The sequence below is a fragment of the Vanellus vanellus genome, assembly GCF_965231255.1.
Source record: "Vanellus vanellus genome assembly, chromosome: 23".
NCBI classification, from domain to species: domain Eukaryota; kingdom Metazoa; phylum Chordata; class Aves; order Charadriiformes; family Charadriidae; genus Vanellus; species Vanellus vanellus.
Window position 1 is genome coordinate 6,415,641 of NC_138928.1, and position 285,378 is coordinate 6,701,018.

Below are 285,378 nucleotides of genomic sequence, written 5' to 3' on the forward strand. Positions count from 1 at the left end.
CCGCTGCCCGGCCAGGCCGGAGGGTCGCCGCGGGCCCCGGAGCCGCTCGGGTGGCGAATGACCGCGGGCAGGCCCAGGCCCAGCTGCCGCCATGGGCCCGCGGCGGAGCCGGGACTCCCCTCACCGGTGACCTTCGCCCGCGGCGGCAGCCGGCGGCACCTGCCCGGGCCCGCGGGCGCCGCCGCCGCCAACCTCCCGGAACTTTTCAGGGGCCTCCGCGGTCACGTCCCCTCCCGCCGCTCCGGCTCCGCGCCCCGGCCCGCCCCGCTGGCTCCTCCCCAGGCCGCGGCCGGTGAGGGCGGAGCGGACGCGGCGCCGCCGCCGCGCACAGCAGCCGAGCCCCGAGCCGAGCGGCGGCGGGAGGCGGCGGCGGGCGGCCCGGGAGGCGGTGGGTGAGCGGGGCCGCGGGGGAAGGGAGCGGGACCGGGAGCGGGGGCGGCGGGGCCGGGCCGGGCCCTGCGGGCGGCAGTGGCGGCGGGCCGGTCTCCGGGCGCCCCCGCTGGGCCCTGGCCGCGGCGAGGCCGCGTCCCGGGGCGGGAGCGAGCCGGGGGGGGGGGGAGGGTGTCCGGCGGTAGGGGTCCGGGCAGCGAGGCGGTGTCAGCGGGGACGGGCCGAGCGCTCCCTCCCCGGGGGCGCGGCGAAGCCCGGCTGGCGGCGAGGGGGGAGGCGGCTTGTCCCCGGCCGGCGGGAGGAGGGCAGCCCGCGGGAGGCGGCCGCCCGCGCTGGGCCCCGGCCGGGGCGGTGCGGGGCTCCCCGCTGCCGGGCCGCCCGTCCCGCGGCGGCGCTGGGGCTGTCCCGGGGCGCAGACTGGGCATCATCCATCTTGTGCGGCTCCAGCGGAGAGGGCGGCCGGGGCGGTGGGCCCTCGGCGCAGCAACGGGTGGTCGCCGTGCCTCGGGAAATAACCACGGTTCTTCTGGTGTTTCGTATAGTCAGGTGTGCGCCGTCTCGCCCTTGCCCGGGATGTAAAGGGGCGCGACAGCTTGCGCGCCACCGGCCCTGAAGCCCCTCGAGGTAACGGGAGGGCACGCGGGAGCGCGGTGTGAAGGTGGGGTGGGCCTGGCGACGGCACGGCGAGGGGCAGCCTGCGCCCACCGCCCGCTCCGTGGCCCCCGACCGAGGGCAGGAGGGAGCGTTGGGCAGGAGGTGCGGGCAGGGGGCAGGTGGGACGAGCCAGGCCAAGGGCACGGCTCGGCATCCGAAGCACAGGGCCCACCCTCATCCTCCCGGCTCAGGGACCGGTTGTCTTGGGCCGCTTCAGCTCTGAAATGGTTTCTTGCACTTCCTTCAGTCGCTTTAAAGAGGGGATTTAAAGAGAAACTGTTCTCTGAGTAGGGAAACTTTTGTGTTTAGATACTTTTTGTTAATTAGCGTCTTTGCCTGCGATAGTTGAGCTACAATACGGGTGGTTTTCGTGCAAGGGTTTTTGCGGGGCGTTCTCAGCGGGAGGGCTGGGGTTTGGGCGATACCGACCGACACAGAACTGGAACTGGCACTCGGGTTTGCTTTGCTCACGACTTGGAAAGAGCTGCAAACAGGAAGGGCAAACCATGAAAACTCTGTTGTGTTTTTTTTTCCTTTCAGTAGCTTAACGAGGGAGATAATATTTCTTAAAATAGTCATTTGACTTGAAAACGACTGGATGCCTTCGGAGTGTTGTATCAGCACTCTGTAATTTCTGTTGCTTTTGTCATTATGTCTGAGTAGTAGTATTGCTCCATGTAAAAAAAGACAGCGCACTATTTGAAGAGTTAAATTGAGGAAACCGTCTGTTTAGTTGAGCGTGGCTGCCTGCCGTGAAATGTTTCACTGTTATGATTTTTGTCGTGGCTTTTTCTTACTGAAACGGTGTGTGATTAACTCTCTCTGATGTTAGTGGATCCCTCAGATTCTGAAAGGGCTTTAATGTGGGAATTTGTGAGACTTTTTAGGCAGTAACAGATGAAGCTATGGAGAAACAGAAAGTAGTGCGTTAGCAGTCAAAGTTTGTGCCTTTAGTGAGAAGCTACCCAAAATGAGGCAACTTAAAGGCAAGTTTTAGATGGAGCTCCCATGCCTTTGTGATATCTGCAACTTTTCTAATTTATAGAAGCAGTGGACCAGTTCACCATGTCCCAAGTATGAAATGCTGTCTGATTATTCTGATGTCATTATCACGTTGCTATAGTGACTTTGTTACGCTGGGAATGCCATGTTCACATCCTGTTGCTATGGAAAAGATCAGTGTAATAAAATAAAAACATTTAATGTTCTGTTCATCATTGTGGCAGGAAAAATGCCACCAGTTTATTGATGTAATTGCCTGAAGACTGACAACATACTCCAACAAAAGTTTTTAATGCTGAGTTAGAAACTGGCAAATTGTCACTGGCAGTTCTCAGCAGATCATCCCTTCCTTCCCTCTGTTGCGCTGTGTAGCAGAAGTTGTGAAATCCTAGTTTTGGAACTGGGAATACGTATGTTGCTTTTCAAGGTGGAGTCGACAGGAAGCGCTGTGCTCGCATACGCTGCGGCTAAAAATAATCTGTTTTCATGCGCAGTGTTTTCTACGCACCAGGAGGAGAGGAGTGTTTGTGCTCTGTCAGGCTAAGATCGTCCACAGAAAAGTGAGTTATGCTTCTTAAAAGCAGATATTTCATATGGCCTTTGTAAACGTAGGGGAGTGCGTCCAGAAGGATGTAGTTGGTCTGATCAAGGAACCGTGTACGGGCCAAGAGGAACCTTGGTGGCACTGAGTGGGGCCAACTGGTGCTGGCAGAGCCAGGAGCTGCAGTTCTGAAGACTGGGAGGAAGCGAAGCGTGGTGTCTGTCATCACGTGTCTTGGCTCTGGTGTGGCCATTTTTAGGGTAAGTAGCTTTGCTGAAGATTTTAAGAGGACTGTGTGCCAAACGGACTAAATTGCTAGCACAGTCTAATTCCAGTGACACGGTAATGCTTTTATTTGGAGACTAATGTTTACACAGTTTATCAAAATGGTTTATATTTGAAACCATAAGCTGCAAATATACAGACATAGACTATTTGTGATACATTTCATGGCTGTTCATTCAGTCTGAGGACTGTTCTTAAAAAACCTGAGATGTAATTAGATAGCAGTAGTGTAACATGTGGACATACTCTAACATAAAAGTTTTAATTGTATATTGAATCATAGTCTTAGGCATAAACAGCTCTAAACATTTGTTTGTACTATATATTGCAGTGTTTTTTCTTGTACCATGCACGTGCACAGTGTACTTAGTGGCACTTTGAACTTGTACTTAAATGTTTAGAGAATAGATTGCTTCTGTGCAACTTTACAGAGACTTTAAAAAAATCACCTTAAAGAGGAATTCTAATATTCTGAGAACAGGGACATGTTATCTGTTTGTACTAGAGAAAAGGAAGTGAATCTTTTGAACATACATAAAGTTCAAATCTTTACTCTTTGTATTTGAAGTATTTTTCACTTGTAGCTGTTTGAAATTCAGAATTCCCCTTGGTCCAGTGTTACATGCAACCTTGCTGAAGTCAGCTTCACAGAGTGCTGCTGGGCTCGGTCAGCTGGGGCTGGCTGTGCGTCCTGATCAGAACTTTTTGGGGGATAATACGGGAGACTTCCTATTTTACTGCTTTCTTTTCATTTCTGGTGAGCCAGATTAATGTTAAACATCAAGCACTTCTGGTAGCTCTGTGTGTTCAATTCTGCAGAAGCAGATTCAAGAGAGACCTAACCTTTAAAACTCGTTCAAGTCCTGGGGTTGTGTTTGGATTTTTTTTTTTGGCCTTGATTTGAGATGGGTTTTGTTTGTTTTGTTTTCTTTTAAAGAGGAGATAGTGGGGATGGTGGTTAGAGTACAGCCTGAATTCATTTTATGCTGAGCTTTGAAGTAGTTATTGATTTGCTTCTACTCATTTAATAGGTAATAGGAAATTAAACAGAATTTTAATGAAAGCATCTTCTTAAAGGGGTGCTCATAAATCCCAGGGTCAAATTTTTACTTAGGCATTTGTGTTTGTACTTTGCAAAAGCTTCTGATCCTGGAAATATGACACCTAATGGCCGAGATCAGTAAGGATGTTAGAAAGTTGGAAAGAAAAGTTAACCGTGCTGAGCTATCTTGTTTGATCCAGTCTGTCTTGTTCAGATGCTAAAACTTGTGTGAGGTGTTTTGTGTTATTTGCTACAGTACTGAAGTCTGGTGGCAGCCAGGATTTGAGATTATTTGGGTTCCTAGACTGCTCTCTGCGTATAAATTAATGCCCTAAAAAGTTCACCTCTCAAACAGGTTTCTCCTTGGATTTTACCCTGGCATCGTAAGCGCGGAGAGGATAAAGGAGGACCGCAAGCAAGAACCGAGTAGGAGCCTAACTGGTCCAGTTTAGTGTCTCCAACACTAATATTAGAATGAAAAAAAAAATCATGTTGGTTAAATGAAGAACTGTTGAAACAATTCACCAGAAGAGAAAGGATTAATATAAGTGTGAGGAAGATATATTTTCATTAATAGCTTTTGAGTAAGAAGGATACAAATAAATTATCTAGTGTAAAGTATTTGTGGGTACATTTTTGAAGTGGAAAGAGAAATAACCTTCAATTAGCCTGCATATATACTTGCAACTTCCATGTTGAAAAAATAGTATCCAGCCATATGACATGAGTTCTGTATTTCGGTGTTGCTTTTAGCTTTCTTCCCCAAAAGTCCTGTGCAACCTAGGAAAGTTATTGTGGGAATGATAACTTATTGAAATATTCTTTGATAGTCCAAACCAAATGTAGTTTAGATTTGTGTTTGAGAGGAGTCTGTGTTCTAAGTGACTTGGCATGAGGTTGTCGTGCCCAGGTCTTGGCTTGGTGACGGGTTCTGCTCCAAAGTGTCCCCGCTCTGTTGTTTTACTGCCCGTATTTGTGTCCCTGCCTGTGGGCTTCCAGGGTGGTCCCTGGCAGAGGATGGAGCGTTCTCTGCAGGGAGTGTTCGCATCTTTAGGGTTGGATCACTCAGGGACCAGAAAACAAATTCAGGGTTTGGACTCTGTATTGTGATGCTACATAAACAGGGTGAAGTTTGGCCACATGTTCCTCCTGACTGATCCTCTGGAAAACAATCTATATCATAAGAAGTGATACAGATTCCTTGGATGCATCTAGTTTTTTCCATTCTCCTTTGGATTTCTAGATTTATACTTAAACAAGCTCTGCAGAATGCATGTTTTCTTTTCATTCATAAAATAGACAAGATTTTAGAGTACATGCTGGTTTTCCTAGCCATACCTTTGGGTTTTTTAAAAATGCAAATAATATTCTTTTTAAGGTTGCTGTGTAGCTAGTAAGCCTGTCATTCAACACACCATTTGATCCAATAAGGTGAGTTTTAGGAGAAATCTGGTTATGGTATATAAAAAATGATGGTTTATGTATATTTCAGAGAGTATCACCAGAAGTGAAAGCAACTACAAGACTAAATAGCTTTAATGTGAGCACTGAGGCTCCAGCTGAGTGTGCTTTGAGTTGATTTGCTTTTGCTCAGGTGTCAGAGCAGACTGTGAAAAAGCATCCTCCAAGGACAGCGTGGATTTGCTGTGGGTGACAGTCCTGAGGGGGCAGAGTAGGTAGTAGATAGTGTCTTCCATGTGCCAAAAAAAGTGATTTTTCAAATTACATGTGGTGTGATGTATAAAGTAGTTGTTTCATGCCTGTTAAGACCAGTTTTCCCTGCGTTGTTAGAAGCAAAGGAAATTGAGAATGCTTGACAAGAGCTGCTGGTGGCTGAGCCAGGTGGGTTCTGAAACCTTATGGTGTGAGTTTAGTTCTACCCCACCATCCACAGACGTCTCACCAAGTGGGTGGCCCTGCTGGTCTCTTGGAGCCTGTCGTGGCAAGGGAAAGGCAGCGCTGCACGCTGAAGGGACAAGAGGCCATGGTGACAAGTGGCAGCAAGGCGAATTTCAGTTAAAGCAAGGACAGACTGTTCCCGTGGGAGCGGTTGAGCACTGGAACAGGCTGCAAAGGACCTTTTGAGTCTCTGTCATTGGAGATACGCAGGACTTGACCAGGCAAAGGTCTTAAGTGACCTGGTCTGACCCTGAAGCTAGCCCTGCTTGGAGCAGGGGGCTGTAGCAGAGACCTTTGGAGGTCCATTGCGATCTGAATTACCCTCTGTTTTGTTGCGTTTATGTGGCGCTTGTGTTACTTGGTAGAGTGGGTGAGCCGCAGCGCGAGCTGCAGTGGCCAGAGCTTCAGGCCGTGGTTTCACGGTCGCTAAATGCAGTTGCACACCCCAGTGTCCCCCTTGCTCTGACGCTTGCGCTCTTAGATGTTGAGGTAACTCGGAGAGCTTAGTTAGCTGAAAACTGAGCTAGTCCCAAAAATATATATGTAGTTTTCAGCCAGATCACTTCGTGCTCTGACTCATTGTGCGGTTGTGCAAGTTCCAGTGCTGACAGGGGAAGGGGTTGCGAAGAGAACAAGAAACTGCAGTTCCTGACTATGTCTGACTTAGGGCAGTATCTTTCTGTCAGTCTTGTGCTGGGACAGTAGTAGAGGTACCGTGGCAGCTATCTGCTTTCCCTGTTGCACCTGGAAAGAATATGACCTGCAGCTTCTTCTGGAAGGTAGGTAAATAAGTGAGTATTTACTCTGTCCTCAGTGGTAACGGAGTGTTATTTGCAAGGAACAGCCTGCGTTTATGGGAGTTTATATCAAGCTGCCTTTCTGTTGCAACAAATTTAGGGTCTTCACTGCTTGTTTTACAGTTGGCTTTGCTTGTGTGTTGGTGACTTTAAAAACATCATCTGTGAGGGGTTTACATGTCTGCTGGCTGACTGAAACCATTTGGAGAGAAATGGCTCATTATCAGAAGATAGCTGTACCTTCCTGTGATAGTGATAATTTTGTTAATTATTACGTATTTTCTGAGCTCCCTTCTTCTGAAGAAAGGGGAGTGCAGGGAGAAGCTGTGCAGAGCCTAGCGACAGTGGAGCATCAGTTGGGACAGCTCGTACCTGCTCAGCTGCTGGTACCCACTACTTACACTGGAGCACTTTTCTGGTGCTAGACCTACAGATGCCGTTTCACTTCTAGGTTTGATACGAAACAAGTTTTGATCTTCAAAGCTCTGAACAGGACAGAAAGTGGTTACTGAAAGATCACTTCTCTCCTTGCAAATACTGCAATAATTAAGGTTGTCTAAAGTAGGCCATTTAATGATATTGAAATGAAGAGGCTGTGGGAAGATGGGTGGTGCTCAAGGAGGAGGCACTGAGTGTTACATTCCTAATCAGAAATGGTGTGTTTAAACTCAAATCACATTCATCTGCTGTGGGAAGATCCTTTGAGGTGTGTGTGGGAAGAAATGGGATACCAGAAGCCTTCCGTAATTTTGATCACCAGTCGTTTTGGGGTTTATAACTTCTGTATTTGCAGGTCGTACTCAGAGCACTGTAGCAGCCAGTACCTCTAGTTGAAGATGAGATTTAAAACTGTGTTGTTTCTGTTTCTCCTGTCATAGTAGTCCACAGCGCATGGCAAAGGGCTCTTTCTCACCATGTCAGCTGGCTGAAGCAGGTAGGGTAGCTCTGCCTGCATCTGAATGTGGCCACATGAAGACGATGTTTTGATGTGTGTTACTGCTGCAAGTGGTCCAGCAGGTACTGGGTGTTGGGAAATACCTGCTCTACCTGAACAGGCGCTTCCTCAGTGCAGCTGTAATGGCTTGACGTGAACCCAGGGGAAAGCACATATTTAATTTCTTTTTGATTGAGAAATCCCGATGCTGACAAAAGCAGACCTTAGTATGTTTTGAGAACTGCTGTATGTTTTCTTTTGATGAACAAAATCTTTTATCTGAGGGGAAAGTCTGACCCTCCATGGTGCTTTTGTAATGGGGACGAGGCAGGTAACATAGGACAAACAGCAAAAAAGGAAGCCTTGGGGCTGCTGACAGCCCACGGCTGCAGGTGGTTGACGTGGCTTTCTCACCCTTTTCACTTTGTTTGACTGAAAATATGGGGAGCCAGGCAATAGCAGTCCTGTTGAGCAGGTGAACTGAGTCATTACGGTTTGTTATTTATTTTGAATATTGATAGACGGAAAGTATTTAAATCCATCTGGGACATTGAAACAAGAGGTCTGGATATGTCCACAGCAGTGGTTGTCTTATGGCTGAAAGAGATCTTTATTAATCAGTTAAATGAGGCAGTCAAAAAATACATGCTGGCCTGGTGCTTCATATACTCACGTATGAGGTGGGATGAGCATTGCTGTAACAGGTAATTGTTGCCCAGTCAAAAGTTACTGGAAAAAAACTGCTTTTTGGAAATGCACTGCAGCTAGTAGCACACATCGTGTTTGTCAATCGGTTGCGTTGCATAACTGCTGCTTGCTGGAGCATTGCAGAAAAACAGACAGTTGCATTTCACTTGTCAGTGGCTAGAAGTGCAAATTCAAGGCTGGCTGGAATGTTTGGGGTTTTTTGTTGAAATATTTGTTGGGTCCAATGATGATGTGTTCTGGAGTGTTCTAATACTGAAAAAATTTGAATTTGTCATATTTAAATTAGGGTAGTGCGTGTGAACTCATAGCTATGAAATCTGCTCTTTAAAAGCTCTGAGCGCCTGTGGCTGTAGCTGGCTGCGGCTGCAGCTGTGAGCACTCCGTGCTTCTAGCAGTAAGATCGATGTTAGTTTTTGTCCAAGTGAATAGTCTGTATGGAATCGGGCATCTCTCACACTTTTAACACATTAGTTGGAAGCAGACCCTTACTCCGGAAAGCACCGAGTATGTGGGAGGAGCAGTTCGGCTGGATGTATTGGTTGCAGTGCCTTTTATGTTGCTTTTTATGTCATATTCTTTTCTCTAATGCAAATAAACTTGAAGTTGTAGGGAGGGGCTGCAGAGAAGAGGAAAGCTTTCATTACAGACAGCTGACATGCAGAATAATATCTCTTTATATGCCACCTACCACGTGCTAGTTTAAAGTAAATCGTAGTTCACTGGGTAAGGTTATTTCTGGCGCAATTCTCCTTTTTGCATAAGTAGTCCCATTCCGGCACATCTTACTTTGCCCTGAGAATTGATGTGTTGGTACTGTGCCGGGTAACCATTACTGGGTATCAGGCCTGAAGAACAGAAATCTTGGTGGATTTATGAAATAAATACAGTGAAGATAAAATAAATTTAGCCAATTATTGCTTTCTGCTGTGGATTGTAACACTAATTGTAGTTGAAAATAACATTAAGATTAAAGATACAGACTGAAACAGTTCCAGACAGCCTTTCTCATGAAATATTCAGGCATTTAGGGCTTTTAACTCATCAGATCACTTATAAAGTCATAGGGATTACAGTATTACTACGTCTTTGTCTTGTTTCCTGAATACACTGCATTGGCATATTGATCACTAGAATGCAGTCAAATTTAGAATAAAGCATTTTTAGGAATCTCATTTAAAATGATCAAACAGATGCTTTAATGCTCCAGGGTACTTTCCTCAATGGTGTGATTCCGAGAAAGTGGGTCTTTTCCTTTATTCTGTAATGTCAGTACTACTTTGTAGCCTCTATCTGTTAAATGAACTGTTCACTCTAAACCCTCATCATAAACGATATCGAGTACAACTCAATTTAGCACTAGAGCGAGCTTGAGCGGGGCGGTAGGGTAGCTGAGCATGCCATGAGCAGGTGTCAGAAAAACTAAGTCACGTCTACAGAGCTGAGAGGCTGAAACTTCTTTTATTGTCCTTTTCATGCCAAGTTCATATTAACTGCACCTGTATGGGCAGAAGTTAAAAAAAAGTTCCCGAATACATTTTAAAACCAGTGGTGATACTGCCCGTGCATTTGTACGGCTGATGTATGTGTAGATTTACTCTAGAAAAAAACAGTTGAATGGGAGTTTTAACTTTGATGGAAAGGTGTGCTAACCAAAATGGAAGGCACAGAAATCGTGAATAACGGCAATTAACATTCAAATTAAGTGTGGTGTTTTCTCAGGTCTTGCTCGGAGTGCAGAACTGACTGTCTCCAGGCCATGTGTTGAACAAATTTGCATACTAATATGGGAGAGAGGTTTTTTTTGTCCTATTGCCTTATGCCTTATCATTTCAAAGACATAAAAAAAGAAGACTTTTTGTTCCTGTTTGAATACTGTTCATGAGGTGGAGGGGAAGAGCTGGCTGATGCTAGTGGTACTCATCTTGTTAGCTGCTGTAGGATGTGTCCTCCCTTCCGTGTGAGTTAAACATAGTGTCTCTTCTTCTGAGAGCAGGAGTCCAACTGCCCGTGTTTTTTTCTGTTGTTGTTGTTTAAAGACAGCTGTATAATAGTCTATTTTGGTTGTAATCAAGCTTGACCTATAAATAATAAAATGGCTCATATAAAACTGATTTAAATTATCAGAGCTATTTCCTTTAGGGGTTAGTGTCACCTTTTATTTTCCATAAAGGAAATTCCAGGATGAATCGTCACAGTAGTTTTGCCCTTTTAAGCCCAGCAGATTCAGGAGGGTTTAAAAACTTCGGAGCACCCCCAGTGCAGAGGTCAGATCTGCCAGCGGTTCGGTTCCCCACCCTCTTGGCCTGAAAGCTTTTGCTGTGATGCCCTTCAGGCTCCAGCACTGAAGTGTTAATAACACTTTTGAACATTCCTTCAGTTAAAATCTTCACATAGAAGCAAATTTCATTTTTGTTGTAGAAGAAAATTTGGTTTCCACCCCCTCTGCCCCCAGGTTCCAGGAAGCAGCATTAAGGGACTGAGCTAAATACTGAAGGATTAAGTACCATATTAAGTAACTCCATTTGTTTATAAACAGTAATGAAACTGATACTTTTTCTGCTATTTTAAATTAATTCTGTACATTAGCTTACTGCTATTCAGGTTCCTATCAAGCCTTAAAATTTGCTGTGAAAACATTTCAAGGGGTGCAGTTCTACTTTACAGTGCTAAAATACATCCATCGCTAACTGTATTTAGGTACTCCTTACATGGATACTCTTTGCCGTAGGGGTTTTATTTAAACTGATAAACAATGTAGTATTAATAAGTGGCCATATGGTAAGTGGGACTTTTCATTCAAAAAATCATTGTTAAAACAGGCGTTTAATTAGCTGCAGTTGCGTGGGAACAGTAGGTGTTTTGATTGCTTGTGGCTGACACACATTAAACAGTAGAGTATTTTCAAGGCAGTGAAAATCGCTAGGCTGCATATGTAAACCTGACCTTTAGATAGGTCTACATGGTCAAATCCAGTGTATACACACAAACTGATTATTGCAAGCTTTGCCAGTACGATTTAAAGAATCTTAATATTTTCTGGAATTTGTAAGCTAGCCCAGTCTCCTGAACGGCTGGGCAGTGGTCCATGCTAACAGATGACGCATTTTTAGAGGCTTAATATTAGTCTTAGAATTTATCACTGATGGGTAGAAACACATTTGAAGAGCACTTTAAACCTCTACGTTTTTTTCAAGAAGTTTCAAAGAAACCTTGATCAGGAGGAAGCTGTGTTGGTTTCCCCATCAAAGATGTGATGCTGGAGACCAAAGAAGGACCAGCTGGATTCCACCCCCCAGCAGTGACCAGTCCCTGGGCTTTGTGACCAGTGTCTGTTCATTGTTACTGCAGAAATAAAATAATTAAAGTGCAAGCTGAAATTGCAGCGACAATCTACCTACCTCATGTCACTTATTTACTCTAATTATATAAACCGGGAAGAACACAGTTAAGAACGTTGCCAGGCTACTATCAGCACAACAAATTATTCTTACCAAGTATAATGTAGTTGGTGTTTTGCTATGACTGAGCCTCCTAGAGTCTGTCTGGAATTTAGTCTGTATTAAAAAAGGTCAGAACGTTTTTTCCACTAAAGAAAATGGAGGAAAAAAGAACTTTATAGGACTTCACAATCAGTGGCAAGTTGTGAATGGGGCAGATGACGGATGGAGGAGGTCTAATGTTTATGTCCTTTAACATTTACATGTTTTGCTGATCAGGAAGGGGGAGAGGAAGTATTTTTCTTTTCTGACAAAGCTGTTGAGAACTCCTCTGAATTGCGTAAGCCCCTCTGCTGAAAGCACTGAAGTAGCTCTAGATGCAGAGAAATGGCTGAGTGTGACCGTGGCATTGGTCTGGAGGACCTCGGCTCTGCCACCCGGCCACCAGCTGGGCGGTGCTTCGGGGTCTGGTTCCTGTGGTGTGGCTACACAATACTTCCTATGAAGCTGTTCTGTATACATAATTGAGAAAAGTCTGTTTTCTCCTAAATCTGCACTGTTTAGGTGGATGTCTTTCCTGCTGTCTGCAGATCGGTGCTCATTAGTATTGAGTTTGCAGTGGTGCTGCAGAGCGTTGGGAGGGGATGCTGCCAGCGACGGGCTGTGCCGTAGCGCCTTGGTCTAATTTGGGGATGCAGAGTGTGTTGGTCTTTTGAGTTTTGCTCCTGGCTTCCCTTCCTTGGCTTTGTGCGTCTGGCACATGTCCCTAGCAACTTTCTGCAAATGCAGACCAATAGGACAAAAAATAAATTAGCCGTTTCAGCATGGCAGGCTTTAGCTGCCCAGAGGACTTGTTCCTTGCCTGGAGGGCTTCTATGGCAGAGCAATTTAAAATTAATAAGTAGGCAGTCACTTCCAGAGAAGTTAACGTTATGATATTTAAAATTGCAAGTTCAGCACGAAGCTGGTAGCAGAAAAGATTACAGACTGAAAAAGATCAATCTCAATGTTGGTGCATAAAATGGCCTTTTCAAATTACAGAATTGCGGCTGTTTTCAAGGAAGTTTGTTTCTCTGGGTTGTTTGTGTGTGCGGAGTTAATTTGCTTAGAGCTGCAGTTGAGCACAACCCTGAAGTCGGAAGGGACGGCTCTGTTGCTAAAGGACTTTACTCTTAGCCCGGGCTTTTATGGCTTTGGCCCTGCATCAGTAACCTGCACAATACCGCGTGGAAGATGTGAGATTACGCAGAAACTGGCGATTTGGACGTGGTTCAGAGCAGCACACGGTCGGGACGTGAGCTTTTGAGAATGGATGTGTGCAAGATTTGAAGGCTGGTCTCTTGCCCTTTCCAGTTGAACACTTCAGATAACATCTCAGAACAATGTCGTTTTTCTCTTGTCCTCCCAAATACCTGTTTGCTTATTTGGCTCGTCAAGAGATTTATTTTTAATGTGTGCCTCTCGCTGTGGTTTTTTTATCTAGTACTTCAAAACCAAAAAAAGAGTGTATTTGGATTTAAATTAGTGAATCATGATTGCCTCTCACTTGGACAAGGTATGTTATTAAAATGTTGCTGCCTTCTTGTTTGTAAATTTATGAATTGTGGGTGAAAGTTCTCTTTTAGAAATACTAGACTGTTACAATATTGAAACATTGTTGCACTTTTCACTAATCACAGGGAACTCAGTTTGCAGTTGCCTTACTAAAATGCTTTTTAGCACAGTAGTGATTCAGGATTAGATTCAACTCTAGAGTCTTAGTGTAGGGAGCTGGAGTTCACTTATGAGTTGCTTCGGTTCTTTGGCGTGCTTAGGCTTCCCCTGAGGAGTACGTGTGTTTCTGAATGTCCAAAATAACCTGTTTTCTAATCCTGAAGTTACGGAAGTATAAAATAGGTTGATTAGACAATGTAAATTCCTGCCTGGAACCAAAATGTTTTCCTTGTTTTTACAAGAAATAACTCAGGTCTTGGCCTGCATTAAATTTAGGAGAACAAAACTGTATAAAGCTAGAGGGACTGGAGGTCCAGTGCAGCATTGGGAATGTGCGGCAGTTGGGTAGGCACTCATCTGACAATGTGATCGTGCATACAGTCAGTTAGATGCTCGCTGCCTTGATTTGTCTTTAATTTGATGCTGAAAGCAGTCAGTGGAAACGGTAATGTTTTTACTGTTAAAATTGTAAAATTAAGGGTGAGATTCCTGCCATGATGTATAAAGTATGTATGCTATTATATAAAGTTAGTATGTAAAATACATTTACTTGGGTGTCAGATACCACAGTGATAATAAGCAGTAAAATAGAGGCAGTCTGAAGATTGTGTGAATGGAATTTTGTGAAACTGTACTTTAAAGTCACACTGAAGTCCTGCTTTCTGCTTAGTCTTGTCTTCCCCCTTCCCCACTCTCATTTTTCTGACGCTGATGGCCTCGGGCAAGGTGCAGGAAGTTTTCTGGGTACCCTAAAGACAGGGAGGTTGGCTGCCTTGGGGAAGGGATTTGGCAAGCGAATCCATAGCAGTGATTTTTATTATTTAATATATTCCATGCTAACTAACAAGGTAAGTCTATGGCAGTGTTTGTCTCCTTACTTTTTAGGGGAGCTCTCTGTTAATTAATTGTGCAATTTGCAGACAAACACCCTTTTATTTGTGATCCACCATCCCACTTCCCCACATGTTTCTGTAGCTCGTATGTAACAATTGCATAATTGTTGACAGCTTTGATTAATATTAGGGAAGTATTTAATGTGCTTTAAACTTCATTGAGTAATTTAATATCTAAGAACATGGTGTATAACAAATAACTAATTAGGGAGCAGACGGTGAGAGGAGCTGTCGTTCGGCAGTGCCGGAGCTGGGCGGCCGCACCGGTGCGGTGCCGCTGGCAGTTTACAGCCCACGGTTTGGCAAGTGCCAGTCCTTGGTGGAGCCGGGGTAGAGCCCCGGGTCCTGCGTTTCCAGCCTTTGCTGCTGGATCATTCTGTCTTGTATGTTTGAGGGGGTTTTTTCTCATAGAGAGGATTTGTCAGTTTTAGTGTGATTTTGATTGTCGTAAATCTCCCCTTTGCAGAAGTGCTGGATTTGAGTTTGTTTTGCAAAAAAAGCTATGAGTAATTAAGGGATTTTGGTGGAGCATTGAGCAATGTTTTTTTAAAAAAATCCACCCCTTTTCATGGCCTAGTTTATAGTAACTTAAAAAACTGGCATGAGGAACATTTACAAGTTCAAAATTAAACCGGTTTGTTTATAGTAGCCATGATTCAGTATTTACCTGGCAGGGTAAAAATAGCTGAGCCGTGTGGCTGTAGCGTCCTGAGGCTCTGCCCCTCTCGCGGGGAGCCGGGAAGGCGATGCCCGCCAGGGAGGCACAGCCAGCCCGGGACAGAGGGGCTGGAGGTCACGCACACGTCTGCGCATTTCTCTCCCAAACCTGTAACATGCTGACAGCACCTTTCCTCTTGAAAATGTTAAATGTTTTGGTTTCCGCCTGTGAAAATCAGACCTCTAGAAAAAGGGAGGTGCGGGTGATGAGCAAGCCAGCGCTCAGAAGGAGGTTATTCTCGTTTCTCTTCCCTAAAGGAGGGTGAGTGGTGTTTGCTCCCTTCCCCTCCGTCCCGGGGACACCATGGTGCATTTCCCCAGGGAGCAGCGAGAGACCAAAACTGGTGTGAGGCTGCGAGTGCCGGTGGCTGCAGCAGCTGTGCTGAGCGAGGCTGTCTCACGCTGGCTCGAGGAACTGACGCTTGTGGTTTGGTGCGCGCATTCCGGGCCACGCTGTTTTCTGTTCCTTTTCTCTCACCCTTTTTTAAACTAGGGCTTTGCCTTGTGCTTTTTGAGTGAAAAGGCAGTTTGTGTTGCTGAGTTGTCATCCGTCTTCAGTCCTGTACCTGAGACACTGTCAGCACTTTGACTAAAAATCCCTATTTTCAGATCTGTACAAACTGGATCCAAGCAAATGCGTGAAGCAGGAGCTGCCTAAATGAACGCCGCTTTGCTGTAGACCCACTTCCTATTATATTTGGGAAAATATTTGACAAGGATTATGACAGCTTAATTATCTGTTTCTAAAACATTTTGATTTCTGAGGCTCCAAGGTGGCACATGCCCATGGCTCTGGGGTGCTGGATGCAGAGCTGCTAAAAAAAAAAGTGTTTTCAAAAAAACCCAAACTACTAGGTTTTCATTTAAACTTCCTATGATTCTAGCATTAAAGGGAAACAATTGCTTCTCTTATCCCTTGGAAGCTTTCAGAAATGCTCTTGGGAAGAGCAACTACCCATGTAAAGCCAGGCCGTCTCATCTGGGGCTTGAAGGACCGGGGACACTTTCCAAGGTCTCGTGTTGCCATGTCCCCAGAGCTCTGGCAGCGCGGGGTGGGTGTGTCGAATTGGGAATTACCACCTCGTCTTCCACTCTTTACTTGGGTGGCCAAAGCCTGCGAGCGGGCCGGGAGGCTCCTGCCTGGGCTCTCGCAGGAAGGTGGGGGCTGCCCATCCATGTTGGGGTGAGTCTGTGCAGGATCGGGGCAGGTGGGCGCTGCTTTCCACCCCGGGCAGGGCTAGGGGAGCCGGAACTGGGAAAAACAGAATAGGAGGCTTCCTGCAATACGGCACTTGCTCAGCAAACTTATTTGTGGATGTTGGTCTGCTACTCCAAATCCAGAGAGACACACGGCTGTAGGGTTTTGTTGTGTGTAGAGGGTTTGGTGTAGCTGGAGCTGAACCTGGATGAGGCTGAAGGCAGAGAAAGGACCCCGGGTACGATTACTGTTTGAAGTATCACTGCTGCTGAAGTTCAGTGTTACCGGACAGATTGTGATACTGCAGGCATCGTGATCTTTTAAAACCCATGGACAAGGAGCCAGCAGGGTTACTGGGGCAGGGGGATGTTGGCGCTGGGACTTGTCCCGTTCTTAAGGACTGGTGAGATGCTGCGTCCCCTTTCTGGGTTCACCTCCGCTCTCTCTCCTCTGCCCCTTTCTTTTTTCATGGCTTGTAGATGCTCCTCAGGTAGTGTCACGCATGTGATGTCTGTGCTGCCCGGGCAGGGCAGCCTGTCCCCCTCTGTCCCACTGTGGCGTGGGGCCGCTGGGATGTCTAGGGGAAGGAGCGGGGGCCGGGGCACGGCAGGGCTCCTGCGTGGGCTTGAGAGGTACGGGACAGGATGCCAGATTCGGTTCAGAGAGATGCTGATAGCATCGGTGCCTGATGCTTCTGTTTCCTGCCTGCAGTGAGACTGCCTGGCACTGCCGTGGGGTGCAGCCTCCCCGCGGGGAGGCACAGCCTGGTCGCACAGGCACGGTGTGTTTCTTACAAGAAAGAAACATGATGGAATCTGTAAAATAGTTTTACTTTGTAGGTGTTGCAGCAGTCACTGGATTTTACCAGAGCAGTGCCGAGTGTAAGCGGTTAAGTGGTGGTTTCTCCCCGTGGTGATCACTCGGGGTCGCTGGGCTGCTCTAAACACAGCTGGCTTTTTCTCCTACATTCTCTGCAGTAGAAAGCACTACATTTTCAGCTCTTAAAATGCATTGCAAACTTGATACAACCTCAACCAGGTTTAGGTTGACCTCAGTTTGTCTTTTGTAAGTGAAGTTTTGTGTAGAGTGTTTTAGGGAGATATGTTCAATGGGAACAGGGTGATTTGACTTAAGCAGCGCCCATCTCTCCTGCAGAAGAAAGTTATCTTTTTCTTATGGGAAGAGCAAACTGGGGCAGAGGAGGAAAGAGCCTGGAGAGTGCAGGAAGCTCCCGAGCGCTTGGAGATCTGTAGCAGCCAGCTTCTGGGTGAGGATTTGATTGATCCAGTTTCTCAGAATGGATGGAGTCTGTTATTCTGTTAAAAAGTGGCTGTGCCTGTTTAAACCTACCTAACGGACGTGTGCTCAGCGCGCCGTGGAAGCCTGGCTGGCGCCCTCAGTGCCGTTCCCAGCCCCGCTTCAGCTGCCCCGTAACACCAGCGCCTCCCCAGGCAGCTTCACCACAGCGAGTGGGAGCTGCGGAGGGACAGATGCTCCTGCTCAGCCCTGCCTCCCCCTCGCCTCTCAGGCCAGCCGAGGCCTCCTGACTCATTTAGTACTGACTCAGTTTTTCAGTATCTTTGCTGATGTGTTATCTGTAGCTTGTTCTTCACAAACACATTTCCCCTGGTGTCTGGGGTAATGCTTTCCCACACTGGTGTGGGCACGGCGTGCTGCAGGTGCAAAGGCGGCGGGACGGGAGTTCCAAGGAAATTGGGAGAAGGGATGTGGGAGCCTGGATCCTGCTGACTTTCAATAGGAGTTGGTCATTGAACTGTTCTTTAAAATTCCCACCCCTGGGTTAGCTGAATGATGAACAGTCAGAAATTGAGAGAGGATAGCTGTCCATATGTATCTGGGGATGAAATCCATTGTGTCGAGGTAGAAGGCATTGCCAGTGGAAAGGGAAAAAGTGAGACTTTGGAAATGTATGTGAACTTTTTGCAAGTGCAGTCATCAAATAACAGGTACAGGAGATTGTGGACAGAAGTGGCAACTTTGCATAAATCCAGTAAAAATTGATGTAAAGAAAACAACAGACAAGCTTTTTAGATAATAATTTGAAAACAGTGCATAAGAAGAGAGAAGTACTTCTCCCTGTGATGGCAATCTTTTCCTTCCATGCCTGCAGACTGGATTTTATTGCTACCAAATCTGGTAGACAAAAATCAGGAACTTTAAATGTTCATTAAAAAAAAAAAGGGGGGAAAAAGAACCCCCAAAACAACAAGTAACCTGTGCTCCTAAATGAAACGTCAAACCAACGGGGCGGCAGGGTGAGCAGCCCTTGCCTGCGCTGACGGGAGGCGAGGAGGACCCCGCCGGATCACCATCCCACGCTGCTGCGGTTCTGCGCAGCCCGTGCCGGGGCCGGAGTGTCGGAGCGATTTGGCTTCACAGCTCGGCCGGGTCTGGCCCAGCTGCCCCAAGCAGGGTGGTAGATGTGCTGTGGCTTTGGAAAGTGAGACTCGGCAGCTGTGGTTACTCCGTTCTCAGACTGAAGCTTTGTCACTGAACGTGAAGGATTGGCTGGCTGAGCTGATGCGGCTCCAGGAGCTGCATAGCACAGGGACAAGTTTTACTTCTCACTTCCAAAAGCCAGTGCAGTCCTGTATTACACGGAAATGTGAACTTTACGGTTGTGAGCTTGATTTTAACTTTTTAAGCTAAGAAAGTTCAATTTTTGGGTCATCTTCCTATGGTTTACCTTAACTGCAAGTTCAGTTTGTAAAGCATTTTTTAATGACGTAATCAAGTAGAAATTGTGTTTTGCCACTGGCCTCCACCTGACCCCTCCCCCCCAATCTTTTACTGTCCTGGACACGAGGTTAAATTGTGCTGGAGTTCTTGTTTTTAAGCTAATTTGATTCAAGTATTCAGAAATTATGTAGAGCTCCATTGATAAAGCAAAGAGCAAGATTTGTAACAGGCATGTTTTAGTTTGAAATCATAAAGAGAAGTTCTAAGACTTGCGTACACTGTAATTTGAAAAACAATTAATTCTTCCTTTTTTTTTTTTTTTTTTTCAGTCCCTTATAGGGAAGAACCTTCAGTAGGGCTGCTAACACTGATGACAGATCTTTTATGCCAAGGTATGAGTTTTTTAATGTTCTCAATATATTTCAAATGAAATTGCTAACTGTGAAAACATTGGCAGTTGGGGAAATCTGAGAATTGATAAGTATATAGTGCATCATTTAAAATAAAAAATTGCCTGCAATTGCCTGCATCTTGTTTTCTATAGTGAGGAAAAGAAACCCTGAAGTTTTGTTCTCTTTCCTGATGTCTGCTGCTATTGTACAAAATAAAAATCTGTGATTCCAGTCCACAGTTTTTCTTTCTAAGGCTGAGTCAAGAATGTGCCTGCTTTGATTTTTATTTTTTTAAGTCTTTGTTATTGTCTTACTTGATGGAGATTGTGTCATCACTTATGGCCAATGTTTCATCAAGTTATGCAAAACCATCGGGTCACGTGCTCTTACCAGTTGTCCTTGTGCTGCTGAGGAGCGTATCTGCGCCTCCTGTGCTCCATCAGCATTTGGAGCAGGAAGGAGAAACTAATAAATACAAACTGCCTTCTTCAGACGTATGAGATTGTGCTCGGGCATTTGCATTTCCCAGAGCGCACGTCACGTTTCAGGTTAGCGTGAAGTTCTTGCACCCACTCTCTCTCTGTGCTGTGTTCGCTCCGTTTATGCTTCTCTCTGCCCACCACCCAAATAATAAACTTCTTGATGAGCTGGTGAAACTTTTGTCACAGGAGCAGCTAGTTTTTGCATCAGGGTTATCTCCTGAAGGGCCTCAGCCGTTCTCCCCATGTTGCCCTCCCCGCAGCCTCTGCCCGGCTCCTTCCGCTGGTTGGGAAATACCCTGAGAGTTTTGCTGCTCTCTACCCCGATTCAGCCACTTGGTTGTGACAGGGCGAAAGATGGTTCGTGCAGTTACGGCAGTGGGTGAGTGCTCGGCTGAATAAACACGCAGGTGCGCTCGGAGCCATGTTTCAGGTTACAGCTTCATCTGCCTTTGCATCCATCTGCTGGTCCCTCAGAGGTCCTTCTGCCGTCCTGCCTGCACTGCCTTTCGTTTCTGTGTATTAAAACAAATACCCTGCATCTTTTCTTTGCCTCTCCATCAGTTCACAGGGTAGGGCCCTTCATTCTTCCTTCAGGAAGGAGGTGGGCTTCTTGGGGCTGACGCTGGGAACAGCTGAATATCTGTTTTTGTCAATTCCCAGACAGTGTTGGTGACAGTAGCAGAGATGCTCCTGTTAAAGAATAAAGAATAGAAGAGATTAATCCTGAGTTGTCAGGCATTTCGCACTGTAGAAGCAAAGTTTCTTCATTATAATAGATGAAATTTGAACTCTACTAATTTATCATTATGTATTTAAAGTGGCTGTAGAGGTTCTGGACAGGTTGGACAGTGTGACAGAGTGGGTTGGAGAGGACCTGCTGCTCAGCGCAGTGAGGGGCTCGTTAAGATGAGATGTGCTCTGTGCCCCATGGTTGTCCTGCTGTCACTAAGTGCCTGTGTGTATATGGGAAAAGGGAGAACGAGCAAGGAGACACTGCAGCTTTTGCTTTATTTTTCACCACAGCACTCAGAACTAATGAGAACCAGTTTCACAACGTTTATCACAACACTAAAAAAAGTTATTTTTTTACTCTACTTCGTGGTCATATTCTTTTCTTGACTTGAAAGAAACGCTTAACACCCATAACTTCATTCCATTTTGAAACGTAGCCATTGCTTCACAGCATGCGACTCTCCTACCAGAGCTCTGGATGGAAATGAATGCGGCTGTGTCTAACTGTATTTAGGTGGGCATAAGCAGTTGCCAAATGAAAAGTTGGCTAGGATGCGGCATAGTAATTTCTTGAGCACTCTATTCATGTTGTATAAACAGATAACATTAACATACTTGTGAAAGAGCTACAAGATAATTAAGGCATGTGGGGCTTACAGTAATAAGGCTCACGCGTTTCAGGATCTTGGTTTCCTGTTGCACCTGAAAAGAAAAATAATCAGCAAATACTGTAGAGAAGAAATGAGAAGTTAGTCTTGTACTGCTCCCAGCTGAAACTTTCCCACAAATATTTTTACTATAAATAAGAAGTGAAAGAGTTCACAGCTAAATTTAACCCTTCACTTGATTGCTTTCCGGCTTTTCTTGGGTGGAACAGACTGTGGAACTGTAGGAAGACAAAGACAACCTGGATCAATAAGTTGCATTTATACTTTATTAAAAATGCATCACCTTTTAATTTCTAAGGATTATCAAGGGGGAAATCATTACTAATTGGAATTCCCCTCTCCTTCCCATCCAAAATCAGGATTTTTTTTTTTTTTTTTTAAAAAAGGAAGTGAATGTTACTTCTTGGGGAAATTTTCAAGCAGAAGAACTTACAGCTGCCAGAATTTTAACGAAAAATGCCAGTGTACGAGATTGCATAGAGATTGCTTACTCTGTTTTTAGGTATTCAGAGTTACCAGTCTGGAAAATCCCTTTCAGTTTGACTTAGTTTCACAATTTCTATGAAGTTAAGCAATTGTAGCTCATATAGGTTTCAAGAGTTGAAGAAAAACCGCCCCAAGGTGCTTAAAAGTATGGGCTGCTGCTGCTGGCTTCACCTTTATCCCCCCTCTGCGGCTTGGGCGAGGGAAGGCTGCAGACTGCAGAGCCCTCTATTTCTGTTCTTCTGACTTAAAAATGAGCCTGAAGTTGTGTTAAACTGGCTGCAGAATTTGTATGCCTCTCTCCAGCTGCATGCGGGGTTTTTTAAATTTTGGGTTAACCTGTACTTGTGTCACAGTATGTTTTACAGTCAAAATGTGGTTGAGGGGTGAGGGTTAAAAGTGGGATGTTTGGGCAATGTCTGCAGTAAGGCGTTCAGCTGCCAGCGCCGACGCGGCTCTGGCGGGGACTGGCTGTGGCTGTGCGGCAGCACGTGGGTTTCCTCTGCACTCTGTGTGTCATAGCTTCCCCTTGGGAATTTAAATGATAGAAAAAAAACCTCTCCCAATTTTATTATGATATAAACTTGAGACACAGATTGTCGGGGAATTGTCCACAGTTGCAAAGCTAAAAATACGATCCCTGTTTGTCGCAGACTGTTGTTAGCGGTAGTCAACAAGGTGACACATTTCTCTATCAAAATATTTGGAATACATTTTTATTCTTAAAGCAATCCTTAAACCATAGCCAGTGAACCCATAAATCCTGTGGCAGCATTAATTTGAAATGCCATTGGGAAATGCAGCTTGCCCAGCCTCGTAGCGCTCGTGTTTCTGAAGCCTTACTTGGGAAGAACGCACTATCTTGCTGGGGGAAGAGGGGGAAGATAATTAGCTGCTGAGGTCATTGTTTGCTTGAGCTCTGTCGATAGGGACAGCCCAGCCTGGCTTATAATGTAAACATAGTGTAAAATGTTTATCACCGGCGTTGTCATTTGCCTTATTTGTCAGGGAATCTCGGTGAGAATGAGAAGTTTTCTGGGGCTGCGTAGCAAGTTGAGGGAGTTGCGAGATTTCCATAAAAAGGCAGAGCCCTCGCTTGGGCGCACGGGGAGGCTCTGCCTTGGCAGCTGTACGCAAGGCTTGACCTTTTCCAGAGAGAAAATACTGACCTAAAGCCTTCCCTGCTGGGGGTGGGTGGGAGAAGTCAGCCGCTCCACTTGCATCTTTCTGATCTAGCTTTCTTGTCCAATACTTATTGGTTTATGCTGTAAAATGCTGAGAATGCAGAGGACAGCAGCAAGAGCTTGTGCTACCCGGTGCAGTGGGAGTGGGCGCTTGTGGCTGCGCTGTTTTTGTACCATGGTGTATTCATCCTCATCCTCGTCTTCTTCCTCTCCGAGCACCTGCAGGCTCACAGGTCCGGCTTTGGGCATCTCGGATAAACTGGGGCTGTCGGAGCGGCCATCTGAACCTGAGTGCCCAGGTGGAAAAATAAAAACCATAGCTGTTACTAAAGAGGTTTTTGTTCTCGGGAGTGTTTGGCAAAGGGGAGCCTGCTGCTACTTTCAGAAGATACTGTCATAAATTTGTGTGTACAGGTACACTCTTAACTGTTGGCTTTTTTCCTGCTTTCCAGATTGTCGCTATTTGAACAGACCACACCATGCGTGAGTACAAGCTAGTGGTCCTTGGTTCAGGAGGCGTGGGGAAGTCCGCTTTGGTGAGTTTTGGGAAGCAGTTTTGAAACCCATACACAAATTCCAAAATTGGCCTATCTTATTGTGGGCACTGCTTATTAAAATGCATTGGGATATTTGTATGACTTTTAACATGCAGAGTGACCCCCATGTAGCTGCTGTCACGCTGCTGAAATATCTGTGAACTTGTGTCACGTTTTTGGAGAAGCAGCAGGTGATTTATCGCTGTTAACAGTAGTTCGCATTTCATTTCTGCTTCCCGCATGGGTATAGTACTGTAAATGACTGAATGTCTGTAGCTACGTATTAAAAGCCTAACCGAGACTGGAACAGCGAAGGAAGGCTTGCCGTGCTTGGCTGTGAATTAGTGGTGGTTGCAGCCCTGCATAGCTTGAAGGCTGCGTGTTTTCCATCCTGGATAGAACCCGAATGAGCAGCCTGGACTGAAAACACGGGGCAGAATGAGAAGTGACCTCCAGCATCTGCAGCGTGAGGGATAAGCAGACTGATGACACTTTGCACTCCTTAAGTACTTGCGTTGTTTCTCATAAGAGGTTTACATAGCAGAGTTGATAGTAAAGCATTGTAAGAGGGATTTCTGTCAGCTATTTATCACAAATCAGTCAAGCAGCTCGCTCCAACAAGAAAGGCAGAGAACTGGTCAAGTGTAAAGTTATCTGAAACAAGGAATTACACTGTGTTCCTTTTCACAGAAGATAATAGCTGACCAGCCGTTCACGTCGTAAACGTAGACGCTGCTTCTTGCACCGTTGTTGAAATGGGCTGCTGCTAATCTTGGTAAATCACCTGCAGAATCCAGATGAATAGGAGGAAAGATTTTTCAATTATGTACCAAATTTGATGTACTCTTTCAGGGATCCCATCCTAATTTTTACAAGATGCAGGTGTAAAATTTTTTTTATGTACTATAATCTTCCACAGCAGCTTAAGCAATCTGTATTACTTTTTCCACCAGCATCCCCTTGATTATCTTGCTTTTGTTATGTGATGTTGAAAGACTCACTAGGTAAAATACAGCACTTATTAATAGGCAGTATGTTAAAATTATTCAGCATCTGACATACCTGAATTTCCATATTTGTGATGTAAAGTCTGAGTCAGCATCCGTCACTGGCCTTTTTAAAGGCTGAAATGCAAATACTTAGTCTGGTAAACAAAAGTTACATTCTTTTTGACAGTCTAGGTGCTAAGTAAGCATATATTGTGATTTATATGCTGCATTGATCCATTATGTTCATAACAGGACACAATAAGTGCCAATTAGCAGCTGAGTGAATAATATTTAGCTTTCACGTGACTGTCTACTTATTTACAAGCGTTAGCTAGGAGAGGTTACAAGCTGGGATTTAAAATAATATGGAGGTCACTTTAAAATTTCTTTCTTCGAACTGTATAAACTAAAATATCTAACAAAGAGGCTGGTGTTCCTTTTCAGTCCTGTGTTTTCATTACAATATGGTGTTGTTTCACTGCAAATCCTTCTTACTGCTTTAACTCTTCTGTGCCAATACGATGCTGATGGTGCATTTGGTAACGATGACAGGAGAGCAGAAAACTCTTCATAGTTATTAAGGCACAGTTATTCTGCAACTTCTTTATAAGTATTTCCTTTGCAGTAGTTTTCTCCCCATTTCTAATAGGAGTACAAATCTCCTGGAGTGTGAGTGGGTAGACGGTATTACCGAGAGTATCCAGTTGTGCATAGTCTATATAAAACTGGAAACCAAGTTGGGATGCACAGCCCCCAAACTAACAGAAAGTTATAAAGTCTTGGATCCACGCGTAACCTGAAAACAACCCCAGATTTCTATCTTCTCCCTTGGCCTCTGTTTCCTCCTATAATCAATAAAAGTAAAGTACATCAGAGATTAAGAATATCACATAGTTAACTAGGTTATGACTGAAGTTGAATATAATCATAATTATGATTCTGTGTAATTGGTATCTGAATACACAAGCTTCAGCTGGGATAACAAAAATTAGAACAGTGATTTATTAGCAATAAAACAATTTGAGAGGCGAATACATGGGTTCAGTTAATTTTCTTTCAGAGCAGTGTGGTATTTGCAGGTATAAAATAAGAGTGTTGTAGTAGAAAGATGAAATGTCGTGAGTGGTTTGTCAGATTCTCGTGCTGAAGGCTGGTTCACAAACACAGTTCCCAAAATAGACCGGTGCAGATGTGACCAACATCCACGCTCAAATGTTACCCTCCTAGCAAACGGCAACCTTCTGGGGACTCTCTTTGGTTAGGAGCTGTGCTAAGAATCCTAAAATGTAATCTGTAATCCAGAGTTCTTATTGTTGGTTTCCATTGCTGGTATAACACTGTAATCCATGTTAATAGTGGTATCTTATTATAATGAATTTACTGAGATGTGTTATCTGAAAGGCAGACTGGGACAACCATTCAGTGTGACAAGAAAATACTGGAGAAGCAAAGGCTTTGATCGTTAGAGTGTAAAATAGGTTTACATAGTGATACAGGAGGATTTTTAAATGAGGTAGTACTAGAAATGTTTTCTTCTTACATTAAAAGAAAGAGCAAACCATCAGGTTCCAGCACACAGCGCAATGTTCTGCCTGTATCTGGCATATGCCGCTCTCTGAAAGTCTGCAAGTGCCCGTGTGACAAATGTGAACCCTTTTGCAGAAAAATCTCAGCCGTCTGTCCAAGCAAAATATGGCTCCTCGGAAGAGGTAGTGACTTCGCAGAATTTGTATTAAAAAACTTGTGGTGAGTTCAGTTGACAAAAGATAGTTGGTGTGTTTGTTGATTTTCAAGAGACAAGTGCTGGTCCTTGTTACACAAACACCAGCCGACCCTCCCCACGCTCCTGCACTGCGTTCCTACGTTATTGTAGGGGAGAGCGTGGGGACGCGAGGCGAAAAGCAAAAGCGAGCTCTGCCTTGCTGCGGACTGAGAGGAGCCAAAGCACGGCACAACAGCGCTCGGGTGTCCAGAGATGGGCGGCGTCCGAGTGACAGCTTGATGGGAAATGTTTAGAGTAGATTTGCTTTGAATAATTATTAAGAAAGACTTCCTCTTTGAAATGAATGATGTCTCCTTCTCTAATGGTTTCATAGAAATTGAGTATCTGGAGACGCTCCAGAGTTAACTCTGTCTGTGCTCTGCGCATGTAATCCAGATAGCTCCACTCTAACCCCAATATGATTTGAATTGAGATGTGGATTTTTCACAACGTACTTTCCCACAGTGTACTGATTGCCAGTTCTTCTGATTAAATTTCAAGTCTTCCATATTTGGTGATTTTTATTCTTCTAAAGTCGTTGCAGGCACACTTGAAGTAAAGGCATCTTTGAGGATACCATCTGTTATGAAAAAAAACAAGCAAGCAAGCAGTTTACATTTCAAAAAAAGTTTTGAAAACATGCTTGAATATAGTGATTCTACTACGCAAATTTTATTTTAAAGAGTTGAAAATTTATATGTCTTTTTCTCTGCTCCCCACTATGGAATTTTAACAGCAGTATTGAGTAGTTTTTGTCTTGTTACTTTTTCATAAAGTGCTTCTTGGTAAATGTTACCGGTCACCTTCAGTTCACTTAATGTTTTACTTCTTCTCTTTCTCCCCAGACTGTACAGTTCGTTCAGGGAATTTTTGTTGAAAAATATGACCCAACAATAGAAGATTCATACAGAAAGGTAAAATGACATAATTTTTATTTCTTTCAAGTCTCACAGAGCTTGATTCTTTTTAGCAATGCAACAAAAGCTTATCAGAACGAGAAGGGGTCTCTTCTGAGAAAATGTCATGGCTGCATGAAACCACAGCAGGAAAGCGATGCGCAGCAGAGCATCAGTCTTGGAAGTGGTTTCATGCAGATAGTTTCCTTTGGCTTTACAGAGTACTTTACTAATTTAGAGCCCCTGAATGCAATCAGACCAATTGTATCAGCTATTATAAAACTGAATTATCAGGGAATGATAAATTTTGCTGTTAATTGGACCGCTCCCTAACTTAGTTCTATGTAACAGGGGGATTACACCTTTATTACTGCATGTTACCAAGAGCTTTTACTTTAAATCTCCAATGGCTCAGGTTGAGGCAGTTTGAGGCTGCAGCTCTCCTCCATTTGCCTGTTTCTTCATTAGAAGTTACTACACCTGCCCAGAGACCATAGAATCATAGAATTAGTGAGGTTGGAAGGGACCTTTAAGATCATCAAGTCCAACCATTAACCTACCCTGATAAAAACACCACCACTTCTAAACCATGTCCCTAAGCACCTCATCTACCCTTTTCTTAAACACCTCCAGGGATGGTGAATCCACCACCTCTCTGGGCAGCCTATTCCAATGTTTAATAACCCTTTCAGTGAAAAAATGCTTCCTAATATCCAATCTAAACCTGCCCTGACATAACTTGAACCCGTTTCCTCTTGTCCTATCACTTGTCGCCAGGGAGAAGAGGTCAGCTCCCATCTCTCTAAAACCTCCTTTCAGGTAGTTGTAGAGGGTGATAAGGTCTCCCCTCAGCCTCCTCTTCTCCAGGCTAAACAACCCCAGATCCCTCAGTCGTTCCTCATAAGGTTTGTCCTCCAGACCCTTCACCAGCTTTGTAGCCCTTCTCTGGACACGAGAAGGGCTGGTCAGTCTGGTGTGTTTTCCTGGACCAGCACCAGTTTTCCCTCATCCTGGGGTCGGAGCTGTGGTGGTTGGCAGACCAGTGCGCTGCCCGTCCTCCTGCCAGGGCTTCTGAGGGACACCTGGGGCAGACCCTGTTACTCGGCTCTGTTTGCTTTCATTTGTCATGTAACTATTACTTCAAAACATAAGGATATCAATATTTGATATGTGTGTGCTATCCGTAGAAGTTGTTAAAGAGGATATACACACCGTTCATCACAGCAGGTGACATTACTGTAGCATAGCAGTTGCCTCTTGTTTTCTTTTAGGAATGGCTGTTTTGCCATTTAGTTCAAATGCATTCTGCTTGGTTTGAAGGCACTTAAATTCTTTACGACCGTTTTGGATGCAGGCTTGCAATCGCTGAGCAAAAGTCCTTGTCAGGATCCCTGATGCTGTCGTGTTACGTAATTCTATCAACAGAGTGGTGCTTTCTTCACTCGGTTGATGTCAAATAACCCATTGTTTTACAGATTAGCATAAATGTTACCATAATTAAAGGCACCAAAACATAAAAAAAAAATTTGTAGCATTTGTGCCTGTGATAATTAAATGTAAATTGTATTATGGGTTCTGCTGTTAAATTCATTTGACTTTCCTGGAGTTACCCTCGTTGGATCTGAGACGTTTTTCAGAGAGTAGAACACTTGCTAAGCCTAGCTGTGAGGATCGCTAAATATTTTCATTTTTCTTTTCTTCCTTACGCCCTTGTATCCCAGCAGTAAAGAAAAACTGAAGTTTAAGGTCCTTCAATCTGTAAGAGTGGATTTTATCGCACTTAAGTTGAGAGGTTTACAATGAGCTGCTCATTTAGGCTTTTATAATCAACAGTCCTGGAGCATAAGTGAGCTGACCCAAATGCCTGGCTTGGGGCGTAATTAATCCTCTAATAGCAGTGCCTCTTAGCGTTGGGGAAGTGCAGGTGGCTGGGTCACTTAGAGAGGTCTTTGTGGCAGAAGTAAAAATTAAGCTGATATTCCTCTTGCTTATCCCATTTCAGACTTTAGTTTTAACTGCATTCGTCTCTTCCTTTTTTTTCCCCAGCAAGTGGAAGTAGACTGTCAACAGTGTATGCTTGAAATCCTCGATACAGCAGGGACAGTAAGTATAATTTCTTTTTCTGATTGGTATGGAGTTTCTTTATTAAGAATGAGGTGAGATGTTAAGAGTAGAACTAATACGGATGTAATAATCCTGCCCAGGCAAAAAAGTAGATCAGCTGCTATAATTCAAATTAAAACCCAGTGTGGTGAATGAGCCTTCTGCAGCATTGCCTGCAGCGTTGAGAACCCGTTCCCCGGCCAGTGCCCCAGTGCTGGGACACAGAGGCTGGTGCATCCTGTGCCACTCGTCTCCTCTCTGCCATCCACCATCGGCTCGCTATCAACATACTCATTTGGGAGAATTTTACGTGTTAATTTTGCAAGTGGCCAGAATACACACCGATTGAAGCCGCTTCCAAACAATGCATAGGGATTGCCTCCCAGCCCATCACATCAGCCTGCATGGAGAGGATTTCATCAGTAAAGATCCTGTACCTGTCAGGGAATACTTCTCTACCCAGGAGGCACCTCCCTGGTGCTGCCCTGTGCTGCTCCGGGTGGCCCGTGTTGTCCTTCCAGCCTGAGAGCTGCCGCGACTCCCTGTCCTGTGCCACTGTCACTTGCCGTCCTGCAAAGTCCTGGCACTAAATAAACAGACCTTGTGATGGTTGAGTGCACATCACAGGGGGAGGACACGCTTCCTAAAAGTCGGTTTTATTTAGAAAGCTTTGAAAATTATTAACAGCAATGCAAAGGCGTGGAAGCAGAAATCATTGTTACAGGGTTCGGGTAAAGCTTCCTTTCACAGGCAGGGACAAAGGCAGCTCTGATCTGGCACAGATTTTCCAGCCTGCTCTTGCATTTCATTGCATTGAACCTTTAAGCCATTTTCATGCTAGAGATGACTACGATCTAACTGGGTATGTTCGGAGGTGATCAGGCAGTGCCTTCCCACGCAGTCGTGCTCACAATACATGGTGCGTGCGTGACACCTAGGCCTGTTTCAATATTGTGTTAGAGGAGAAATTGAATTTCCAGTCCATATCTGTTGTCTGGGGAATCGGTCTGATGGCAGACTCGTGCTTAATGCCATATCAGAAAATAAATGAAAGATCACTATAAAACATCAACCAAATCTTAAAACCTTGTATTATGGTTTGGGGCGTACAACAGTCTGTCTGCAGGTATATTTTTATTGCTGCTCTTGAACTTTTTCCTGTTTTTTTAAGAAGCCTTTTTCTGTATTAGGGGAAAAAAAGCAAAGGGGAAGAGATATGTTAATGCTTGTATTAAATTTGCATGCTTCAGTGGATTTCTGTAAGGGATAAAAATGTAAATGCATGCTGTATGGTACTATAGTCTTGTCTCCATTACAATAAAAGTATTCCTTTGTAAATGTTCATTAGCTGCATCCGCTAGCTAATTACTTTTTAAAATATTTGATTACAGGAGCAATTTACAGCAATGAGGGATCTCTATATGAAGAATGGTCAAGGGTTTGCACTAGTATATTCTATAACAGCACAGTCCACATTTAACGACTTACAGGACCTGCGGGAACAGATTTTACGGGTTAAGGACACTGAAGACGTAAGTAGAATATTTTTTGCTTTGCAAACTTTTAAAATGTTTTTGTAACTAGGTATACAGGAATTTGTGAGCAAATTTCTTTCTAAGAATATTCTTTGCTGTATAGCAAAGTTTTGTGTTGAAATAGGTTTCCTTGGCGTTGTTAGTTATTTTCAGTGTTATTTGAGGTCCAACACCTACTAAGTGGCATAATGAAGCCAGATTTTCAAATGTACCGGAAGGCTAACAGTCGTTGGAAATGGTGGGAGTTGATTGAAAAACAGCTTGTTTGTTTCTTTGTTTGTTTTTCCCTCTCTCCTTTCAACTCCTTTCCAGTATTTGCATTTTCTTCTTTCTCTGTGCTTTAGTGGTACTTAATTTCCCTCAAAGTTAAGGAAAAATAATAGTCAAACTCCCCAGTAACGATGTTCTTAGTAGCTCTCCAGCTGTCTTTCAATGGAGACTAACATTGCTTTTCCCAAATGTGTGAAGTGGAAACAGAAGTACAAAGCTGGGACATTTCCTGAAGGTCGGCTGTGAAGTCTCTCGAGTCCTGCCGCAGGGCGGTGTTGGACGCTGTGCCCTCTGTGCCGTTCACATGCGTACGGGTCATAATCCAAGTTGATGAACTTGAACTGCAAATAGAAAAGACGTGTTCAGTTTATTGACCAGACTGTGCCTTGTAATTTAAGCGTCATTACCCTTTTTCTTTTTTCTTTCTTTTCTCTCTTTTTTAAATTGCTGAATGTTCCTTTATTTTCATTTCTCTCTGTTGGGAAGGGCTGGGGAGGTGGGATGAGAGCCTGTTCAGCCGCCTCTGCTCCAGCTGCAGGACCTGTTCCTTAGGTGGAGGAGCCCTGGCTCTTGCAGCACGAAGTGGAGATTCCCTTGCTGTAGCTGCACAGAGTCTCTCAGTTTGGGCACTCAGAACCAAAACTTCTACAGAATTTTAGGTTATCGTATGAAAATGTGCTTATCCTTTTCTGAGGGAAAGGAGGATGTTTAAGGGTCTGTGGCTCCCAACGTGTGTGTATGAGCAGAGGGACTCAGCTTTGCTCTGCGGGTGCCCGTCCCCGTGAGCGGCAGTGGCACCCCGCAGCCCACCCTCACCCTCCCGGGCTGGTGAACTCGCGCAGTTTTCTTTGTTCCTTCTGTCATTTGACAAAATCTGCAACCCAAAGGAGATCATGCAGTTTTATGTATTAAATCATTACAAGACTCTTTCAGAGTCTTAGCTAGTGACGCAAGGTTGTAATTTTGGTTGTTTAAATCCCTTTTTACAATAAGGAAAAGTGACATTAAGACAGTTTGCATTCAGCCCTGTTTGACAGAAGAAAACTATCTACTGTATTTCCAGTTCAGGCCCCAACTCCTGTAACTGGAACTCCTTGGTGGGCTTTTAACTTCTCAACGTATGATGTAGGTGAGGTTGCCGGTGGCTTTTGCCGGTGGCTGGTGGAGACGTGGGAACTCTGTCTCTGTGTAGGCTTCCTCCAGAAGAAGCTGAAATTAATTTTTTTTGCCTAACAGTTGGTAATGTATTCAAGGGTTTGCCCTGAGGAGTGTGAAAAAGATTGCCTATTTTTCCACTGACAACTTAAAAGTAGCCGCTGCCTTTGATGTCGATGGCTTTCGGTTGGTGTCAGCCGCTCTCTGGTCCCCGAGGGGCTGGGGAGCAGCAGCCGCTCGCTCCCAGCCCTTCTCTCCCTACAGCACGGGTGGGGAGCCCTGGGGAGCAGTGAGCAGGGCCGGGACACGTATTTAGGCCAAATCCTGGTAAGCTGTGTGCATTGTATTTAAACCGCCGTTCAGGAGGATGCAGTTTGCACAGTGAGATGGGATGCGCGCAGCCCGCAGCTCCTTTCTCTCGCATCTTCAGTGTTGCGTCTCCCGATTACCTTGTTTTGAATGGCTTTGGTTCCCTCCTTGGTTTAACAAGCTGAACTTCTCTTTATGCAAAACTGATTTTCACTTAGGTAGGGATTACGCTTGCATAAATCCCTGGTAACACGAGTCCTTTATTAGCTGCAGTCAGAGCCCAGCGCTGCGCTCGCTGTGCTCGCGGGAGGGGAATGTGCACCGTAAGCTGGTCAAGTTCATCGGACAATAGAGACTGTTGCTTTCATTTTTACTTCAGTGATTTGATTTAATTATTAAAATGCACTTATTTATTTTGTGTTAGGGGGATGTTACTTGTTGAATCCAAGCTTGAGAACCTTCTGAACATTTAAGCCATGTTCTGCTGAGTTAGGAAAATGTGCTCCTTCCTGTATTTAGTTTCAGAATGTGTCTTTTAAAATCCCAATACTTAAACCATTAAATTATGTATGTCTAACAAAGTTCAAACTCTAGTCTTCTACATGAAATATTAAATGATCAAAAGCTAGTTGTTTATCAATCTCTGGGTTTGGCTCTATGATAAACAATTACTACCTTTTGAAAAAATCTTATATTTATAACCTTCATGTCTATGGTAAACCTATACTGTTTACCCATGTATCACCTTTTTTTCCTGTTATTTCACATCTTAGTATACTTTATTTTTTTGCTGTACACGTTCAAAACACATTTTCGTGTTTTGGTATGAGAAAATTTCTCTTAACTATCTAGAAAGCTGGGATTAAGCTGATAGAGCTGTAACTATCTCTGATGTGAAATGTGCCTTTTTGAATTTGCCTCATCTGCATTATTACTTCAAGCTTCTGATGTCATAAGCAAAACTTATTTTTCAAAAATAAAAATAGGATCATTTCCTAATCAGTATGGCTGTGAGTTTTAAATACAAAAATTAATCTTGAATGTAGTTGAATCAGGAAGAGACTACAAATACTAACATTGAAGTAGATTAAAAACGTACAGCGTGTTGTAAATTACCAAAGGAAGTAGATGATGATTTACTTTCCAGCTGGAAAGTACTCATTTTCTGTTCAAAGAATGAAATGCTTCAGGAAATGGAGCGGGGTGCACACCCATTATCAGCAGTTCTTTAGGTGTTCTCTACTTTTTCATAGCGCACGGGAAACAGGATGCTGTCGCTGCTGTGTGCATGTGGAGCACTGCAGTGTGTCCTGCGGCCCCGCCGCCGTCTCGCTTTCCAACATCCACCTTAGCTCTGGCTCCGTAATCCCCTCCCATTGATGCGGGATGCAGGTTGCAAAAGCAAACTTGCAAATGATACATGACCCACAAGTCTCGGGCGTAGAAAGTCCTGAGGGGTGTCCCTGTTGCCAGACGGCGGTGGCAGCATGCAGGCTGGGGCTGGGGAGCCTGGTGGTGCTGGGCTGGGTGCCCCAGGAGGGGTCCTGCGGGGGGGCGGGCAGTGGCTGGGGCTGCGCTGCAATCTCACCCTCTTGTAGGTATGGAAATGGCACCTGAGGGTAGGTCAGTTTGGTTGTTATGGAGTTTTGGGGAAGGCTTTGGGTGGATTTTGTTCACTTGCTTAAGGTCTTTTTTACCTATTTGTGACATCTTGGCGGGCCGCAGCCGTGGTAGAGACTGCCTGAGAAGCGGAGAAAACCACCTGAAATCGGGTATCAGGATGTTATTTCTGAGATGTCTTAGTATTGTTTTTAATCTATCTTTTTGCCCGATTGCTTTCGCCTGAAAGAGTTTTAACTCAATATCTAACCACAATTGATGAGAGCGGGTCTCCTGCTGCTTACACTCACCAGCGCTTCCTCTGATACTTTCTCAGACAAACAGATTTATAACTTAATGAGTGCAGACTTCACTTGCTCTCCACACTGCGCCAAGCAAACACAATCGCAGCCCTGGTGAGGAACCGGTGAGATACAGCTGAGCAGGAGACCCGTCCTTTCTGTGGGCCCTCGTGCCGTTTGTGGGAGGGCCGGGCAAGCCGAGGGACCCTCCTTTCTGTGCTGCCTCCTGCAAACACATCAGTAATAAACATTTGCTCCAGCCAAGGTCGTTTTCCTACGGTATTAGATTTCTCTGTTTTTGTGTAGGAAACGTCACAAGGAATATGGTTTCCCCAAGGCGCTTTCTTCCTCATGAGGGAGCGAGAAGGTGACTCGCCCAGGGACTTCAGAAAGCCAGGAGCTTAAGGAGAGGGGCAGATGCCCTTTCATCATTGTCTTGAACAAATTATTTGCCTGTAGTTGCGTCACGGGTGCAGGATGAATCTTTGGAACGCGTATCAAATGTTTATTTTAATATTGCGTGAGATTATTTATTGGAAGTGATCAGGAGCTTAGCTGCTAAATGGTCACTAGTTGGAAATTTAATTATTCTGATCTTGTAAATATTGAGCACAGTGTTTGTGCCTTTTGTAGTGAACATCCTCTTTTCTGTGTGTATGCAAAACATGTCAGTAGTACGATATTGCATTGAGTTGAGAAAGGCCTTGTGCACAGGGCTGTGGCTGCACAGATCTATTCCTTTTTATTCCACGTCCAGGGCAGTGCTTTTCAAAGTCCTTCCATTTATTGTTGTGTGGCTTGACAACGGGTTGACGGGACAGGTCAAAGGGGCTGAAACATATAACGTATGTCTTAAAACACATGCTGTATGTTCTGCTGTCTAAAATAGGCCGTTGGCCTACTGTCACATGCGAGTCCTGAAATGCATTGGTAAATTAAGGTTTTGACTAGAACAGTGTTGGATGTAGAGATCAGAAAATAAATCTTTACTAAATTAAGATTGTGCTGAAATATTACCGCTTGGTTTTAAGGTGTCTTCCACGTGTCTAATTCTTGGTGAACCAGCGTGTCTAGAGTATGGACTTTCTTCAGCCCCTTCCCAGCAGGCATCTGAATTCCAGTCTAGTCTGTGGGCTCTGCTGAACTTCTGATTTTTATTGTTTTTCATACTGTCTATATTGTCTTTCCCCTTCCCCCCTGCCATGCCTTTGTAAGCCACAGCATTACAGTCCATGTTGTACGTTAATTTGCTGATGCATCTCTTGTTCTTGCTTGTCTCCTCTCCAGGTTCCAATGATTCTGGTTGGCAATAAATGTGACCTGGAGGAAGAACGTGTAGTTGGCAAAGAACAGGGTCAAAACTTAGCAAGACAGTGGTGTAACTGTGCCTTTCTAGAATCGTCTGCAAAATCTAAAATCAACGTTAATGAGGTAACTAGCAGCTGTTCCCTTGTCTTTCCTCCTTCTGCATGAACACCACATTAAACCAGCATGCAGGCCTTCATATAGTTCTTAATCAGGAAGATTCAGGATGATTCTGAAATATCAGCCTAAGAAAAGCTTGCGACACAGTGTATTTAGCTACCGCTTTCTGTTTATTTTAAGGATATCTGCTCCTTTTTCTCTGTAAAGGGTGGGTGACTTCTCCAGGTAAGTGGTTTCTATAGCCTGTGTCAGAGGACGTGAATAGCAGAGGGTCCTGAGTAAGCCCAGATAACTGGGTGACTCTTAGCTTAGATAAACGTTATTTGGAAAGTATACTTTTTCAAGATAACTGCTGCTGCTATTCAGAGTGTGGATTATGCCCCATTGTATTACATGTCATGTTGCGTAGTGTTGGCTGTTGTTTTTCAAAGTATTTGCTTTTCACATTCCTGCTATGTCTGGCTGCTCAAGCAGACATCCCGTCACAGTCCTCCTCTGGTACGCCACTAATTTACTGAGACCATGTCCAAACATATATCTGTCTAAGCAGCAGTTCCCCATGTCTGAATGAGAAACACCTTTGCAGTCAATGTGCCTTTTGCTGCTGCCCGAGGTAGTGTAGTTCGGTGGCGGGAGCTCTGCTTGACATCAGGCACCAAATTTTTATTCTCTGCTGTGAATTATCTGACTGTGACAGAGGCCAGGTTTGCAGCCACAAAAGCTAAGGTGACCCCATTGAGCATAGCTGGTGTGGTGCCAGGAGATAACTGGGACCGTTTAGAAGGCTGTGTGATAAGCAGGAGCAGTAGGATCTTGGACCAGACCCAGCGTTAATTTGGCAGCTTGTGGGACGTGCGCGGCACTGCATCACCCGGTTGGAAGGGAAAGGAGCTCCAGGCTGCATGAATTGCTGTGGCTGGGATTAGCCTAGCCGTAGCGCGCACTAATCTAACCTGGTAAATATAGCTCGCTGAGCTAGACTCCTGCCAGAAGGGATTTTTTTTGTGTTTGTGTCTGAGCTGTAGTAAAACTACGGCTGTTAAGCAAGAATCTAGTGGCTCAGTCATCAAACAGATCACCACGGAGTGTGACAAATTCTGTTTTATTTGTATTTCCACAGTTTGTGGCAGAGACTGACCTCTCATTAGCCAAAGCTGCCGTAAAGCTCTGCTGAGAGCTGTGCAGGAAAGGGGATTCTCTGGTAGGCGGAACACTGAACTGTCCTGGGGCGAATGCACGCCCATGTTTTACATACAGTCATCTTTAATGTGTGAATCCCGTGTCTTCGTATTTCCCTGTCCTGTCTGCTGCCTCCAGTGAGACTCAGATCATAGAGAAGAAAACTCTTATCTGGAAGATTAGTTTCTGGTTTTATTGTCATCTTAATTTTATGGTTTTCTGCCAGTTTATATTGTCTGGTTATGAAAAGCATAAAAGCTGAGGAAATCAAAGAGAAGAAACACCATGAGTCAAGCAACTTATTGTACTGGTTAATTTTTTGTTCTGCTGGCTCACAGACTGGGGAAGCATTTGCATAATTCTGGGTTTGGGGTTTTTTTAGCTACTTTTGGACTTTCTAACTTTGTTAAAAATCTGGGCTAAAGTATGATAAATTTCTACGTGCGTTTGCTGAAAGTGAACCAAACCTTTCATACAGATGGTGAGCGTTTAATACAGGTGAGAGTCAGTCTCCATAGCAGCGCTTCAGATGTCTTTCTGGTGACCTGTGTGATGCTCTTGCACTACACTGACTTTTCTTAGGGATAGTGGCATTCCCAAAACCTTGCTGCAGACTTCACTTCCGTACTCACAGTCAGTGCTAGCACTTAAATGATCTAACTTTAGATTTTTTTTTGGAGGGATTTTCCCCCTACCTTAGCCGTGGGAAGGCGAGAGAGGTCTATCTCAAAGCGTTCAAGGATCTCATTTGGCAGAGCAGAGATGGTTGGTGCTTTCAGAAATTCAGACTCCTCCTGCACTTCATAATCATGTTCAAATCTCCTTGGCTCTTGTTTATAAAGGCTTAAATACTGAAAGCTGGTTTGGATCAGCATAGGAGATGCCACTTGTTAATTGGCTTCTCCTGCAGAAACTTTTTCTTTATATCTCATCTGTCCACTTTTGAACGTCTTGGCTTTGTCCGTTGGAGAGTACAAACTGCTACTTTTGCCTGAGGCTGACAGGAGAAAACTGTGGCAATAAGCTTAGTAAAGGAGCGTGAGCAACTCAAATGCTGTTGTAAAATATTTTACATGAGACCTTAATAAAGCCGCCATCATGTTCATTTCATTTGAAACTATTTAACTGTGCACTACTGCCTTTTCATGTAGGCAATAGCTGGAAAATCTTAAATTTCCAGTTGTTGCACTGTTTTATAAACTGGTTCTTTGTCTTCTGAATTTCCTTGGAATCAACAAGAATTTGTGAGCTGTCAGGCACTCCGGGAAGGAACAAAGTAAACAAGGACAAGGGTGGAGCCTTCTGAAGGTTTAAATATTTCTCCTCAATACTGTGACCTGGCTCCAAGCATTTTTGCAAAGCTCATTTTGCTATAAATGGGTTGAGTATTGCTGGGAAAACAACTCACAGCAAAAGCGTTCACAAGAAACCCGTCTCAGAAGCTGAAAGAGGCCCCTGTAATCGTCTCCTTCCAGAAATGTCCGAGTTCGGGGCAGATGTTTTGCTTCTCCTTGCTAATTTTATTAATAAACTCAAATGATTAGGCCAAGCAAAAAGCTTGAATGCGTTTGGCAAAAAGGAAGATTAACAGTGCATCCTATGCAGCGGGTGGATGAAGACCCCTTGTGAAGGTGAGAGCCAAGGGAAAGGGATGCCTTTCCCTGCGGTGAGAATATGCCGCTGCTGGTGCAGCACTGCTCTGCAGAGACACTCGCCAGCCCAGGGACCACCGGGGGAAGATGGTCCTTACGCCTGTCTTAAAAAACCTTTTGTCGTTCCCCAGTTTTCTCCCACTTTCCTAAAGCAAGGGGTTTGTTGCCATTTCATTGCTGTCCTCTTCTGAAGCCTTTGGTCATATGCAACCTGAAGGAGAAAGCTGTGTGCCGCAGGGTATGAGTTTACAGCTCCCTTATGTTCTGCACACTGCTGTGAGCTCTGCGCTCTCTTGTGCCATAAGCAGTTGCTTGAGAAACATGTTTAAGCAAATGCAAGCAGTTTATCTGAGTTTCTGAGACTGCGGCCCCCAGGAAAGAGTATCAGCTTGCTGACCTGCCTGACTTTTGACACTGGCGTAGTGTTTTATCGCTTTGATTTTTCAGTTTGTGTTTTTTTTCATTTTCAGATCTTTTATGACCTGGTCAGACAGATAAATAGGAAAACACCAGTGGAAAAGAAGAAGCCTAAAAAGAAAACATGTCTGCTGCTTTAGGCTCCCATCGTGCAGCAGCTCTGAGCCAGGTAAGAGGCGTCTGAATTCCACCCGCAGCTCAGGACCATGAGCTGCTCCCAACAGAGGGAGGACTCATTCCCCTTCCCTCCACTCCTCATTTGTTGGACTTCTTAAAAAAAAGTCAGTTCCACTGACTGACCTGGCAGGGAAATATCTGCTTGTCTCCCTTCTCCTTTTGCTTGGGTTGATGAGTGCAACAGAGCAGGAGCTTCCCTTTCACTGTTGCAGGCTCTCTCTCTGTCTTGCGACACCATGCTCTGGGCCACCATGGCTCAGTTTTGCTTCCTTTTTATCCTCTCCTGAAATTTAGTAGCATCTATGTAATTTGTGTTACTGTTGCAGCTGCTGTCTCAGTCCTAGGTGCTATGGGGACAATTGCAAATTGTGAGACATGGATTTCAACAGCACAGAAATAAAAAGCTGCCCACCAAAAAAAAACCAAAACAAAAATGAAAACAGAAAAACACCCCAAGGTTGGACATAGCTATAAATAATCTTCCTGTGTATCTTGGCAGGGTACTCTGTGTGCTTACAGCTGTTCTATCGCACTCCTGAAAGAAATCAGCATTTCTGTAGCTTCAGGTTTTGGACAGAAATACCACCTGGGCTGCCCTGTGAGCTGTTAGTGTGTTACACACGGGTGTGCTGTGCGGCACTGCGGGGACAGGGAGGCTGCGGCGTAAATGGCCCTTCTCGACGCTAGGAAGTTAGAAATGGTCAGAAAGCAAGCAGGTCGTCCCGGACGGTGCTTGTAGCACACAGCACGGTCAGGCTGTGAGCGCGGCAGGGCAGTGGCAGCCCGGCCCCGGCCGAGTCGGGCAGGAATGAACTCACCGCAGTGCTCGGGCTGCGCCGGCTGCCTGCCTGATCCGCTGCTGCACAGGCTGCCAACTTCTCATCTTTTCTGTGACCCACCAGAAGCTCTGTGTTCTGTTCTTTAGCTTCATAAATAGGCGTGGTGGAGCGGGCAAAGCAACTCAAGTGCCCTTCTCCTACACAGTTTGAAACAAACTCCTGGTCATAGCAGGATTTCAGGGATGATTCCTGAAGACAGGTGGCTCTCTGCCTTCTGCTGGGTCTGACGTTCATGCTGTAGATGGCCACGTATGCAGCCTAGGTGTGACCGAGCAGGATAAGTGGAGCTATGCAGTTAACCTGGCTTCTAATCACTTGTCCTTTACTGAGCGATGAGTCTCTTACCCTGAGCTTTGAACGCCAGAAAATGATAGCTTAGGGTTGTGGGAAACAATGGCTTTAGGAAGAGAAATTGAAGAGTACATCTCAAGTGGCTTTTCCTGTTCCTCGGGGGATATATCTGAATTCAGGTAGTGTGGTGTCAGCCAGGGTGACTGCACGGAGGATGTGCTCCCTGCCGGGTCGGCGTGGCTCTGCCCTTGCCCTCCTGCCCGGGGTCCCACGCCACAGAGCCCGGCGTCAGCGGCCGTGTAGCACTGAGGCAGCAGCAGCTGCTGAAGGAGTTTCTGCATTCAGTTACTGATGAGACTTCTCACAACGTTGACTTCTACCTGAGCCCCCATATCTGCTCTAGATGGTCAAAATACTTCCCAGTGTCTCTCCCATTCTTTGTAAATTTCTTCCCAATTGTAAATTGGAATTTGTAAATCTCAATTCCCAAGTCTGTTGTTACAGCTGGAATAGGGCTCAGGGAGGTCTACAGTTCATTAGACTTTGAGTGTCTCAGACATATAAAAGATGAAATCCCTCTCCCATAAATTGTTCATCTGTTGCTGAATTCAAAATCCACTTGAAGGCTGCCTGTCTGGTGAAGCAGAGGAGTTGGATGGGCACCGGCGTTATCACCGCGGAGCGACAGGGTGGTGGCTGCCGTCCCTGCCCTGCTGCGGTCAGGATAAACCCAGAACTTGTTTCTTAGAGTTAGGGTTTCCAGAGTCTCTTTTCTTTCTGTACCTCCGAACTCGAGGACAGTGGGAACAAACCCCAGTGCTGGCAGGAGAGAAGCTGAAGGGCTGCCCGTTTCCACCAGGCTGAGTGTGGGCCGTTGTCTGGGGAAGCTGTCGGGCCTTTGGAGACCATTCGTCTCGTGGGCAGGATGCGAAGCATACCCCCATCATCTCTCTTTCTTTTTTTTCCTTTTTCTAGATTGCAGGAATGAAGAACTGTTGCCTAAATGGAAAGTGCCAGCATTCCCGACTTCAAATCCTTATGGAAATTAATAACATATCTGAAGAAGCTTCTCCTGTTTTTATATACTCTGAGAAGAATTTAGATCTTAAAATGGTTTGCACACAGTCCCCGGAAAAAGAAATTGCTCTGTGTATATCTCTTGGAAATTTAAGACAATAATACTCCTCCTTTGCAATAGCAGTTAACGGATGTGAAAATGAATATAATTGACTCTAGCGTATGATTATACAAAGGAGCATGGATGCATTTCAAATGTTAGATATTGCTACTATAATTAAAATTTCATATTGACCCTTTTATCATAATTTCTCCCCATCAAGCACTAAAAATATTCCACCATTATATTTTATATCTATAACTATAGATATATATTACCTGAAATTTCCCTTTGAACTCACTGCAACAAATAACTTTTTTGAGTCATTGACTTCATTTTATATTTAAAAGTTACAGAATATCATTATTTTCATTCTGCCATTGTATTCTAATTAAAAATGTTTGTGCATAATGCTTTGGAAAAATGGGTCTTTTATAGGAAAAAAACTGGGATAACTGATTTCTATGGCTTTAAAAGCAAAAATATATAATATACTAAACCAACTCTAATATTGCTTCTTGTGTTTTACTGTCACAGATTAAATTACAGCTTTTATGAATGATTAAATTTTAGTACATTTTCATTTTGTTTCTGTGTTTTTGTTACGGTTTCCAGGCTTTGGGTTTTATCTTTTTTTTTTTTTTTTTTTTTTTTTTGTTAATTCCTCTTCCATTCTGGTAGATGAAGTATTTTGTTATAACCAATACCACCAGTATGTCGTTATGCTGATGCGATGTCTTCATGCACGCTCCGTGTTGGATGTATTTAATCATACCACACGCTGAAGTACAGAAGGCTACTTTTAATTAGTTTTGTATATTCTTTTGAATGTTTAAAGATTGTATTCTGCTGAAAATACTTCCTCTGTACAATTCTTTTTATATGTACAAATTTGGTTTAATAGTTTATCAAGGTCTGACTTTTACTGTGACCCCGGGTGTCGCACTATCGGGTACTCTGGGGGCAGAGTCCCTGTTTTGAGAGTGCCCCCCGCCAGGCAGGAGCCCGCGATGGTCTGTGGTGCTCAGCGTCTCCGCACAAAGCTGTGGAGTGGAAAGTTGGTTCTGTCTAAATACAATTTCAACAAAGCAAACAGCTGCTTTACGTTTCTTGGCAAAATCTGGCTGACCTTACCCGATCTGCACAGCCTGCTGAGGGGGCTTCTCTTTCCTTTTGCATTTGTTTTGGTTTGTTTTGGTTTGCCTTTTTTTTTTTTTGTTGTTAAATACCTGTTGGTTTCATAGAGTTGAAAAGAGCAGGATATGAAGAGACCCACGGGTGCTCCGCCTCGATCCTCCTGTACATACGCACGAACAAGAACCGCACGGGGACCTGTGGGGCCCAAGTCCCATCCTGGGTGTGATGCTGCTGCAATTCCTGCAGTGCCGGAGGACTCGCTCCTGCTTCGCTTCTGCGTAAGTGAGAAGAGAAATGTATCTTCACAGTGGAGAAAACTCAGGACGGACTTTGTCCTGGTTCTTTAATGGGAAATCTAAGTGTAATAGCTGGTGAACAGTTGTTCCTGGACCCGTTGTACAGTTTTATTGGAAACCAGGGGGGAGAAATGTCTATAAATAGGTTTTTCTGAAACTGTGTTACTGATGCAACTGTTGAATTATACAGGGATCCCAGTTTCTAAATGCAGCCCAAACAAGACCGGATGACAATAATGTGAACACATCTGCCTACTTACAAGCTACCAGGACAAACGTAGTTACTTAGCTGGTTGTCTTCAACCTACCTATGCACTTCCTTTTTCAGGAGGAGCAGAAGCATGGTGTTTGCAGGTTGGTTATCTTTACTAAATGTAAAAATATTTTAGTAATAAAGTAATTTTAATGTATGTGCTGATTGTTCGATGTCTCTTCTATAAGAACAGAAACCCCACCTTAATTCTGTAGCTGCAGTGTGGGATGCAAGTTCATCAAAACTCATTTCATAAATGCAAAGTGTGTTTTATCTGGAAGAGACGGTGACGTTATCTCCTGCCGGCAAAGCCGGGGTGCGTGGTGCCGGGGGTGCTCTTCCACGTCCCCTCTGAACTTTGCATCTCTGCAGCGTCTCCCAGTCCGGCTGTTCCCGCTGCGTAACTGGTTGCTCTGGTGAAGGCAAGTCCGGCCGCTTTGGTGGTAGTTTTTGTCTGTAGCGGGACCCGCCTGGAGCACCCCACGGCGCTGAGCAGCGGTGGGGCCGGGAGCTCCCACGGAGGTGCTTCGGCCCCGTCCCCCCGTCCGCCGCAGGAGCGGGGGCGACGCTGCCGCCCCCGGGGAGACAGAACGGGGGGCTGAGCCGGGGGGGCTGTGGCCTCCAAAACGGGCGGTGAATTTGGTGAAAGAGCCGGAGGAAGAGGTGGCAGCGGTTCCCGAGCCGCTGGGCTCTGCCGCTAGATGGTGGTGTGGGCGAAGGGGAGGGCCGAGGCGGGGCGGGGGGGGCTCTGTCTGCGGTGGGTTTTAGCGCAATAGCCCCAATCCCGCCCGCGGGGACGCCGCAGCGGCTGCTACGAAGTTTATGTCCAAACAGAAAATGTCCCGAAGCGCTCCGTGTTTAACGTGTCATTGGGCTAAAAATGAGTTTGCTAAAGAACGTCCTAAAGAAAGGGTGAAATAAAAACCTTCCAGAAGTAGTCCCATGCTTCTGCCTTTGACCACCATCCCATCAAGCAGAGCAACGTTTCACTCCGAGGAAAGGAGCACATTTAAAATTTCAGTGAAGGTCCCTGAAGCCATCCAGCTCCCGTTCGTGTTGATTTGAACTGCACACAAATTCAGCCAAAGTGATTCACTGCTGCTGGCACAGATCCGCTGCTCTAAAACTTCGCGGTCTGTATTTATCTATTTTCTGTGTTATCTACAGGTTAGTTTAAATCACGTTTTCCCATCTAATGTGGGTTGGATGAGGCGGTAACTGAGTGGTAATGTGCTGCCTCGCTGCAGAGTTGGAATTGCAAGTGTTGATTTTGATCCAAACGCGGGAGCAAAGTGGGAGCTGTGGAGGGAAACATCACATTGTCATCAGAGAGCTCAACAATAGCGGCGCACGAGAGATCTGCTCCACTGCCACAACGCTCTCACCACGTGCTGGTGTGCGAGGTCTCACATCCAGCAGCAACACAAGAAGCTTAATTAATGTTAAGTTCAGAGTCAACTTTTGCAAACTCACCAAAACTAATGAATGTTTTATTTATGTCGCCAGGGCTGGGCACTGAAGGAGTGACATTGAATTTTACAGTGGCCCTGGTGCCGTTCGGTGAATGGCCGGGCGGGTGCGGAGCCTGCTCTGCTCTTCCCAAATTGGGAGACACGCCCTGTGCAGGAGGAGGAAGAGGAGCTGCTCTGGAGGGTCCCCAGCAGCATCATGAAGCTGCGGCACAAAAAAGATGTGCAGCAGTAAAAACAGCGCTTGGCTGAGCCCAGTGCCTGTGGGGCTTCCCGGACTTTTCACTTGGATTCTTTACTGGTGAAGGCATTCAGCAGCCGAGGTACCGGTGCGGTGTTTTGTGATGGTTTCACCCACCACTCACCTGGAAAACCAGAGGGTGGCCGCTGCGAGCAGGGACAGGAGCTGCTCCCTTGGGGGTTGCTGTGCCCGCGCCATACCGGAGTCTCTGGCCCGTGGTCAGCGCCGGGGACCAGCAGCTGTAGCTGTTGTGTGCCCGTGGTGCTGAGGGCGCTGCGCTCCCGGCCTGGGGCAGCTCGGTGCACAGCCCCAAGGCAGGTCTAGGAACAGCCTAATAAGAGGCTATGCCAGGGCTAATTAGCCATGCTGCAAGCTCGCAGTAGCCCTGGCACAGGGCTGTGCTGATGCGGCTGCTCCTGGCTGAGGCCAGGCTCTTCTCTTTAGCTCAGCCACTTGCTAATCCCAGTGTTGGGAAACAGCGTTTGTGTTATCCAGGGACTGAAACAAGGCTTTTCTCCTTCACTTTGCAGAGAACCCGCACACAAGTAAACTCGGCTCATTCCTTATGTCTGTCAGCAGTAAGTTGAGAGCAGAGCGGTGAGTGACACCCCCTTGTCTACTTTATCTCCCGGATCCTCTGCCCTCATCTCCAATGGGATGCACTTCGGAGGGAGCAGCAGCAGAGTAAGATTAAATCTTTTGTCAGAGATTTTGGACAAGTCGGTGACAGAGCTGGAACTGCAGCCCCATGCTGGGGTCCAAGGTGCCCGTGCGGCTGGTTTGGCCATGCCGGCTCTTGGCTAACTCCCGGTTGTACCAGCTCTTTTGGGACAGAGGAACCGCTCAGACGAGCGCATCTCCTCCGCAGCGCTGGGCCGGCACGGCCACTCCCGCAGTCCCGGGCAGAAGCCAGAGTTCAAACATCCATGGCATTTTCTTTGGGTGGTACCAATGTTAAGGCCAAAGCCACCCCCCTCCCTGGCATGTCACGGGGGCTCGGGGGGGATAAGGAGCCCGTTGTGCTGCGGAGGGGAGGATGCTCCGGGCGCTGGCAGCGCTCCCGTGCTGCGTGCCCGTGGGCTGGGAGGCAGCAGGACCCGCATGCCCGGCAGCTGCTCACCGCTGCCGCGGCCTGAGATCAAGCAACAAAGGACAAATTCATGGGGCCGTGAGCGGCTCTGTGGGCTGAGCACACTGCGGCATTATGGAGCTGAGCGAGGCAGCGCCGGCAGCCTCTCGCCGCCAGCAGTGGGTGACAACCACCTTGTGCTGTACCGAGAAACCACCTTTGCTCGCGGGATGCTGCCGGAGCCTCCCGGGATTCGTTGCCACGGAGCACTGTTGTGCAGCCAAGAAAAGCTGAGAAACCTCTGGGTGTCCTTCGGAACGGCCCCACGGGGAACAACAGCCACCGTGAGCTGAGCTTCCTCACGAAGTTAACAATGATTTTGCCTTTTTTCCCCCCTCAAGTGTTTTAAATATAAATCCAGTTTCTTGCAACCCATTTTGAGTGAATTATGGTGGAGCTGAGTGAAAGGCAGCGGCGCTGCAGCTCTGCTGCCCTTTCCTCCCCAAGTTGTTACAAACCATCAGACAAACTGACTTCAGAAGTGTTATACCTTTACTCAGCCTTCCCCGTGGTCGGTGTGTGGATATAACTTTCGAGGGCCGCAGACACGCAGCATCCTATGACCACTTTCCATTTAGCTTTGGAAATGAGCAGTGTCAAGCTGCTGTGTCAGTGTGGCTTAAATTCACCAGAGAACTCATTTGATTTGAAGCAGTTTATGTTATTAAATATGACTGCACAGGCGCCCCCGCGGGATAATCCTTTATGATAAATGAAGTTTGAAACGAGGGAGACCCGATACTGGCTGTCTCACACACCGGTCACGGTTAATCTGCGGGAACAGGGAAAGGCACAGCGTCATCGCGGAGCAAAGGGCAGAGGGTGGACTTTGACAAAGCAGCAGCTAAACCTGCGATGGGATCGGCCCAGAGCGTTACAGCAAAGACAAACCCACTGCAGCATCTCTCCGAAGCGCAGTGTATTACCCACGGGTTTCTCTCCTGTAACGTGCACCGTGGTCGACCGACTCTCCGTACTGCCTAGCGCAGAAGTACAGAATTCTGGCAAGAAACCTAAATGGCAAACAGAAGCCTCTTGTTTTCTGAAATCCTGTTAGAAACATACATGAATTTCAATGGAAACAAGAGAAAGCATCCATTTTCTGCTGGACTGCAGCACAGGGAGATACTTATTTGTCCTGTCAGTGTATCACAGGCTGCGACTGAGCAAACGAGAACACGTTTCACTGGCCTTGCAGTGAAGTTTCCTGATCTAAAGGTATCGATTTGGTTCTGACATGAAAATCCATTAAGGCCCCTGACGCACGGGGAGGATAAAGGCGCCCGTCGGCCGCAGCCGCTGGCCCGCAGGTCGCTCCGAGGATGGGAGGCAGCGCCGGACTGAGCCAGGGAGGGCAGAAACGGGCACACGGGGCTTAAAAGAAACCACCTTCAGTGTATGGTCTTGTCATCGGTTGGGGCTTACGTGGTTAACTCTTTCAGTGCCCTCTCAGCTCTTCTCCAATAAACTCTCAATGTCCCGTTTATTAGCAGTTGTTTAAGGGTTTCCTCATTACCAGTAAACTTTCAGAGCTCTTCCAAGATATTAGAAGAACGGAGCACCCTCAGGAGACAGAGCCAAGCTAAAGGACTCCTCTAACAATGGCCTCAGCTCTCTTGAGACCCCGAGAGCAGAGTTGCGGCTCCTCTCCCCCTACAGCCTCTGCTCCCGCCTCAGCAGGTCGCTGCCGCAGCCGCCGAGGGAGGGGAGACCCCGGGGACCCCCACCGGGAGGTGTTGGCTTCAGCCCCGGCCCGAACCGTGTTTTAGGTGTCGGGGTGAGAGCGGAAGGCCGGGACGCCGCTCTCGGGGTCGGTGTTCGCTGCTGCTCGGGCTCTGTGTGCCTCAGCCGGGCCTCGAAGTTGGTGTGTGAAAAATCTCTCTGCGACTGTGTCACAGCTGGGTTGTCCCCCCGCACGTTTCACACCGGGTTTTGCAGGAGCAGGACCTGGGCCTGCTGCACGCCGGAGCTCGGGGTGTTCCCTTTATTCAATACATGGTGCAGAGTCTGATTAGCAGCTGACAGGCAGCTTTTGGCCCTCTCCCTCTGAAACAATCCGTGTTTAGGGCTTGACCGAGAAGGATTCGGTGTGAGATAAGCTTCCCAGAGCGGGGCCAGGACTGAAGTAATAATTGAATAAGTGTGAGGTGGTGAATAAGACACGTCAGGGTGAGTCAGAGCAGCTGGAGGCAAAGCCGCTGCCCTTGGGAAGGAGGGAAAAGGCTCCCCGGTGTCTTCGCTGCCTGCCAGCGGTGGGACTGAGCTCCTCACGCTGCCAGAAGTCGGTTTTCCAGGGGGACAGGCTGGGGAGGGACCTCCCTGGGGGCTGTGCTGGGGTGCACGGCCCCGAGCCCCCCTGCGCTGGGTGCCGGGTGCCGGGAGCAGGGCTGGGACCCGCCGCTCTCAGGGGGCTCCCGGGACAGAGCAGCGCGTGCTCGGCGTCAGCGAGGGAGGCACAACCTGCCCGGACACCCCCGGAGCCGGGGCCCAGGACCAACGGGGTTCCCCATCTCTGGAGGTCGGGCGCCTTTCCCTGGAAAACGTGACTTTATTTGTTGCTGTATTATGGGAATTGTACATTCCCAACAGGATTGGGGGTGTGCTGCTCCCGTCTCACTGCGCTTCTGTTGGATTTCCCACTTCCTTTAATTTTTTATCAATTTGTCTGGTTGCTGCTCTCAGTAGAAATGGCTCTATGGGAAGCAGAAGAAATCAAGTGTTTATTTTTAGACTCTGCAAAAAGAGTTCAACCCAAGGCAAATGCAATTACTTCAGGTTGCACGCAGGCTTCTGCGAAGCAAAGAAATATTTTCTTAATAGCAGATGCCCTAAAAACCAATGCCGTGATGCCGCCATGCAATGAGAAGCATCCCTTAACCGTTTGAGGAGTGGATTTAATTCCAGGGTGGTGGGAGGTGGTGCTGGCTGCCCGCTCCGGACACCCCGACGCTGCAGCCCAGGACGTGCCCCGTCCCACCCCGTCCCACCCCGTCCCCTGGCACGGGGGAGGCGCGCGGTCGCTGCTGCTCTTGGCAAAGCCCCTCCACTGCTTTCAGCCTGAAAGCCTGCCTCTGCCCTCTGGGGTATTTTTCTGCTTGAAGGGGCCTCCCCGATGCTATTCCTGGACCAGTTTTAGGGCGTTCGTTGCCTGAAGCTTCTGCTGGGTTGTTTCTGGAGAGCTCGTGGCTGGGGAGGAGGAGAAGGGGTGGGAGGGAGAGAGCCTCCTCGGTTGAAAGCTTTCACTCTGTAATTAAGCTGAACAAGAGACTCTGAGCTAAATCTCTGTTTCTCTCGCTCTGCCTCAGCGAACACAAAGAGGAGAAAAAGACTGAACCAGACAATTAAAACAAGCAATAGAATTGCACAGAGAGGTCCGTGGAATGATTTTTCCTTGACACACTCGCCCCCAACAAGTGCCACATGCCCTGTGTATAAATAGCAGCTGCCCAGACTTGCTTAATCATCCCATTGTTGCTTTATAATATTAATTAAACATTCCTCTGGGATTGTTCGCATCCTAATTAAGTCGGGCACTTGCAAAAGATGGTGAAGAAAGCAAACAAGCGTGTGCTGAGGGATGCACAAACCAATTTTGCTAAACTGTGTGCAACTGCGTTTAAAAAAAAACAAACTAAAATTGCAGGAGGACTGTGGTTAAAAGCATTTTTAATAGTCAACACCGATGGGGACTGTTTGGTTAACTGTCCCTGGGGGTGGAGAGCGGCTCTTTGCCCCACGAGTGTTTGGAGGGAGAGCCGTAGGCAGCGCGCAGCTGTCTGGGCGCGCTGGAAGGGCTGCGCCTCTCCCCCCGTCAGCGAGACACGAGCGAGTCGTCCCTGGCAGAAACCCACTGATATCAAAGGGCCAATTAATCCGCAGCTGCTCCGCAAGGGGGGACGGGGACGGCGGGAGACAAGGAGCTTCTTGAATGGCATTGAGCCGCCCCGCGCGGGCGGCAGCTGGGGGCCGGGGCTGCGGCATCGCCGCCTCCCGCCGGAAGAGGAATCCTGAAAATCCCACCGGGACAGGGGGGCTGCGCGGGTGGGAGTGGGGACGGCCGTCCAGCAACGGGTCTGCACCAACACCCGGGTGGGGTAATGTTCTATGGCAGCGCGATCCCGGCCTCCCTGACCTCTCCAGTGCTGGTGGGGAGACCGGCCGCAGCCTCTGCCGTGCCAGAGAGACCTTCCCCAGGGGAGAGAGCCACCGCGGTCACGTTGCCCCTGGCTGCCCGCTGGGCTGCCGCTCGTCCTCCCCATCTCCGCCTTTGATGCAGCGAGGAAGACTTGAGCATATTGTTCCCAACTCAGACTCATGCACCCTGCAGGGATGTACTGTGAATTACTTCCCAAATTATGTGAGTAATTAAAATCAATGAGAGGGTATCCTGTTAAATAACGTAATTAGATGAGCGTAGCAAGCAAGATGAGCGCAATAGCGTTTTTGTTCTCCTGCCTGGAGACAGCTTTTAACTCTTTCCTTCTTGTCTCTCCCCCGGGAAAGGCAGGCAGGGCTCCTCGGCGTGCCGACGGCCGCGCTGCTCCGCACGCTCCACTCTTGCTAACGCGGAGGTTTTTCCAGCATCGCCAAAGCCTCCGCCTGCTGCCTTCGGGCTTCTTCCAGAGACAGGATTTTCTTTCCCCTCAGTCTCCATCTCTCTGTTATGGGAGGACACTCTGGCAATGCTGCAACTTGAAGCCCATGAACATCTGAAGCCCAGAGACAGTGGGACTGACTCTCCACTTTAATTTAAGACCGGGGCAAATGAAAATCTCTCTCCTGCAGTGCCGCGCTCCGGCAACCGAATTGTAAACGGAGGGCCCCACGGGGTGGAAATGAGAATTAATCTTGTGTGCATAATGAATTGTCTGAGCCTTTCGCCCTCCGCCCTGCGGCCGAGGTGCAGGTACACGGCGTGGAGGCGATCTCCCACTCGGGGGGTTCCCACCGCGGAAACCGAGATGTGGGGCCGGGAGGAGGAGGGGCAGCGCGAGCTCAGGCTGGGGCAGCAGCCCGGACGCAAGGTCTCAGTATACAAATGTGTACGTTTCCAAAGGCACTGTAGGTTTAATGTGTTGTCTTAATTCCAGAAGAAACTAAATGGCTCAGGAACCCAAGCGCTAGGAGTCATTTTTGTTCTATTTCTGCTTGTTTCGGGGCGGGGACTGAAGCCTCGGTCCATTTAGAGGTACACGTGGATAGCTCGCTCTTTCTGCGGGGGTGCGATTAACTCCAAGGGGGCTCTGGTAAGGGTAAAGGCATTTGGCCAGATGGCTCTCATTGCAGGGCTGGGATCTAAATAATTAATTTATAGTATCGTGTTCATGACTTTGCTGTCTCCCAAAGGAAGCGCTGAAAAGTCCTTAACTTGGTGCTTATTTTTTCCAGCTGCGATGTAGAGAGATGTGAGTCTACGCATTCTGTTTTATTTTAAGCTTGTTTGTGATTTTCCAAGGTAGTGAATTGTTGCAAAGATGTGTCACATCTAATTACACTTGTCACATTAAATCATATTATGGCAAAAAACCTGAACCCCTACTGGGAACATAATCCCCTCCGGTGGGGATACGAGGAAATTTACCTTTGACATGCGGCAGGAGTGACAGGTTGTTCTAGAAGAGATTTAAACGCACACACAAAGGGCACGAGCACATCCTCACGGAGCCCTCACCACGCGGCGGCAGACGTCCCTCGGGCCGGGGGGGGACACGCGTGCCATCCCCACCACGCAGCCGCCCCCTCGCCTGCCGTGCGGCTCCCGCACCCAGCGCTGCGCGCCCGGGCTGGCACGGCGCCTCGCGGGGGAGAAGGAGGGAGGAGGAATCGCCCGCCAGGGGGCTGCAAAAAAACCCACCCCGGGTTTGTCCTGTCTCAGAGTGATTTAGAGGTCCCATAAAACCTCTGCAGAAGGAGGACTTTTGCTCGACTTTTCCCGACAAAACATCTTATCTCCCCTCAATTTCCCAAGACTCCCTTTGTCGCTGCAGTAGAGCGTTTGTTCCCATTCATGTTGGAGACACCTTAAAAAGGCAAATAACATCTGTACTCGGTGAAAAGCTCAGCTGCTCCTGCTAACGGCTTCGCCAGCCTCAGTGAGGTGTTGGAAAACCAGGTGAGCAGTAACTGGAAAGATCCCCTCTTGAATTCTTTCAAATCCAGAGGACCTGATGTCTCCTTTTCAGAAGCAGAGCTCAATTCAGGGAACGGGAAACTCCGCACAAAACCGACCCTGACTCGTTTCCACACAATTAGCATGAGCGCATGCAGATCAGGCAGCTGCACGCATAAATGCCTGGCTGGCCGCCTTTGGGTGCAAACTCTCGGTAATTAGTCTGGAACAGAATGAAGAGACGCGGAGGGGGAAAGCCTGAGCGGATCGCTCGGGAGAGCTGCAGCCGAGTGACCCCAGAAGGAGACGGGACACAAGCAGCAGCGCGGGAGCCGTGCAGGGTGGGGCGATCATGGCCCTGGGGACGGGAACATGCTGGGTGCTGTGAGGACGTTGGCAGCGGTGGCTCCCAGGACAGGAGCTGCTCCTTTTGCCCTCACAGGGGTGAGGGAGACACCAGGTCCCCCAGGACACTTTTCGGGGCTGCTATGGCTGTCCGCGCTGGCCGACAGGAGAGCTCTTGTGCTGGAGGCAGTTAGCAGAGTCACTGGGCTCGTGGATGTGCTCGGGGACATTGTCCCTTGCCATGTCACACCGCTGCTGCCGCAGCCGCTGCCCGTGCCGCTGGCAACACGGCTGCCAAGGCGCCAAGTTAAGTGGGACCTCATGTGGCGCTGCCCCTCAGGAGGGACCCGGTGCTGCAATGCCGTCGGTCTGGAGCAGAGGTGAAAGACTCTGCAACGTCCCTGCTCGCTGGAGCCACACAGTCCATCCCCCGAGGAACATTTTCAGCCCCAGAAGATTGTTACAGACACAGAGGACAGAAAATACAGCGTGGGGGCCCAGAGTGACCCTCCCACTATCTTAACCGGGCAAAGGCAGGTTGCTGTTAGCATATGCATTTACGAATAAGGCAAGCGCTGCATTGGGCAACTGCGTGTCTCAGTCCCAGTCTCCTCCCGGTGCTCCTCTCGGCTCGCGGAGCCTTCGGCAGCGACAGCCCTCTGTTCTGCCACCCTTCAGCCCGGCTCTGCCCCCGCAGCGGCTGCCACCGGCAGAGCAAAGGGACTAATTAAACCTGACAGAACGTCACGTTCGTTATCTCCGGGTTCGAAATGTCACATTGCTAACTCCAGCCCGAAGTCGCGAATGCGGCAAAGCCCTCTGGGAAAGTCCGGCTGAATCGCAGCTCAGTCTGTTAATGAGGGAGCGGATCTCCCTCCTGGTTGCCCGAGCGGTGGGACCCCCCGTCCCCCCGGCAGCGTGGCGGTGCCGGGGCCGGCACAGAAGCCGGGTGGTGAAGCCGGTGTGAACCTCCTCTGTGCCACGAGCACCGGCTCCTCTGCCCGCGGGGACGCGGTGCCGGCCCGCGGGAGGAGGCGACAGCAGTGAGCGGGGTCAGCCCAAAGCTGCTCTCCCTCCGCTCCCGCACCGAGGCCGTGGCCCCATCCAGCGCCTTCCCCCCGCGCTGGCAGCGGGGCCCGGGTGGGCTTTGGTGCAATGGATGGAGTGAGGGTGAGCCGGGACCCCTACGCAACGGCGAGCGAGGGGCCGGGGAAATGAGCCGCCACGGCGGGGCTGAGCCGGGGCAGAGCCGAGTCGAGGGGCTGCAGGCGCTCCCCCAGCGCCGCCACAGCCCGGCCACGGCTGAGGCAAATTGTTGCAGAAAACTGGGTTTTATTTGTGCTTTAAAAGCAGTGTACGAGACTGCCTGCCAGCTGGAAGGGGGTACGGCTTCTTGATTAGAAATGCCACGTGGATACAGATGAACTTGAACAAAAGGAAAGAGAAATAAAATACAGCCTCTTTCTGCAGAGACAAGGCTGCTCAAGGAGCGTGGTCCTGTTTTTAGAAATGATGCTTAAAGAAGTAGAAGAGATTCTGCCGCTGATTAATAATACGATGAAGGTGATTGGGAATGTGCCGGAGCGAATAAAACAGTGCCGGACTTTGAATAAAATGGGTCTTAGTTCAGCAAGGATGTGGCAATTGGTCTCTTTGCTGCTGGACTCGGTATGCAGGGAATTGAGGGGAAATTGTTAAATTTGCCCAGTCTCCAGTCAGGAAGCCTTTTAGGTTCGTTAGGAGCATCGGCACGGATGGTTAATGGGGACAGGGCTGAGCGTCATTAGGGAAGACGAGCGCTGGCCCCGGGGAGGCTTCAGCGTCGGTGCGGATTTGTGGGGCACGTGGGCTCCTCCGCTGCAGCGCGTAAACCATAAACGCACCCCGCGTCAGCGGGAAGGGAAAACACAACAGGCCTGTATTTTCCTCTCCTCTTGCCCAGCGTTCGCTTAAGAAGCCCCATCCCATTGTCAGAAGAAGAAGCTGTGAAATGGTTTTGAAAATAAAGGCTTTTTAATTACAGGCACATTTGCGAGCCTTCTGGAGGCCATCTGGCCGCAGGAGCGGGGCGTCAGCGGCGGCGCTGGCGGGGAAGGGGAAGCCCAGGGAGGCAGAGAGCAGCAGCTCCTGGAAAAGCACTCTATTAATGTTAAGAGCCAAATCCCCTCTACACATTAGTCCGCACGGGCCAGATCCAGCACCCGTCCACTTCACTGGTGCCGGAGGCGCTCGGGGGTGGCAGAGACGGTGCTGTGCGAGGTGGGCTTTGGAAGGGGCTGGGCTGTGCTGCGCATCCCGCCCTGGGCCGGGCAGGAGAAGGGGAAGGGGAGTGCTGCCGGCCCCACCAGCATGGCACACGCTGTCCTCCGCCGACCTGCCCCTGCCTTCCGCCCGCTCGCGCAGGAGGCGTTGCGCAGGGGTCCGGCACCCCCCGCCTCCCCCCGGCCGCAAACACCGGGGGGCAGTGAGGAGCAGCTCCCCTCGTCCCGGGTTATTAATCCCTGCTGTTTGCGTGTGGTCGGCGTCAAATTAACTCCAGTGCATTCGATCCCATCGTGGCTTAACACACCCCAAGAACAGACTGCTAATCAATCTGAACGGCCAAGCCTCGTCTGCCATTGCTGCCTTCCACGGGGCAAGATCACGGGGGAACATGTTTCTATAATTATTGTCCTGTGTTTGGTATTAACTGTTCCTATCGAAGATGCAGAACACAGCCAGGGCCTCATTAAAGACTGTCATTGTGCTAATTAGGTAGGTTTCATACTTAATAACGGGGAACTATTTCATGGCAGCTTCATGAAAAAAGAGGAGAAAAAGCCATTATAATTTCAGGAAAAGTCCCCAGAGAAGTGAAATGGTAATTGACAAATCCTGCCCTGATCTATTAGCAGATCCTGCTCTGGAGACTAAATTAGGTAGGACGTCTGGCTTGGCTGATATTCTTTATTATTTGAATGCCTCTTAAAGAATATTTATTAAATTTCTTCTTTCTCTTAAGAACTTTGAGATCCAGCTACATTTACTTGCAATTTGAAGCCCAGGTCACGCTGAATTTGTCACTGCAAACACCCTGGAAAATCCTATTTCGATGCAAAACATCCTTTGAAGATACACTTCAGAAGCTGAGAGAACATAACTACATTTGAGGCCATGTTGGGCATTCGGTCAGCTGTCGGGGCAAAGTGCCCGGTAGGAATCTGTTCCTTTGGAAAAAGAAGAAATTAAGCAACCACCACCACCTCTGTCCTCGGGCCGGCGTTCACCCTTTGTGGTCCCCAAAGCTGACCGCTCGCCTGGTGGGCAACTGCGGGCAGCAGCGGCGGGAGCAGCAGGGGGTACCGGGGGGTGCTGGGAACCCCCATGGGCTCTGACCCCCCCTCGGGGCTGCGGGTGGGAGCGGGCACGGGGTCGGCAGCGCCGGCTGCAGCAGCAGCGATTGTTTTGGGTGGGAAAGGAACACGTGGGTGGCAGCTGGGGCCAAGAGCTGCCCTTTCCACGTGAGACTGGAAACACCCATGTTTGCTCTGAGCGGGACCGAGCGGGTTGGGTTGAGCAGCTGATCCCTGAGCCGCTCCGCAGCACGCGCGTGCGGGGGCGGGATGACCCAGCGCTGGCCCGTGGGCCAGGGCAGCTGCCGGGAGCACGCGGGGCCAGAACTGCTTTTTCTCAAGAGAAACCTCCCGTCGGCTCCTCGCGAGACCCCGTCGATGGGGGGAGCGGCACCACGGCAGCTGCTGGGGTGGGGGATCCGGCACGGCCTGGGACCACCTGTGCTGGCAAACTGGTTTGCATTCTAAAGCCCTGCGCTGCGCAGCCCCTACGGGGGGCTGGAGGAGGGGGCTGGCCAGGGGCCACAAATCTCTGAGAACCGCTTTGCCCACGGACTAGCGTCCCAACGTACATTTTGGGCTCCAGATCTCCCCATGTCCTGCATAAACACATCCTGGTTCCTGGATAATACCTGGCCTTGTAGGGGTAACCACCTGCGGAAATGCCCCCTTCATCTCTCAGCTGAAGTGGTGCTGTGGCCGTGGCCGTGGCCCCGTCCCTGTCCCCATCCCTGGCCCTGGCCCCGTCCCCGTCCCTGGCCCTGCCCCGTGGTGCTCAGCCTGGCCCCTTCCCTGCTGCCCACCCCCCTCATCACAGCTGAGGGAGATCCTCAGCGACAAGCATAACAAGCCCCTGGTGTGGGTGCTCAGCTCCACAGAGCCTCTCCCCATCCAGCACGGTGCTCCTCTCTCCGTGGGGCTCAGCCTTCGGTGCCAGGCAGGTACGGCGGGGACGCGCTCCTGGGGATGGGGGGTGCCACAGGGCAATGCCGCCGTGCTCGGTGCTCCCCGCCGCCAGCCCGGCCGTGGCTGGGTGCCCGGGTGCGCCTGGGCAGCCCTGGGGTGAGGCTGTGCTCTCCAGGCACTGAGGGCAGTGTAGGAAAAGCTGTTGCTCTCTCTTGTGCTACTGCTTATAGAAAGCTCCCTCTCCTCTTTGCTGAGCCTATAGAAAGGTTGGTGGCAGCTGGGAGGGCGTATTTGTAACAAACAGGACGAACTACTGATAAAAGAGGAGGAAAACAAAATGCTTCAGAAAGAGCCTTTCAGCATTCGGAGAAAGGAAGGGGGAAAACAACTAGACCTAAAGCCTGCGAGGAGGAAAAACAAATGCTTGCTTGCAGCTTAGGTTCCTGAAAAAGTGCTGAGCACAGCTTTCAGATGCTGACCCACTCCTCTCCTCTCCTTGTATGGGCAGAAACGGGGCTTGTCTTGTGCCTATATTTAATTTGCGAGGGGGGAAAAAAAAAAATCTCTCTCCATGCCTCTGCTCCACTGGCCTCTCTGCCTTGGGAAGTCACTACAGGAATAGAATTGCACGTTTAAAAAAAATAATACTACTGCTCGCATGTAAGCCCTTCCTAAACTTGGAGTGAGCGGAACAGGTTTTTGCAACCCAACCCTGCTGCACTGCGCGCCCCGAGCGGCTGGTGAGGCTCCGGGCTAATGGACACGGGGGCCACAATGCGACCGCCGGCTCTGCGCTGTCTCCGCACTGGGGCTCGCGGAGCCGCTGGGGACGCACCTCGGTCACCTTAAACTCCTGGGGACAGTGAGGAGAGGGCCCGTGGTGGGCAGGAGGCTGTGGCAGGACCCGCATGGCCCCATGGCTCCGAGGCCCTTCCCTCGGCAGCGATTACCCCCCCAAACACTTCTCCCTCTGCTTTTCCCTTTGCTGGGGGAGGAGATGGGTGTTGAAGCAAAGGCTCCCGGGGATGTGCATGGGCTGCAGCGGGACGTGCCTCCGGAGCAGCGCTGGCACCCTGGCAGGGACCTCTGGCTGCGGCCCTTCTCCATGCTATGATTTATAACCTCTCCTTGAATGGAAACTCTCCTGGCTGCTCCCCAGCGTCCCCGCTCCCGGCTGGGAACAGGCTGGCGCGACCCGCACGTGTTCCCGGCGCCGGCCCCACCAGCCCAACCTCTCGCACTGGCTCCGCCGGGGTTTCATGATGGTGAAAACCCAGAAGCTTCTGCGCTGGAGAGGAGCAGAGCTGAGGGTGGCCCCAGGATGGAGACGGCCCCACAGCGCGCTGGAGACTGATGCCACTTTATTGGGAACTCTTGGAGAGCTGGACACGGAAGAACTCGGTTCTGTCAAGACGAAGTTTGTACACAACAGCAATAGGAAACAACAACAACAAACGTCTGTTGCAACTTTGTATCTCAGTGCAACCTCAACAATAAACTTTTGCAACATAGTATCTGGTGCGACCTGTGGGGAGAAGGGCACCGGGAGAGAAGCAAAACCCGCCGAGAGCTTGAGGGTCACAAACTTCCATGAAAGGAGCCCTGTGTCCTACTGGTTTAACTGGCAGGGGAAGGAGAGATGTTGGGAGCGCTATGGAGATGCCGCTCGGAGGGGGGAACCCCACGGCTGCAGTGCCACGAGGCTGAGGTTCAACCCCCCGCTTAGCAACTGTGCCAGTCTTATAAATTCAGACTTATTTCTTTCAATTTAAATAACAAGTGCTTCAGGTACAAGGCTTGATTTGCCTGGTTTATCACCCAGCTGTAAGTGCACACAAGCAGGAATAGATTTTTTTTAAAAAACTATATATATATTTGCACACTCATACACACACATGCACACAGTGAATTTTGTGTTGCAGCTATTTTACCTACAGATGACGGAATGGGCCCAAAGTGGCTGCTGGAAGCCAAGCCCCAGGAGCCGGCTGTCTGTGGCCCCACTCGCCCTAACGCTGCTGAAGATTCCGATTATTTTTGCAAAGATGGGTCCCCAAGAGTCCCCCACATGGGGCTGTGTCGCTGCTGCTCCGACTGCCCCTGAAGCTGTAGTTCTCTGGAAAATGCCACTTGCAGGCGACCGAAGCCCACAGCGCGTTTTGCAGAGGACTTCTCTTTCATCTCAGTCCATATTGAGAGCTCGGGCTCTCCTGAAAAGCTGTGTATGGCCTCCAACTCCTCCCCAGAGAGGAACAAACGCTCGGCAGAGCAGAGAACACTGACAAACTCAGACCCAAACAGCTGTATTGATGTCAAACCCAGACTGGGTGTAGTCTATGGTATCATGGACTTTCTTGGTGCCAATTTTGGGCTTCTCGCTATTGCTTTCTGCCTTTGGGCACCTCTCCGCTTTGCTGTGATGGTTCTGGATGTTCCCATGAAGCGGGAAGTAAAATGTCCCCTTGAGTTTGTTAATTTTTTTGGGTCTCTTAGAAATTTCAGGCTGTTTGTCTTCAGGTGGAAGCCAGCAAGGTTTCTCCTTGAGAAGCCTGTCTCGGTCTGGCCGAACGCTCCTCAGGAACTTCTTGAAGATGTTGGCTGTGAGGGAGAACTTCCTGCAGAGCTCCTGGGATCTGCTCATGGACAGAGACGCCTCACTCTTCTCCCCCTTCTTATCCAGCTCTGGCAGATCCAACCAGTTCCCAACCAAGTCTGCGAAGATGTTATCCCCCAAGACCAGCGGCTGCCGGTTCCTGCTCTGGGACATTAGGGAGGATGTCCAGTCATGGCCATCGTCACATCCCGGGCACTCCTGGCATGCCGGCCACCCCCCAGCTGTGCCCTGGCTACTGGGCTCGAATGTCCTTGGGCGGACGTGCTCTGCTCTGATGGACACAGAGGAAGGTCCTTTTGGGAGACAAACATCCTCGCTGCAGAGGCTCCAGAAGGAGGAGGGGGTGTCTCTGAGGTGGCCACCCTCCAGGAGCCCAGCGGGATGGGACAAACCCACTGGCCGTGGCACGGCACACGCGAGGGACGTGGGGCAGCGCTCCTCCACCGACACCTCCCCTGGCAGCTGCTCGTCCCGCCGGGCCCTGGGGACATCCCTGCTGCTGCGGCAGCACTGGTGCTGCTCGGTGCCAGAAACGGTGCTTCGGCTCCCTGAGATGTCCAACTGCTCCAAAGCCGTCTGGACCTGGAGGAGTTTCAGCTCCTGCAGCGCACCCATCATGCAGTTCATCTGCTCGTGCAGCCCGTCTCCGACCTCCTTCATGGATAGCTGCGAGGGAAGGAAGCAGACATGGAGTCAGTGTCCCCAGGAGCCAGGAGAGAGCAAGAGAATTTTGCCCAAAGGGCAGGAGAGCTGGGCTGAGCCGCTTTCCGAAACATCCCCTCTTCCCACTGACTGCATTTTAGGTGCATCCTACCTGTAGTACATCCATTTCATGCAACAGCAATTAGATATTTCTTAGATTGTCTATGAGTTTCCCTCTAGGAATAAGAGAAGCTGACAGGAGGAGTGGATTTTTTGACCTGACAACAAAAATAAATAGCTTCAGTTTCCATTAATTGCTTGGCAGAAACCCAAGGCGTACAACTATGAATGGTTTTGGCTGCCACCAGTTTTAGCATATTCTTCTCCTTTTGTGTCTTTTGTGCCCTGTAAGTAACTGAAATCAGGAGTCAGAATAACGAACAGAAGCGCTTTCCATGGAGAACCTTGTTTCTTTACCTAAAGTGCTGAAGTAAATTAAAAACAAACCCCAGTAAGAATCACGTTGTTACTATATAACGCGTCGTCAGATCTTAACAGCCTCCTTACAGGCACCTCTTACTAGAGGACAAGCAAAGACATTTCGATGCACTGGAAATCTTGTACCAAACAACCAACAAACTCTAAAATTACTTACATTAGACTAGCAAGCCAAGCTAGGACCGTTAGTAGCAGCTCTGCTTTATCCCTGAACCTTGCTATAAAGATTTAACTTTCTATACTAGACTTAAAATAAGCAAGTCATTTTCCAGAGCTTCTGAACTCCCCCTCTCCTCTGTCGCTCTGTTGCTTTCTCACGTAGGATCTGGATCATATTCCCAAAGCGGCATCATAAAACAAATGGGCTATACTTTCCAACAGCTGCCACTTTTTCTGTCCTTTTAGCAGGGAGGGGGAGTGGGGCGCGGGAAGGAGAGGGAGGAACAGCAGGGGACGGCAGGGCTGGAGGTGAAGACATGTCACATTGATGTGAGGTGGTTTGCAGAAGAGATTACCACTGTCTAGGAAAAGCTTCAGCCTACGCTGCCACAAACCGTTTTAAAGGCTCGTCACAATTTTTGTACAGCAACAGATCTCAAGCTTAGGGTGAAAAAGGACAGATAGATACATCTTATGTTCAGCTTTACATTATCAAGCTTTACTTTCTTATCTCTCCATTTTAACTAAGTTAGTTCAATTACTCGCTCTATTTCCATTTCTCTACGTGGATCTGACCAGTGAGAAAGCGCAGTCATCAAAACACTGGATCCTCTGTAACAACCTAGCTCCAGAAGCCGAAAGCTCCTCGACAGTTTCTGACCACAAATCTCCATCTCAGAAGCCCAGAACCTAAGACCAGCCGGCAAGTTACAATGGTTTTTCAGAGCGTCACTCCCAAGAAACTTATTTATCACCCGGAACGAGCACACAAGCTATGAAGATAGAGAAAATCTGTTTAGCTCCCTGATTACCCTCTCCAGTGCCTCCAGCTATCTAATTTTTTAACATCAGCAAATAAACCTCTGCCTCTGCAGACATGCAAATAACGCCCCACTTACAGACTGGCCGAGCTCCGGGGTTGCCCGTACAAAAGCCGGGGCCATATGCTCCACAAGCCTCAGACAAAACTATCACCTTACCTCTCCAGATTTGCTGTAATGCTTCTCCTCCTAACCTTTCTCGCCTTATTAATGGAAGTCTGTTTTATCTGGGGCTTTGAACAAGCTGGATTTGGAGCCAGCCTGGCCCCTCATTGGCCACTTCCCACCAAATCCCCTGGCAGGCGCAGCGCTGTAATCACGGCACGGTGAGTGACGAGGGTCCTGTGCTAACGACTGGGCTCATCAAACCCTCGGCATATGCTGGACGGCTCCGCTGTTCACCTCATTGATTCAATTAACTCCCCCACGATGGGTGGGATCGTTACAAAGCATGCCTCATCCAGCAAGGCTCTACTAAGCATTAACATTTCATAGGCAGCGCTTATCGTCAGTGTGGCCGTTTCTCACTGGCAGATCCTGTCTCCCCCCAACAAGACAGAACCTGAGCCCCGCGACCTCGGGCTCCAGCACTGTTCCTTCTGAACAAACGAGCTGGTTCTGCCAAAGCTGGTGCCAGCACCAGCCTGGGGAGCCCCAGCCACCGGAGGAGGAGCGGAGATGTTCTCATCTGTGGAGACACCTTCCCATCAATGACTGCGAGGTTTGGACACTTCTCCCCGATGCTGAGGGCTGGGCTGAGCCGGCCCCTCGACATGGGCACTTCTGGGATGTGACTGGTCTGTCTGGTTTCAGCAACCTGCTTTGGGGTGGGAGGACTCCTGCCCTCCGGGCTCAGCCTCTGTGTCCCTCTGCATACGTGGATCCCACCATCAACAGCAGCGTTTTACAGATCCTGAGGCTTTTAACTCTGCTGACAAAGACTGCTAAAACTTCGGGTTGTGCAACTTAAAAAAACAAAGCAAAAAACCCCTCTGCTTTATCTTTTGTTCTTCGTGGTATCTGTTCAGTCTTTTACAGAACCGAAGAGGGAGTGAAACCCAGCCCAAAATGAAGTCACTGCCTGGTGACCAAACAGTCCTGCGGGGCTTGGATTTCATCCACTAGTAATTACCCTGTGGTAATTAAGAGTACTCACCCTGGAGAGAAAACTCGGGAGAGAAAAGAAAAAATAATATGGAAGTTTCTTCTCCAGTGTGTAACTGGCAGTGTGTAACCCTCCTCTTTGCCAAGGAGATCCCAGTTCTCCCAAGTTCTGACTGGCTTCTCTGAGACTCTCCAGAAAAGGAACGCTCTCCCCCAGAGGAGAGACCACCACCCTGGCGAAGGTTCAAGACGGAACTATCTGGGCTGCTGCAGGAAAGAAAGTTTCTGCAAACAACCCAGCAGATTGGGCTGGGAGTCCAACGGATGCTGTGACTGCAGGGTGATGGGGGCTCGAGGCTGAAGGGACAGCCCTCGTAGCCGCGCTGGCTCTGCGGTCACACGCTGCGTGTAGAAGGAACTGGAATTTGTGATGAACTACAGTGCAATTCCAAACAGAGCGTGAACATGACACAAAACCCCAGAGAGCCTTAGTTTGGCATGGAGAGAGACCCCGACCGTATTGCCGGGGTTACGCAAGTGACATTATGCAAGCTGGCCACCACGGGGCATCAGGAGATGCTCTCTCTCGTGCATGTTTGTGAGCTGTAAATCTCAAACCTGTTGTCGAATCGGCCCCGCGCTCAGCCGTGCTGCAGAGAGCAGGGGAACCGCTCTCACCGCACAGCTCCGGGGCGGGCACAGACCTCGCTCACCGGCACCCTCCCGCCCTGTACCTGCTGGGCTCTGCTCAGGGCGCACGAATACGTCAGCATTTCAAGGGACTCTGGGGGTCTAATTTGGGACACTGTGTGCCTCAATGCAAGCGGCTGTTTGGCACCAAGAAAAGCCAAATTAGAACTATGACAATTTGCAGATGTTCGACTTTATACAAGTTAAAAATCAGATGCCTCAAATTGCATCTCATTATTATTCCTGAAACTTTTGCAGTCCCTAAAAATTGGCAGGAAAAAGTTGCAGTCTTATTCTGAACAAGCCAACACAGATGCCTTCTGTAGCAAGACAAGTACGCGCAGGGCTGAGCGCCGTTGTGACGCGCGTGTTCCACCTCGGCGGCTGGGATTCAGTGTGCCACGAAAAATGTTTCTCCTCCAGCAGTAAGGTATTACCTCCAGATCAACCCTCCAGTGAGGGCAGGGACGGGGCAGCTCTGGCTAAACGCTTCTCCGAAGCAAAGCTTGCTTCAACTACAGTCACTCCGGACACTGAAAACGGAGGTACGACATTCAAAAGCTTTTCAAGCACTTTTAAATGATCATCAGGGAATATTCAACGTGACGGGGGGAAAAACCCCAAATAAAGCAGTGAGCATCTTGCAAAAGTAGCAGAGTTCAGCTATGGAGCTTTTTTACACCGGCAATTCTGAGCAGCGAAGGTATCGCTCACTTTGTGAGCCGGGCCTCTTTAATGATTCCCTCAAAATACTTATTCCCAGAACTACAACCGCAATTGGTTTACACAGTTTATAAATCAATGATCTTCCACCACTGATTAACACGGCAGGAGGACACCGTGCCCCAAGGAACATCCTCCGGCAGTTTCTGGCATTTTATCAAATTCAAACCCAAATACCGGAGACTACAAATAAGGGAGATTTCACTCGTCACTTCCCACTTCACGGGTAAATAAGTAACTTTTTTAACCCGCTTTGGGAGCTCATGTTTTCCTATTAGTATCTCCATTCACCAAGTTCTCAGAGTTCAGTTCCCATCCATGCCCTGGAGCCACAGCTGTCCGTATTCCCAGCCCATCCGCACATCTGGCCTGCCCGGCACTGCAGCAGCTTTGTGATGCTGACGGGAGAAAAGGCAAAACGCAGCTAACGGGCCACGGCTTTCAGCTGAGCTCAGAGAACTCAACAGAAGAGCTCTGAGCGTGTTTGCTGTAACGAGGAGGAAGACAGATGTCCGGCTCTAAGGCAGAAGAAACGCAAAGAGAGGAAGTCATTGCTAAGAGGACAGGAAAGAACAAATGGCAAATAGCAGTTCTTAATAATAGTGCTGATGGGCAACAGAACCAGCAACAAACAATTGGTATTTAAAGAGGATGACATAAGAGAGGCCAAAATTATTTTAGAACTGCTGAGCTGATCATATTGTTTCCGTGTTTTCCTCTGGGTCACTAACTAGATTAATCTTCAACAAGCCTGCAGTTGTGGCTGGGCACAGCTCTTGGGAGCGCTGCACGGCTCGGAGCGCTGCTTGCCAGCCTCACGTTGCACCTTTCTTCTCCGTCCCTCGATGGATGCCCAGGGCCTGCAATCTTCTTTTTGTCCTTGCATTTTATCACACAAATTTCAAGTCTCTTTTTTTGCCTCATCTTTCCAGAGTGTTTTAGGCGTAACTGAGGATGTTAACTGTGAGCTCACAGTTTAGCTGAGAGAGGAAGGATGCTGAACCTTTACCAAAGATTTTTTTTTCCCAATAGTTTAAATAGTTCTTAAACAGATGTTAACCACAAAAGACATGGTTCACATCACTCAATTAACTATCTTCCTTACTCGATTGCCTTCCCATCCATTGCGATGATATTTTTCTGTGCTTCCCAATCCCAATCACACTTGCTATGTTTAAAGGCAAATTCGAAAATCTGTTCTCTACAACCAGGAAATAAATGCACCAAAACCAACTTCAACCTTCAGACTTTTACTCACTGCCCAGTGATAAGAGAGAGCACAAGCCTCAATGTACAGACTGACCATTGAAGATGAGGGTTAAAAGTGTTGACTTTCAGCCCAGTGGTCTGCTTCTCTGGGGGATGTGGTCTTCAGCGCTCCTGAACATGTGCAGCTGGGACCCTAAAAAATCCACTGTCATCTTTAGGAGCGTTCTCTGGAAATGAACAAGCGAACAAAGCCCCTGCCTGCTTTTCCTCTCCCTGGGTTATATGTGACAGGACATCCGCTGTCAAGTTACTCTTTTGCACCTTCCCTTAAGGCAACACCAAGGAAGGAGATTCTGTGATAACCACCCAAGTTTCTAACGCCACCTCCAGCAGCCATGGGTAAAGCCACCCTTAAAGGGACCGTTTTGTCGGCAGAGACACAAATGGAGCAGTAATGAACACCCAGCCTACTCCTTCTCGAGCATGACACAGTTACCAGAATAGGACCCAGTGTGAGACAGAGTAAAAATAATTGGCTGTATTCTTCACTCAGACCAAATGTTCTATTCCTGCAAGATATTCATAGCAAGAAACACTGTCTACCAGGACATAAATTAATGTAAGAAGGAAGTCAGACTCTATCAGACTCAATAATTTGATTCACTTATGACAAATGTGCAGGGAGAACATTCCAAAGTTCACGGCAGAGTGGTGGGGTTTGTTTTAAAAACCTACTTTAATACTTTTCCCCCTAGAAAAAAAGCAACAAAAAACGCAGAAATATCCCGGACTCCTCAAGAAAGACCAAAACATGCAAAGTAAAGTTACAACTGGAGCTAACTTGACTGCGACCCCTCACCTCTTGCAGCCATACAAACCCCAAGTGCAAGATAAATCTGCCCCATGAACTCACCAGTCCCCAGCTAGATAGTAAGTGATTTATTCTTACTGTAGAAGAGCCTGGAAACCCCAATCCCTTGGTGCGTATGTTGATGTTACTATGTATAAATGCAAACAATCCCCGTGTCAGAAAGTGTACGGAGGTAATGCCATCTGCAGCGTGAGACACGGAAATGAAATTCCTCTCTGCTAATCCCCGAGCAAGACAATTCTTGTTAAATCTGATCTTTCAGCTGCGATAACATTCTGTAACTCGGAAAGCAGACATCATATTTCTGTGCTTCAGAATGATGTTTGCAGACTCTGAATCCAGCTGGTAAAGTCAAGAGGACTTTTAGTATGGGGATTAATTGCATTAATGGAATATTCACAAGCTCTGTGGCACATTGCACAACTGCCATACAAAGGACAGATGACAGAAGGAGTGGAGAAGCACAACTTTTTCCAACACCAGACCTACAAACCAGCACTGCATATTCTCGCAAACCACACCGTGTCCGTAAATCTCCAGGGGCTTTCCAGAGGAGGTGAACAAGGTCTTCTGTATTTCCTACATACAGAGACCGAGGTGCAGAGAGCCGGCGCAGCTTGTCCAAAATGGCTCCAGAGGCTGGTGCCGGCACCGGGACGAGGACCCCGGCTTCGGCATCAATCGCCTGCAGAGCTGCCCCGGTCCGGCAGCCGGTGGGGATGAATGGCTGTGTCAGCTGAGGCTCTCCTGGCTGCGAGGCATTTGCATGTGGAAGCTTCTGAATGGATTCCAATCAAAGGGACACCACACATGCCAGAAACTATCAGCTTACTATGGAAAACGGGCGATTGGAACAGGCGAGTTCTCATCGAACGGAACGGGTCAGATTCATCCTCGGGACCCACGGCAGAGCTGGCAGAGCTCTCCCAGAGGGAACGGGAGGACCGATGTAAGCACGCCCAGCCCCACGCTCATCCCTGACTTGTCTGGCAAAGCGCGGTGTGATCGCAGCGCACAGGCTGTGTGCTGGAGCGTCTGGGCACACCAGCAGCCCCAACCAAGCACAGGAGTGGTTAAATATGTTTTTAATGCACAAAGCAGGAGAAAGACAAATCAGAGCTGGAATCCCCGAATCCCACACTGGTTGGGGATAGAGTTGCACTTGAAGATAACCCTTCCTTGGGAACTGGGAGCTGTGCCAACAGCCGCTCTTTTTTGAGAAAATCCCCTCCTCAAATCCAGCCAAAGGCTGTAGTAGTTCACACGGAGACAAACTAAACTTCTGCTAATCGAACGGCCTCTAACTTTCACGTGTGGCACTGACCAGCCTCAGCGAGCCTGCTTCCTCAAATAGGGCGTTTTTGCAGAACTTCCCTGCGTGACCCCTCCATCCAAACCACCATATCTCTAAACTCGCAATGATGCCCTGGAACCGGACTCCCGTTTAGCTGCACACGGGGTGGCTCATTGTCTTCATCTGGCCAAGTCATTCCCACCATTCCTCCCACATGAGTCGTGGTTCTGGTGCATTTGTTGTCTGGAGGCATGACCTGCCCAGTAATGAAGAAAGTGGAAAAGCAGCAGGGTCAAAAGGTTCGGTTCCCACTCACCACTCAATGCAGATGGTCCCAGCTGTCTATCGCACTGCTTGCTGGTCTTTAAGGAAACATTAATCTATTTTAATTCCAGCCTATCTTGGCAGTATTGATTTTTAAAAGCTGATATTGCTCAGGATATCATTTATGGTTGTTTTAATGAATACAGTCCTCCAACCTTCCCTAAATGCAATCTGCAGCTCACTGAAGCTGCTGCCGAAGGGAATCACTTCTGACGGCGTGCAGTAGGGCTGAGGGTCTCCCGGCTGTCCCACCCCGTGGGCTGTCCTGGCACCGCTGCGCACACAGCAGCTCCAGGACTGCACTCTGATACCCTGAGACTTTGTTGTTAAAGTAAGTTTTTAAGTCTGAGTAACAAAACTTAGTGGGTGGGAGGCGGAAGGAATGGGACTAGTAAGACCAAATGTAGGAAGATTGAGGCTACTTTCAGCTAGGTCACAAGTAGTCCCACTGAAGGTGACAACTGCCCCTTCCCAGTTTTTTAAGCCAAGCACATACATACATTTTTGGCAGGCTAAGGTATCGGTTTATTAATGCAATACAAATTGTCACGCTTTTCCAATTAAAAAAAAATTATTACTGCATTATAACACAGGTATGAACAAACCCAGAATTTTCTCATTTTAAGTATTTTTTTGGTTTTCACATTAAGTGTGAGGGAGCTGCTTTCCTTTCACATATATTCAAATTCTTCAGAAGTTATGCTGCGCGCTACAAAATAGGCATATTTTAGACTCACAAGTAAAGGTGCAATGTTTAGGCTTCTATAAAAACATACTGCTCCGATACTGAAACTGATCTGTTTAGAAGACAAAAGACAGATTTAGGAACCTTATGCTAAGCACGCTTTTTTGAAAGTTACTCTTTTTACCCATCTCACCTTCCAACTTATTCAGATTTTAAAGATCTTCCAGATTATAATGTACATGTCCTGTTTTGCAGCGTGCGTTTCATTCATCACACCCAGGGTACAGCACACCAGTGACTCCCATTTCCCTTTGTTTTAGTTTGTCCCCGGCTCCTCTGTTTGCCAGGGAAACACTGGTAACGCCAGCAGGTTAAATGTCACTCTTTGCTGCCACATTTATTCGGAGTAGAGCGCTGCTGCCCAAGCCTGTGTTTCACAAGACGCATCCCGTCTGCAGGATCCAGCGCAACTGCGAGTGCCTGATCCTGCCCTGGCCTCCGCCGGGACTTTGCGTGTCTCTCTATTGATTCAGGCGCTGTCGCTTACATGCGAAACGTCTCCGATAATGCAGGCAGCACAGCGATGCTGTGTGTAAGCCCATTTTGTACAACTCCGGTTAGCACAAATACCAGCTGAAATCGACATCCCGCCAAGTCCTAAACTGGGAGGCTTTTGTGCATTGAGAAACTTCACCCCCCCGACGTTGCTCTGCCTCCTCTTCCCCTTTTGTTCTTATTATCTACGTATCTGGGCGACGGGACCCGGTTCTGGACAGGGTCAGTTCTTCCCACCGCCCGCCCCAGCGCACCGACGGCACCTTGAGGCGTGCGGACAAGCCCGAGCAGGCAGAGCCAGTGCGGGTACACCTGACGGGGAGCGGGAGGAGGGGAAAACAGTGTTGATTTATGACAAAGGGTTCCCTATTAGAGAAGAAGTATTTTCAGAGGGAATTGGCGGTGGCGAGCGTGCCCTCCCTTCGCGTCATTTTGATCCCCGTAAACTTAATCTTTATCAGAGGTGTCTGCAAATGCTTCTTTTAGTTCTGATCTATGCTGGCATCTTTCTTTTAGAGCTGGTGACCCCCCCCCCCCCCCGGAGTCCCCCTACCCCTCCCCGCGCCCCCCCGTGCACTGTGTCTCTTCCCCGCAGCCGGGCGGACCGGCAGCATCCCACCGGCCGGCCCGGGGGGCACAGACCCGCCGCCCCATCCACGGCCGGGGCGGGGGGGGGGGGGGGGGGGGAGGAGTGTCCAGCGGCGGGGGGGGACCCCGAACTTCCCCAGCCGGGGGAAGGCTGGATGCGGTCGGGACCTGCCGTCCTGTGGAGCCCCCCCCCTCCCCCCGCCCCGGGGCTATCCCCCTGACACCACCACCACCACCACCACCCCCCCCCCCGCCGAGCTCCGCGCACCGCGCAGCCACCGCGGGACCGGCCCCGGGTGGGGGTGAGGGGACCCCCCCGCCCGCCGCCCCCTTACCAGCTCCTGCTTCAGCCGGCGCAGGTGGTGGTCCATGGCCCGGCTCGGCGCGGCCCCGCCACCCGAGCGCGGCGCGGGGCGGGGAGGGAGGGAGGGAGGGCGGCCGGGCGGGGGGGGCCGGGGGGCGGCACCGGGGGCGGCGGCTGCCGGCGGGGCAGAGCGCGGAGCGCGCTGCCGGGCGGCCCGTCCGCGGGAGGGCTGCGGGGACGGGGAGGCGGCGGGAGCGGGCGGGGGGGGGGGCTCATGCCCCCGCTGGCCCCCGGAGCGCCGGTAAAGGCGTCAGACGGGGAGAGGGTTCTCGCCTGGGAGACAAACCCAGCCCGGGAGCGCCGGGAGCGCAGTCATCCCTCCTCCCGGCGGGGAAGTTGGGCGGTTTGGTTTGTGGTGGTCCCGATCCCGCGAACTGCTCTGCAGAGACAGACGCCCCCCCCCGCACCTCCCCAAAAAGCAGGGATTAACCCCCGTGGCCCGAACCGAGCCGCTGGGGATTTCTCCCATTTTTGTTCCAACCGGGGCTGGGTTGCGTGAAGGCACATCCCTCCCGGCCCAGAGGGCACTTGGCCACCTCGGGGGATGTCACAGGTCCCACAACCGCAAGCCCCGACCCCCGCACATGGCGGAGCCGTGGTCAGAACGCCCTTTGTCAGGAGGAGCTTCGAGGGCTGCAAGAAACAGGTGTCGAAAATTCTTAGCATGGATTTATTTTCAGAACAGCAGTTTCTCCCTCGCAGCGTTTTGGCTGTCGGGAGTCTGCAAACACAGCAGCGACGGGAAACTGTGAGGGGCTGTGAGGGGCACCAGGGCTGCCGCAGCCGCGCTCCGCTGCGGGACAGATTCTTTTACTTCAGATCAGCGACCTCTGATATCGGTTGTCACCACGGGCAATCACACAGATGGACGTGTGAGCCAGGAAAAACACAGGCGCTTTTGTATCATCAGACTTTATAACTGCATTGAATTTGAAAGGCTTTGAATTTTTCAGCATTTCTCATATATATATATATATATATAATTCTCAGCTTATGTGCAAAATGTGTTGTTTAGATGGTAAATGCGGAGTCCTCTGTAATGGGTTAGCAAGGCTTGTCTGAATCATTCTGCAATGGTAAAGAACTCAATAGGATGAGAAATACCTACTTTGTGTTTTCAAATTTGGAATGAAAAACTTAATTACTTGCTTTTTCCCATAAACTTGAGTATTGACAAAGACTGGCTAGAATCTTTGCCTTTCCAGGTCTTTATTTTCTGAAGGAAAACATTTTCATAGTTGGTAATAGGATTGTGTTTGTTTGTAGAAATCAACCTTGGTGTTTTGGAAAGCTGACCTTTGTGTCAAAATCCAATTTAAATAAGAAATTTGCAATATGTCCTTTCATATATGTTTGGGAACCACTTTAGAGTTAACATTTATTGATCCTTCTAGCATCTTTTATTGTTCAAAATTTCCTGTCTCTTTACACATTTCAGTGTTTCTGTTTTGTATCTATTAAGGAAGCAGAAAAAACGCATCTCTTTTCAAGGATCTGTAGAACATGGGGCAGTAAACATATTAATGTATTCAATAAATGACCTTATCAAAAAGTTAATCACTTCCAATGGGGTACGCCGTGCTGTGAGCAGGATACCTCAGTCTTGAATCTTTCTTAGCGTCCACACCAACTAGCCCAGCTATGATTTTTTTCTTGAAACCTGGCTGGATCTGTTGGCCAGCTGGTTGTTCCCCCTGGCCCCGGGTTGGGGTATGTATGTCCCCAGCCTACCCAAGCATATCAAGTGTCATATGGTAGGTTTGAACAGCCAGTCAGTGGTGAAAAATCAAATAGATGGCACCATGTGGAGAATACAAGCCGAAACGCCTGCCTCCGCCAATTATTAATAGTACAGGGAATGACCCAACTTCCCTTTCCTCTTGCTGTGCCCCAGACGAGGATCTGTGCTGGAGAAGAGCCTCAGCCTCAGAGTGCAGGTTTCTGTGTTGCTTGGGTGGCTCAAGGCCTTTATTTCTTTTCTGCTACTGGTGCCATATTTTTATAATTTGTTGTATTATCTCAGTTCTGTGTAGTAGTAATGTGTAGACACTACTTCTTCCTTGTGGCATAAGCTAAAACATGATGGCGTTTTCTCTTCACATTTCTAATACATGGACTGAGGTTCAGCCTGTTTGAGCTGAAAACTGACTGTGAGCTTGATTTATCCAAGCCAGCTTTGAACAACAGCATTTTTAGGTATCTTTTACATTTGGTAGGGAATAGACTGAGAGCAGGCATCAAGAGGGAATGACTTCTGTTCTCCCGGGGTTACCACGTCTAGACAAAGTAGACTGCTGATGAGCATTATGGATTTGGCAGCTTGAAAAACTGCGTGAAATCAGACCAGCGATTATCCCAGACAAGGATGCTCTGCCCAACGTTTTCTTTACAATACCATATTTTTTTTTAAAATCACGTAATTCCTGAATTTCTTTTAACTGATGCTTTTCACAGTGCTTCGAATATTCCAATACAAAAGTGATACAAAAGATACACATGTTTTTTCAAGCATCACATCTAAGTTAAACACTAGTATATTTTCCAGCACGTCTAGCATTCAGGAGGCCAACTGCACATGTACATGGCAATTGGCACAGGCTGTGTTCCAGAAAGCTCATGGAACACTCGCAAGACACTGAACTCTGTGATCTGCTGGCAGATGAACAGGGAAGAGTTTTTATCCTCTGCTTGGTTCTGTTTAAGGTCATCTTTTTGATCCATTTTTCAGCCTCCGAGGCTGCTCATGTCCCGGGAGGCTGATAAAGGAGTGCATGAGCACAGAATAAAGAGAAGACCAGAATATTCATGTGCTCCGAACTCCTGGGAACTTGCAAGAGAAGAGAAAATCTGAAATATTTTCTCAGCAGGATTTCCCTACTAAGCAACACTTTTCTGTGTGGACAACTGGTTCAAAGCAGCGTTGACACTTCATGCCAGGCCCTGCACTCCTTACACTCTGCCGTGGTGTAAAGCATGGGCAGATGGTTCAGTGCACTGGAAAATCAGGTCTCCAAGAAAATACAGAGCTGAGAATAAACCGCCCTGAAGCGGAAAGCTACATGGCTTATTTCAGGATAAAATGAAAAACTGAGATCCTTGGGCAAAAAATAGAATACGCCTTCAGAGTGGTGTATTCCACTTACATGAACTGCCTCATTCCTTCCCATTTGAGAAAACATCCATCCCTTCACAGCTGAAGGCTCATCTCATTTGTTGTCTTTCAGTTCATTGATCTGGTTTCTCAGGGCTTTCACGTGACTGTCCTTTGCTGAACTAACAAGTGTAGTTATCACTGAATTTTCTTTCATTTTTACTTGCATACTGAAGGCAAACCTTTCAGAATTTCTTCCCACTTAAGCTCAGAATGACCTGAATTGCATCCATCTTTGTTTAAATCCACTGGGGCATAAACATCCAGCCAAGATAGGTAAGAATATAATGTCAAAACTTTAATTCTGGTTTTATATTTGTGCATAAAGATATAAATTACCCCTGAAAATTTCTTCCATTAAGCCTGATTTATTGTATGCAGTCTCTGCACTTGTGGCCTTTGAAGTTCCTGACATGCCCCTACCTCACTATGTCCCCATCCCAAAAGTAAAGCTTTTAACTCTGCTCCAGCCAAATCCCAGCTCCTGACATTCCTCTGCTTGCACTGGAGTGCCAGGAATAAGTACCAGGGTAGGGAAATCCTTGTGCATTCACTGTGCTGTCTTATGTTAAAGAACTATTGGATTACATCTCGGCTGGCTGCATTTTGGTGACCTAGATTCTGTTCATACTAGCTGAAAAATAATTTAGCAAACCTTGGTATAAAAGCGTATCTAAGATTAAAATGGGCTGCTATTTATTTATCTGGAGGAAAAACACAGAAGCGAACTACTGGCACTTCTCACTGGTATACTTGAAATAGCTATTTTGAACCGATAGCCTGATGTCTGCTTCCTTTTTATCTGTAGCTGCCTCTGGGTATGTATCTGCAGTGACACCCACCCCCCCACCCCCTCCCTTTAGATTTCATCTGAAATCTGTGGAGTTCTGGATTCTCCTGAAGGACATGCCTGACAAGGAACCAAATCCATTCAGCAGAAGGGCATTACAGGAGGGCACTGTAAGACCCCATCATCATCATCATAATTTCTAACAACTCCATGCACCAGGCTTGCTGGAAAAAGGCCAAGACTTTGCCAGTTACTAAAGCAACAAAGAAGGTTCTGCTGCCCCAACGAGTTGCTACTCATTGGTAACTTGCCATCCAGCTTTTTTTTTTTTTTTTTTCAAAGGGAAAATGAATGCGCAGGGTGCTTGGAGTCAATTTTTGGTGGTGAATATGAAGTCTCTGTCTATGCTAATATCAATGGCCCTTTCACTGTAATGTGCTTTACTGTACAGAGAACAAATACAGTTTCCATGGCAGTATAAACACAAATACATACCACACTCCAAAGAGTGAGTCACACGTGCTGCAGAGAACGGAGAAAGTTCACTGTCTTAAGCTGAGCAGTTTATCCAGTCCTTCAAAAGGTTACAACAAGAATTTAACTGTTGTGAATGAAGAGTAAGTTCCACATAAAGAGGAGATGGATAAATCTGTGGTGACTACTTAGTACTGGTACTAAGTACTGGTCAAGGCGTTTCTTTGCATTGCACATGTTAGCCTTAGGAGGGGTCAGCACAATGCAAACTACACATTGAATGTGTGATAGACCTTTGCCTTGCTGCTGGAGTTTGAAGACAAGTGCTTTATAGTCTGAAATAGCGAGAACCTGACTTTGAGTATCAGCAGCGTGCACTTGACAGGTGTCTTGTAAGATCATTTATCCAAAGCTGAGACATTGATATGTAGATTCAGAGGAAAATGAATCTTGGGTGGAATTAAAATCAAATATGTAATATGCACTTTGTAACAGGGAAAAAACATGGTGAGCCCCATCTTGGGGGAATAAAATGTGCACACAATAGATATGGGAGCAAGAGTTTTCCCTAGCAAGAGTTTTCTTGTAAGTCCCAAAACCTAGAGGTTTGTTTATGACCCTAAGCCAGAGACTTTATATCCCTTCCTAAGAACCAGTTATTTTTTTTTTTTTAATATTACAGCTCAGAAGGTCTTATCTACTTATTTTACTAACCTAAATCCTTTCCCAGGACCTATTCTGCCTGCTGAATATTCAGATTAACTGTTAAGATTTCCAAAGGCTGCTTTGAGCAGGAATACTGCCTTTGGACCTTACTGCAAGCAAAAGCAAAGCAATGTCATGGCAAAACTGCAGATTCCTCTTGGCTGGGCTGACATGTGAATGTCGACGATGTGAATTCAGTACTTGAGAGTCACTGAGGTAAAACAAGGCCTGAAGGTTGAGGACTGCTATTTATACACTGACTCATGGTAGAGTACACAACACACCGAGGGTTTAAACGAAGTTAGTAGCAGTAGCAGTTAAGATCTTCTATGGGAATAAGGGTTAAGGGAGAAACAAAACCTTTCATTAGATCAACCGATTCAGCTGCCGGAGCTTGACCTAAATCTGACACAGTCCCATCAGTAAGGGCCAAAACCAAAGGGAGAGGCACAATAAATCTGCCAGTCATGGTGTCAAAGGGTTTCTCAGCATACAGACATTGAGATGTTCGGAATCTGTCCCTCCAGCATCCGATGGAAAATTACATGAATACCTACAAACAGCAGCATCTTTCCGAATTAAAGTGATGTGTCTGAATGCCTCATTAACAATGCACCACAGACAATAACGTCTGTCTCCAGACCACCTTGGCTGTATTGCAACGTGCATGCAACCACAGGGGAGAAAAGGAATAGGTGAGGAAAATAGAGAGGGGGAGCAGTTCATTGCGATGGCTGTTTCAGGCTGTTTCATCACCTCTTCTCTGCCCTTCCCCCATGGGAACAGTCACTTCTGAGTGCTCTTCGTTGTCTGTTTAAATCACATCAATTTAAAAGGGTTATGAGAGGCTGTATTTAATCAAACGTTTGTTATGTCCAGGTGTCTTTGTCTGTCTCCTTTCCCAGATTTATCTAGAGATAATTATCTCATGTTGGAGACTCGTTTCCCCTTGAGGACCAATGGGAATATCCACTTAAAAATTAAAAAAATAACTGGAACTAACAGAATGCTTGTGGTTAGCTATCCTGTTACCTCTGCTCCGGGGCACAGTTCTCGCCATCTGGTCTGTCCTGACCTGGTAGGGGTAAGCTCTCCAAGCTGAAACTGTTCGTCTTTGTCCTGCCAGGCCCCACTCTCGGCTGGTACTCAGATATTCACATGAAAATGTCATACTACTGAAAAATAACAACTGAATAGAGTTTGCCAGATTTCCGCCCCCCCATCAGGAATATAAACATGAGGAATTTCAAAGGCGTGACAGACCATGGTACACCAAAACCATTAAAATTCACCTAGGCTGCCTGGAAATGTAAGAATAATGCCACAGGGTATGTGCTCATACAGTAGAAGCCACTGTTGAGATTTTTAAATCCCATTGCAGTGAATGGAGCCGCATGTCCAGAGCCTCTGAACTGCTGTCGCAATAAAAGCCGATATGCATAAACCCACCCACGATTTAAAATAAGTGGTATAAAGAGGGTAGTAAACGATGCACATAGAACTGATTAACACATTTGGCCTTTGCTGAAGTGAGTGCTCTAATTTTTTGCAGTACCTTGGTGTTTAAATCTTGTTCGGTGAGCAGCACAGCTCTACCCTGGTCACAGAGCATTTAAGGCCTCCAGCTCTCATTGTTTTATTTCCACTCACGTAACACAGAGGTTTTGTCCTCTGCAATATTACTAAGTTTAAGCTTTTGTGCTCTTCATAAAACAAATGACCCAGGGATGTACAAAAGCCCGTTTATCTGCAAAGACTTATCTTTAAAGGACTGCTCTTGCGTAAACATCATCATTAAGTGCTTCTACGTAAATAAGCGCACCTATTGACCCACACCGCGGGGAATCACAGCCTCAATTATTGGCATAAACAGGAGATAATGGCTAATGTTGGTACAAAAACACGAAAACCCCCGGAGCTCACTCGCGGCCCGCCCCTCCCGGAACGCACTGACAGGCGGCCCCGCACGCCCCCGCCAGCCAATCGGCGGCCACACGGGCTCCCGCCAGCCAATCGGAGGCCCCGCACGCCCCTGCCAGCCAATCCGCCGCCGCGTCGCCCCCTGGCGGCACGGCGCTCTGAGAGGTTTCACCCAGTGCGCGTGCGCGGCGCGGGCTAAAGGCGCATCTCGCGCGACGCCGCGTGCGGCAGCTTCCTCCTCCCAAGATGGCGGCGCCCGCGGATGTGCCGGTGGCGGCGGGGGGACGGTTCCGCACGCGCGACGTGTTGATTCCCGGCGGCCCGTCCGACTTCGGGTCGCTGCTGCTGTCGGCTCCGGTGCTGGCGGGGCTGGAGGCGGCTGGGTTCCACAGGCCGTCGCCGGTCCAGCTGAAGGCCATCCCGCTGGGGCGCTGCGGCCTGGGTGAGCGGGCGGGCCGGGTGAGGGGCCGGGCGCGGGGCTGGGGGCACCCCGGCGCCTCTGGTGACCTCTGTGGTGATTCTTTGCAGATCTCATCGTGCAGGCCAAGTCCGGCACTGGCAAAACCTGCGTGTTTTCCACCATCGCCTTGGACGCGGTGCTACTGGAGAGCCCCGCCACGCAGGTGAGCCCCATCCCGGGTTGCTGCTGCTGTCCCGGGCTGCCTCTCGCGGTACGCGGGGAGGGCGGGGGGGCTTTGCTTTGTGAGAGGGAGTCGCTCTTTTTCTTTGAGAAGCAGCACTGTCTCCTGTGAGACATCGTATTTGAAATCATCGCGCCCCGATGCCGGGCTTTCATCTTCGGAACCATTCTGCAGGTTTCAGATTTAATCTCTGGCCCTTACAGATTCTGATCTTGGCTCCTACCCGAGAGATCGCTGTGCAGATTCATGCTGTCATCACAACTATTGGTATAAAAATGGAAGGCTTGGAATGCCACGTCTTCATTGGCGGGACTCCTTTGAACCAGGACAAAATCAGATTAAAGAAGTGCCACATAGCAGTTGGCTCCCCAGGTATGGATGAGCTTCATTGTACTTCAGATAATATGTGGTACTTCACAGTACAACAATTGATGCTTTTGAAATCTGGGTTGGTTTGGTGGATTTTTTTTTTTCTCTGTTAGTAATAGGGGATAGTCTCAAAGGCCAGTGCCAGAAACATTTAGACCAGATGTTTTTAGTGAGACGTTATACCAAATATGTTTTTTTTTTTTTTAAGGCTTATTAAAATTAACTTTTTTTAAAAATAGGTAATTCATTATTAGAACCTTTCAGTTAATATTTTTGAAGTTCCTTTTACTTTTTTCTTCATATGTAGGTCGAATAAAACAGCTCATAGAGTTGGATTACTTGAATACAGCCAGTATCCGGCTTTTCATTCTTGATGAAGCAGACAAGCTTTTAGAAGAAGGCAGCTTTCAGGAACAAATCAAGTAAGAAAAACAATTACCTGATGCATTTATCAATAGATTGGATACAAGTTTTTTAGTCATTCCCATTTCTTTGTCTCACAGTTGGATTTACTCTTCACTGCCAGCCAATAAACAGATGCTTGCTGTTTCAGCTACTTATCCTGAATCATTGGCTAATGCTCTGACCAGGTACATGAGAGAGCCAACGTTTGTGAGGTTGAACCCTACTGATCCAAGTCTCATTGGTAAGTATGAGTTCATTTATAGTGATACTGTGATCAGTAGGTTAAGAAGAGTATACTAAAAGCAAAACACGTACCTTTAAAATTTATGATTCTTCATAATTTCCCTCTGCAGGTAAGTTGATTAGTTTATAAAGTATTTATTTCAAGTGTTGATGTATTTAAATATCAGTGATGAATGTAGCTTTCTGTTTTTTCCATCAGTTCAAAAAATATTTCAGCCTTTTAAGAAAAAACTGTCCTGTAGGTTCTTATTTGGGACATGTGTATGCTTCTTTAAATTTAAAGTTTTTGTTTTAGCTGCAGTGACATATGTTGACAGCAGCATAGCACTGTGCATGTTTTTATGGAAACCTTTTATCTGATAGTATTTTTGGTTTCATGCTCAGGGCTGAAGCAGTATTACAAGATTGTGAATTCCCATCCGCTTCCACATAAAACATTTGAGGAAAAAACACAGCACCTACAGGAGTTGTTCAGCAAGATTCCGTTTAATCAAGCCTTAGTCTTCTCAAATTTGCATAGCAGGTAATATATTTGTAATAAAATCTGTAAAAAGCATGTTCAAAAGCAGTGGTTGTAATGTCCAGTCATGGATAAACTTATGTAGACTTTCAGTAACGTATCAAAGCAGTATGCAGTTTTCAGATCAGAAATACAGCCAAAGGAATGCAGTGTGAAATACTGAAAATAATGTGATCCTTCAGCATGAAGGTGCCTCATACACTGTTTAGAGTGCAGTGAGACCTGATAATCCTGTTGTCCTTTTCTGCCTGAGGTGACTGTTCTAGACATGAAGATGAAAGTGACAATTTTGGAATGTAATCCTTGGCTGTAAAGAATAGCTTGCTGTTAAGAAATACGTAGGAGTTGTTAGGTCTGCGGTCTTTCTTAAAATTTTTGTGTGTATTGTGTCAGGGCTCAACATCTGGCTGAAATACTAACATGCAGAGGCTTTCCTGCTGAGTGCATTTCAGGTAAGTCCATTCAAAACTTTGATTCCATTGAAGTTGTGCATAAATGTGACCTAAAATAGAAAAATTAATCTTAAATCTCAGTTTGCTTGGCCTCTGGTTAAATAACTAAGAATAGCATTTGAATCTTCATAGGCTTTTAGGAATTAATCAGTAAAAAGATTAATTAATATTTAACTTTCCTGTTTTCAAATTTGAGAGTTGTTTTTGTGAATATCCGCGTGAGTGCATTGGCTTATCTTTACAGTGAAAGCTAACTTACATTTGCAAGTTGAAGCAGTGTTTGTTTGGAATGCAGATGTTGAATTTAAATTATTTTTTAATTATTTCTAGCTTCTCTGTAAAAAGCTGATAGCTGGCACCTAATGCTTATTATAAACCTTTCTTTGAATTTTTACTTCAACGGTGTTTTCCATGGTTTATGTGTTTAAATAAAATCTGTCTAAAGTCAGTGGTGTTCACAAGGGTTAAGCATCTACATAATTGGTTTCTCTTTAAAAACAAGTGGAAGAATTATTTTTGTAATGAATTTCCTTATTTTCAAGTTTCTTTTGTTTGTTCCTTGTTTACTGATTTGGAACTAATGCTGTAGGAAGTTTCTCTTGGCCTTATCTCTGATCTCATCTACAGTTTTACCAAGCAGTGTTTTCCAGAATTTCAGGGGCATAAAACTGAAGAATGTAATCTGATTTTAACTTGTCTTTCTAGGCAGCATGAATCAAAATCAACGACTCGATGCTATGGCTAAATTAAAGCAATTTCACTGTAGAGTTCTGATTTCCACAGACTTGGTGAGTTAGTGTTTTATAGCATAAGTATTGTACACAAAGTTACTTCAGAGAATTAGGTGTGACTTGGAATTGAATAGAACATAAATGAACTGATAAAGCATGGGACTTGAGCACTGTGTGCGACTTATTTTCACTATGAAACTTAGAAATTGTCCCCTATGCATCATCAGGTTACAAAATAGTTTTTAATTAACTGTTGCTTTGCAGAAGCTTACAAAAATTTCAGAGCAGCAGAATTGTTTATTTTGGATAGGAGCTATGGAAAGAAATAGTCTGTTTCTCTCGTATGGTATGGTCACAATGATAACATCGCAAACAACTTTAAGTAGAGCAGTGGTTATGTTTGAGGTACTCAGATTTTTGTGGTTGATGTATTTTTTCTCTTCATAACAGGACCTCAAATGATCAACTGAAAAGATTACAGCATGCTGTCGGGTTGAATTTTTTGATGGGGGGAAAAAACATGCTCGCTTGTATCTGATACATAGAAGGCATAAGCAAAATGATCCCTAGTTTTCATGCAATTCCCAATGCAATAGGCCTATTTTACATGTAATACTGTAAACTGACTTGAAAGTTGTAGGTTCTTTATGGTGTATGGTATCAACTGAAAGTTGTTATATGAGCAGTTACTCTCAAATGTATTGTATTTATTTAAAGATCAACTCAGCGTATTCAATTATCTATTCCCTTCTCTCCTTGTTTTCTTAAGACATCTCGTGGAATTGATGCTGAAAAAGTGAATCTGGTTATCAACCTGGATGTACCCATAGACTGGGAAACGTACATGCATCGTATTGGCAGAGCTGGGCGCTTTGGTAAAAACTGTCATGTGGATTTCTTGGGCTTGCACTTGCACTGGCTTCACTGGCTCTGGTTTGGTAATTACACTTCCTGTTGTGTATCACAGGAACTTTAGGCTTATCTGTGACATACTGCTGCCGTGGAGAGGAAGAAAACACAATGATGAAAATTGCTCAGAAATGTAATCTTCAGCTTCTTCCTCTACCAGGTATGCTCTGTCTTATGAATGCAACTTCTCTTGTTGGTTTTTCACTGATTATTCAAAGCTTCAGACAAGTCCACAGGGAACTGACATGTATTTTCTCTGCTGAAGTTGTGCTAATTTTGATACAGGCTTTTCATGCTCTGCTAATAACTACTTGTGTAGCTACTGCAGTTGTGCGAAGCAATAGAAAATGAACTTAGTGCGTGCCTATGGATAGGGAGAGGAATTCTGCATCCAGCTGTTGCTTAAACAACTACATAACTACTTGGATTTCCAGAAATCTATTATTAAGCTTTTCTCAGGCTGTAAGATACAGTAGGTGAAGGAAGGAATAATTGAAACAACAGAAGATTTGCTACCATTGCCTTGCCAGAAGCTGTTCTGCTAGAAATGTGGCATTCGCCGCCATGCATAAGTTCTAACTTTTTATCTGGTTAAGTAGGATATGAAAATAAGGTGACAAGTAGCGCAGTGCCATTTGTCTTGATCAACTTTTTGATGCCTTCCATGAAGAAAATGTTCTGGCTGTTTGAGCTCTTTCAAGAATTGAAGGGGTCAGTTTGTTGCCCTAACTTAACATGTCTTAACATCTTTTCTGCAATTTTGCACAGCTTGACTTCGGTACTCATTTGAGTTCTAGAGGGAGGGATGCACTTAATTGAGTGCCTGCTTGTTTCCCTTTTGTGCAGAGCCTATACCCCCTGGAATGATGGATCAATTTGAAGATGGGGAGGTAGAAGTCAAACCTGTTATACATACGGGTGCTTCAGTGAATTCTGACACTGTGTGTCTTGGACCAGAGGAACCAGTACTGCAGCCTGTCCAAAATAGTTTTTCAGAGGTACCACAGCCTCTCTCTAATCTTCCAGGTGATAAGTCTTCTGTAGAAAGGCCAAAAAAGACTCTGAAGCAAAAGCAGATAAAAAAGTGCACAAATTCTGTAAATACAGAAAAAGGTAGCAGAAACTCCCAAACTTCCAGTTGCCATATAGAACAGAGGAATCAAGTCAAAACTGTCTCCAGAATGGAAGGACAACATAATGCTCTGTCTCCAGATGAGGAGGCCTTAAAAAAAAATCTTCCCAGAATTCCATGCTTGTCTTCTTTCAAAAACCAACAGAACAATCCCTGGAACTTCTCAGAGTTTGTTGAAGACTATGAGTATTTCATTAAAGAAGGGTTGGAGAGAGAGGTCGAAATTCTAAGAAGCTATTCAGGCCCAGGAGAACAGTGTGAGCTCCCCAGAAATGGTGGCGTAGAGTGGAAAGAGATGGACCATAATACAGAGACAGTAGCAAATGGTGTTGTGTCTGGTGACAGTGATGGCTTGTACAGTTCCAGGGCTTCCTCTGATAGTAGGGAAAAGAACTCGTACTTTGAAACGCTTTCAGATACACAGAAGAATGTTGTTCCCACAGTGCGTCGGGGTTTTGCAGGCTTCTATTCTACAACAGAGAAGCCTCAGGAGCTATCACAAGTCCCAAAGAAAAATCAAGTGAAAAAGGAAGTTCTGAAACAAAATGCTAAACAAAAGAAAAGCCATCACCATCAATCCCCTAGTCCTTCGATGAGAAAAACTGAAGACGGCTGCTCCTGCAGCTCTTGGGATGATGGTGTTCCCTATGAGGGTTGGAGTTACAAAAACTACTGGAAATCTTACTATCAAGCATGGCAAAACTACTATGCTGCAGTGTCTCGCTATAGGAAAAGTTACAGACAGTTTAACTGGATGAATGCCTATCATGTCAACTCGGTCTACCTTCAGGAGCTGCTGAAAAGTGGTGATTGATGTAATGGCACTGCTGTCAGGGATGGGCTGGTTGGTACAGTGAATGGACATTGTGAAAAAACTGCTAGTCTACAAGTACATTGATAAACATAAACAGACATTACTAAAGACTGAAGAAAAATGTCTTTCATGTGAGCTGTATCTAGGTTAAAGTTTTCTACAGGCATTCTGGTGATGGTGTTACAAGAAGTTGTTAATAAAAGGAAATAAAAGACAGCTGGGCATTCAGTTGCAATCTTTGCAATCCAAAGTAAACAAAGGAAGATAAAAGGCAGCCGCTTACATGTAAGAAATCTCAGTAAGGAGAAAATGTAAACCAACCCCGGTTTTATTTGCTTGACTTATGTCTTCCATGTGACTTCTGGCTGAGGATGGATTCACTGTAAGACTACATAGTCTATTTATAGTTTGAGATATTCCATTTTCTGTAATTCTGTTCAACACTGGGCACTGATTATATACCAGTTAAGTGGCAGTGAAACCTGCATCTCCATGCCTGTATTGCTAATTTAAATCCGGTTAATTAACATTGTATAAATAACACTTCTATAGCTAGGTGTATGGCAAGCTGTGCAGTAGAGGATGGTTTAATTACGTTGAAATGTGCAGCAGTCATAATTGGTCTGTCCCTCTGGGTGCAGCAATATCAGACTTGCCACACTTACAGGAAAGCTTTAATTAGAAATGAAATTACCTATTAGTACTAAAAGTAATTGGTGGTTCCTGTTTGGGTTGCACTGCTTTGTACGTAGCTGTCCTGAAGCACGGAAAGAGGAGAGGCTTGGCTGCCTTGGGGTGCTGACCGTCACTAGGTTGACTCCACACCGATTTTGAAACTTCATCCTCTAGCTTTAATATGTGTGGGATCATAGAGGCAGATTTCTTCAGCTGGTTTCTTTGATTTCTCAAAGTTCACCAGAGCAGATAGAGTCTTGCTTCCCCCCTGCCCTTCTTTTCTTGAGCAGAGTAAGGCTGGAATTTCCTCAGTAAAAGTACTGCTGCTTACCTACCAGGAACTGTGCTTCCAGGGAGAGCTGCTGCTTTAGTTTGGTGAAATTGATGTCTTCAGGGATGTTCATTGCTCACCTTCAACAAATTTCAAATTCAATACAATACGTTTTCTCTCTGCTGACATAAATCACTCGCTGCCCGAGCGTTCCTATGTTCTTGCAAAATTCCCTGTGCAAATCCTGTGGTGTCCCTGGCAGCACTTCCCACCTTTATGTGGAGTGGGGGGTCTAAACTTTATACCATACAATTCGCGCTCTTTTCGCTGTGCAGGAGAATTGTAAGATTGATTAAGCTCATGAGAGGCATAGACATGTAGGGCAAGATTGGGAAGCCCCGAGGCTGTCCTGCGCTGGGCTGCCTGTGCTTTTCCTGCCGCTGGGGCGGTGGTGGCCTCTAGTGGGTGTCAGCCTTCACTGCAAGAGAGACAAGCGGTCTGCAAGCTCTTCTGTTCCACTGTGACTCGGTGGGTGTCAGAGGTCACCGAACAAGTAATTTTAATTTCTGCTTAAAGAATTTTGAAAATTTTAAATAATGCCTCTAAGTCGTGCTTTCTGATACAGTTAAGATGAGATCAGCTCTACTTGTTTGGTAGTGGAAACAAGCTGCCCTGTCTGCAATTTGGTAGTGGAAACAAGCCGACCATACCTGTAATACAGAATACAAGACTTCGGCCTAAATGGAATTGTCAAGATGAGATTGCCTTTTAAAAGAAAGGCATGAGATGTGCTCTTTAAATATAATAAATATCTCGTTAGGAGAAGTATTTTTCTTCCTGTACTTTTTTTTTCCTGCCTTACTCCCTTTGTGTCACAATAAATTACCCCAGGGAGGGGGGGGGACTCCTCAATTTTGTCTGCATAGTTGGAAGAAGCCAAAATGATAAGATATTGTTTCCAAGATGAATTTTGTTGCAACTCTTAATGTTCAAAAGGAGGATACTGTAAGAGATGTGCTTAGGTATCTGCATTATTGCTGCCCTAAACATTGCAGTCATCTTGCTGTGTTTTCATTAATGGTTGCTTAAGTAAGAGTTATTAGTACTTAAATGTGACTTGAGTGGCTTAAGCCAACGCCCAAAAGAACCTCCCAGAATTTTGTTAGAAGAAATCTACAGCATCATCTTGGTGTTTGTGGCACATACTCTGTTTAATCCAGATTGGATACATCAGGTACAGCAGTGGCACAAGACTCAATACTGTAAATGATATACAAGTTTCAACATATGCACTACAATTCCAAAAGAAGACAACAGGAAACTTGGTTCTTCTAGAAAGTTGTTCTCAAATGAAGCTACCTGCAGTTGTATACAGTACATTTTGTATCTGTCCTCTGATGTTTGTAAGCAAAGCCCATTTATAGTACGAAAATAGAAAATAATAAGGTTGAGAGCTTCTTATAACATAAAACTTCTAAAGAAAACACCATTGCATTGGAATGCCTTACTGATTTATCAAAAATATACCATCACACGCATTTTGTAAGATACTTCATTGGTCCGAGGAGCCAGTGGGAGCTCCCAGTCATAGTTGCAACAGAATAGAGAAGAGCATTCGCTATGGTGGTTAACTTCTCCCCCAGACAGCTGTGTGACTTCTGTGACTAGCACTAGTTTAAATCAAAGTGAAAAGAAACACGTGCACACGTATACACACAAAGTAACAGATTATTGACTGAGAACAAAACTCAAGAAGGAATTTTCACAAGCTCTTTGTCACCTGGTCTTTTGACTGTTCCACCTGAAGATTTTCTGGCACAGTTGTTGCGTTCTGAACGTTAAGTAGCAGTACTCTCGTACGCTCTCTCAAGAGTTCTCTGTGGTAGTTTGTAAGTGTTCATGAATTGAGCTTCACTTATTGAAAGAGGAGGTACTAAATTCTATATAGCTTGTATAATTGGCAAAGAGAGGTGAAATGACTTCTTCGAGGTCACTTAGTGATTCATCAAGACAATCAGGAGTAGAACATAGGTTCCTGATGCTAAGTCTCTTAGCTCTAATCAGTGTGCATGCTACCTTCTGGTTGCTCTTAAAGTTTTAGAAAGATAAAACCGTTATGAAGAGTGTTTATGGCATCGTTAAATGTGAAGCCTAAAAACTTGAGCTCTGAAGTCATATCTCTAGTGCAGCTGCTTAAAGTGTTAGAGAAAAATAAGTGTGTGTTTTTTTATTTTTAAATCAAGATATATTTGATTGGTAAATTATGAGGAAAAAATATATTTTTCACCTAACTTTAAAAGCAGAATAAAGTCTTCAGTTCAGAGCTGCTGATGTTCACAAGCCGTCCATGAATGCCGACTTTTTAACTCTGCCATAGTTTGACATAGACAGGATCCAAGAGATGTTGCAACCCATAAATTAAATGTGATTTTTAATTTACTGAATTTGCTTTATAATACATGTAAGATACAACATGTTTACAACCTCTTTACTTAAAGAAGCAAAATATTTGAAAAAACATTGCTTTCTTTAGCTGGTATTAATCTGATTTTCATGTGCACACCTTAAGCTGTCTAAACTAGAATGATAAATGCTGGTTTGCAGTATTGAGTATATTATCAACTTTCAGGTTAAATAAGTAGCATTGACTCGAATTTAGTATTTCTAGCCAACTGTAATGAAGGATGTATTTTGAATTACCTACTAACTTTATTCCATACTAAAGCCATGTGTATTACTTAGTTTGCTTTTTTCTCAGTTCACTTTTAACAATGATAATTATTGGACAGACAAAAGTAGTCTCTGGGATAAGAATTTGCTGTAGAAAGTTTTATATTCCTCTTATGCTTGTAGACAGCTAACTTCTAATGTGGAAAGGAGAATAATTTAACATGGTGCAAAGGAGTATAATGGCAGCAAGAGAGAAAAAAATAAGGAAAGAATTACGGCTGAACAGCAGGGGAAAAATCCCTGACATTGAGATCTATTAGTCTGGAATAAGCTCTCCAGGGAAGCGGCGGGAGTCCTTTCCTTGGAGAATTTTAAATCTAATCTAGAGAAAGCAATGCAGTATATTGCGGTGAAGGATCCTGTGCTAGTGGAGGATGCACTATGTTTTTTTATTCCTTAATTTTTATGTACCAAGATCTGTGGCCTCTTCTTTATGGGTGCACTTAAGATTTTTAAGGAAAAGGAAAGTAAAAGGTGGATTTTAGAAAGAGTAGATAGAAGTCAAAGCCTAGATGTGAAAGGTATTTCTCATCATTCTTTGCCAATTGGGTGTGATTCCTTCTATTAGCAGCCCAATGCCAGGTGAGAAGAGAATCTATTAATAGAATATGCTGAAAATCTGTGAAAATATTTCTCCCTCAGAAAAGGCTTTGGAAAGGAAACAAAATGCTCAGAAAAAGGTGTTGCTCCTTTGATATTTTTAATATTGCTTTATGAAAGACTGAAAAAATAAACCCCTTCCACTTGCTTTTTGTACAAACAATCTGTTTTCATCTTTTTTTTTTAATGTACTTTTCTAAAACTATCAAAAGTCATAAGGAATTGGGGGAAAGGGGAAGGATTTTGAGATGAACTGCCAACAAACTTTGATGCTTTGTTGAGCTGTTTTGCTAATCAGTCTGTTCTGTACCACCTGCCTCGCAGAAAGCTGTCAGGACTTAGAACCTACCTACGTTTCTGGATGCTTCTCCTCCCGGAGGTAGCCCACACCTGAGGAACCCCCCTTCCGTATGCATCAGGAATGAGCAGGACTGCAGGGGTATGTGCTGGTTTTTGTATCCCCGTCAGTGGATGTGTGTGGCCCTGGGGAGAGGGAGAGGGAGAGGGATGCTGGTAAGACAGGGCGGTGCTGGGGACCGCTGGAGAGAATGGTCCAAATCCGTCAGTTAAAGTTCTGGCCCAGGAATTTTCAGGAGTGACTTGGCCTTATCTCGGCAATGGTTTATAAGTTGCTATTTAAAGGTTATAAAGAGCCTTGCAGTCTATTAGAGCTAATTGCCTCCCTCCATTGTAGGAATGAGTGGCTGTAGTGCAGTTCCCATGCTCTTCTGTGCAAATGCTTTCCCTTCGTCCCTGTGTTTCATTTGATGCTATGTTGTGCCCTACCAACTGCCGGTACGATGGTGATGGATTCTTGTCTTTGCTCTTTCAGTGAACACACAGCGCGCTCCTAATGAGGCTGTGGCTGTGTTGGGCAATCCAGGGAGGTTTTGTACAAGCACATTTTCAAGTGCTTTCGGAAGCATTACTCAGTCTACTTAAAATCAGTGTATGAAGGGAGCTAATGCCTCCATTAAATATATTTTTAGCCCAGTTCCTCTAGGCTCAGACTTCCTTATTTTGTCTGTCTTTATCCTCTGAAAGTCTGAGCTGATGTACTGACTGCATGGGGCAGCACCTGCTAAGTTAATGGTAGAAGAGGCAAGCCTCGGATTTTTGAGCGAGGACAACTATGATTCCTCTTCTGTGGGAGAGAACAAAGGCCATGGCTCTCTTGACAATCTGAGCCCAAGCAGCCAGCCAGAAACCCCAAGGACTGGCTTTCCTCCTTACTTTTTTTTTCCTCTTAAAAATGTTAATTTTTTTTTTTTTCAAAAGCATTTTGATTGATAGCAATTAAATGCACCAATAGTGCTTTAGACAAGGGCTGCCTCGGTTGCTATTTACAGATAAAGAAATGGGTGCAGAGAGATGAAGTGGCTTGTTTACCACTCCACAGTAAATCGGGAATAAGAAAGGCAGTACCGAGAATCCATGCGGAGTCCCTGACTCTTTGTAATGGTTTACTCCTGCGCATTGGAAGGAACGCTGTACCCTGTCAGCACGGTGGCATTTAACCTCATTCTGTGCCAGGGTAAATGAGGTTGCAAGGTGGTAAGTGGTGGAGAGCAAGGCCTCTGATCTACAAGGGTGAGGGTGTTCAGATGGGGAGCAGATGATGACAAATAATGAAATTAAAACAAAGGAAAGATTAAATTAATACATCAAGAAAAACTCAATAATGATACGATTAACTGCAGTATAACCTCCTACAGGAAGCAGCGAAGGCAGAGCGTTTTAATCATTTAAAACAGACTAAACATAGATTGGGGTAACATATTATAGCACTGGAATAAATGACTATAAGCTGGTGCAGCTACTGAAGGCTTAGCCGTAGCCCTACGGTTCCTAGAATGTTGTAGGTTTCTAAGGAGGGTATTGAGTTAATGCATCAGCCGTCTGGGTCCACTCTATAGACTAATAGGTTAGGAGCGCTAACAAAGCGGGTTGCTAGCTCGTATGTTTAAGTCAGCATGTAAGTCTATTTATCTATCTATACATGTACATGTCTGTATTTATTTATATGTGTATGCGTGTATATGTGTATATAAATCTTACATCAGACTAGGTTATGATAGATGTTAAAAAAAAAAAGTCATCCCTTTGCGGAATCAGCCTCAAATATGCTCTTTTAACTCTAATGTTGGTAAAATCACTGTTCCGAAACAGGACACTTTAAATGTTTCCTTATTTTCTACAGGCTGTTGGGGGCTAGGTGCATCGCCAGTCATGGGTGTGTATAGGGCCTTGAAGGGGCGTTTCTGTGTGACCACAATAATTAGCCAAACAGTGTATGACAAGAGAAAAGGCGATGTTGTTCCTCACTCTGCCCTTCATGGATCGCACCTGTTATGAAAGGGGACTTGAGAAAGGCAGAACAGAAGGAAAAAGTTACTCCTCTTAGGAGGGGAAATGAGTTATGTTTCAGGACCGTGAATTTCCTTACAATAAGTCATTCCTAGAAGGATCTCAGAAAGAGGTGCTAGGACTGACCACAGCTTGGTTAGAAGGATTAGCTTCCTGCCAGTACCACACAGTGTTATTTCAGTTTTTGGTTGACTAGAATTGCGTGACTTTCCCCAAACTAAGAGTAGAACTGCAAAAAGAAAATGCTGTCTCTACCACACATTATCAACTGTTTTCCAAACTCCAGTACTGCTCCCCCTTCTCAAGTGGATGCATGCTGTAGATCCTGTGCTGGGACTGGAGAACTAAAATTGCTAACCTAGTCTACCCCCAAAATCAGTGCAACCCAGAAGCCATTGAGGAGACAACTGGAGCCCAAAGACTGGGAAAAAGCCAAACACCTCTCTGTCCATGCAAGGGATTTGGCTCAGGGGTTAGTTATTATCAAGTATAGATCCAGACATCATTTGGCTACTATTTACAATGGGTTGTATGTCCAGTGCTAGCAAAGAAATTTATGTATAGAAAACAGAAATAAAAAAGCACAGGCATACATTACAAGAAACCTCTGTTAGACTTATGAACGCTTGATGCAGTTAAGTTCAGTGCTTTCTCGTTCTTTGCCATTTGTGTGTACAGTATTAAAAAAGAATCCTACTTTTTTTTTTCTTTTTAAAAATACAGAACTGGTAGTCTAGTCACACTCTTACAAGTAAGTGATAACAAAAATAGAAAGCAGATACCCATGTGGGACTAAAACTCTACTAAAGCCTGTCTTTTTTTTTTTTCACAAATATGTTTTCACAGACAATAATTAGCAGACAAACACACTGTTTGCAATTGCACTGTATTGACTTAAAAGGCGGATACAAAATTGTCTAAATAAAGAATGCCATCCAGGGTGAAATAGTTGTGTGTGTGTGTGTGTGCGTGTGCACATAGGTGTGCTGACACAAGCTTGTATTTTCCTACTGTGCACCCAATCATGGACACATGCTCTGCTCTTTGTAATTCAGTGTTGCTCTGATGGGGTTCTGCTGCACACTCGCACGCACACACACAGAGGAATGGAAAGAGATTTCTGTGACAGGTGGCTTCTTTGTCTAAATCTTTTCCTATAAAAGAAAACAAAATGTGAAATTTTGGTTGGTTTAAAGGTTCTGCTCCATGAAGAAAAAAATTCACAAAATCCATTGTTTTTCACCTTTTCAGTCATTTCCTCATGAATAAATATTATCCATTAAAAACCTTTAAAAAGGTGCTGCGATACACAGTGTTATATTTCCATTTTCTTTATTGACTCTCTTGTTGCCATGATGATTCTTTCCCTCCAGCCTCCGCAGGTGATTTTTGCCCTGTACCATGGCACAACACGCTCTCTGTGCAGGTTTTTCCTTTAACCAGCCTCTTCCTCCATCTCCTCATCCTTCCCCAGTCCACAGCATGAACGCGAGTCTGAAGAAAGCTGCCTCGTTAGGTCTCCATTGCTAATTCGATGACAAAATGTCAGGTTGGTCCATCCAGGCACAATTTGCAGCAAGAAAGGAACATGGAGGTGTGGAGGGAGAGGGGCACTGGTCTTCCAGCCTCCTTCTGTGCATGAGACGTCTTACAAGGCAGAGACCTTGACTATGTTGCTTGTGGTGGTGGTGGAAATGTTCGTGGAGTGGCTGGGGCTGCTGGGCGGAGGCCTGCTCTCCCCTTCTGGCGTGAGCGCCGGCGGCGTGGGGATGCTGATGATGGCTGTCGTTATCTGGGCAGTTTTGCAGTTCGGTCTCAGCCCATCATCTGATTTCATGTTGAGACTGGAACGACTAGAAAACAAATTTAGTGTTTGGCTTTTTTTTTTTTTTTTTTTTAAACCAGACAGTAGAAAGGATGGGAATGGTAGCTGTTCTTAATCTGTGTCTTACTTCTCTGAACTGAGGGCACCAAAATATTCAGAAGACTGACTCCATTTAAATGTTCCCCCTGTTCCTGCAAGGCATCAGTTATTCCTACCCAGATTACACTAAGCTTTTTTATTATCGCCCCTGTTAGGATACAGCTTTTCACAGGGCAAATTGTTCTATGTTTCCATTTAATTCTTGCAGAATTCTAGTTTAATTAAGAGGATATCTAAATATACTGTCCTGCGTACTGTATCTTTTCAGAGCACAAGTAGTTCTTTCTAAGAAAGAGATGTTGTCTTCCTTGCATTTCAAATTCACCATCCCTTGATATTTTCTATTTTTTCATCTCTCTGCAGTAGTTTCAAGGATCTGGCAGCTGGGAGCATTCTTATTAGATCTGCATCAATTGCATCCTATAATTAATTACAGAGGGAAAATGATAGGTTGATTTCTGTGCATCTGCACAGCTACGGGAGTCTGCTATTACCAGCCCAACATGTTCACTGTAAACACGAGGCCCGTCCTCTTGAAATGTAAAGCTCCCAGTTGGAAAGCTATTGCTGCTGTTGTCTCAGAGTGACTCACCGAGAGGATGTTTCTTGGTGGCTCGAGCATCCCCAGAACAGGGCAGAACCCACTCTGCTCCCTGGCTGCCCTAGTCGCAAGCTGAGAGTGGGGCAGTCTTAGGGACTGGGTGGTTCTGCCAGTGGTAACCAGTACACCCAGTTAGTTGCATTCCACAGGAAAAACAACTTAAAAGCTTTTCTTCTCTCTCAATTCACACACAGTTTGGTAAGCAAGTGAAATAACAAACAGTGTTGACATTTAAAATATCACTGCTGTCTGATTTAGCACTGAAATAGGCAGAATAGTTGACATTCCCCTGAATTACTGTTTTAGGTGCTGGTTTAAACTATTGTCGTCTTGAAACTGCAAGAGCCAGAGACTTGTTTTGTGCTTATTCATTCATAATTCATTCTCTGAAATGCCTTTCTGACTTCACCCTGGCACAAAGTAATGCCTTGCTGCCCTAAAGGCAGCTTTGTTTCAGTTTCTGGAGCCCTTTGATAGGAGTGGGGAGAAGAAGAGTGGTAAGTTCAAAAACAGCCCGGTGCACAAGAAGCTTAATGGGGTGAGGGGGATTTTGAAAGTAATTTAGTATTTGCAAGAAAGAGATGGTGAAGAAATGATTTTTTCAGCAAATTATGTCTAAAATGAAAGTTTCAAAATTTTCTACTGAATCACTTCTTCACCTGTGTCACTAATGGCTTTTTAGGTGAGAGCTACTAAAACACCATTGTGAAATTGCTCCTTGTTTGTTTCCCAGTGATGCTTGATGCTTACAGTTGTGATTTAGGCTTTTGGACAATGAAAATGAGTGAAGTGAGTGTCCCTGGTGGACCATCGCAGTGTGTACAGCTCTCTAACAGCTTCTGCTGACAGACACTGATTACCCAGTTGCCTTTGCCTGCTCCCAGTAAAGGTGTGGAAGTACTGGGCTATCTGGGAGGCGGCTGTGAAGTGGGCCTGTGCCTGTCCAGTTTGGCCAGAGAAGAGCTGCACTAGAGTCTAGCTTTGACCTGGTTCTCCCCAGAACAGCTAGGAGCCGCTTTCTTTGTGTTGTCGTTAGAAGGAGGGAAACAGAGATGCCCCCAGCACTAGACCCCTCTCCCTGGCTGCAGAATGGGCCTGCAAGAACGGTCGGTTGGGCGACGCACTTCATTCAGAGACTTGCATGCAGTATTTAGCAGCAATAGCCTACTTACTGTACCTTGTTGTGAGTGAGGGCTGCTCGCTGCACTGGATGTGGATGGTGCTGAGCTCCTGCATACTGCGGAGGCGAGTGGCTGGCACGCTGGAGTTGGGAAGGTGAGTGGTCTTCTTGTTACGGCGAGAACAGCAGGAGGTGGTCAGTCCATGGTGACTCGACAAGGAGGGGCTCCGAGAAGAAGGATAGTTTTGCATTGAGCTCTCCATGCAGTTCTGCTCGAACAGTTGCTCATCTATGAACTCGTGGTTCTGGCGGGGAAAAGAACAGTGCCGTTACTCTCTGGTGACACCAACAGCTTTGGCCCAACAGCAGTTTGTTTTCAGCGGCACCTTTGGCCAGGTTGGTGGGATGTGTCAGCCCCTCGTCTGTGTAAGATGCTCTCTGCCTCTGTGCCTGAAAATATTTGCACTAGGCAGATCTTTAAAAGAAATGGTTCTGCCCTTGCACTCACTGCAACCGAGAGAAGATTTTGCTCTCTTGCATCAGTAGGGGAATAAGGGAAGCTGCTGCAGTGACAAAAGCGTGACAGCCTCTCAGTGCCGTCTTGCTTATGTAGTCCGAGATGGTTAATACATTGTGTTCGAATTTCTTTTCATTTTTGTGTTTGGTTTCTAGAAGTGGCTTCAAAAATCTGCAACGCCACATGGTTATGAAACCCGAGAGGAGATTTAGGCTCCTTTCGCTTTGTCCCTGGGGACAGGATTGGATTGGATTGGATTGGATTTGGATGACCATCTTGACATACAGCTTAATTGCAGGGTGTTGCTTGTGTTGGCTGTTGGGTGCAAAGCGTGCCTGCAGCTCGTTGGGTGCTATAAGCTGAGTGGAAATAAACATGGCAGGTGAGTGGGAAGCATATAGGGGAAGGAAATTCAGAAGGTTGAATCTGTAAAGAGTTTTTGTGCTAAGGAACCAGAAATCCCGAAGGAAAGAACTCTTACGTGAGTGTATGAACACCCAAGTAGTTCTACTGAACATACTTCATCCAGTCCCTGTCAGCATCAGAAAGGATGGGAAACAAAAGCAACCATGGTGAAGCAGCCATGGGTTTTCATTGGAACAACTAACAACTCTCACAGGGAACAAGAGCACTGGATAGCCAGAAAGAGCCACGTGCACAAACTCCCAAGGACAAGACCAGGAACGAGAAAGGAAGCAAACACTCTCCAGACACATCACAGAGACCATAGAGAAAACATTGAATTAAAAAGGAAATACCTTGATGGTGGAAGTTCGTACAGATAACAGGGGATCATCCACAAGATAGGACAATCCCTATGGGACAACATGCCAACAAAAGATAAAAACACAATTGATTGTCCATTCCGGCATTCAGAAGTTTAGTCCCAGCATTGCATCTATTGCCTCAGCATTCCAGCCGGCTCGCTCAAGTTTGAATGGGCAACTGGACCTTCTCTTCACCAAACCTTGCCTGAATCAGACCCCTTTGTTCCTTCCTTCTCACACTTAAGCTCTTTAATATTATGTTCTTGGAAACAGAACAAAACTGGTAGCAGCTTTATTACTTGGATCTTTTGAGAGACGAAGGCAAAGGAAAACAAAGTTCCAGCTGCTGATTCACAAGTAACGAATTGGAATTGTATTGCTATTGGGTCACCAATGGACATGGGTTTGACCATACTCTGTGGAGACTCAGAAGAAAGGTTTGGGTTGAAGGATTGGGTTCAATGAACTCAGCATTTGGAGAAGACATTGCATGTGAATGTCCATGCTCAATCTGGGAGTTGGAACAAGTAGAAAACCCCTTCTTTTGTTTGAACAAACTCCATCTGTTGTGTTGATATGACAAAGTAACCTCTGTTATGGCAGCTACAAGTACTTTATGGTCACTTTGTCATCTGACACACCAGATTTGTGAGCCATTCACAGCCATTCAATTGTAAGGCTGTATGGTAGTGATGACCACAGATACCATGACAATAAATAATATACTTTTAGAATCCTTCTGCCTAGTTTAAGGAAAGGTGAATTGCCCATTGAAACGAGTTTGCAACCATGGTACATTCCTCATTCCGTTCCTGCAACTTGGTCGCAAAATGACTCTTCAGTATTTAAAAAATCTTTTACTGCAGTTTAAATTTTTGGGAGAACTGTTGCATAGTATTTTAATAGATGATGTGAAATAAAGAATTTCCACACAAGCTGATTGAACTGTTTTGATTGACAATTTCAGACCAGAATCCAAACTTGCTTCATGATTTAATGCAACATCATGGTAATAAGTGGCTGAAAAATGTGGGGGAAAACACATTAAATATTGTGCAGATTCTCCCTCTAGATTTTAATAAAAATTCAAAGGATTACTGTTATTGCCTTTCTTTGCTGAAAAAAAGCAACGTTTGGAACATTTTCAACCACTGAGCCTCACTATCTGAGTAGGCTTGTGTGCTGGAGGCGATCCTGCGGTGTAGGCGCGGCAGGCTAATGCAGCCACAAATTAGGATCCGCTTTGGCCATGTCACTTCCAGCACCCTAACGGGCTCGTTAGTGATGGAGCCACTCATGCAGCCCCCAGGGCTGTCCACCCGCCCTGTGCGGAGGTCAGAATTTCTATAAGCCTTTACAAAGTCGGGGCCTTACAAGGGCAGACCCTGGAGGTGGGGTTGTCGGCTTTTCTTTGCTTCAGCCAATTTGTTAAAGTTTCCGAACAAAAGTTTTCTTGAGAAATATGGGTTATAGTAGCGACACTTTTAAGCATAAAGTATTTAACTAAAGAGTCAGATTGTGAAATATCTGCTTGTTATGTAACATCTAAAATTGCTAAAAATAAAGGCAAGATGAGTCTTATAAAATAAACTCAATAGTCATTGATACAGGAAGAATCAGTTTGCTGTCCTTGCAACGGTGACCTTTATAGCTCATTGTGATAAACCAGCTGTACTCAGCAGGTCACTAATTAGCCAGTCATCTTCTTCCAGTGTATCGCTGAAGCCTAAATGGTGTTATTCCAGCATAAGCCAAACTATGGAAGTGACAGTGATTTATCTAAAAGAAAGCTCTTGCGAGTCAGAAATCAAAGGGATATTTGATGATGGATGCAGATAGAAAAAGGCACAAATATTTCAAGTGTTAACCTCTCTTCATTCTTTCTAGAATGAATCATGGTATAGATAATGTGTTCCTTTACTGCAGAACCTTTTATATATACCTGGAAATAAAACATATGTATCAAATAAATAGCTGAAATGTTAAAAGAGGCTTCTGCATAGAGAATCACTTAATAATGAAAAATAAGATTCTCGCTCCAACACATTGCATGAGGTGAGCAGAAAAGTCATTGTTATAGAATCTGCTTGACTGGCTTTGGGATAGATTACCTGCTCTCCTAAGCAGAACTGTAGTGAGAAAAGATATGTGCAACCTTTAAACCCATTAAGAGAGTTCACCTGCTCTGTGCCATATAAAGCGCTAAAGGTTCCTTTTTTCCAGCCTGTTGGCGCTGGCGACCAGGTTGTGGTTAACAGAACTGTCCGAATTAGTCAGTAGCACAAGTGACGTGTATATACGATGTCTGACTGACAGCATAAGACAAACGCAGTTTAGTTCTTTCAGGAGCACTGAAGAAATTAACGTACACCTTGTTTATAGGATTTCCCTAGCCCTGTGCTGAAGTTATTGGCCCTCAGGTGAACTTCACTGAGCAACCTGCTATTGACTTTGTACTGGTGTAGATGACTGCGGAGTGGCAGATAAGCACATTTTTATCCCCTTGCACAGTAATTACTTTTTTTTTTTTTAATTGAAGGCATTCTTGGGAGCTTGAGTGCCAGCCCCCTCTGGCATAGTTTGTACGCCTACTGAGTGCGCGTCTTTTCCGTAGGAAGCCTGGGCCAGGCACAAAGACCTGGAAAGAGGTAAAAGGATTGTGTTGCTACTTACGGTTGTTTTTTCCAGGCAGTGCAGCAGGTGGTGATGTTGGCTTTCAATTAAGGAGGTGCCTTTAGTCGTATGCTGTTCATCATCAGTGGATCCCTGAATAGCCAGAAAAAGGGGGAGAAAAGACCAAAACGCAAAGCGGGTGTAAAACCATGCAAACCAGCAGAACTACCGGCATTAGCTTTCACAGGGATAAAGACAACAATTCCAGTGTTGCCAGCCCTCAGGTGTTTCTCATGACTCTTATGAGGTTACCTCATTCTTTTTCCTAGTGATTTGCCTTGTAGGCTCAGGTGAAGAACTCGGCTTTGGTTCAAAACCAGTGTGTTTGTAGCCATTTTGTAGCTGTGGAGGACACCTGGGAAATACTGCTGACATATGATGTCAGGGCTCAGGAACCAGAAGGTAATGAAGAAAAAGAACCTGTGCTGGTTTATTTTTCGAAAAAAACATTAAGATTTTTAAGCTTGGCATGACCTTTGAATGCCAACAGATGTACCCTGAACTCTGGTCTCTGTTAGGAGACAAACCCTGAGCTGTCTGGCTTCGGCTGAGCTGGCAGCCTGGCTCTGCCCGACCCTGCGCCGCCCTGCGCCTGCTGGCGCTTGCGTGCGGTACTGCCAGAGCCTCCCGAGGCACGGCTGCGCGCCACATCAAAACATGTGGATCCAGGCTTCGCGTCTTGGACTTTGTAATGCTGTTTCTAGAGACGGGACTCCTGGGTCTGTCTCTCCTTCTCATGGCCATCACCAGTTCTCCACGCTTTGTGCCTGCTGTGTATTAAAGGGGCTGCTCTTTCCCTGCCTCGGTGTACATGGTTACAGAATCACAGACCAGTCGGGGGTGGAAGGGACCTCTGGAGATCATCTAGTCCAACGCCCCTGGCCAGAGCAGGGTCACCTACAGCAGGTTGTTGATGGGGAGTCTATAGCAGGTCCTGAGGACTGGGTTCGGTGCAAACTGAAGACATGTAACCTCCCCGTGGCCAAGCCCTCTTTGAAAGGCAGGGAGAAGGGAGGAACAGGCAGACGCTATGTATGTAAGAGTTAATATATATAAATTAACCTATTCAAGCATATGGCAAATGAAGAAGCATCATCCAGCAGGGTTCACATTCCCCTGAAATATGGCAGCAGTTCCCTAGGAGAAGGAAGGTCCCATCTTCATCAGTTTCTTATGGATTGTGGCTCTCGCTCAGCAGAATGGCTTACTGTGATTTTTCTTTTAGTAACCCAGTGCCCAGGAACCCTCTGTGCATCACTTAGGACAAAACCAGAACAAGACAAGCCTGTTCCAGAGACCTCACAATGCAGATACTTGACTACAGCAACATCTGGACGATGAGGGAGCAGCTTTCACCTGTGTGCCCAAACTGCTGAAATGTGGCTTAGAAATGGGTAAGCTAATTCAGGGAGTAGGGTGTGCTTCGAGGCAGGCAGGCAGCCTGTGCCGTCTGGGAAGGGAGTGGGTACAGCTGAGAGTATTTAGGCTGAAAAACTATTAAAAGGAGTGGTCCCTGCTAGGAAGGCATAGGAAGAGTTGAGAGGATGAACTGCTCGTGGAAATGGCTGTTTACGGGCTCTGGGTTGGAAGGACTGACTGAGGTACTTTTGCTGCTCTGTTCTCCACTTTACATCAGGTTTGTGCGCACGTGGTGATTTGGGGAAGAGACTGCTCAGGCTGCGGTGTTATTAGTGGTTAGGATAAGCTACAGATCTCAGACCAATCTCTGTGCTTTTGTTAAGCTGAGGGGCTTGATCCGCTTGAGGCAGCTGAAGCTGAAATGGATAAAAGGTTAGGAGCTTGAATCCAGTATGTGCGTAATGTTTAGCTCATGCAGAAAGCTTGGCATCGAGCATCCATCAAAACTGTAATAGGCCAATTTAGTCAACTCGGGTGTGGGGGAGAGATCTAGGACTCTGGGTTTTTGTTTTCCACGCTGTATCAGTGAATCAGATGCTTGTATTCTTCAAAATATAGCATGTCACTTATCCTATGATCTGATGATCAGATATACATCAGGAATGGAAGGAGAGAGTTTCTGTGCTATTTAAGAGCCAGCATTATTTTTCTCATTTTCTCTGTTCTGTGGTGGATGTTGAGGATGTTCTCTTACTACTAAAGCTCCTGATTTTGAAATTCACTGTGATTTCATGACACATTAATCTGTGTGTGTCTTTGATGACTAGCATTTTCAAAGAGAATTGCGTGCATTAAAATAGCAATTAAGTGTTGTAAAATGTTTCCCTGTGCTCCATAAGTAAGGGGTGCCTGGTGTATTCTGTAATGCCCAAATCTGAAAGCCAAAAATTGACACGCGTGGCTTGAATCTCTACTTAGATGCGAAACAGCAGTATCTAACTGTTCAAGAGAGAAAATGGGTGGGATGGGAGAGATGGTAGAATATCTTGGCAGAAGTGCCAAGGCATTGTCTGTTGCTCTCAAGGGGGTCAAATTCAACTATGCTTAAAGGATCGCTTTTAAATACACCCATGTGTCCCAGTGATTCACTGCGAATGTGTGTTCCGGATGCCTTTTCCAGGATGGTTCTGTGATCCTTAAGTGAAGGAATAACTCTGCCTCTGACAGGTGCCAAAACACTGCTGAACTGGTACATGAAGGAAGCTGACTTACTGTACGCAGAATTAATAGATTCCTATGGGAATGCATCTTAGGCAGGATATGGACTTTTTTTTTTTTTGCTGCTGTTGTTTTGGAAGATGGAGCATTCCCAGAAGTATTTTTAGAAGTGGCCTAAAAAAAAAAAATCAGTTCCATTTTTCTTATTAACAATCCTCTTGGTGAGCTGACACATCAAGCAGGTCCTGTTTGTACCCTGCTGAGATTACTGACTCTGCTGAAGTCTGTGTTGGAATGTTTCCCATGGAGGTCCTTGCAAGCCCTAAAGCAAGTATGACGCTGCACTAAAACACTGGAAGAGGAGGGAGAAAGAGCACATATTGCGAACAGTATCTTTTTATGAGGATTTGCTTGAGAGGAGTTCTAAATGGAATCTGAAAGCAAAGATAGAGCTTCCATACCTCTGGCAGAAGACCGAAGGCAATTGTGAAATTTTGGCAGCACAACTTGGTCTCTCCCTCTGCTTTCCATCCCCAGGCTGGGCTTGCTGCTGAGGGAAATGGGTCCAGGGGTGGCAGTGACCAGGAATAAAGGGTGACATCTGTGACTATGACTCGTACCTTATATTCCGTTCACTTTTTCTTCAGTTAGCTCGGTGTTTTCGGAAACAAAGAGTATGCGATCACCGAGAACATCCTAGCATGCAAATTAAGAATGAGAACTGCAGAAACTACCGCCCGAGGACGGTGAGAGCGCCAGCATCACACAAATGCTTGGCATTTTGATAGTACTGTTGAGGAATCTATACCTCTAGAGATTGCATCAGTGGTACCTACATTACTGCAGGTAAACAAAATCTGTGTCTTCATTAGAAGAGCCTGGCTGTAATGAAAAAGCTGGTGGGTGGTAGGAGAGGAGATGGTTTGCTTTTTGAGCTGGGATGCCAGTTTTGCAAGGATATGGTGCCAGCTACCATTCAGTTTGTTCTTGGAAGACATTCACCGAGCTGCTGGTTGCTTGGAGGGAGTCTGAAACACACTGTAGTGTCAGTTCTGAAATCCAAAATACTTCCACTTTACCTCTTCTACTTAGTGCTTCAGCACACCAAATTGGACACTGGTGAACTGAGATGAACTGATTCAATGTTTAGACTGTCCCTTCCCATGAGAACGGCTATACTGCTTATCTATGGCTAATGCTGGTGAAAAGGCACAAGACCTCAGAGCTTACTTTTCCTAGGATATACCCCTCCTAGCATTTTAGCTAGAAGGGAATTTCAGCTAGCTGTACAAGGAGATTAACGCTAAGAGGATATGTAGGCTGCTGCCATGGGAAGAAGCTCACCATCCCTTGAGCACTTCTGACATAAAGCCCACTAAAAATCTCTGTAAATGAGAAGAAAACGGTCCGAGTACTTTGTGTCTAGATGGCAAATGCAAAATGCCACAAATCCACATGTTTCTGAAGCAAGAGTCTGTATTCTTGCTAGGAGCAGAACTCCTTCCTGCTGCTGTCTTGGATAAAGTCTTTTCTTTGCTGTTTCTTTACTTTGATGCAAGGCTACAGGCTGAAGACATGCTGTTCCCTTGAAAGATGGTGTCAGAGTATTCATTCTGGTGCTAATGAAAGGACATTCTGGCACATGTTCCAGAATCTTGAACAGTCCCTATTTCCCAATTTATTAGTTTGACTGCAGAGCCACAGCCAGGATACGTTCTGGGGCAGTTGTTTTTCTTGGGTAAACCCTCAAGGCGTCAGACTGCAGGGCAATCTGCTGGGCACTTGTAAAACAATTATACGTCGATCAGAGTACTGTGTGGTTGCTAATGATGAAAGTGATGATATCTAGTGATGGCCGTGTAGTAATTGCAGTTGGAATTACTGCTGGGTAACAAACCCGCCCGATGGCAATCTGGCCACGTGAAGTCCATTAAAGTTAGCATGAGTCCTGGGCAAGGTATCAAAATGGGATGTGTACCTGACCGATGAAGCAGTTTGATACTAATTTGACCGACAGATACGCACAGTATGTAGATAATATTTTGGCCCCTAATATACCAACTACAGAAGTCGCATTTCTTCCTGTTTTTACAGCTTAAAAAATTTGGCTGGCTAGACTATGCTGTCATTCACATCTTGTACTCTGAAGAATAGTTTGTTCTCCTGCCATAAAACGAAAGGACGTAAAGCCTTGCCTTGCGGAGTTCAAATGGTCACGTATACCTTTACAACAAAGGATGCTCTGCGGTTCTGTAATTAATTAATGCCACTACCTGCGGGTGGAGAGACGTGTCTTGGTTCTTGATTCAGGTGTGAGGCTAGTCCCCGGGCAGGCAAAGGTCATCTCCCGGTGGACGCGCAGATGCCAGGCACGGCTTTGGCAAGTTCCTTCTTAGTAAATTATGCTCCCGTATGTCATGGGTGGATGGTAATTCTTACTCTCCTGTCCCCTTTGCCTTTGATTATTTCAACAGGAGATTCCTTAGCGGGGGGGTATTTTCTTGCAAAGTATTAAGTGCTTTTCAAAGTAGGATTTGTGGATCTTACTGGTCTTTGGGGGAGTCATGTTAGCATTTAGACCTATAAGCCCCCCAGAAAGCAAGTTGCACCCAGAAACGCTTGGGAAGACCTGCTCTGGATGCTGCTATATGTCTAAATTTAATTATTAATGGGTAAAAAAAATCCTCTAGAACCTTTTTAGAAATGTTTTTGTTTTCCTCCCTGTGTCTACAGTAGATTTGTAGCCAAGAAAATGACCCTTCTTCCACTTATTTTTGGGTAAGTGCCAAGAAATGAACCAATTCAGCCAAATATTTCTCTCAACCTCTTGCATTTTGGACTTAAGCACTGGTGCGTCAGCTGCTCTTCCGCAAGTGGTCTTGGCAGGGAGTTGTGGTTGACAAGAGAAGTGAGGAGATTCTTGTTGGGATGACAGGCTGGAAGATCAAGTGCAAACTGAGTGTCCCCGCTGAGCTCTTCTGGCGTTTTTAAAAACCAGAAACCTGAAGCTCCAAAGGAAGCTTTAAATTTGTCAAATTTTTGCATGTTCCGGGGTAATGAAATAGCAGAACCTCAGCTGAGCTGGCATCCCAGCCCCGAGCCTTTCCTTTACGGGGATAAGGCTCTGGACGAGGTGTGACCGATCTTCCTGGTCTCTCGTGTTCTTGATAAAGAAACTTTTCTTGAACTGCTCAACAGCAACATATGGTTCAAGAAACAGATTTTCTGCGTGTCGCTGCCATTCGCGAGCAGGAGACAACACTAGATGTGTAGTCAGAAGGCTCCAACTTGTTTTGGAGGGGAGAACAGAAACTGATCTGGGCGTCCTACCCTCCAAATCTGTACTTCGTGAGAAGTGTGTTTGGAAAGTCAGTTTAAAAACTCTTGCAGCTGTAAAGGGACAGATTCCTCTGTCTCGGTCTGCGCTGCGTAGCATCCTACGTGCAAAATAAGGTTTCCCTCTGTGTGCTGTACCCGCTGAACTGGTCCTAGTGAGCAGCTTTCACCATGAGCTGCAAAGGTTTTTTGGCTTTGATTTTACAACTGCAAGGATGTGTGCCAGGGGAAGTAGTAGACGTTTGAAGGATTATGCCCCAAGTAAGGGTGCACGAACAAGCGCTAGGCAGCTCTGGTGGCTCAATTAAGCATTCTTCATCTCGCTCTTTGCTCCCCATGTGCACGAAAGGCTGATTTATTTGAAATGAAATCCATGAAATGTGCTAATACCTGCTCTGGTGTTGATCAGGCTTAATGTAATAACCTCCTCTCCTTTTTGCTGATTCTGCTGAGCAATGTGACGCACTTAAAACTTTTCTTCTCCTGAATAGCTAGTATGAGCCTCCAGAGGCTTTCCTGTTAAAAATAAACCTACCACCGAACTGCCTGAAACAGGAGCTAGGGAATATTTTCCTGTCCTGTTGGGCTTGATTAGATGGAATCGTAGAACTGTTTAGGTTGGAAAATACCTTTAAGATCATCAAGCCCAACCGTTAACCTGGCACTGCCAAGTCCACCACTAAACACCATATCTGTACGCCTTTTAAATACCTCCGGATAGTCCATATTAGAGGGAGACTCTTGAAAATAAATAACTCTATGTTGAAAGAGAGTGGATATTTATAGTGTGGGCAGACCCTGGGTGGTATAAATCAGTACAGTTCCAACAGCTCCGTGGCACAGAGGGCTTTAAGGGAATGGGGAACCTGGTCATTGCTGGAAGGCCACATCCTTTCTCAGCTCAAGGAGGAGCCCAAGAAAGTGTTTTTCCTCCCATCCAATCTTGCCACTGGATTCCAGCTGTCCCTCCACTCGGCACATACAGTACACGAGCATAATTATAGCATAATGCCATGCCGTGTGCGTGGCTGCCACGGCGGATAATGAGCAATTAGGTGGCAATGGAGAGAGAAGGGGAGGGAGCCTGGGGAGAGGAGTGGGAATAGAGAGCTTCTCAAACTCCGTGGAAGGAGATGTTGTCTCTGCACTTACCGTCAGCTCGAGGGCTTCGTTCAGGAGGCCGTTGCGCTTGCTGTGAAGGTAAGCGTTGGAGCTGCCCGTTTTGGCCACTCGAATCCTGGCGAGCCGGGCTTTCTGTGGAAGAGGCAAACAAGCTGTAGTTAGAGCTCAGCACACCGCGTGGCCGGTCCTGGGCTGGTGATAGCAGGAGGAAGGAAATGTCAGGTTCTCGCTCTGCCTGAAAAAGCCTGGGGGTGAAATACAAGGGGTGTGCCGAGAGGACAAAGCGCTGTTGAGAACAGCTCGCGCGGGTCTGTCTCCGGGGGTTGGGCGAGTACGTATGTCTGAAGCACATCATCTGCCACAGTGCTCGTAGCTTTCCAGGGGTAAGGAATGGGGTGCTGCAGGTCTGTTTATCCTCCCAAAAGTTAATAGCCCTTTTTGGGGGGCAAGATGCACAGCAACTAGAGACGCTTGTCTTGGACATACTCCTGGCTTTCATGGCTCACCTTCTCTCTGGTTGCTTAATCCTCTCTCTCTTCCAGCTCTGTGCTGACATCTGTGTGGTCACTTGCTCTGCTTGTACTGCAGCTAGCACAGTGCCACCCCGGCCGCGGTGCCGGCGGGCTGTCCTCTGCAGCGGCAGTTTATTGACTTTGGGATCTGATCATTCAAGAGACTGTCCAACAATACGCATCTCTTGACAAACTGACAGGAGTCCCTCTACAACAAGACAGACATTCAACTCTTCTCACTTTTATTTATCCCTGACCTTCATGACTCCAGGGGGACAAGTTAGATGATAAAAAGCCGTTCGGAATAAAGCAAACAAGAAAAACTAATTGGGCCCTCTTCCTTTTTGATCACTCAGATTTTAGCATTTCAGTTTTTCTTTTCAATTGTTGCCTGCTTCTCTGTCAAGTGCTGATTTGCCTTTTTCTTTTCTACTGTTAATTTATGACTCAAACACCATTAAAAGTAAATACATGAAATAGCTGTGGCTATTAAAAAATAATTACATTGTGCTGTAGTTTAAAATGCTGCATAATCTTTTAAATAACATGGAACTCGTGATTTTCCTTTCTAATTAGAGGTGCTAATGGGTATACACTGTAGGAAGAGTAAAGCCAAGAGGCAAATACCGGCAGTGGGTCCAGAGAGTGTAATAATTCCAGGAGCTCTATTACTGTACATGCGTGAGTGACTCTGGCCCTCAACATTTGAAAGATTTGTTTAACCTTAAGAGCTTCTGCTTAAGCAGACAATTTCTCAGGCAAAGACACAGACAGGATACTGGTTTGGAGCTTTAATTGGGTGACACAGACTATGACCAGTCTGAAAAATAGGTCTTCTTTTGACACCCCAAAATGGGGCCATCCCAAATTGACTGTCTTTTCTATACTTCACCTAGATTTCATTGTCCCATTTTAGCATTAAGACTCCGGGTTAGTATACGAGAGTGAAATCTCTGATGAAATTTAGTCCATACTGGGGCTGAGGTGTCGCACAGGACGATCTGGCCACGCTGTGGAAGGGGCAGGATTTGTATTCGCAGGATGTCGACTGAGAGTACAACAAGAAAATTAAATTGGATCTTCAGTTTTTCTGAAGACTTTCCTGTGTTGCTCTGGGCCCTGAATAAGACTGTCCTGAGACTGTAATCCGGAACAAAACCCGCAGATCGCTCCTAGTGAATGAGAGTTAGGGGGAGGGAGCAGGGGGTAAGGGACTGAAGGATATTCCATTTCCCAGTTACGGGGCATTGTCTCTCTCTCTTCCTGTTAATTACACTTCCATTAAATTATTTCTTCTATTTGCAAGTATATGCCTTTGTGTCCCTGTTCCTTACTTTTCACAGTGACCTTCTCTCTCCTGCAGTCAGGACTGGATATTGGATCCAGTGATGGTCTTCACAGTGAGGCTCTGGTGGCAACCACAGACAACTTCCCTTTCTTTCTGTGCTTGACAAAATATCGCTCCTTTGCTGTAGGAACTACCAGAGTCCCCCAACATACCCCCCTCACCTAGAGCAGGAAGGGTTCCATCCTCATCTTCAGTTCAGTCAATTGTTAAAGTGGATTCAGTCTTAGGCTCTTGTAATGAACATTATTCCCTTTGCCTGCAGGCTAGCAGGGGATCAAATATTAATAGCTGTACTCCACGTGGACTGAAGATGGTTCGTTTCTGAGGTCTGTTCTCTTTTCTTCTTTGAAACAGGGCCACCAGCTATCTAAATAATTAAGCCCCATAGCTTTTGTAGTTTAGAACAGACATTGTTATTTTAAAAAATGTCAGTGGGGCAGGACAGAAGTTAATCGTATTCTCCTTGCACAAAAGATTGTCTAGGATAGTCACATTGCCTAACTTTGTGCCCCCGTCATGATTAAATTTGGTAGATATCTTGATTAACTCAGCTAGAGAAGTTAATTAAAATTGGTGCCTAAAATTGGTTTGGCCCTCCAGACAGTTTCCCACATTGGACTAGAAACAACTCTAAAACCAGAGTTTGTGGTTTTTGTGGGAAAGTCTGTGTGTAAACGTGCATATTTGGGCAGCGTATCTATCAAGTGACACAAGCTTTACATGACATTTAGGTACCTGTCCCATGTTTATGCGGGATGCAGTACTTTGATCGTGTCTGGCAGTGACAAAGTGCAGCAAAGCGCTCTGCTCCGATGTGCAGCGGAGGTTCCACACTGGTTTGTGGGACTGCGCAAAATGGGCTGAGGACTTGAAGGGCACCCGGCAGCAGTGTGAGACGGGGGTTACGGTGAGGAAGCGGATAAAGCCTGGCTGTTTTGGGGGAGTTTGCGGTATCTGTTGGAACGCCTCAGCCCGGTCTCGGCCGGCAGAGGTGTGCTTTGGCAGATCAGGTGAGGAGGAAGTGAGAGGCGAAAGCCTGGACCTGAGGGCGCCCCGGGCAGGCTTTGAAGCAGCAGTGCTTTGCAGGGAACCGCACCGTGTTCTGTCACATGTTTTGATGTCAGAATGATGCTGATGGGGTCTTCCAAGTTCTGCCAGTTTTTAACACGTGTGGGTATGGTTTTGTCATCCCTATCCTGCAGAGCTCAGTGCTTCTGGTCTGCAGGACAGAAGACGGACAAGTGGAGGACTGTGTTTTTCTGGCCATCTGCTGCAAGTGTCTTTTGAGGGGTGGGGGGATGGCCGTCTTCTGCTTCTTATCCCACACATGTGACAGACTAAAGGTTGTTAGGGCCAGGCCTGAGATCACTGTTACTGAATATAACCCCTGTGTGGAGAGTCTAAAAAAGGAAAAGAAAACGGCACACTGTGTCTGCATGTAGAGTGGTAAGAGGAGTTGCTAGGAAACCACAGGATCTCAAAATGCATATGACCTAATCTGGAAGATAATTTATATGATGAAAATAATAATACTAATGACAGCCACTTACAGGTTAGAATGATTAATTTGGTTATCTTGGAGCCCACGTGTTCCCGCGAGCAGGCTGGAAGGCAGGGCTCGGTAACTTCGGGCTCCTTACTGCTTTTTAAGAAACTGGAGGCTCGGGATAAGCAGGAAGGACGGTGAAGCCCTGTGCACGTGGAGTGCTGAGATACGGTGGTGAGGATGATGGAAGTGGCTCTCAGCATCCTGGGTATCTACATTTCCTAAAGGGACTGACAAAAAAGAAAGAGTAGCCCGTCTGCATCTTTTAGCTGCTCTGGAGAAGTGCAAGGAGCAGCAGTTGCTGGCTAGGAGACATGCTTTCCAGATGGCAGGCCCAGGAAACAGCTAATTATTATTTATTGATGATTTTCATCTAGTTCTTATGGAGATAATGTTCACTCTTGATTTATGTGGTATAATAAACTATTAAGTTACAATCTATGATGTAATTTCATATTTGCCAGACATCTTCAGCTTTCCAGCTCTTCTGTTCTTGAGCAAGGAGATGACTGGAGTACATGTATGTCAGGTACTACGTGTAGGGGTCCTGTGTCTTCTCTTGCTCCCTCTTTGGGCTGGAGCTGTTATTGGCATTATCCCTCGCAGCATGGTTGAGGCTGGAAGGGACCTCTGGTGGTCTTCTGGTCCAACTCCCCGGCTCAAGCAGGGCAGCCTAGCCTGGGACTCTGTCCGGGTGGCTCTGGAATACCTCCAAGGATGGAAACCCCACAACCTCCCTGGGCAACCTGTGCCAGCGCTCGGTCACCCTCGCACTGAAAAAGTGTTTCCTGATGTTCAGACGGAGCCTCCTGTGTTTCAGTCTGTGCCTGTCACCTCTGGTCCTGTCGCTGGGCACCACTGAAAAGAGCCTGGCTCCGTCCTCTCCGTACCCTCCCTTCGGGTACTTATATACATTAAGAAGATCCCTCTGAGCCTTCTCTTCTCCAGGCTAAACAGTCCCAGCGCTCTCAGCCTTTCCCCGTGCGGGAGGTGCTCCAGTCCATATCCTGTCTAACTTCATCTGCTAAAACACCAGTAAGTGCACTCCTGGCAGAAAATGCAGCTACAGGACATAAGTAACAGTGCTTCACACTTTTTCCCTAAGCAATTAGTAGTTTGAATATGAGTAGATCTATTGCTGACTGCTGCAGTAAGTCCGGTGGTGCAGTAGCTGTACACCACTGGCCTTCTAAGGCTGAAATGAAGCTGTTCTCCAAAATATTCTGTTGATTACTTTTATCTGATTTTTACTTCCAAGGTGAAATATCACGGCCATTCAGTAAGTGCTCAGTTTTCTTGCATTTTTCTGCATCTGCTGCTAGTTTGGGTCTGGACTTAAATTCTAGGTGGAAAGAATATGGTTGACTTTAGGCTGTAGAAAAGATAACGGAGTTTCTGCAGACTTAACAACAGGGCTTAGAGTATGGAACGACAAAAGTATTTTCTTGTAGTTATGTTCTCACCACAGATGAGATCATGTTAGGAAGGTACCTTTGACTAATTTTAGCATAAGATTCAGAAAGGGATCCAGCAAGACTTCAATTTGGACTGCCGAGTGGGAACTCGGTGCACGCGCGTAACTTGGAAAGGGAAGGGATGTAACCTTCGTCTGGTGGAAAACAGCTCAGCTACCGGCCTATTGGGGTAGTTTTTCCTTGCCAAGCAGAAAATGGAAAATTCTTTTAAAAAACATCCAAAAAATAATAGTGGACAAGAAATTAAATGAATCTACTGTCTGTGGAGTGCTTTCCTCAATATAATCAGGCCGATCATCTGTCCTACTTACGGCTCCGGGAAGCTGATACGCCATCTTTAACAAAGCCTGGAAACAGGCTGGGCTGCCAAATTGGGATGCAGCGTTATTACATGTGTTTGAATGCTGAGTGAAATAATGGCTGTTTAAAAAGCAAATGGCCCATATAATAAGTACTACTTGTTATTCTGCTAGCCACGGCTCCATCTGGCTATTGTACGGGGCAGACAGCGGACTCACAGCAGTGTTAGAAAAGTTAGTTTCTGCAGATCATCTTTCTGTCATTTTTAACCTTTTTTTTCCCTAAGAAACAAAGTATGCACGTCTGGACTTTTCTTCCTCTCAAATCTTTACGTTAAACAGCTTTTGAGCCGAGTTTAAATATTCTGTCATTTCTGCTTTGGGGGAGAAGTTGTAGAGCTGCATATGGAAATTAGATAGTGTAGAACTCATTATATTCCTATATAATTTGATAGAGCCACTTACAGTCAGACCTTGATCTTATTTTGGGCCTCTTCATTACTTTCCCGAGATGAAAGATTCCCCTCCCCTCCTCTGTGGCTCTCCTTTTAATCCTACCTTACCCTTGGCATCATTAAAGCAACAGAACATCATTTCAAATGCACCATATCGTTTAATCTCTTCCAACACTGAAGAACATGATGTTCGATCTATTTATAGAACAATGCACAGAATATGGAGTTTAATGGATCTCGGCTTCTCTACTAGTCATAGATATCCTGGCTGATTAAACCCAGAACTTTGAAAAAATTGTCGTAATACGCAAAACTTGTGGAGAGAAATGCAGGGCGGTCAGGAAGCCCCCGGAGCACGGAGACTGCTCCCCTCCTATCGCAAACTTCCTTTTGTACGTTTTCATCTTGAATTTAACAAGCTCTGGCTTAAACTTAGCGAAGCTCTTACTCCTACTGGGCATTTATTTTAGAACTTTGTTCTTCTCTTTAGAAAATCTCTCCTGATTTCCAACCTGCATGTATTTGTTGCCAATTTTACTCAGTTGCCATTGTATTGATGTCGTCTTTTTACATAGACCATTCCCCTTCTGGTGTTTGCTGCGTTCTACAGGAAAGAATAGCATAAACTTCACTTTTTGTAGAGCTTGACAATTCTCACTTTATTCCTTTGCTTGACGTTTAAGTAGTAAGCTTTTTTGGAGGCCATTTTGTAGTTTTATCCTCTGTAGATGCCCTGCTTATTTCTAATACCTTTTTTTAGTTATCCATCTATCATCAACCCAGTTAGGGTTACAGTCAGACCTCGATCTCCATACGAACTGACCTTATGGACAGTTTTTCCTTGATCGAAGTATGTTACACACAGTTACTGCATCTTGGCTGAAATCAAAGCTTCCTCTTTGCTGAGGTTCCCATGCTACTGGTCCAGCTGACTGGCCGAGCCAGCCCATGGCACCTCTCAAGTTTACCTCAAAATAACGATAAAAGAAATTCCTACGTACGCTTTTTTATTTGTATTCCTAATGCTGTAACAGAGTTTAGAGCTTGGGTCAAATTCACTCCAGGGAAGTGTGGTCAAAGAGGTGCTGTACCAATTGTAGTGGGAATCTGGTATAGTTTGTTAAAGTGAAGTATTATGGGGTGTCAATTAGGGTGTCAGAATTTGTCTAGAAATGTATAACTTAACAAACATCTCCAGAATAGAACCTTGTGGTTTTCTGCATCATTAATAGAGAGGCTGCTGTTTTCTGTTATTATAAATTAAGTCTCTGTTTCACTGAAAGCGAAGTGTGATGAGCATCTGTCTGCCTGTGATTTATCTGTCTATCTGTATTTCCAGATCTCACTTTTATAACATCTTTCACACGGCTCACACCCCTAATTAATAGCTATAAAGTATTCAGGGGATGGAGAAATTAACAGAATTTGATCTAGTGTCACATGCCAACTTGCTAGACCTGATAGATGAACACTAATTAATGGTGTGGAGGCCCGTGGTTAGCTACAGAAAATGAAGGTAAAAGCTTCACATAGCGCTGCTCACACCTTCCCCAGGAAGAGGGTGAAAACATGGGGGGGGAGGAGGGGGTTGGAATGGGGATGATGACCACAGAACTTTTGTATGAAACTCCAGAGAAAAATAAGCTGTAGAACTCCTGCCTCTCATTCTTCCCCGTGGAATGAAGCCCAAGGGGAAGAGGCGATGGCGGGGCTGTTCCCCGGCCCCGTTGCCTGCTCGCCGGCAGCTGGAGAGGGTCATCTCCGAGGGCAGGTACCCGGCACGGATGGATGGGGCTCAGCGCGGGCAGCGCCGTCGCTCCAGGCGGGGCAGGGCCCGGAGCTGTGCTCCATCCCACTTCTCTGTGCTACGGGCTTGCAGCGTCAACTGGGAGATGTGTCGCTTGCTGGGAAACGAAAATTGCTCAGAATTCATGAGATGACAGTCCCGTTGCTGTGCGGCGCAGTGAGCTTTCCTACTGAAGCTGCTCCCAGTTGTTCCTCCTGCTCTGGGGTCCCTGGGGACAAATCTCTCGCATTAGGCTTCTGGGGGGGGAAAAATCCATCCCAAACCTGTCCCATGGTGCTATTTGATAAGTGAAAACTCTTAGAGGAACGTGTGTCTCGGCTCACGTCCTGAGGCTGGCAGCCCCCCGCCTTGATTCGGCAGATGCAGGGGGAGCAGCCTGGCTGTCCCGGGCGCTGGAGGCTCCGCTGTGTCAGCAGAAACCTGCCCCGTCGCCATGGCTACGCGCTGCTCGGGCCCTTCTCCCCAGTTCCAGCATCGCTGCGCCGTCCGACTAGAACGGCTCCTAATTGTCCTGACTCAATGGCTAACGAAGCTGCCGCTTCATATGTAGACAGAGATGCACTGGCGCTCGGATACTGGAGCTCACGGACAATGTGTAGAATTGCTCTTTATTATTGTATTTGTTCGGAGCTAATGCTGAGTTCGGTCTAAATGGCTGCGCTGCCACGGGGAGCAGGTGGCTGGAATTACCGTCAGGCGGCGGTCTGCATAGTAAACAGAGGAGTTGTGCTGTACGGTGACAAAGAGGAGAAATGAGGAACGATTTCCTATGGAGCAATTTGTCTGGTGGATTGAACTGCTTTTTCTTCCTGCACGGTACTTGCAGGCAGACCGTGATTTCCCCATGTAGGTATTTTTTTTTTAGAAAATTATCTGTGAGTTCTTTGCATACTCCTCATTGCCTTGCCTGCTCATGAACCATCCTCTGCCGGCGTTGTCTGTTGTGTGTTTGCTCCCGTGACTGGTCAGGAAAGCACCCGCTGTCGTTCCTCCTGCCGCCTTTGGGGAGTCCGCGAGAATTGTTCATGCAAAAGCACAGATAGTATTCACACCCAGGGTTTTAAATTTACCTATTACCATAAAATGGTTTCACTTTATGACCTTGTACGTGTACGTACAAGGATTCTGCAAGAATCCGCTGAGCCAGGAAAAGAAGTGGATTTATACCAGTTTTACGTGTGAAAAAACCACAGAGCGGGAAGTATGGGGAGGGCGATGCTGCGGCAGCATCGGAGTTTGTCACAACAGTGAGACCGGCGGTAGTGGGGAGGCAAAAGAGGACGGGAGGCTCCTGCTCGTGCCCAGGGAGGGACTGCCTCGTGCCGCTGTAGAGTGTGATGCGATGCTGAAGTTATCGGCAGTTACTGTTTGATGGGATTTTCATGACCTTCAAACAACAAAGGCTTATTCTGAGTCGGACTGTGTGGACCACTGCTGCTGGGTGGAGCGGGAGGAGTGGAGTAATGCGATTCTAGGACTCCTCCGGTTGGGCTGTGTAAGACACCCGGCAGTGTGTGCGCAGGGAAGTTGTGCCGTGGCCCCTTCCAGATGTGCTGGAGGAGTGCAGAGCGTTCCCGTCCACCTGCCAGAAGTGATCAGAGGGCTCGGAGACCTGTGTTGCCATCCCAGCACCACGTGTGTCAGCGACAAACGTTCTTTGTCTGCTTGTCGCTGTCATGCTACAAATTAGGAACTGCAATAAGCTTTACTCCCATTTACACCCGCTCTTAGCGCTCTCTTTTCCTGACCCAGTGGCTATATCCATAGCCATTAATGTAGGCAGAACCACGGATTGCAGTGGCGCAGGGTGTTTGAGCCGTGTTCAGTATGTATGCCGGCACCTGCATGGGACCTAAACTGCACCCAGCCCAATCGATTCTGCATTACGTAGGTGGAGCCGTAAAATACCTAGTTAATAAAGGCTACAGCAAAGAATCTGCTCAGTAGAACCCAGTTCCAAAGTAGGATAGGGCTTCCCAACGTTTTTTGGCCGAATGTTTTGCATGCAGGTCGTCTTGACAAGGCGATTTCAGCTTGCGTTCATTTAGACATCTGGGCTGAAGCGGGCAACATCAGCCATTACAAATCTTACCAACTGTGCTACATAATGGAGCCATCTGGCCAGAGGCGGCCACACGCAGCCCGGGCTCCCAACAGGTGGGAGCGGGGACTCGCTCTTGCTGCGGTGACCAAGGAGGGACGCCGAGGATGGATCGGTCGGGTTCTCACGCATTGCAGGCTGTTATCCGGTTATGACTGAGACATGACGGGAAAGGGCCTCAAGGCACGAGGCAAATGCCGAGTGGCTTCTGGATATGTGCAGAAATTTATTTCACCTGGGCATTGGGCCGCTATTGACAGCAGGCTTAATATCTCCATGTTTGGGCTGGCTTTGGAGCCCGAACCCATCAGCTCGAGCTCACTGATTCCAATCCTTCCTTTCAGAGGAGATATCTAGTTGTCTTATGCAATTTGGGACTCGGGGAATTTGAACTAGCTGAACTGATGGAAAATGCCACTTTGCTTTTCTGGACAATATGAAAGAAAAGAGGAAGGATTTCTGGTTGGTTTATTTGTTTAGGTTTTTTCCTCCTGAACTCTATGAGGGGATGTGACAATCACCAAACGGGAAACAGAGAAAGAGGTGCCTACCCTAGCAAAAATGAAATATATGTGTGTTTTTTTTAATTAAAAATAATAAAGCTTTTTTTTTCCCCTGTCAAAAACCCGTTAAATATCAACAACAACAAAAACATATTCCACACAGATTCATTGTGGTTGAAAAAAACATGTTTTCTAAATGTCAGCCAGCTCCAGTTTTAACCTTATTGTTTCTCTCTCTCCTTAAGTTCCCAACCCCATCCCCTGCTGGGAACTGAGTCATGTTCTGTCGCTGAGCTCTCCTTAGACAGCTCACAGCTTTGCTCGAGTCGCTTTTTCTGGCCGTTCTGTTCCACGCTCTGAAGTTCACTAACCCACCTCCAAAATTTAGGGTGTCAGCTGAAAAACAGCACATTTCAAAGCTGACTCCCCTGCTCTGTAGCAAATCAATTATTATAATGGCCTCATTATTGACAGGTGTGTGGGCCGTCTTTCTCATGGGTACGATGATGACATAAATCTAGTATTAGGCATTCTTTTCATCACCATCTTCCCTCTTCACCCGCTCTGCTGACTGCAGTCCTGTTTTGCGCTGGAACAGGCTGTTTCTAACATGCCTCTTGTGGAACAATCAGAAAGACGTTTGTGTCCTTACTCTTCCTTCCTTTTGGCTTAAGCCCCTTTTAAGCATCTCCATAGTTACCTCTTCATCAGCCGGCAGAGTCGGAGCTGCCTGTGTGCAACCATCTCGCGAGCAGCTCTCGCTGTCTGGAATAACCTTCCTCCATCGACTTCCATCTGAAAAGATACGGCTTCTCCCTTGCCCCTTCCTTCCCTTCCTCTGCTGATGCGGCTCTGTGATTGAAGGCTTTAATTCGCCCACCAGGCAATGCCTCCGCTTCTCTGCTTCACCCAATTTATACCATCTACTCTTTGATAGCCTGCGTTGCAGTTTTCAGTTCTATATTATAGTTTTATGTGAGAGTGGCTCTGCAAAATGATTTTTGCCCTGGGTAGTCCTTTCCTTGCCTAAATCTGGGTGTTTGGTTCTTTCCTGGAAACTTATAGCCCAGAGGATGAAATGAGAAGGCTATTTCAAGGCTTTTGCAGTACTCTGCTGCTTCTCATAGAGTCAAAGGCCACCAGATAATAAATGAAATGAATTGGACAGACTAAGAAGCTGTAGTCCTCAAAAGCATATTTACTGCAGACTTGAAACCAAGCACTGTGATTACTGAAGTTTTATATTTGTGAATGACAGTTTCAGTTTAGTCCCTGTGCAATGCACCGCTAAAACCATGCTAATCCCTCTGAGATTATCAGCCGTTTCAGTGTCTTGGCTCACTTACCAAATCTAACCGTGAGACGATAAATGCACTTTAAACAGGGCTGGGGTTTTTTTCCACAGCATCTGAACATTTACAATTCCCCCTCTGTTGCTCAAACGTGAGGAGGCATCCTTCATTGTGTAAGAGGCCCCTTTCTGAACGTTTGTTTTCTCCCAAACAGAGAAGATCTATAACAACTCGGTTGGCTAAATTATAGCCCAAAGGAGACTGGTCTAGAGACCAGTTTGCTCTAGGCTCTCGTCGCTATTTCCAAACACTTCGGCTGCCACTCGACTTCCATGTGCCTCCCGAGGCCGTTCAAAACTGCTTTAAATATGCCTTTGAGGACTCCAGCATCTTCATCCGCACGCGTGTTCAGGTGTGTGGGGAGTTGGGGCCAACAACCACACAGGCTTAATCTGTAATGCCCTATTGCCCTCTTACAGTGCGTTTTTCTGTTTTACCACTTTTTCTTACTGAAAAGCTGTTAGCGCACATCGGCATTTGTCAGTCATTGGCCCACCTGAGCAAACTCGCATTTCTGAGAGCTCCTGTGCAGTTTATTGCCAACTCCCGTTTCCCGAGGGAACGAAACATTGGAGCTGATGAGTTGTACCATTAGTTGGACTGTATTGGAGCAGTTTGGGGAGATATCGAAGGGATCTCTACTTGCCTTTTCTGAAGCATCATTCCAGGAACAAAAATAACAACATATTAAACTAACTTTGCGGCAGTTGGCACCATCTTTCCAGCTCAGGGACCGGAGTTGGTTACTATAAAGCTGGACAAAGACAAGTGTCATTGGACGTGGGAGATTAAGGACCAACAAAGGCTCCCATAACACTTTGAAGAACACCTTCCTAGAAGTATTTTCACCAAGAGGTCTAGTGTTTTCTTCTTCTTTCTTCCTTTTTTTTTGTTCCTGTTTGTGCAAAGACAGGCGATTTGATTTAATATTGGTTCTCTGCTTAAAGACATGGGAATGAACTTGTCTGTCAGCAGCTAGAGTTTACTCAAGAGGGATCATTCTTGCAGGATTTCTGACTAGTCTCTAAGTCCAGAGGTCTACAGCATTCCTGTAAACCTTAGGAGAGCAATCTGCCCTTCTGGGATCTTTGCTGCACTGAGCTCAAAGGCCACATCTCCTCGCTGCCCTGTTACCCGGCAGTCGTTCAGCCCTGCCCTTCTCTGCCGCCCTGCTCTGGTGGGATAACGTTGTGGCTTGGGGCTGTGTTCACTCGGTCTCTAACTTCTAAACAATGAACGGTTTTGCTTTTCCTACTGCTGCTAAAGGAGCAGCGTTTCAGTCGCTGTTAGTAGCTGCCTCTGCTTTCTCTTTCTAGGGTGGAAAAGTGGGAGGTGTAGTCCTCAAACCAGCACCAGATACTTGTCTCCTCCTTCACATTGCATCTATGCTGCAAACCCAACACAGCGAGAGAGAGACTTTATCTGAATTACAAAGTCATTCTATTGTCAAGCCTTTTAAGTGTCAAATTCTCTTTTAAAACCAAAGGCTGTGACATTCACTGAAGAACAGCATCATTTCAAAGTCAGGAAGGTCTATTCTTAGCACATCAGTCAAAAAGGAGGAAAAAAAAAAAATGTCTTTGGGAAAAAAACCCCAACAATTTTACCAAAATGAACCTTGTCAGAAATGATCAATTCATCTTCCATTCAGACTGACCTGGCGCTTGCTGCATGCCAGGGGACAAAATCTGATGGCACAGCACAATAAATTAAGAGTGCCAGATCTCCTTGTAATTAATTCTCTTCCAGTGCAGGTTTGGCAAAGAAAAATTTATCTTCAGGGCAATTAAATCACTGGTAGTTTAGTTCTGCGTTTTGTTTTTTCTTTTTCCTTTTTAAGGAACATTCCTCCTCAGTTAGTTGGAGAATAGATGCTGATCAGTAACAGCCCCCTCCCGGTATTCTGTTCGTGCTCTCTAAATACCTCTTCCTGCGAGACCAGTGCCTCCTCAGCAGTTAAGAGACAAAGACTGAGCACATCGCAGCCCAGAGGGACGTTGGGGCTCTACTGCCTTTTCCTGTTTTCTGGAGTGCAGCCCCTCGGAGAGCCCAGGTTTACTCACACCCCGACCTCCAAATCTGTGAATGCAGCCAATTTGACTCTTGCCTTTTATTATTTCTCATTGGAAGACTTCAGTCTGAGTTCGTTAAAAAATAAATAAACATGGTCCATAGCCAAATCTTGAAACCTATTTGTACATTTTAAAAGTTATGATGCTTGAACTAAATAGAGCTTCTTCTAAAGCATTTATACTAATACATACCCTACAAATTATTTACTTTCCAATTAAAAGAGAAAAATAGTTTATTTAGCACCCTAGAACCTTAGGAAAGATGTCTGTGTTATTTCTTCAGAGCTGTGTCTTCTAAACTCTGCTTATAAGGAATGTCTACAGGTGTGCTCTTCAAGGACCGAGAGAGTCCAAAGAGCCTTTTCCAACCTTCTTGAAAAAGCCATGCAAAAGTCTTTGTACCTTTAATTAGACGGGGACAGAGTTTTAACTATTCCTAAAACCTTCCTAATTTCTGAAGAAGGGATTCAGTTCACTGAAGGATGATGCTGGACAAGTATGCCACCCAAGCAGATTCCTAATGTCCCTGCGTACGTCCCGACCATCTCCAGAGAGACTGTCATTAATGTGCTTCTGTCTCTTTCGTTCTCTTTAGTATTCATGCAGTGATGATCATGTGAAAATTACTCACACTTCTGACTTGAGAAAACTTTCTTAGCCCAGAAATTCATCCAATATCAAGGGAATTAGAAATTCAAATGGGGGGAAATTATACACTCTGTGTGTCAATACAGCAAACCTTATAAAAGCTGCAATCAATCACGTCGGCATCAAAGGTGGTGGTACATCTCCTTGTCACCAAGTGGATCACAGTCCACCAAATAAAGAAAAAGCTGAATCAGAACAAGAAACTCCAGTTCGCTGCCTGGAGAGGACAGCCTCACCCGAGAGCGCAGACCTGGAGTCGGTTCTGGAGCTTCTTTGTGTTGTGATCCATGGTTATGCACAAATCTCGTTTGTCTGTTCGTCTTGCCTATTTATTTGCTGCCTCGGCTATGCTGTGAAGCAGGTTCTGTCTCACTGTGTTCATGTGCCGTTTCAGTAGAAAAAGCGCTTTCTCTCAAAGTCTGCCGTTATTTAAGTGGGCTCTTGCACACCGTCCCCTTAACAAGTGGTGATGTGAGTGCTGCAGCCCTTCCCACGCACTGGCACCCAGCGCCTCCCTCGTGCAAGTTAAATCCAGAGACCTGTGCCCGGGTGCAGCCTCGCGTTAAGCAACTCGCTCTGCAAATCATTTAAATTCATTAAGTGAATGTAACAATCCGTACTGGTTTCCCACTGTCCAGCTGCTGACTGAACAGTGTGGGGTACCGAGTGCACTTCCATTATGAGATCTTGAGATGTTTTTATCTATATAATGTTGTATGACTAATCAGATAAACAACTCTCCCTCAAAAACACCTCCCAGAATTATTGCAGTTTGATGTTTCACGTGCACAGTGCCAAACCCAATGCGGGTGTGTGTAAAACGCAGCAATGGCTTACGGAGACAGCAGCTCGTTCCTGCGTGATTCCGTCTCTCTGCCACTCTCCTTATGTGTTTTGACTGCCAAATTTTGTGGTTTTGTAGGTCTTGTATCTCAGCTCTCTGCTGTCAGCTCCCTGAGATGCAAGAAGTAGGCACGGCCCAGATGCTTGCCTGAGGCAGAAATAGCACATCTCGCTACTACTATTTGCCATCAGGTCCCCCGAGTCTTGAGTTTCTGGCGGACGGCACTCCATGGGGAGAAGAAACCCGGACCTTTAGTTTGCCGTTGTTGTAAAAACCCGATTCTGGTTTTGGTGTAACTTAGCAGACTGAAATGGAGATATAATAAATCTGTTCTGGTTTCTCAGTGAATCGGTAAGCTTATGCTGGGAAAAGCTGTTCAGATTTTGGAATATTCAGTAATCCCCTGACGTTTCCGGGGGCTTTTGTGCATTCCCAGTGTTTTGCCTACGTTCAGTCTGCAGCTCTGAGGGGGTACACGTACCGATACGTGTGGTTCTGGGTGGGTGTGTTCAGGGCTCTAGAGGCGACAGGAACCAAGCGGCCAGAAAGATAAACAGCTCCCGTCAATGATTTACGGGTTTACGAGTGTATGACTGGTATGTAGCAGAGGCGAGCCGTAAAAGCCCTGTCGCTTCTGGTCTTTAAGATACACCAGTACATGGTGTGTGCGATGAACTGGTGCCCCTATGGGTAGAGGCGGCGCTCGCTGTGTGTGACGCGAAGCCTACGCGCGCGTCGGGAGGTGGACCGGTGTGTGCGGGCTGCCCTCTGCAACGCTCACAATTGTCACCGGTGTCTCCTGACCCCCGTGGCGACAAGCAGGGGCTGAGACCGCCCGGCAGCTGCCGAGCTGTGGGACCGCTTACCTTCTGCGCTCTCCGCTTGTCGGCCCGCTGGTTCTGGTGGTAAATTCGGCTGAAGTTGGAAACAATGACTGGAACCGGCAGAGCAATGACCAGCACCCCGCTCAGGGAGCAAATGGAGCCAAATATCTTCCCAGCAATCGTCTTGGGCACCATGTCACCGTAACTGGAGGGGGAAAGAAAAAAAAGGGAAGCCCCTGCTCAGACAAGTGCAACAGCACCGAAAGCCCTTTCAGGTTCCCTGAGTGCGCAGCAACGTGCGTGTCCGGGTCGGGCACTAACGCTTAGAAATCCACCGGGCAAACAACAATTCACGTGGTGCTGTCATCCCGGAGATGTCAGTCTACACCGCGCTTTGGCAACGAATGAAGCTAAACCAAAGAAAGGCGCTTTTGTTGCCGAATAGATGTGCCAGTTCAGGCAGCTGCTGAGTACGTTAAATTCGCTCGAGTAGTACCCACCTCTCCTCTCGGCGGGGATGAGCTCTAACAATCTTAAAACTGTACGTCTGCATGTGAGCGTGTTCGTGTACGTTCATTCCCTTGTACCCAGGTGCAAATGAGACTGATCTACGCTTCCCTTTCAAAGCCCAGCAGTCGCCTCGCCATCTGTACAGTCAGAGACGGGGGGTTCGTTCAGAGCCTGGGTTCGGTAAAGGGCGAATTCTCAGGAATATGGGACCAACTGAAAAATATTCAGACAAACCCCTGTGCTGGGTTTGACCCAGCAATCTTCATTAGCGATTGCAATTTGTATGTTAAATAGTACCTGCAGAATCTGAGATGGAATAATCCATTTTGTGCGGATGGAAGATGATGCTGGTTTAGGTTCTGTGGATTCCACACGACAGAAATCACTACTCTGTTGAGTGCTTATTTGCTGTCTGAGTTTTTACTTTGCATATTGCAAAAGTGTTTCTGCAGCAGTTTTATACTTAAGCTTAAGCTTTAATACTGTCCTTCTGTAAAGAAAACCAATGTGCTTTGCATTGTGGCTGCTGACCAGTGCCGTAAGAAGGAGCACGGCTGTTACTGCCTCGTGGAACACACCCGACTGCCCGCGCTGCCTTATAGCGAAGGGAATGGGGAGTTTGAATTCTGATTTACAGTTTGGCCCAACACAATCGCTGTGTTGCATCCCGTGTGATTGCACCTCTTAATTCTAACCGACTGTGCCATCACTCGTGATTCCCCCGTCTCACAGCACAACTGTGGATATCCAGCGGGCGCCAGATGTTGGCAAAGCAAATGCTGTGCCTGCGCTCGGCAGATGTGTCGGTGACCTCCCCAGGAGGCTCGTCCTCCCCAGTCTGCCCTCTAGAAGTGACTTCTGCAAATGGTTGATAGGCAAACGAAACCCTGTCCGGATGGCTGGATGTGGATTGCAGCGTGCTCTGATCGTGTAACCAAAAGCTCGTTTGTAGCTAATGCCCCCGGAGTATGACGGGAACATGATTAGCACAGGCACTGACTGAATCTACCGGCCTTGTTTCAGTGAGCCGTTTGTTACATGCTCGCGCGCAAATGTGTATTAATATCGATATTCGCGGAAGTAATTTTCATCTGGAGGACAGGGAAAAGCAAGCAGCCAAATAACAATTTAAAAAAAAACAAAACCCCAAACCTCCGATACTGAAATGGCTGTGTACAAACCGCCAGGCTGCAGGAATTCCCGAAGTACCTCTGGGACTCGGGAGGACACGTGGTACCCCGAAATCTCGCTGCAGGCAGGTTTATGGGACCTGCCCACAGGCCGGAGTGGAGGAGAGGCTCTGGGCACTGCCTCCTGCTGCGCTTCGCAGCAGACGGCGAAAGGATGCTCAAACTAAAATCTGGGCCTGAGGAAGATGTTCCTTGTTTTGGGGTGCTTGAAACCCCTCGAGGCCCCCAGTTGCCGTCAGATGGTGTTTGGGATTTCCCCGCTCTTCTTTGAAATGTTCTACTGTTTGATGCAGCAAATATTGAAAAGCAAAATGATTTGTAGTTGAGGATTTATTTCTACCTTTGATGTCAGCATATGACCAACAAAGGGCTTTTACGGGAATAGAGGTGAGCTAAGAATAACTTACATCCAAGGGGAAACCCAAATATTTCAAACCACCTTTTTTTATCAGCTGAACTTCTTTCCCCCATCCAAGAACGTGTTGGTACGGGGGTCTCTGAATAAAAGCAGAACTCATTATGCATTAACTGTTTGTTCCGGGGGGGACTCTCGGGGGCTCTCCTTGCCGGCTCGGTGGCTAGCCAGCATGGCCAAACAGCTGGGGAAAAGATTATCGTCGCTGCCGTATCACGCTCGCTTGTGTCCCAGGAAAGGCTCAGTTTCAGGGCTAAGTGACAGGTTTTCTTTGGCGTTTTCAGGTTTTTGGGTTGGTTTTCTTTTTTGGTATGAATGCTTCAGGCTTCACTAGCTAAGGCTTAATTAGCCCAAGCAGAATCCTTCTCCTGCCTTCACCTGCATTAAAACCCCTCAGAATACCTCAAATCAATAAAATGCTATTTATGTCTATTAACTTTTTAGCTGCTGCTTTATGCAAAGATAGTTTAAAAGCTCTTGCTAAGTGACAAGGTCTTCTGCCTCATTTAACACTGTTCTAAAAAAAAAAAAATAATCTTTCTTACTTTTCTCCTGCTGCCCCTTGACACAATAAAGCTGAAAATTAATCATATGCCTCAAACATGATCTCAGTGACCCGCAGCACTGAGAGAACGCCCTTCTGTGCAGTTGTAGAAAGTATAATAATAAGCGTCTGGCTCACAGTCTGTCTTGTAGAGTTTTGTCCTTACACGCAGACTGAGAGTTACCTCATTACTTGGAGCTTCAGAGAAGGTGCTCTGAAACGCCATCGGGAGAGATCAAACTGTCTCGGAGCGCGGAGGATTTTGCTGGGGAGATGTGGAACTTCATTTGCAAAACTACAATGAGAGAGAGTGCCATGAGAAACTTTGCTGTGGCTGGAGCAGGCTGCACAGGGAGAACGCCTAAAACGTGCACTTGTCACACTGACTTGTGGGTCTACCGCAGAGTTGTCTGTGGTGAGAACGCGGTCGGATTCGCCCTCTGGGTTTGCAGGGCACCTCCTGGGGCTGCGTTCTCTGGCTCCGCTGGGCTGACCTGCAGCGTGGGGGTAGTGAGGGTGGGAAATGCCCTAGCTTTTTGATCAGAGTCAAACCAGCTGCGCTTCAGCAGAGCTTCAACTCGATCCCCTCGCACCTAATGGGAAGTCCCCCTTTGGTTTTGACTGTGATGGGGTTTGGAATGAACCTATAAAGTTGCAATTGTTCTACTCCTGTATCGACACATGCAGCTACTGCAATATTAATTGCTGGAGTGACTATTTTTGTCCTGATGGTACCATGAAGTACTACTAATGGCCACATGGCATATTTATAACAGATGCAGTGCCAAATAATCTCAAATATTGGATTTCAGTTAGTACTAATTGGGCATTTTAGACCCAAAACTTCTTTTCCCCAGACTGGAATGAGAGAACTCAACTTTCCCATTAATTTGTTTAGTAAAAGGCAACTTGTCACCTAAAAAACTTCTTCTACAGAAAGTGCATTTTAAGTAATTCATCAATAATCTCATTAGAGCAGCGAGAAGATAGAAGAGTTAGGTAATGATTAACATTCAGAGGGTCTAACGGGATGTTTGAGCCTGTAATAAAACAACGGGAGGCTGCAAATTCAGTAGACTTTTAACGCGACCTCTAGTAAATCACTGCAGCTTTCTGTGCCTCGGTTCCCCCTTTACAGAATGGCAATTGGTCACTCGTTCTTTGCCTGCTTGGTTGAGCCGGGGCTGGGTCCTGCAGAGGAGGACCTGCCCCATGTTCTGAACATACCCAACACCCAGCAGTGACCCCTAAGTGCTGTTGCGCCGCGCATATGAATAATGCAGGGCATTGTACCGGCGTCTGGAGCGCACTCAGCCTGCGCGGGGCTCCAGGCTCGTCCAGAGAGAAGTGCTTTGCATCGGCTAGGTTAGGCGTGGACCACGCCTGGCGATAAACATCTTTTCTATTTATTTTGCCAGGAATCCAGTTAAATGGCATCGGATTCAGCCAGTTTTGGGCTGCTGGATTCATTGCTGTGCGTACCGGCTGTGCGAGGTGGGACGCGGCAGCGCGGGGGCAGGCGAAGGCGCGCGGGCGTTGGAGGTGCTGCCTTGCTGCGCAGTCCCTTCAGCGCTCTGCGCACCGAGCGTCATTCTGGAGCCTCTGCACCTGTATCCCTTCTTTCAAATGACATCGCTTCGGTTTGTCCCCTTTTCTTCTCCCGGTGTCCCCTCAAAGCCCCGTTTTTTACCAAGGAAGCGCTGGGAACACCGAGACTCCTACTTGCTGTACACATAATGGGAAGTTCAAGTAAAGTGTTGAACAGGCAAACCAGGAAAAACATAAAATAGGAAATTACTTTTGTGTGGTCACTCTTCAGACTGGAAAAGACTGTGAATGCAGAACTTCATCACTTTTTTTATTTGTACTGTGACTTCTGTGTTCTTTGGATATAAAAGGGGTCATATGTCACTCGCCCTAATTAGCAGCTATTAGCCCTGACAGCATAATGTGCTGTTGTTTTTCTTTGTCAGTACAGAAAATGTTATCAAATAGAGGTCACTGCTTCTGAGTTCTGGTTTTAGCGGTGGAGGTGTCTGGACACCGCTTAGCTCCCCAGCTGGAGACAGCAATAAATAAGGTGCTGAACAGCTCATCAAATGACTCACTCTAAAAATAGACTCTCAGCAGCATCTCTGATGATCCTCTCTCTGTGCAACAGTCACAGCCCTACAAATAGGGAACTGTAGTCAAAAAGCTGGAAGGACCCTATGGTAGAGGGACATCGGAAGGTGCTACAGCAATGACAGCTCTGTGGGGACACTGAAACAGCTCTTTTCCACCCTTTTTACTTTTTGGCCGGTGTACGGCACACACCCGGGGAGGGCCCTACGGTTCATGAGTTATCTTTGTACGGCTGTTGTCTCCATTGGTTTCTCCAGATGCAGAGGAGATAAGAGTGCGATGGAAAACCGATAAACCCGTATCCCAACGCCTTCCTTCTCACCAGTAACAGGGGAGAGCCTCAGCTCCAACACCCCTCCTCCTCTCCAGGGAGGGCCGTCGAGCCCCCCGAGCAGCACAGCCCGGGCGCGCTCCTGCGCCCCGGCATGATTTGGTTCGGGTCGCAGAGCCAGCGCGAGCCCGGGGGACTGCTGGCTCCTGGGTCGAGTGGTCAGAGGAGGACACTGCTTTTTCTGGTCACTACGTTTAAGCGGTCAAGGGACATTTCCTGCCTAGCAGTGCAAAACCGGGTGGTTTTCACACGCAGCCTAGGAAAGCTGAAATATCTCATGGAGGAGGGGAAGAGAAACAATGCTGCTTCAAATGATTTAGTATTTCTGCCTCATACTGGCATTAACGGCTCTTTGAGAGCTTCTTTATCTCTCTAACCTTTTGCCCAGCACAGTAGAGTCAAAAGAAGATTTCCCTCCAGCCTGTAAGCTTCTGCTTTTAGGACAATGAGGACAGAATAATAACATTATGTACTGTACAATGGAATATGATTTTGAAAGCCTTTTGCATGAAAGAGATAGAATAAGGCATGGAATTAGCATGTAGCCTTCCAGGTGCAAGAGATCCTTTTCTATACTGTGAGTACATCACTGTGCAATGTTTTGATTTGCACGAAGGAGAAAAAGATGCCTAAAATTCAGCTGGAAGGTTTCAGTTGCATCGCGAGGCTGCGTGTGTTGCGTTTGACAGCTCAAGAGGAGCTCATGTCCCTCCGTTTAATGGGTACCAGTCCAATGTAATCATACTAACGCTGCTTTGAACCTCCAGTGGAATAATGATCATGTCACTTCCAATGAGACAATGAAAACAAAAGCAAATATTACTCATTCCTTTCTTGGTTTTGCACATGACGAATGAACAGGGAATTAAGAGCTATGCTACGGGGGCTGGGGATAGTTACATCTTTTGTTTAGGGTTTAATTCACGGTTCCTCTGCCATGTTGGCTGTTTCATCTGCGTCGCTGGAATTACCCATCGCAGCCCCAGCTCTCCGGAGCACAGCTCGCTGCTGCTCACGCGTCCCCTTTTCCTGCCCGGCTGGGTCTTATCCTCTCACGTGTTTGTACCTCCAGGTGTGCAAAGATGCTGCTGCCTCTTTCAGCAGAGGCACGCGGACTTTCACATGGGATGTGTTAAATTCTGAGTACTGGGAAGGTGGGGGGAGGCCCTGGAGGCAGTGGTACCGTCTGATGGGCTGAATGCAGAGATGCAACACAGAACCAGTGATGGTTCCGAGAGCTGGCCGTGTCGTGGGCTCATTTGATGGCCTCAGGAAAGACAGGTCCACTTTCTAGCTGATTTTTCCATGTCCATAAGGGAAATCAAAGTATTTTCAGCGCTGTCCCTGACAAGTGTTGTGAGGATTAATTAGTTAATGCTGGCACGATATTTTGAAAATATAGGAGAAGTTTTTTGAACGTGTTTTGCAGACACAGACTCAGTAATCCGTGTCTGTAGGGACGGTCTGGTAGGTTATTTCAGCTTTTTAAGGATACTGATCCCCGAAGGAAGGGGGTGCGCTGATGAATGCCTGAGCAACCTGCCACGCGCGGAGGCTCGTGGCGCCTCCTGAAGGAGCGTGCCGTGGACACAGCCGTAACGGCTTTGAAGCAAGAGAATCTCTAAACAGGCTGTCAAATGACAGACTCGACCAGCAAATCAGCTGTGTCCGGGGAAGTACAGAGCCTATTTCATGCTAGGATTCTTTTACATTAAATATACTTATTTTCTGCCTTGTTTTGAGCTGAGCAGCTCCCCAGCTGAGTATTCAACTTGTGCCATATCTGGCGTGGTTTGACACTGCTGTTTTCTTTTTCCCTGGCGTATTTTATTGTTAATGTTTCTGCGGATGCTCTCATCCTCCCTAGATATTCTGCAGAAATTACATCCATCAGCCGGGCTGCGGGGATGAGCGCTGTAGATGCGTATCAGCGCCGGCAGCGCGAGCCTATCTTCAGTCCTCAGATTCGTTTTGATTTTTTGTGAAGCTGTGGTCAGCAGTTACTTAGTAGGGATTTTTCAGGTAACGTTGCCCTTTGATTTCGTTCCGGTTTATAAATTCCTATTTGTTACTGAGTTTTGTGTAATAAAAGGACTGAGAGATGTACCTGAGATCCCGGGAAAGGGTCTGATGCTGTTAGGTCCTTTTCTCATGCTAACAGAGGTGGACGTGCAATGAAATGGGAAGATAGGACATTTAAAACTGAGAGGGATTTGTGTACAGTGCAAGATGTTATCTCGATGGAAATCGCTGTTTCCACATACTGTGGGGAATTTGCTGGAGGTCCCCGGAAGGACCGGTCAGCTGTCTCTTGATTTACACCGAGACCATGTAGTTACATCACTCGGGATGAAGAAAGATCACTGAGGAGATGCAAGTTCTGCTGCTTCTCCAACAGTGAGAATTAGGAAGAGAGGCAGGTTATTCCCTAAGGACTGGCTCAGGGGATCTGTACTTCTTCTGGGCAGCCCGTACCAACCCTCACCAAAGGCAAATTAAGGGATTAGATGGATTTGGGGTCAGTTGTAGCCTGCTCATTCCTGTACTTGTACAGGGAAGGTGACCTAGCTGAAGGTCTCCAAGAGCAACTGGTAGCGTAAATATTCTTTACAACAACAGCGGGTACTGCCCAGAGGAACGGGAATGTTTATATAGACTCAGGAATAAACTGAGTAGGTTATTTAATACACTGAGGGTTGAGAATACTTAATATATGCACACACTGGTTCCATTTATTCTTCCTGGCTTGGATCAACTTCTCAGCCTGTAGGCAGCTAAAACAGATGGTCTGAATTTGGGTAACATTCAGACCTTGAGTTGAAGCTAAAAATGGAATTTCATTGGCAAAGAAAGTAGGTCAGAAAGCTAAAGCCCCTAGTCCTAAAATGATGAAAGGCTTCTAATCAAGCGTTCTCTATTACCATTCATTAAAAGGAGCAGGGGAAGAAATGTTATTAGAGACCTTTGAAAAGGGATTACAACAGGAGCGTGAGCACCTTCCTTCCTGCACCGAGACCTGTGCCTTTGCAAACCTGTTTTGGGGTGAGACGGGGCGACCGCGGTCCTGCGGGCTGGGCCAGAGCCACGGCAGGATGGGAACCGCTTTCTTCAGGGGAACATGAACAACTTTATCTTCTGCTTCAGTCGGAGGAGTGCTGAGAGGAGAGCCTCTTTGCATATCCTCTCTTAATACCTTTAAAAACCCTTTAATAATCCTTGCCACACTGCTGCTGTCATCCACCTGACTCAGGTTCTGTAATTTCGTCGCCTCTGCAAATTGTGACTTGCACCATATCTGAGACTTTCAGTCGGTGATTTCTGTGCTCTTCATCATTTTCAGATGTGTGCCAACTGCTAGAAACCTGCCTTCTTTGTAGCCAACAGGGATGATTCAAAGCAAATGGGGAACCTGTACCAGTTAACCCAGTGCTCCCAGTTCAGCACATTCTTTCAGCCCTTGCTTAATATTAAGCACGTACTTAATTCCTGTTCACTGAAAAGATGATAACATGCTTGTTCAAATATTTTTTTGAAATGGTACGAAGATGAATGTTTGCTCTTTGCATTTGGCTAACTCAGGCTAATTCACTGTCATTACTCCTCTCCTCTTCCCCTCAAACCACTGCTGGAAATTACATTTCTCTGAACGGAGAATTGCTCCTACTCCAGCTCTGCCAGCAAATGCATTTTTAGAGATCGTGTCAGAGACCTCTGGTTTGCTCGCCCTTAATGGCAGATGTGGACCATCTGCCCTGATCCTTGGCTGTCACTGTCCCAGTGGCAAGTAACACAAGTAGGGACTGAAACCCAGAACATCCCGTTGGTCTATGTAACACAGGAATGACGTGCAGGGTAATTGTCTACTGCTTAACAGAAATAGCAGTTTACTGTGTCACACACACCTCACTAATGAAAAATAAATGTTTTCTTTTTTTATGATATCTCAGGTTTCTCCATGACCACTTAATAAAGCATTAACAAGTTTTTCACAAAAAAAAAGGAAAATTTAAACTGTTGATTTAACAGTTATTCAGAGAAAAAGAGGAATTGAATTCACTGTAGAATCAATATGAGAAAAGCTAAATTTCACTTTGCAGAAAATACCTCCAGTCTTAACCTCCACACCTTACTGTCTTTTATTACTAATGTTTATCCATTCAGCATTTCAGAGGAAACTATTCATTTTAGTTCTTGCAAAGCTGATATAGCTAGCAAAAAGTGATCTCGGTTTTCTTTTGCTTCGTGCATCACCAAGCAGCGATGCTGTCATCTAAGTTTTTGATCCTCAAATCTCAGTTTCGGTAGTGGTAGATGTAGCAGAAAAAGCTTTCTTAGATTTATTTTTTCCTTTGGTTAGCCTGCTGAACTCAACACCATTTTTGGTTAGACAGATCTTTCTCCAATTGACGAGTTACTTTTGATTTGAAATTTACTGAGAAGCAGGAAACACCGAAGATGTTATCTGGGCCGTTATTTTTCTGAGCAAAAGACAGCAGTGAAGAGGAAACACTTCCATGGACTCCAGGAGCAATGGGGGGTCTCAGTTCATGCCATTCTGAAGCTCTCCGCACTAGAGAATTTCAAGTGAAGAGCAACTGTGGTGTGCTGGTGCACCTCAACCCCTCCAGCAGTACTGGTCGCGCATTGGAAGGCTGTGGGTGTTGCGGAATAATGAGGAGCCCAACAAGAAAAGAGTCAGAATCCATTTCCTACGCTTGTGTTTGGAAAATCACAAAGGTTCTCGGTGCCCCAAACCAGGAAAGTTCTTTTTATTTATTTTTTTTTTTCTATTCTAAGCTGCAAATCCCCATCCTCGCGGTAGTGGCAGCGCCGGGGGCCTGTGCGGGTCTCCAGAGCAGTCTCCACACGCGGCTGTTGGGAGTAGAATTGGAAAATGCACATCTGCTCACAACAAGTTACTGTTTACCCCTTCAACCCACCATTATCGGTTGAGGAAGAGCTCCCTGGTTTACCACAACAGTGGGGATTTATTGTCATACATGAACAAAAAAAAAGTCCGTTTGATTCTTTCTTTTCTGACCAAACGCCCACCCCTTGCTGTGCGTCTCCATATCGGGAGGGTTTTTTTCCCTGTGAAGGTGAAAGTATGATGTTATTTTGTTATTTTCAAGGACTGCTGCTTCCTTGGTAATTGAAGCTTTTCACCCTGAACCTGACAGCGAGTTCTTCCTCGGTCAATATTTAATTTAATTTAAATTCTAATGCGGGCACTAAGACTCAAATCCATTGATAAGAATTAGCCCTTGCGGTGGTGCGGGGCAGTGGCCACCCGCGGCTTCTCTTTGGCCCTGAAACCAAAGAGCTGCGGCACATGTACGAGTTGCGGAGAGGTATATCACTCTGCTCTTTTTGTTTATTTATTTATTTCCTTTCAATTAACCTCAGCTGCGCTGCGGCTCCCTGCACGCAGGCGAGGGGAAGGCAGCGGCGGCGGTCCCCATGCGCAGAGGTGTCTCTCCGAACAGCCTGTGATTATAACACGCTTAAAGAAGTTACTGTACACAGCTACTAATTAGTTTATGATTTAGCATTGTTATCATCTCACTGGCATGTCAGTCATTATAATTTGTCTGTAAATGAACAGAGGTGCATTTTATCCCACGTAGAACACACACCAGCTGAAATAAGGCCAATTAAAATGGAACTGCACTTTTGCAGCCGCCCGCCCCTGAGCGAGCCCTTCGTCTTGGGTTTGCTCAGGGTGACCCAAAGCAGGATTTCTAACCTGTGTGTTTTCTGCAGCCGTCAAGCATCAACAACACCTGGGAAATATTAGGAAAAATTCCTGAGTATTATTGTCCATCTGACCGTCGTCTGATACAGGCACCTGGCATGTTAGCAACTGAGTGCTTCTCTTCTCAGTAACCCACACTTTTAAAAAAGTGTGTGTTTTAACGGAAAATAAAATGTCCCAGATTAAGGCATTATTTATTTCTGGCTGCATACACTAAAGGCCTTTTAAATTACTTCATTATTAATTCAAGAAGAATCCTCATATTACTCGGAGTGAAAACCTTATACGATTACCTGATAGTAGAACCTATTTTTTTTAGCACTTTAAAGGTCTCTGTAAAAGAAGTCTTTTTGGAAAACATAGAGACTGAGAGGGCAGTCAGTGCATTGAGCAATTAGGCTTTTCACCTAATAGCAGGGCTGAAGGCTCCCTGCCCTGTCTTAAGTTCTTAACTGTGGTGTCAGCTTAAAGGAAATGCTGGGGTTTTGCTTTCATTTTATCCTCATCTTTTTCTTTTCTGTCTTTTTAAGCAGCTTGAGAGTCCATGCTGAGCCATGTCACATTCAAAATGATACACATACTGTGCATTTTAATGAGCTGCTAACACTGATTATACAAAAAGCAATCTCAGAAATATTTACTGAGTCAAAAAAAAAAAAAAGCCTATGGGGAATTAATTAGCTTTTTAAGAATTGGCTTTTTGAAAGCCTCAGATTCTGGAAAAGTTGAACTTGGAATTGGAAGCAGTTTCAAAGGAGTTGGAGAAGTGAGCGGAAGAAGAAAGGAGTAAGTTGTAATGGAGTATTACACATCCCAGGCATCTCTGTACTGGTCAGAAGATGCGCTGGAAGCTGTGTGGGTGACGGATTCGCACTCCAGGGTCTGTGAGAGAGGAACGCCGTGCGGCGCCTGTGAGGTTTCGGTGGCCTCTCTGCGGGGATGGGCAGAGAGGGACAAAATCCCTTCCCTCCTCCGTGATCATGGCGACAGAGTTAGATAAAGCCTGCCCTGGATATTTGGCTAAGCCACAGAATCGCGGAGGGGCCGAGGTCGGAAGGGTCCCCGGCGAGCGGCCAGCCTCAGCCCTGCGCAGCGCAGGGTCCCCCGCCGCGGGTCGCCCCGGGCTGCGGCCATCAGCCTTTCCGTGCCTCCGGGGATGGAGGCGCCATGATCTCTGTGGGCAAGCTGTTCCAGGGCGCAGTCGCCCTTGCGGTTAAAAAACTGGCGAATACTCTCGATCCGGAGGCAGTTCCCCTCCTGCAGTGTTGTTCTCACTACAGTATTAGAAGTTTTGCCTCCGTGTGGAGGCAGCTGTGCTGTAGGACTGCCTACGGTGACGCATGGGTGCACGGCTAACCGCTTTCTCACGGTTCCTATAGAGTGGCGTTTTGACTGGTTTATTGGAAGAGTAAAGCCGTTTTAATTTGATCATCTCCTTAGAAGCTTGAGTCCTCTGACTATATTCAAGCACCTAGGCTCCTCTTTAAATAATAGTTTGAAATATTTTATATTTAAGAATAGCTGTAATTCTGTAAATTTGCGTAGAATTACCTTTCCCGATCAAAAGTTCTATTTCAACAGTCTAGCAATTATGATCAAATAGTGAAGTGCATAAAGTATGTCAGGTTTATTGGCATGAGAGACGCGGCACAAATGAAAGGTATATCTCATGTCTAAAAAATAACGTGAGCTGTACACTTCTCTCTATACCCTGTTACCTCAATCCATAAAGTGCAAACCCTAGTAAACACAGCTTCACAAATACATAATTTTAAATAGTGATGTCAGAACCTCACTCCATTCAAGGCCATGGGAAGTTGCATGCACATTCCCTTTAGTTTTAGACCTATCTGATTAAAGCTTCCTCTTCCTGCAGATGTGAAATGCTGTCCAAGGACTGGGTATCACCGAACTACACACTTCTGTCCCTTCCAAGGAAACGTGATCTAATGTGGCATTTGTCATCAAATAGTGACAAACGGAAGGAATTAAGAATTGACTTGGATCGGGCATACATTGTAAATGAAAGACATTTCAGTGATAGGAAGAATTAATTATATGAGCATCGAAGCGATCGTATTGCAGCGTACGTATCGGGTCTGCAGGAACTATTTCAGTGCAGGACTCAAGTCCTGAAAACGTAAGGGACAGATCCGTGTAATAATGGGTTGAAAGGGAATCTGGAATTTCAAACGTGGACCCGGTCCTTGAAGGATGCTTTGGCGTGTACAGGATATTACTGAGATCAGAAGGATTTGAAAGGAGTTTTCTGTATTGCCCTTTATTGCAAGCGTTGTAACCCCGTGTCCCGGCGTGGGAAGGCAGCACAGGTTTCTGGATGTGTCTCTCGGAGCGCGCGAGCTCCGGCGCGGAGGAGCCGGGAAGCGTGTGGTTGCAGTGCAGACCGCCTCAGCCTTTACTTCTGAGCAAAGCACAGTCAGGGTGAGTTGGAGACTTGTGGATGTGCATCGCAATGCTTTCACGTGCGGCACGCGTGCAGTGCTTGGGTTTGGCCCTGCGCTGCCCGACTCGCGGTGGTGCCCTCATCCCCGGGCTCACCTGGCTCGTCAGCAAAATTAGCGCTGACGTGGGGTGAGATTTACAAAGCTAATTGGGCTCATCAGAGGGATCACTGAAGCACTGGTGCAGGCCTAATGCTATTTGCATCTTTACACACCTAAATAATTTTGTAAATCTATCTACAAGCCTGAAATCCACTCTGATGGTAGATCAGGCAACCTCGCCTGTAGGAACAGGTTTACGCTGCAGCAGTGGCACAGTCTGAACATTGTCCACCGCGGAGAACTGGGAGAGCGTACCCGGACGCCGCGCGCAGCTCTGCTAACCAAAGCTGGGGTGTTCCCTCTGCAATGCAGAAGACTCTCGCTTGGTGTGGGCGTGCTTTGTTCTACTTTGGTTTAGATACTTAATGATTTCTTCTCCACCCCCCCTCCTTTCTAATGGTCCTGTTTAAATAAATATTAATGCCTCGTCTTTGAGCAGGTGCAAACCTGTACTCCAGAAAGACTGTCTTACGGTTGCAGAACCATTACCGTGTCCCTATCAATCATACTCTCATTTGCTCCTGGGATGTGAAGAGCACCTGTGGCTAGTTAGCTATAGACTTTATTACAAGCTCGATGACTTCAGCGTTCCTTGCTCATAACTATGTTCCTTCTGCTTTCTTTTCCATGAATAAATTTTGATTTTTTGGAAGCCTTGAAATAACTTTTTTCCCCTCATTTCGTGACTCTGTATAGCAGAAAATAAAAATAAATAATAAAACCCCGAGAACTACAGGTGCCCCTCTGTGAACCTACTTAGTGCAGGACAGCAAACGGTTGTCAGAGAAGACAGTGAAAACAAATAGCTTTTTCTTATGCTAGCTACTCTTTTATCTTCTTTCATCTCTTTTATCTTCTTGCAAGAGTGCCTTATTAGAAAAAATGGTGAGCTTTAAGCACCTGCAATACAAAATCTATTCTATTAAGCATATGACAGACAAATCGGAGAATCTTTATTTCCCTTCTTATATTTTTTTCAAATGGAAGACCGGCGCTATGAACCTGCTCTGAATTATCCCTTGATTTTATTCCGCTTCCTTTGACATCAGCCCCCACGAAGGCACAAAGCGTCTTTTAGGCTGTCTGTGAGGATTTACTCGTGGTGAGCTGCAGGCCTTACGGATAGGGACTGTCCTATGGATTCATACGTTACAGACGTACGGACTCTTCTAGTGCTGTGTGCCGCACACGCGTGGGCATGTGTAGCGCAGGCTCCAGAGCAGCTTATGGATCCGTCTGAACTGCAGCAGAAACCAGTCTCGCTGCGTGGTCACCACTGTCGCAGCTGAGGGGTGGGTGGCAGCGCAGCCCTGCCTGGCAGGGCCCTGACGGGAGCCGGCCTGCTGAGAGGCCCCGCGCACGCTTTGCTCGCGTGTTCTCGTCCACGTGATCACAGGAGTGCGCAGACACAGGTACCCACCAGCTGCTTTCCAGTGCACAAACGGGATGTGAAGAAATGCAGTGCCCCTTCCAGTGACGGGTGGTAGCCACGAGCTTCAGTCCAAGTGGCCACCTGGAGGTCACAAACTGTCTGTCCGACGCCCGTCCTCTTCACTGCCCCTCGCCGGCTGCCCTCTTCGCTTGGCCTACCAGGGGCTCAGGCTCTAGGATCCATCTTTATCTGTATTTTATAATATCTTATCCATTTGTTCCTCTAAGCATGTGTTAATATTAATAACACACAGATAATTTTTCTGAGTAAGAAATCAAATTCACCTACATGCTGCCAGATCTACGCCTCCAGGGAAGTGTTCTGAGTCTAGAGCCGGTTGAATAATTCTATTCTATTTCAGACTCCTCTTTCTTCAAAGACAGACTAAAGGAGCCTGCTCGTGAATATCAGTTTCTCTTGAAACGTTCTGGATTTTTGTTAGGAAAAAAAATAATCCAAACCGTAAACTTAAGTGAAAGCAACAAAAGCCAATTGAAAACATAGGTTTGTTTGTGCAGAGTTCAATTCCCCTTGTCTGTATTTGATTAAAAATGCTGCAGATTTAACATGATTTTTCTTCTAAGTAGAAAGAAAAACAAGAAGAAAAATAGCCCTGCATGAAACTCCCTGTTATTTTCTTCACCAGTGGGGTATTTTATCATTCTGAGCAAAAATTAACTGGAGTTGTCGAAGTTTGCCAGTGATTGATAGTGTCACCTTAAATGTTACTAGTCAAAACTTGTTTTCTCCTTTTTCACTCCTCCGGAATTCAGGTAGGTGCTTTGCCAAAGTGTGAAACTGCCTTTTGTGCAACGGAAAAGTCAGCAGCGCCAGCCATGTTGTCTCCCCGCGCATCACACCGCCTCAGACAGCGGGGCCGACTCTCCCGGCCCAGGCAGCGGGCGCAGGGACGGGGGGCGAGCCAGCGCAGGGCACGGGCCGGCAGAGCTCTGCCCGGTGCCGTGACAGCGGGAAAGGGGCTGTGCTGGGACCGGGGTGAGGTATGGAGTGGAGCAGGGGAGTGTGTTCTCCTGCGTTCATCCGCCTCTGGAGATGCCGAAGGCTGTTGACCAACTAGAAATGCAGCCCATGTGTTCCTGGAGCTGCGGAAAAGCTCTGGTCAGTGGTGGAACTGGAACAGTGCGGTCCCATGTGCGATAAGGTCTCCGGGGAGACCTCACAGCAGCCTTCCAGTATCTGAAGGGGCCTACAAGAAAGCTGGGGAGAGACTTCGTACGTGGGCACGTGGTGATAGGACGAGGGGGAATGGCTTCAAACTGGCAGAAGGGAGATTCAGATTAGATATTAGGAAGAAATTTTTTACTGTGGCGGCAGTGACCCCTGGCGCAGGGTGCCCCGAGAAGCTGTGGCTGCCCCATCCCTGGAGGTGCTCAAGGCCGGGTTGGATGGGGCTTGGGGCAACCTGGGCTGGGGGGAGGTGGCCCTGCCCGGGGCAGGGGGGGGACTGGATGATCTTCAAGGTCCCTCCCAACCCAAACCCTTCTGTGATTCTGTGTAGCGAGGCTTTGGCATGGGTGACCCTGAGCTCCAAAATGCGCTCCCCAGCCTGGGGCTGCTTCCAGGGAGACTTGCTGGAATCTGCCATCCCACCCAACTGTACTGGGACTGGGCAGCATCTCCCGAAATGTCTGCTCGCTTGTCCGTTCACTGGTACGGAAATCTCATCTCCTCCCTACCGCGTGTCACGGGCAGGTTCGGCAGTGCCAGATATGACTGCGCGTGTGGGTGCACGTGGGCTTTTCGTACAGTCTGAGTTGTCTTGGCTGGTTTAGCTTTGATCTTCAGGATTGTGTTCTAATGTATTTGCTGCAAGATCGTAGAGTCTGCATGATATTCCCCTTCTCCGGCAATGCTTGGAGAGTTGATTTTGAACTTTTGGCCTTATAAATATGTTTCTCCCAGATGAGAAAGCAGACAGCTTGTGATGAAAATTAACTTGCTAATAGAAATAATTCGTACACAAAGGGACAATTGCCAAAATCAAACCCTGCTTTGTTTCCCTAAGTGTGCTTAAGTATTGCATGAATAGAAACAGATTATAAGCATAAATCATTTGCGGACTGCACCTTGGGACGAAGCTGAATGATGGTTCTTGTCTCTGTAGATACCTCGGGTCCTCTTCCTTATATTTTATGCATTTGAGCAGCTGGATCTTTATGCACATTCATAAGTAGTTCGGGAAAAACAAAAGTCTGGGTTGTCTGGTCCATTTTCTGGCATCACTACTACATAGGGAAATTACCATTTTGCAGTTTCCACCAGTAAATCTTTTATCTAGCCCGAAATCCTCTGTTTAGTCCTCCCCATCAATGTTTGCAGAGTTGGTAAATTCACAGCTTCCCTGTCAGCAGATTTTATTTTCTAATTTCCTTTCTGTCTTAGAAGATTTTTCTCCGTTATTTGCACAATCTGAGATTCAAACCATCATCTGTTACTTCATTCCCACGTCTGCCGTGAAGAAGCCTCTTTCCTTTCCAGATTAGGACAGGTAGTTAAGGCACATTGTGTTTTCCCCTCAGTCTTTATTTTCTCTAAGATATTACAGGGAGATGCCTGGAGAAGAACGAGCATTTCTGAATTTGCTACTTGTGATATCTTTTTCTTCCTGTTGCTACATATGCACCTTGAAAAGCTGAGCTTTTCCCTGTAGATATGACACTTCGAATGCTGAGTCTGAGTTGATGCCTTCATAAAAACACTTGACTATGAATTCATTCTCTTGCAATTACTGATTCACCATCCGTTCTCCAGGTACAAACCACCACAGATAACATTATTTGAATTTATCTATGGGAGCGATACGCAGCAGGCTCATTTCCCAAGGTGAATTTGGAATAAACAAGCAAACAAAAACAAGCCAAAACAAAACATAAAACCCCTAAAACAACCAACCAGGAGCCCAGACCTGCAGCATGCATTTTTATTCTCGTCTTTCCTGTGGAAAAAGGAGAGACGTCAGAATTCAAATGTCTCGCAGTATGTTCTGCAGAAGCGGTGCAGCGTGCCATTTGGATCTGTCAACATTTTATATTGTGACTGGCGAGGAAGCTGCGGTGCCTTTTCCCTGCGGAGCAGTACGACAGCTGTAAGAGCCGTACAAAGTGACATAAGTTACAAACAGTTTGCACCAGCTTGGCCGGGGAACCAGGGAAGGGACGACTGTGTGCCATAGGGTTGTTTCTTTGGATGGTTTTTGATCTTGCATAAATGGGAAACAAACCAGATTTTCAACTCATCCCGATTTAGGAAAATCTGTGGCTGACCTTTAAGCTGCCTGGATTCAGCGCACGGATTTCCCTTGACTTCTGCCCATTTTAAGCCATGTTTTGCTCCTTTTGTATTCATGGGGCAGTTAAGCCCCTGCAGATCTGAAACAGCAGCAGTGAGATTTCAGCCCTCCTCTATCCAGTGCTGGATCAAAAACATCTTCTAAAAATATCTCACATTTGAACGTTTCTGAGGGGTACAAACGTTTGCTTTCTTTTGAGGAAGACAGGCAAGAGGAACGGAAGACATCCTTCCCCGGACTGCTGAGCCGCTTACGTTCCGAGTAGCTGTAGCATAGGAAACTAAGCGTTTCGTAGTATTGCTTTAAATCCACTGAAGCAAACTGAAAAGCGATGCAGTTAAAGCTATGCAATTAAAGTAGGGCTGCACGAGTGTGGCTGAGTGGAGATGTGGGGATGATAAGCCTAATAAGTAGTAAATCCGGGTATAAATCTGAATGAAACAGTGCTTAAATTTTGCGTTTGTTCTCTGTGCGCTGCTGCAGACCCTTTCACCGCAGTGAAAATAGACTGTAATTCCTCAAATCCCTGGTGCTTTTGTTTTCGTCCCAGAGGGACTTGGAGTGCGCGGCTCTCCTTAGAGAGAGCTTCACCGCTCACAGCTGCCCGCGGGGTTGGTCACTGGCCCCAGCGGCCACCTCTGGCCCCGGCCCCGGCGGCCGCGGGTCCCCAGCCGGTGGGAGCATCCCCTGAGGGCCACTGCTTGCGGTTGTGTTGGGAGGAGGTTTTTCTCGCTGGTTTTGGGTTTTGTTTTTAAAGTGAAATCATTTCACTGTTGAAATGGACGAGCGGTTTTAGATTTCAGTGGAACCAGAATTTTCCCAGTAAAACGAGCCTTATTCCCATCGTTACAGTTAATAATGGTGCCTCATACAGTAACATAGTTACCCTGAAAACAGTGGTAAAACTTCCCTACCCTTCAACGAGCCGGTGAGAGGTTTGGTATTACCTGAGGAAAATGATGTTAAAACTCTAAATGACTTCACAGAGCTCATACACATCCTCGCAGGGATGAGGCTGCTCGGTTCCCAGCTCCAGCCTTGTCTGGACTTATGTGTATGAGCTGGCAAGGTGTTGCGATACTAATTTTATTTATTTGGCGTATAATTCTTGTGCTTTGACCAGGAAAACATCCTGGTCCTTGTCTTTTCTCTGTCCTGTCTAAATCACGTCTGTAATGGCAGACCAGCCGAAGTTCCTTGCCTTCCTAATGAAACAGGCTGCCTAAGCACTAAGCCCTGGTAATCCAGTTTATGTTTTCATAACAGTAAATACAATATGAAGATATGCACAGCTTGTGCTTGATGTAAGCAGTGAGATCATTACAGTGTTCCTAAATCCTTTTATTTTAAGATTTATTTAGTTGATAAACTTTACATGTTTGTCCCGAATTTGTCATTTCCAGCACGGGCTTTAAGCAAAAGCAGCTTCCCGGACCTTCTACCGCTCCCCTTTAACCTTCCTCCTGCCTGGGGCTTGTTGGTACGGGAGAGCCCGAGGTGTCATCTACAGGATGATAAGGCGATAGGCGGAGGCTCTGTGGGATGGGACTTTTGGCTCTTCATGCGACCGTGGACAGCCTAAGCGAGCTCTCTTCTCCTCAGTTGCCCTTGCCTAAAAGTGAGGAGCTATTATTTCCTTCCCTCTAATCCCTAGTGTTTTCTCTTGCTCTTTATACAAGGGGCTTTGCTCTTTGCACTGACGCGGTGTACAGTACGTATTTTCATAATCATTATTTACACTTTGATTAAGCACTCGGATTATTCAGTAGATGACATTAACAATATCAAAATGCCATTTTATACGATATTTAAGTTCAGAATTTCCTATTGGAAATCAATGAGAACATCTTCCTAAAAATCAACGACCTGAACGTCCCTTCTTATATAAGTATCTATATTTATCGATGCTGATACAAGATGCTGTGGTTATCCGTCTGTCCACAGCCTATACAGAATTCTGTGATGCTTTTCTCAGGGGCGACCGGTTACCTCTCAGGAGTGGGTGACTTTTAGCCTGCACCAGTACGGTTCAGATTTAAAACAGGGGTCCGGAGAGGAGAGGCTCGATGTCCCATGAACAGACCCCTCCTGCGGATTACTTTGTCGTCAGACCTCAGCCCTTAGACGAGACACGCCATTAACTAGAAAGGGTTCTTCCTCCTCAAGTCCTACATGGCTCAAGGTGACTGAGCAGTTCCCTCTGGAGCGGGTCTGTTCGGAACGTGACTTTATCTGTTAGCCAGAGCTGGGTCAGGGAGAGCGCCTGGATTCTATTCCTGGTCCTGCCATGACTTACCCTGCTGGAAACCGCACCGCCGCACCGCGGTTCATCCCAGGCGAGCTCAGGGTATGTCAGGGGATCAGTGCCATTGGGTGCGGAGGTCTGTGCAAAGCTCTTTGTTCTGCAGTAAAACTGTATACATTGCATACGACACAGAACATTTGCACTTTCAAATTGCAGAGGGATTAGGGCTCTGTTTGATGAGTTTAAAATTTTGTGTTTATCTTGAAGTTTTTATACATATATATATCTCTCCTGTATCTAATTTAGCCTGGGGTGCAATCAGTAAAAAATTGCAGGGTAACCTCATCACCTGTAAGCTTTCTAGTGGGAAAATATGCAGCACCAGCAGGAATTCAGATTAAAGATGTTAAAAAAATATCCTTTCATCAGTGCTTTCTTCCTCATTAAATGCGGAGTTTGCTCATAAGTATTCACCAAATAAAAAGGGAGAAATAGGTAAAAGTTAATACTATACAATTAAGTACCCTTGAATTTTCCCAGAAGGTTCACCTTAGCTTAATTTAATATCCCCTCGGTTCTCCCAAGCCATCTGTTTGGCTGAGACGCAAAACAAATGTGTACAGTCAGATGTATTTGTCATGCAAGCCTGGGAGGTGACAAAAGCTCATAGGAAGCAGGTTTGCTCACCGACCCCGCGGGGCGGCTGCTTCTAAAGAAGTCCTCCAGCACGCCGCGAAGGGCCGTTATTAGCTGTCCTGGAAGACTCTCGGAATAATCCCGCAGGGCGGGTAAAGCCCCTGTTACACGGCGAGCGTGTCAGCCGTCTCATGGGCTCGGTGAGCGGTGCTGAGTGGCCGTGGCCGTCAGAGGGACTGTCCTCTGTCGGGGCCGGGACGGGGCCATGCGAAGGGTTTCCTCCGGCGCTATGAGAGACAACCGATTGGAGTGGGAGAGCGAAGCGGAGCAGGAGCGCTGCGATGAAGGAGGAAAGCTTCCTGACCCCTGTGGTGATCGCCTTCCAGCCAACTTTATTAGCAGGGCTCTGCAGATGGGATGCAAACGAAGCTTCATCTCTGTAATACTTCTGTAGGAACAATCAGGCATTTGGGTTTTTGCATGGCAGCGCGGTGCCTTTGGACTCACTGGCGTTTCAACATTAGGTGTTGAAAGATGAGTGTTTTATCTAAGCGAAATGTCAACAAAATTCATTCTTTGGGGGCTGGTTTGATGTTTCACTTCTCCAGTTTACACCAGGGGCAGAATAAGTTGTTTGGGGAGTTTATGAATATTCATAAAGCATCAGTTCACAGCTCTTTCAGATCTAGATTCCTATCGGGTCCTCTGAGTAAGCACATGGGCTACTTCGGCTTCCGGTGATTTTTCATGCACAACGCCCCCATAGATAAACAAAGGTTGGCCTTAGCTGAGTAATTCCAACAAGTGCATTTATACCCATGAGTTATCCGGGAGTCACTATTTCAGAACCTTAGGGTAGTATTTAAGAGAGAGAACAGACCTGGCACTGTGCTCAGATTTTTGGCCTCGGTGTTCTTATAAGTCATATTTCTATGCAGTGCGCCTTCAGGGTTTTGTGGCGAGCTGTTCTTTGTGAGGTTGTTCAGCCCGGCTGTGGGCACACCGGAGCTCCCCTCGCCACAGTCTTTCCCTTGTGGCTTTCAGCATTTTGATAGTGGCATGAAAATAAGAACTTCTGGGGCACCGCTCCAGGGTGTGCGATGCGGGATGGGGGTCACTCCTCGGAACTCTTGTAGGCTGGCCCCAAAGAGGAATTTGGCCTAATGTGATACAAATGCGGTTTTAGAAGCAGCTTTTCTTTTCAAAAGTTTAATTTCCCTGGTAAAATATTCTTTCTGATTATAAGCTGTATCCATAGCTGGGATTTGTTTTCCTTTGGTATCTACAAAATTAACTTGAGCTACTCCAGATTTAAAATATTAATGGTATAAAATTGAGACATCTCCATCTCCTCCTCTCTGAAGGCAGCTCCGCTATAATGAACGCAGTGCTCCGCCTCGCGGGTACCGCGCCGCCACAGAAGCTTCTGGACTTCTTATTTTAACGGGCAGCCTGCTCTTGGCCCGCGCGTTGGCTGAGGCTTCTGGATGTGCGAGAGTGCCTGCAGGTGAGATACTGCAAGGCAGAGCGTATTGGGCGTCTGTGCGTTCGCACAGCCAGCGGGTTGCTGCCCTGTCGGGGGAGCGGGCGCTCGGGGCGCGGAGCGACTGGCTGCGCAGGGGAGATGCACCCGCGGCAGTGCGAGGGAGCGCGTATGGCGCAGGGAGAGGAGAGCAGGCGCCAGGGCTTAGCCGAGATGCGAGCGTTTAGAAGAGCGCCCGCACGGATGGCGTCACCGTTCTCAGGAAAACCTGCGTGGCCGTGCGCTGTCACTGTGCCGTTAGCTGTTACCTGCACGGTGCAGAGGGGCTGAAGAAACCACCAGGATAAACCAGCGCACGCGTAGAAAAGGTTGCTGCGTCCGAGATGGTCGTTGGGTGAAGTGAGCAGATAGAGGGGACGGTGTCTCTCTCAGACCTCTGTCGGGGATTTTCTCCCGCAGGACTCTGCGGGAGAGTTCAGTGCTTTCTCTGCCCCGGACAGGGCTGTAGGCGACACGGCGTGCGGCACCCGCTCCTCAGAGGCGTTCTCCCAGCACAGGCCGGGCTGGGGACAGCTCGGCGTTGTTGGGGCACCGAGGTGGGAGCCAAACCCTTCTGGAACCCTTATTATGTGACAGCAAAGAACAAGGATTTTTTAAATAAAGGAGCTGCAAAATCTGTTCTTTCAGCTGCTGCGCTGCAGGTTTGTTACATGTAAGGGAATCTTTGAATTCTGGAGTTGTGAAAAAAGTTATACCCAAGTCCTAGATTTTTAGCTGATTACGCTCTAGTTCTTGTTTTAAAGAACTCGATTGTTCTTTAAAGCCATCTGCGAAGAGTTCTATGCTAACTGTATATCAACAAGTAATTTCTGAAGTGCAAAAGTAGAAAGAACCATAATCCGTCGCCAGAGATTTCGCAACTGTAATACGCGCACATCTTGAGGCTGAAAGCAGTTTGTATTGCTATTTTTGAATCTTTGACTTACTTGAAAAGAACTTGATGCTTGTGTCATTTTATGTAAATTGGGCTCCGTCTGTCACTGCCTATTGTACCTAAAGGGTTTTAGACTTCTTTTTTAGAAATGCACAAGACTATTTCTACTGAAATAATCAGTGTACCCACATCCACGACATAATATTTTTCCATAATCACAGCACAATTAACCATGGATAGATACTGGAGGAAGACTTCTACAGCTGTCCCAAAGATGTCCCCAAGACACAGCATGTCCCCAAGATCATGGAATAGTTTATGTTTTAAAGGCAGAACCCTTTTTCAGTTCTGAAGTATTTAACTGCGTGTAGAATATTAACTTGGGAACGGGCATGCCTGGTCAGGCCAGTGATGTAGTTAAGGTGGCAAATGCCCCAGCCAAACTTAGTGGCCATCAGCTTTGTTGTAGTACTGCTGTCCATGTGGGGATTACGCTGTCTGCTGAAGGAGAGGACCCCGGGAAGGTGGTTTCAAGGCATACAGCTGCCCAAAGGTCATACAGAGAACAAACAGAAGGACTGTGCGAAGGAGCAAAGCTGGACATGGAAAGGCTTTTTAAAAATAGTATTTTTTCCGTTTCCTGTTTTAAGGGGTTAGTAAACTGTAAAGGCGTATTACCGAAAATGTTTTTCTTGTCTAGAAAGACACATCGTTAGAAGCTGTCGTAGGCAATTACAAACAGTGATTACAGGTAACCCATTGCTCTGTTACACCCAGCAATATTGGATTCACCATCAGTCCTCGGCCTGTTAATCAATATATACATGGAACCGAAAAAGAATGCACTGCCAAAGATAATTACGGCTCTCAGATCTATATATACCAGTCTAAACGTTCTGGTAAAGTCCGCATGATAAAGTTAGAAGAGTTACCCTCTGGACTGCGCTTGCTTGTGAGCTAAGGATTTAAAATCCTGGCAGAGGAGCCATTTTCCTACTTCATTGTGGTTTTCAAATTGTTATTAATAAAACATAATGCTGTCTATGTCTTGATGCAGAGAGACCTTAGTCTTAGTACATGCCCTTCCCATTTATTATTTATACAGGCATTTAACAGCTCTGACATATTTTAACCGAAACGCTAGGCAGTTGTTTGCAAACCAGAATTAGCAACAAATAATATTTGATACTTCAAAAGATTTCAACAGGGTTTTTTAACACATCGGTAGTCTAACGTGAATAATACCTGGGCCTCGTGGGTGATGGAGAAATGATGTCGCATATGTTGTCCTTCGCTTAACTTCAACAATTTTACCTCTTGCCTTTTATTTCCAAGTTAGAAGTGCCATTTAAATCAGAGGGTATTTTATATATGTCTGTGTATAGATATGGCTGCTAATTTAATTTATATATGCAGCAGGGGTTGAGTAAGAGGTGAAGAGATTAATTGCGCCTTCTTATTAGCATCTCGGAAAAGCTGATTGCCTTTCCTTGCCTGTTCTCGTTTCCTGATGGATGAATGCTCCCGTGAATGTTGAGACTTGTGCCTCCTTCCGCAGAGGGTTACCTGGGCGGCTCCAGCAAGTACTGGTGCACGTTCAGACAGGTTTAAGAGCGGCTTTCCAAAGCGAGGAGGTAGCCAGGCTCTGAGAGAGAGCGGCCCAGGCTCTCCGGAGAAATTGCCCTGAGCAAAGACGTGGGCAAACCAGCAAGGCTGGTGGGGGAAGGTCACACCTCCCAAGAACGTTATTTAAAACCAACGAGAAAGGCAAACAGCCTCAAGAAGTCAGAGGCATGGAGATTTTGACTTACATCTCTGGTACCCTTGCAAACAATGACAAATCTCATGTTTTGTGTCTGTAATAAGTAAAAATAACCAGTAAGACCCCAAGTTCCAAGAATAAAGAGCGGAAGCTCTATCAAGCATTTAAAGAAAAAAGCAGTGATCCTGCGCTATTGAAGTGAAGGGAATTTTACGGTTGACTTTGAGGGAAGCAAAAACAAGTCTTTGAACTAGATTACTTCTAATTTTCATAGCACTGTGAAAAACATCTCCAGCTCATATGAAAATAAGTGAGTATTATCTCCACTGACAGGGAGCTGAGGCTTGGAGAGCGCGCGCCTTTCTGAAAGTCAAACAGGAAATCGGTGATGGAGTTGGGAACCGGACCTAAACTTCTCAAATTTCAGACTCACACGGGGTAGAGGCAAAGTGACTTTTTGTTGCAATTTCCAAAGATAAGGATTCATATGATGAGTCTGAACCTCCTTTTCCAACTTCTTTCTGATGGTGTAGGTTAAAAACTTGGAAGTAGGTTACAAAGGACTCGAGTGCTGAAGAACAAATATTCCTCTGGTGACTTGCTTGGTGGCCTAGTTCTTGGGCAGCAAAGTCATAGGAGACAGAACATTTCAAATCGCACTAAACAAATGCTGGAGGCACTTTTAGGAGAGGTCCAGGGAGATATGCAAAGAACAGTGAAAAGCTACTATTAGTTCTTTAGGAACTGCTGGTTCCGAACTGCTTATCGGGTCCCCTGGAGGAGCGGCGCTGAGGGCGGTGGGGTCGGGACGCACGGGCGGCTGGGCTCGGCGCAGCCCGGCTGTGCTGGGAGGTGGCGGCGACAGCTCCCCCCGGGTCCAGCGCGAGCCGGAGCTTTGCTGAGACCAGCAGACTGCACTTGAAACATCCTCAAGTGCCTTTTCTCCATCACCTTCTACTCTGAAACAGAGTGTTGCACTAGACCCTGGGTTAGTCCGGTTCTGTAAGTTCATTATGTATTTTGATGAATATTTGATTAGAAATTGCATTTAATTCTCAATTGAATGGAAAGAAAAAAAGGAAATAACAACCCTCAGCTGTTAAATGCTGTCTCTGGTCACTAGAAACGGATTTCAAGTGTTTTTTAAGGTGCAAAGGCTGACTGCCCTTGAAATGCCCTTTCTTGGGTTGCTCAGCTCCATTAGGTCACTCACAACCACCGAAGCCTACTTTGTATAGGGAGAGAGAAAGAATGCGTGATCTTGTATTTAAAGGTTTTATGGGACATGAAATAATTTTGCTGGTTAAAAGCTAAACTTTTTAGTGTTTCTATTTTTAATTAAATATTAATTGCAGAAGATGGCTCTGGAAATGACTGCTCAGATCATTTAATCCATATAGATGACCTTTACGTTGAATTTATTCTCTCATGCTTACACTGCCCTTCAACCCCATCTGGGGACTGACCTCATCTGGCAGGCTGTTCCACTCTTAATTAGAAAGATGCCTAGCTTACGCTCCTCTTTAATGTTTATTAATGTTCCTTTGCTGAGGATACTGTAGGATGGAGAGCTGGTGATTACTGCGCTGTAAAGTTTCCCTGTCAGTTCTTTATGTACAAACAGCCTAGTTATTCTTGTACGGCTTTTTGAGAGTCAGCTGTACTTCAAAGGGACAAGAAAAGGGGGAACAGTTTCTCCTGAAGTTGAAAAGCAAACCCACCTTATATGCTCTTTTAGTGGAACGTATGCATTACTTGAAAAATCTTTTTTTTTTTCCTCCCCCAACCATCTTAATTCATTTCTTTTGATGCTGATAAGCAGCTTTGTGCAGCATGAAATTTTCTACCATGATTCTGGGTTGCCTGAGAATTCAGGTATAAAAATGAACCATCAGCCAGCAAGAAAATGTGCGTTCATGTGCTGAGAGCCTTAAAAGGATTAGGTTCATTTGCAAAATACTGTTTTCTGCTAAGAGACGTGATTCTGCTTCTCCTGTTAACGCACAATGTCACAAGCACTACTTTGGTTGAAGACTGTAATGTTAATTAAAATGGAAAGTGAAGGGGGGCAAAGGCGAGTGTGAAAGAGTCTGTTCTAGTTGGTTGTCTGTAGGACACCCGAGAGCAGAGGCTGTGGCACCAAAGGGGAGGTTTTAGCTTCACGCTTTAAATTACTTGAGTTGCTTTGGCACACGGCGCTCCTGGTCGTCTTCTGCTCTACCGCTGACACGCGCTGAAGTACGTGGCCTTTGGTGAAAACGAAAAAAGGCCCCAAAGAGTTACTCCAAAGGGCCAAGAGCCTTAGTGGCAGGGAGCCGAGAGACGCTGGGCTGCTGGAGTGGGCGCGATGGTCTCCCGGAGAGGGCTCTCCTTTTCGGTGCCCACTTTGGATCTGTGCGCCGCTGCCCGTGGCCGAGGAGCATGCTGGTTCCGATGGTCCCAGCAGGTCCTCTGCCATCCTCCCTTCCGTCGCGGAATGGCTTGGCTGGAGAGCAGCAGTGGTTCCCGCAGCCAAAGCTGGCGGTGCCGCGACGCTGGCTGCGGCTGGCGCCACTACGGGGAGCGGACGGGGACACGCAAAGCTAGAGAGAGGAAGGCCTTAAAGGTTTCCTTAGAAGGTCCGGTTTTCCCCCTCCCGGGTGACAGTAACCACCTTCCGTGCTGTTCAGGATGACTTGGCCGCAGCTGAGGCCTATCAGTATGTTGCCTCAGTTTGGGGATTTGACACATGGATAAAGTCCCTTAAGCCTGCTCCTGAGGATTTGGAGATTTTTGTAAAGCTCAAATGCACAAAGCAGCCTCTGAGCTGTGGCTGCCAGACGGATCAATGAAACTGCATTTAACTTCTCAAGCCAAATCTGCCGTGTTCCTTCTCTTGCATCCTCTCCTGGAATTTCTATTTAATATTAAACATTACTGTTGTTGCTCTTGCTGTTGTTTTCAAACAACAGTCTCCTTAAAGTGGGCAAAAATCCCTAAGAAAAAAAAGCAACGAGCTGTTTAAGCACATTTCCTAGGCCTCTCCCTATCTCTGCTCTCCAGTTCTAGCAAGGCTATTGTAATTCAAATCTAAACATAAAATAGCCCAAATTCTTCAGCTGGAAAGTTAGACATTTCTATGCTAATAAGCCTAACAGGAGGGCTGTGGAAGCGGCCGATTCAAAGCGACCCACTAATTCCCCCCGTCTCCTAGATTTACAGCTCCGTTAACTTTTGTTCCAAAATATCACCCGGCGCTCGAGCGGTGTAGGAGTTTGCTTCCCCCCACACCGCTGTTCCTGCTCTAAACAAAGCCCGGAGGAGGGCCGCGGCAGCCGGGCTCTCGCTGTCCCCAGAGCTGACCCGGCCGCGCTGTGCCCACCTCCCCCGGGCAGGTTCGGCTGCACGAGAAGCCTCCAGCCAAGGTTTATCAGTTCTGAACACAGGAACGGCGCGGGAAGACCTAAATGTTACTGATCTGGTTTGAATAGTGCCGGGACGCGTCTCCCCCGCCCCTCTGGGGCCCTGCTGCAACATTTGGAGACCTCGACTTCTTGGCAGTTTTTTATCAGAGCGATGGCATCTAGCACGGGGCACGGGAAAACCGGGACAGTCATTTTCTGCTGCCTGTGCTTTGTTGGGGAAACCATACGCTGGCTAATAGCAGAAAACTTGCATTGCACAGCAGATACCATAAATCACGCCATTAAAATACCGAACACCTTACTGCCTTATCCGCAGCTCTGCTCTTCTACTGACTGTGGAGTCAGACCTCCGAGGACTCCACCAGCAGCACAGCTTCCCTCGCTGCAGGAGCCAGCCAAGGACACACATGAAACCGCTCCTTTTCTATGTATACGCAGCTCTGCACACATGCAATGTTTTATGATTGACCTTTTCTGCACACGAAAACTATATTGAGCAGGTACGGGGTACTTCTGGACCCCCAAATTAAGAGACCTAAAAATCCAGCTTACTCGGAAGAGTAAGCTGATGGACTTTAGTGGGAAACTTCACGTGCAAGGTCTTTCACATCAGTGCCTTTTGCCAAAATATCTGTCAGGTGCCAGTTGCCGGCTGATATCTATTCATCAGCCTATCCGAAGCGATTGTCAGTCTCCATTTGGGTTCTAGCAGACGATGGCCGTCGCCTGGCAGGGGATCAGAAACCCCATTTGGAGACGTACGGTGTATGAGTGAAGTGTAGCGTGAGAGCAGCTTGAGCTGCTGTGCCGTGCCCTTTGTGCTCTCCAGGTGACTGGAAATCTTCACTTTCCTACGTGCAGGTCTTAACCAGCTTATAAAATTATATCGATGACTTTAAGAATGGATAAGAAAAGTAAACTCGATTATTTCTCAGCCATGCGTTGCTGTCTATAATTGAACAGATTTGGACTTTAATTAGTCAGATTACTTCCTCGGTTCAGAGTTGGACCAGACAGTAACATTCAGATAAGATGCTAAATGTCCCCTTCTCATCAAACCCAAAGCACAGCTCAGGGTCCCAGTATTCCAGACTCTTGAAAGGTATTTGAGGTTGGAATTGGATCCTGGATCTAAACATTGCAATTAGGTCCCATTTAATTCATGTGTTTGCGTTCTGGATTGGTGCTGTTCTTGTGGCCGCAGTGTATTTGGATGCAGGCTGGTTTTGTACGGCAGGAAAGGAGTTACTGGAAGTACACTTGAGTGAAATGCGTCTGTGCAATTTGCACACTTACTCGAGCGTCTGCACCTGTAACGATTTGCACGGGCGTCTGCATTTTGAACCACAGGTGCTTTATAAACTGATACTAAAGACCAATGAGCGCCTTGTACAAATCGAATTTTAAAGTTAAATTTCCAGTGCCTAGAGAAAAAGATTGCAGGAAGCTAAAAAAAGATTTGAATCTGATGCTGAATGTGAATGTACTAGCAAGTCACACTTCAATAATCTTCACATCTTAAGAACCAGTGCCTGGAAAAAATGCTCAGCGGGCTCTGTTTTAACCTCTGTCGCAAGCCTGATGTTCTGACTGCACGCGTGTCAACCCCTGAAGTACTCAGGCTATTCAGTTTTGCTTCATAGCTGAATGCCGTTCCTTGTGCAAAGTAACGCTGGGCTGCCTGACGGAGTACTTCCAGCCATCTAAATCTTGGGGTAATTATTTTAATAAATATGAATTGTGGGACTCCTGCCTAGATGTGTAATAGAAATCTAATCTATAATACAGATGGAAAGCAGTGCAGCTGCACTGTGTTAATTAAGTATACACCAAACATATGGCAATACACCTCCAGACCAACAGGCACAGAGCTCTCTTGGATGCAATTAGCTTTTGTGCATGCATAAAGAATCAGCCACGAACTCAAAAAACGCATAAGTCATAACCTCTGACTGATGAAATTACTAGTGCTAAACTACTTCACTCACATTGCAGAAATGTTTATCTAGTCATTGGAATGATGGTGAGGTTTGGTTGTTAAAAAGAAAAAAAAAATATCTTATTTTCTTCAGTTTCTGATCTTATTTCCTATACAATTCCCACATTAGAGCTTCGCCCCTGAGGAACCAGAGGAGTATCTTAGAGAAATACGAGCCCAGAGGGAACGATATTGCATTGCCCTGCAACTTGTGCAGTTATTTATACAGGTTTAAAATAGACAAAAAATTGATGTTAAATATTATTTTCTGATATAGTCTCACTCGCATTCTCCATGCGACTTTGCTTCGAGATGCATAAGGTTCACAACAACAGAGTTTTGACCCAATCGGTAAATAATAACAAATATATAACAGCTACTGGGGCGCATAATATTCTGTCATTCGCTGATGTTTGTGGGAGAGTCGCCCCGGACGCGCTGGCGTGATGGACACTGCGCGGAATCGCCTGTGACGAAGAGCCGCCTCTGTTGATGTACGTGACACATCACCCCGACTCTGAGGACACCCGGATCACCCCCAACAGAGCTGTAACCGCTGCCCCCGAGAGCTCACAATCACAGTACGAGGCGAAAGACAACAGGTGGATACTACTATTAAACAAGGAACAGCGCCGAGAGGGTTTGGATTAAAGATGGCCTAAGGGTAGTCTGAGCCCCTTTGCCACAAACGGCTCTTCTCCCGATTGCCAAGAGAATCCCGCTGGCCCCTTCCCGAGCGCGCGGCAGCAACGCGCGGTGCTCTGCCTCTTGCTAATAACTATTTAAAGTTTCAGAGCTTTACATTAATAGGGTCTTTGCCTCATATCGCTTAGAGAGTGGGGGAACTGCACTTCTTGGGCTGTAAGTCGGAGTGGTTGTGTTACTTTTCAAGTCAGACATATCAGGCTGGCTGACTTTCGTTTGCACAAATTTGGGAGAATATCGGTCCTTTCCCAGCAAAGCAACCGTATGTGTCTCTTCATTGATTTGAAAAAAAACCCAAACCAGCCAACCCCCCACTGCTTTCTCCCTGCCGGTCGGCTGTCCCCCGGCGCCACCCTTGGTTTGGCGCTGGGTTTCCCGGCCCTGCGGTGCCGCCCGTGTTCCCAGCGGTACCTCCGCCGGAGTCAGCGGCAGAATCTCACTCGCCAAAAAGGTGACGCCGAAAAGGGAGACTTTGAGAAGAGGAAAGTTCATCTAAGCGCAGTCAGTCTGAACAGCGTGCACTTGGAGAGAGAGAACGAGATTCAGGTCAACTGCTTAAGGTACAAAGAGGTTCGGCTATGCCGCCGCCTCCTTCCGGTAAAGATAGATATCACCTCTGAGAGCAGACACTTAACACTGGCTTTCCTTATTCCAGCCTGACGAGGCAGCCTGTAATTACTTTTCACACCTTGGCTATGTTTAACTCCCCTCTGTCTCATCTGTTAATCCGCTAACAAGCAGCAAATGTGTTTCAGAGTCAGATCCAAATGGGAGGCCGAGACCTACTGGGTCACCTTCTGAGGGAGCCGTTCAGAGGGCACAAGACTTAAATAACTTTCAAATATCTTTAATTCATGTGTTTTTTACCGTCTGAACAAAAGTGAGAGTGTATGTCTTTATTAATGCAGAAAGTTGTAAATGGGCTAAAAGCTGATTGCATAAAATAATCTTTAATGTCCTCTTGGTGCTGGTGAAATGGTTCGGTGTGAGTGAAAGGTACGGGATTTACAGCCTGGAGCAGTCCTGTGCGGCTGCCCCAGACGAGCCCCCGCCGCCCTGGCTCGCGCCTAGCTGCTCTTGCAGAAGGCATTGGCTATGCTATCCATTTTGGGGGGGGGAGGGAGTGTGTGTTCCAAAAGAGACCAGTTAGTGGGTATGTTGGGAGTGGGGAAGATGGTAAAAATGGATCTCCTTCCAGCAGAATTTGGATTAATATATCTGGAGGATATACCACTAACGAAGACGCCCTGATGGTGGTTCGGGGGGGTTCTTTTTCTAAGCTTCCTGCGCTGTATTGAACCCGTGACGTTTTGATGAAAATGTGTTTTTTTATTCTGATTTGTTAAAATTGAAATGATGAACATGTGAGGACAGTCAAGCTCATTGAAAGACAGATTTTTTTGACTTTCGTGTGTCTCTTCTTCTGAGTCAACATTTGAATACAATAAAATGCATGGGCTTCAAAAAGTGTTAGCCAGCGCTTCCCGCGCTTCTCATTCTTGCTTGTTTCTCGTCTTGGCTCCGAGGGAGCGAAGGCGCTGGTCTCTCGCAAAATGAAGAGTGTTGTGTGTTTTCAGGAGCCCGAGGGCAGAACGACTTCGACTCAGGAACTGCGTAGGGCTGAATACAAAGCGCAGAGGGGGACAGTACAGTTTCACTCTCCTTTGGAAAAGAAAAAACATGTTTTGGTGAAAGTGGAATTGTGCCAATTACTTTTTTTCTGGCGAAACTTCATAACTGTGGAACAAGCGGGCAGCCAGATGTGTAAAACACAAGTTTAGGAGATGAGAAACTGAATACAGGCATTGGAGTTTAGTCCTTCTCTCAGTGACTTTGGCGTAGAGGTGAACTTGTGCCTCCCCATCCTTCTCAGCCAGTACCTCCAGTGCCGGAGGTGCGGTGGGGGTCTCCTCCCTGCTCTCAAAACCTTCCCAGACAAAAAGTATGGAGACCGGTGTGAATCCAAACTGCTTTTGCTTCACTGGAGCAAACTGCTGATGTGGGCACTAGCAAACTTAAAGCAATGAAAGTACTGTCAGGCAGTGCATAAAAATACTGTGGACCTTTTTGCTGCAGGAGTTGAGGATCCACAAACTTATAAATGTCTATTTATTTAAAAAAAGTAAATCCATAAACATGTGCTGTAGGTCAGTGCTGGAGCCCAGACAGATGTTTAGGAGGACTTCTGTAGAGCGAATGTGGTTTTAGATGACGTTGCCTGGGTCTGGTGGAGTCAGACACCGCCTGCTTATCTGTTGCACTCATAGATTTTGACCTGTAGGTCAGATCTGCTTTGTCGGGACATAAATGAAGAACAGTGCTCTCTTTCTTTTTTTTTCTTTTTTTTTTTTTTTTTGCATTTGTGCTCACTGTTACAGCAGTCGCTGCTTCCTTGTTGCTGTGTCTGGAATACACAATTTGGACTTGATCTAAAGCCAGCATAAGCGGGAGGATAACCTCCGCCTGTCGTGTTCATCTTCATACCGACTGTCATTCACAAACTCGCACCAGCATGTGATGCTCATCTCAATGAGAAATACTTCCTTTGCGTCAGTGGGTGAGCCTGATTTTTATTCATTTGTTCGTTTATTTATCTATCCATCATTCCCTCAAATTGTTTGCATAAGAATGGAGATTAAAACTTCTGCAATAATAGCTGGAGCTGAAATTGGATTCTAAGCTTCCCAGGCCATGGGATGATTAGAGTTGTCAGAGCGTGTTCCCGGAGAACTCTCTCCTCGTTAGCGGCTATGATGTCCTGTGCGGGCTGTGCCCAGCCCCGCTTTTCCTGCAGATTAAAGGAAGATTGTTCTTTCATTTTCATATTCTGCATCTCTCATTTGCTGAAGTAAATAAATTGAAGCCGCTTGTGCCATTTGTCCTAAGTCTCTTTTCCAAAGAGCTGCCACTGATTATTGACCTTTTTTATTTTCCATTGTTAATCCTCCCTCCTTCCTTCAGTGGTCTGTTCATTTACTAATCCCATCTGTCGTGTACGTAGATGTTAAGAGATGGAAATCTAATCTCAGTGCGGTTTTCATTCTCTGTCTAATGTATTTATATAGATTCACAGGGTATAAGCTTTTTTGTATGGGGTTCTTAGTGAAGCAGGATGCCTAAATGACCATCGCTACCTGCCTCGCAAAGGGAATCCAGACATATATGGATTTGGCATGGCTTTATTCAAACGCAGGCCAGGGGGGTTTTATAGTTATAAATTGCGCTCTTATCCTTCCTGATAATTTCACTGGGACAGAAGTGGTCTGTTAAGAGGTTTGGAGCCTTTCCCAACCAACAAACTTCTTTAAATAGGATACAGGCAGAGCCGGAGTCGGAGCTGCTCTATGGAGATGGAGGCAGAGTAGGGCCTCGTGCTGTCACGTATCCATCACCCAGCGGGATGGCTGGTGGTGATACATACGGGATTTAGGATTCTAATTCCCAGTGAAAAACCCACGGGCTTGTGGCTCTCAAATCATTTAGTAGCTGCTGGAAACTGCGGGCTCGATCCTTAGAGAAGGAAGGTCAGATTGCCACCCCCAGCTCTGCTGTCTCGCTCGGATGCTCCCACCGGTTTCCGTGACCCCAGGAGAGGCACTCATAATCCAGATCCCAAGGTGGGAGAAGGGTCTTCTGGCCGCTTGTTCAGAGCAGAAACTTTTTTTAGGTCATTGGAACTTCCCCCAAAAGGACTTGAATATAATGCGGGTGTCTTGCATCGCCCTGGCCAAGCTACGTCCTGCCTCCCAGTGTTTGACATCCAGAGGAAGGTGAAGGATTTCCTAAAGGCTTAACCAAACCTGCAGTTAGTGAGGGCAGATTATGCCTATGCTGAAGTTGTTCAGCTCCTTGTATAGCATTTTCTCTTTTTAGCTTGCTTGTCTCATTCTTTAACAACTGCAAATGGACTATTCCTATGCTCATACCTCTGCTTTTAGATCGCAGCTTCAGTCTTCCCCTCTGGGAATACCCTGCCCTCTCCCTTGGGCTGTTCCCCCCCTTCCTGCTTCCCCACGCTCCTCTGCTCTGGGACAGTCAGTCAGTGCCACGGCCGCGCACGTCATCCTCCCAGACAGGTGCCCCACCAGCGCAGGACCGTTTCAAACAGTTTCTTCTCCTCCTTTGGCCCCGTTGGAGGCCAATGCACACCTTCATTCCCACCCGGTGACTGGCTAAGTGCTGGGGTGCTGCTGGACACCCAGTGCCTCCCGCAGCACCGGTCCCCTCCCCGCCACCCCCGTGGCACGCTCCACGTCACGTAGTGGTGGGAGCCACGAGGGAGGGTGGAGAGAGCCACCGAAATGACCCGGCCCCAGCCCTGCAAACTGCCTGCGTGGTTAACCCGGGGCCGCTCACGGCAGCTTTGCAGCTGGAGGATGCCTCGCGCGTACTCATAAACCCTCGTGTGGCTTGGATTTTCGTTTCTCAGGATGCCGTCAACTCATACGCCAAAAACTTTGGTCTCTGGTGGCAGGCACCGCTTCTCAAGCGTTGCGTCCCGGCAGCAGGGCCCACGGCTGGAGAGGTGCGGCATTTTCCGCGCAGCCGCGGTGCCGGGCCGGGGAAGCTGCCACAGGCGCGACACAGAGCAGCGGCTCTGAGAGGTGGGGAGGATTGACAAGTTTAACGTCACAGGCGTGTTTCCAAATGAATCTGTTGTGATAGGTATTAGTCATAAGTATAAACTGCAGGGAGATTTGCATTTTATTCTCTTTATCCTACTTCAATCCTGCACAGCCCCTTCTGCCCACCCCAATTTGGCATATTTAAGGGGATTTGCTGCATTTTTAGTAATTAAAGGACCTGGAGAGCAGAGAGCTCATTTGAATTGAATGATATGTGTGCACACTCCGGCCTGGATGTGCACGGCTCGCTGTGCTCGGGCGCTGGCGCGCACGTACCCCGCGCTCCGCCTGCTCGTAGGGACGGCGCTGGGGTGGCGCTGGGTGAGTCCTGGGCCGTCAGTCTGGTCACCGGGCGCGCTGCGCACATGCCTGTTCTGCCTTTGTGGGTTTTCTTCCCCCCCCTCTAGATTGTGTGGGGTTTCTCTGCTGCTGGCCGAGCCCCGGCGGGGCACTGGGGCGAGGGGACACGGTTGGGCTGAGTTTGGCCGTCGTGCTGCAGAGCTGCTTATACGCCGCCAACCAGCGTGACTTACATACGAATAGTCTGGATTTATCTCGTATCTGTCATACGCAGGGCTCATCGCATTTTATGACCTTTAATTAATTAAGCTTCATAAAATCCTAATCATGCAGGAATTATTAATCCTGTTTTAAATTAACTGGCCAAAGAGAGGTGAAACTTCTTACCCGCCTGCGGATACCTGATTTGAACCCTGACGTCCCGCTGACTCCAGCCCTGCTGTAGCCCAGCAGGAGAATTTGCTTCATGCAGGACTACGGGTGAAGCCTTTAGATGTAAAGTTCCTGTGCTAAATTGCCCCCGTTGCAAACGGTTGCAACTCCTTTGACCCTAATCAATTTTTGCATATCTTATACTAGCACCAAACCACAGCTCGTTCTTTTGAAACACACATTCCCAGTAAAAGCAGAGGTGAGAATTCCCTCTCCTCCTGGTTGCGGTGCCAAAAACTTTCACGAGTCCTTAATTCCTTTCGCACAAATGCAGAAGGCAGTCCTATTTTATCAGTCTTAGCCTGGGATTTCTTGGCATTAACTGACTTGTAATTTTCTTTGGAAGGAAAGTTTGTAAGTGGTTATTTAAAGCTCTGTTGCACCTCCCTTGCGAGGTGTACCACATCTCCGTCCTTCCCAAGAAGGAAGTAATTCCGATGAGAATGTGTGTTCTGGCTACATTTCACTGTGCCTGTAGCCGGGCAGGAGTGTGGGATTACTGGTGGATGTTGTAAACACTATATTTTGTGCGTGTTCATAATCTTCCGATCTTTATGATCTTTGCAGTTTGATTTTGCCGTGAAGGGCGCACACGTACAGGCGGCGGCACCTGTGACCACAGGGTGGTTGTAGACGAACTGTTTCTCAGCCAGAGAGCTAATCTGCAGATTGCATATAAAAGTAATCTCACATAACGTTCTTCTTTTAATTAAAAACCCCCAAACTTCTAAATGAAAGTCTGCACTTATCGCATCCTTCCATGAAGGGTGTCAGATGTGAGGAAAAGAAATATATTTTGCTCAGTGGCAAAGGAAAGCCGACAGCTTGGTATGACATTATTTTCAAAGAACAGTTTCTCAAGGACTGGAGATCCCTCTTGGACTGAAACAGCCTATTCTAATACCATTTTTGCCAAAGACTGCGTTAACTGAGACACGATGTGTGTTGTGACGCTGCTTTGATGTGCCACGATGCCCTCAAGTGCTTCTGGCACGAGGCAGCCCTGACGGCGACTGGAAAGTGAGATGGGTACCCGTGTGCCTCACGTTTTATCTGAAGCTCTAATTACTTGTTGCGCGGCGTTGGGCAAATCCCTCTCTTCCCCTCTGCCCCAGGCAGAGCAGAAGAAGAGGCTTTCCGTTGTTCCCTGGCACCGGCTGCCATTCCATCGATGGGATGGAGTTGGTCACCCTCCCTGCCGCCGTGGTGCCTGGTGGCTGTACCCGGGAGACGCGAGCGGTGCTCCGGGCAGGAGTGTTGGCCCGGGGAGGGAAGAGCTCCCGCTCCACCCCTGCGAGCAGCCGACCGGAGCCTCCCGGCCCCGGGAGCAGGAGCCCGGCCCCGGCAGAGCGCAGGCGAGCCGGCACGGACCGGGGGGACTTCTGGCTTGTGACAACTTCTCATCCCAGCGAGAGGAGTTATTTCCCTGTGAACGCTGTCACGGCCCCAGAGTCGACCCTGATGGGTGCCACGCTGGTTTCATCACTGCCCTTGAACTCTTAATGTAATTCAGGCTCTTGCCTCGGTTGGGCTTTGTAGAGACCTGTACTATTGGCTTCTCTAGTGTTTGCTGTCAGCTCCCGCTCTGTACCCTTCCCGAGGAAGGCATGAAGAGCTGTCGAGTGCCCTACACGAGTGATACGTAGCCCTCTCTGGCTGGTTATGAGTTGATGCTGAAAGGCTGAAACCCCACAAAGACAACAGCAGTATAATATCGTATGTCCTCTGTGCAGCAGTTTGGTTTCATGCTTATTATAATCCACACGAGTCTACGGAATTAATCATAATGCCTGCGCTCCCATCCAGCTGCCTCAAAGCTCTTTTCAGACATTAGTCACATTAGGCTCATAGTCCCTGTCTAGGTGAGAAAATGCTGGCTGTTATCAGCATCGCGTGGCTGAGAAAGCTGCTGGGCGGAGGGGAATGCGTAACACCCCACCGGTGGCCGGCGCGGGGGCTGCGAGTCGAGTCGCGGCTGCCCACTCCCTGCCCGGCGCGTCGTGGGCTCCAGCCCCGTGAAGGGCGACTCGCCGGATCCCACCCGCTCCGGGGGAGGTTCCCATCTGCCTCTGGAGTGGGGGTCCCCATCCAGCTTTGGGGCTGGGGGACCGATGAAGGCTCAGCCGCTTCCAGGGCGCCCCCGCCCTTGCCCGGCCGGCACCGCCAACTGTGGCGCGGTGGGGAGAGAAACAGGAGGCGGAGGTTGCCGCTTCCTGCAGGGATTTGCTAAGAGATGGGAAATCTTCTCTTGCGTTTTCTCCAGCTCCCTCCTTCCTAAATTTGTTGTCTGTGCGATGAGGGCAGACCCTGTGCTCTGTCATAGAATCATAGAGTCACAGAATGGTTCGGGCTGGAAGGGACCTTAAAGATCATCAGGTCCAACCCCTGCCCCGGGCAGGGCCACCTCCCCCCAGCCCAGGTTGCCCCAAGCCCCGTCCAACCCGGCCTTGAGCACCTCCAGGGATGGGGCAGCCACAGCTTCTCGGGGCAACCATACCAAGACAGAATACATGAAACAAATCGTGTTGGGTTCTGGACCATGGCACAAGTCCTCTTGTTGTGGTTTAACCCGGGCTGGGACCAGGACACCTCCACAGTCCCACAGTGTGCACCGGCGTCTGGCAACACTCTGAGTTCAGAGAAAAACACCTCCACAGTTTTGCCTTAAGTACAGTTTCTCGTGTCTTTTCTGCACTGAACAGTATTTACGTGCTTCGGGTGACTCTTCAGCCCTCAATATGTGCTGACAAATATTTCTGCAGGGGTCGTGTCACCTTGAGAAATATGCTTTGCTACACGGAGCTGCTCACCCAGCAGCCGCTCCCGGGTGAGCTGGGCCCGGGACATTAATCTTACGGCACTGCTGAGATCTGTATCTGCTGAATGCTGTTTATAAGATTAAAGGGATATTATGAGTAACAAGTCCTATTTAGCTCTTTGATGCTATTTCTGGGCTAAAACATTTGAAGTGGAGTGGAACGGGTCATAAAAGACTACAGAAACCAAATATTTAGCGAGGGGTTTTGTAGCCATTGAAATGAGTTAATGACGTAAAGTCGGTGTGGGTCGTACCAGGTGGAGCACCGGCGGCAGAGCTGGGGAATCGCTGACGCGGGTGCGTGGAATGGGCTCGTCCCGCTTACGGAGGGGGTGATGTGATGTGGGTCTACGGTCTGACGACACTGCCACCGTTTGCTGCCTTACGTCCTCTGCGTAGGATTGGAAAGTGTTTGCGGTACGGAAAACCAGCGCTGCACACATTTGCTTTCTCCTTCTGTTTTCTCCGTATCACACTTTGTGCCACGGCAGAAACGATCTCGTGTCCGTCCCACCCGGTACGCGCTTCCTGCAGCAGAACTGGTACTTGAGAGTTCAGGGAAAATTAAACATTTTGTTATTTATTTCCCTGTGGTGATCCCTGTACATGTGAGTCACGAGATTTGATTGGCACTGGAAAAAATTGTCCAGAGGAGCTGTGGCTGCCCCATCCCTGGAGGTGGTCAAGGCCGGGTTGGACGGGGCTTGGGGCGACCTGGGCTGGGGGGAGGTGGCCCTGCCCGGGGCAGGAAGGGACTGGGGGGGCTTTAAGGTCCTTTCCAACCCCAACCCTTCTGTGATTCTATGATTACATGTTACATGTTAATAATTCATCAAATTATGCAGACTCTTAAATCCAGATATGCAGGGCATTATCAGTCAAAAGGTTCTTCATCTGTACTTGGTTTGGGGCATCAGTCTGTTTTAAACATTTTCATTTTTCTTACTGCTTTGGGCATACTCAGGAGACTTTTTGTTGTCTGTCATGTATCTACAGTGTAGGTAACTAGAGCTGGGAATGTTCTCCATCTCATTTTTAAATGAAGCTTATATATACGTAAGCATGCTTATATTTGTACAAACACAAAGATATACGTATGTATGTTACTTAGGCTATCTTTAAACACCCCAAAATTTAGTTTTTGTTAAGTCAAAACACTGCATGCACAGAGTGGAAGCGGGAGGCTCGGAGTTAAAATATGTCAGTGATTTTTGATCACAGTGAAGCCAGGGACTCACAAAATAGGAATTTTATAATTAGAAGTACTGTTTTGAAATTTTTTGAGAAACTGCTAGATCATACTGATAACCTTGGATTTTATTTGAAAAAGGAAGATTAACATCCTGATCACAAGGAGTAATTGTTACAATATTTCACATTGCACTGAAGCTTATTGCTAAAATCCTCTGTTTGACACTGGTGAATATTCTGCTATTTTATCATACGCTGACTTGCATAGGAAATGAGGAGTTCTGTCATGAGTGAAAAGTAACAGTGGTTTTCATTTAAAATAAATAAATAAATAAATAAAAGCAGACATTACTCAAGCCACCTGGGCTTTGCTGTAATGAGGTTTTCATTGTGCCTTTTGAGTACAGTGGAGGGAGAGCTGTCAGCGGGTTATTAACCAGTGCGTCGGGAAAACCGTGTTGCTTTCCCTATGAGCTCTATAACCTTCATCGCGATCAAGACTTATCTAGTACTTGATAAAAATTGTCCCAAATTCTACAGTAAAAAGAGAAAACTGTGTTAAAGTTAAGGAAGTTGCTGATAAAGTGGGTCATTAATAATGTTCCGAGGCCTTTGTACGGGGGGGTGGATAAATTGCCAGGCAGAAGTTTGTAATTTCCTGGGTTTTGTCATATCAATGCAGACTCTTAACCTTGCGGATTTTGTTTGTGAAACATTTGGTTGGGTTTAATTGCCTGCTTTTCTTTTATAAATCTGATCTGATAGTGGAAGTTTTAAAGGCAAATTCATTTTGTTGAAATAGGTTTTCCTCTATCTTTTTCCATTGTATTATGAGTCCAACAGGAGGGCGATGCTACTGAAGTCACAGTGAATGTGTTGGGAATGGAAATATTCCGTTCTACGCTGATGTTGGGCACAGGGCAAGTTCCTGAACAGAAAAAAAAGGCAGCCTCCCCCATGCACTCTCCAAGTCCATCTCTAATTGGTACAGCGAACACAGCTAATGAAGAACCAGTGCCCCCCGGCAGTTACCGTTTGTGCGCGTACCCGGCTATCTCCCTAAACTTCATGCTGTGCATTTACATATGCATCGGTTTCCTATAAAACGCAGAACCGGAGCGATGTTCTCCATGTTAACCGCTGAGTACCAGCACTCCACAGATCGCCATCATTTGAAAGGTGGAACGAGAAACCGCACTGCGTGTTCAGAGTGTGGGACACTCGGCTCTTTTGATGCAATTACTGTCCACAGATGGCAACAGCCCAGATCTTTGGTTTGACAATGCATGCAAAAAAATGTATCTAAGTTTGTCTCCCTTGCCTGAGTTGATTAAAAATAGCTTTTCTTTCTCAGCCGTGATAATGCTTTTTTTTTTTTTTTCATGTTGCTTTGATAAGGACACAGGGAGTTTGTGAGGAAAAAGTTATACAAGAAAATAAATGAGGTTTCTCTCCCCCCTTTCCCCCCCAATAGATGTGCTTCCACATCAATGCATAAATATCTATTAATTTACCACCTGTTTTCTTTGAACCATTATTTTACTCTTCTCCTAATATTTTAATGTTCCCCCCGAGATAGGGATTCTCATTTCTGGGGAGCCGCGAGGTCCCGGAGAAACTCTGATGCTGCAGAGCGCGCCTCGGATGCTTGAGCTAATGGTCACTGTCCTCCCGACCTCATCTCTCCCCGTCTGCTTGTGACTGTTTCTGCATGAGCTTTAACAGCATCTAAACATTTTGAGTAGTGTATTCATGTTATTTACATGGCCGTAATTCTAATTATCTCGACTGTTTTCTGCCAGGCAGGTGTGTTAACAAGTTGCCCAGTCCTACAGCTGATACTACTGCAGGAAACGGCTCTCCTAATACCTGGAGTGAGTCTCAAAATTGTTCTGACGTAAGATGTCTTTTGATTACCGCTCTCAATCTTTACTATAACAGTTCATTTTCTTAATTACACAACGATAACCACAGTGCTTTTAATGAGAAGGGCAGTCAGTCCCCACTCTTCAGCGTTTCAGCCCTATGAAGAAACGCAAACCCGCTTCACCCTCGACGCGGCCCTAACTGCAATGACACGCCGGCTTTATTTTACGCACGTTCTTCCTCCTGAAACCTGCCACGCCACACGGTTAAACACAGAGCCACTACCAAGTGGAATTAGTCTGTGTGGAAGCTTGAAAGCCGTTCGCACCCTCAGCGCTGGGTGAGTTGAAGGCGACCTGCCGGTGGGGCACTGGCTCCAGACTCACCTCAGCTCTCACCCCGGTTATCGGGCTGAAGCTGAAGGTTTTCCCGTCCCGGTGCCGCGGCCCCCTGCCAGCCCTGCCCTGGGAAGCGGGGAATCGGCTCCCTGCTTCCCGAGCAGACTGAAACCACCCGGAGCGAGTCCGGGCATTGTCACTTGGCTGTCTGCAGGGCAGATGTGGCCCACGTCTGGTGGGACCTGTAGGAACGTTGGGGGTGTGTAAAGGAAGGGGGTGAGAAGTGTCGGGAGTTTGTGTATGTATTCTTCATGGAGTGCGCTAGGAACCCCTAAATAGCCTTTCAGCAAACACCCCTCTCCTCCTCTCCCGAGAAGGAAAGGAATAGCAAACCCTCTCCTTCTTCCATTCTGAAAACTGGCGGTTTTCTGTTCCGCTCTTTCCCAAGATGTTGTAAATCCCACCTTCTGCTTTCTCAAATAAAATCCCATTTTTACCTCTAAGGAACGCCATTTGAAACGTACTTAGCAACCGTCAGAGTCTATTTTTAGCTTCTATCAGGGTGTAATGTACAAAATGTAATAATCTCATGCTTGAAGCTTTTTTCCCTTCTTCCCAGAGATGTGAAATTGCTGCGGTTGAATAGGAGTGAGAGAAACTCTGTACCTCAGCTTTGCCCAGAACTCATTCTCTCTGCCCATGTCTCACTATCTCCCGTTGTTCATGTTCACCTTTAGCAGTACGGTTATTTACGGGCAAACCCAACCGCTGTGAATGTGCTGAACAAGGTAAACTGAGTGTACGTTTTTAGATTCCTCTCTGACCACGGAGCTCGTTGCCAAGGATATTTGTAGGACAGGGAACCAAAGAGAGTCGAGAAAGAGAATGAATAAACACCTCCATGACTTCAAGAAAGGCGGGGGAATAAAGGGACCGTTTGGCGAACAAAGAGTGCCTTCAGCCTCTCCTCAGAGAGCGGACACGGAAAACGGGGCTGTTGATATTCACCTTGGTCCAAAGATATACTTTCAATTTTTTACGAATGCACTGCGCTCCCTCAGAGCCCGGGAACAGGGCACTTGCTGGAGGTGTCAGGTCTGCAGAAGCTCTCGGGGTGTGTGTGGGGAAGATGTGTCTTCCATTAATCTGTCCGCGTTCTCTGAAGCAAAGTAGGAAGGGTGATCTCACTGCTGTAGAACGGGGTCGGGACACGAGTGTTCCCAAATTACTGCTGCGGTATACGGTGTGAGACCTTGGCTAAATCACTAAAGTCGTTAACCTTCATGTGATTTAGTTCATCGCTTTCCGCTCGCATTTCTATCCTTTTTCCCAGCTCTTAGACAGGGCTGTAATAAAGACAAAGTTTGCCTGTCACCATGTTCATATGCTTCAGGGCGCCCGTCCGGGGGTAAACTCCTGCGCCTGCTTAGCGGGGCAGCATCTAGCCTTCCTCTGCCGTATCGGCATCGTCTTACTAACATGAGCCTCTCAGGCCTTGGTTGTGAGTTAACGCTGTCGTTTGGTAAGTCTGAAAGGCCTCGTCCAGCCTGATGCTGTTTGCCTGTGATGCCATACCTAAGTCATCAGACATGAAGAAGCTGACCACAGCTTTGGTCCACACGTGCGGACGCGTATGGAAGTGTCAGTATTTACCCAGGGAAGCTAGTTGAGGCCGTGAACCCCCAGGGCTACAAACAGGACAGAAATACTGGAGGGAGGGGAAGCCTGCTAAGGCCAGTCCTTCCCTGGAGCCGCGGGACGGACGGTGGTTCTGGGCTGTGCATTTCCTATCGCTTTGTTCGTTCGAGGTTTGAATGGCAGAAGTGATGGGGCTCCCATTGCTCCCTTCTGGAGATCAAGTGACCTCCTGTGCCAGATCAGAAATAGACTTTAAATAATTCATTGAATGAAGTCTAGGATTTTTGTAAATGTCTGTCTGATCCTCCTGGCTCTCTATTATTCCTGGCTTTCCTACCAGCCCATAGAGCACGCAGTCCCCTCTCTCCTCTCAGCCCATCTACATTGCCTCCTTTCACTCGCAGATCATCACGTTTCTTTGAGCATTAGTTGAATTTTTCCTTTTCTCTTGAACGAGGGAATATTTTACCTAATCATAAGACTTCAATTTCCCCATTCGAGCGTGCTTTGCTCTGATCTGAAAGAGGACATAGACATTAACTTCCCCCGCGTGGAACTCGCCTTACATCAGAAGTCAGCGTGTTAAAGCAAATTGCATGGTACTGTAAACATCTAGAATCAAGCTCTGTTCTCATTTGTATCCATGCAATCACGCTGAGTGAAATTCAGCCTGTAGAGCTTAAAGACATGCGCTTTTAATCCTATGCATTTTGTAAGACTAATAACCTGCTCGGGGGCTTGAGGGCACACAGCCTGATTGGACAGGGTAATGTAGGGTAGCAAAGCACGAGGCAGAGTTCTGAAACAGAATTCTGGATGGGAGAAAATTATAGGGAATTTGTTAATATTCTTTAATTCCAAGCACTCTTGCAATCATGTCCTCATTACCGAAAGGGATGAATTTGTTTATGCTGTTTAGCTTCAGGCTGGAAGGGAACGTAAGATACGTTTCCTTGCAAAGATACATTCCCTCTTTTATTTGATGGTCTGAAATTAAATCAGAAGGAATGTTATTTAATCAGTGAGAAAAGAAAGAAAGAAGGAATAAACAGGCATCCAATAAATTCGTGGTTGTCGCTGTGTGACATACGAGGTCCCCCGGGAAGTTGGGAACCATTTGGAGAGCATCAGGCTCGTCGTCTCTCCCGGCGTGGCACGGGTTTCAACACCTGAGACGGAATTCCTGAATGGCCTCGCACGTACGCTCCCCGCCTCGGGGAGATGCAAAACTAGAACGCTTTCTTTGTTGTTTTATACTGGTACAAACTTGAAATGATTTATTTCTGTTACAGTTCTACCGACTGTCTCGCTTGCGGTGAAGTTAGGCTGGAGATTTATAGCAGGCTAAGCAGAAATAAACTGTATCTTCCTTTAAGCGTCCACAAAACCTGGTGTGAGCTCCAATTTTCTCCACTGGATGGAATAATTACTCTCGGATGCTGTGGTGAATTTGCAAGTTGTTAGCTAACTTGCAAGTTATTTTACCTTTTCTCTTTATTGTAGAGATTAGAACCGGAGGTACATGCGTCGATAAACAGTGAAGTCCTGGTGGTGGTACCTGCCAGAATGTTTTCTGTTCTGTGGCTGCAATAGATGTGATTTTTCTTTTGACAATGACTTTTTTTGTAATATAACCTTACTAGTTTGCGCGGATTATAGCATTCCTGGTGGGTGTGTGTGTACAGGAGAAGAAGCAGCTGGAGTCAAACCCAGAGCCCTTTAAGTAACAAAACAAAAACACAAAAGTAGAATTGCATTGTAGCTCATTTAAGCCTCACTGAAATTTCCATTGTGCAAGCATTTAAATGTTGTAGTTACTGTGGCACATCTCATTTTACTTTATTCCCCGGTGGATGTTTCCCTGAGAATTTGGTACAGATGCTGAACAATAAAGCCCATTGCAAATTGCTTTCCAACTGCTGGGTAATTACAGCAGATTTTATGCTAAATGTAAAGAATGTACTGCTATTTTTTAATAAAGGAAACATCTTTTCGTATTTGATGCTTTAATACTGTCTCATTTGTCTTACTTCCCAGCTGAAGGATAACTTGCAGTTGTTCACGCCCCGGCGGAGCTGCCTGCCAGTCCCTCCTCTTCTCCAGGATCTGCACGTGTCCATGATCAGCTGGAACTTCAGACCCTTTGTGTGTTTAGTAAGTAACTTTAAATATTTAATATGACTGCACTGAGGCCGTAGAGCATGTTCCTATCTGTACTTGTTACCAAATCGGACAGCATGTTTGGTTTCGGCGGGCTTCAAGGATTAACTCCGCGTTTTGTCACATTTGTCAGTGTTTACAAACATGACCGGTGACATTATAATCTCTCATATATCGGCAGAGCAAACATGAGGCTCCTCATCCCTTCTGAGGGATGTGCGCAAAGGAGCATCAGGAGGAGCGTCGGTGACCCCTCTGCGCCGCAGAGCGGGTGGTTGGGACGGGTGGGATTCGTTTCGGGGGGAGATGCCGCCAGCAGAGTGGGGTGTGGGGGAGCCCGCTGCTCGGGACGTGGGGAAATCCAATATCAAGAGCTTCGCCATGCTGTGTAGAGTGGCACAGGCACTGCAGCCATCGAGAGCGCGGTGACAACCGTCCTCCCGCCCCCGACCCAGCTCACCGACCCCGGTGTCACGTCCGAGGTCTGCGGCTGCGGTGCCTCCGAGCAGGGTCGGTGCAGTCCGGGGGAGCGCAGGAGCCGGGGGGGCTCAGCGATGTGTGCCTGAGCCGAAACGCGTTTGAAACCGGGTGGGAAACTGGTTCCTGGCGAAAAGGCACTGCCTGTGCGTCAGTGCGCGCGGGGCACGCGGGAGGGGTGTGAGCACGGGGAGAGCAACGTGAACAAGCTCCAGGACTCGCTGCTGGGTGTAACTCCTTCTCCAGGGCCTGCTTATCAAAATCTCCTTCCATTAGCGGTGCTTTGTAATACTCCTGCAGGGAGCACCTACGTTTTGTCACAGCAGAGATGACAACGTGTTACTGAGCTCGGCGCGAGGCCGGGGGAGGGACGCTGCTGCTGGTCCCGTTTGGTGGACGGCTGTATAGGCTCAGTTCCCTCACACACCCTCAGAATAAATATTCTCCTTCATTTTTATCCCTACCATTGGCAGTTATGGAGAGCACAGTCCCCCCGGGCTGGGGAGAGGACGTGGAGTATTAATAGGTGGATGTACGAATCGCTTTGGCAGTGGAACGTGAGAGCTGGAGAAACTCTGTGACGGGGCCATTAGCCCGGGGTGGGCAGCGTGCTGTGCCAGGCTGTACTGGGCTGTGCCAGGCTGTACTGGGATGTGCTGGGCTGTGCTGGGCTGTACCGGGCTGTGCTGGGCTGTACAGGGCTGTGCCAGGCTGTACCAGGCTGTGCTGTACTGGGCTGTGCCAGGCTGTACTGGGCTGTACCGGGCTGTGCTGTGCTGTGCCAGGCTGTACTGGGCTGTGCCAGGCTGTACTGGGCTCTGCTGGGCTGGGATGTGCTGGGCTGTACTGGGCTGTGCTGGGCTGTACTGGGCTGTACCGGGCTGTGCTGTACTGGGCTGTGCCAGGCTGTACTGGGCTGTGCCAGGCTGTACTGGGCTGTACCGGGCTGTGCTGTGCTGTGCCAGGCTGTACTGGGCTGTACCGGGCTGTGCTGTACTGGGCTGTGCCAGGCTGTACTGGGCTGTACCGGGCTGTGCTGTGCTGTGCCAGGCTGTACTGGGCTGTACCGGGCTGTGCTGTGCTGTGCCAGGCTGTGCTGTGCTGTGCCAGGCTGTACTGGGCTGTGCTAGGCTGTACTGGGTTGTGCCAGGCTGTACTGGGCTGTACTGGGCTGTGCTGGCGGAGGGGCATTGCCGGAGCCGGGCAGGGCTGGTGCCATCGCGCCCCGCTCCCAGCGCCGGCCCGGCTGCCAGCGCTCCCGCACGCTGCTCGGCCTGCCCGTGGCAAACCCCGAGGCTTTGGGGCTGCAATCGTCCGCGCTTGGCAGATCTGCACCGGGGATGTATCGTAAGCAGGCAGCTGAAATGTATTTTAAAAATGTGTCAGTCATTAGAACCTAAAAATTGATCTGAGCCCACACAGGGAGCAGTGCAGAGAGTGAATCAGAGTAACGCTTTGATTAAACGTAGTATCTGAGAGAGCGAAGTTACGGCGGTTTAGACCATTATAACCCCTGAACTGATGGGAAAAAATTGGATACAAAATCAATCCCAGCATCTAGGAATCTGCATTTCTAAACTGCATGGGAATCGAGAAAACCTTATTTAAAGATGTTTTCCAAGAGGAGGTGCAAGTGTGAAACAAAATATTTAACATTTCTGTGAAGGAGGGAAATAGTCATGCGGAGGACATTGAGACTATTGTACCAAATGATGTTTACAGTTCTCTTGGGGGGGAAAAAAAGGAAAACAAATATAAACAAATTAGCCTAGCTAGTATACCAGAATTTGTTGTTTAACTCTGTGCAATTACTTTGACATCTAGTGTGATAATGGAGAAAGATTATAAGAATATGAAAAAGTAAAGGTAGTCAAGGGTAAAATTAGTAGCGCGTTCATGCATTTCTGCGTGCAGAAGTAGTAAAACCTGAAGCTGTAGCACTGGAAAACGGAACTTTGATAAAAGCCTGTAAGTGCCATCAGCGCTGGTCACTGAGAGAGCTCAGAGGAGCTGGAAAAGCCCCGGGCAAATCTTTGGAGAAATCTGCTTATAATTTGAAAATTTAAAAAGGGAACTCTCTTAAAGGCAAAAGCAACATGCCATCTAGCCACTGCCACCAGGAGCAGCCTGCGGCCGCCGGAGCAGTGCCATGGACAGGTCGGGCGCACTTCCCACGGGCACCGCTGGCCCTCGTCCCACCCGCGTGGGTCTGGGATGTTTCCCGAGGTGCCCAGTACTTTCTGGTGGTGGTTTTACTCGTGTGCTGCAAGCACCTTTCCCGTGGCTCCCTGACAAGAGGTGGGATGGTGTACGGGATTTGTTTAATAACCGGTTAGCTGTTCTTAGAGGGAGCCGCGCGCTGGCAAAACCCGTGGCGCCAGACTCTGTCTGCAGTAAAAGCTTGTGCACCCGGGCTGGGTGAAAACCGCTCTCAGGTCTCTGGATATCGTAGTGGGTTTTAAACTGAATCTACCCCGTTGCTATTTATGACCTCCTTTATCTATTTCCCATTAACTTTTACATGAGTGATTGATGGGAGTGCAGAAGCAAAGAGGTGCAAACACCGCGGTGTGATTGGTGCAGAGGTTCCGAGCTCCTGTTAGTCTGCTGCCCAGACGCAGCAGCACCACCAGATTACTCATCCGGGCGGCTCTCCCTGGAGGTCCCCGGGTGTCCTACAGCGCACCTCCCAGAGCCTGGGAATGCCACGGCCCATCGGCGTCCACCGATGTGACAAGCAGCTCTGGTAGGCAGCCAGAGGTCTGACCTGCTCCCCTGCCGGTGCTGGCAGAGGTGGCAGATAAGATTAAATAAAACAAGGAGAGATGAGATAAGATGAGGTGAGATGGGATGAGACAAGGGAGAGCACTCCTGCACTCCCACCAGGTGACATTATGTTCAAACCAAACACCCACGTGGCCCAGGAGGCAACAGAAACCCTGTCCAGATACTTTCTGGCTTCCAGTAACACTGCTGAGTAGTTGAAATGTGCAATTTAACATATGGCTAATAAACTACTAATTAAAACAAATAGGAAACAGTCAACTAATCGAATCTCCTTGTTGCCATATGGCAAAAATCTCTGGCCGCCTCCAAGAGAGGAGTCACCCGGCCCGGGGTATGAAGAGGGACCCGGTGACTCAGCGGGGGATTAGGGTGAAGCAGGGAATTGGGGATGATTACTCATCTAGTTGGGTCAAATGCAAAAATCTCCTTTTCTCTATTACTTTGGTTGCCGTGAGGCTGTATCACCCCCCGTGGTTCCCCCTCGCGTGCCCGGTGCGACGGGTCCAGCGCGTGCCCCGACCTGCTGCCGGCCCCAGCCCCGGCCCCCAGCCGGCGGGAGGGCACGCGGCGGTGGGCTTCTCCTCGACTGCCGCATCTCTCAAGGTGCTTTCACCCGCACCAGGCTACTGAGAGGAGTGCTGGAGAAAAGTCTTGTGCAAATACCTGTGAGCGGTCAGTTGGGAAGCAAGTGGGTGCCGGGGGTCCCGGCAAGCAGAGCCGTTCCCCCGCGGCTGGGGGTGCCCGGCGTCCCACTGGCATCCCACCGGCGTCCCACTGGCGTCTCAGGCTTACAGATGAGAGGAATGTTACTGGGGAAGGGCTTGACAGCAGTTCACAGGCTGGGATTTGCCTGCCCGCTGATGCGGTTGAGCAGCGCGGCGTGCTAGCGCGCGTGGCAGGAGAGCGGCCAGGCTGAGGATAATTTACAAGCAGGAAAAAGGGCTCTGAGTGATTCAGCAAGAATTAGCTCTGCTCCACGCATGGGCTCGATACCGTGTGCGAGTGAGAAAGCCATCAGCTCCGGAGCTGGGGGGGTATTTCAGTCTCTCTGGCCCGTTACATCTTTGGCATCTCTGTCTAGGATGCTGACAGCAGGTTCAGTTATTGCGGTGACATTGTGATAGGCTTTTTAGTATAAAGAGCAGTATGAAATGACACTGTGTAGCGCTTTACATACGGTAAGTGATTATAGTCAGACTGTCCTATAGGGAGAGCAGGTGGGGTAATTAAGCTACATCTTAGTCAATGATATGAATTAAGAACAAAACAGGATGTTTGCCCTGTCTCTTTTATTAACTTACTTCATCTGTGTAACGGCAGCAGCTGGATGACTCACAGCCTTTGCTGAGGCACAAAGCTACTACGGTCACGTAGGCTCCAGAGCAGCAGAGCACCTTCAACCCGCGCAGCCAAGGCCCTAGTTTGGCTCTGCAGTCAGTGGATCGTTTTCTGCATGTTTGTACCCCAGAAATTTAATTTGAAACCATTTGCAACAGATGAGCTTTAAACTGGCATGATAAGAGACAATATAGATAGTAAATCCTCCTATGAGTCACGAAAGCTGTGTGTCCCTTCCTAAATTTATGCGTTCCTATGGAAGGTATCTTTTATCCTCTCTTGAATAGTACTTTCTGGTTCTTAAATGGAATCATCATTTATAAAGAAGCTATAAGTGGATTTTTTCACACCTTTTAACCTTGTCTTGGTTCAGATTTAAGTCATGTCACCGGGGGATATGAATGCGATGAAAACTCGGTGTTAACAGATCATAGCCATGAGATGTAGGAAAGGTCATTTTCTATGGGGATGTAAGGTCAAAGGTGACCAAAACATGGATGGTGGGAAAGATTTCTGCAGTGAGAACTCATTACAGAGTTTTATTTGACTTCTTTTTGCAGATGGCTAGTAGGAGACAAAGCTTGATAATTCTTCACGAAGCCACAGAATTATAGGAAAATGTAACAGAAGTGACTTAACTGCCACAGGGAAATGCTGGGCTGAATCCATCAAGACCCTCAGTGTCCCAGTCATCATCCAGCAAAGCACTTAAGCACCTGCTTTACTGTAAGCACCGTTTAAATCAATGCTTATTTGCTTTGCTGAGTCAGGAACAGAGTTCAGTATAGTTCAGGAGTCAGTCTACGTGCCCCTATTTTTCATGAGCACAGTGGGTCCCCTCCACTTTCAAATCCTCCCCTCTTGAACCGTGGGGCCTCTGGAGCAGAGAATATCTCCTGGCAACTACTGGCGACATCCCCAGCAGCCTGGTACCGGAGAAAAAGAGGAAACCAAATCACCTAATAAGTAATGGTGGTAAAAAGAGGTGACCGAACTTGATAGAAAACACTACCGCTTTTCAGAACTAAGCAAGTCAGTCATAAGCCCATTCTGGTTATGGCTTATCTGCACGTAGCCGGGTGGTTTGCCTTTTGCTGCTCAACAGCCAGCACCAGGGTCATCACCAAGTTCCCTTTTTGCCTCGGAAGCTGTTACTGAATTCCTGATGTCCTATGGCCCATCTTGTGTTCGTTTACTAGTGCATTCTGCCTTGCTTCTCCCGCTGGGCATTTAGGTGCCCAGAGTCTGGCAAGACTTCTGGAATGAATTACTTTCTCTTATATACAGCTATAAATAACACTGCTGGTCTGTGAGTGACGGGTTATAGAGGAAAGGGACATCCCCCCGCTGATTGGTTGCATTGGCTTTATGAAAACACTGTGTAATCATATATATATATATGGATAGACAGAGAGATAAATATCACGCCCACAATTTCCTTCAATGAATGTGAAACCATGGAAAGGTAATTTGGTCACATTAAATATGTCTTCTCCCCCAGGAATGGACTTTCTGTGTCTGGACCTTGAGCTTTCACCGGCATCCAAAACTTAGCTGCTATCTCTTCTTCCCCAGCTAGAACAGAAGCCAAATGCTTAAACCTATGCCATATGTTCTCTTTTAGCTTTTACTTTTGGACAGAAGTCAGGTCCCCAGCGATTGCCTTCTAAGTGGGCCAGACAAGCACGGAGCCGAGGGGATGCGGTTGCAGACAGGGCTGCCCTCCCAGAGGAGCCGCAGGAGATTTAATTTTCCTCCCAAGGGTGCGTCTGGGCCCTCGGAGGGATGAGACAGGCTCGTTTTTCACGTGGAGCGGGGTTAGCACCAGGCACGCTGCCTGGGGCTGGCGCTGGGTCTGGAGGAGTCACCCGGCAGGAGGTGCGTCTGCTCTGAGCGCAGCTCCCAGGGCTGCCCGCAGGACCCTCGGGAATCCTCGGGAGTCCTCAGCAGCCGCCTCGCTCCCTGCTCCCCGCGCTCTGCGGCCCCACCGGGGCTGAGCCGGGAGCTGCCTCTCCTCCCCGACCCCGCGGCGCAGAGCGGACCCCGCGCGACTGCCGCCCCTCCGGCCCGGGGGCAGTTGCCGTGTTGCCCTCTGAACAAGCCCAGCGCTCGGCTCCTGCTCCCCCAGGAGCCTCCGAAAGGAAAACGGCCTGACCCAGGCTGATCGGGAGCTGAAAGTCATAGAATCACAGAATGGGTTGGGTTGGAAGGGACCTTGAAGTCCATCCAGTCCCCCCCCTGCCCCGGGCTGGGCCACCTCCCCCCAGCCCAGGTTGCTCCCAGCCCCGTCCAACCCGGCCTTGAGCACCCCCAGGGATGGGGCAGCCACAGCTCCTCGGGGCACCCTGCGCCGGGGCCTCACCGCCCCCATAGTAAAAAATTTCTTCCTAATATCTAATCTGAATCTCCCTTCTGCCTGTTTACCCCCTCGCCCACAGGTATTGGTTTTGTGACAGATCTGTGCCAGAAACACCATAATCCCTCGCGAGCTATCCTGGGGGCCCCGCTCGGAGCCCTACGGAACCACGGCTTTCTGCACGTGCCGCTGCGTCCTCCTCAGCGCCCTCTGCCCAGTTTCAGGCCACACCTTTTGTTTTATGGTTTTGGGTTTTCCTACCCAACTTCTTACGGGATCCTGCACACGTGAGTTTCTGCTCAGGGTCCAGAGTGCTCGTCATCAGCCCTCGGAGATGAATTAGAGACCAGTGAAGATCCAGTCATTTTATTTCAATCATTTCTAAGGCATCACGGACCTCAGCTGGGGTCTGAACGCCTCTCGCTCAGTCCTGCCCCAGCGTGCTGGTCTGTCTGGGAGAGGCGCATCGCGTGTCCGTGATGCTGTACGTGGTTCAGCTCCCCGGGTTTGTAGCTAAGGCTCTGGAATATTTGCAACCAGTGCTAAAACCATTTGGCTCATTGTTCTCTTTCCCGCACAAGTTACTTTGGAAAGAGCCTGGGAGAGTGTGCAGGGGCTCTGCCAACGCATTCGTTTTGCATTTCAGCCATATAAAAAAAGATATTTGGGAGCGAAAAAGATGCTGGTGGATATGAAAACATGTGGCCACAGGACTCCAGACTCATCTAGTGTTCTCTTGCAAGCATCGCTGCGCTCTGAGGCTTGAAGGGAAGATTTGAAGAATGACAATGAGGTCATTTTTTCAGATATTCACAGACTGCTCTTCAATGTTTGATGAGCAGCATGAGGCTCTTGATGAAAATGACTATGGAGTTTTATAGGTTTTTTTCAGTTTTCTTGAATTTTTATTTATTCCAGACTCATAAGGTGTTTGGGGAGCTGATTTTGGCTTTCTGAAAGCATGTCTCCACAAAAGCAAGACTGTATGATACAGGTCTGTCCTGCCTCGCTCTTCCTGGCGGTGTCTGAAGCGGCGCGCGGTGAGCGATAGCACCCAGTGCTCCCAGTAGTGCTGCAAGGGTTCGGCAAAAGTGATCAGATGCCTTTTCTATCTCCAGTAGAGAGTTTGCCTCACGCCTCGTCCATGATTCAGTAAAAATACCCTTGCATAAAATATTTATGCAATACAAATGACGATTAAGGCCATCAAATATCGGGCTGCGTAATGGTGCATTTATCGGCATTGCGGAGTGCTCCACTGTGCTGGAATTCTGTTTGTAAGAGGCGCAGGAGGCTGCTGGAGGCCAAGTGGCTCCGGCGTGTGGCCCTGCTCGTTCCGCGAGCGGCCGGAGCCCAGCGCTGCCTTCCGTCCCCGCTCCCCGGGGCCAAGCGGCCGATTTCACGTCTCCAGGCAGCTCCTGCTTGGCTGCTGCGGGGCAGAGGAGTGGCTGTGACCAAGGCAGGGGCCGGCTCCGGCGGAGCCGCCAGCCGAGGGGGAACGGGTCGGGTGCTGCTTTCTGCTCGGGACTTCAAAACTTGGCATCCACGTGAGAGCGGGTTTGGGACCCCCCCGTCTCTTCTAGCACACCCTCTTCTCCCGGAGCCCTAGCCTGGGGTTTCTGCTGCTGTCACCTTCCTCCATCCTGGGCTGTTTCCCCGCTCCCAGTGCCTGCGGCATCCGTGATGCTGTTCCTGGGGCGCGGTGTGTTTCTGGGTGCTGTGAACAGCCCACGGCCCCCTGCCCCGGGGCGGGTGCTGCTGGCGGGAGGGTTCCCCCCGCTGAGCCCCGGCTGCGGACGTGCCGCTGCAGGACGGGCACAGGAACCCCTCCGGGGAAACTCCGCCGCCTGTTCTTTGAAGTTCTCCGGGGTTCTTTCATTATACCTGTGTTTTATTCCCTTTGGCAAACACCAGTTTCGCACAAAGTGGCATTCATGGCGGAGCCTTAACCTGCTCCCTGCTGGGTTCAAAATTGACAAAACTCTACCTGACTATTAGCAAGGTACATAATACAGCAGCTAAAAATAGAGCTGACAAAGGCTCTCCCTGAAATAGTACCGGCACGGGGATAAAATCAATGTCATTTCTGACACAGTTCCTTGACAGGCGTTTGCTACCAGAGCCTTATCTGCGCCTGTCAGTGATTCTCAGATACTTCTCGACTCCCGTTAGAAAGCGCGGAGCCGCCGGTGCCTGATGCAGAGGACAACTGCATCCCCCGGCTGACCCCTCCCTGGGAAAGAGCCTTCTCCCCCCTTCAGGGTCTGAACGTGTTCTCCCACGGGAGATCGCGGTGTTGAGATTTGCAGTGGTGCAGCTTGGGTTGGTATTTTTTCTTAAATTATATTGTTTCCTTGTGTACTTTTTAGTGAAGGTATTTGCTTCTATCTGGTAAGGCGCAGTATCCTTTTGGCATTTCAGAAGAGGTGGGCAGGATGAATTATTCATTTTAAAAGTGTGTGACATTATGATGGAGCTTCAGAAAAGTACATTTAAACATTACAAAATAGGATGAATCAGTTTAAACTCATCTGAGCTTATCATATATCAGATAAAATGACTGATATAAAGGCTAAAACGGAAGAAAAAAGCTCTTCTCAAACCACTTCTAAATCAGACTCCAAAACCACACCAAATATGAAAGAGGGTTTATTTTCAGATCTTTTAGTGCCGAGAGGGTTAGGGAAAACTGATGGAAATACAGGGTTAAGCCCCGCTTTGCTAGAAAGCGATCCGCCTGTTGGAACTGTGCTGATGTACGTCCCTGAGAGGAGCAAAGGGGAAGGTGGGGACAGACCGCGGGGACCGGTGGGTGACGCAGGAGCCAGGTTCCTCGGGAGGACTCAAGTACAGAAGAAAAGAAAAGGCTCTGGCCAAAGCCTGGAGAATAAGGTGGCAAAAGACAGCAGGAGGGATCTCATGGCGGTGCTTCAGGAGTCTCCTTAGACTTCTGTCTGCTCAGTCTCCTTTATTCTGAAGTGGTGGGTTTTTTTCTGAAAACACAATTAGTGTTTTTCTAAATCCTTCTGCAAAGTCTTTCTCTACACCCATCAAGTAAGATGGATCCCTTAACCTGTGAAATGGACGTCTCGAAGTATAAAGCATCGGGAATAGGATGTTTAGACTCAGAATTTATTACAGCCCTCATCATTTTGATGAAAATCCTGTGTCTTAAAGTCAAATAGCGGGGGAAAATCCTCTCCAAGTAGTCCTTTATTTCCACTTATGATTCCAGAATTGCCACTTATTGTGATGCTTTAAATAGTGCTCTTTTGCTAACAACCATTGTGCTTCCCCCCCCCCTCCCCCGGGCGTCAGGACGCCCCGAGGCCGCTGCCGGGCTCCGTCCCGCTGGAGCCGGCGTGCGGGAGGTTGGGTGCCCGGGCTCCCGCTCCGACCTGGCTGTGCGCGGTCCCTCTCGCAGTTCCCTCTGGGTCGGGGAGGCCAGGCTGGGACTCGGCGGGAGCCTTCCTGCACATTTTTCCATCCTGATTTCCCATGACTCTAAAACGTCAGGGTTCTGTCACCCTGCTCCATCACTTTTTTTTGTCCAAACAACTGAGGTCTTTCTAGCCTCAAACTGAACTTAAAATCCCTTTCCCAGCAATAACTTTGCTGCAGGAATGACACAGATGCCGTCGCAAGCGCTGCAACATGTGCTTTCTGCTTCCTGCGCAATTACTGTAGCTGTTCTGCTTTCCCCAAATCCCCGAAAGACTCCCTTAAAGCTCCATGACGATCAGATGTAAGCCCGAGGTCTGACCCCTGCGATCATTAGGATGAGAGGGAATGTAAACACCGGCAGCGGTGTGAGCTCCAGCAGTCCCTCCGCCTCAGCAGCCTGTCGCTCACAGTGATGGATGCGAATTGCTTCCGAAAAAAGAGACCCTGAGCAGGCAGTGAGGGGAAAACCTACCGCCAAGGACATGTCTCTGTTCCTTCAGAAGAATTATAACCTTTTCTGAATTCACATTGTATTTTTTTGACATCAATTCCCAGTTTTGATAGAGACGTTCGTTCTTTCTGGAAAGCAAGCTGAACTCTTACTGCCGGTGATGCGTTGTGGCATTGAATCTCCAAGGTTAATTATGTGAAGAAGTTGCCATTGATCTGTTTGTTGAATTTGTCGCTTTAATTCGAAACCTTTCAGCCCCCACCCCTCTTGTGTCTTTAAGACCAGTGGGAATTACACATTCCTCATCTGTTGCTCTTTACCATTCATTACAGATGCACTTTTTAAGAATACAGAAATATTGCAGTCCAATCAGATTTAAACTCCTGTAATTGCATTCTGCCGAGCTAAATTTCCTTGCAATTTCAATTGGATGCAGTGTTATTCATTAGGTGAGGTCCTAATCTGCTGTACCGTGTTGCTGTGCAACGACCGCTGCAATTAATCCCCTGGGTCAGGAAACTGATACAGTCCTCCTGTATATTTGTAATTTGTAAAGTGGTAATGGTTCTTTTTCAAGGAATATTACTTAATATTTAATAACAGTCATGCTAATGGACTCTGCATTTTCTACAATTAAACACTTGGAAGAGTGGATTGTAAACTCTGCATGCAGCTAAGTGTGGCAATTTTTGAGACTTTGTACTTCGGGACATGAATAGAAAAGTAGGGTAATACGATTCCTGTGCAATTATGCATTGCGTCCGCATACTGCAGCTGCTAAAAGCATTTATCATAATTAATGTAACCACACTGATTATCAAAGGATGTTTGTATAATGATTGATTTGTCACTTGTTGTACAGCCGTGCAGGACATCAGAGCACAAATTACACCGATTTACTGTAACGGTATGTGCTTTTAAGTGAAGCCATTCCTTAGAGGGGACTCCAGGGCTCTGCTGCCCCTTCCTTGCTCTCTAGGTCCCTCAGAACCATTTCGATGTGATAAAATAGATTTAGGAGAATTACTGTTAATAGTAGGCTTGCAGGAAGGGACAGCGCTCCCAGAGATGCTTCGCATCTTACAAGAAAACAAAAATCTTTCTTTCCCCTCATCAGAGCAAAAGAGAAACGGCGAATGGCGTTCAGCCCGCGACGAGACCTCCGGAAGGGTTTGAAGTTCCCCGGCAGCTTTCCACCATCACCTTCCATTATTGCCTTTCCTATTTTTAGTTGCATTTCCAGGTTTTCCCAAGCCAATTCTTTTCAGCCATTCGCCACTTCTCCCCTGTCAGAGGGAAGGATCGCTTTACAGGGTGTTGCCATGGAAACACCTGCTGGATACGGGATGGAGATGGGCGAGGATGGAGCAGGGCGAGAAAGGAAATGGCGAGAGACCGAAAAGCGAAGGCGCAGGAGCCCCATCGGGTGTCGGCCCTTCGCAGGGCAGCTTGCAGCAGAGAACGCAGCTTTCCCTGGGTTCATTTGCACCGTTCAGAACTTTGTGTCAGAACGAGGGAATTCGGCGCATGGCCGCGCAGGCAGTGGGGGGAAAAAGACAAAAGACAAATTACCCCTGGTAATTTGTGCACCCCCTCCAAAGTCAGGATCCGATTTTTCCGTGGAAATCTGCTCCCGACCTGCTCGAGCCCTTGCCCCTGCGCCCTCCGCGGCCGTGCGCGGCTCCTTCCTCGCGGGTTGTCTTGGCAACCCCTGATATCTCCAGAGCGGACGAGGCAGCAGCCGGGCACCGTGCAGAGATTTCCCAGAGTGACACTTCGCTCCCAGACCATTGCTAAAGGTGTTTTTGTAGAGGGGAGGAAGTGGGTGAGCGCACTCACCGCGATAACTTACGTTAATTCCGAAATGAAAATATTTTTAATTTTGAGTGCGCACATTTTACATTACTGACTGCAAAACTGATGCTGAGTTCCTCCATCTGACAGCCTGATCCGGGGCTTACTTGAGTCAACAGGAGTCTTTCTGTTTTCCTCAGCAATCTTTGGCTCCAGCATTACCATAAAAGCTTTTGGATCAAAGCACACGTTGTGCAGAAAGTCAGACAGGTATAAAGAGCATCTGTTGTGTTGAGTCATTTGAGTTTGTGCCACGCTTTAGACCACTTGTGGATAAGCTCTCAGCTTTCTGCTGTGTATATACCAGTTTAAACTGAGCTTAATGTCTGCCTCCCTAATTTTAAGCAGAGGGAAAAATACTACCTGCATTTATACTTCTCCAACACTGTGGGCTTCACAGAGGCTGTGGGAGTGTAAGTGCTGAGCGCAGCGCGGAGAGTTTAAGGAGGGCTCTAAGACGACAGACTCACCGTTCAGTGCTCCTGCAGCCCTGGCAGGACACTTCGGGGTGTCAGCAAAGAGATCAAAAGCCACTGGATGATTGTTAGGGGTACAGTCACGGATGGGTGGATGGCTAGTCATCATCCGATGACTTCAAACCGTGGCAAATCTCAGGTGTCTTGAGACCTGATATCCTCTCAAGAAACATCTAAGATCATGTCTGTGCGGTTTCAGAGTTTTCTCCCTTTTCTTGTCATATTCAGAAAATTAAATTTGCACTTCTCGGGGAGAAGTGCTGTCCCGCCCTTAGGTAATGGCCAGAGTAGGATGAAGACATGGAAGTCTCCCTGCGGACGCACCAGCTCCTTCAGGGAGGCTGTGGTTGTCCTTGCTGACAGCCTGCGGGGCCAAAGCAGCCTGTTCCTTCGGAGTTTGGCCGCCCAGTTGTGTTACCCAAAGCTAACAAGACCTGGGTAGCTCCAAAATGCAGTTACTCACAAGAAGTAAAATCCTTCTGGGATGTGGGTTTGCAAACTGACTCCCCGTCATCGTTACAGATCACCTGTTACGTGTTCAGAGAAGGTACTGCAAGAAGTTGAGCACTAAGTCTATGTTTCGTGACTTTTCCCTGTATTTTCTGGTCATCCGTTATCCTGCTTTGATCCCTTCTGGTGTTACATTTTCCCCATCACTAGGTTCGCCTCTCTGCTGGGAACCTGAAATTGTGCGCTCAACTATAGGGTTCAATTTGCCTTTTATGCCTCCTGCAAATCTTATTAAGTCCCGTTGTATTAAATGGGAGAAGCATGCAGTTAAGTCTGTGGTTTCCAAAATGCATTAGACTTCTTTTCAAGTATGCAAAGTGTAAATGGATTTTGTGCTTTGGGAATGTAGCAGTGTGTTTACAATTTTGGTTAGATAAAAGGATGCTGAGATGGCCTTTAACATTGATTTGGTGTTACGTTTTTCTCAGCTTTAATATAGCCTTAGAGGTTCTTTTAGCATTTTGATTTACAGAATAAATCAGAAAATGAGTTCTATTTTATTTATCAGCTAGTAATGTGCTTTTCTTTCTGTTCTTCCTCAGTGCGGTTAGCCCTGAAAATAGTAGCCTGGGTAATCTCATTAGGTCAGGCTTTCTTCTGGTGAGGTTTCTAATGTAGGATGGTTTGAAACACTGAGAAACGGACTTCCTGCAACGTTTTGGTATTTTTCTTGTGAATCCAAATCAAACCAAGCAGTTTAGGGAGCCATGAAAAGTGTACATTAAACCTAAGCCTTTTTGAACCTGAAAAGAATGCTTTCTGAGTACTGTAGATTAAGTACCGGGAGAATGTGAGCTCTCTCTGGGTTGGTCGTGTCCTGCTGGTACACCCCTGGGCAGCTCGCTCATCTCCCCGTGCCGCACTACCCTCAGCTGTAGAAGCAGAGGCTGATGGCATTTATTTGTCTTGCAGAGGCAGTTATAAGGTTATGTTTGGTATAAGAGCTCATAAATAAACTGAAATTTTACAGTGAATGTTGCCATGACAGTGCTATGCTTAACCATATGGTGATTTGTCCAGGGAGGCTGACAAAACCAGTGGTAAAAATAAAACACTCTCCTGGGCGAATTGGCAATATCTGTGTGTTATCGATCCGTTAGGGTGACTATAGGGTGATGGGGTCGCTCTTGCAGGAAGGAGGGGCCGCAGAAACAGGCCTGGAGTTTTGACTTTTTCAAGTGCCTTCATGATTGAAATCTAAATTTAATTCCAGTTATGATTACTTTGAGAGTGATGCCAAGTCCTATATTACTTGACCTACTTCAAAACTGTATGGAGGAATGTATCCACCAAATTGACCTTCCTTTTGTCATTTCACATCTCGGATGCCGCTGTAGGGAACTTGGCATTAATTTTTCAAGATTGGGGTAGACATGGTAACGTGCAGGGAACGGGATGCGTATTCTCATTGACCAACAAAAGGACACGTTGTGCCTGAGGGACGGTGAATCTCCTGTTTGTTCTCTCAATCTATTTGTCGACTGATTTGGTGTAGGAAGTCCTTCATAAACTACTGGGTTTAGGCTGGTATAACTCTATAGCATGAGGACGGCGTAAAGCTGGAACAGCGCAGTATCTATCGGATCCGATGCTTTCTAACAAACGTGTGACTCGGGAGGAGGGGCAAGAAACGGGGGTCTCGATAGGAAACAAATCAAACCACCCAGTGTCTTAACCAGGAGAGGGTGAAGTACTTGGGCCGTTCCCTGTGCAGTTGGGTACGGCCCAGACCCAACTCTTGGCTGACGTTGTGGACAGACCTCTGGGGAATCCCCTGCAGAGCAGAGACCCCCACGCGGGTTTGGCGCTGGCAAGCTGGGACGGGGCGGGAGGAGCCCGGCTGCGACGGCGCAGAGCTCAGGTGGGGTTCGCGGGAGCCCCGGCAAGGCCCGGGCTGCGCCGTGCGCTGCGAAGCCCTCAGTGCTTCGGAAAGCTAAGCTGGGCTGCTTAACGCCGACCGCCCCGGGGGCACCCTGCCTCCCCGCCCTTCGCTGAGCCGGTGGGTGAAAGGTTGTAGGCAGGAATTCATCGCATTGCATTCACTTGAAGGCTCCTTCTTTCCCACCTACAAAGCCAGAACAGCGCAAAGACACATCAGCAGGAGCGAGTCTTGTCCTTCCCCTGAATATGTTTCTAAAAGAGGAGTCTCAGCCCCTGCAGGGGTGGTGTTGGTCTGTCTTTGTCATTACCCTGATCTGGTCCCCGTTAGACGTCCATGGCTAGCGAGAATGGGTTTTTGGTGATGTTGGATGCCCGATTTCATGCGAGTAGGACGGATTCAGGACAGACCGAGCAGCCCCGGCCCTGCACAGGCAGCTTCTGCGTGGGCCTCGGGGGGGGAACTAAGCAAAGTTTCCTCTTGTGCAATTAGTATTTGGAAAAGATGTGGACACGCCTTCTGGTTTAAATTCCATTTACGATTACAGATGAGAAAAAAATCCCCAATTTCAGAATGAGATGTCTTGTGCCCAGTTGACAAGGAAGGGTAGCTTTTGACTTCAGGGGAAAGAAAAACTGGAGAAAAGGATGCTATCTGCAGAAGAAGCAAATTTCCTGAAGTTTTATCATTTTTTCCATAATATTGATAGCATAGCACCATTTTGTCACAGCAAACGACATATTGACCTAGTGTTTGTGATGTATTCTCTTAGGTCAGGTCTCAAATCCTTTTTCTGTGTCTGAACTAACCAGCTCAGCTGCTGAGTCCAATCAGAGGGAGAAACGTTAAATCTAAAGCAGCTCCCAGCTTCTCAAGCCAGGAAAATATCCATGTTTTATTCATAGAAGTATACTAGTCAACATCCTCCGGTTCCCTGGATACAACCGTGAGTCTATAAATAGCCGTGCAATGACACAGCAAAGCGGCACGGGGACGGCAGCGGTGGCACAGCAGCCTGGCAGCGGCGCTGCCGGGGGCACGCAGGACGCCGGGGGTCCGGCCCGACCCCGCTCCTCGCTTCAACGCAAACGCGGAGCCGGCTGCGGCAGCCGGGGCAGGGCTGCGGCGCCGGCTCCGCGGGACCCCCACGCCGAGGGCTGATGTTTCTCCCTGGGGAGCACAGTGAGGTCCTGAGCCCGTGTCACGCGTGCCCTGCCGTGCTCCGCGCCTGCCTGCGCGCTGGTGCCCGGCTGCTGCCCCGGGCTTCGGCTCAGGGCCGGGCTGCGAGGCGGAGAAGTTCGCCATCATCAGTCTTGCAGCCCAGAGCAGGTGTGTGTATGTTTAGGAGAAGAAAGCTTGAAGTAGCGGATAGACCTGGGCCGGTACAGGGTTGGGAAACAGAAAATAAATGTGCGCCTGACTAGCTAGCGACGTTCTGCCTGACGTATGCTCAGTAATAATTCTGTAGCTAAAACTGGCTAGATCCTAATTGAATGTAAACTTAGGTGAGTACAGCTGTAATAATTTACTCCAGACAGGGACGAAGGCCTGGGAGACTCGCCTAGAGTTTCTCACATGCGCCTCAATCATATTTTAGCATTGCTTTAACAGTTCAACAGGCAGAGCTGGCATAACAAATTCATCATGCGCCTACGTGATTTATATACCTACGTTGATATATATCCTCGCTCTCCTTATTTTCCAATGCATTTATCATTCCCACATGGTCATTTCTTTCCACTCTGCCATTCTTACTGGCTTCCAGTTTTTTGGCTGCTTCCGAGAATTTCTCAGGAACTTTATGTGGAACAGAAGAGCATTCATACGGGGTCCTCCCATCGTCTGTAAGAGGATTCAGCTGCGGGGTTGTATAGACCAATACACGGAAGATTCTGTGAAGCGCTATTAATGCGTTGTTTGATTTCAGCACAAATACAAAGATAGCTCTGTTTTGTATTTATACTCTTGGGACTTTTAATGAGCTTTTTCCCTGACTTTAGTATTTATTGGACCAGAATACGGCAAGATTTAGGATTCCCTGGTAATTCGGTTAGCCCCGAGCCAAGCTACAATGCACAGCTATGCTTCTTTTAGCTCCAGACGTAAACAGCGCTTTAAAATATTACTCGTGCTGGCAGTAAGGAGACGCCATGTGCAGAAGGACGACCAGATCCCCGCGATACAGCTGTACGCGTGCAGCTGCCACCCCACTGCCGCGGGAGCCCCGGGGCCCGTGGGAGCGGTGTGACGGCGGGGCGAGGGGCGATGCCGGCCCCGGGTGCCCGGCGGGGGCGAGGGAGGGAGTCGCGCAGCGCCTGCCCCCGGCACCCCCGGAGCTGCGCTTGGGGCGCCGCGAGCGTCGGGGCTGTCGCGGGAGGGGCTGTCTTACCCCGGTCACTGTGGGGCTGCGGTAGCCAAAGGCTAAAGCTGCTGTAGGGGCAGATCTTGGGGAGGATGGGGGTGAGGCGCGGGTGCTGCAGTCGGGTACCTGCCGCTGCTGTAATCGCTGTGATGCACACCGAGTACTAGAAAGTTGTACAAGTTATTTTTAAATTGTGGAGGAAGTTATGTAAGGTGGATCATGCTAAGGGTTTATTTTATTTTTAATGACTATATTTAAAAATTCATGCAGAAGCATAGAGGGACTTTTAATTACTAAATTTAAACCTTCAGGTGACACTTAAGTAAAGAAAAAAAGTCTTTTTCATTAATTTTTTTTTGTGTCCTCCTTTTCTTTGCAAAGCAAACGTAGGAGCAGGCTGCGAGGTTGTCCTGAGATAAGACAGAGCTTCAGCTCGGGCATGAACTGCAAAAGCACAGCCCTATTTCGCAATATCTTATACTTCACTGATAATGCAAGCATCTCTCATTCTCCATCGCAGACCCTAGTTTCAACGTGACCACTTTAATTTCCTCGGGGAGTGCGCGGTATTACTTTCTGCAGCGCTCTCTGTAGCTCTTGAGAGAGGCGGCGGTGCTGCCTCGGGCAGCGTCCCGGGCACGGGCGAAGCTGCGGACCAGAGTACAGCAGAGCTGGTGCTTACACCCGTCTGGCGGCAGCCTGCTTGGCGAGGTGCTGTGCTTAAGGCAGTAGGAGTTGAACACCTGCCGGAATGAAACACGGACGTGCTTCGGCGCGCTGCCGATCCGGCACGGAGTGCTGAACTGGTGTGGTGTCCTCACAAGCAGAGCAGTTGTCGCTTTCATAAATACAGGTTTCACTCGAAAAGAACAATTCTCCTGCCTCCCAAAAGAGATTTTAGGGCTAATGAAGAAACACACCTGAAAGTATTATCCGGTTTCAGTTTAACAGGATGGTTTGACTTAGGTGTTAGGGTTTTGATCAGAGGTGGAAATGAAGAGGAAAATAATCTTTTCTTTGGGGAAACTTTCAGGAACCTGAATAAGCTGGGAGCCAGTAAGATGTTCAGAGATTTGGTGGAGTTCTTAACGTCAGCCACAGCTCATAGAGATGAGAATAAGTTCACAGCTATGGCCTCAAATCAGCAAAGAGTTTCTGCTCAATGTAGAGTTTTAAACCAGTCTGAACACGTATCTGGGCTTCAAATTAAATGTGAGTTGGAGGTCTGGCTGAGTAGGAGTGGATTATGTAAAAAACCATGAATGTATTGTAGGTTTTTGAGGCGTACCCATTTTTCTGCATGCCTTCCAGAGACAGGAGTACAAATCTTTTAATGAGGATCCGCTTTAAATCCTCTGACCATTTTGAAATGTTTAGGAAGAAACATGTTTCTTTCTTCCATGCCAAAAGTGACACCAGAGGAACACATATTTATACGGAAATAAACACATCATCGGCTCAGCTTTTGTGTTTGCTATCTAATGCTGTAAAGCATCTTTGAGAATCCACAATGCACAAAGCGAGTTCTTTGTATTCCACTGGCCTGTTGTTCATCTTATTGACTAGCAGAGAGAAGAGAAAGAAAAAGTGCATTTTAATTAGTCGTGAGAACTTAATTCGCACTAGAGGTCAAACTCCAGCTTGGCTGGGTTTTGCTTGCAGAGCGAATCCGCTCTGCGAATGGATCTCTCCTGGGGCGAGGGACGGGGTCACACGTCGTCCCGCTCTACCTCTGTGCTCTGCTGGAAGCCGCGCACAGCCTTGCGCAGGGACACGCTGCACCTCCCTTCCTTTTGCTGTATGACACCTCCCCAGATCCCTTTCCATCGTGTGCCTCAGTGTCTTCACCTGCAGAGGGTAACGGCACCGACCTCCCTAGCACAGCTCTGAACTCACTGGGCGACGCGTGAGGGTAAACTGCTCTTTCAGGAAGAAGCAGCCTCACTACACCCAGAATATTAGTTTCTCCTCTCTCCGGCTTGTGCCTTTGTTTTGTTCAAGTGACAGCCCTGAAGGGGGCACAGAGATTTTACGAGTCTTTGAGCTTGTATTGCCTAAAGGGAACAAAAAAAGATTCTCCCATCTAGTTTTATTGAATATAACCAATCAGGCACAATTGATTGCTCTAAAGTATTCCCAAACCTCACGCTTCCCTGAGTGGGAGACTTCAGACACAATAATTGAAGTAATTCAAATCCTCCGTAAGAAACAACCTTATTGTCTCCTGCTGTGGAAGTCTTTGTAATTATGAAGATGGAATTGGTTATCTTTCTGCCGGTGGACTCTAATGAAAGAGGTGTCGGTATATTTAAATGGGCCAAGAACCGACTTTCAACCCTCACAACACGATTCAGATAAGCTCCCGCGCTGGCAACAGAACGTATTCCAATTAGAGGCACGCAAAGACTTTTGTGGGGTTTTCTGAAGGCAGTCGAGAGCCCCCAGCAGCACCGGCACGGTTTCCCATCTGCCTGCCTAATGAATGACAGTGAAAGGGTTCGGAAGAGATCCCATCGCAGATTTTTACCCTTTTTTTCTTGGAGCTGATATTGTCAGGTCTTCCACCCTTCCTTGCTTTGCCTCTTTAGTTGCCGGTTGCGCTGAGCAATTTAAATTCCCTCCTAAGCTCAGGAAACGGCCCCCAGTCGCTCCTGTTCTGAGGGCTGAGACAGCTCCGCCGGTGCTCCAGCAGCAGATCTCCTTCGTGGGGAACATCTCCCGCGCTGCTCTCACCCGTGCTTCTGCGCGACTCGCAACACCCCTGAGGCTCTGCTTCCTGAGCCTGTAGCCCTGGGGCAACTCTCGGCATCTGCCGGGCGCTGGGGAACGGAGCCGCTCTTCCCCGCGGGGCGGTGGAGCCGGCAGAGCGTGGGGAAGGTTCTGCCCCGCTGGCGGGAGAGGCGCAGGGGCTGCGTCTCCCGGGGCTGTGCCCGCGTCCCCCATCCCCTCTGGCCCTGCGGCGCTGGGCCCCGAGGAGGCCCCCCGCTTTGGGTGGAGGAAGAAGAAAATCAGGTTCCCTGGAGCACGTGGCTTCGCGTGCGGCTGCCGAGCGGGGCACAGGCTGCCGGGACAAGCGGCTTTGCCGTCGCACTTGCAGTCTGCGGAGCGCCGGGGCGTGACAGATCTGGTAATGATTTGCGATGCATTGATGATTCCTATCAACTGCAGCTTGGATGTCTGTGAAAAGGGAGCAAGTCATTGCTCCACAGCGCACAAACGGGCCTTTTAATTACCCCAAATATGTGCAAATCTCCCCAGAATATGGATTAAATGCAAGTTATGAAAATCCTCAGGAATCGTTTCCAGCCCTTACGTTTGCCCCGTTTAAACCACATGGAAACTGCGAGATGAGTCCAAATGTGTCTCGTCTGACACATCTTACAAAATGATGAAGCTGAAGTATAAAGAAACCCAGTTTCTTCCACCTCTTTTTGCATAAAGTGCTCATTGTTAATTTAGTTCTGAAAGTTACTTGATGGATGGTACCAGGTAGGTTTCTCCATTATTCTTTCTAATCTGCTTGATATACAATTTAAGGGAGCTGAGGAAAAAATAAGGAGGCTGACGAAAACTCAAATCAGAATTCATTTATGCAGCAATTCCAGCATCCATTAAAAATAACCCATTAAATATTGTCCTCTGCTAAATTTAGAAAATGCTCAGGTGTGTCTGCTCTTGTGCTGCACAGAAAGTTTTAATACAGATTTAATCATACTGAGTGTTAGGGGAAAGAGCTAATTAGATCGACAAATTTAGAAGGCGGTAGTATATTATATGGGAAGAAATGGGTGATTAGATATTATTCACTGTAAAAGTGACTGGCCCTGGGGAATATCTTTAAGGATATTATATGACATAATCCTAGTTTAAAAATTGGGAAAGTAGAAGTTCACATCATCCTCAAAATTCTTCCTCGTTTCAAAAGAATTTCCCCCCCCGGCAGCTTCCAGCGGTTTTTGGCAGCCGGAGTCAGGGGCTGGGCTCGAAGAGTAACGGTCCCACCAGCGGCTCGGGCTGTGCGCGCCCCTCGCCCCGGCCGTGCCCACGCTTGCCGCCCACGGGGCAGTGCTGTGGGGCACCTCCCTGCAAGGTGCTCTGATGCACTGCCAGTGTGAAACCGGGCGATTTCTGCAAATGATGGCCTTCGTCTGTCCCCATAAATTGTATTTTTTACAGTATTCATAAAATTGTCGATTAGCCATACACCAATGGGCCCCTTCTCAGCATTTTTCAGTATTACTGGCCCCCTGTGAAAGCAGATTTAGAAGGGGAAAAGGGGGTTATTTTCTTTAAATAAGTAAGAAAGTCTACTTCTTAACGTGATACTGTGAAGAAAGTCTCAGTGTTAATGACTTTGCTGAGCTTTAATCACCACAGAAGATGAACGTAGCACGCTGGGAGTTAAGGCCCATGGAAAGCAGGAGGAAGCTGTGTTTGTACAGTAGCCATTCTCACTGCCGGATTTTCCAGCTCTGCTCACATCAGTTTGTGGCTTCCCTGTGTAACGCGGTCCCACCGAAGCTGGGAGCTGTGGGCCCCGGGCAGTGGCCCGTCCCCGCGTGCTCTCGGAGCCACCGTCCCCGTGGGTCCTTCTGCCGGGGCCGGGGATGTCCCTCTCCCTCCTTGCTCCATTTCGCCAGTAAAAGAGATTCCCAGCCGCCTTTAGCAACTTGTTCCCTCTCCTAAGGTCGTTTTATATTGTTCAGAGGAAGGTATAAAATGTGTCAGGATATCTGCCTACTCTACAGGCCCAGGACAGAAGTGTTTGATATGATATGTCATTGCTAAATTGGTCAAATGAAAAATGATTCATTGAAGTTCCCTTACACTTTTCCTTCCATTATCCAGTACCGTATTATTGCAGATCCAAACCCGGGTATTTACAGGGCGTTTCAACTCGGCTAACAAACAAAGGGAGAGTTTAGTTGAGTTAGAAATACTGTGACTGGATTAAAAATGGCAATGATAATAGAAGCACGTGGCATCACGTGAGTGACTTTGCTGCCGTAGCGGCCCGGTGCGGTGTTACGTACGATAGAGCAGTGCTGCGTGAGGTTGGGTGGACGCTTTGCGCCGTATATGTTAACTGTATCAGAAAAATAAATCATGAGCTTGTTTTGTCCTAAACCACACATTATTTTTCTCTCTTCTAAAGCAAATTTCTGTTTCATCCTTCTGAAGGGGTTCATTTAATAGTGTGTGAAATGAAATGTCAACAGGAATTAGAACAAATGGCATTGTAATTCCCAAGAGAGATGAAGTTTCTGCTGGGAAACATTTCCAGCCAGCCCCGCGCGGGGAGAGGGCTCAGGTGCTGCCGGCTCCTCCGGCACAGCCGGTGCCAGGGCCGCAGGACGAGGGCTCTGGGACTGCGCCGGAGAGACGGCTTGGAGAGCCTCGGCCTTAACATTTGGGAATAAATCCCGCTCCTGCGCACAGGGCGCGTACGGGACCTGCATCTTCTGCCAGCCCCTCCTGGCGCGGCGGAGCGGGGGGGGTCCGCGTGGGCTCCCCGCACTGCTCAGGGCAGGGTCCCGCAGCCCCGGTGGGGTCCCGCAGCCCCGGTGGGGTCCCGCAGCCCCGGTGGAAACCCCCCTGCCCATGTGTGGCTGCGGGGCTCTGCGCAGGGGGTGCGAAGGGAGAGGTGTGGTTTGTGGAGAAGCTCAGTTGTTTGCTGACTTGGATTTTACGTCTGTAAGTTGGAGATGACAATGTGTGTTTAGGAAGGTGGTAAACTTTAATAAACATTCTGACAGTCTCGGTGAAACTGCAGAAATGTCACTAAAACTCACCACTCTTCAGTTACTTATTTCATTTGTTCCGGTGGTCCAGTGACCACACGGGGAAGAGCCTTTGCTACGATAAGACACCTGTTGCTATTATACTCAGGGCAAAAAGCAGTAGGAATGTGCAACAAAGTTCCAGTTGCCTGAGCGGACTTAGCAGCTCTGCAAATGGTAGGTATGTGTCTAACATCTGTAATTAAACTGATTGACCTTTCCACGTACAGGCTGGAGGGGAGGAAAGTACTAGAGAAGATGGATTGAGAAGTGAATGAGATGCCAAAGTAAATCTCATTTACCCACCCCATGTGTCAATAGTGAGCTGGGAGAACATTAGTCTCTGAAATCATCTCACGTCACCAAAATCATCTCGGGCACCAGCTGGTTGCTCCGCAGAGCCGTGGCGGGCTGCAGGCTCGGCAGCGCGACGGCTGCCGTAGCGCCTTCGCACTGGGGTCACTGCCACGGCCACGGCGCAGAACCTTCCCCTCTTCCTAAAACAGCCCCTAGACGGGCACAACATACCGCTCGCTGAGGGAGAGGAAAGTGGTATGTGACTCAATGGAAGAAAAATTTGACGTTTTTGGGAGGATGCATAATACGAAAAAAAGCAGCGGGAGAGGCGGCAGAAATAACTGTCCCTTAGCAGCTCTTTTCTCCCCTACGTCCCTAAGAAAGAGTCTTTAGGCGTAGTGATTAACCCCCTAAGCTTGCACCCACATGAACAAGTACCTAAATGGGCCAGAAGACAAGTGGTTTTGAGCTGGGCTCCCCGTCCCCCTGTCCCCCCGCTCGGCAGCTCACAGCTTTGGGCTGAGGATGGGGTGAATGAGGACCCAGTACGATACTTGTTGTCACTGTCGTAAAAGGCTTTTGGGAAGGAAATAAGCAATTTACATTGAACCGCTTATGCTCTTTTACTGTGTCCCCTTCTCCATGTCCATGGGGAAGCTGGTGACAGTGTAGGGACTCGCAGGCTTTGCCGTGCGGATCCGTGCCGATGTCCGGGGCAGCGTGTCCTCCCCGCGGCCAGGGACTGGCAGGAGCCGGGGACAGACGCGGCCGTCCCCGCGTGAGCCCCAGCCCTCCGCACCGCTAACGCCATGCCCTGTGAACGGTCGTGTGTGTCCAAAAGACAACCCTGAGTAGCGCTTAGTTTTTACATAGATCATTCCTGACAAAGCCCATCATTCACAGTGAGCATAAAGCCAATATCCCTTCGGTTCGCAGAATACTCCCTGTAACGCGTCTGTCAGCGTGGCGCGTCCTGCGAGCGATCTGTGACCACGGGGGGCACTTGGTGAGAAGGGAGAGGACTTCTATTGGCAGCTGCGTCCGACCTCTTCATCAACCTAGCCTCTGAAATTGTAGACTTCATTTCCTACCAGTCCTTGCGGTGCTTGACGTGTTTCATGTGTATAATTAGACGGGATTCAGACTGTTCAGTTGCGCCTCGGCCCATGCAGGGGCTGGAGGGGAACTGCCCGGCACACCTCCCCCCAGACGGGTGTTGCATTCCTCTCTCCTGCTGACGGGGCTCAGATCAATTTTAACTGAGTATGTCTGCACCTGAAGAGCAACTTTTTGACATGTCTGTGCACTAAACCAATTATGATAATTTTATTCTAAAGTCCACATCTGTGATACTTTTGAGAAATGAACGAGGGGCAACACATCCATCAGTCCTGTTGGGTCTCTGGCTGCGGGTGCGCCGCTCCGCTGCAGCTCTTCAGACAGACCCATCTAACGGCACGTACTGAGCTCCTCTTGAATTATGGAAAGGTTTGAACACCAAGAAAGGAAAACAGTTTGGAAAGGATGCGGTAGGCAGAGGAGAGAGCCCCGTGCTTCTGCCACGTCTTTCCTCAGAGCTGCCTTTTCTGAAGGGGGTTTTGTTTTCTACCACTCAGTACTATTTTTTTTTGCAAGAGGGATATCATTTTCTACCATATCTGAATGGTAACATTTAAAAATCACTTTGCATCAATGCCCAATCATTCAGGCCTTCAGTCTTTTATTTTATGGTTATGTTTTATCACATATAGCGGTGTGATTGCTTTTCGCATCTTACACATAACCCTCAAGAATCTCGTTATACCCACTCCATCTGACTGTAGGGTTCTGGCTAAGGATACGCTCATGGCATTCATGGGACTTCAGAATTGCATATGGCAGATTATACGATGACCCACTGCGTGCACTGGGCTGTGCCTGTGGCTTCTGCTCTCTTGAGTTCTTTTATTCACTGTGTTTCCATAGAAAGGTCATGAAATTTGCCCGTTGTTCCTGCGTTGTGAGGGGTTCATGGCATGGGCTCCACCGATCGCATTATGCCTCTTGCACGTAATTGCTTAAAGTGGAGAGTCATCTGGTGGTATTTTATTAACCAGGGACAGAGCCGAACAAGGGAAAAATACGCGATGAATAGCGATTAGGCAGAGTGATTGTTTTTAAATTCCAGGGCCGGACTCTGCCCACTGACCAAGCGGGTGATTTGCCGCCGTTGCTGCGGTAGCCTCTGCCGGGGGCCGCGCAGCCCGGGCACGCCGGCAACGGAAGGCTGGCCCCCCCGCGACCCGCTTGGGCATCTTCCAGCAAAAGTCTGCGCCATCAGTTACAGATTTGGGGGTTTTCCCCTCCTGTACTTCCAGGCGGCTTGAGCAGAGCTGCACAAATGCTCCTCAGAGTCCCTGTTAATCCATATTTTTACATGACCGTTCCCTCTTCTCCTGTGGTTGGAAAGACGGCGCTGTGCGTGTGAACGCTGGTTTGCAGCTGAGGGGGAGACAGATGCTCTATTTTGTGGAGGATCACATTCTTTAAGAAAACCAAGAAACTCTTCTGAAATGGATGAAAACGCAATTAAAAATGCTTAAAATCACTATTCCGTGTTTGGAGGTGTGGTCGCTCTTGATGAGGTGAACTTTCTCTGTGGACAAGACAGCGTGACAAACCTGGACCTGCTCAAGTCGGGCTCTGGTGTCCGTGGGGTTCGGCGCCGTAGTCCGTGGCCAGGCAGCCACACAGATAACGACAGTCAAAGACCTGCTTGTTTATGTGAAATCTGGTTTGGGGTTATCACTTGTACAGCCACTGACAAGAAGCGACCTTAGTCTTTTCTACAAGGTACAATATTACAATGCTATTTTTATTTTATTGATTTAACCTGGTCTTCAACTGAGTGGGACAGAAAATTGCATTTAAAAGATAAGTGGAAAAAAAGATCTACAGGATGCATTGCATCTTAGATGGCAAACTGACTCCTACGATTACGTTCTGTTATGCTGAGTATTTGGGCTATATTTTGTAGGACAGGTTTTGCTAAAAATCTAATTTTACCGTAGAACAGCGTATCCAAGAGTACTTTTAAATGGATTATAGAGTAAAAGCTCAAAACCTCACATTATATTGTAACTTAAATGGACTGATTTTGCTGCTATTTAACATTTTACATGCAGTGCGGCAGTACTCGTCACAAAGTACATATATTCCGCTTTAGTAAGTGGCTGGGTAAAACTCTGCGAATGCCCAGCTGCTGGCGACGCCGACGTCCCGCTTTGTGCACGGGTGAACTGCCTTTCTTCTGGCAAAACGGATCGCTATCATTTATTCAAACTGGTAAATTAAGGCGAGGTTTAACAGGAGGAAAGGCCGGAACCGTGACAGAAATACTTGCAAGCACGTGCTCGGTGAGGCGGGTGCGGAATAGTCATAACGGCTTCGCCAAGTCACCGCCAGCAGCGGGAACAGCCCTCCGCGGCTGCGCCAGCGACAACCTTTTGGCAGAGCCTGGCGAGACGTGTATGCGTTTCTTTACATGCACGCATTCGTTTCTTGGCTAGCTGATTCTGCAGATTTGTTATTTATAGTATTTTAGTATTAAATAATAAATCAGCGTCTGGGAAAGAAACAACTTCTGTTTGCGTTTTGCTAAATCATTTTCGGTCTTTCCCTATAAAGCAGGAAAACATAGACCTGTAGAACATCTTTTATTCTATCATCTAAAATTCCGTGTGATTTTTTTTCACCAATCTCTCCTTTTATCTGTGAGAGGAGATCGAGTTCTTTGATATTTTATTTAGATCTCATCGCACGTTTGGAAGGAAGGCATTTGGGCTGATTACTGCTACACTTCCTGCATGAGCGCTCTCGGGTCGCCCTCTCTCGCTGGACCTGTGGCCCTTCCGCTGTGCGGTGCAACGGTGCCTCTCCTGCAGCAGAACTGTGACTGGGGCGATCCCCGTGCGGGATGAGCGCGGTACCTGACTGCGCCTGTTTGCCTGCCCGAATCCCCAGCTATCCGCCATGGAGTGTCGCAGAGCTTTTGCCATCTACAAAGTGCGTTGCCCGGTGGTTGGCGCAGACGGAAGGAAAGTTTGGATCTCTGTCATTTCACAGCCAGAGGTGGAATCTAAGTCCCACGGGACTTTGAGAATCCTGGCACTGAGATTCCTACAGCTAATTGACAAATGGTCACCAGGTCCCTGCCTAACGCCTGCCGAAGGTCGCTACGGGAAGCACAAAGTTGTCATAATTCTGCCTTGCTCACGCGAAGCTTTTTGTCCCGAGTCACAGTGAGAGCCTGCACAGAGCCTGCACAGAAGCAAAGATCCTGTTGTACTTTCGTTTATATCTGTCCCTGGTGATGGGACTGGATGTGGGAAATGGTCGCGGCTGTCTAGAACCCCCTTCACCTTGTCCCTCGGCAGTTACAGCTGGCCTTCAGAAGCCCATTACGCCAAGCCACTGTGACAGCTCAGGAGGGAGAAGCATTGTCCAGACACGCAGGGCACGTGACATCCTACTTCCACAACGTGTCTTATGGTGCCCTGTATCAAATGTGACGCTGACCTTTAGAGAAAGAGGTGGATTGTTCTGTGCAATCCAGCAATGAGGCTGAGAACGAGCTATGAGTAATCAATTAAATGGGACACATCAAGGTAAAGGGAGGCCGTCTGCCCATTCTACTTGGAGATGCTCAACCAGCACCGCCAGATGACTCCTACTCCTTTACCGGGTTGCACTAACACCATCGGCATTCATTTGTGCTAAGGTGTCCGATACCGCAGACCACGTCCAGCAAAGGTGCCATTCCTGCCCACCAGCTGGGCGGTGTTCTGGGCTCTCCGCGTGCTGCTGCCGCGGAGGGTTTCATCCATCTGTCCGCCTGCACGTCCTCCGAAATCCCTGCTCCGAGTGCAGGGTGCATTAGCTGTGCTCATTTCCTACAAAATGCCACAACCCCTTGTCGGACTCGCTTTTAGTCACCAGTAGTTTTCATCGTAAGTATTTCACATTGCAGATAAAGCCTTCAATATGCACAGATGTTGAGATAAATGCCCTTTCTCTCAGTTTGCGATGATTTAATGGGTGGATTTAATTTATTGTATAGTCAAGTGCTATAGGTAGTAGATGTGCCGTCTGCCCACTCTGTTTTGATATTGCCAGGGAAGCGGTTATTAATGGCACACAAATTCTATCCAACAGTTTTCTTCAGTGCCTTAACTACAGTGCATCTAATACCGCGAGCTGGAAATCACCGCTTTGCACGGGATGTCCAAGGAAAGCCCTGGTAAACGTGAAAGATGAGATATGGCTCTGGAGGACCCGACACCAGAAGGCATCTCTTGCCATAATGACTTTCCCTTAGTGCATAACATTGTCTCCCAAATTACACCCCGACCTATTCAAATCCACAGAGCCCAGTTTAGCTGTCAGTGACACTCGTTTTTCACCGGTGTGACTCACTGACTGTAATGAAGTTACTCCCGATACACATTGTGATCAGAGTGGGCAGAACCATTAAAAATTATTTACATAGATGAAATTGCAAGGGGCTGTCAAAGCTGTCAGTAAAGCAGTCCTGGAAGGACGCGCAGAGCCACAGCCTCGCCCGAGGAGTGGGGTTTATGTGCTGCAGCAGCAAACGAACCCCCTGGACACGGCTAACGAGGCAGCTACAGACGCCTCCTTTGGTTCTGAAAAAAAATGAATCATAAAAGCTGCTGAAATTCGCTTTCAGTTCACAGTCCATTTGGTGCCAGACTTCCCCGCTGTAATCATGTGAATGTGCACTGACATGTACGGGCGAGCTGTGCGCGCGCCATTCACCCTGTGATGTGCACTTGAGGGCACGCAGGCGTAGTTTAAATATGTATATTTTTAAAGACTGAACACCTGTTTTCTCCTAAAAATCTTTAGCCCCCCCCGAGTTAGCAGGGTTTTTTACTGCAAAGTTCAGCCATTTTCCTTGCCTATTCCTCTTTAAACGTTGTTTAGCTCTGCTTAGGCGGTACCAGACCAGGGAGGGACAGTGGCAGTGTCTGAGAGTGGCACAACTGTAGGAGCTGAATAGTATAAACAATACTTCTGTACCTGCTGAAAATCTACGAAAAAATGGTAAAAATAAATACAAGTGTTACTATGTAGAAGACAAAATTAAGATTTATAGATTTTTCTTTCAACATCTGTAGGTCTGTTCTCCTCTTCTGAAATCTCATTTTCTCCCGTCACTTCCAAGCCAACAGAATTGAAAACTACGCTAAGCAGCATGTGGGCGCGTGATGGACCATTCCTTGCAGACCCGGTACTTCACGACTCCTACCTTTCTGGGTAATAAATTGTCCACAAGACAGCGTGGGTGTGAGATTTCCTTTGGGCCGTTTGGCAAGACCTCTAAATTGGCCTCTGGTCTGACATCATCTTCCCAGGCCGCAAAAGCAAGGTTGGGGTTTCAGATGGAGATCTGCAGAGACGCGGCATTTCAGGAGCACTTGTTCATACAATCATAGAATAAATTTGGTCGGAAGGGACCTCTGGAGGTCTCCTAGTCCAGCTCTGTGGCGTCTTACATGGAGGGCAGAACAGTCCTCTGTTAATGCCGAAGGAAAGTTATTAGGCCGTGTGTGTTAACAAGTCATGCTGGTGTGCATCCTTCTTTATATCAGAATTTGTAAAGAAAGGTTAAAACTGGAAAAGAACCTCTACCGTTTGTTGCTTTCCTGGTCCATGCTGACATCTACACCTTCAGGAGAGAGTCTGAAAATGACCGTGACTTTGCTCTTGAGCTACAGATGTGTCTTCTGCGTGTAAACTGATGGAGCTGTTTACCTATGTTTTATCTATTCGGAAGGCTTTCCCTAGGCTGGAAATCAAGCTTGTTCAATAGAGCTCGTTAGGTAATGAGCTTATTCACTAAGCTCATTAGTGGTGGAATTCATCCTGCTCAGCCCTCTGCAGCCCAAAATCTTGTATCCCTTCAGCCCAGCTTACTACTTGTTTTGACCCTTAGCAAGAGAGATGACTTTTACCTAATTTCAACTGGTTTGCGTATTTTCATTCAGCAGCTGTCTTGCTGAATGAATGTTTCTATTATTTAATCTGGCCTGCTATTCCTCTGTAGCAGAAAAATATCTGAAAGGGCTGAAGTCTTTTGCATCTAGCGTGCCAAGGCTAGAACATCATGCCAACTCATTTCATGAACTGAAGCAGTGTCTGACTCAGTCGGACTCATCCTATTACATGATGGATGCTCCCTGGATTGATGAACAGACGGTTAGGCAGATGTAAGTAGGCAGGAAAGCGAAAGAGGCACCAAGTAAAAGTTGTGATTGCCTCCTGCGAGCTGACCGTGATTGCCCATCTGTACACAGTCTCGTGGTCCGGCAGGAAGTTTTAAAGCACACACATGCACGGCAGAAGCTAGGGATTTCACATTTTGGTTAATTATGCGGAGATCAGAGAGTGAGCTTGATAAAAAGGATATCTCACAGGTGCAAAGCTGGGTGGGAGACGGGGTTTTAAATCTTCCCGAACCAACAGCACAACTGAAATGTGTGACAGTGAAGGATGTGTGTTGGCAATAATGCTTCATTGATTCATGTTCAAAGTGGTAAATTTAAGTCCTGTTTCTACTCATTTCAGACACTGATTACTAGAAAAAGGCTCTCATGCAGTGGAGTAACGGAGGTGTCTGTTAAATCGACAACAGCCGACTCCTGTCTTCCCTCCGCAGAGGCAGAAAGAGGCAATTGGAGCTTTTCTCTGTTTAATATTGATGACAAAAGGCCTAGATACTATGTAAACCTCAAAAAACACAAAACCAGGATTACAATCGAGAATGAGTTCTGAAATCAATGGCAGGGAAAGAGTAAGATTGTATCTGCATCAGCAGGCGGTGCGGCTCGCCGGGGGCTGAGCTGGTGCAGGGGACCAAGCATCCCCCCCGGACGCGTCCCCAGAAGGATTCCTTTTAGACTAGTCCCAGGGTGGCCCGTGGCCCGAATGCCCGTTAGCAGTAAGAGCACATGAGCTGCATTCCTGGAGCGCACCTTCCGGCCGTATTTCATCCAGAGGGAATGCAGTTTGCGTGCTCTGAAACCTCTCTGCGCTGGGCCAGGCTGCGGCGAGGAGGGGAGGATGGGGTTTGCTTTCAAAGAGCGCCTGAGCCAAAGGAAGGCACTGGTGTAGATGGACGCTAGGAGCAAGCAGCTCAGAGCAGCTTTCTCTCGGTTTAGCTTTCCTTTTGGAGATAGCTTCCTCCTGCCGAGCATTAGGTTGCAAGAATAGCTGGCTTGCGTTATCCTTTTCAATTGAAAAATAAAGTGCTATTTTTGTTCTTACCATAGTGACTGTAATTAATATTTAAGGAGGATGGCTCCTTTGTGCTCCGGGTCATACAAATATAGAGAAAAGCGTGTACTGTTGATGCTGTGTTGTCTCCAAATTCCGCCCCAAAAGCGCACGTAGAGCATACTGACATGGAAGTGAGGACTGTGGCAACTGGGTGAGAAAATAAGCAGAATTAAATAACAGTAGGAAGTGTTTTCCTTAGTACAGAGAAGGAGTAAAGGGGCTGTCTGGTTGTGGGGTGATATCTGGTTATCTCAAGGCTGTGCATTTAAATATTAAAGGCTGAAAGTGACTCAAGATTTTATCATCTGCTGTTTTCACGTCTGATGTGAAACCCCGTGTCTACAGGCGAGATGAGAAAAACAGCGGCAGTTTGTGTCTGTTGGGTGGCAAAGGGGAGTCACAAGTACAGAAAGAATAAAGCAATAAGCATGTGAAAAATAATCACCCGTAATAAAAAGCCAGGGGTACTTCACAGCGTTGAGGGTGCGTTGTTTGGTTAACAGGAGCTGTTCGAAGTGAACCCGGCGGCTCTCCCCGTGCGGCCGAGCGGCTGGGCGAGCTCCGGGGGCGTTGGGGCGCCGTTCCCGCAGTGCTGTGCGGGCACCCACCGAGCCCCTTCCCGGTGCACGTTCGGGAACAGCGGCCGCCTGCCTCCACACGTGTAAGACTCACTCCTTGAATTATTTGACCTTGTTATGAGCAGGGTCCCCAGCACGGCTGCACCGAGAGCTCTGCGTCTCTCTGTTTAAGCTCAGGTTTCAGGGCGCCGTGGCCGGGTTCTGCAGGAGCGCTCTCTTCAGAAGCAAACAGTCCTTCTCAAGGGCTTTCTGGGGATGTACAGCCGCCAAATTTCGCAAAGTCCTGAAGGCAAAAAGCTAAAGCTGATCTGTGTTTTAATTTTGCCGCAGATGGCAGGCCAAGATTAAAGCAGCAGGCTTCCCCGGGCGATCCGCTCCACGGCTCTCCTGAAGCCGGCGGTGCAGAGCCGGCTCGGAAAATGACTTTGAGCGGCTGCCCGGTTTGGTTTTGTTGTTGTTGCAGATGCTTTTATAGGTGAGAGCTAATTCATACGCAGCGAGCCACGCTCCATCGGGAGCAGCGACGGCAGTGACAATGCCATCGCAGCCCTCGTCCCCAGACCCGACCCCCTCCTGGCGCCGGGCACAGAGTGAGGAAACGTCCGCCGTGGAGAGCCGCAACAAAAGAGTGAGATCACGGAAGAATGAGGGAAAGAAAGAGCCAGATGCTCCAGCCTCATTTCTGAGGCTGCAAACCAGAACAAAAAGCCAGTAAAGACTTGCACCTTTTAGAGGAGTAATGAATCCTTTCCTCCCCTGGCAGGCAGTGATTTGACTTGCCACATGCCTCCTAGTAATTTCCCAGCAGGTTTTAATGTTGGAACAATGGCATTCTGTTAGATATTGATTTTAAAATAACTCTTCCACACTTACTTGTAACTTTAAGAGGTGAATTACAGCCCTTGAATGTGCTCTAATGTAGCGGTGGTAAATAGTTAAATAGGCACAATCTGTTTCTGCAGGCATTGCCTGGCCAGGAGAAGGCAGAGCTCGGCCGAACCCTGCCTGTCCTCCCGCTCCGCAGGAAAAGCATCCAGCAGTCTGCCTGCACCGGAGGAAAAGATTCACAAATTCACAGTGGATGTGCTGAGTTTGACAGGAAAACATTTCTGTGCTGGAAGCCGAAGGGGCAAGAGTGGGAGGGCAACGGATGGGTGACCTGATTGTAGCTCTTTCCTTCTTCAACTTCTACTGAGCCGCGATGCTCCCGCTGGGGTATCGCTGCGGCTCCAGCACCCCTCGGTGAGCCTCGAGAGGCAGCCGGCGCCGAGCCGGGGCTCCTCCGACTGCCAGGGCCGTGCGCAGAAGCACGTTGCCAGAGTGCCTCCCTGGGAGGTGCAAAAAAGTGGCTGTTGGGGCCGGAGAGCGCCATTTCTGAGGCTGCATTAAAAATAAATAAACCTGCTCTGCGCTCTGCTAACGCGCTTTGGCAGCTCCGTCCCTGTGTACGGCTGTGTGGACTGGAAGGAAGGGTGGGAAGACACGGCCGGCGTTAAACGCAAATAGCACACGGCTTCCACCGAAACCCTACGGAATTACCGCGTTACCGTTCGCTGCGTGCCGTGGTACCCGAGATTCGAGTCCAGCTCAAGCGTGATGGGTGGCAGGGAGGAATGCTGGTCGATGCTAAGCTGAGAAAGGTTTCTCTGTTTATCTTACACATTTATGTAGGTTTTTTTTTCTTTTTTTTTTTTTTTAATGAGGTGGTCCCACTACAGTGCCTGGGACGCTCCTCTACAGCCCAGAAATTAGCTGCTTCGGGTCACAGGCGCTCCCACATTCTGGCTTCAGCCGCCCAGAATGCACAGATCCCTGAAGGAATTGCGAAAAAAAAGTCTCATACTGTTTTCCTACTACTAAAGCGCGGCAGGGGTTTCATTTCGTGTTGCGGGTGCCCCGTGCCAGTCCGTGCCAGGCAGGAGGGTCTCGGCGAGGACGCGACGCGCAGCCGCCGGGCAGAGGGGCCGTTCGGGAGCTCCCTCCCTCCTCCTCCTCCCTGCTCCCCCACTCACACCGAAACCGATTCCCGCTGTAGGGGCTGCAATCAGCTAAGGGACATAATTAGCTTTGGCTAATCTGTTGCAGGGCCTTTAACTTCACTTCCCCTTTCCCTGCTTTCTGAGCGACGGTGGCTATTCTGTCCCTTATTTTCAGCTGAACTCTGTAAACTAATTACTTTTACTGGGTCAGTGCTGTTATGAAATTATCATTTTATGAGACTAAAAATAGCTCAGATCCAGTCAGCAAGCCAATCACGTCCCTTCATCTCCAATGAAAATACATTGTTATCTTTAATCTGTATTTCTCCGGCACTTGCTGTGATACAGGCTGGAAAGAAGGGGAAAAAAAGGAAGAGGAGCTTAGAAAAAATTCCTAAGTCAGTTGCTATAGATGCATCTCTGCCAAGGTTTCTATTGGTAAATTTAGCAGTCACGTTATAATTTTAGCCAGTACCGTTACTTGGCCTTATTCAAAATAATTCACTTCTCACACAATGAGTTTACCTTAAAGGGGAGTTATTCTGTCTTGCACATTACAAACGGTGTGTTTGCACATACGTGCAATCCTTACAAATACCCAGAGCCGCAAAAAGCCTAAGGACAGATAAAGTTACTTTTTTTAAGAGAGAGAAAAATCCAGTGAATTCCACTTGCTCTGAGAATGAATGAAGGTATTTTAATCCTTCTGGGGTTCTGGTGAATACAAATAGCTCCGAAATGAGACTCTTGCCTGAGATTTACATCAAGATAGTGAAGGGACAAGGTTCCATCTCTAGTTTCTGGTACAAAGACATTTTGCACACAATATCTGTAAGTCCATTAGGGTAAGAAAATTGATACACATTTCGTATAAGATGAAGCTGGAGTCAAGAGAATGAAAGCTCAAGAAAATGGTTCTTTGTGGAGCCCCATCAATTCATTGTTTGATTGGACTTTCTGTATACTAAATTCAAGCAGTTCTTTGGCCCGTGGACATAAGAATTGTTGACTGTGTAGGAAATGGTGAGAGTGATGAAACTGTAGCGCCTTGCTTTTCGAAGGAAATATCCCACATCTCATCCATCTTTCCATCGATGATGTTAAATATGCAAAGTAGTGTTTCTATTAAAGCAATTTTTCTGATTCAGTTTAATGGCAGTTACTGACGTACTGACATGCACAATATGATTACTGGGCCCAACAGCAATCTTTCCGGAGAACCCGGGAATGGCAGCGCTCCAGACATGATTTATTATTTTCCTTACTTTGCAAACTCCTCTCAGTTTGCGTGAAGGAGGGTGAATGAAGGTTACTATCAGCTTGAGCGGTTTCGGGGCTGTGCACTGGAGAAGTAAGTGCAGAGGGAGCTCGGTTCACGCGGTAGCTGGCAGCATTTGCAAGAAACGTGGTCGGTATTCAATAAGTTCAGGCCAGTCCAGCTGCCAACAGTTTGGCAGCAAGTATTTCACGTGCTATTTCACTGCTTAAATTTCATCCCCTTTCTTGTCCGTGACGGAATACCAATAAACAAGAGAGCCCAAGAAATGAGCAAACCTGAGAAGGACGGTTCTTTCAGAGGTTGGTCGGCTGTCCGGGCTCTCGCGCGCTCGCCAGCCCACGTTTTGCAGAACCGCGGGGTACCAGCTTGAACCAAGACAGACCAAGATAGACCCCTGCCCCCAGATCCCCGCCCTCCGAGCGCCCACCTCATGAAAACTGTCAGGCATTTCAGGTCTCGCTCCAGACCGGGCTGTTGACATAACCAGGCCAGCGCGTCTGTTTATTGACTCGCTCGCGTTAACCCGGTTCCTTAAATGAATTCTAGAGATAGGACTGTTGTCCGAGTGCACTGATGTGTATCTCTCAAACTCATTGACCGGCGCAGCCGAATCTGAAAGAGGGACGGCGTCCTCGGAACCATTATGTTCTTGCACATTGTAAGGGAGAGAGGGGGACAGAAGAGAGATTCTCGTAGCACCGCCCCGAGGGTGCTGCGCTGTGGGAGCTCAGCCTTCGTGAGGCGATAGAAAATCCCACACAGCGTATCCCTCAGCTCAAACCAGAACAAAATCCGTCAACAACCTCCCTTCCTTGGCCTGCGGTGCCGCCGGTTTATTGACGCAAACGGCCCAAAGATCTCGGTGCCCATTCCCTGCAGGAGGCACCGCAGGCTTTGCCCCCGCCGGCTCTGGGTGCCGGTGCTCGGCTCGGGCATCCCCCAGACGCCCCGCGATGCTCTGCAGAGCCCTCGGGAACCTGCCCGTGCCCCGGGACGGCGCAGGGAGACGTGGCACTTGGGTTTTCACAACTACAATTTGCTGCCTACGCTGCAGGTCGCAGACACTGCCCGAGAGTCTGAAACGTACTGCTGTTGTCAGGTGAAATGAAAACAGCTATGAAAAGCTTAGAAAAATATGCGCTCTGGGCCAAACCGGTGTGGGGTTTAGTAGCAGGAGGGAGGTCTCGTCCCGCAGCCGTGTTTGTGACGCACGCTGATGGGCAGCGAAACACGCGGCTGCCCCATCCACAACCGAATGCTATCTAAAAGTGAATAAAACCAACACGCGGGTAACAAGGTGACAAAATTTATGGTAATTAAACTGTCTCTATCTAGATGTAAAACTGGTGGCTATTGCGTATCAAGTTTGCTCCAAACCAAGAGAGGGACGTGAATGCTACCGATGGGAAGCCGCAGCGCGCTCGGCAGCGCTTGCACTGCTGTCGTGGAGCGTCCTGGGGTCAAAACCTGCCGCAGAACAAAGACAGGGCCCCGGCAAAGCCAATATTTACTGTATTGGTGCTTAAGACAAGGCCAAGAGAGAAGAGGGGCAGCTGTTGGCCGCTTGAGAAAAATGTTTCTGCATGAATTGGATAGCTGATTTTGAATTAATTTTGAATAGTTGTTTCGGTAATTCAGATTGATTTAAGAGGCACCCAAGAATAATGCTTTCATTATAAAACCTCCTGAGCAAAATTTAAATCGTGCTAAATTAAAAACAGCCTCTGTTAAACCAGGGCTGATGAGCACAGCAGAGGGATCAGAGAAGCAGGGTCAGTATAATTTAATTCCTTTGCTTTGTTTCCCATTCCAGAAAAACTGTTGTACCTATCTCCTTGGGCTGTTAACTGCCTAAGGAGCTTGCAAGTCATCCTGGATTTCTCAAAACTGGTTTGCGTAGTAACCCTGCCAACAGCAACACTTACTCTGTTTTATGCAGTGCTTCACCTTCAAGAAGAAAGGCGGTTTTATTGCTTTTCATTTATGGGTCAGTCTGGAAATTCAGTTGTATCCTGAAGTTACTTAGGAATCTGGGATAACAGCAGCTGATGTACGGTACAGCAGGAGAGCGAACGGCTTCACTGCACCCGCCTGCTGGGACCCCACCGCCGTCCTCACCCGCCCCAAAAAGAGCCTCCCCGAGGGGGTCTGGCCGAGCTCTGCGGCACGGGTCCGGCAGGGATTACATTTTTATGGCTCACAGTAACAACTTCTCTTCCTAGCACAGGCTTTGGGCAAGGCAGCGGCGAGCGTTCGGCTCCTGGCGCTCGGCTGGGGAAGCGCTCGGGACCCGCTGGGGGCGGTGGGGGGCAGATGGGTCTTGTCAGAGGGCACAGGGGCTCTTCGGGGTCTGCTACTACCGAGGTTTCTGAGTTTCTTGTAAGTCTGTGATATGACACCAAACTTGGCTGATAGACTATTTGCTAGAAACGCCTATTTTACTTAAAATCCTGCAACAAAAATCCCAAATCAGTAATACTAGGAGTTTAAGCTTTAAGGCTTTGACAGCATTTTATAGGTCTCTTTCCAATGAACTCTTACAACACCGTGCTTAAATGTATCATTTTTAAAATTCTTGTCGACTCATTAAAGGCACTCATTCATCTATAATTTCTGTGATTACAACAGATTGAGAACACTTTAAACTCCTCAGGAGCACTGTGGTGTGTGTATCCGCGCGTTCAGAAGGGGAGGGGAAGAGAACAAGACCAAGTCACCGCACCGACGGGAAGAGGGACTCAGTTGCTCTACAGCACGTCCTGCATGTATTTCACAAAGAGGGTTTGTTCCCAAGCAGCACGGAACGTTCCCTTGACCCCAACTTTCCTGTCACAAAGATATAACAACATAGGTGTGCATGTGCATAAGCGTGCGTGGATAGAAGACAGGCGCGATCGTTATTAAACGGAAACCAGGCAGCAGAGCTGCACTCTCGGGCACTTCCCCCTCCTGGGGAGGACGCGCGAAGAAGCCACCCAGGACAGGTCTTCCTCTGAAGCTGCTCAGGTACAATGGTGGGGACAGGAGGGTGGGAACCGACCAGCATGGACCAGTCGGAATATGGAAAGCTGAACCACAGAGTGGGAGCGTGCTGGGATCTACAGCCCAGCCTTGATTTCTAAGTAAGCACTGACTTCTTTGCAGGGTAAGGACCTTAGCTTTTGCCATACGAACTTGCAAACTTTGCTTAGATGTTAAAAAGGAGGAAAAAGAGATCTTTTGCTGACTATGACAAACATGTTCTACATTTTCACTTAATGAAGAAATTCAGACTTGCAGTTGTCATGTGCTCAGATTCTGCGCCTTTCTGACAGCTGAATTATGATTTTAATAATTTAAATGTGCTACTGCGAGCCTGTTCATGTATAATAGGCACAGAGAAGTGTTTAAAGTCAAAAGCAGTTTAGAGGAAAAGTGGTCACGGTATTACAAGAATGAGAATTGTCTACATCTGAATATTAAACTGTGTGAACTCTCCAGTGGGAAAACTCTTTTCAAAGTAACTATAAACTTAGCGTATTGTTCTGATGTGTGGAATTAAGAGACTGCATTCGATCATAACTTTGTGACTGCCTGCAGCAGCAGCCTGTGATGCCTGCTTTCTTTTACATAACCCCGTCGGGGTGAGGGTTTGGTCATTCTGCTTACAAAGGTTTTAGTTCAGAGCAACAGAAGCTCAAATCTATAATCTCAGTAGAAACATCTGTAAGACAGAAATGAAATATAAGGGAAAAAAGTGCCCTCCAGGCTACATTCCCCTTACTTTTATATCATTATCTTTGTACCTGTCTACGGGAATGTTTGAAATTCTACTGCGACTGCTACAGCGTACTCGTATTACTTTTTAAACTCACAAACTCACGAACTAAACACAGACAAGAAGCCCGTATCCTGCTCAATTAAGTAAAAAACAGATCACATCCTGGAGATCACTGAGTATTTTCAGTACAGCGGCCCACCATACCATTTGAATTCAGCAAACCGATAGTTCCTGGCATGTCAAGTGCAGAAACAACGACCGACATCGCGAAAAGAGACAATATATACATCAGCAACTTTGCGTAAAATCTATGGCTCGAATGAATATCTGAAAAAACATAAGCTCTAGCTGCCAGCTCCCTTGCACTCACATTAACTTTTCTCTCCTGCAGGAGGAGTGCGAAACAGGACCTGCTGCTCCCCAGCCTTGCTCCTCCTGCACTCATTTACCATTGCGCCAAGCATTTGTCAAGTGGGTGTAAGTGCTTTTTCTGTTTTATACAACTTCACATAAGCATAAATTGCAGAAGTTGTAAGGCAAAGAACAATCAAGCCCTTAACGGTTCCAGCCCCTTTTCGAATGCGCACCCAGGCAAATGCTTAGGAGCAACTCAAGTCAAGCTCCTCGTACATGCTCGCCTGCTGCTCGGTAAAAGAAAAAGTAATACTCACCCCAGTGTTGTCATGGTTACAATAGTGTACCAAAAGGAAGCAGGAATACTGGTGAATTTGCTTGCCGAGGACCCTTTCTCTGCATAAAACATCACAGTTGCAAAGATGATGATTGCCATAGTGAGGGAAAAGAGGAGAAAGCCAAGCTCGGAGGCACAGCTCTTCAAAGTGTAGCCCAAGATTCTTAAGCCTTGGGAATGGCGAGAGAACTTGAAAATCCTGAAAACCCTAAAAACCCTTAGTGTCACAAAGGCTCCGCTGACATCCTCATTGTTGGTCATCACCAAGCCAATGTAGTACGGCATGATGGCCACCACGTCGATGATGCTCATCACACTTCTAATGAATCTGTAGCGACTTGGGGCCGCAAAGAGTCTCAACAGATACTCAACCGTGAAAATCATCACGCAAGCCGTGTCCAAGCAAAAGAAAGCCACAGCATATCTTTCCCCACATGGAAGCTCCTTGTTTCCAGGCACCGTGCCACAAGGGACAGTTTCCACGACATTAGTGATCACAGAGACAGCAATAAAGAAACCGGTGACATAGTAAAAGACTAAGGCTAAGGTGCTGGTGTGGGGGTTCTCGAAGGCTCGCCACATGGTCTGCCGGAAGCTCAGGGATGGCATGGACCCTTCTTGGTTGTTTTCTGAGTCGTTGTCATCCATCAGCCGCTCCGCATTTTCCCGCTTTCTGTCTTTGTACTCTTCGTAGCAGCAGTCCCCAATGATTTCAGGGAGGATCCCATAGAAGGCAAGCTCTTCGTCATAAGCAGAGATGCACTCGTACCTGGGATAGTGCAGCTTGCCAGTTCTATAAAAATTTAAGATGCACCTAAAGACCTCAGGGTCCCGGTCAAAGAAGTACTCCTTAGTGTCTTCGTTGAAGAAGAACTCCTTCTCGGTGCTGCCCAGGAGAGTGTCCGGGTATCTCTCCAGTGTAGTCCTCCAGGTCTGGAAACGCCTGCCACTCACATTGAGAATGATCAGCTCATCCTGCCTCTTGTTTTTCTCCGTTGGAGCCAGTGGCATGGGACAGTTGGCAACTGGCATCCATCCTATGGCAGCTGCCCTGGCAAAGGGCAACCATGCTGCTACTCCTGCTGCCATGATGACCCCGGGCCTTGTTACTGGAGAAGACAGTTAGGCTGCTCCCGACACCTGTTGGAAGTCAGATCAGTTCCATCTAAAATACAGAACAAAACAAAACCACAACACACAGTCAAGCGGGGTGTTTTGCCCCGTCGTGTTCAAGTCAGGTGTCAGTCTGTACGCAAGAATTTAAAACAACTGGCTTGCCCTCATCTCCCGTTTGAAGAATGAAGTTAAACAAGGCACATGATAATCAGCTCAGCGGGGTTATGGCATTATTATAGATTGAAATTTTGAATAGCAAATGATTCCTCATTAAAAGCATTTTAAAAGTAGCATAAACACACTAATTTATATTTGCTTCCTTACAAACAAGACTAATCCATAATTCCCCAGGTGTCAGCCTCATGTGCTCATCAGTTTAACTACAGCTGTCAAGAAAGAGCTGGGAACTCCAGTGAAATCGGCTCGCGGTTCACCCAGTGAAATCGTACACCATGAAAGCCACGAGTGGACTGAGTTGGGTTTCCAGTCTTAAAAAAGTTCAATACGCGATGAATCTTGCACTAAGAACACTTTCAGTTCAAAGAAACAGAACATCTCTAGTTTTCATTAAGTTTTCTTCCACCTTCAATTAAAGACCTGACCTCCGCAGCAGTCTTTTGCTGGTCTCTCTCATTTAGAGATGTGGTTTACTCTTGTGAAATGTTGCGTCCCTCCACCGCACCAGAGGAAAATTCTGACTCTCAGGGGAACATTGCTCAGAATACCTAAGCAGCAGCAAGCCTGGATCCCGGGTGTGAAAGCTGATGGATTAAGCTACCAACAGAGTACCAATAACATCAGAATGAGGAAGGCCTCCAAAGTTGGACAACTGTCTTCCAGCAGGAAGATACCTTGATTATTCCCTAGCTAACAGAGGCAGAAGTCCTTCAGCTGAAGACCTGGAGGACTATTAGGTTGAAAGGAAATATGTTCACTGCACTCTTGATTTTTAGATGAAAAATATCCTGAGTTGTCCAGATCCTCAGCCACGGGAAGCCCACATTCTCTTGGAGTTAGAGTCATTATTGTGGTTCTGATCTAGCCAAGAATTTTCTTTTTCTTTTTGATCTTTGGCTGGAGTTCTTACAATATTTAACTTTTGCTTTAACTTGTATTTGCGTTCACTTCCCTAATGTTTTTCTAACTCTACCATAAAATTATCCGGAGAAAAGGGCCATTATCATATAAGATGCATTAGGGGCCCTATCAAAAGTCGATTTCTCAATGGAAATTCCATTGATTCTACTGACTCAGCCCCTCAAAGCTTAATTATATCCTCTACACGGTATCCTTCTAGGCAGTTTTACTCTGAATTTTTTTAATTATATGAAAGCTGTCACTCCAGCCAGTAAGGCTGCAGCATTATTGATTTCAACAGGCCATCAAAATACTGAATAAAAAATAATAGAATCAATCTCTGGTGAAAACGACTAAACTGCTCACAGAAACCCTCTTCCTCTTCAGAGCACATTAACATTCATCACCTTAATGTGGAGTATCTTTCTATGCAATTTTGCTATCTAAAGGACAATTGAAATCCCTCGTGCAAGCATCTTACTGCTGCTGGAAGAGGTTTTGTAATTACGAAACATGCAATAATCCATAGTGATGCTTATCCCAAGGAGACACTTTGCTTATGTACACGGCACCGGAGCGAACATCCCACAATATCTTCCTATAAAGAATCGTTCCGTATTACTACGCGCTCTTTTCTCTCTCCCCCCAAAGAGGGAATTTGCCGCGTTAGGAGTGCCAGACGGACAGCCCTGGGGACCCGGCTCTCCCTCTGGGCGGGGAAGAGGCAGAGTGCGGCACTGCAAACTTTCTCTGCACCACTTTGAAAATAACGCCCGGTCTGCGGCTGAGCGGCCGCCCCGGGGCCCGCTGGGCTCCCGCAGCAGAGCCGCCCCTTTCTCACACCAGCACTGGGGGATCCTTCAACGTTTCTGAAACGCTGCGTAAAGAGCAGGACTGCAAAACCGGAGGCAGCAAAATGAGAACCGTTTCATTCATTAATCACCAAATATGTACAGGCAAATAACCGAGCGACCAAGCTAATGCATCCTGTTCCCGCTTTCCCCGCTGGTAAACTGTCTTCTCTGCTTTTTAATTTCAATTAGCGACACCACCGCAGCCATTCTACCAGGACTGATTGGCGACGTACGGTGACCTGACCAGCTGCAGTACACTGGATCCTCATCTCCCCTGATTTCTCAGGGGAACCGCATTAGAAATCTCTTCTGTACTTTTATAACTTTGGTTGTAAATTCCAGGTTACCTACATTAGCTGCTGCGGCACTATAAATACTTGACATATAATTGTTCTAATGAAACACTGGTAACTCATAAGTGACTTACACATTTTTAAATCAATTTTTAAAGATAAAATGGGTCCTTCCGTGCTGGCAGTATATGTGGGGAAGCTATAAATATCTCAGCTATGAAATGGACAGGAGAGGGGTGTTCTTCTGGGGAAGTTTAGTTCCCGTTTCCCTCTGACCAAGAGATGCAGCTGGTTAAGAAAAGTCACTGCGCACAGCTTAATTTCAAAGTTGAGTTAAATCTGTCGCATTTGATCCTCAAAATACACAAAAAGAGAGTATTTTTCTGCTATAAATTGTCTGAAGGACTAAGAGGGAGAAGAGTAATGAAATCTCCTATAGCAGAGGTTTTGCTTTTTCTTGTCCATGAGTCCTTGGAACTCCTCCCCAGAGTAAGAGACAGAAAACGGGGAGAGAGATAGGACTGGATTCGTAATTCGGTGCTGCACAAACTAAGCTGAGTAAAAAAAAAAAAAAACAAACTAACTAGTTTACCTACAGAATGTGGAAAGAATTCTCCTTTTCTGCCTGCCTGGGTTTGGGTAACGGCTAACCAGTCTTTTTAGGCTGGAAAGCAATTGGCCGGGCTCAAAATAGACTGTACAGGCGGCAGAGCCTCTTCAGCTCGCATAGCAAACACACACACTTTAATTCTAACAAGCATATATTTAGCTAGACACATATTTCTAATTTTAATAACTGTAATTTCTGCATGCAATTTGCAAGGAACTAGTTAACAAAAGATTGGTACCCTGCTGATGACATTTAGAAGACCTGGTACACAAAATTAATTTGCCTCCTCCTGATTTAAAAAAGTCGGCATCAGTAGAGAAAAGGATCTGTTTTCTTTAGATAATTATGAGGACGGTGCAATAGGGCAAGGAAATTTGATAGAAAAGCAGGTGGCGTGAGCCCCCCGTTCCCCTCCCGGGACTCCCGACCCCATCCGAGTCCCTCCCCGACCACCGCTGGCTCCCGCAGGTCGCCGGCGCGGCCGCCGCTTCCCGGGCACCGCGGATTCATCCCCGCTTCAAACAGAAACCTGACAGGCACAGCCGGGTCAGGAAAGCTCTGGAGGAAAACTTGAGCGCGCACAGTTATTCCTATTCACCTGAAGGGTCAAGAAATAAACGATGGGTTCTTACCACAGTAGCTCCCACCAACAATGCCATACTTAATAAATGTCTCTTCGTAGTCTCAGGAAAGCAGAAACAGAAATCTCACAGTGTCTCCCTTTCTAGAAGCAGACAGGGATGATTTAAAAGATGACTGATAAACATACTGTGAGTTTCTCGACGAGACAGTGCTACAGGGAGTGAAGAGCCTTGAGATCATTCGTTCTCTGCTCTCCTGTCCTTGTTGGGTCAGGCTCAGACAGCAAAGATATATTTGCTTTAAAGCAAAACATGTCAGCCAAAGCTTCGATAGGCTCCGTCGGTCACATATTCCTTTCCCTTTGCAATCACATCAGATAATATAACTTTCTGCAAAACATTCACTCCCTCGGTCCGTTGGAGAGATATAGGAGCAAAAGCAACAGGCTTAGGATAAATGCACGCAAACTTCTCCCCTCCCTCCCCGTCAGCCCAGAGCCCCATCTTGCCGCTCCCGGCAATGCCTTACCTGGCAGGGGAAGACACTCTCGGAGCCCAAAAGTAGGGCTAAATGTGGGGAACTGGAAGGAAGAGGGAGCAGTCACTCCTCAGGATAAAAGGTGATCTGTGCTGCCTGCCTCTTGACTCCCTCTCTAAATGCAGTCAGCAGCAATCAGTAAATGTGATCATCATTGTGAAAGTATATATAGAGAGATGACTAAACAGCTTCTCCCTCATTACTGCCGAGACGGAGTCTCTCTCGCCTGAGCTTGCTTCATTTTGCCCCCTCCCCTTCCAGTACCGCTCGGAGCTTTGCTCTCGCTGCCCAGCCCAGCTGGAATCGGCACCCGCGTCCTGGAGCGCGCGCTGGCGTGGGCGCAGCGGGGAGCTGGACCCGTCTGGTCCCAGGGAGGCAGGCTGGGAGGCGAGGCTGGAGAAAGGCGGTGTGAGCCAACAGAGACACCGGCAAATGGAGTCATTAAATACACACCAGAGCCTACCCTGCATGCTAATGTGCCAGCAGCAGCGAGGGGGGGATGAAGGGGGGAAAAGTATGGGATGAACTTCACTGGTCCCTCCTGGAGCTCCCTCTGTGTCCCTGACTCTTGGGCAGGTGGGGACCGTGCAGGAGAGGTCTCTTCTCCTGGATGAGAAAATGAGCTATTCCTCCAGCATCACAAACCTACAACCAGCACCTTAGCCAGGGCAGGCGGCTACATTCAGGAATAAAAATAAATAATTCAGGCTTGAACCTGTCTTTCCCTCTCTCCTTCTCCCCTCTTCCTTCCCACCACCTGTCCCTTTCCCCCTCGCTCCGCTCTTCTCGCCTGCTGGGCTCCTTGGCAGCTCTCGCCAGTCCTGCCTCCACCTCAGCATCCCTCTCTCATCCACCGTCAGAAGTTGGACTCTGCATGCTCAGAGCCCTGGCATCCTTGCTCGTTTATCTGTTTGCCGGGGAATCTCCGTTAAATAAATAACTGTAAGCCCACAGCAGAGCAAAGCAGCCTTGCCCTGCTCCGCCGCCAGCGACGGATGCGCCGCAGCGATAGTTACTGACTTCCATAAACTCAGACAAATACGTACAGGAGCCGGGGGGGCTCGCCTGCCTCGCCATTGCCGCGCGTCCCCCCACACCCCGGTATTACACTTTACCAACGGGAGTTGGGGGGCCGGGAGGGTCCGTGCGGCCACCGGCTGGCGAGGAGGGGGGGGGGCGAGATGGGGGCACCGCTCTTGCCCCTTCGACTCCCCCGTGGCCGCCGGCGCGCCCCCTCCCCGCCCGCAGGTGCCCCCCACCCCCCACCCGGGGCCGGTGTGTAGGTGTGTACCTCTCCCCCCGCGCCCCCCCCCCCCCCCGGGGGCCGGTCTCCCCTCGCCCTCCCGGGGGACCCCCTCACCTCCGCAGGGCGCGCCGGCCCTCCGCCTCGCCCGGCGCCCCCGGCCGCGGCCGCCAGCCCAGCGCCTCCGCTGCCATGCGGCTGCCGGGAGCGCGGAGCGGCGCGGGGGCGGGCGCGGGGCTGCGCGGGGCGGCGCGGAGTGCGCGGGCGCGGGGCGGCGGCGAGCGGCGATCAGCACCGCGGCGGCGGACAGCTCCCGGGGAGGCGGGGGCGGGGGGGGGGGGGAGGCAGCGGCGGGGGCTCCGCGGCGCGGCGGGGGCGCGCGCTGACCGGGGCTCCCCCCCTCCCACCCCCGCCCGGGGCCGCCGCCGCCCCCCGCGCCGCCGGCAGAGGTCACCCGGAGCGAGCGCGGCGCGGGCGGGCCCCGGTCCCGGTGTGCGGCGGCTGCCGGGGCCCCGGGGGGGCGGCCCCGGGCGGGGGGTGGCGGGCTTTGGGCTGGGGAGGGCAGCGGGGGCCCCTCCGGCCGTGTCAGTGGCGGGAGGGGAAGGGGGGGGACGACGTTGGGGGGACGTCTGGTGCGCTCTGCTGTTTCAAAAATGGGGGAAACGGGGACGTGGCAAAGGCATCGCCAACCAGGGCGCGTCTTCCAGGTGGGTTTGCGTGCGTCCTGGTTTGCGGGCATGTTTGGGGTGCGTTATAATGTGCCTTTTTTCCGAGAGCACTTAAGCCGAGGCCTTATTGAAAAATTGAAAGTAAAAAATTAGAAAGCCCCCCACAAATCCTCAAATATTTCAACGCTCGGATTTCAGCCTTTGGAGTGATCTCCCCAGGGAAGAGGTGGATTCCCCATCACTGGGCGCTGACTCAGCTGCACAGGGTGCTGGGCCGTCTTGTCTAGCTCGTGCTTGTGCCAAGAAAGGTTGGACCAGATGATCCCTGAGGTCCCTTCTGACCTGGGATTCTGTGGCTCTGTGATTCTATGACTATCAGGGAGCGTAGCGACATGACAAGGAGGAATGGTTTTAAACTGAAAGAGGGGACATTTAGATTAGATGTCAGGAAGAACTTCTTTGCTGTGCGGGCGGTGACCCCCGGCGCGGGGCGCCCCGAGGGGCTGTGGCTGCCCCATCCCTGGGGGTGTTCAAGGCCGGGTTGGACGGGGCTGGGAGCGACCTGGGCTGGGGGGAGGTGGCCCTGCCCAGGGCGGGGGGGGACTGGATGATCTTTAAGGTCCCTTCCAGCCCAAACCATTCTATGATTCTATGATGTCTGGTTTGGAAAATCTAAACTGGAAACTATGACATCAGAATCCTGATCAGTCCAGTTCAACGTCTCAACGTTGTCTAATCCCTGATAATTCAATGCAATTATTTAAAAATAATGCTAATTTCTGAATGTCATGTCCCGGGTAATCCTCCCCCAGAACAATTTCACCCAATATCATTTATGAGTTGCATTACAATGCTTGCGGACTAGTTAATGAGGTTGTGCAAATACAACGTGTTATAATCTTTAGAATATGGATAGTGATAGATGTATGCTGGACGCTTTGCACGCAAAGTGAATCCTAAAACTTCGATGAGAAACTTTCCGTGGCTGTAGGAATTTAAGCAAATCAAAGCATCCAGAACCCATCTCTATTAGACGTCTTCAGAACTGCTCCCTCTTTAAAATACTTCCTATATCTCCACTTGCTCTTTTCCTCTTGCAGATGCTCAGAAGAAAGCAAAACCAGAAATGTCATTTGGCTTTTACTGGTATACGAGATTTTTCTGTGATTTACAATGTCATCACTTCATAAAACTTACTGACTCCTCTCATCAGGCGGGCTCTGCCCTCGCTCCTCGCTGGCTCTGGCCTGGCTGTGATTCTCTATAGCTTTTCCCCCATGACTCGGCCCCCTTTTAACTTCCGATCTCTATTAAAAAGCTAATTTGGGAACTTTTTTTCAATGCTCCCGATTTTGTATTTTTAAATAGAGTATGAATGTCAAAAGCAAGCTAGCTGCAGATAGTCTGATGTGGAAATATTCCTTCTTCTCTCTCTCTTTCTTTCTATTTCTCTTTCTTTGTTTCTTTGTTTCTTTCTCTTCTTTTCTCTCTTTTTCTCTCTTTAACACTGTCTTTCCCTCTTCCTCTTTTACTCTTTCTTTCTGCCTTTCCCTTTCTCTCTCTTTCCAGGAATATCTCCTTAGGTTCTACTGCACCAATTATAGGTTTTATTTAAACTCTTTTAACAACTTTTTCTCATTCTATTACTGAAAAGTAGAACCTGCCGATGTCGAAACAAACCACATGTGCAGAGAAACAATTGGAATAAACTGTGCATGGTTGAATATCAATATTAAATATAGTTCACTTGATTTTTTTGCTGTGCCTTTTTCTTCTGTATTTATATCCTATGCCTCTATAGTGTATTTTATTTATTGTGTGTGTTCTTTATGCCGGGCGCTGTCCTGCATTGATTCTGCATCTAAATATCCCTGTGACTTCGTGGCCGTGCGGTATAAGCACTCTGTAATGACAGTGGCAGTAATAAAGCTAGCTTCGTTGCTTGAAATTACAGCTTGCCATAACATTGTAGCTTTGTAGTCTGATTATGTCCCATAGATCGTGCCAAGAGTTCCCTCACTTTGGATCCAAGCTTGTGAAAATGCCTGCGCAGATTAAAAAAAGATCATTAATATGATTATGCGAAGGAGTCAGTCTTTGTAACCTTAAAATTATATATGTGCTCTGGTGATTGAAACAGCCTGGAAACACAGCTGCTTGACTATATCTCTGCGTCTTTCGAAAACTCTCTCAGACCTTGGCTAAGTCTCTTAGGCTCTGCATTCCCCGTTTCCATCTAAAGAAAGAATATAATAATATTTACTGAGAAAGATATATTATCGGAATGTACAAATATTTATAAGTGGCTCTATGATTCCTGAAGGACCTAAGTTGTACAAAAGTATGAAGAGTGATCTGGTTACCTGTTTGTTGGGCTGTCTCCCATCGCTCTGGCGTAGGAAAGCAAATGATAGGGCATTTCTCCAAAACTTCATCCATCCATCCATCCATCCATCCATCCATCCATCCATCCATCTCTTGGGCTTCTTACCATGGTACACAAATGCACACAACAGGTGGTCCTGTTGAAAGGAAGTCCTGAAGAAAGGAAGACACGAGGCACTTTCTATCTCATCCTATAAATAAATTAAAAATATCTACCACTTTCTTGAAGTAGGATGCCGTCGTGCCACAGGCATGGCAGAATAAGGAGCTGAAGTATCTCGCTCGCTCCTGTGTCTGTCTCATGGGAATATTTTATCACTGGAAACTGCAGTGCCTACTTTAGGGGCAGAAATGGTCTTCACTGGGACTAATCTAAATTTTCTTTTATCAGCACACTTCTGGTGAAAAATTTATTTTGGCGCTGAAAAACACTGCCAAAAATTGGATGTGGATCAGTTTGCAGCCTTTCTTATACGCCACTCTAGACTGTTAAGAAAGTGCCCATAATAAACAGTCTTTCGTAACACAGTTCTGCTTTAGGTTTTTTGCAAAACTGGTATCTGAAACATTGTATAAAGCTTTGTAACAAATGAAACCCCAAATTCTCTCCGCATCTCTTGGGAGTTTTTAAGGGGATCTTGTTATTGGCTTAAAAGAATCCTGAAGGAAAAAGTGGCTCATTTTCAAGCACCTTTTGAAGAAGGTTCCATGCAGGGCAATGTTAAGGGTTGGGGGATTTATTCAGGGTGACTGGAGATTGCATTAGCTCCACTTAGGGGAACCCTGCAGAATTTACGGGGTGCCGTTTGCCTCCTTGTGCGGTTCTTGGACCCCTCCGTCGGTCAGAGACGTGGGCGCGTGGGGGACAGTCCGTGTCCCTCTCCCGGTCTGCAGCCTCCCCCTGCCCGTTGGTACGTGGAAAGCGGGGGGTTGCTTCAAGGCCATCTCCGATTTACAGCACGTTCCGTTTTTTTCCTCCTCAATGTCTGGAGGTTTTCCAACCCGAAATAAAGCCTCACAGGCAGCTGCATTCTGCCACTTCTTTCCAAAAGGGAAGAGGAAAGAGCCGTGGACGGGGTCCAGCAGCTCTGCTCGCTAGCCAGCAGCTGCAAAATTTTCTGTTCCGCTGACCTTAATGAATCAAGAAAACATCACACATGATAGTAGAGGGAAAAGACCCTTGAAGGATAGCAGTGATACTGAATCGGGGCTTTGATTTATTGTCCGCTGTCCTCAGTCTCTCCCCGATGCATAGCACGGCTCGCTCGTCCAGTCTCATTTCGCACGGGGAGTACAATAACAAGGCTGGTTTGCAGTGCTGCTCACTGCAACGGCTCATCGGGGATTGCGCTTAATTGGCCATATTCCACGTTGTCAACATCCAAACATTTAAGTAATGAGCGGCTTGTGTTAGCGCTCCTGATCACAGAGGGGCCGGGGCGCGTGGCGGGAGGCAGGTAGGGAAGGGCGCAGTGGAGGTTGGTGTGTCCGGGTGTTCCGCGTCCGCTCGTGAGCCACTGCTGCTGCGATCTGCCTTTGTTTATGCCTTGAAGAGAACGGTGCCAGTGAAGTCCGGTTTCGCCATCCTGAATTCGAAGCGTTTTTTCGCCAGCACTGCAGTGCCGCCCGTCCCGCGGGCGCGACGTGGCTCTCGCTTGTGCTGCGTACACGGGCGGAAGATGCACCGAAGATGAGGGAGTTGGAACAGAGCAACGCCGAGGGGGGGGAAACGGGGACAGTGGGCTTAAAGCTAACGGCGCTCCAGGAGCTCGTGGATCCTTTGCTGCCTTGCTGTACCCTACTGCTCGTGCTGTAGTGCCTCGCCGTCCAGGCAGGACTTCACACACCGTTCCTTATCCGACGGCTCTGCAGCAGGTTTCCTTTGCGGTGATCTGCCTCCGGCCGGTCGGGAATTCTTGCAATTATGAGTCAAGGAAGGCTAAAAAGCTCTGAACTGAGCAAAGCGCAAGTCAACTCCGCTCCTTTGATCTCACACACAGTGGGTTAACCAGTCACCATCAAAGCAGTCATCGTTATCTCCTGGAAGTTGGGAGACCAATTAAAGAAAAGCGGAAAAAAAAAAAAAACCCAAACCAACCTGAAATAAATGAGTAATGTTAAATTATCGAGTTTGGAATGGTTACCGGAGCTAGAGTGATGCTGAAGGTTTTGCTGCTGGAGTCAACAATACTATAAATTGCAATTGCAGTTTTTTGGTGGCTCATAACCAGTAAATCAGATCTGTAGAACTATACAGTTACTGCAAATTTAAGGAGTTGTTCTTTCATTTTTAAGAGTGCATTTTAAATCAAGTCAACAGCCATAAAGCAATATACAGCCTGCCTCGCTATTGTCTGGGGAATGAATCCTGTACTATCATGATTCCTTTTTATTATTATTAGATGTGGGGGCAGGGAGGAGAAATCTGGGAGCGAGATTGTCCTTGTTCAGCTGACCGGTGTGTGGGTATATAGTTGCACCAAAAGTGTCTTCTCCGCCCAAGGTCTGCGCTTTGGTGACCTGGTTTGGGGCAAACTGGAATAGAAAACAGCTGCTCCAGACGCGAGTGCTTTGCCCGGGGGTCCGTCAGAGCGGGCGGGGGGCAGTAGGAGCCAGGACCCTCGCTTTTTTCTTTTTTTTTTTTAAGCTCACCTGCCCTCTATAAGCTATTCACCATGTGAGATCGTTACGTTACTGCATCAATCAGCGTGGCCTGGGCTGGGAAGGGAGGTGATAAAAGGTCGAGGCCACCGCCTTCCCCCTACAAGCTCTGGGGCTGCTTCTCCGGCTGTCCCCGTGTCTGGGGAAGGAGCATCCCACCCGCGTGGCAGAGGGTCCCCTGGGCCCGGTGCTGGGCAGCCATGGCCGGGCAGGACAAAGAGTTAATTGGATTATGGTGCCTGTGTGGCACATCAGATTTAGCAGACCTGTGCTCAGATCGCTTCTGGCTCGTGCCGAGGACCCGCTGTCTGTCACCGCCCCGTGCGCGGCACTGCGCTCGCCCGTCACACCGGTGGCTGGTGGTCATGGACCTGTGTCTGCGAGGTTAGTCCCCAGTTTCAAATCTATGTGAAAATTTGCATACTTCTGCTGCACTGCTTGGAGAACTTTGGGTGTCTTTTGAATTAGAGGCAGTAAACATTAAAATCTTTGTGGGTAAAAGAAAGCGTAGAAGCCGTCAAGCAGAAGGGACCCCGGGCACCCCGTGGCTCCCGAGCGATGGGTCAGTGGGAGCTTTGTCTCCCAAAAGGCAGCGGGAGCAGCCTGGGCTGCGGTGGGATGCTCATCGCTGAGGAGGGGCTGTGCACGGACACAGGAGAGAGGGAAGAACCAGCAGCTCCGGAAGGAGCTGTAGTAATGGCTTTGCCGCTGCTTTTTCTCGTGTCCGCTTTTTGTATTTTTCTCGCTTTGGGAGGAAACTGCTGGTTTGTAGGTGCAAACCTCGTCTCCTCGGTGCGTCCCTTTTCCTGGAAGGACACCTGTGTGTGTTTTCCATTTGGGGTTTGATGAAGCGCACCTGGAAACAGGCGGCAGTGCCGGGGGAGCAGCCACAGCCCTCCTCATCACTGGGGGGGACGGAGGCGCGTGCCCACCCCCGGCTCTCGGGGCTCCTCTCCGCCGGGCTCCTGCGCTGGGATTGCTGTGCTCCCCTCGGCACCCGGGGGGTCCCGTCCACCGACAGCCTCTCCCGGTGCAGCGTGCCTGGGTGGCTCCGAGGGGTGGGGGTACGCCCCCCGCGGGCACAGCCGGAGGGTGGCACAGGGAGGATTTTGGAGAAGGGCTGTTGGTGTGCGCCGGAGAGCAGAGCTGAGGCTGCCGTTCCCCATCCTCCCCTTTGCCTAAATGCGGCTCAAGACCTTTGACCCTGTGATAAGAATTTGATTATTTGGGGGGGGGGGGGGGCGGGAAGAATTGCCTTTCCTTCCAAAGCGCGGTGGCCTCACGCAGCACTCTGGGCTGTAATTTGTACGAGGGTGAATTTCTGCTTCTATGACGATGGCATCGCTGGGGACGTGGCTCTCCTCCCTGACGGAACTTTTAATGAGACAGACAAAATGTTGAAAATAAAAATGAAAGGCTCTGCTCCTTGTAAGCCCTTTTTTTTTTTTTTTTTTTTTCCTACTGCTTAATTATCACATTGAAGATAAAAATAGCTGAAAAATCACTGAAGAGCAGATGAAGGCTTTCTGCAGCCTCGTCCCCTTCGGCACTGGCCCCACTCTGCCTCCGCGGGCTCCCGCTCTCCTCCCGCGCCAGGGCGGACCTGGGGCTGTGCTACTGGTAGAGAAATGCAGCGTTAGAGGCCCTTACTGGAAATAATGTCTGAGCTCCAGTGCGGCGGTAAGGCTTGTCCGGGCGGGAGCGGGGTAGGACGCAGCACTGCAGCAGGGGAGGACGGAGCTGCTGCGGGGCTGAGCCCCTCTCCGTCTCTGTGCGCCGAGGGCTGAGCCCGCTGCGGCGATGCTGAAGGCTTCGCGTGTGCGGAGGAGGTGAGGACCGCCGTGCCGCTGTCCCTCGGTGGATGGTGGCGCCGGTCTGTGCTGAAGGTGCGGAGGAGATGCGGGGCTGGCGGCAGTCTCGGCGGTGAGCGTGGTGACCAGGCACGGACAGGGTTTTCACACCGTTTCCGAAGGGTCGGGAGGGGATGGTTCCCAACTCGTTGCTCAGGAAAAAAAAAAAAGCAGGGATGGGTGCTCGCCCCAAACCAGTTTATCATACCAACCCCCTCTCTATATACGGGAATGCTAATAGGCAGAAATAGATTTACTCTTTTGTCTCAGAACAGATTAAAAATAATTGTACCTGCAGACAAATTCTATAACTAGAATTCAAGCTTAATCTGTGTTTGGTTTTTTTTTTTAAATATTGAATCCGCTAAGATTATTATTTCTGTCTCGCTGGAGCGGGATGTAGTCTTGTGGCTAAGGGGAAGGTTTTCTGTGTGCATGTATGTGTCATTAAGGGCTAACTTGGAATTCAGATCTTAATCCTCAGTACAGACCTTTGATATAGAAAGAGGGCTTTTGTTAATGCATTCACTTAAACTTGCTCTCAGCAGAAGCAGCAGCTGATAGCTTGAAAGTGAATTCCGTTAGTATTTTTGGATAGTCCGGTGTTAAATGAAGTTCTCCATGAATGGAAAATCTCTCATCTAAGCTTCTCAAGAAGCTCAAAAGGGATATTTATGCAAACATCTCTGAGCAGGAGGTTCCCTTGCCCTCGGATCATGCGCACGTGAGGGAGATCTTGCTCCTTAACAGGCTGGAAGGTCAGCTCGTCAGAGGGGATTTCGGAGTACTCGGGCCCTTTGCCCGGACACCGCTGATGTTTGCTGGCTTTTGAGACCCTCAGTTTCTGCGGGAAAGCAGAAAGCAGACCTTGGCTTGATTTTGGTTTTCCGGTTTGTTACCGATGTCCCATCTGCAATAGACTTCATCGCCTACAAGAATGGCCCCGAGTTGGGTGTTGCGGTCGCCTCAGCTGGAAAACAGCCCCGAGCGGAGCGGTGCTTTCCCGGCACCGGCGGCAGAGCGGGTCGGGTCGGGCTCCTCGGCTTCTCACGGCCGCAAGCTGTCTGCGGAGCGTGCGGGCGGTGGAAACGGGGTCCCACTCGCTTTGCGGCGTAAAGAGAGAGCAACTGTTGGGCTTTTTATGCCTACTAGGAAAATGTGTAAAATCACCAAATATGCAAACGTTATTGGTGTTGCACACGATTTTACTTCTGTTACAGACAGGGGTGAGGTTAATCAGGACACATTGGCACAGCTTTTGAAATACGGCTTGCTTTGCTCATCACAAAATTCGGGGTCAAACTGATCAGTAATTCTGATTTTGTATGAGGAGACAAGCTGGCAGATGAAAAATCAATTTTATTTTTTTCAAGTTCCCCGTGCACGTGTGTCTGACCAGAAGGCCTTCTGGGGTGAAAATTCTTATTGTTCACCCAGGAATGAGTTACAGTAACTCCTTTTTTAAATCAGATAAGATAACATTCATCGTTGTAGCCGAATGCTTAGATAATGCATTTTCTAACACTATGTGTAGTATTTCTCTGTGCAAGGAATAATGTGCAAAAAGTAGCACAATCCAGAACGATGTAGCGGGGCATAACACAAGCCAGCTTAAATGGGAACATAGGAAATGTTTAAATGGCAAGCAATAAATCTGTGTAACAGCATTCAAATAGAGTTCAGGCCAGACGATGGCTCTGGTATTGATGAAACCTCACAATTTTATGCCACTTCTTATTTGGATGACTCTGAGTTTGCAGACTTTGCCCCGTTCCTCAGAACAGCCAGAGGAGAGAGAAGCAGCTCTTTTTCTGCTGATGGTAGAAATGGAGGCATATAAAATACCTCTCTTTCTCAGTATTCAAAATGTTGAAGAACCTTTTCCATGGTTTATTTATTTGTTGCAAAGATCTTCCACCTGAGATCCTGCCTTCATCTGTGCGAAGAGGTTATCTGAGGAGCACAGGTAAACTATTCTGGGTTAGAAGTGGCACGGATAAGTAGGAATTGGGATCTGACGATCCCTTTATTGCTATTATAAACACCAGCAGAAAGAAAGGAAATGGAACTCTTCAGTATTTTGCAATCTGATACGTTACAGAAGCCAAATAGACCTGTCCCCTGCTCCGCGGCTGCGTGAGGAGTCGGAAGCGCAGCGCTGCGTGGGGGCACTCGGCGTGCTCGAGGTCAGACCTTCAGCTGCAAAGCTTAAGGAAAAGCAAGGCAAATATTCATGAAAGCGTCTGCGTTTTGTGTGACCTGCTTTCCACCTCAGCTTTGATCCAGGCTGCTGATCCGAGGAATAGATTCTGATTTCCATTTGATAAGGCTTACATTTTTTGGCAAAGGGAGGCTCAAAAATAATCCTTTTCTGAGCAGATAAATCATCTAAAGCGCTGGAACATGCAGGCAAAGGAACTGGTAGATCTGCTAGCTGAGCTCCCGTGATTGCTTATTTCCAGGAGTCTCGTGGGAACGGCCGGGGTGAGCGTGGCCGTGGCGTGCGGGTCGGTCCGGGCGGCGCAGACGCCGTGTGCGGGCGCTGGGATGGGCCGAGGTGTCAATCCACAGCTCACCCCGCGCGTGGCGGCTCTTCGCAGGGCGCTGGCGCCCGCTCGGGGGTATCTAAGCACACGTTTAAAAGGAAGATCCGAAAGGCCCGGCGAGGCAGGGGTCTGCCAGCGGGCGCAAAGGCACCCCGAGGGCGATGCCGGTGGGTAGGCGCGGGGCTGACCCTGTCGGATCCCAACCCCTATTAAAATGGGGATTTTAGACCCAGCGGATGAGGAGGGTCGTGGCGCTGGGAGCTGCTGCCGGGCGCAGAGCTGTTGTGCCATCGGGCTCTTCAGGGCAGCGTTTGGGAACAGCCCCAACCCTTCGCATAAGGACAGCGGCGAAGAGAAGAATGGTTGTGATTCCTTACTAATTGATCCAGTACAGACGGACATACGAATAGGTGTTCATGTCAAATTCCCGCGGGTTCACAGAGCGAGTCCAGCGCCTCGCACGCCAGCGAGGCGTTTCCCTTGGCCCCAGCCCGGGGGGCCCTGCGGGAGAGGCAGCTCAGCTCGCGGGAGCAGCACACACTCCCAGTTCTGAACAACCACACGGAGTAATGAAAGAAGCAGTACTTCGGGCTTTAATTAGCGCTGGAAAGATGTCAAAACAATGGAAACCAGTGTATGTATCACTTAACCGAGCCCCTGATACGGACTGCTCAAGGGACTGGGGCCATTCTCTTATAACCTATCTCTTTGCATATAAACACACGTATAATGTCACAAGAAATCCGGGAAGCCGCTTGTGTGCCACTTGGAGAGCAAATAAATGATATAAACCAAGCGAGAATATTGCTGCTGATAATCACGTGTGTTGCTGCTGCTTTGGTTGACACTAACAACGATAACAGAAATATGGTGCTGTTCACCCACGTGGCTCAGCACCGCGCAAAGATCATCGGTGCCCCCCAAACAAGTACCTGTGGCAGAGATGTGTAGAGGCACTGAGCGCTGTATTCCCCCCCCCCAAGATTTTGAAAATTCAGAAACTGTGGCAGAGCGCAGGGTGAGGTTAGGTTCCCAGCTTTCACTTGAATCTTGTTTCTTACCCTCATAAATGTAAGAAAAAGCTTGAAAATGTGAACTGAATTATGTTCTCTCTGCACTGAGTGAAATTCCAGGAGTTTTGAAAAGTGCTATAATAATAATGACAACAAGAATTATTAATAATAAATAATTATAGTTAGCACTTCTTGACTTTTAATCATAGTCTCTATTCATGAACAAAAGTAGCGACGGATAATTCTCAGTTGACCTTCAGGCAGAAAGATAAGATGCAGAGCTAAAAAACGTTGCAAACAGGACTCGGGATAATTTCACTTAATCCTGACAATACAGTGCTGCCTTCCGAGGCGGATGATGACATTCAGTGCGTGAGCTGTTGCTAAGCTTTCGAAAAACATTTATTCTTTGGCCACAAGCTACTCCTGGTCTTTGTCGTTAGCAGAGACATTTATGTCAGAAAATGTTGTTCCTTTTAAAATTTTCTGTGATAAAAGGCACTTGTTCGGTGTCCAGTGTGAGCTTTAAATTAGCACTAAACTGGGTCTGTGCTGGAGGAGGTGCTGACTCCTCCATGTTACCCATTTTGTTTTCAGCAGTGCCGGTCCTCCTGTAACGGGCTATCGCCGCGGGTGGGGGCACAAAGACCGGACTCAAATTAATTTCCCGACAAGACACGCTATTGGCTCGAGCCGTTTCCCTCCCGCTCCCTTAGCATCAATGTCTGCTCCCCTTAAATGGCAATAAACAAGGGTAAACTCTAACAAGCCACAAATTGGCTATTGCCATCTCTGCCGGCTGCCGCCCGGGCGTGGAAGCGGCGCTGCCGGAGGGTGTGGTGAAGCGCTGGTGCGCCGCAATGCGCCGTCTAAAGCCATTGCGCATAGACGGGGTTCTCTACCTATTCCTCCACTTTCAGAAAAGCTCTTCTGTAAGAGCCTGCTGGACAGACACGCTTTCACCCGCGTGTTTAATTTAATGGCACCGAGTGCCATGTAGAGAAAGGAGCTTTAATTCTCCAGACTTTGCAGAATTAAAGCTTGCTTATGTTATTTTGCTCTATCTTGCAATTATTTTCCTCAATTTCTTTTGAGGGCTGGCTAACAACAGCCGCTCTACTGAGTTACAAAAATTACACAAATCATTGCTGAACCTGAGAGGCGGGCGGCTGGCTGTGTGCCGGATGCGCCGGAGGATTAAACCGGAGACTGGGGAAAAAAAAAGGGAGTAGTTGAGAAAGGCACTGAGAGATGAGATTAACCCGGGCTGTGACACCGATACGGTCGCCTGAGAGCGGGATATCTTTGGGGGAGCTCAGCTCCTCCCCGCCCCACCAGGGCCGGGATTACCTGGCAGCATCTTTTGCTCCCGGCCCTCTGCTTGTCCTGCGCCCGCGCCGCTGTGCACCGAGCGGTCCCACATCCCGACTGACCACTGGGCTGGTGCGACGGCTCGGGCTCCGGACCTCGGAAGAGGTTTAGGATATGCTCACGCTGTAGATGTTGGCCCAGGCTTACCCTGCCAGCTCCAGCCTCTGACTCGGTGTCTCCATCAGATCCCATTTGCTCTCGGCGTTCAGTCTCGCCGGTGGCGAGAGGCTCTTTGTGATGGTGACTCACAGCAGGAGACTCAGTCTTTGGTTTTATTCTTTGAATTATACCCTGGAGGTGCCTGTCTGTCCCCGTGGACTGCAGAGGAGGCTTACAGAAACTGTGGCTGTAATAAGGATGGATTTTTGGAGACTTGGGGGTGGCCACCGTGAAGTCCATCCACAGCTCCAAACGAGCCATCTCCCACCTCCGCCAGCAGCCGGCCGCGGGGTCGGCATGGGGGAGGGGTGGGGAGGGAGAGCTGTTCTCGCTCTTCGTTAATTTGTTCGCTCTTAGGAGAAGTTGCAGTTTCTCGTTCTTGCAGAACGGTGCCCGCAGCTCAGCCGGCCCTCGGCGGCGGCCGCTGGGGTGGAAGAGCACCGGCGCTCGGTGCGATGTGAAGGGCAGGAGAGACCCCGACCTAAATCGGGCTGTGCCGGAGCTAAAACTTTAAAAAGACTTATGCTCAGGATTTTAAGATGATGCCAAATAAGTTTCTGTTCTTTCTTCCTCCACTTCTCTTCTTTGTGTATATCAATAACAAATGTCTTCATGGAAAAGGCTTTTCAGGAGGTCACTTATGCCTATGTGAGGACATTATTGTGAGTATAGCGAAGGTATTCAGCAGCAGACGCGTGTCACAGTGCAGAGGGTTTGGTGTGGGGGTCTCGGCATAGCCACACCGTAGGGAAAGAAATGCTGTGTGATCGGGACCTTGTGACGTGTTCAGATGATATCGGCAAGAAAAGCCAATGCAGGTACACACCGAAGATTCGCAGTTAATCTGTCCCCGTAGTCTTTGCTCCAGCTCTCTCTCGTGCAGCCCCATTTTTTCCCCGCTAAGACAGAGTCAGGTTTGAGGCAAAACCACTCAGCCCAGCGGAGGGGCTGAGCACCGCAGTGCCGGACCGCACGCGTGCCCTCACCCGCGCTTACACCGAAACCTGCGCTGATTTACCCCATTCCCCTCATTTCCTGCGGCCGCAGAGAACAGTGAAAACACGGCAAAGGCTGCGCTTCCTGCGAAGGACGGTGCGTGGTAATTACTTGTACAGAAGCTGAGTGTGCTCAATTTTGAGATAATTATAAATCTATTTAAGACATCAAAGAAGCCACAAGAATATTTTCTACTCAACACAGATAAAAACAGACAAACATAGCAATAAAAGATGTTTGCCTTCTCACATGGGCAGTCTTAGCATCGTGTAAAAGCAGTGCACTTAACCTTTACATGATTTAAAGATAACATTCTCTTATTAGATGCTGATGATTAGTCATCAAATGCAGAGCAGAGCATGTGGCAAAATGGACCCACAATTATTTCACTCCAGTGGATTGATGTCTGCTTTCGCGAGCTGATCACCCAAACATTTCTGTAACATGGCCAAGATATTAACAGTTCCTCAGCGGTCTCCAACAGCACTGCGTCGCTGTGAAAACCTTCCCGCAGCGAAGCAAAGATTGGCATTTGTCCTCTCCCCTTCCTCGGCTGGACACTGCGCCCAGGTCGGCATCCGAACCCCGACGTACCTGCTGCCGTCACGGCTCGCCAACGGAGAAAGAATGACGGAGATGGCGAAACGGGGTAAAGCCATCCCAGATGTGGTGAGTCTTCATTTGCAATGTCAACATTGGCTCTGCGATAGGTGTTCACAGCCATGGCGGGGGAAGGGAATCGGTCTGAGGACAGTAAATGAGTAGGGAGGAGCCTCGCAGTAAATGAGTAGGGAGGAGCCTCGCAGGGGGGCATTCCTGGATCCGGCCTTTTTTAAGGCAAAACCAATTTAAGTACAGAATCCTCCCACGGAGGAGGGAGGAGAGCCCCACGGAGAAGCAGCCAGGGCCCCGCTGGTGGTGGGGTGTCTCTTGGGGTGATCCTCCCCGACTGTCCTGCTCGCCGCCCTGCATCCCACGGCACCTAGAGATGAGGGGACTGCAATTACCCGTCGTTTGATAAGAATAAGTAATGGAGCTCTCAAATTGTCACACAGGAGAGAAAAACTACAGTGCTGAAGCTCAGAGCTTGGCGGTGCTGCAGGGAGATGGGCACGGGGAAGGACGGAGCAGCCTTTGGAACCGCTCCTGAGCTGTCTGCCCAGCCCGGCGTGTGTCCCGCTGAGCGCTCCTCCGCCCCTGCCGGCACCGCTCCGGTCTCTCCCGCTTTCCCAGACTGGCTTTGCCGGGTGGTGCAGAGCATCGCTGGAGCAATGGGCAGTGTTTGTCCCATCGAGTAACCGCAGAAACTGGTCCTGTCCGTTCACCAGCCTTGTTGGTCTGGATTTAGAAGATAAAAAGAAATGGTGTGAGTGTGGTTTGGAAGGACACCTTGGCTGGTGGCTTTGCAGCTCTAAAACCAATAAAATAAATCAGGCCGGGTTGCAAGCGGCCGTCCTTCGTCAGGCCTGATGCTGTCCGCGCGGCGGTGCGGAGCGGTGCCGGCGGTGGCCCTGAGTGCGGTGCGGGGCTCGGAGCCAGCGGGGCCGGGGCTGCGCGGGCACGCGGGTTTATGGGGACCATCCCCGGAACAGCCTTTCCCGCTGCCGCGTGCGCTCGGAAGGGTGCTGGGTCTAAAAGCACCAGCGGTTTATTTGTGTAAAAAATGATTCTGTATTAAGAAAGCCAAAGCCGTGGAAGGCTGCGGTGCCGTGAGCCTGCGGGGAGCGGTGCCGGTGCCACGTGTGGGTCTCTCTTCTAAGCTGGAGGGATTTAATAGCACTTTCCCGGGTAATCCAAAAGCAGTGAATATTTACCTTATTCCTCTGCAGCGGTGAGGCTGCGGGAAACATCAAGTCAAAAGTTCCCAAACTTTTGTTCCGGTCGTGTTCCGCGGGGCATCTGTGGGTCTGTAATGGCGGGGGGTGGCCAAAGGGGAGGGCGGGGGCTGGCGGGGCCCCGGGCGGAGAGCACAAAATACAGCCGGGAGCGGTGGCGGGATCAGGGTGTTTGCGAGGAACTTTGGTGTTTGAACTCTGGCGTGAAGAGCTGTCTGCCACGCACAAAGATTTGTTCCCCTGCGGCGCGGCTGCGAGGTGCGCGCCCGTCTCCGACCGCGGTCATTTAGGCTTACACCGGTTCTGAGAAGGCGGCAGTTCAGGTGCCCGTCGCCATCCCGGGGCAGTTCCACCCGCGCATGCCGGGGCTCTGCGCTGTCCCCGGGGGCTGCGGGGGCTCTCTGCGGGTAAACGCCGGGCAGAACACAGCCCCGTTATTCCGGCCTCGGCACGGTTGGGAGGGGAAGGGGAGCGGAAGCCAAGGGGCGACACGGCTTCCAGTCTTCGAACGGGTCCCGCGGGGAGCCAGCCTCCGTCCCGCTCGCCCCTCCGGGCCCACCGTCAACTCGGGGATAACCAGGACTGAAAAGGCAAAGCGCTGCTCGTTCCAGTGGAATTAAAGATACATCGCGAGCGTTGCGCAGTACTGCCCCAGCTGTGCGCCGGGTCCGCTTGGAACATGGCAGTGAATAAAATGAAATATGAGTTTTATTGATCTCGTCTGCGCTGCATTGTTATTCACACAGAGTGAAATTCACCCTTAGGCACAGGACAAACATTAGATTGGGCAAAACATTTCAGCTGAATGTTTTATTTGTTGGAAAAAATGCAGGTTCGAGTCAGCTGAAAGTACTTGTGAATTCGTGTTGCGTTTGTCAAAGTGTTTCAGCGTGTAAAAAAACCCAAAAACGTTTTCCAGAAAGTAAAAAAATTTGCTATTGATGCTTATTAAATGCAACATCTATATTTTTAAGGTCTGAAATAACATTTTTTTTAAAAAAAATATTAGTAAGATTTACTTTAAAAATAATATTAACCCCTGAAAAACGAACCAGTATTTTGCTTAGAGTGAAAATCCACAAAATACAAAACTCAGAAACTGATTTTGCCGGATGTTTGGTTTTGAAAGAAAACATAATATTTTTCAGGTTGATTCAAAATATTTTCCCCGCTGTCTTGGTTTAGCCCATGGAAAATCAGTTACCGCGGCTCTGCTGCGCTGGGACACCGTGTTTGCACCCCTGGGGTCAGGCACGAGCCCGGCTGATGCTCCGGCGCCCCGTTCCAGTGAGCGTCACTGGGCTCGGTTTTCCCTTGGTTTTCGAAGCTTTTCCTAAGTGTTACGAAACAAGAAGTGGATCTCAGGGCATTGGGGCGCTGCTGTGCAAAGTGGGGCTTTGCTGAGTACATTGAGGCTGTGCAGAAATACGTGAACAGAATCAAAGAAACGGGTGAGAGGATTATCGTGACTTGGCAATGGCCTTACGCCGGCGTGCGTGAGAGCAGAGTCAGGTTTAAAAGCATTTCTGTAATAATTTAATCTACATTATTAAATAATATAGACCGTGATGCAGCTGGAGGTACTCCTGCCTGCAGCAGTATCCTCTTGTTCCTTTTATTTTTAAAAGCTGACAGTGTTCCCCTCTGTTCCTCAGTCCTGCATCGAGGCGCTGTTCCGCAGTGGGCAGGCACGGGTGCCAAGGCCGCCGGCTCGCCAGCACGGCGCGAAGCGCCAGGGGGAAGGAAAACCTCTTTGGGCAGCGGTCCCTGGCAGCGGCGCCCCGGGAGAGCCCCGGGCGGGGGAACGGGGGCGATGTCTCAGTGGCTGTGGGCACTGCGGGAGCGTCCCGGGGTCCTGCGGGGGGGTGAGGGCGACTGCGAGAGCCACGCGGGGCGGAGGCGTTTGGGAGGGGGGAGCTGGCAGGGAGGACGGCCGGGCACCCCGCTGCCCCGGGCACCCCGCGCTTTGTCGCGGGGACATCCCGGGGTGCCCCTGTGCTGGCAGCAATGGGGGCTCCTGCTTTTGCCGTCATCCCCTGAGAGCACCAACAGCATCCCTGCGGTGCAGCCACCCGGGTACCGCCGGCGCCGGGACGGACCGCGGGGGTGGCCTGAGCCGACCCTCTACTCCTGCAGCACCGCCGCATCCGGGGGACCCCCAAACTGCCGAACTTCATCTGCCGCCTTTGGCACACCACAGAACAAGGTGTTTGCACCGGCGGGACACAATGGAAACACAGCCCTCAAAAACAAAGACAAAAGAGATTACGTGATCCTAAAGGAAAGAAAGCGGAGAAGCGTGGAGATAAACCAAGACAGCTCGGGATTTGTTCTATCAAATCTGTCACATTTGTCTGGGATCCGCTGAATGGGAGTCTAATCAGCTGTTAGAGACTATTTTTCCAGCACCTCCTCGATCATCGACTTCGTTCATTTTTTCCCATCAACCATACACGGCCTCCATGTCAAAACATCATTTTACCATTATTGTCTATTTCCAGGATGTCTTTTATTATCCTGATCTCATTTTGCAGCCCAGAAAGTGGCAGGGAGCTGGCTGTGTTCCCTCGGATTTATGAAAGACTGCAGCAAGAGGGAACAGCCTTTCTCCTCCCGCTCAGCCGCTCCCACCCGCGAAACCAAAGCACTCCACCGCACGCACTGGGCAAATCCCTATCGGCCCGGCGCCCACGGCAGATGGACTTGCTCCGGTGTGCACACAACTGTGGGAGATGCTTCGAAATAATAATAATAATTAAAAAAAAAACCTGAATCACATGTAAAGAAGATACGGTGGGTTTAAATTTACTTGTGGAAGTCATTACAAAAGTGCGTATTTTTCAGCAAAAGAAGATATAATTTCTGGATGAAGCGGAAGATGTCATTTCTTGGTGAAGTGCCCTGCACAGCTTCAGGCCGTGTCTCTCCCCACGCCAAACCGTCAGCGTCTCGGTGCTGGTGGTGAGGAGCCCGTCGCTGTCGTTGCAGGGACGGGACGCGAAGGCTCTGCCCGCTGCAGCGGGGACCGCCGGGGTGCGCTGCCTCCGCGGAGCCTGGCAGATGTGCTGACCCAGCCCCCCGCGGATTTAATAAATCTTTTGTAGTTTAGGCCATTAAAATTTTAATAACGGCTACAGCCAAGCAGAAAAGGAGGGGAATGTTTGAAGGGTACCCTGACTTAGAAATCTTTTCAAAATATTAGCGGAAAGCCTGGCTGATGTGCCTCTGCTTTGCTATACGTATGATTATTTAGGTTTTAATCTATCAAAGAGGTGCAGTTCTTAGGTTCTGGCCAGCTAATTCTCTGCCCTGGAATTTACACATCATAATAAAAAACATTTAAGCCTTTGGGGAAATGAGTTTAGCTCCTTCAATTGCTGAATAATTAAGGGTGACCCTTGTCAAAGACATGGTGTGTGCTATATATCAGTGGATTACCTGTCTGGTTGGCAGCATTTTGCAGGCATTTTAGAGCTCTTATTATATGTTGTTTTTCATTTAGATGCAATTTCTTTTGTAATGAGGCAGAACTTATTTTCCAGCCCCTACAGGTGGCTTTGTCAGCTCTCCAAATTGCGCGTGAAGAGGCGGGTTCCCAATTGATCTCTCAATTAGGGCTTTGTTGATATTGGATAAATGAGAGTTCACCTGGTTTGGACACAGCCTTGTCTGGTCGTGGGCCAAGGCTTCTGCGTGAAAGACCACACATTTAAAAAAAAAAAAGAAAAAAAAACAAAACAAAAAAAAACCCAACCCCCCAAAAAGAGTCCATCTCTCTGGTGTTGTTTTTCCCCTCGATTGCACCGGCCGAGCACGGGGAGTGTTCCGTGGCTGAAGCCGTGAGTGCACGAACACAGGAGCAGAGATTCAGGTGTAAATCCGGAGCAAACTGCATCCCAAAGGCAGCGTGCCGGTAAGCAGATCTTCTGATGCAGCTGATTGGAGAGGTGAGGTTTCGGGATGCGGATCGGGGGTTCCCAAATCAGCCCAGGGGTGGTTAGCGCTGGTGGGTACCTGCGCTTTGCCGCGGGAGCTGTGTCTCGCCCCTGCGCGCGCCTGTTGATGTGACGATGCCACACATGTCACCGGCGTCCGACTCCGGGCATCGCAGTTGGTGGATCTCTTCCTGTAGGTCACATCGTCGGTGCTTTTGGTTACAGACTGTATCTTGTGGAAGGAGCCTCCTCGGGGGAAGGCAGAAGGCAGTGTTGATCTTCCGGGGGTGACTCGGAGACCCTGTCCCTGCTGGTGGCCAGGGCGGCATCCCACCAACACCGCGTGTGACCACGGCCTGTTGGGCGCCGGAGCAGAGGGTCGCGCAGAGCACACCCGCAGAGGTCGGGGCAGGACCTCTTGCCTTACTTCCCACAAGAAATGCTCTATTTCTCTGCGGGAGGCGGCACCGGCCGAGGCTGGGTGGCCATTTGCAGTGCTGCCCGCGCGCTGGCGCACGGCCCCGTGGCGGGACGGAGCGCGGGGTCATGGCAGGTCCGGCTGCTGGGACGCGCTGGGCGGCTCCCCTGGGACCGGGTGGCCGAGGGCTCCCGGTGCCCGGCTCTGCTCCGGAAAAATGAGGTGGACGTTGTGGGTAGAGCTCCCCCGGGCACTGTCCCGGGCGCTCGCTTCGCCTCCAAACAGAAGGGGGGAAACCAGTGTTTGCAGTACAGCTGAGCCCCGGGTCACGCCGAAGCACGGTCTGTTTTCAGCAGGTAATTAGCTCAGCCTTATTGACCACGGCCCAAACGCCTAATGGAAGAAGTCTGGAAACTGCTCAAAAAATTATTTCCTGCTAAATCAAAAGCTAGCTCTTGCCGAGATGAAAGAGAGGTTAATTTACAAAGACGGTCAGAAAGTTTAATAGCAATTTAATTTTTTTGAAATATATATGTGTAACTATAGTCTGACATTATGGAGGAAATTGCAACAGTCCTGGAATAGACCTGCTGTCTAATTTTACTCCTGTCATGTGTACGGTTGGGTTTTATGTGCAACAAATGATTTGATGGCAGGCTCCACGTATTAGATTTACAGTAAGAATCAATGTGGGGTTATAGGCCCGGTCTGAATTTATGTCACTTTGACACCGCACACGTGAGGCTGAATTCCCGCACCCACCGCCTGGCCGTGACCCGTCCGGCACTGCCCGCGGGGCCCGGGGTGTCCTCGGCCGTGGGGAGACGGGATGAGATGGACCTGCCCCGATCTTTGACCGGCCTCGTCGTAAATGTGTTTTCCCTCGTATCAGGATTTCCCTGGCTGCTGCCAGCTGCCCGCTTCCCTCCCCCGGCCTTCTGGTGCGAAGATGACCTTTCCTGACTTCTTTAGCCACTCTCCAGATCTTTAAGCAACAATAACAGCTGCGCTGGAGATGGGTCACCTCTTCTAATCTGATGGAAAAGTTTGTCTGCCGATGCGAACGCATGCCCGTGGAAATTAAATCCCTGCAATTAATCATGTGGAAAGTATGGGAAGAGGCTGGGTGCGTTCCTTACTGTCTCTTAAAGCCAAGATCTTCCTCTGCGTTGGTTCTCCGCAGCTAGCAACAGTTCCTTGGCTTCTCACACCAGTCCTCGGTATTAAAAACGTTTAGTTTTAATTTCACTGCCTTAAATGAAGGCAGCGCTTTGTACTGTTCTTGGGTTGTGCTACCAGAGCTTTGTAAAGCAGATGTTTCAGAGGATGATTATTTGTGTGCCAGATGTGTGCACCCGCCACGGCTCCCAGCGACCACGTGCAAATCCATGAGTTTTCGGAGGTACGCTGTTTAATATCAAAATGTTTGAATTAGCTTGTTACATGATAGCGCCAACGGAATGGCATATCCATTAATAATATTATGAGCTTTCCTAGGGAGCTATAACCTCTTTGGTATACATGAATTCAGTAATAACTGTAATTATTATGAAGTTAATATAAAACATGATGTCTCACTCTGCCAATTCAAGGGCAATAAGTGTGAAAAACAGCTTTTCTCCTGATTGCACATTACTCGCTCTTCCCTCAGTTACGCAGCAGCTCTCCGCCTTCGTGGGACAGTGCCGCAGGAGGAGCGGTTCGGGTACTGCCGTTTGCCTCTCCCGGCACTGGGCAGCGCGAGGGACCCACACCGCTGCCCCGACGCCGGGGGCTCCGGGCAGCCCCCGCCGGCCGCGCCGCTGGCCGTGGCTGCGGTCGGGGCTCCAGCCCAGGCGCAGTTCGGGCACCCCCCGGGCACATGGGCACCCCCGGGCACAGTGCCCGCGGGCACAGAGCAGCATCTCGCCCGGACCGGGAGCTGCAGTCAGAGCAATGCCGGCGCTGGGGCGAGCGGGTTGGCGTTGGGCGTGTTGACGTTGGGCGTTTATGGCTCTCTTGGCAGCCACCAGAACTGCGTCCATCTCCCTCTTACGTCTCCAGCTTTGTTCTTTAAATCCGTGACTGCTGGAGGGGGGACCCAGGCCGGCACTCGCGGCGGCTTCGCCCGCCCTCTCTTTATTGCCCCTTTAAAATACCGCCACGGAGGCCGTTTGCTTTTTAACGCAGCAGATGAAAACCAGCTCTGTCAGGATTTCCTTGTGATCCTCTGCCAGTGACGGGACTGCGGTGACGGGGGATCAGAGCCCAGCGGGGCCCGGGAACCCGTCTGTGGGATCCGTCTCCTTTCGGCTGCTGCACGCCGCCCTTTCACGCGCGTCCTCAGATGTGTCACCGCAAGGTGCTGCTTGGCTCCCTCCCCGCAGAACGAGCCGAAGGAAACTTGGTAATGAAGAGGGCCCTGATGTTCACCTGCTCCGGCTCAGACTGCGGGAAACATAGACTTTCTTATTCAAATGAGCGGCTGGTTCCGTTCAACGTGCCCAAACGCTGACGGGTGCGCAGCCGCACAGCCCCGGGGCACCCCTGGGCTTCATGCTCCGTCTCTGCGGGTCAGGCAGTCAACGCTCTGCTCCTCTTCTGGTTCAGAATGCTGAGCACAAACATTTGATTCATCAAATCTTTGTAATGCGAAGCTAAAAATAGCAGTTTAAAATCCTCAATCATATATAATTAGTCCTGCATTTATGTTTCAACAGATGTTCTTTCCCTGTTGCTTTGGAGTAGAAGAGCGTTGAATAGTGTCTGTGTCTGCAGGAGCAGTCGGGGGGACCTGCAGGATTGCAGCTTTCCCGCGGGAATGCTTTCTGAAGGCGCTGCGGTGATTCCGCACAGCACCTTTGCTTCAGCCTCCACAGACGCGTTTTCCTTCCCGTGGACAAGGGCTGAATTCCCCGGAGAGTTTTCGCTTGGAAGTTTGAGAGGCATAAGAGGTTAGTAGGAGGAAATCCATTTCTCCTGCCTGGAGGCACTAAGGGAATTAAGATTGCCACAAGATGATGGATCAGCAAAATTTTCCCTAGGAGATCAGATTAACAGGGATTATAGAAAAGTTGCAGTGTATTTATCAAAAGAAGAAAATATTAAATTCCTCCTCCCACCATCAGAACCGATTGTAAATTAGGTAAATCTATTTTCCTTTAGAAGAATGATAACCATATATCAGACTTCCATAATCCTTATCCCCGAGGGCTCTGAAAATGTATGGTATTAATCTCGGCTGCAGGAACAGCACAGATCATCTATGTTAATTATTGTGCATCTTATTTGCCCTTTACGTCTGGACTGATCAGGCACAGAAGTCAGTGAGGTGAGAGAAGAAGCTGAGAGGTGAAGTGGGAGTTGGTGGTGATGCGGGTTTGGATCACCCGGAGGAGACATGCGGAGGTACGGAGAAGAGCCTGGGGCGGCGCGAGGGGCTTCGGGGGTCCTGAGACCCCTTTATGCCGAAAGTCAGAGTTTGCTGCTGGCGGGCAGGGAGGAAAGAGGAGCCGCACAAAACTGTCGTCTTTTTCTCTTCTGCGCTTCTATCGTGGATCGTCCTGAATGAATTAGGGGCTGCCGGCGTAGGCTGCCACAGCAGAACGGCAGAGCGAAAACACGTCTGAACCTGGACTTGTAACTTGCCTGCAAAAATAAAGATGCAGTTAAAGAGAGTTGTGACATTTCCTTTGCTTTCAGAGAGACTGCCAAGGTTCTCAGGCTTTTGTTTCATCTCTTCCTTTCCGAGGTGTTAAATTATTCCTAGTAAATTTGCATTGAGATGGCGCCTGCAATGAACTGAAGTATCCGCGCGTGTTTCACGGCTGGCGGAGGCCTCGGCTGCCCCGCGGCCGCGGTCCGCACTATGGGCTGCTGCGGCCGCGGCGGAGGAGGGACAGGAGCGGGGGCTGCGTCTGCTCCTGCCGGGGTGTCCGCTGCCGCCCCCTCCAGCGCTGCCCACCCGTCCCTCGGCTCCGGCGCTGTGACCGCCGCCGGCGGCGCGGGCAGCCCCCGCTCCCTGCAGACACCGCGTTCGCGGCGGCGCTGACTGAAGTGCGCGTCCCGGGGAGGTCGGCCGTTCCCCGCAGGTCTGTTTTTCCAAAAAGCCTGCGGTTCGTTCCGAATTCCGGTGCCGTTCTACTACAGTGAGGTGTGTTTGTTGCGTTTTATCTTTTCTGTGCAGCTCTTTTATAATGAAGACTCGGATTTCAGTAAAAGCAGACACATTTCACGCAGGAGCCCTGCCACCGAGGTCTGAAATGTTTAAAGCTGATTGCTTAGTAATGGTTCTGGCGCAAATGATAGAGGGCTGAATGCACGAACCACCAGCATGAGCCTGACTTGATTCCACTGCCCACGAATGTTTTAACCTCATTTATCCTCTAGGTACTTACAGAACCATTTCACATTTGTGCACTTAAAGGCTTAAATAAAATAAATGGAGATGATGATTACTGCCCAGCAAAGCCAATGTTCAAAGACACGGCGTTTCGTTGCAACTGGAGTTGTATTTGTGCTGTTTCCATACTCCGCCAGCTTTCCAAAAAGGGGATGATGAATCACACAATCTCCAGCTCTCTACTGCTAATGAGAAACCTCTTAGCGATATGCTCTTTATGGTCCCTCTCAAGCAGTAACTGCTACGGCGATGCTCCTCTTCGTCGGTGTCAACACGAGCTGTGGGCCGCGTGGCGCACACGAGCGCTGGGGCACTGTCTGCACGTGGCTCCAGCGTTCTTCAGATGTTTGACGTACGGGACGCGTGGGGAATCTGTCGGTTATACGCACTGCCCACTTCAGCGAGGGGTGGAAATACCGCAGTTTCACACAAATAATTAGGAAGCGATGATTCCCCATGGCGAAACAAGCCGCTTCAGGGGCGAAGTCTGTAAAGGTTAAATGTGCCTCAATTCTGAAGGTGTGCACTCTGGGCGAAGAGGGTTCACTCTGTGTTTCCCTGGTTCCTCCACCCCTGCCGCTCAGCTGGTTGCTCCGTAAGGGAAAGACTAATGGAATTCGTTTCGTTGCCGAGGTTTGGACCTGGCAGGCAGCGCCCTGCGGCGCGGCAGAGCGGCCCCGCGGGGAGGGGAGCATCGTGCCGGGCTGGGCCCTCTCCGCCGCTTCACTCAGAAGCAATTAGCGCTCGCCCGACGAACTCCGGGCACAGAGGCAGCGCCGGCAGCGCCCCCCCCCCCCCCCCGCGCTGCCCGGCGTGGCATGGCGTGGTGTGGCGGCACGTGGCCTGGCGGTGGGGTCTCAGCGGAGGCAGGCCGCGCGCGCTGCCCGCGGGAGCCTCTGCCCCCGACGTGGAAGAACGGGACGCGCTGGCGGAGGCCGAGCGGCATCAGTGCTCCGGGGGCAGGCGGCCCTGGCGGGCTCTGCTGCTGCGCCTGCGGGATTCAGAGCTCCCTAAATGGAACGGAGAGATGAGACAGGCTTGTCACACCCCTTCTGGTGCTGCTCTTCCATCTGCTGTCTCGGATGCTTAAGATGCGCGGTGCGAGCCCTCTCTTGGGGGTAGCTAATGCGTCCAGATCCCTTTGCTGTATTAATGGCGTTATTTTCCGCCGGCTGTGAAGTACTCGGGGCTGGCGTTGTGATTCGGGCACCGCGTTGTCCGTCCGAGGCGCTGGATGTCTGTTTTCAGGAGGCTGGTTGGCAACCACAGGGGAGGGGAGGGCAGAAGGATAAACAGAATAACTTTTATAAAGGCCAGAAAGCCCATCCCCCCCGCCAGCGCCTTCAGAGCCCCTTCCCTGCACACAGCCTTCCTGCGGGGCAGCGCGGTGCTGCGGCTCTGCGGCACTAACTGCGAGGCTGTCGTGTCCTCCGCCCGCAGGAGCTGTGCTTAGACGAGCGCCCCGCGGGTGCCTCTGGAAACCTCCGCCCCCGGTCCGGGGGGCAGAGACCAGCGCAGCCCCGGCCCCGCAGCTCCGAGCTCCCCGGGGAGGTCCTCTCCTCCCCTCCTCCCCCCCTCCGGGCCGGAGCCCCCCAGAGCCGCACACGCCGCAGAGGAGAGGTTCTCTCGGCGTCTCAGCACACGCCTGCCTCACCTCCCTCGGCATCTCGGGGCGAAAATTCACGCCTGTCACTGTTCTGGCTTATTAGAAAAAAAAAAAATCACATTAGAATGATGAGGAATTTACAGAACTGCTTTTCGCTTTGTATTTTTTTAATGTGTATTTTAATACTCATCTGTTTTTCTTTGCCGCCTTTCTTAACACTGTAGTTTTCCTCTGTGAAGTAGCACTGTGCATTTAGCCAGCGGCACTGTGTCTGCGGCAGCACTGAACATATATGAACATATATTGCTGTCTGTTCCCTGGGGCATCCGAGCACCAGCCGCCGCTGGAGGAAGGATGGTAAACAGGAGAAAAGCAAGTCCGCAGCCCCTTCCCGTTCCAGCCCGTGTGTGTCACTGAAAAGGACAGCAAATGTTGTATTTTCAAAACTAGAAAGTTGTTCTTATTGTGGTTGCACTTATTAAGTGAATTGTTTGGAGTTCTGCTTTGTAAATAATGCAAAACAGTAACGGGAAGTGAGAAGCCGTGTGTGCTGTGGAGTACGCGACAGACAGTTGTCACAGTAACTGCTCAGTTTTGCCTCTATTCGGTGATTCCGTTAGAGCTAAAGGCAAAAAAAAAAAAAAAAAAAAGAATTGTAGACTCATCTGAGGTTTGGCAGCACGGTGGCTGTTAGGAAGACACATGCTCTGGGCCCGGCAGCGCAGCCGTGCCAGCGTGGCAGGAGGCGCTGGCACCGCACAGCCTGGCGCGCGCGGCGGCGCAGTTACCGACTAAAGGGAGGTCAACAGGGAAAATATGGCTTTCCTATGTATTTTAAATTGCCAATAAAATCCTGTAGCCATTAAATTAGTTCTAACTGCAGTAAAGTAATTTCAAGTGAAAATCCCGATCCTGCCAACCTTACTTTATGCATATATCCTGTGGTGCCGTTGACATGACTGGAAACCCGTACCTGATGGAGGGATGTTTGGAGAAGGAATCGTGTTTAATATTCAGACTTTTAACAATGAGAAAACATTAAGGGTTCGTGTATTTATGGCTTTCATCCTCTTTCCATTCCCTAATGATTCTTTGTCTTCGACAAACAAGATTTCTGTGGTAAGCGGTAGCAAGACGCTCGAGTCCCAAATGCGATTACGAATCTTGAATCTGTGTTTGCTCTGAACTGGGGCTTCGAGTAGGAAGAATTTTTCTGCTTGGTCATCTCCAGGATAGCGCAGCGGGGCTTCTTTATTTAGTCGGTGGGCTGCTCGCAGGGACCCCTCTGGACTACGCTGCCCTGCGGTGCTGGAAGGAGCGCGGCAGCAGCCGGAGTGCGACACGGGGGGCGCCGGGGTGGCCGGGAAAGCTCTTCCCTCTCGTCCAAGAGAGACACGGGTTTCTCCCGGGCTCGCGGCAGGCGGAGGGTGCGGGGTCACCCAGGCTGGAGGAGAGAACATTAAAGTAACGCTTGCCCTGGGCCCAGCCGGAGCCCTCTGTTGATGCCAAAAGTCTCCATGAGATGCGTATTAACACGAGGATTGACAAGATCCTTGAATAATTACACATATTAAAATTATTCAGAGTTGTGCCCAACAGCAATTTAGGGGAGAAACTTGTTTTATTAATTTAACTGTGATTTCTTGTCTGTTATTGTAATGAGTCAGAAAGACTGAAAACCTGCTAATTAAAACTCGTAACACTTCTGAGCAATGCAGAGCAGCAACAAACTTATGTATTATAAAGCAAATACTGATAGAGCCTTCCAATAAGAAAAATTGGAAGAAAATGCCGTTGCGCCTTGAAAGGAGGAGCCCCCTTGTGCTTTTCCTAGGAGAAAAATACGGGAAAATTGTAACCTATATATTATTCTTCCTATACTGAAATCTTGACCTTGCAGCCAGGGCAGAACCATAACAATGGGATGTTGGCTGCAATTTGCCTTTGTGTTCACTGGCAAAAAAAAAAACCAAGGCGAGAAGCTTGAGGGGGGTGCAAGTGCCGAGAGGTCAAAGGGCAGCAGTCTGCCTCGGCAGGTGCACGCGCAGGGGTGCGGGAGCTCGCAGAATGAGGTCTTGTGTGTGTGTCTTCACTGTCTCCCACTCAGCCTCGAAATGTTGCTTCTGCTACTGCAGAGCCAAGGGGATAACCCGCACCCGCGCTGTGCCTTTGCGACAAAACATTTCGCTTAATCCCCGGCAGTACCTCGAGAACTGGCGAACGCAGAAATCTGCATGTCCCCCCCCGCACAGGTAGCGGTTTGCGTTCTTTGTGCTCGGAGTGCTGTTATTTAAAGTACCAGAAGTTTGGTTGGCGTGAAGCTGCGCCTGAGCAGAATGGCTCGTTTTTAATTAGCCAGAGCCTCTGTTAAATATTGTTAACCAATATTGTCAAGGGCTAAGTGATTGTTCTGTAATTTGTTAAGGTTCTCCCACAGTTGGCATTTCTCTGCTCTTTATTTTAAGCAAGACTGATCGAAAGTTTATGACTCTGGGAGACGGGGAAGAGGCGAGTACTTCCCCGGGATGGGGATGGGGATGGGGATGGGGATGGGGACAGGCAGTTCCCCTGCTGTGGGCCGGCGCCTGGGAAGGAAATGCTTCACGCGAGCCCTTGGGTACCGGCCATCCCCTGCCCATCCTGGGGGGGTCCCGGCAGAGCCTCCCCCCGGGGCAGGGGCTCCCCTGCGGGCGGTTTGGTCATGGCCCGTCCCAGGAAAGGGATGTGCCCCGTGATCCTGGCTGAGGCGCTCTTCTCCTTCAAGGGTTCTTTAAGGTACTTTTGAACTTTTCCTTTAGCAAGAAGAGGCTTCTATCTTTTTTTTTTTTTTTTTTTTCCATTCTTGAAAGATGGGCAACACATCGTTCAAGTCTTTGCTTGATAGCAAAAGTTTGTAGGAAGGTATCCGTTTGAACTCCAGGCTTAAATGCGAAGTGTACTTGTCTGCTGCTTCCCCTTCCAAATGCCGGTGCGTTAAGGTAAAGAGCTGCTGTTCCTTTGGGAGACTCTGGAAGTAGGAGGAAAATCTCTGACTTCTTGCTGGGAGAGAAAGAGGTGGTTAAAGTGTACGAGGAGGTGATGTATGGGCCTGGTTGGGTATCAACCTCCCAAGAGACTATCAAGCCTAATTCATTCAGCTATAGTCTACCTATAAAGCTTAACGTTTCTATCCATAATGCGCTTCCTCGAGCTAAGTGCATTTATCTCTTATGGAGAAAGGGACTTTCTGCCGGGTGCACGGGAGGAGGATGGCTGGGTACCAGCAGACTCCTGCTAGGCGCCGGGAAGGGGCTGCCTTTCATCCCCCGCTCCTGGAGCATCTCCCCGTCGCCCAGCGCGTGCCCAGCTCTGCCGCAGGGACCGCGGGCGTACACACGGTGCGTGGCAGTACGGTTATCGAGGGCCCTCCCCGGAGAGCTGCCGTAATGGCCGGAGCTGTGGCTCTTCTGGAGAGCGTGCAGGGCTGCCAGGGAGGGCAGAGTGAAACAAAAGTCGGCAACCACGAGACGGCTGCCTGTGAGCCGGGGACGGCAGCCTTCTGCCCGGGCAGCGTGGCGGCAGCAGCCTGGGGAGTCAGAGGTGACGCCAAGAGATAGATGTTGCCGTCGATGGCTGACGAGCTGCGGGCTCAGCCAGGCTGCGGCACTGACGGCGCTTTGCCGTGGTGTGGACTCTGCTGCGCAGTGGCCGGGACGCGCGTCCCACCAGCGTGTCCCCGGCCAGGAGTCCTCCAACGGCCGGGGCTCCCGGGGCGACTCGCGCGAGGCTCCCCAGGGCGTCTGCCGGTTTTGTGTTTTACGTCCGTAATGGCTCACTTCTGGAAGCGCTTTCCTTCCCCTTTGATCGCATCTCCTCGAGTACGGAAGGCTTAAACGGTTCACAGCTTTTTGAGTAAACACCCGGCCGATGCGGCGGAAGGACGCTGAGAGCTGCTGCCGGCGGCACGTGGCGGTGCCCCGCGTCCTGCCCCCCTCTCTGCACCTCCTCCCAAATGCATCTCTGGGGGGTTAAACTTCACTGTAGCGTAAGCAGAAAATACAAAGCAGCAGCTTCACTCTGCACTCGGCCGGAGTGGCTTCCATTGCGTTGGCTGTGAAATGAGGACCTGCTGCCTCGTCTTCACCCAGGTTAGGAAGCAAAAAACCATAAGTCTTGTAAGGCCGGTACTGCTCCTTGCAGAGGAGTTTGTCATTCCTCACCAAATACCCGTTACTTTTAGCAGCTAATGTCAGATCAAGATCGAGCAACACTCTGCTCTAAACTTTATGCCTTTCCCTGTAATAATTACTGTTCAGCTCAGTGCATTATAGAGGCCTTTGCCTTTGCTTTGGAACAGGCATTACTGACTGGTGCCAAAGACAGTGGCTGAAATGAAAAATCTTTGATCTAACTCAATATCACAACTTCTTTTTTTTTGTATATTAACATAATCCCTGTACTGAAATTAATCTGTGGTGTGGCTGCAGTGTGTTGAAGATTATATGTATTAGCATTCAAGATGATGACTATTTTATTTTTTTTTAAGCAGTAGCAATTCTTACTTTTTAAGCAGCTCCTATTTTAGGAGGATATCTATTTCGCCCTACAAAATACCCTCAGGAAAAGTTCAGGACATATTTGCAGAGAAACTGTGTTTACCTCTTTGGCCGGAACCAGCTGTGGGGGTGAGTGTGCCAGCTGCCAACAGCTGGCAGGACGGAGGGTGCCCCAGGCTCGACGTTAGACCAGTTCATTGGAGAGCAGATGTACGAGGCCAGGACAGGGACAGGATTTTTGACTGTTTTGTCCTTTGTTCCAGACCCGGACACTGGCCTTGACCCTGCAGCGAGGCTTCAAAGCTCCCGGCTCGTGAGCGACGTGCCGCAGCTTCTCCGCTTGGCGACGGCTTCGGCTTGTTCAGGTAACAGAGCGCTCCTCGGGCCGGTGGTGGAGGATGTGTGCGCTGGGGGCGAGAGGGACTTAATGGAGCACGAACGCCCTCGTGCACCGCCGCGGTCTGCGCGGGCTGAGGCGTTCTGGGGGCAAACTGGCAGAGGAGTGCCCGGGGAGCGTTTGCATTAGGAGGAAATTCAACACGACTTTTGAGTAGCTGCAAAGTTGCTTGAAAATGCATTTTTAGTGGGGACAATAGAATAAGCATGTACTGGCTCGCTCGGTGAGTGCGTTCTGGACGTGTTGCCCTGCCGGGGTGCCATAACCAGCCCCAGCGCGCTCCCGAACTCGCCCACGGCGCAATGCTCAGCGGCTCTGCTGGTGCTGAAAAAGGTCTTTTTTCTCCCTGTAACTGTCGGGTCTCATGCAGAGAGTGGTGTGTGCGTCTCGCCTGCCGTCGGGTAGTGACCAAAACTGACCTGAAGAACATTCGGGGCTTTTTCGCCCCTTGGCGTAGTGCTGAAAGCCGTTTCCCGGCCTCGTTTCTCAGTGGTGCTCATCACAAAGTTATCTCAGCCGCTGGTGCGTGCGTATCTCCACGGGGGTTGGGCCTCCCGCCCGCGTGACGCCGGTGGGCTCTGGGTCCCGTGTGGGCAGGTGGGTGTTGTCACCACGTGCGTCTCCCTGGAAATGGGTTTCGGCCAGAAAAACATTCATGTTACTGATTTCTTTTGTGGAGGAAAAAAAAAAACTCTCTTGGGGCACCCATCCTGCGCTGTACTTCATTTCCTCTATGATATCACTGGAGTCAGAAGTACTCAGCTAGTCGCGGAGGCCTGGAGATCTTGTTATGCAATGGGAAATTGCATTAACAGGAGCAAAAATATCTGCTTTGCATAAAACGTCGGGACGTGTTTCATTTTTGTCTTTTTGTTTGCCTCTTAGCTAACAAAATAAGCAAAATCTGTATTCAAAAGGGCCGTATTTTCCAAGAGATTCATTAAAAGTGACTGTAACTGACAACTGATGCTATTAGCAAGAATATATATATCTTATTTAAAGTGTTTCCATCCTAAAAGTAACATGTCCGTTCTATAAGTCTATTAATATACAGTTCATTAAACTAGAAACAACTATATAATTAGGAAACAACAACAATTCATTAGTCTTAATGGGATTTAATAAAGTTCCTAAGCAAGGATTCTTCAGAGAATTAATTACAATATACTAATCAGGAAAAAAAATCCAGTTCATCACTCAGATATGTTTCCCCACTTCAGGCGCTGTGAAGCATCACCAACTTTCAGAACGTGCCGCCGGCAGTGCGGGAAGTTCCCGAGCCCACAGCCACGTGGCTGCCAAGGCCGGGCAGTTTGCAAGGGCATTTCTCTGTGTTTTGTAAATACTGAATTGCCAAGCGAAAGCAACATCGTAATTCATTTCACAGCCCCAAATGTTCTGCGGGGCGGCGCTGGATCAAAGGGGGCCCGGCAGCCTGAGCCGACTGCCGTGGCCGCTCCGAAGGTGTCGGGGAAAGCGGATCCCATCACTTCTGTCGGTGCCCCCGAGTGTGGCCGCGCCGCGGCGGCCGCTGTCGTCCCCGGGAAGGTTCGGTTCTTCTTAATCCAGCAAAAGCGTAAATGAGAATGTCTGAATTTTACAGTCCTCAACAAGACGCGTTGTTTCTCGTCAGAGATTGTCATCCGTGCCTGTTTTTCTTCACTTAGACGGTTAGCCATTTTCTTATTAATTAAACAGCAGCTTTCTGCAGGCACTGATTGAATTATCGAGTAACACCTGCCACAATGCAGGGAATAAAAGGGAAAAGATGTATTATTTTTAATGCAAATGGCTTCAGTTCAGACATATTTGATCAAATCTAACTGACAATTAAATTATAAATGAATAAAGTGAAAGGGTCAGGAATATAACAAATGACACCGTCGTCGTCAGTGTCACATTTAAGTGAACCAGTTCTTTAAAAAATGAAATGAGAATTGCAAGTGTTAACTAGTGCTGGCTGGAGTTAGGAGCGAGGATTTTTAGAACATGGCAAAAGACGTCCTGGACCATTTCTCTATTTGCAAAATAGGGGAAAAAGAGCATTGATTTTCACCGTCGTAGCAGAGCAATTATTGCTGTGTCGTAAGTAGCAGGAATGATGGTGTCAGTGGGGGAGCGTGGGGTGACCTGGCGTTCTGCCCTGCTCCGGGTGGTCTGCGGCTCCCGGTCACAGGGGGAACGCGAACGAATCTGTTCTCCAGTTCCTGACGATGGGCGTAATCCCGCACCCGCAGAGCCCCGCAAACGGCTCTGTCCGTGGAGCCATCCCCGATCTGCGCTCTTGGAGAATCTCCCTGGGGGCGGTTTGTGATGAGAAGGTCAAAAATAGCGACCAAAGTGAATTCTTCATGTTTCAACAGTGGGGCGCTCCGAAGGAGCACCGACGCTGCTGCGGGTTTCCCGGGGCCGGGAAAGGAGCTGCCTCTGCCCTCGGTGGGCGCTGCCGCTCGTGGCGCCCGTGCGGGGGATGCGCCGGGAGCGCGGTGCCTCTCCGGCCCGGCCACTCCGAGGAGGGACGCGAGCCCCGTGTCAGCACAGTGCGCTGAAATCCCGGCGCGGTCTGAGGGGGCTTCTTTGTCCCGGCGCACCCGCTGGCTGCGTACTGCAAACGAATCTGTACATCAGTGAATAGAACGTGTAGAAGCCCCAGCTCTCTGGTTCGCACCACCTAATTTAAGCCCGGGTTATGTTCATTATAAACTAATATTTGAAGTAGCCGCCGCTGCAGTTTCACAGGCGCTGCGATAGAGATCTGCCTTTTCCTCTGGTGTCTGATGTGCATCTGTGAGGGGTTTTGTAAGAACGTGTGGAAATCCGTGTTGACATCCTCGAGTAAAAGGACAACCCGCCTTATCAGCCTGACTCCAACTCCCTGTCTCAGGCGCTTTCACAAATACAGACGATGTACGTTTATCGCAGAGCGGCATTAGGCGGCTTCCCCTCGGCTCGCGTCGCCCTTCCCCGCTCAGGGTAGCGGTGCTGCGCCTCGGTATGGTCTTTGCAGTAATTTGGTACTATAGTTGGATAACACCTTTAGCATCTTTCGTGAAATCCTGGACTATTCACTCCCTCGGCTAGCGTATGCCTTTATCTCCTGCAGTGGGGCTTTCTTTTTTTCTGCTGGTTTCCTGATTTTTATTTTTTTTTTTACTTTGCTGCTGCAATGTCACTGAACTGCAAAGATTAATAAAGAACGATTAAGCACTGGAGAGTGTATTTTACAGTGATAGACTTAAGGAGCTCAGTCTGTTTATCTTATCAAAAAGAACCTTGTAACTTAATTTCAGTGGATAAGTACCTTCGCAGGGAGGAAGCTCCAGGTACTGAAAGGCTTTTTCTTCAGAGAAAGGCACAAAAACACCCAATAGCTTTAAGCTGAAGCCAGAAAAAATCCAATTAACAAGTCAGAAATTCTGAACTTTGAGGATCATTAACCACTGGGAAAATCTGGCTAGCGACTCCCTTCTCTGGACGTCTTCAGATCCAGATCCAATGCTTCCTGAGTGGTCCGGTCTGACGGCGCTCATCAGTCCAGAGGAAGCGCTGATTGCCTGTTACCTCCGGGCATCCCCTAAGGCAGCCCCAGGTGATCTCGCCCTCCGGGTCCACAACCATCCCACGCTCGTCCTGAGACGCTTTCCCCGGGCTGTGGCACGCAGGGGTTGATCCGGCGGCGGAAGCGTTGGCTGATGGGCCACGCGGGCTGCAGGGACCAGCAAGAAGCAGCAGCCTTGGTTCAAACCAGTGTTGCTTTCCGGGGCGATCCTCTGTGTCTGGGCATCGCCAGTTCACCCCAGGTCAGGAGGTGTTTTGTGTGCTGGGGACATCTTGAAATACCGACGGCAGGAGCGAGAACGAGCCAGCAAGCCCCAGCAACAGCTCCCATCACCAGGCAGCGAGGTTTGAGGATGCGGTTGCGAGCATCCCACGATAAGCTTTGCATTTTTAAAGGTTACTGACTCAGCCTTTGCAAGCTGGGAAAGCAGCTTAAAATCCATAGGGATGCTAATTGGTCATTTGAACTCTGCCTGGAGAGCCCTTCCAGCAGGCACAGACCGCTCCTGCTGACTCAGCGCGGCTGAAGGTAAAAGAAGAGACTCCACGACAGAAGAGTCGACCAGGAGGAGGAGGAGGAGGAGGAGCAGTGGCTTCCGACAGGGACTCCCAGTTCGTTTGGACAAGGCGGTTCTGCCCTTTTCCTTGCTCGTGCAGGAGAACACAAATGTGGAAACCTTCCCTTCTGCCCTGGTTTCTCTGCTTGCTTTAGCTCCAGGAGACGAGCAAGGAGGTTTCCCTCCTCTCTGGGGTTTAGGGGTGGGCTGACGGAGCCAGGGGTGGGGTGGGAGGAGCAGCTGTGGACAGATGTGCAGCAGCAGCTGTCTCTAAGTGACTGCAAGTGGCTGTAGGTGGGTCTTGTACTTTCCCTCTCCTGTGGTCTGGTGTGAAGCCATTTAGTTATGAGATACCCACAGCAATCTGCAAATGCACTGCTCGGGCACGGGAACGGCTTAAACTGTGTCGCAATTATTTGCGGTCTGGAAAGCCACGGGTGCGATGAAGGAAGCTCAGGTGTACGTGGGCTAAAATCAGGCCATTACTCTTCACCCAGAGAACACTTTAAATATTATGGAGTTATTTGTGAGTGATAGTGTATAATTTTTGTAGCAACTAACCTGCAGTAACGGGGTTTTGCAAAGTATTTATCAATTGGAGCCAGAGCAGGATGTTGCCATGGAGATGGGAAGTAGCTGGGTGATATTTCTTTCTCCTGCAAATGTATTGTTGCAAAACACGAATGGGGAGAAAAAAGGGGCCGCGTTGTCTTTGAGGAAGCAAACCCTTCGGTTTAAGTTGTCACTCAGAGGCCAAGATGGTTCTGGTGGAGCGCGGGGGGCGGGGGCAGCCCACAGAGCCGGGCTCGGCAGGGCAGCCTTCGGCTGGGAAGGAGACCCGGGATGCTGCAGGCCCCGGCGACGTTACTGCGTTAGAAATAAAAGCAGTAGATTTTCCTGTGACTGAAGGTCTACGGAAAGCCAAGGTCACCAGAGCCCCTTCTGTGGCTGCCGCTTATCATTTAATGAAGATAAAAAAGAGCAATTAAGTTTAGTCTGGCAATTTGGCACATTAGCATTAATCTCCAATGAAATCAGGAGGTGTTTGTGTTTTGTGTAAGCTCGGCTAATGTATCATTTTATTACTAACAAGCAGAAGCCATAATAACTCTTCTATTTGACAGAATTTGTGGATGATTTTATTGACAGCTCCCTCCCCATGTTATTTATGCATACAAGTCATTTTCTTCAGGGAAACTTTAACACTGAGTATTTATTCAGCTTCCCCGCTTCCCATCCCTTCCTACCCAGCACGCGGCCGGGCTTTGGGTGATCTCCACTGAAAACTTCAGTATCAAGCCGGAGATCGTATAACCTATTTAAAAGGTCCAAGCTCTTGTACGAAGAGCATCAAAAATGACTCATTCAACTATTTTCACCCCAGGACCTCGAGGAGTTTGCAGGGCTGAGTCCTGCAGCTCTCGGGCTCAGCTGCCTCTCGCGCAGCCGTGTGCCGACGGCATTTAGCGATAGATGAGGAATGGGTCGGGGCCGGGGCCGGGCATGGCGCGGCAGCGCGGCTCTCCCAGCGCGGCGCCCTCCCGCACGCTGCTGGACCACGGGCGGCATCGCCTGCACGCGCGGGAGCAGAACGCAGCCGCCTCTCAGGCTTCACCCCCAAATACCAACGCTTTGGCACTGGAGCTTTTGGGGAAGATTTTCAGGACGTGATGTTCTAAGAGAAAATACATTTCAGCTTGTTTTTTTTTTAAATTTGGGTGTAGGTATATCATACTACAATTTCCTAAAGGAAAAATATGAATTTTTTCATAACTTTATAAAATTTGAGAGAATTCTGAAAGATTTTGGGGAAACAAAACCAGAAACCTTCATTCCTGGAGCTGCACTGGGATGAGCTGCAAACCGTTCCCCGAGGCTGGGGGAGGAGGGATGGGGTGCGCTGTTACTGCCATCGGTCTGTTCTCAGTGTTTGTCTGTAAACTTGTAGGGTTTAGCTGGCAAGCGAGAGGGGAGAGAGGAACGCCAGCAGCCAGGCAATGCTGGAATATCTCATTGGAAAAGAGCTACTGAAAACTTCCAGCAGGTTCCTGGAGGAGAAGAAGGGCGCGAAAGCGCCCGAGAGCGCAGTGCACTAACGAGCAGGGGTTTGGGGGGCCGGGGGGCCTTTCCCTCGCCCAGGAGCCACGCGGCCATGCAGGGTTGGGCTGGCTCGGCTCGGCTCTTCTAATAACGTATTCAGCCCATGTGTTTGTGTTTAAAAAGAAAATAAATAAATTCAGAGAACTTTAACCACATAGAGGTTAAAGGCCAGAAGGCAAAAGAGAAAGCAATGGGGTTTGCTCAAGATATTTGGCCAAGCGCGTTGGTTTTGGCGCTCCCGGAGCAATGCCTGCGTCACCTCCAGCATCCAGTTAGGCCAAATGCAGGAAACCGGCGGTGCCTCCCTCTCTCTGCTGGTGTGCCGCGGCGCTGAGGAGGGCAGGTGCGCTTCCCAGGGTGGGCCTCCCTTGGCTTTGACTTATTCTTTGGTTCGGTTCTTAAGTACTAGGATCATCCGAAAGTGAACTGCACTCGCTGTTTGTTTAGCAATGCAGAGAGCATTTTATGGTTTTATCACACAAAAAGAATAAATTTGAAATACATTAGGAAGTGGCCCTGACTTACGGCTCGGTTATACTGATGGGTTGCACAGATTGCGTTTGGCATTCACGACTACTTCCAGCACTTAATGACTTAGCTTTAATGTTTTTTATTTCTTTTTATTAAAAAAAAAAGTCCCACAAGACCATAGGGTTTATTACAGGGCTGGGTTGGGGGTATACGAGGCATTTCTAAACTCATAGCAACACTGTATGTTAAATATTCATAACTGCAGCTACCATTTGCTGTTGATAAGGACATAGATTTTCTCTGGAAGCACAAGAATTATTTGTGGCATTTATTGTCTGCTGGGATGCTTTTACACAAAAGTTTGGGAAAATATTAAGCATTGTGCATGCTTTTGGGGTTATACCCTTCTACAACAGGGAAAATAAAGCCGAAAACATAATTTAGTTAAATAGTGTTTCTCAGGACTGGACTTATTAATGCAAAAGAAATTACAAGTTGGGAGCAAACCACGCGAGCCCGTACCAGCCAGCGAGGCAGCAGCACCCGTGGCTCTCTGATGTTACTGTGGTTTTGCACACACCTATTTTGGAGAAAATGCTGTAACGAGATGAAACGCTCCCCTGGAGAGATCCTCCCTCGTGGGGCTGAGAGCCGTCGGAGGAAGAGATCAGTCATGGTGCTAAAAGCACTTCTGGCAGACAATCTCCTACTGTCGTGGCGAGCGTAACGGGAACCCCTATGAAATGGGCTGCGGGGGAGATACACCGGTCCTTGCGCTGAGCCGGGACACCCGGTGCGGACTGTGTCCATGGGTACCGCGCTCCAGCACCTCCTGGCTCAGTGTCATCACCGCAGTGCAGATGGGCCTTCCACGAGCAGTGGCTGCAGGTACCTGCGGGCATCTCGGGAGGGTGTGGTGTGGTGTGGTGTGGTGTGGTGTGGTGTGGTGTGGTGTGGTGTGGTGTGGGAGCCCCGTCTCCGCCGAGGCAGCCGGGAGCGAGCGTTGTTCCCGCACAGCACCTCGCTGCGCTCCCCCCGGCTCCCCAGCCTCCGGCTTGCTTTCTTTTCAAGGATCTGCTCTGGAATTTAAACTGAATTCAATAGAATTTGAAATTCAAGGTGAAATAAGGGTAATTAGCCGCAGCCTGGAGCAGGTCAGCTGCCTGAAACGGTGCCTGATCCACTGCCTTCCTACCGCCCCGTGCCCCGCGGGGACCGCCAGCCCGGGCTCTCCCGCCTTCCCTTGGGCCGCCGGAGCTTTTCTCTTCATGGGAAAAGAACACGTTCCCCTTTCTTCAGCCCACCTACGCTGACTGCGAATGCGGACGGTGCTGAGCCCTCAGCGGCGCAGCGCTGGGCAGGGCCGCGTGGGAGTGAGCGTGCAGAGGGTTATTGTTTTAGCATTAATGGTGTTTCCTGCAAATTACGGGCTGCTGTGTGGCGTCCTGCCTGCTGCCAGCTCTGCAGATGACGCTGACCCTTTGCTTGCACTGCGCGGCGAGGTCAGGCCCGGTGGAGATGTTCTTCCCGGGCCGGGGGAGCAGAGCTGCGCGGGTCTCCTCGCTCCCTGGTGGGGAAGTTGAGCTGATTTCTGGGAAGGAAAGCTGCTTTTGCTCTCAGTAGCAAAGTGCAACACTTTATTTCCAGAGCTTTCAGTGTGTCGAAACCAGAATGGACCATTGCATCGCCCGATGTTTTGCACAGCCACGAGCGTTCATCCACCGATGGCGCTGGTGCTGTGCCCCTGACCCGGCCGTGGTGGGGACCGCAGTGCCTGGGGACTCCGCGTGCCCGGAGCAGGGACAGGCCGAGGTGCGACATGGCCGCGGGTCTGCCAGCGACTGTCGCTGCTGTGAAAAGCCCGACTGAGGGTCCCTTTGGCCATTTCTAATTTGCAGCGAAGGTCAGACGTGAGCCATGGGTGGGATCTGCTCCCAATACGCCCCTTCCTCAGGCACCAGCTCAGCCGAGGTGTCGCCCTTCGCCTCCTGCTTCCTTGGGAAGAGCAGCAAGGAGTTAGGAAACGGCCGGGAATAGCCACCAAATTATCCGCCTCATTTGGCCGTGATTAGCTTCTAAATTGTGTTTGGGGTGGCAGCCCGGGGCTGGCAACCGACGGGGTGAGGCGGGTGAGGTGCCCGGTGTTTCCCGCGGCTGCGAGGCTTCACCTTAAACCAACCTCTGCAAAGGTTACAGCGGGTACACTAAAACATCTGCTCCGGCTTTAGAGGAATTATGCTGATAAACTCGGTAAGAAGGGTCAATACAAAAGCTAAAAATCCCTGTTTGAACGTGCCCAGGCTCCGAGCGTGCTCTCCGTGCAGAGGGACCGTCTGTTCCTGAAAGAAGCGCACAAAGCTTTGTGATGTGGTCTCATATTACTGAGCAGCACCTACTCTTGCTGCTGTTGGTCTCTTAGAGCGAGACCTGGGAGGAGATGAGAGCCACACGGAAATGAAGGCAAACCACAAGCCACCTCGCTGTCCATCTGCTGGAGCCTAGGGTGGGTTTTTTAAAGGACCTTGTTCTGCGGACGACTGATTACTGCATCAGCTCCGAGTGGTTTTCACTGGGATGGGATAGCATCATAACAAGTGTTTGCTGCACATCCGGGGGAGCCCCGTGGGAGTTAATCCATATAAATAATCTAGACACTGTCAGCTCCTATCTTCTCCTCTCCGCTATGGAGGAGGGTAGGGGATGGCAGCGGGGAGGAGCGGCGAGCCCAGCCGCTCTCGGCTCCGCAGGTTAGGGAACTGGAGGAGGCATAGGGAAAGCCTTGGCATTTATGCGCCGCCGTAGTGCACAAAAAAAGCCATCTCTTCACTTAAAGCACATTTGCTCGCTTGTTTTAATCAGACCCAAAAATGCTTACACCGACGTGAGATCTTTGCCCCTTTGAAACAGCAGCGCTGACCATGCCACTGCCGCGGAGGCGGGAGGACCTGGCTGGGAGCTCAGGCTCCGCTCTGGCTGGAGAGAACCTCTCGCGGTCTGACGCTCCCTGGACATAACCCCCTTTGTTATTGGCCCTTCCGAAGGCAATTCCTCGCTGCAGAACCCCTCCGCTGCCATTCCTGTGCCCCCGGCAGAGTCCGCCGCTGCATCTCCTCGAGCCCTTCCGCTGTGCCCGCGCCGTGCGGACGGTGGCCCTAACCCAACCAGGTGAGCCCGTGCGATGTGGCCGTCTGGCGGCGCAGCAGGGTGCGACGGCAAACCACGGGGCTGCCCGGCGGCCGGGGCATCGGCGGAGGCGTCTCAGGCACAGGTCTGCGGTGTGGCCCTTCCCTGGGCCGCGCGCTCGGCTGAGGGAGCGAGTCCTCCCTCACCCGCACGCAGCCCCGAAGCGCTGCCGCGGGGGAAGCGTGGACACAGAAGCTGTAAGAAGCTCCGGTTGTCACGGTGGAAGATGAAAGTACAATACCAGAGCCTGAAATTTTTGGTTTATAAAGTGACACGTTGTGTCGAGGTGGAGGATGAGTCTGAGGTTAAGAAGTTGTTTATTCATTATTTCTGTTTAAAGTCTCTTTGGTGACTCTTGCTTTTGAATTTGGGCTTCACAAGTTTCAAACGCTTATTCTGGGGGAGAAAAGGACAAAAGGAGACAGGGAAGTTTTCAAAAGAAAATCTTGCCATCTTTGCAGTGGAAGTTTTTGCTGTGGTTGGAGTTGTCACCCGCAGCTTCTACTCAGATCTCTGAAAACGGGGCGGAGAGAGAAGTGGGGTCCCGGACGTGGCTGTCGCGGCTCTTCCTCGGGGGCCCGTTGGTACCAGGAGCTTTTTACTTGCTCTACGGATACGTATTTTTCCATCTGAAAGAAGCCTTTCCAATGGGATGGAATAAGCCTCCAAATTTATGTTTCCTTGTTCGTGGGACCATCTCGGGGGTGGTTATGAGGATGCAGTTTCTTGCCCGGTGTTTCAGACGTGCAGCTCTCCATCGCTAACGGGAGGCAGAGGCTGCACGGGGCGGCGCAGCGTCCGGGCGGAACAAGGGCTGGTGCGGTTTATTCCCCTGCCCTGTAATCACTTTGTTTTCCATTTATGAACATTGCCCGTGTCAGAAAAGTTCACAGGTCTATTTCATTGGAGGGTAAATAAATGGAAAACCGTCACTAATTGCTTTACACCAGTGAGCTGAAAACACCCCAAAGGGTTATTTTTCTTCCTCCTTGAAATCCGCTCCCAATATTTGCGCGTGCAAAACTTAGGCAATGCGCTTGCTCTTCTTTTCCTTTTGTGTCCGTCACATTTACAAAAGCGGTTCCTCCAGGATGACCCTCTTAATTTATTAAAGAGACTACAAATACTTTTCCTAAACCAAAAAGGGCCGAGTGAAATCTGCCACAAACACCTATTCTTGCTAAGACGAGCCCACCTGAACTCCCCCCTTCGCCCGCGGGTCCTTCCCAGGCGGGGAGTGCTCTGCCGGGGGGCGCAGCAGTGGCTGATTTGCCGTGTCCCTTTTGGGGGGGGGGGGGGGGGGGGGGGGAGCCGCAGCCGGTGCGTGAACACGTCAGCAGCGGCGTTAACGCTTACCCACTTCTGTGCCTAAAGGCAATGGGTTTTCTCTATTTCCTTGATAACCTCAGATGAGTTGCCCATAATTCTCATAACTGGGAAAAGGAATACGGGTATTTTGGGTCCGCTTTCTTTCTTTCTTCTTGTGTAAATGCTTGCATAAGAATCGGGGCTGCTCTGTCGGTGCAGGAACGGGATCTCTCACTGCAGCTTGAGTCTGCGGCCCAGGTCATTCTTACAAAAGCTCTGCAGATCTTTATAGAGACGAGAACAATCTAATCTTGAAAAAAGTGTAGATATTGTATAAAATGAACAGATGGGTAGTGCAGAAAACTCCATTTCGAGTCTACTTGGAGGGAGGTGGGTAATTCTCTGAACTTCTGAGAATCTCTTCTGTTTTTTAAATCAGCAATATTCTGTACAGACAGCCAGAGCACAGGGGACCCTCGCTGTAATTGAGACGTTATGACTTGTTTACAGAGGCAACGATTATAAGATTATGTACTTTTCTATGAAATTTCTTGTAAGGGAGTCCAGCTGTCGGGCAGCGATTGCGGTGCCTCCAGAAGGCTTTGCTGGGGAAGAGTCGCCGCCTTCCTGGGACACGTTTGCTCAATTAGCGTGATTGTTTCCACTGCTTCAAATCTTTGCTGAAACAATGTTGGTTTTAATTTAGCGTTGAACTTTACTGTCTCGGCAGCTTGCCTGCTTCTCCCCTCTGCGGGCTGTGAGCGCGCCAGAGCTTTGCGTGAAAGCTGCGCTCGGCGGAGCGGTGCCGCTCACCCGCAAGGACGAGGCGGCAGCAGTTCTGTGGCGCGGTGCGTCGCCTTCGCGTTATGCCCTCGGTTACGCCTGTGCAGCTGCACTAAAGGGTAATGGGGTTGCACAGATGTAAGCGAGGAAATAATTCGGCCCGCGCACTCCCTTTATTACTGCTGGTGGTGCATAAAACGCTGAGCGTCGGTCGTCAGCTGGGAGCCCTGCGGGGCTCAGCCCTCCCCTCCGCAGGTTATTCCTCCTCGAGATGGAGAAGGGACTCGGGGTGAGCTCCCAAACCCCCGCGGGGAAAGTGCCCCCGGGGAAAGGCAGCGCAGTCCCTCTCGCCGTGCTGGTGGGGTGAGCCACTGCCCCTGCCGCCAGGAGGGGCTGCCCCCATCCCCTTCCCGTTCCCTTCCCATCCCATCCCTTCCAACCCCTTCCCATTTCCCTCCCATCCCATCCCTTCCATCCCCTTCCCATCCCTTCCCATCCCTTCTATTTGCAGAGGGACGCGTGGGAGACTTTGTATTGAAAAATAATGAAGCCTTCCTGCTCCAAGGCAGCGCTTTCCGGTGGAGCGGCAAGCTTGGTGCTGCCTGTGCTGGAGCAAAGTTGGGCTCTGGGGGGAAACGGAGCCGAGGGAGAGGGAAAGGAAAACAGAGTCTTAGCTAGATGGGTCTCAGGTGGCTTCACAGCCTGCTTGGGGTGCTCGTGCCATCTTCCCCGCTGCTGCCGCGGGGTGGGGACCCCCGGGCTGGCTGGGGACCGGGGCACAGCCCCTCGCAGGGGGGACGGGCTGGGACCCCGCAGGGGTTGGCTGTAGGGGCTTCAGGGCTGTCGGGAGCTCACTGCGATCATAACAGGCTGATGCTTCCAGGTGTCAGCATTTATTCTTTCGTGTAAACATCCCTTGCAAGAAATTGATGTATCTGATAGAAAACCGGAGTCTGAGCTGCGATGAAGCCCCGTCGCCACTTTGCCCCCCCAGGCAGCGGTACGCCAAGGCAGCGCAGAAGCTGAGAGCGAGAGGAAGAAAGGGTCTTGTGGGGTTTGGGGGACTTTTTTCCCCCTGCTGCAGTGATAACTGAAGCGGTGTGGGCAGATGATTAGATCCTCCATGCGGGTATGTCTCATTTAGGTTTTAATGTATGGAAGTAGGTGCTTAGCTCTGGGTGTATGGGCAAAAATACCTCACAGTCCTGGGCAACAATAGCGCGTCTCTTGCACTGCTTTTCCTCCTGAAGTTGCAGCTATTCTAGGTATGCAAGATCTTCTTTTTATGTAAACTCTTTCTTCTTGGTTATTTCAAGTTTCAGCAGAGTGAGACACCTCTGCTGTGCCGAGTGTCGTCTGTGCTTTGCTGCGGCTCTCTCTCCCCTGAGACCTCTCAGCATCCGCTCTCCCATTCCCGAGACGCGGGATTTGCCCGATTCCTCCTCTTGGTACCACTGACTGTTCTGTGTCGGGAACCGTTGGGATTACAGCATCTCATGGGAAAACGCTCCAGGGAAGGACACAAAGCATCAAGAATAGGGCAGGTGCTTAATTTTGCTGCAGTTAAAGCAGCAAGTGGTTTTTCTTATTCGGGTCTTTCAGTTGCTCGCGTTTGCTTATCCTAATCCTTAATTGCTTTTGGTCACTTCGTTAAAGCTGGCAGTGTTAAAGCTGCTTGCACTTCCACCTCCAAAGACATTTGGGGAGGTAAGAGGAGGACAGACGCGGTGGGACCGGAGGCACCGGTGGGACCAGGCGGGGCCTGGCGGGACGTGCCGCGGGCTGCGGGAAGCCCGACCGTTCCAGGGCCGCGCGCCGGCGCGCCATGGGGCCGACTGCTCCGCGCCGCCGGCAGCGGCGTTGGAATTTATGATGTAAATTACGAGGAGGGGCTCAGCCAGCGCGGGCTGCTGCGGGGCTCTCGGGGCTCCTCAGGGCCTGATGCCGTCTGCACCCGGAGCTCCACCCCGGCTTGCTCTTTTTTAGGAAAACTCAGTGTCCCCCCACAGTTCCCTGTAACTGTGGTTTCTGAAGCACGTGCTTGGAAGAATGTGGTAGGGAGAATTTCTATATCTCTTTGCTCAAATAAGCTGCTTTAAGATTTAGTTTAATTCATTTGTGTTGAAGATATGTTTTGTTACTTGCATTTAAGAATTATTTCAAAACCTGAGCTAATAGAAAATGCAATTTTCAAGGCGGTTTCAAAAGCAGGGAAGATGTGGAATTAATTGGCCGTGCTAAAGGAGAAACATTTGACACAATATACACAATCGCAAAACTCAAATTTGCTTTGCACAGAAGGTAATAAGGCAGATCTTGAAAAAAAATCAAACAGCAGTTCCCTTCGAAAGTGGGAGATGAATCTGAGTCTATAGCAATCGGCAAAACAAAAAGGGGACGTATAATAGATAAATTACTAATCTTATTCCTGAAATTAACATTTTGACACTTCTCTTTGATATATGTTTCTGCATTATGACAGACTCGAGATAATGTGCAGTATTTTAATGTGATCACAGTCCTTTCCCAAAGGCAGAAACCCGATGTGGTTAAAGGTATCTAAAAATAGATCTGAAACGTAAAGCAGTAAATGTTCAAAATAGTGCATTACATTGAAGAGGAACACCTGAAACTTTGTCAGCACGAGGGAGTTCTCTCCTAGTGCACAACTAGTGCAGCAAACCCCTGGAAATATCGATCTGTGCTTGGAGGCAAGCTGCGACGACAAGAGAGTCTATGAAAAGTAGCAAATAACAAGCGGGAAAACATGCGTATGGTCTGACCTACTTGAAATGCGTATTTTTAAGTATGTGTTTCAGTTACTGTATAGATCCTCTTGGCATTCTGTATCTATAGTTCTACAGACCCTCAAATCTCAGGCAGATAAGTTCTACAGTCCCTCAGGCAGATAAGTTTGACACTTCACTGGAAAATAAGTTTGAGGTGGTTTGGGTTGTTTCGTTTGGGGTTTTTTTTTTGCTTTTTTTTAAAATGAGGACATTGTTGCTAGGACTTTTGAGTAACAGCCCATACTCAGACACATGGGAGACTGGTACATAGCATTTACACAAATACACTCATATCTAAATCTGGAAATGCTTTAGAAATCTGAGCAGCAGCAGCGGCATGTTACTGCTGTGTAAGAGTCAGTAGTTGGTGGTAACGAAGTCGGAGCTTTCTTCTGAAAGCTATAAACCTTGAGGATTTAAGTACACATCTCAGAAAGTGTGCTGTGTGTGCACATCAGCTGGTTATAGGGCTAATGCAGTATGGGTTTACGCGAGCTAAACCAGGAGTAGTTGATGGGGCTCTCCCCTAGAGCGAGAGCAGCTCCACTGGAGCTTCGCCGTGTCACTTCGGACAACGGAGCTTCGGATTTCAAAGTCGCTTCGGGGTCTTTGAACGCGCCAGGCTGCTGCCATAAATCTCCATCAGCGCTTCTGCCCATCGCAGCGTCGACCGCCGGACCTGCCCGGGCGCTGCGGGGCCCGTCGGGGGACGGATCCTCGCCGCGGAGCTGGCGCCTGGCTCAGGGGCTGCCCCGAGCCCCGCGGCTTCTCCTTGAGGAAAGCAGATCGGTCTTAGGTTTTTCTTTCCTCTGTTATTTACTTATTATCGTTTTCCAGAAATAACTCCTGAGTATGTGTTAGGAGAATGTGGAGTACCTGATTGCAACTGGTACGGCAATAAAGGGGAGTTAGTGTCAGAAAGCAGCTTTGAACCATCTCTCTTCATTAAAAAATAATGCCTTTCCATCATGGATTTTGCAGAGAAAATTCCCTAAGCCTTCGTTTTTCTGACGTTACAATAGATTCATAGTGTTTATTTTGAAAAAGGGCAGAGTAGCAGCAATGATTCTGTTAACTGGAGATTACAGGGCACGAATTTCTGGGGTCACAGGTTTAGAAAGAAAAGGGAAAGCCCAGAAGACGGCCGTGGCAAACCCCGCGGTGTGGGGAGCGCAGCGCAGGGGTGGCTCTGCCCCGCACCGCTCCGCACTTCTGAGCTCTGCGTGAAATCCTCCTCCGCCCGAGCGCTGCGGCTGCGTGCGTTGCGGTACTGCCTGTGATTGCTAATGTTATAATTTGTCAGTTGAGATCTAATTTTTTGCACATTTTATTTAAATGCCAACTAATTAATTATTCTAGGTGCACCATAGAGAAAAATTTACTAAGTTATTTTTTCTGATGTTGAACTAGTTTTCTGGAACCACAATCTCTAACATATTTTGTAACTCTCTCATATCTAATCAACCAGTAGGTAAATTAATACAGAATTACAACTCATTAGCGAATGATGCATTGATGTCTAATAATTCCCTGCTTTCTTATTTGGAAGAAAGTAGGTTATGCTGTTATTGAGTTTAGTGCATTAAGTTTCGATGCTTTTTGTCATAAGCGTTAAGCGCTTTTCAAAATATGTGTTAATTAAGAGATTACACCCACATCAACATTAAAGCATTACAGTTACTGTAATTACGAGCTAGATTCTGGTTTCTCCAACCATGACATAATACTGAAGATCCCGTTGCTCTGATGGCAGCGGGATGACTCGCATCATAAAAAGCAGCTTACCAAGACACGGGGCAACATCATAAAACAGCGGGATGGGGCGCCCTCTGAGGCCCCTCTTCTGGCTCGGGGAGGGTGAGGAGGTATTTCCCTGTACGGGGGAGTTCGTCGTTTGGAGAAGAGCGGACAGAAGCAGAGAGGTGTTTGGAGGCGATAAAGTCGCGATAGGTATAGAACATCTGAACTATTATCAGCTGTTTCTCAAAAATATGAACCAAAGGATCTGGTACAACTATCAAGAGAGGGTTTAAAACAATAAATTAAACTGTGGAGCTTGGTTTTGGTCTAGTGGAAAATATTAAGTTTTGAAAATGATGTCTTGGTAGCTGCAGCACATCAATATTAAATACAGACATCAAAGAACTAAAAATCTTTTATTAAGTGCTCTAGTTTAGTTTGTTTTGTTTATTTGACTTGACTAGTATTTCCTAATCTCCGTGCAGCCTGATGAGCGCAGCTGCGGTGGCGCAGTGGCACCCCGCTTTATTTCATGCCATATCACTACAAAGATGAACAACAGAGAAACCTTCTGTCTGGTGCGGTAGCGTTATGCTGCTTATCAACCCAAGTTCAAAGCAAGCTCCATTTGTGTAGGATCAACGCATCCCATGGAGCAATTTATCTTTGACAGGAATGAGGCTGATTATAAGAGGTAGAAATGCCTGCGAGGCAAGTAAATTTAATGAAGTTTATAATGGACTGCAGGAATATCACCCAAATGATGAAGAATTTGCCACAAGAAACAGTTAATTAAGACTGTCCGTCCATCTTTCTCCTGCTCAGGCGGTGTTGGTTGTTCCCAGTTTCCATACAGACGAGCAAACGTGCTTTCAGCAGGTCTCGATGGCCTTGTGGCCGCCTGAGCAGGAGCCTTGTGGCCTGCCCAGAGCTGTGCCCCGGTGGCCCTCGCGGGCTGTCCCGCCAGGCGCGCCCGGGAGCCGTGGGCCGTCCGCTGGCACCAGGGAGCCCGAGGCACGGGGCCACCAGGGCTTCTACCAGGTCCCCCCGTGCAGAGCAGAGCAAGGGGACACCACGGACCGGGGGACGGAGGTGTATGAGGCAGAAGAATCTCTTCCTTCCCTGTAACCGCCAGGCGTGAGGGGCACCTCCCTGCCCGCTGCCTGCAGCGTCTGCCTACGAACCTCTTGTCCGTGAATCCACCTAATTCCTTTCCGTGCTCCGGCTTCACGGCCTCCCCTGGCAGCACTCCCAGTTCACCACCTGCTCGGAAAAGCAAACTAAACCCAGACGATTCAAGAACCCTTCCTTTTATCGGCTTCAATGAGCTCTATTTTGGAGGGATTTGGCGAATTATCAGTTCTACATCATCCTTCTCTCCTGCTTTTATGATTTTGCAAACCTCTTGAGCCTCAAGAATGTGGGTCCCAGTCACGTGGATATCGTTAAGAAAAAGGTGCATTATACATCTTTCTTTACTCCAGTTAGCACCGCCGGGGAGGGGTCGGATGGAGCGGCAGAGGCCGGTTCGCCTTGCGGCCCTCAGCAGCTGGGCTGTAAATGCACCAAAACATGTGTTAGTTTTAATTATCCCCGCAGCCTCACAGAATCACTTCCCTGGTCAATTAATTTAATTACTTTTGGGATAATTATTTTTCTCAATGGTGCGTTGGCTCCAGACCGCGATGGTTGTTGTGCTGCAGAACTGTGAGATGGGAGAGACTGTGCTTTGAATGACACGCAGAACATATCGGCGAAATGCACATTTATAACACAGACACCTGAATTAATGACGTCCCTTTGGAGCGAAATGGAACAATTCATCCTCTGGATGGGAGAGGGGAAAAAAAGCTCCTCACGGCAACAGTAAAATTGCTCAAAACGTGTCAAAAAGAGCTCTTTTTCCCTCTGGAGCCCGCTGTGAATCAGAGCCTAAACTTCAGGGACGCAGTTAAGCGTACGCCGGGGGCTGCGGCGGGCGCCGAAGCGGTGGGTGCTTCCTGGGTAGGAGGCCTCAGTAGCAGCGTCTTTCCGTCGGGAGAAAGGCAACGGCGAAGCGAGTGTCAGCCCGGCACCTTCGCTGGAGCAGGAGCTGCGGGATCTGGAATCTGCTACGGTCATTATGGAGCCCCGTGTTTGCCAGCTGGGATCGCCGGCCTGAGGCGGGGGTGACGGGGTGGTCATTAACACCCAGCGAGGACTGGGAGAGAGTCTTTTGAAAGCGCTCTGTTAAGGTAATTGTGACCTTAAATGAAAGTCACCGTAACTCTGTGACCCCCCGGTGCGGGTTACCGCCCGGAGAGCAGAGCAGGGAGTGATGTTAGAACAGTTGACTTAGAATCTCTCCTGGTGCAACCGCTGTCTCTGACCGGACCATGGTGCCTTAAGCAGCTTCGCCGTCTCAGTACCGGGAAACTCTGGGAGGTGAAACACTCTGCACGAAAACGAGGGAAAACCACTCGTGCCCACCCAACAGAAAACTCTGTCGCAGTGCAATCGCGGGTCAGAAAGTTTGCTGGTTATTTGGAGAGCCGCCAGTAAACACTGCTGTTTCGGTTCCAAATCGGCCTCCCAACTCTCCGAGTGCTAGCAGAATAAGGAGGTGATGCCCAGCGAGAGTCTAAACATTGACAAAAAGTAGAAGAGGGCATTACTGGAGGTTTCCTAAATATCCCGGCAAGCGGCTGGTTCTGTTGGTCGCTGACACGCGCGGGGGACTGTAATCCTGTGCTGCTGTCGCTCGTCCAAATAGTTCAACGCGGATTTTGTCAGCGAATCCATCTATTCAGGCGGTTTCTTTCCCCAATACTCATTAATAACAGCATTGATTCCTGAGCTCGCCCCCTGGTTTGATCTTCTCTTTTCGAGGGCACCTGGCTCTATTTGAATTAAGTTTGACATCTCTCTCATGATTTCGATGAGAATGGATGCTCTCTGGTGTCAGCAGTGTCTGACTCCAGCCAGACCTCATCTCTCCAACGTCTTTGGGTTTCCAGGCTCTGCCCGCACGGAGCTGCAGCTCCTGCTGGAAAGCGGACAGCCCTCCTGCGGGGATTTGAAATGTCAGGAGAGAGAAATTGTTTTTGAGGTATTGCTAATTGGGCCAGAAATGGAAATACCAGGGAAAAAAACTTAGAACGAAGCTAATGATTTTTAGATTTCTGGTTTAATTTTGCAGAAGCAAGAGACTCCCAAGGCCTTGGAGAAGAGTGGAAACTAGCAGGGCCTTGTCAGGATTGCTTATCTTTACCTCTGTCATTACGGTACCTTGTTTTGCTCGTTTTTACCAACACATCCGTGATAAACTCCTTGCCTTGCCGTTATTTATTCTTCACATGTCGAAAGTTCTTGTGTGTTCTAGTCAAATTTACCTCAACGTGGGGCGCCGCCAGCCGGGAGCGCGCCTGCGGGCGGCGGTGCGGGAGCGTCCCGCACGGGGGGTTCTGAGCTCCAGCACCTCGGCGCCGCCTCGGCCCGCGTTGCTCGCTCTCACCTGGAACATCTGCCTGCTTAGCTTTTAAAGCACATTATCCCGTATCAATCTATTACCTCTCTGGGGTAGATATGCATTATGGGATGCAAAGTAAAATATCTTCACGTGGTTGACTACAGAGTTTTAAGTATAACTTTATGATGGTTTAAAGCCTCTGGTCAAGTAGCCGAGTTTGATAATTGAGGTGATTTACTCGGGTGCACAGCTCTTCAGATCGCTCTTTGATATAAACAAGGTAATAAATTGAGTGCGTGGGGACATGTCTATTAAAAGCCAAAGGAAGAACGCGTGAAACCCCAGGTGCATTGTCAAGATTAATATGCTTGCCGGATAAAACTGGACCGGTGCCAGCTAACAGGATGGCTGAGTGATGAAACAAGATAATATGGTTTGACTACAAACAACAGAAAAACAAATAGAAAGCGCTGCGCAAAGGGGAAGAGTACGAAACCTACTAATAAGTTGGATAACCAGATATCACACAGTTTCCATAAAGATACAGTTTTTTAGCGATAAAGCATGTCTGCTTAGCGTTTGACTCCATTCCTTTTGAACACGAGAGTATTTTTGATTGTAACCTCTGAAGCATCTGGATTGATGGTGCACCCCTGGCATGACAGTAATGGATCCCCCATTGTTATCAATTTTGTTCAACAGATGTTAGTAACAGACAAGGAAGAAAAACGAGAAGGAATATTGGAGGAGAAAAGCTACTTAATGTGAATTCTTTCACTAGCAAAAAGCTTATTATGCAAATATCAATTAGAAGAATTAGAGAAGCCGCTTAGGACACTTCTGCCAGCGCCACAGCAGAAGCCGCAGTCCCGCGCCTGGGGGCCGACAGAGGAGACGGCAGACGCTGTTGAATACGTGGGGGCTGAAAACTGACGTCACCGTTTCAGAGGGTTAGAGGTGGGACCAGGACGGCCACCGGGACAGACCTCCTGGCCCTGGGGGCAGACGGGCTCCGGGAAGGGCCCGGTAAACCCTCGGAACCCTCTATTTGTGTCATCTCACCGAGTCATGTCTCACCATGTCCTGTGTCCACCGTTCCCTGTGCAAACAGTGCGCAGTGATGGGGAGAGGCATAAAAATGCATAAAAATGTTGGTAGCAACAGTCAGCATCGTTTATTTAGAAATACACATATATGATGTTGTGCACTCCCAAACCCAGTAAAAAGGCACCTTCCCGTAAGCCATAATTACCATAGTCATAACATAAAAGTGCTCACATGAAAAAATAATAACTAAAATGTGGTATAAACCAGCAGAAAGAATAAGGAGCACACCAAGCAATTAGGAGCGTTTCCAGCCTTTGCCCGCTTCAAAACAAGCGGAAAAGGATGTGTGTCGCAGTATGAGCGTACCGTAAGGTTGGGGCTAATTAGTGTACCGAGTTTTTGTTGCGTGTTTGAGTTTTAGAAAAGCGCTCTGTAAGTTGTTTTGTATCCTGAAGTTGAACTCAAAGGCCAGTCCTTTAGGGGAGCAAGCAGAAAGCGTTTCAGCGGTGGGGCGGGAGGGGGTGGATCCGCGGCTCCTGCCTTTGCCAGGTTACACCGGTCCGTGACCCGGAGGGGAGGTCTGAAGCTCAGACGGGCCAGAAGAGACCGGTGCCTTGAACCGTATTAAAACACATTGCGAAACTGGACCCTGTCTGTGCCCCATGTCCTTCGCGCGCCGCCACTGGGCGCGCTGGACGCCAGGCGGTACCTGCGCAGGAGCCATCGATCGGCAGAAAGGTCTCCCTTAGCCCCGGGTGGAGACACTTTAGAAAAAAAAAAATAAATCCTGTTATCTGGTTTCTTTCAGACTAAGTCAGTTAGCCAAACAGATGGAATTGACTCTGATAGCACATGTTATTTGTGCTCCAAACCCACTTGGTTTGCTCTGTAAGCTCGCTGTGACACAGCAGTCCTCTTCTTGAGTATGTTTTGGACACAGTCCCCTCCTCTGCTCTGGTTCCTGATGCAGGCGCGTTCACTGGTCCCCCATTCCCCTAAGGATGGGCGCCCAGTCTGTCCCGTGTCCCCAGCACTGTTTGGCCGTGCAGAGCGGCTCCAGAGGGCGGCGCGTTCCCTTCAGGCTGTGCGAGTTCTTCAGGTGAATCCTTAGGCATAAGTAGAAACACAAAAGTGGTGTGAACCAAATGAAAGCTTTTTCCTATTTGCAGATGATGATTAATGAAGGCTATCAGACATCCCACTTTAAAATCCTTTCCATCAGATAAAGCCCCTTCTGTCACCTCATTCCTTATTTTATTTGAATCCATTTTAGCTCATCTTTCTCTTAATGTGAGCTGTCAAAAGCAGTCTTTGCTTTTTTGTATCCGTGTGTCACCTTTGCTGACAGCCCAAAAGAGAGGATCCTCCGGCTGAAAGCTCCGGCGGTGCCAGCGGGGGTGTCCGTGCCCCCGCCCGGGTGACAGCAGTGGCGGGGATCCATCGGTTCGGCTCAGTGGCCAGCGCGTTGCTCTGGCGTAGGTACCGTCTCCTGTCCTCTGCTCCCCTTCGCCCGTGCTGTGTGGGGGTCTCTGGGCTGTACGGGGTCGCGTACCCGAGCAGGAAGGTTTCCCCGGGGGGAAGGAGTTCCCATAACAGAGCCGTCTTAATAGAAAAGGTAATAACGCTCATCTCCTCCTCCCACGGCGTAATTCCGTCCGTTAGCATTACGAAAGAAGCAAGCTTGCTCCTTAGCAGTGTCATACAAAATAAAGATAATTTTCAAAATATGAATATTTTCCGACCGAGAAGGCAGTCAGACCGGCTCAGCCCTTTCTGCCGCTCTGCCCACGCACCTCATCTCAGCAGCCCCCGCTTCTCTGTCCCAGGGCTCCTTTTTTTCCCGTCGGCACATCTCGGAGATGGCAAATCGACTGTCTGTACGCGCAGCTCGCTCTGCTTGGAGCGGACTGCCCCGGCGCGCGGCGGCTGGCGCGTTGGGCGGGTGTCCTGCCCTGCCTTCGCGGGGCTGCCTGCGCGCACCGGGGGGCCAAGGGCACAAACCGCCCTCCAGGGGCAAGTTCCTGCCATCGCGAGAGCACCGAGTTCTGTTTCTCCTGACCATGTAGGCGCTCCTTTGCATCTTTAATGAAAAGCTCGCAAACCCCCCAAAATTGTATCTGGTTGTGCAGCAAAAATTACGGTGGATTTCTTTTTAATGCAATTTTACTCAGGACTCGGGCTTGTTGGTTTTCACGGCGCGGAGCTGCGTTGTGCAGATGCACAGCTTCCAGACAAAGACAGCTCAGTATGGAGGAAGAGGAGCATCTGTCTGTCTGTCCCCGTAGCGACTCTCCTGTCCCTCTTCCCTCCCATACAGTAAGGCTGATAGTTTTACTTTGCTTTGCGGAAATGTTTTGAGGATACTAATGTGAAAGATTATGAATTCAGGAGCTCTGGTTACTGGAGACAGAAGACCCATAGCCAGTGTTCATTCTCCTGCAGAGAACCTTCGGTATTAATAAAGGTGTGTGGAGAATGTGTAGGCACTTTCATTGCATGTGAGTAAATAAATGTATATATATTTGGGCACATGTGTGAGTGTTCATAAACGTGCATGGGATACTCATGCATTTTTTGGTCTAAGTCAATAATTGTAGAAGAAACCAAATACTGAGAAGATTGAGAAAATGCTTAAGGATTTGCACAAAAAAAATCTGAACCTTGTAAAGCATTCAGCCTCAGTGAACTTTGTTTAAACCGGTGGATCTGCTGGAAAATTATTAAAGGATGTAATCAAACTAGCTAAAGCGGCAAATATTGACAGTATGGATTGTCCAAAGCTCCTGAAGTAAAAGAATTACTTTGTGGTTACAGTAGTTTATGGCTGACTTTTGCACTGGACCGAAGGCCGGCGCTGTGACGGGTGCGGGTGGCGCGGTGGCGGGGGCGTGAGGTGGCCCGCGCCGCAGGAGGGCTGGCGCGGTGGCGGGAGGTGGCCTGGGCCACCGTCCGCCCCCCGTCACGCTGCGAGAATCTCCCCGGTATCGTCCTGGCGCGGATCCCTTAGGTGTTTGGGTGCTTCCAGGTTTCTGTCGGCAGCAACGAGGGCGGCTGCTAGTTCAGTGTTTCTTCTTCTCCCTAAGCAAATTTAGTAGCTGATAATTAATTACTAACAGCAAGAAGAGAAAGTTAACGGTATTTCCTCGAGCTCCTGCGTGTGCTCAGTTCTAGATGCAGGCGGAGGTGCAGCCCCTCCTCGCCAGCTCATCCCTTAGCTCGCACTTGGAGGGGCAGAAAGTCTATTTTATGTTCTCGGTGCTTAAGTGCTCAAAGATTAGCCGACAGCAAACATGAAGGAGTAATAAGCATGATCTAATTGAAATTTCCTCTTGGATTTGAATGACTACTCAGAGACACTTCTCTCTAAGCCCTAATTGCCTATTTTTAACTATTCTTTGTTTTGTAGTTCGAAGCTGTTCAGGTATAGGAGGCAGATACCTGACCTTCAAACAGCAGAGAATGGAAAAAATAAACAGATAATGTGCCTGCTATTTGAGCGTGTGGGTGGGTGGTGGTTTTGGCTGCCAAAGCCCTACTCTGTGAATAGGAGACATCAAGGCCGCGGGTATTTCAACACACATTTTACCGGCAGTGCAAACAGACACTTAACACAAGGCGCTTTGCATACAGAACTTAATATATTCCCTTCAGCGGGTTATTTTTAGCTCCCAAGTGCAGTCATGTGGACGGCTGATCTGTTTGCGTTGCCCCTGTAGATTGCAGACATATGTCGGAGTGAACGTGGCAGGGAAAGCACGACTGAGACGGGCGTAAATCCTTTTAAGATCAATTATTGACACGCTCCTTAGAAAACCACCACACCGCGTTCACCGGGCGAGGGAGGGAAGGGTGACGCTGGGGTTTGCCAACGGAACACGGGTCTCCTCCCAGGCCCAGGCAGAGGGTTGTGTGGTTCCACACAACGTTCGTGTGTTTAACTGCAACGGGAGCGCTAAAGAAAAGCAACGTAGTAAAGCCGAAGAGAGGAAGATGCAGTTTAGTAGCATCTCTCAGTGTAGTCACTCAAATCCACAGCAATAGACCCACTAAAATGTGCTTCTACTGAATATAAACCCTGACATGATCCAGAATAGACCGTTATTGCAATGATCTTAAAATGGGGTGAATAAGCTCAATATTCATTTTAATGTAAATTGTTTTTAACTCCATAGTAAATCTGATCTCAAAAATCAGTCATAAGTCTATACACGTGAAACGGTATGTTTGGCAGTATAAAATAAGTAACTAATCTCTGTGCGTGTTTGAAAACCAAGCGGTTGGGAAAGAAAACCCTTTGCACTGAAGGGTACGTTTTGTTCCGCCTAAAGTGTTTTTTCTGAACTCTTTGCCTATACAAAAAAAATTACTTAAAAATGCCTTGCATCAACTCAAACCAATTAAAAAGTAGTTTGGAGCTGCGAGGAAAACAGAAAACCGTATAAATGGTTTGGCTCTAATGAGCAGCTCTGTTTCTTTATCCTTGGTGGCAAAAGAGGGGAGCTCGGCGCACGAAGGCTCCCGCTCGTCCTGCTGCCCGAGCAAGGGCGGCCGTTTCGCAGGGGCGGGTTCGATACCTTTCTAATCAGCCGGTTTCTTCTTCGTGGTTTAATAAACCCTTTGATTAATGAAACTGCAAGCTGAAATGAAGCTTCCCAGCACGCCAGCCAGTTGTGTTTGCAACAGTCCTTAATGTGCGCCCTCATCTCTCTTGAGGTTGTGTCTTCTGGGCCAGGATGGCTCTGCTGGCAAAAACGGGCTCCGAGTAGGACCAGAGTCTTTGGGAGCTCACCCGGTGATTTGCTTTGCACGTGCACTCTGCAAATGGTGTTCCAGGTCGGTGGCCAGGAGGGGGTAAGTGCAGGTCAACGCAGGAAATGGGTTATTTTATTACCCGAGCATCCACACTTGACAGTTTTAATACCCAACCCACAGAGCAATCGCTCAGGCACCCGAACACCAAACCTGCATGATTTTACTGCTGAGCAGGAGGAGTATGGATTTTTACTCCATGTTCTCCAGGAAAGCGTATTGATTAGGCACAAGAGACATCAATAGGTCCGAGTAACTGAATAAAGAGTCCGAAGCCAGTCTTAAAAAATAATAATAATAAAAAGTGCAGTTGATAAGTGGAATGAGCCATTTATTATTCTGAATGCCACATTGGTCACAGCATTTGAATTCTTTGCTGAGTCTTTGTTGACTTCTCCTCTTGCCTTCCATGGAGTTTTCCTCCCTCCTTTTGGAATAAAACTTCCTGGGACAAGGGAAGGAAGGGTAAGGGCTATCAGAGATCGGGGCTTGCTATTATCTGCCTGTGTTTCTGGGGACTTTTCAACACTTCTTCCTATCTGTAGGTGTTTAGGCTCACAAATACCAATGACGCATTCTTGAAATGGAGGGAAAGGAAAACTTCATACATTTTCATATTTAGTTTTCATCAAAGTTTTATTCTTTGAAACTTTCTATTCTTCTCCACAGCTTGCAGGCAGCTCTGACAACTGCGCCCTGCGCTCTCTTCTCCAGTTCTCAGGCGCTTTGATTTAACAGGGAGGCTGTATGAAAACAAGTGTGTAAGGCCTGAGGTTCGGAAAACGCTGTTTTAAGTTTGCACCTTTGTATAGCTTAATGTCCGTGAATGACAACACGTTAACAGTGTTTAGCGTCCCCTTCAGCTTGCCCATGCAGGCCAGATTAGCCCTTCGCCAACTGGGGTGCTCGGGCTGTCAACCAGATGTGTGAAATTCAGCTCCAAAGAAATAAATCGTTATTTGGTATAATCTGCTCTAATCTGATAAATCTAGCGGCTTTTGGCCAATTCTCCACTGAAGTTCTGGTCTAAAGTGTCCTTATTCCTGCCCTGTGCTTTGGGCACGGTGCAGCATTCAGGCAGCTGATCGGACCATTAACTCCATTTCCCCTCGGATTTATGCCGCCGCCTTTATTCAGCGCTTTCTGCGTTTCCGCCTTTACCTTAAGCTTTCTCATTTTCTCTGCTTTTATGAAGTGGCTCTACAAAAAGCGGCAGAATAAAATGGGAATTGTCTTTGGCAAAAGAAACCGAAGGCAGTGGGATAATGCCGTTCAGTGCGTCCCTCCAGAGCAGGGAGCTGCGCCGTTAGTCCCGCGCGCCGGCAGCAGAGACATCTATTGCCAGGCAAAAGCAGATCTTAATGGGACTTTGATTTGCCAGCCAATTATTTGTAAAATGGCAATGTCCGTTCTGCTCCTTCTCTCCTCGTTTCACGGCAGGCGCCGTGGGCCGTGGCAGCGCGCAGTCCGCAGGGCGGCAGTGAGTGGTCAACCCAGGGAAGGCGGCTCCTCCGTGCTGCTGCCCCGTCCCCAGAAGGATGGACGTACTGTCCCCGGCATCCCTTGGAATGCCGAAACGTGGCGCGCGTGCACTCCAGCAGCACCTGGAGTCAGCGGCACCTCCGCCCTGCGCGGGGGCCACCCTGCGGTGCGGCGGCGGTCCCCTCTGACGCCCGGGCTGCCTGCGGCCCGTCCCCCAGGGCAGTGGCAGCGTACCGGCCTCAGCGCGGGGCAAGGACATCCTGGCTGGAGGCAACTTCGGGCGTAAAAATGAGTTCTGTGCCGTTTCTTCCTTAAGGAAGGATAGTCCTTTTTCGCCCTGGCTGGCGATGTCCCCGTCCAGCCCGCGGTGGCTCCTGGCCCCGGCTGGGCTCTGCCCCGCGCAGGGCCGCCCACAGCCTCCAGCCTCTGATTACGGTCTATGAAGAAGTTTTTCCGTTCCTCTCCAGCGCTACTGCAGATATTTGCAATTAGAACATCTTCATTACCCCTTTATAAATGTACTAAATATAAAGGGGGGAAACAAAAGAAATATTCGCTGAAAAAAAAGCTGTAATTAACCAATGTCAGATGCCTGCAATGGAAGTGGGAAATCTGAATAAAGACAATGGCGTGTGTGAGTTAAGGATGTGAGTCAGCCTGAAGTCAGCGAGGATTGTAATAGCTGCCTCTGGATTGCCTCCAAGACCTAATGCTATACAAAAATAGGCTTCTATTTGTATTACACTAGTGAGGGACGTCCTACACAGACTATTTGGCCTTAGAGAGAGTGATGCATTGGCTCTGAGGATGAGAGAAATTTCTCTCTTTGTGATACACGTTGACTTCAAGACCTTGTATTTGGCCTTTGAGTTCAATGTTCAGGCGCACTCAAATCTGAATTTCACGAAGGATATGTTTTTGCAGCATAAAAAATTGCAGGTGTATCAAAAAGGAACAAGTTTGATCAAAAAACACTGGTGTTTTATTGTTTTGGGGTTTTTTTAATGTTTTCAAGTCCACAAGAGAACATCAGTCAGTGTTTGTCTTTCCCGCAGCTTGGGGTATGAAATGAAGTGACTGTATGTCTTTCGTCGTATCTGTTCTACGCATCCCTGATGTGCTCTGCTTTTCTTTTAAAAGGTGGGATTTTTTTTCTTGAAGAAGAAAATGTATTTCTCAGTGTTGCTGATTTGGCCCCCTGTGACACCGTGGGTTTCCGTTCAAGCGGCTGCTGCCTTTAGGGGAAGGCAGGCAGATCTGCCACGCGGGCGGGTGGGACATAAGCAGTTTGATTCAGGAGGAGTAACAGGACCTGGAGACACTCAGCAACGCTCGGAATGAACAGGTTGAGCCTTGTCCCATGAATGTTACTCTGGGAAGATCCCCATACCGGTCTCGAGCCCCAAAGAGTTCAGTGGCACTTAAAATCCAGTCGCAGCCGGTGTGCACAAGGTATCCTGGAGGATTTTCCACTCATGCAGGTTAAATTAGCAGGCTTCTGGGGAGTGCGATGGTGTGTGGAAGAAATGACTCTGTAGGTGTACGGTATTAAATAGAGAATGATAACCATCCTGGAGATTTTAACAGGAAACTCTGTCCCCGTTAGAGAGGTTTGTGGGGTGGCTCCGCAGACCTGGAGGGGGTTATCCCCCCGCACGGACCCCCGCTGGGTCCCCCGGGAGCGTGTCCTGCAGGAGCACCGCGTGGCCGCGGGCGGATAAAGAGCGCTTCCGCGGCCGGAGCCCATGGTCAGCCGAGGTCTCGCCAGGGTGCAGTCAGGCGGCGAGCCCGTCACCTCGCAGAGGAACAGATGGCGGTGGTAATCTTTAATAGGCTGTCATAGAAATCAGAGTAATGAAGCAGCCACACGTTTTCGCACTGGAGCGGTTGAAAGCGGAATCTTCTGTCGGTGCTGATGCGCTGCCCGTAGCAGGGAAGAAAATTGGCATTGTTTAGTTTGGGGAACGATTTCTTCTTCTTTCCTTTAAGCCTCCACCTAGCTCATTTCTTGTCTCACAAGCTGGAAAGGAGTTGACGTGTTTCAAAGTGTCCGTGACATCTCACCAGCTGAGAGTGCTCAGGTTGCTTGGGCTTTGTCAATGATCAGCGTCTCAGAGGGGAAGGGAGGGACTCGCAGGGACAACTCCGCTTTCAGGTTACAGACACGTTTGTGTGGTAGATGGTCTGGTTGGGAAAAGCCTGCAGGGGAGAGCAAACAAATAAAGCGACCAAGTAATAATTTAATCAGTAACCCCTCAGCAGAACTGTAAGCAAGAGAACACCTGACCCAAGGGACAGCCCGGAGCGACGGCAGTGTGCTGAGTTCGGAGGTGGCACAGACCGAGACCCCGAGTGCCGTGTCCTGGGATCGGGCGGGAGATGGCGCCGGGTTGTCCGGACGGTCGAGTACCAGAGGGGAATCCTCTTCACACACGAGCAAGGCAGACAGACCCTTAGGACGTTGTGAAAGGACCATTTGTCCGTCCAGACGTAACCTGGGAAGCGCAAGGCGCTTGCAGTCTCAGAAGGGAGAAAGTCTCCGTCAGCCACAGGCGGTTGACGCGCCTCAGGCGCTCTCGGTTAACGGGCGGTTGAACCTGTGCTCTGGTGGCCAAAGCAGGTGGGTAAGAAGCCAGAAAGCCCAAACGTTACCGGCCCTGGAGGAAGTCAGTGTTCTCCTCCAGTGTTTGCTCCTTTCCCGCCTCTGCCCGGGCGAAGGAGTCGCACCTGCAAACGGCGGCTCCGGGAACGGCAAAATGAACCCCTCTCTCTCAGCCTCACCGGGACCTTTCTAATCTCAAACTGAATCACAGAACAACAAGTTTGTAATTATAACAGCAGACAAAATAACCATAAATCACAGCCCGTCACAGCGCCCATCTCCAGCAGCTGAAGAGATAACTGTAAATAGAGCCCGACTGAAGTTCTCGGCAATAGGCGAAGACAATGGGTGAGGATAGTGCAGTAGACAGTGAATTATCTTTGCCATCTGCTTTTTGCTAACACCCATTTATAGAAGAAACTAACATTTGGAAACACTGAGTGCTGATTGTTGTGCCTGTGGAATAATTTTCCACGGGATACAATTAATCATTAAGCCAATAGAAGCCTTATCCCAGCATCGCTCCAGCTGCACCCGCGCCGCCTGCTGAGATTGCCGAGTGCAGCACGCAGCGAGGGCTTGAGGGCTCCGTCCTGAACTCCCATCAGAAGTTCCAGCGTTCCCCTCGAAAGTGGAGGGGGAAGCTGGGATGGCGATGTGAGCCGTGAGCTCTGCGAGGGGTGGAGAGCCGCTGGGAACTTTTGGGAGAAATGCCCTCATTTCTGCTGATGTGTTTGGCTGCTGTAGCTCCTCCTAACGCGGGTTTGGCCGTGTGCTGGCCCGGGGAAGGAGGCGGCAGGGATGCAGGCAGACACGGGGGGCGGCACGACCCCTGCCTGGAGCACGTGGAACAAGCCAGGCAGGCTCAGGAGCAGCTAGCGGTAATCACAATCAATTACAGTTGATTAAAAGCCTCGAGAATCCAATATATTGCAAAGGAAAACAAATAGCAACTCTGCAAAAGAGGTAATCAATAGCTAGCCAAGCAGCAAGCCATTAAAAGGGGAAAAATATCCCCATTCTCCTTGACTTGGGTAATATCCTCTCCTCAGCTTCTCCGCAGGCCTTGTTCCCAGCCCGGAGGCTGAGGAGTGCGGGCGCAGGGCAGGGTACCGTCCCCGCCACGAGCATCCCGCATCCCGCCGCCGGCCCCTGCCGCGGGGCGGGTGGAGCTCCTGCGGCTGTACAGTGCTTTTCTCTCTCTGAGCAATTAGAGGAGCTGGAAACTTGCTCTGTGCCGAACTCGGCGCTTGCGCAAAACACGGTTAGCAGGAGCTGGGCTGGTGTAAAGCTCTCCCAGCGCTGCAGTGACGAGCAGAGAGCCTTGAGAGTGCTCTCGCCGCGCATCAGCCCTCGCGTGGTCCCCGGCAAGAGGAGCAGGAGCTTCCAGCGGCTCCCTCGCGCGCTGGGGGCACCCGGGAGGCGCGCGGCGGTTCTCCCCGCTCCGTGCTGGCGGGAGCAGCGCTGCGTGGTGCCAGGCGGGTCCTGCCCCTCCGGGCTGTTGGTGTTCCCATCGCCGGCACAGCCGCCCTGGCAGCAGCGGCTCCACTCCGCTGGGGGCTGCGGTGCCGCGGGGGCTCAGCCACGGCCCCGTGGGGTAGGGGTTGGCACGGGGCAGGAGCGAGGTCCGGTCCTGCTCCGCTGCAGCTCGGGGCAGAGCGGCCCCAAAAGGTCTGGTGAGGGGATGCTGCTGTACGCAGCATCAGAGTTTGGGGTGAAATGGAAAAGTGGTGTTATCAGTCGTGGAAAAGCCACATTTGTAGGGTGGAAAATTAGGATATTTGTTCCTTGAATTAGTTGGGGAATAACATCCCCCAAATATTTAAATTTTTTTGTATCTGAACATCAAACTTGATTTTTCCACAAACTTCTAGATCTTTACAACATAATTGTTGGGGTTTATTTTTTATTATTTTATTTATTTTACTGGAAATCCTTACCTTTCCTCTTTTTCTGAAATGGAAATACAGACAATAGAAGTAGGCTTTTTATTTACTTTTTTAAATTATTATCCATTTTGTCTGGCAGACATTTTCTGCTGAGGATAGGAAAGCTATCAGGGACAAAGTTTTCAGTCTACCACAGCACTGGAAGAATAATATTGTTAAAGGATAAATTCCACGTCGCGCAGGCCCCTGGGTTAACGAGGAGCTGCGGGACTTGTTGAAACCCGGGGTTCCCCGCGGGGCGCAGCTCTCGGTGCGTCCCCGAGCCCTTCCCGTCCCCGCGCCTGTGGCAGCTCCTGCGGGGGCCGGGGCAGCCCCCGCCAGCCCCCGCCGTTCCCCGCGCGCGGGCGCCCGCTCCGCCGCGACGCTCTCCTTCCTCCCGGGGTTTTCACACGGGTTCTGAGGCGCGCTCGGGTGCCGAGGGCAGGGCCTTTGCTCTTTTTATGTTTTCAGAGCAGCTCGCGGATGCTTCGAGTAACATTAAGAAAGAAAAAGAAAACCGATGCCAGTGCGCTGCCCGGGGGGGGGGGGGGGAAGGTTTGGGGGGCTGCAGTTTGTCGCCTGCTGAAACACCTTCCAGAGGCAGCGTTAGTACCAGAATCTTAACGTAAATTTATGGGTTTGGAGACCTTTGTAATAAGCCGGGTCACTGTCATCGAGAGACCGTGCTGAGCCTGGCGTGCGGGTGCAAGCGATCTGCCTTCGGGGCCGCACAGGGCGCGCCGGGACAGGGCTTTTACCCGACAGCCCGGGCTGCCTCGCTTGATTAACGTGACAGAAAAGTTTATTCGCTGGCATGAAGTGACAAAGAGAATTTTCTATGAAGAAAACTGAAAGTGAATGAGACGTTACACAAACCATTAAAAATTTGCCTTTTTTTGCTAGCAACAGCTTCTGGCAAGATGAATAATTTGGAAGTGAAAATCATAGTTTGAGACAGAGCAGGAGCCCTTGATCTGAAACTAATTTGTTGTCAAAAAGAGTTAAGGGATTTTAAGTTGGGCTTTATCTCCGGCAGTGTAACGCCACGTAAATACATATACCGGCTCAGCTTCTCCACTCTGCCACAACAACTTGATGCTGCTCCAAATCCTCTTTCAAGTGGTGTGAAACCAAGGAGGCAGGGCCAGCGCGCACTCGTCCCCCTGCAGCTCCCTTCGCTCTCCTGGCGGAGCCCACTGGGGCAGCGCTGGAACCGCCCGAAGCCGCGTCCCGGCCGAGGTGTGGGGCGGCGGTGGGCGAGGATGGGGGATGAGCTCCTGCGGGGACAGAGCCGGGGGCGGCGCTACCGAACCCAACCCTGATTTGTCTGACATTTTGCTTATTTTGGCTGTGTAGGCAGCCGTCGGGAGAGCCTCCGGGGCTGACGCTCAGCGCCAGAGGGGGAGCGCCGCTCCTGGAGCTCTGTTCCACGGCAGCCGTGGGCTGGGGGGGCCCATCCTGGTCGGTAGAGGAGGTGACAGATCCCACCTGCCCTGCGAAGTCACTGGCACCGCAGGTCGAGACCTTCCTAGGAAACGCGCAGAGGAATTGATAAGGGTTGGTCAGATTATTTATTGCCAACAATTTACACAAATAATTCTGATGGTTTTGTGCAATACATTATTTGTGGTTGCTTTTTTTTCCTCATTAATTGCCCAGCCATATAAATAGCGGTATAGTGCTCAATTAATGATTAATTCAATGATCGCCCCCTTTCACCCTCAGCTGTACATAAGTGAATGCAGCCGTTGTTCCCTCCTGGAATGAATATTGATTCGCCAGTGAATCACCCACATCTTTATTCACAAGTAGCAAAGCTCCCATTTGGCTGCGATTTCCATGAAGGAAAAACCGACGGCAGAACAAGGGCTGGGGGAAAACCTGAAGCGCGTCCTTTCCCATGCGATGAATACAGCCAGCGAACACGCCGGGACGCTGCGTCTCCAGTCCCACCCCCCTTTGCTAATGGCATTCAGCCCCTCTTAGGATAGTACAGGAGCACTGAACTGCTGCCTGCCGGGGATGCGGACAGCCGTGGGGTGTCCTCCCCTCCTCGGCCAGGCGGCTGTGACACCCGCAGCGTACTTCTCCCGCTGGCGCAGACGGGGCATCTCCGCTGAAGTTCATGCAAAGGTGATGCTCCAGCGTGGGGCTTCTGGGGCTGTGGGGATGGATAGCGCTGCGCTGCCGCACATCAGCCACAGCATCGGCTCCGTGTCAGGGTTGCTCTATGTTTCCTGCTGCAATTGCCTCTCCCGTCGCCTGCAGGCGCGATGTCGGGTGCTGTCGGAGGGGCTCAGCCATCATTTGCGAAGTTGCGCAGCGACACAAGTCATTTCTGGACTGTGTGACGGCGTGCGGGATGGCTGTCAGATTCCTGTGTGTGCTGAGTAAACAGGATCGCATCATAAAGACTTAATTATAAAACCTAATGGTGTAAGACTATTATGATTTGTGGAAAATTGGTCATTAGCTGCAGGAGTATGAAAAACAAACATTTTTCCCTGACACTTCCACTCAGCCACACTGAACAAACACATGCTGGAGAACGTAGAATTGTAACACATTGTTCAAAGCGGTTAAACATGATGGGCTTAATTTTACCGGGCTCGTTTCTAGTTGCTGACGTGAGTTTGGCTGACACGTTTACAGCCCAGGTGACTCCGCACTTTCCCACAAGACGGGGCTGTGGCCGGTCGGGGCGATGGACGTCTCTGGGGAGGGCTGAAAAAAACTTAACGAGGAGAGAGGGATTCACCTCCCGCTGCCCTGAGCGCAGCTCCCCACCTCTTTCCCAGTCGGAGACAAAGCAGAAACGTCCCAGCTGGCATCAGCTGGGGCGACACGTGCCGGCGCTCCCAATTAGCCTTCCAGATTCAAGTTTGTATCCAATCAAACACAGCATTAATGAGAATTAGGTCACTTTTAATTAGCTGCAGTTAACATGGTAGGTTCCCCTCTCCCAAATACATCACTTCTTCTGATGTTAACCATCAAGTCGTCTTTCTCAGAGCAATTATCCTATCAAAACTGGTTGCTCTCATGGTTAACGATTTTCATAGTAATGCATTAATTGCCCCTGGCTTACCCACCGTCTAATCAGCAAGGTGGGTATTAGTTTCTGGAAGTGATTGATTTCAAGGGACTTAGCGCTTAATTACATTTTAGCAAAGTCTGTTTTGAATCCTTAGAGAAGAGAGACATTCTCTGTTTGGCTTTGAACTTACTGTGTTGGAGGGATCTAAGTATCTAAATTATTCCATTCATTCTTAAGCACGCTCGTCACGAGATGGTCGAGTTTTGTCACTTCTGATTCATCTTTGCCCAGAAGAGCTCACCCCAATTGTAGGGTTTGCATTAATAAGTAAGTTTGCTTTAAAAAATAATGATTACATTTTATATATCTGCATGTCAGGGATGGATAGAGTGATCTCTCAAAATGTAATTTGTATATCAATCAGTTAACTCGATGGTTTGGGATGAAATGTGCTATATAAATGCAAGACCATAATTTATCTTCTTTCTTCTTGTGTCTCAACATAATTGCACCTTTATTGCCCACTCTCGCTCACCAGGAACGGGAGCTGCCGGGCTGGGGCAGAGCAAGCGTCCGTCTCAAGCGGTGCCGGTCTCTGACAGCGCCCGTCTCGGTGGCTTCAGAGGAGGTTACAGAAACCTCACGTCGCCAGGTCTGGGATCAGCGGCTGACGGTCATTTTTGGTTTGCCTTCCTCCACCTTATTTATCCAGGGGCGGGATTAAACTCAGAAGTACGATGTTAACATACTGCAGGTTAAAAAAAAAATCTGGCGCCGTTCTCACAAGCCCGGAGAGTGCCTTCCTCCTCAGCTTGCGTATCCCGTGTGTCTGTGCAAACCCGTAGGCTCATACGCCTTCGGTGGCTGTTTCTCTGATTGACGTGGACTCATTTCTTTCACCGCTTTTTGCCACTTTCTAATTGTATTGACAATTCCCGCTGTGCTCCTATTGTCAGCCTGGTACAAGAAAGGACAAATAATATTTCCCTGGTCGGTCATTGCTGCAAGTCCAACTGTAAGTTCCTCCTACAAAATCTGGTGTAAAACCAGCTAACTTAGTCTAACTGGGAGTTGGTCCAGGCCTTTCGGGACGCTCGGATGGGAGAGAGCACGTGAGGGGATTTCACCAAAGAAATTCCTTACTGCTACGAGGACATAGAAGTGTGGCCGTGACCGCCCTCTCTCCTGTGCTCCCCTCTTCCCTCAGCCCCGGGATTCGCTGAGGCATGTTGGGAAAAGGCTGCCAGAGGGTGGCGGCTGCGGAGGTGACGTTCTGGGGCCATCCCTGAATCGACCCTCCCCACCTACTCGCCGGCGGGGCAAGGGCTGTGCCGCGCGGTGCCCCGGCCCGGCCGGCACGAGCCCCGGGGCCGCCCAGGCCAGGAGCTGCCGGGGTGAATTTTCGGTGGCAGCAGAGGCTCCCGCTGGTCAGCAGGAGTCGAGCGCCCATTCCCCTTCGCTGCTTCTGGAATTCGCTCTTGTTAGGATTGGAAATACTTCGGTATTGCCTGCCTGCAGCCCCGAAGCAAGGGACCGAGAGCTCACGCGCTGATTGCGAATGGTGCAGGTAGCGTGTGGGAGAGGGAAAGGGGAATGGGAGGAAGAAAACCATTATAAGACTTTTGTTCACAACCTTTAGGAACTTCTTTGCAGTCAGGGCCTTTTATGAGGGAGAAGTACAGACAGATCTCTCCGTTCCTGTCATGTTTTTGCCACGGGCTTATTATTTCTTCTTAGAAATGGTCTCATTAATCAAATGTCCTGAGAATGCATGTGATCAGTGGTATCAAAATCACTAATCGTCATTGAGAAGCAATGAAAATCCATTTTTGCCTGCTGTATGCAAGACCTTACCTACAGCAGAAGCCGATTTCCCCTCCTCTCCCCGGCTGTAAGCCGAGCGCTGGCGGTCACACCAGGCACCTGCAGGCCGCAGGGGGGCTGCCGGTTCCAAAGATGAAGACCAGGAAAAGTGTGTCCCGTGGGCTACGTCTGGAGACGCTACAGCAAAGTTTGAAAGAATGTGCAACGCTTACTACAGAGAGCCGAATGATTGGAGTTCGGTGGTGCACCCAAATTCAGCACGGCTTACAGGCGTAGGCTTAGGGACGGTGTAGGGACCAAACCAAAACCACAGCAGCTGCCGGGAGGCGTCCTGCTCTCTGCCTGCACAGGTGGGAGCTTACCCTTGAATTCCCTATGGATAAATTCCTCTGACCAGCTTTAACTTCTTTGCAGCAACCAACAGCCGTACAAGTGGAGGAGGAATAATTAAGCAATTCATGGCAAAGAAAGTCGTCGCCCTCAGGCACTTCCACCAGCCTTCCCGTGCTCCCAGGTTGGCGCCGGCACGGGGCGTTCGCAGCTCGAACATCGTCCCTGCTAACCCTCCCTCACCCAACCGCCGCCGCAGCTGCTGCTTTCGGCTGCCCTGGCCAAGCCGCGGCACAGCCAAGAGCTGACCCCTGATGAGAGGCGGCGCAGCGCAGCGGCTCGTTCCGGGGGCGGCCGGCGCGGGGGCGGGGGCTGGCTGCAGGCGCGCTGCCTTCCGAGGGAAACCGGTGGAAGAAAGTGTTTTTATACTTGAAAAGTGATAAAACTTTGATAACTTCAAGCCGACTCAAATGGCAGACAGGCAGCTCAGATGAATGTATAAAACATCAAAAGCCACAGAACGGAGAGCAGTGCCTGAGAGCTCCAAATAGAGCTGCCGCAATGTAATTCATTCCTAAAGCAGAAAGGAGAAACTTCGCCGTAACATGTTGTGTTGCAGTCCCATTTCCACATGTGCAATGAGCCAAAATGAAAAGCATTGCAGAGACCTGTGCATCTCTCTGTAAGTGATTAAATTAAAAACCTCACAAAAATTAAATATGTGCATAATAAGCTAACAGAGGATATGCTGAAAGCGTGATAAAGCATTTTGCAGCTTGCTAAAGAGAGAGAGGAAAGACGCCCCACCCCAAACCCCAACACGTGAAGACTTTGAAATTACGATGAAGACAGAAGGGTTATATTTGGAATTCATTTTTTTTTGTAGTTCGTGACACAGAGGGCTTAATTATTTTATTTGCATATGCAATCGAACTGTGAGGGGGATCGTTTCTCGTTCCTTGGACGAGCGGGGGACAGCCATTCCTGCGGCAGCAGCGCGCGGCGAGGGAGAGCCTTCCAAAAGCTTTTGCTTCTGGAAGAGCAAAACTCCTCCCGACAGCCAGCGGGAGATGGAGGCCTGATTCTTATCGCCACTTAAGCACACGCTCAGTGGGAGACTCGAGTCCTCTCGACCTCAATTACTTTAAAAAAAAAAAAAAGTCAGTGGAAGTTGATAATGCGCTGCCAGCTCCCGTGCCCTGAGAGGTGCTTGAGGTTTGTTCCGAACTCATCCTCCAGCCCCGGGAAGGGGCGGCAGCGGTGCTGAGTGCCCCCCAGCCCCCGGCAGCCCCGCCAAGGGCAGCGCTCCCGCGCGCCGTGCTGATGATTGCAGCTCATTAGCGGCCCGGGCAGCCGCAGCGTTAGGGGAGAGGAGCTCGTGCGCTGCCCGGCAGCGGCGGGAGCAGCCGGGGGCTTGGTGCAGGACGAGGCACCCTATGGCACGATAATTACACATTTGACTTTTCTGGAATTACCGGCTAATTCATTCCTTCTGACTCGGGCAATTCTTTTCAATAAGCCGTAAATATTAGTGATTCATCTGGCTTTCATTTCTGTATCATTAACCAGGAGAAGGTCTCCGGATAAGCGAGTGGGTGTAGTAAGAGTCTCGTTATTAGTCAATGCTAATTAATGTCCACTTAAACTAATTATTAACTGGGTTTAATAATTTGTAATTCAGATCTCACTAAATAACCAAAAATTATCACAGGGAATGCTCAGCCGAGATCGTGATTAACCGTTGTTGCACAGGTCTTTTGTGTGAGTTGTGTGGCAGTTGGCAGCGTCCCACACGCCGTCAGCAAAGAGCGCTTCTTTGCTGGTTTATAGCTATCTGTGGATATAAATGTTATTAAACTGTTATTAAATCTGAATTAAAGGTTTAATTAGGCAGTTTAAAACACTGCTGTGTATTTATCGCAACCCCGGAGCCACACGTAAGGAGGACGGTTCCTCAGGGCGTTGCCTGGAGGAGCCCCGTCCCCACAGGAGTGGGACACCGCGGGAGGTGACAAACCACCAGCGCGAGGCGGTGGCTTTGGGCTGCCCCGACAGCCGCCCGACGAGCCCACCGGGGACAGCCTGAGGTGGAGGGGGTTAGCGGCCGCGCCGGCCTGGGCCCTCGGTACGCTTTCTGAGGACGTTAGGGCACGATCCTCCCTTTTTGCCCTGTAAAAGGGGTCTGGCTGACTGCGGCCTGGGCGGGCGTGCTTCTCGCATCCCACGGGAATCCTCAGCCCAGGGCTCGAGGCAGCAGCCCTGCTTCTCCGGCTGCTTCTCCCGACAGGGACAAGCTTCCCTCGGAGGTGGTTTTCCGAAGAGCGAATCGGCCCGGATAGGATTGAAGCTGCATTTCCGGAGCAGCCCGAGCGCTCCAAACCCGGTGTGCAGAGCACTGCGGCTCCGTAACGGACCCAGGCAGGACATCGGCAGCGAGATTATCTTCCCAGAAGCCATTAGGAGTACATAATAGGGAATTCGGAAGCTTTCATCAGCAGCGTGGGGATGAGGAATAAGCGTGCACCTAATCTCTAAGCAGAAAGCTCCTACAGTGAGCGTCGCTCTTTCTGCTGGTGTGATTCTTAAATATACAAATTATGTGAAGATAAAAAAATCATTAAAATGCAATTATTTCAGCGATGTAAGTTTATGGCTATATAAGTACATTAAAAGACCAACTTTGTAGGTCTTTATGTGCTTAATAAAACTGAATAATTTGCCAGAAAAAATCTTTGGTGACAGGAGGAAGTAAATTTTGTACCTCCATTTGACTTCAAACATACTCCAGGTATATAAAGAAAAAAGGTTACTATATTTCAAACCATGTTTCCATACTGGGATGAAGAACGACAATTCTAGGGCCGAAAAAAAAAAAAAAAAAGAGAATAATGTGTAGATTCTCTCTCCCTCACAGCGTGGTCTGAGGTTGAAACTATCGCCAACGGAGAGAGCTCAACCAGAGGTGGAAAAGGACAAAAAAAGCCCTAAACCGCACATCGTCATCGATAAATTCTCAGGTGAACCACACAGAACGGTTTCAGCATCGCCGCTGTGTTACTGTCGTGGGCATTGGTGTCTGGCTCTGCGCTTCCCAGGGCCGCCGTGCCGAGCTGCTGCCGCCGTGACTGGGGAATCTCTGGACGTGGGCGCGCACAGAAGGGCAACACACGCCGGCACTCTGTGGAAGACTGTGAGGTTGTTGACGCTCTCATTCGTAATTCTGTACCCGTCTTTTGCTTGATGAGGAAACCTGACAGACGTAAACCTCCCTCGGCCCACCCACATGTGGGGTTTATTCAGAAGGGCGTTGGGCCCTTGAGGGACACCCGGAGACCCGATGGGCGTCCAGCGCGGCGGCTTCACAGCCGGCCACGGCCAGGTGCTGAGCTGACTTGTAGAGAAGATAACCGAATCCATCCTCCAGCTGAAGCCGTGGCAGCCAGCTGTGATGACGGTGCTCTGAGCTGGCTGGAAGAGGTTTCTCCATGAAACGACCCCCGGGGACTGGGGCGTAGGTGAAGTCTGGGTGCGCCTTCGGGGACCGCGTCCTGCAGGGACCACGTCGTGCCTTCGGGACGGCAAACGCAGCGAGAGGCTGTAACTCTTACTGAGCGAGCCGGAAGCACACGGCAAAAGGAAAAGTGCAAAAAAGACTGTTTTGTTTCTCCAAGTGGCGTTTTCAGGGAAGGTGGCCGCAAGATTTCGTTAGCTGTTAATCATTTAATGGACAGAGTGGCGTTTCCAAGTCAGACCGAACGCAGGATAAATAAATATGCTGTGGTGAGGCTTCAGCTTTGTGTTCATCGCAATTACAAAGCAGTGACATTGCCTCAATCTATAAAACCCGCAATTCACCATCATTAATAGAGATTACAGCGTGTTGCCTGGTCATATTTTAGAGA

The 285,378-nt window shown here is 48.4% G+C and overlaps 4 protein-coding genes across 9 annotated transcripts; 2 read left to right on the forward strand and 2 right to left on the reverse strand.

Annotated features, from left to right (window-relative positions):
* Positions 1–298: 298 nt before the first annotated feature.
* On the forward strand, positions 299–41,987 carry RAP1A (RAP1A, member of RAS oncogene family). Of its 5 annotated transcripts, none has more exons than XM_082494437.1 (9): positions 299–388; positions 19,240–19,302; positions 23,304–23,387; positions 26,984–27,052; positions 29,081–29,137; positions 30,529–30,669; positions 35,595–35,738; positions 39,034–39,149; positions 41,263–41,987. In XM_082494437.1, exons 3-8 carry the CDS (start codon positions 23,331–23,333, stop codon positions 39,118–39,120), a joined length of 555 nt encoding a protein of 184 aa, XP_082350563.1. In that variant the 5' UTR covers positions 299–388; positions 19,240–19,302; positions 23,304–23,330; the 3' UTR covers positions 39,121–39,149; positions 41,263–41,987. The 5 variants fall into 5 exon arrangements, with proteins under 5 accessions (XP_082350563.1, XP_082350566.1, XP_082350567.1 ...); XM_082494440.1 differs by having other exon boundaries at positions 342–373; XM_082494441.1 differs by having other exon boundaries at positions 377–392.
* Positions 41,988–58,889: 16,902 nt separating this feature from the next.
* Positions 58,890–69,772, reverse strand: INKA2 (inka box actin regulator 2). Its single transcript, XM_082494469.1, has 2 exons — positions 69,734–69,772; positions 58,890–59,901 (listed from the first exon to the last, which is right to left on the reverse strand). Exons 1-2 carry the CDS (start codon positions 69,767–69,769, stop codon positions 58,909–58,911), a joined length of 1,029 nt encoding a protein of 342 aa, XP_082350595.1. The 5' UTR covers positions 69,770–69,772; the 3' UTR covers positions 58,890–58,908.
* A 7,276-nt stretch (positions 69,773–77,048) lies between these two features.
* DDX20 (DEAD-box helicase 20) lies at positions 77,049–83,285 on the forward strand (the record flags this gene model as incomplete). Its single annotated transcript, XM_082494550.1, has 11 exons — positions 77,049–77,244; positions 77,331–77,425; positions 77,647–77,815; positions 78,120–78,234; positions 78,316–78,458; positions 78,845–78,983; positions 79,374–79,432; positions 80,138–80,220; positions 80,933–81,038; positions 81,131–81,232; positions 81,919–83,285. 11 exons carry the CDS (start codon positions 77,049–77,051, stop codon positions 83,016–83,018), a joined length of 2,307 nt encoding a protein of 768 aa, XP_082350676.1. The 3' UTR covers positions 83,019–83,285.
* Positions 83,286–91,309: 8,024 nt separating this feature from the next.
* On the reverse strand, positions 91,310–208,501 carry KCND3 (potassium voltage-gated channel subfamily D member 3; the record flags this gene model as incomplete). Of its 2 annotated transcripts, XM_082494449.1 has the most annotated exons (7): positions 91,310–91,514; positions 93,364–93,611; positions 94,582–94,638; positions 97,264–97,356; positions 104,329–104,430; positions 120,127–120,289; positions 207,393–208,501. In XM_082494449.1, the coding sequence occupies 7 exons, from the start codon at positions 208,499–208,501 to the stop codon at positions 91,310–91,312; spliced, it is 1,977 nt and encodes a 658-aa protein (XP_082350575.1). The 2 variants fall into 2 exon arrangements, with proteins under 2 accessions (XP_082350575.1, XP_082350576.1); XM_082494450.1 differs by lacking the exon at positions 94,582–94,638.
* Positions 208,502–285,378: the final 76,877 nt, after the last annotated feature.

Bases quoted from the DNA above. Each gene is read 5' to 3' on its own strand.
- RAP1A (XM_082494437.1), top strand. From the start codon at position 23,331: ATGCGTGAGTACAAGCTAGTGGTCCTTGGTTCAGGAGGCGTGGGGAAG. The intron at 23,388-26,983 runs GTGAGTTTTGGG...CTTTCTCCCCAG, and splicing joins GCGTGGGGAAGTCCGCTTTG to ACTGTACAGTTCGTTCAGGG. The intron at 30,670-35,594 runs GTAAGTAGAATA...TCTCCTCTCCAG, and splicing joins GGGTTAAGGACACTGAAGAC to GTTCCAATGATTCTGGTTGG.
- INKA2 (XM_082494469.1), bottom strand. From the start codon at position 69,769: ATGGACCACCACCTGCGCCGGCTGAAGCAGGAGCTG. The intron at 59,902-69,733 runs GTAAGGGGGCGG...CTTCCCTCGCAG, and splicing joins GCCGGCTGAAGCAGGAGCTG to CTATCCATGAAGGAGGTCGG.